The 219,582-nt window shown below is 43.5% G+C and overlaps 2 protein-coding genes and 1 pseudogene across 2 annotated transcripts; 2 read left to right on the forward strand and 1 right to left on the reverse strand.

Annotated features, from left to right (window-relative positions):
• Positions 1 to 17,761: 17,761 nt before the first annotated feature.
• On the reverse strand, positions 17,762 to 174,201 carry LOC118357535 (zinc transporter ZIP11-like; annotated as a pseudogene).
• Positions 174,202 to 188,635: 14,434 nt separating this feature from the next.
• Positions 188,636 to 190,981, forward strand: LOC118357536 (somatostatin receptor type 2). Its single transcript, XM_035734727.2, has 2 exons — positions 188,636 to 190,370; positions 190,558 to 190,981. Exon 1 carries the CDS (start codon positions 189,284 to 189,286, stop codon positions 190,334 to 190,336), a length of 1,053 nt encoding a protein of 350 aa, XP_035590620.1. The 5' UTR covers positions 188,636 to 189,283; the 3' UTR covers positions 190,337 to 190,370; positions 190,558 to 190,981.
• A 10,032-nt stretch (positions 190,982 to 201,013) lies between these two features.
• Positions 201,014 to 213,264, forward strand: LOC118402662 (somatostatin receptor type 2-like). Its single transcript, XM_035800833.2, has 3 exons — positions 201,014 to 201,505; positions 203,492 to 204,288; positions 204,612 to 213,264. Exons 2-3 carry the CDS (start codon positions 203,563 to 203,565, stop codon positions 205,026 to 205,028), a joined length of 1,143 nt encoding a protein of 380 aa, XP_035656726.1. The 5' UTR covers positions 201,014 to 201,505; positions 203,492 to 203,562; the 3' UTR covers positions 205,029 to 213,264.
• The last annotated feature ends 6,318 nt before the right edge of the window (positions 213,265 to 219,582 follow it).

Genomic DNA, 219,582 nt, shown 5'->3' on the forward strand with positions numbered 1-219,582 from the left:
ATGGCAGGCTGACCACCTGTTACGCACGTGCTGGAAGGAGCCACGGTAAGTTGCTAGCTAGCATTAAACTTATCTTATAAAAAACAATCAATCTTAACATAATCACTAGTTAAACTACACATGGTTGATGATGTTACTAGTTTATCTAGCTTGTCCTGCGTTGCAAATAATCAATGCGGTGCCTGTTAATTCCTCATTGAATCACAGCCTACTTCACCAAACGGGTGATGATTTAACAAGCGCATTTGCGAATAAGCAATGTCAGTGCACCAATGTACCTAACCATGAACATCAATGCCTTTCTTAAAATCAATACACAAGTATATTTTTTTAAACCTGCATTTTTAGTTTAAATAAATTCATGTTAGCAGGCAATATTAACTATGGAAATGATGTCATATAATTATCGTATTTCGTCGCCCTAACGTAGCCTTCACTGCTATTCGCCCAGCTAGCAAACGCTAGCTAACGCACACAGATTAGCATCACTGTAGTGCTATTCACTCAACTGAACGACTTGATTAGTCTAGTGTTAGCTAGCTACATAGCTGTCTTTGTTTCCAAGATAATTGTGTAGTTTAGTGTGTGTAGCCTTGGAGTGATTATCTTAATTCACTGAGGTTCGCTAGCCAGCTATTTGTCGTCCTTAACGTAGGAGACTCTGCTAGCTAGCCAACAGCTAACTGCTAACAGCTAGCCAACGTCTACTGTTTTGAATTCAACAACCCGGTCAGGTAGTTTCACATTTTCATTTCATTTCATTACAGTACAACGGTTTGATTTGTTTGATAGCGTAGCTAGCTACATAGCCGTCTTTGTTTCAAAGATAATTGTGTAGTCTAGAGCGATTTCCTAGGTTAGCTAGCCAGCTATTGTCGTTCTTTTAACGCAACGTAACGTAAACAACACTGCTAGCTAGCCAGCTAGCCCCGAATAGTACCACTGTAGAAACTATTACACTCAACGGAACGACTTGATTAGTGTAGTGTCAACAACGCAGCTACTGCCAGCTAGCCTACTTTAGCAGTACTGTATCATTTTAATCATTTTAGTCAATAAGATTCTTGCTACGTAAGCTTAACTTTCTGAACATTCGTGACGTGTAGTCCACTTGTCATTCCAATCTCCTTGCATTAGCGTAGCCTTTTCTGTAGCCTGTCAACTATGTGTCTGTCTATCCCTGTTCTCTCCTCTCTGCACAGACCATACAAACGCTCCACACCGCGTGGCCGCGACCACCTAATCTGGTGGTCCCAGCGCGTACGACCCACGTGGAGTTCCAGGTCTCCGGTAGCCTCTGGAACTGCCGATCTGCGGCCAACAAGGCAGAGTTCATCTCAGCCTATGCCTCCCTCCAGTCCCTTGACTTCTTGGCACTGACGGAAACATGGATCACCACAGATAACACTGCTACTCCTACTGCTCTCTCCTCGTCCGCCCACGTGTTCTCGCACACCCCGAGAGCTTCTGGTCAGCGGGGTGGTGGCACCGGGATCCTCATCTCTCCCAAGTGGTCTTTCTCTCTTTCTCCCCTTACCCATCTGTCTATCGCCTCCTTTGAATTCCATGCTGTCACAGTTACCAGCCCTTTCAAGCTTAACATCCTTATCATTTATCGCCCTCCAGGTTCCCTCGGAGAGTTCATCAATGAGCTTGATGCCTTGATAAGCTCCTTTCCTGAGGACGGCTCACCTCTCACAGTTCTGGGCGACTTTAACCTCCCCACGTCTACCTTTGACTCATTCCTCTCTGCCTCCTTCTTTCCACTCCTCTCCTCTTTTGACCTCACCCTCTCACCTTCCCCCTACTCACAAGGCAGGCAATACGCTTGACCTCATCTTTACTAGATGCTGTTCTTCCACTAACCTCATTGCAACTCACCTCCAAGTCTCCGACCACTACCTTGTATCCTTTTCCCTCTCGCTCTCATCCAACACTTCCCACACTGCCCCTACTCGGATGGTATCGCGCCGTCCCAACCTTCGCTCTCTCTCCCCCGCTACTCTCTCCTCTTCCATCCTATCATCTCTTCCCTCTGCTCAAACTTTCTCCAACCCATCTCCTGATTCTGCCTCCTCAACCCTCCTCTCCTCCCTTACTGCATCCTTTGACTCTCTATGTCCCCTATCCTCCAGGCCGGCTCGGTCCTCCCCTCCCGCTCCGTGGCTCGACGACTCATTGCGAGCTCACAGAACAGGGCTCCGGGCAGCCGAGCGGAAATGGAGGAAAACTCGCCTCCCTGCGGACCTGGCATCCTTTCACTCCCTCCTCTCTACATTTTCCTCCTCTGTCTCTGCTGCTAAAGCCACTTTCTACCATTCTAAATTCCTAGCATCTGCCTCTAACCCTAGGAAGCTCTTTGCCACCTTCTCCTCCCTCCTGAATCCCCCCCTCCTCCCTCTCTGCAGATGACTTCGTCAACCATTTTGAAAAGAAGGTCGACGACATCCGATCCTCGTTTGCTAAGTCAAACGACACCGCTGGTTCTGCTCACACTGCCCTACCCTATGCTCTGACCTCTTTCTCCCCTCTCTCTCCAGATGAAATCTCGCGTCTTGTGACGGCCGGCCGCCCAACAACCTGCCCGCTTGACCCTATCCCCTCCTCTCTTCTCCAGACCATTTCCGGAGACCTTCTCCCTTACCTCACCTCGCTCATCAACTCATCCCTGACCGCTGGCTACGTCCCTCCCGTCTTCAAGAGAGCGAGAGTTGCACCCCTTCTGAAAAAACCTACACTCGATCCCTCCGATGTCAACAACTACAGACCAGTATCCCTTCTCTCTTTTCTCTCCAAAACTCTTGAGCGTGCCGTCCTTGGCCAGCTCTACCGCTATCTCTCTCAGAACGACCTTCTTGATCCAAATCAGTCAGGTTTCAAGACTAGTCATTCAACTGAGACTGCTCTTCTCTGTATCACGGAGGCGCTCCGCACTGCTAAAGCTAACTCTCTCTCCTCTGCTCTCATCCTTCTAGACCTATCGGCTGCCTTCGATACTGTGAACCATCAGATCCTCCTCTCCACCCTCTCCGAGTTGGGCATCTCCGGCGCGGCCCACGCTTGGATTGCGTCCTACCTGACAGGTCGCTCCTACCAGGTGGCGTGGCGAGAATCTGTCTCCTCACCACGCGCTCTCACCACTGGTGTCCCCCAGGGCTCTGTTCTAGGCCCTCTCTTATTCTCGCTATACACCAAGTCACTTGGCTCTGTCATAACCTCACATGGTCTCTCCTATCATTGCTATGCAGACGACACACAATTAATCTTCTCCTTTCCCCCTTCTGATGACCAGGTGGCGAATCGCATCTCTGCATGTCTGGCTGACATATCAGTGTGGATGACGGATCACCACCTCAAGCTGAACCTCAGCAAGACGGAGCTCCTCTTCCTCCCGGGGAAGGACTGCCCGTTCCATGATCTCGCCATCACGGTTGACAACTCCATTGTGTCCTCCTCCCAGAGCGCTAAGAACCTTGGCGTGATCCTGGACAACACCCTGACGTTCTCAACTAACATCAAGGCGGTGTCCCGTTCCTGTAGGTTCATGCTCTACAACATCCGCAGAGTACGACCCTGCCTCACACAGGAAGCGGCGCAGGTCCTAATCCAGGCACTTGTCATCTCACGTCTTGATTACTGCAACTCGCTGTTGGCTGGGCTCCCTGCCTGTGCCATTAAACCCCTACAACTCATCCAGAACGCCGCAGCCCGTCTGGTGTTCAACCTTCCCAAGTTCTCTCACGTCACCCCGCTCCTCCGCTCTCTCCACTGGCTTCCAGTTGAAGCTCGCATCCGCTACAAGACCATGGTGCTTGCCTACGGAGCTGTGAGGGGAACGGCACCTCAGTACCTCCAGGCTCTGATCAGGCCCTACACCCAAACAAGGGCACTGCGTTCATCCACCTCTGGCCTGCTCGCCTCCCTACCACTGAGGAAGTACAGTTCCCGCTCAGCCCAGTCAAAACTGTTCGCTGCTCTGGCCCCCCAATGGTGGAACAAACTCCCTCACGACGCCAGGACAGCGGAGTCAATCACCACCTTCCGGAGACACCTGAAACCCCACCTCTTCATGGAATACCTAGGATAGGGTAAGTAAGGGTAAGTAATCCTTCTCACCCCTTCTCCCCCTTCTCCCCCCCCCCCAAAAAAAAGATTTAGATGCAAGTGGCTGTTCCACTGGATGTCATAAGGTGTATGCACCAATTTGTAAGTCGCTCTGGATAAGAGCGTCTGCTAAATGACTTAAATGTAAATGTAAATGTCATTTCTCTTGCGTTCTGTGCAAGCAGAGTCAGGGAATATGCAGCAGTTTGGGGCACCTGGCTAGTTTCTTCCTAACAAAGACCGTAATTAATTAGCCAGAATTTGACATAATTATGACATAACAGTAAAGGTTGTGCAATGTAACAGCAATATTTAGACTTATGGATGCCACTCGTTCGATAAAATGTGGAACGGTTCAGAATAAACGTTTTGTTTTCTAAATGATCGTTTCCGGATTTGACCATATTAATGACCTACGGCTCGTATTTCTGTGTGTTTATTATATTATAATTAAGTCTATGATTTGATATTTGATAGGGCAGTCTGACTGAGTGGTGGTACACAGCAGCAGGCTCGTAAGCATTCATTTATACAGCACTTTCCTGCGTTTGCCAGCAGCTCTTCGCAATGCTTGAAGCACAGCGCTGTCTATGACTTAAAGCCTATCAACTCCCGAGATTAGTCTGGCAATACTATAGTGCCTATAAGAACATCCAATAGTCAAAGGTATATGAAATACAAATGGTAGAGAGAGAAATAGTCCTATAATTCCTCTAATAACTACAACCTAAAACTTCTTAACTGGGAATATTGAAGACTCATGTTAAAAGGAACCACCAGCTTTCATATGTTCTCATGTTCTGAGCAAGGAATTTAAACGTTAGCTTTTTTTACATGGCACATATTGTTTTTTTTGCATTATTTAAACCAAATTGAACATGTTTAATTATTTATTTGAGACTAAATAGATTTTTATTGATGTATTATATTAAGCTAAAATAAGTGTTCATTCAGTATTGTTGTAATTGTCATTATTACAAACAGAAATATAAAAATTGTCCAATTAATCTATATCTGACTTTTTTGGTCCTCTTATACTCGGTATCGGCATCGGCGCTGAAAAATCATAATCGGTCAACCTCCAGCCTGGACCAAGTCTAGCCTAGTACCCCACACCAGACCACCGCATCTACCAGACCAGAGAGGCAGCCCCCCGGCCCAGAGCTGGCCCCCCTCCACGGGGCCCAACAGCAGGACCCGTTTTAAAACAGTCTACAACACCTTTCAAATTGATACAAACGCAGAACACCAAATTCATGAGAAGTTGAAGGGATTAGAAAAAGCTATAAAGGACAATCAAAATCCATTGGACTCCCCAATTACTGACAAGTCGCTCTATGCCTGATGGCATCCTAAATGAGATGCTCAAATTCACTAGTGCAAAATGTTCATTGGGAAAGGAGATACCTAGTCAGTTGTCCAACTGAATGTAGTCAACTGAAATGTGCCTTCCACATTTAACCCAAACCCTCTGAATCAGAGAGGTGCGGCGGGCTGCCTTAATCGACATCCACGACTTCGGCACCCAGGAAACAGTGGGTTAACTGCCTTGCTTAGGGTCAGAACAACAGATTTGTACCTTGCCAGCTAGGGGATTCAATCCAGCAACCTTCTGGTTACTGGCTCAACACGCTAACCGCTAGGCGACCTGCCATTTAATTAGATCCTAAGTGAAGGTTATTTTCTTGACATCTGGAATCAATGACTCATAACCCTAATCTTTAACAACGGAGACCATTTTGACCCTAACAATTAGAGAGGCATTTGTGTGAACAGTAACCGTGGGAAGCTTTAATGTAGTATTATAAATGTTCTAAAATTTCTTGAGTAAAAATACAAAATTGGATTTATACCAAAACATCGCACGACCGATCCGATTTACACACCCTGATAGATAAACATGTCAACCAAAATAATACCAACATGTATGCCTGCTTTATCGACTTCCAAAACGCATTTGATTATATTTGGCATACGGGACTGTTCTACAAAGTGGTGTAGGGGGGGTAAACATATGCCATAATTAAATCAATAAATGCAGCTTCAAAACTAGCAAGAAAATAATGGAATTCTTTATCCAGGGGCTGTGCCTTTGCCAGGGATGCAATCTGAGCATGCGCTCTTCAATATTCACATCAACGAATTGGCCAATATTTTAGGAAAATCTTCAGCCCCTCGCATTAGTCTCCACAATCCAGAGGTTAAATGCCTGCTCTTTGCAGGTGATCTGTGCCTACTGTCACCCACAGCACATGGCCTACAGCAGAGTCTGGAACCTGCTGGAGCAGTACTGCCAGACCTGGGTCCTGGCAGTAAACCCCAACAAGACCAAAATAATTAGATCCAGATCTCAGGGAATTAGACCAAAGTTCTGAATTGGTACAAAATATATAGAGTACTACACACACTACAATTACTTAAGTTTAAAAAACAATCTCAACTGGACAACTAAATGAGGCAGTGAATGAACTGAGAGAGAAAGCACGCAGGGCATTCTACGCCGTTAAAAAACTAATTTAAATGTGTCATTGAACCAATTGCACTTTAAGGCACTTAAAGTCCACTTGCAAAACAAGATTTCACCCAATGGGACACACACCCCATTGAAACCCTGCATGCAGATTTCTGTAAGATTCTCCTACATGTCCAGAGGAAAACGACAAACAATGCATGCAGGGCAGAATTAGGTCCATATCCACTAATAATAAAAACTAAAAAAAGAGCAATTCCATTTTAGAAACATCTCAAATACAGTGATTCCCTCTCATATCATTAGCAAGCCCTGCAATGCCAAGCGCAACGAAAAGAGTCCCCTCATCCAGCTGGTCCTGGGGTTGAGTACACAAACCTATTCTACTAACATACTTAAGCCTCAGGACCAGAACATCCAATCAATCAGAGTAAACCAAATTACAACACAGTCAAAACAAAACTACATTACCTATTGGGAAACACAAGCACAAGCACAAAGAAAAATGCAGTGCTGTCTGGCCCTAAATCGATAGTACACCATGGCAAACTATTTGACCATGGTGTACTGATCAAAACCTTATAAAGACCTTGACAAAGTACAGGCTCAGTGATCACAGCCTTACCATTGAGAAGGGTAGACACAGGAAAACCTGGCTCCATGTAGAGGAAAGGCTGTGCAACCACGGCACCACAGCAGAACCTGAGACAGAGCTGCATTTCCTGACAAAAAATTTAAAAATATGAAACAATTAGAGTGTCATTTCCCAAAATGTTAAACCCTTATTCAAGGTTTCAAAGACTGCTCTGATGAGAATAGTCTACATGTCCTGTTGGGGGAAGAAGCAGAGAGCTATGAGTTGGTGGTGCACAACATTGCTGCCTGCCATAAGATGAGGGACAGTGTCCTCTATGCCATTGTTATTGTCCATTGCATGGTTATTTCTACCCTTAATTATTGTTGTTATTGATTGTCCAGTTGACAATCTTGATGATTATTACAATGATGTTAATTTTGTAAATGAATCAGTAAGTGCCGACGCCGGCCAGCAGAGGCAGGTACGGGGAGTCACTTCTAGGGGAGGTAATGAACAGGTGGTAATAGGGCGTGACAGCCCAACGAGCTGGCTTAGGCATCCCCGGTTCCAGGTGGCGGGGAGTCATTTCTAGGGGAGGTAATGAACAGGTGGTAATAGGGCGTGACAGCCCTGTTCCATCGAGCTGGCTTAGGCATCCCCAGGTTCCATGCTTTCTGGTGGCGGCCTAAGGACCCGGACCCAGGACCGACGTCACCACCAACCAGAACTCCCCAACCAGCTGCTGCATTCTGTAAGGACCCCGACAACCCAGGACCGACGCAGTTCTGTGATGGCTGCTGCATTCTGTAAGGACCGACGCTGGACAACCCAGGACTCCCCTTTCTGTGACGTCACCACCAACCAGAACACCAGTACTCCCCAATGCTTTCTGTGATGGCTGCTGCATTCTGTAAGGACCGACGCTGGACAACCCAGGACCGACGTCACCACCAACCAGAACACCAGTACTCCCCAATGCTTTCTGTGATGGCTGCTGCATTCTGTAAGGACCGACGCTGGACAACCCAGGACCGACGTCACCACCAACCAGAACACCAGTACTCCCCAATGCTTTGTGTGATGGCTGCTGCATTCTGTAAGGACCGACGCTGGACAACCCAGGACCGACGTCACCACCAACCAGAACACCAGTACTCCCCAATGCTTTCTGTGATGGCTGCTGCATTCTGTAAGGACCGACGCTGGACAACCCAGGACCGTCACCACCAACCAGAACACATGGCTGCTGCAGTACTCCCCAATGCTGTGATGGCTGTGATGGCTCACCACCAACCAGAACACCAGTACTCCCCAATGCTTTGTGTGATGGCTGCTGCATTCTGTAAGGACCGACGCTTCACCACCAACCAGAACACCAGTACTCCCCAATGCTTTGTGTGATGGCTGCTGCATTCTGTAAGGACCGACGCTGGACAACCCAGGACCGACGTCACCACCAACCAGAACACCAGTACTCCCCAATGCTTTCTGTGATGGCTGCTGCATTCTGTAAGGACCGACGCTGGACAGGAGAAGCAGGTACGGGGAGTCAGACATTTATTCGGGAACAGACATAGAACAACACGGGAACAACGTCAGTGCACGGGTAACACGTACATATGACAAACAATGCAGCTGCGGGGAACAGAGCAGGGGAACTGACAAATATAGGGGAGTCCAGGTCAGTGCAATATCACTGAAGTGCGTGAAGAGGGAAGGCAGCTGTGCGTAAACGATGGTGGCAGGAGTGCGTAATGCAGGGCAGCCTGGCGCCCACGAGTGCCAGGGGGGAAGAACGGGAGCAGGCATGACAGAATCACACACTTTACAAAATACTGTTTGGCAATATGTACATTGCTACATCTTGCCAATACAGCAAATTGAATTGAATTGAGAGAGAGAGAGAGAGCAAGCATGCAACCGAGCAAGCATAAATTCTTCAAAGTTGGACACTTCAAACTTTTGATCATGCATTTCTTCACTACACAGTAACCACAATCCAAAATATCTCACCAGAGGTATAGGGACATTAGTACACCCGGGTGGTGGCAAGGATAGTTATTTTCCTGCTAATAAAAAGGCCCTTGTCTGCAATACTATCTCATCACCATTAGGTGGGGGTATTTGACTGCATTGGGAATTTTGTTGTTAACCCGTTCAAACCACAAGGTGGAGGCAGAGCTATTACTACAGACACACGATAGGTGCACCTGTAACATACACACATGTTCTGTTCTGTTCCACTGCTTAGTCCCACTGTTTAGTTCTAAGGGTCCATGTAAATGTCCGACTTTTGCGGCCATGTAAACCCTGACCTGTTCACCGCCCCCCCACCCCCCCACACATGTCTTGACTGCTAAATGCTTGGCTATGAAAAGCCAACTGACATTTACTGACCTGTTGAACCCTCTACAACCACTGTTATAATTATTTGAACCTTCTGGTCTTCTATGAAGGTTTGAACATCTTGAAGAACAATCTGGCCTTAATTGGCCATGTACTCTTATAATCTCCCCCCAGCACAGCCAGAAGAGGACCGGCCACCCCTCAGAGCCTGATTGCTCTCTAGGTTTCTTCGTAGGTTCTTGCCTTTCTAGGGAGTTTTCCCTAGGCTCCGTGCCTCTACATCTGCATTGCTTGCTCTCTGGGGTTTTAGGCTCAGTTATATAAGCAGTTTGTAACACCTGCTGTTGTAAAAAGGGCTCTATAAATACATGTGATTCATAAAGTATTACTTCATCACATACTGAAAAGATCACAGTTGACAAATATTATAAGGACACCATTCTATAAACTACCCAGTGGAGAGAGAAGACATTAAGTGATGACATTCCACACAGAGAACATCACCCACATTGAACAACTGGCCTAGACTACTCCAGTGGGAGAACAGCTCCTGCTCCACAACCTACACACAGGGGGCAGGCTGAGTCAGGATCTCTTTACCAGGTCTGAAGGAAGGACAGGAGACAATTTCCCATCATCACAATCGTGTTAATTTCAATGTTGTCGCGTTTGATGGGGCTAGTCGGGAGTGCCCGTCTGTTTGTGCTATCACGTCAACTCCTTGTCACTCATTCGTATGTTTGGCTTGACAATGAGCAATGGCGTTGGCAAGACCACAGACAGATCTGGGACCAGGCTATGAGGGGGCCAATTGTGACTTGAAGCAGCAACCCTGCCATTACATAACAGTGCACTATCACACGTGCCATAAAGGTCCAGCTAACGTTGCAGAAATAATTAAATGTTTCCGTACAGGGAGACCATAATGATATTGAATGGTACGACAAGTCTGTACACGTCACCACCGCGCGAGAGCAGCAGAGCAGTAACTCTAGATCTCTAAACGTCACCATAGAAACGACAAGTTGCTTGACATGCATGACTAGAGAGGTTTTGGAGAAAATGTATAGGCTAACTTTACGTTTATTGATAGGATAATACACTCTTTGGACCACTTTGATTAAACAACAAACATTCTATGTATATGTCTTCCAAGTTGCTTACATACACGCATTGCGGACTAAACTCCACTATATCATAGAGTCCGCCAAAACGCACATATACAGAGAATACGCCTATTTAGAGAAACATGTGAAAGTGGTTTACCTGTCAGGCCAATGCAAAACTATGTTCTTGCCACATTTTATCCAGAGGTGACGTTTTACAATCCAAAATCCAGTTTCTTCTTACATCACGCACAGGGCCGTTATGTGACATCCACCTGTGTAACTGATGGTGATGGGTTCTGAAAGCCCAACTCCTGGGCAACTGTAGACTATGGATATGACACGGGATATAAATATTCATAATCACGATGCGTAAAAATATATGGGCGTCGAAATCTAAATGAAGAACCCCACGCACAAGTAAAAAAATATATATAATCCTCAGCTGAACACAACTCCATACAAAGCTCTCCACAACGCACACACATCTGACCGCGGGACAAGGGATAGGCTATCCCATGAGATCCAATAGTCAATTAACCAAAGAGCACATGACTTCGAAAACTGATTCATTTATCAAATCCATTTAACACAGAATAAATCCAGATTTGGATGAAATGTTCTCGCGTAGTCCAGTCTGTTCTTTGCGTTGCCTTGTTCGATTGTATAGCGCGATCCAGCGGTTTGCAGTGCAGCCGCGCACTAGTTTCTCACGCATCTTTGCATTTCCAAAAAGTCGCGTATCACGCGGTAAAAGCCAGCACATAACTGAGCCATGTTGAGAGCTGCTAACCCAAAGAATTTGGGCAGTGACCGATGGGATATGTAGTCCCCACCCACAAACAAATGTGTGACTCCAGCTGTTCCCAACCTGCATAAAACACATACAAAAAAACATGTAAGTCGGTTACATGGACTTGTTCACCTATTTGTCTGTATTATCCTGGTCTCTCTTTAATCAAATGAACAGAACATGACAGTAACACTACAGGCTACATCAAAGAACAGGCCCTTCTCTGACTGAACGCTCTGCTGGCAGTCTTACATCACTTTAAAGTCTCCCTGCCAGCAGACATGCTGTTATTTTTCGAGCATTTTAAATTACTAGCACGCAAAAACTCGGCTTGGCTAAGAAGAGTAGTGGAACTTTACACAGAATGGACTGGGTGAGTGTGGGAAGCGTGCGTAAAAGAGGCAATAAACGAGAAGCCAACCCACACAAACGTTTTGCGCTGCGTCGAACAGCGTTATATACTATCATTGTCATTGTTCTGGTTAGTTCCCTGAGTTGATGCACTTCCAAGACGCAGCAAAAAAAAAGCTTGTGAGTCAGAACTGCCATATGTTTCGGATGCAGTCAATGGTAAACCCGCGCCGGGTTTTCCCTCCCACACTCACACCTGAATTCCCGAACACCTGAACTGCACGCGATCCTGTAAAGATGCTGGTACTTGATAGCGCTCTTGTGTGAACAGGGCTGAGCGGTTACGGAAAGTGTGTGCTCACACGGCGTTGCGTGACTAGAGGGGTTGGGCCGCGGAACACAAAGACATTGTTCAGTGTGTGATCAGTCAGTCAGTCTGCCTCTCCGGTAACACAGCAACATTCCTCCGGCGTTCCTCAGCCTCTCCCTCCACCGCTGCACAGGCTGCTGCAGTGGGTTAACCAGGGGAAAGCGAAAGTGATGTCTATATAATTGTGCTTTTATAGTGGTTCCTGCCCTTTGTGTGGTTTTCTATATTTAGCAACGTGTGTGAGAGAAATGAGAAATGAAACATTTTAAACAATCACCAAAAGAGTAACTTCTAATGATTACAATTCACAAAAAAATGTCACAATGGGAACATGACATAAATTGGTCAACAAATGTGTGTCAGAATAACCCACTGCTAAAGTCATTTCTGAGAGATCTTAAGTCTTCATCTGCTTTAGGGTTTTGGGACACTACTTAATATCTCTGGTCTCTGTAGTCTCTCCCTGGTCTTTTGGGTCTCACTCTCACTATCTCTGTCCTGTCTTGTGTGTTTTCTCTGCTGCCACTGTCACAAGGGCTCATTCAGAGGCTGAAGAAAACCTCTATACAGAGACTTGAGGGACACATTGAACTCTACCTGATTGGGAGCTGTAGTTATTCCCTGTCTCTGTCTTCCATTCTCACTCGTAAAGCCTCTTTCAGTGTCTTGTCTGTCTGTCACTTGTAAAACAGTAAAACACACACACAGTCTGGTGAATGACTAGACAGGATGGTGAGTGTTTGTGGAAATGAGTGATCACAGATCCCCAGGGGTGCAGAAGCCACTTAGGGAGAGGAAACCAGCCAATCAATTAGCCCTGCTAGAGGACACCACCATGTTATTCTCCACATCCTCCCATCCGCACTGTAAGGGCTGTGTTTAGTTTAAATCAATTTCCCTCGTCCCCACCACAGTCACACGCGCCTACAGTCACACGCACACAATTCAGTGTAAGTTACACTGATGCCACTAAGTGTGTATGTGACCATCAGCCGTGGTGTTCCCTTTGACGAAAGGCAATAGATACCTAGTCAGTTGTACAACTGAATGCATTCAACTGAAATGTGCATTTAACTCAACCTTTCTGAACCAGAGAGGTGTGGGGGGCTGCCTTAATCGACATCCACGTCATCGGCGCCCCGGGGAAATCAGTGGGTTAACTGCTTTGCTCAGGGGCAGAATGACAGATTTGAACCTTGTCAGCTTAGGGATTCGATCCAGCAACCTTTCGGTTACTGTCCCAACGCTCCTACGCACCAGTCTACCTTTGTATGGCCGTTTTTTTTCTCTCCACAGGGTCAGAGATCGCTGGTGACAATGAAGGCATCTGCCTAATTATTGACACCTCAACCACGCTGGCCCTGAGTAGGTTATTCCTCAGACGTGTGTGTGTGTGTGTGTGTGTACCGGCTTCGCGTGTCCGTGTGAGTGAGTGGATAAGCGTGACACGGAGAAATCCACCTGTCCCAGTGTTGTGGTTGAGAGGGCTGTCGCATGCAGAGGCTTGTCTCTTCAACAACGTGGCACATTGTACCTCTACCATGCTCTCCCACTGCCAACACAGCAAGAGAGGGAGCCCTGAAAAACACACATGACAAAAACTATAGATGATTTAATGATAGATTGTATATGATCACGAACCATACACAGCCATATCGCTCCCACATTCCCTCTCACATGATGATACGGTTATCATTAAATCGACCAGAATGCAGGGACATTCAATCTGTTGAACCTTGTTGAACTATGCTGCTGGGTCCAATTACTTAATGGGTCTGGGGTCTATGATCCAGCGGGCTGATACTTGAAGGTTTGTAGTTGTACTCTTATAAGCCAAGGAACAGGAGTGGTTTTGACTTTGTCATGTTAGCTATGCCAATGACTCAGGTATCAAGATGTATCACTTGAAATCTCCTTTTTGTCTGAGCATGAGAAAAAGAGAGTGAGAGAGAGAGAGAGAGAGAGAGAGAGAGAGAGAGAGAGAGAGAGAGAGAGAGAGAGAGAGAGAGAGAGAGAGAGAGAGAGAGAGAGAGAGAGCACAAGAGAGTCGGCCGTTACGATGCAGTCCTTCATAAAGGTAGTATTGTTAAGTTGCGTGCGAAGCTCCTGCTTTGAGCTTTTTGGGTCTCTGCCCACTTGTTAACCACAGACCTCCCCTTTCTTTCAGCTAGAAGTAAACATTTGATGTCCGCACGCAATCCCTGGAGTGTCTCCTCCCCCCCGTTTTGCTTTTTTACTCCTTCTCACACACACACACACACACACACACACACACACACACACACACACACACACACACACACACACACACACACACACACACACACACACACACACACACACATTCTCCCAAGGCATGAGTAAGCACCTGTCAGCAAGGTGTGCTGCCATTGGTTGACGCTGTAGCCTGTCAAAGCCTCACAACGAGACCATCTTCAGAGTTAAGCTACCATTCCTTTCTCGACCCCCCCCCCCTCTCTTATGACTGAGATCATACCTTACATCTGTACTTGTACTACCCACTCACGGGTTCAGCTATACCTCACATACTCAATCCCTTACCCCACCGCATCCCTACTCTACATCCTCATGTCCTGTGCTTGAGCATCAGACTCTCCTCAGCACTCCCATAGTGTAACAGTGCTCTAACAGTGCTGTACTGTTCTTTGCCGTTGGATTGGCTACTTCTGACATTCTTTGACCGCCTCTCCAGACCAGATTACTAGCAGACGGCCTGTGGTCAATGCTCTCCACTGTTCTCCTCATACAGGACTATGGCCACCAGACAAAGGAGCCATTTGATCCCAGGCACAAAGTAAAGAAAGGGTCCCTTCTCTCGGATCCTGTGTGCTCGAGAGACTATGTGAGTGTATGTGAGTGTGTATATATATATTGTGTGCACGCGCTCCATGCTTGTGGCTTCCCAGTCTCTCCGGTGCCCAATAAAGTCAGGGAAGAGCCGTAACAATAGCCATTGTCCTGCCTATACCAATCCCTGACCTCAGTGAGGTGGGCATGGTCGCTCCGGGAGACGCTGGCACAGGGTGGCTATGAAAGGGGTTCTTTGTCCTTCACCTTCACCGTGGCAACAAGGTGTTTCCTGAACTGGCATTCCGACTCAGTGAGAAGCAAAACCGCGTCTCGCCTCTCCCTATCGTACTTATCACAGCTCCAAAGAAAAACAAATAGGAAAAAGAGGGAGAAAACCCACACACGCATACACGTCTATGTGTGTGCCAGTCAACTAGCTGCCAGGGCTGAGGCTTACACAGAGCGTACAAAGGTATAGAAGTGCCGTGGAGTTGAGCATTTGTTACATAACGATGGGTGATGGTTCAGGTTACTGGTATCATTTTCTAGCGCTGTGAGCCTGGGTGGACAGGGGATACATTGCACAAGACAAGGCCTCAGTCAAAGTGAAATGGTCCATTCAACGCGCTCAGATTTTCCCGAAAGCTACACCTTGAAGGGCTGAGGACGAAAGAGTGAGCAAGTAATAGAGAAGCCAGTGTGAAAGGATAGTGGCGTCATGTAAGGTTTCCAGAGGGCTGCCAAAGGTCCCCCCATCTCTGTCCAGGAACGTAACATTTCATTCCAGAAAATGTCCGCTCTACTGTACTCTGCGTTTTCCCCAGGCCTAGTGCGTGGACTAGTAGAGTTCACCCAGTACTTTATCATTTCTCCACTGTCTCATGTCCGCTGTTCAAAGTAGTGGCCACACACACCTCATTCCTGTTGACAGGGAAGTGCAGTGTGCCAGAAGCACAAAACCGTCCATTGTCACATGTATGAAGCCTTTACATTGGCTAGTGCATGAGGAAGGCTGAATGGGACTACTTCTAAGTATAACTCATGTTTTTATGCATAAAGTGTTGATGTTTTTTATGCCAATATCCCAATGGCAAAAAAAAAAAAAAAAATGCATGATTTACACCATTTCCAGTTAGGCTCGGGCCGTGTACAGTAAGAGCACAGCTGCATGGCAGTAAAGGTCTACAGTACAGTGTGTGATTTGTTCCAGTGACTCCATGCGTCAGTGGGGCAGTGGCTGAACCAGGGTTGACCCCCACTGACTCACAACGTAGAGAAAAAAAACACACAAAGTGGAAGCAGTATTGGTTTATTACATCATCGTCGCCATCAATAACACATCTTTCTCACTTTTCCCTTTGGAATTGTTCTATCTAAACCCCCCTGCTAGAACAGAGTCAGGCAGGGCGACAAGGGGCAGTTTGTTCCAGTTTATCCTTTTAGATCACAATGCATGAGATTACATGGACAGGGAAGTCCTTATTCTAATTGGTCCCAAGGGTTTAAAAGCCCCCCTGCCTCACGCAGTACAGTACAGTTCACAAATGGAAAAAACATGGAAAGGCGAAAGGGAGGTTATATTTGAGTTATGTGGCTGGCATTCCATTTGGCGAGCTGTGCCAGCTGATTTCTCACACAACCTTCACATTAGTCATGACATATCATCTGTAAGAATAGTGGAATGTTACGGTATTATAATAACAATGCAATAAGAATGGAAAGGTGTGCTAAGATTGAGAAAAGAAAGAAGCAAGCTGTAAAATATTGCTATTCTCATTCCCTTCGCCCAAACACACAGTGGACCATGCATTATGTTCTCCCTCCCTCCCTCCCTCCCTCCCTCAATAAAGTTAAAGAGAAAAGGAAAAATAGACACAGAATCACTCTGTCATTTAACTGTTTGCTTCACGGAAGATGAAAACATCATACCATCCTGAATGAATCAGGGTGTGCGCCATTTCTGAATATTTTACAGTATATCCTCTGAGCAAAGATCCGGCAAACCAACACATTCAGCTGGTTATTCGTCACATGTCTGTATACACAGATCCCTGTGTTTCCTTCAGTGACCATAACTAGCATTCGAAACACAGTGTTGAGGTACAACTGTGCAGTGGTCGACACAGCTGGAGCCAAAATGGCATAAGCCCTTAGAGGTGTAATCCCATGGCACACACTCCATAAAGATCCATTCAATACAAAATATCAACTTTTCATACACGGCTGTCTCAGTTCCAATCTAAACCAGTCATACAAACATCAATCTTCAAGTATTGTCACATTTTATCATTCGGATCCAGTATCAAACATAATTCTTTGCATTTTCAGAAGAAAAACTAAATATTTGGTTGAGCATCGTAAAGGGGCAATCTGCAGTTGAAACAATAACAAAACCATAACCCCACCACTGCTTTGGTAAAACACTAAGGGTTAGGCTGGAGAAATGGAACCACTCTCAAATTCATAAGCATAGCTATGGATGCAAAGACTGACCATCCATGATATCCAAATAGTTTTAACCATGTTTTGAGGCTATGCAGTGCTTGTTTACAAGGAGTAAAACATTGGAGTAAAACAAGATTATATTCTGGGTTCTGATAGGGTACGACGCTTGCACTGAGCTCATGAGGCATTTATAAGTTATGTTCTTCGAGAATCAGGGCGGCTAGCAGCTGTGACGATGTGCTCTGAGAGTCGGGAAGCAAGTTCAGGGAGGGAGTGACTTAATCGATAAACGAAACACAAAACAAAACAAGAAACACGAACAACGCACAGGCATGAAACTGAAACGGAAACAATGGCGCCTGGGGAAGGAACCAAAGGGAGTGACATCATTCTGTGACATCATTCTGTGACATCAGCGGTGTTCCAAGCGAAGCCTCAGCCCAGCCCAACGTCCAGTGACATCATCACTACAAAGCCCAGGATGGAGGTCCAGGAAGCCAATGTACCGTTCCCACTTCTAGACAATATACATGGACCGGGTTAATCAATGTCGGTGTATTTATACAGTACTTAAGTCATATACAGTACACTGAGACATAAAGTCTGGAAAGATGAGATTGATAGACAGGCAGAAATAGAGGCAGACAGACAGAAATAGAGACGGAGACAAAGACAGAATGATAGACACACACACATACATACACACATACACACAAACACACACACACAATAAACAGGCCAGCAGGCACACACTTCACAGTGACAGTCTACCCACACAAACTGTTGGATGTTGAAAAGAGGACAAGCCAAAAGACAGCTCGCTTCCCGTCTTGAATTTTAAAGCAAACAATACGCCCAGGGTTGTGAAAACCAGAACATTCCAGGGGGACCGTGTCTTTGCTCCTCTCCCACTCTCCCTCCCTGCGGCTCACAATTACACAAAGACAGCGATTGATCAAGTCTGGCTCAGTCACAGAGATGGGGAGCGCTATGAACAACCAAGCAAAGAGTTGGAACCAGGGTGGGAAAAACGTAGAAAAATAAGAGACAGAAAAATGTATTTCGTTCTCGGCCATATTCTATGCTTTCTGTCTCTTTCCTTTCTGTCACACTCTCGTTGTATGTTTATGTATTACTAGGACACTTTGTTCAAGTGTTTTCGAAAGGGTTAGTTAGACATGGGCTAAGCCTTGACTAAGACATGGGCTAAGCCTTGACTAAGACATGGGCTAAGCCTTGACTAAGACATGGGCTAAGCCTTGACTAAGACATGGGCTAAGCCTTGACTAAGACATGGGCTAAGCATTGACTAAGACATGGGCTAAGCATTGACTAATACCCTGATGAATACCCTGATGAAGACAGCTTGGCTGTCGAAACGTTGGTAATTACATTTTTGCATCTGAGCTCCTAGAGTGTGCGGCTCTCTTTTTTTATAAGTTTTCTACTCCGCTAGCCAGCAACTCGTCTAAATAGGTGTGCGTTTCCTTTTCTTCTAAGCCTTGACTAAGACATGGGCTAAGCCTTGACTAAGACATGGGCTAAGCCTTGACTAAGACATGGGCTAAGCCTTGACTAAGACATGGACTAAGCCTTGACTAAGACATGGGCTAAGCCTTGACTAAGACACGGGTTTAGCGATGGGAGGGCACTGTTAATAGAACATCTATCCCTCAAATCTCGCTCAATGTTCTCCATCAGTCTGCGTGGCCACCCACCTGAGTTGAGCCTCTGGGATGATGTCATCAACCACCACATACACCATGGCCCCGGCAGCGAAGGCCAGGACGTATGGCAACAGTGGTTCCGCCAGCACCACGGCAACGCTGCCTAGCAACCCAGCGATTGGTTCTACCATACCACTGAGCTGTCCATACCTGAGGAAATAGACCATGAGTTAGTTAGAACCCTATGGGGTAGGGATGTGACAACAACAAAAAATATGATCTTAACTTTTAAACTGACATTTTTTAAAATTGGTTTTCCATTAAAACAAAAAGAAAAATTCCTACAATTCCAACGCAAATTCACAATGCGGCTGCTGTCAGCAACAGTTTGGGTCTCAAGGTGCGTCGGTTTAGCATTGCACTTGCACTACTGGTACCGTACCTCAATTCCACGTGGCAAAGTTTGTATTTCACCAAGATTCAGTATTTTTGGAACGGAGGAGACTGATTAGTTGCCGCACTTCCGAGAAGACAAAACACATATTTCCTAGCGAGCTAGCGAGGGATGGAGAGAGAGAGAGAGAGGGCACAGTATAGGCAGGTAGGCCACCAGGCAGAGCGTCAGAACCGTGCACTAGGCTCATCGATCGGTAATCAAAAGCTGTATCTCGAAATGGAACGCTATATCGCGCAATTCCTCGTCTTGCTATGTCTCGCAACTTCAATAAAGCAGGGCCTATCATCAATGACCATGCTAGGATATTCTACACACAACAGACCGAAAGACTGAACACACACAGTCATCATTAGCCAAGAGAAAGAGCAGGCGTGCCAGTGCGAGGGAAGGAGAGAAAGGAGGGGTAGGCAGAAAGAACAGTGCGCATATGGTAATCTGTATCTCACAACATCATGCCTAAAGTTTGTGTCTTCCTCTCTGGTTCTATTTATATTACACAACTTTCCCCAGGCCTTTATAGCCTATCATCTAGTTAGTCTATAACACGGCAAAGACATGTTTTTAATTCCCTCCCCCTAATGTTAACAATCCCAATTTTGTTTAAACGCTCACACCCCTACGAGGGGCCCTTTTTGGCTCCTTCAGTCATTGGCTGTCAAACCGAGATAAAACAATTCCCTTAGTATGAGTTGAGATGCAGATGAACAGAGTGGTCCATATGAAGGTACTACGTGGATCAACAGAGAAGTGTTACTCACCAGATGGCTTTCCAAGTGGACATCCCTGCACCTCGCAGAGGGAGGCTCACCGCAAGGCCCTCTGGGAAATTCTGGATACCTATGCCAAATGGCCAAGTTTCTGTAAAACACATGATGATAAAGATTTAGAGGATACCATTTCTTAAGATCTATGTATGACGGCCTTACAGATTACAATTCTTATTACCACTACCGTAATCAATGGTCTTTTTTTATTTATTTATTTATTTCACCTTTATTTAACCAGGTAGGCTAGTTGAGAACAAGTTCTCATTTGCAACTGCGACCTGGCCAAGATAAAGCATAGCAGTGTGAACAGACAACACAGAGTTACACATGGAGTAAACAATTAGCAAGTCAATAACACAGTAGAAAAAAATGGGCAGTCTATATACAATGTGTGCAAAAGGCATGAGGAGGTAGGCGAATAATACAATTTTGCAGATTAACACTGGAGTGATAAATGATCAGATGGGCATGTACAGGTAGAGATATTGGTGTGCAAAAGAGCAGAAAAGTAAATAAATAAAAACAGTATAAAAACAGTATGGGAATGAGGTAGGAGAAAAAGGGTGAGCTATTTACCTATAGACTATGTACAGCTGCAGCGATCGGTTAGCTGCTCGGATAGCTGATGTTTGAAGTTGGAGAGGGAGATAAAAGTCTCCAACTTCAGCGATTTTTGCAATTCGTTCCAGTCACAGGCAGCAGAGTATTGGAACGAAAGGCGGCCAAATGAGGTGTTGGCTTTAGGGATGATCAGTGAGATACACCTGCTGGAGCGCGTGCTACGGATGGGTGTTGCCATCGTGACCAGTGAACTGAGATAAGGCGGAGCTTTACCTAGCATGGACTTGTGGATGACCTGGAGCCAGTGGGTCTGGCGACGAATATGTAGTGAGGGCCAGCCGACTAGAGCATACAAGTCGCAGTGGTGGGTGGTATAAGGTGCTTTAGTGACAAAACGGATGGCACTGTGATAGACTGCATCCAGTTTGCTGAGTAGAGTGTTGGAAGCCATTTTGTAGATGACATCGCCGAAGTCGAGGATCGGTAGGATAGTCAGTTTTACTAGGGTAAGCTTGGCAGCGTGAGTGAAGGAGGCTTTGTTGCGGAATAGAAAGCCGACTCTGGATTTGATTTTTGATTGGAGATGTTTGATGTGAGTCTGGAAGGAGAGTTTGCAGTCTAGCCAGACACCTAGGTACTTATAGATGTCCACATATTCAAGGTTGGAACCATCCAGGGTGGTGATGCTAGTCGGGCATGCGGGTGCAGGCAGCGATCGGTTGAAAAGCATGCATTTGGTTTTACTCGCGTTTAAGAGCAGTTGGAGGCCACGGAAGGAGTGCTGTATGGCATTGAAGCTCGTTTGGAGGTTGGATAGCACAGTGTCCAATGACGGGCCGAAAGTATATAGAATGGTGTCGTCTGCGTAGAGGTGGATCAGGGAATCGCCCGCAGCAAGAGCAACATCATTGATATATACAGAGAAAAGAGTCGGCCCGAGAATTGAACCCTGTGGCACCCCATAGAGACTGCCAGAGGACCGGACAGCATGCCCTCTGATTTGACACACTGAACTCTGTCTGCAAAGTAATTGGTGAACCAGGCAAGGCAGTCATCCGAAAAACCGAGGCTGTTGAGTCTGCCGATAAGAATTTGGTGATTGACAGAGTCGAAAGCCTTGGCGAGGTCGATGAAGACGGCTGCACAGTACTGTCTTTTATCGATGGCGGTTATGATATCATTTAGTACCTTGAGTGTGGCTGAGGTGCACCCGTGACCGGCTCGGAAACCAGATTGCACAGCGGAGAAGGTACGGTGGGATTCGAGATGGTCAGTGACCTGTTTGTTGACTTGGCTTTCGAAGACCTTAGATAGGCAGGGCAGGATGGATATAGGTCTATAGCAGTTTGGGTCCAGGGTGTCTCCCCTTTGAAGAGGGGGATGACTGCGGCAGCTTTCAATCCTTGGGGATCTCAGACGATATGAAAGAGAGGTTGAACAGGCTGGTAATAGGGGTTGCGACAATGGCGGCAGATAGTTTCAGAAATAGCGGGTCCAGATTGTCAAGCCCAGCTGATTTGTACGGGTCCAGGTTTTGCAGCTCTTTCAGAACATCTGCTATCTGGATTTGGGTAAAGGAGAACCTGGAGAGGCTTGGGTGAGGAACTACGGGGGGCGGAGCTGTTGGCCGAGGTTGGAGTAGCCAGGCGGAAGGCATGGCCAGCCGTTGAGAAGTGCTTATTGAAGTTTTCGATAATCATGGATTTATCGGTGGAGACCGTGTTTCCTAGCCTCAGTGCAGTGGGCAGCTGGGAGGAGGTGCTCTTGTTCTCCATGGACTTCACAGTGTCCCAGAACTTTTTGGAGTTGGAGCTACAGGATGCAAACTTCTGCCTGAAGAAGCTGGCCTTAGCTTTCCTGACTGACTGCGTGTATTGGTTCCTGACTTCCCTGAACAGTTGCATATCACGGGGCTATTCGATGCTATTGCAGTCCGCCACAGGATGTTTTTGTGCTGGTCGAGGGCAGTCAGGTCTGGAGTGAACCAAGGGCTGTATCTGTTCTTGGTTCTGCATTTTTTGAACGGAGCATGCTTATCTAAAATGGTGAGGAAGTTACTTTTAAAGAATGACCAGGCATCCTCAACTGACGGGATGAGGTCAATGTCCTTCCAGGATACACGGGCCAGGTCGATTAGAAAGGCCTGCTCACAGAAGTGTTTTAGGGAGCGTTTGACAGTGATGAGGGTGGTCGTTTGACTGCGGCTCCGTGGCGGATACAGGCGATGAGGCAGTGATCGCTGAGATCCTGGTTGAAGACAGCGGAGGTATATTTGGAGGGCCAGTTGGTCAGGATGACGTCTATGAGGGTGCTCTTGTTTACAGAGTTAGGGTTGTACCTGGTGGGTTCCTTGATGATTTGAGTGAGATTGAGGGCATCTAGCTTAGATTGTAGGACTGCCGGGGTGTTAAGCATATCCCAGTTTAGGTCACCTAACAGAACAAACTCTGAAGCTAGATGGGGGCGATCAATTCACAAATGGTGTCCAGGGCGCAGCTGGGAGCTGACGGGGGTCGGTAGCAGGCGGCAACAGTGATAGACTTGTTTCTGGAGAGAGTAATTTTCAAAATTAGTAGTTCAAACTGTTTGGGTATGGACCTGGAAAGTATGACATTACTTTGCAGGCTATCTCTGCAGTAGACTGCGACTCCGCCCCCTTTGGCAGTTCTATCTTGACGGAAGATGTTATAGTTGGGTATGGAAATCTCTGAATTTTTGGTGGCCTTCCTGAGCCAGGATTCAGACACGGCAAGGACATCAGGGTTAGCAGAGTGTGCTAAAGCAGTGAGTAAAACAAACTTAGGGAGGAGGCTTCTGATGTTGACATGCATAAGACCAAGACTTTTCGATCACAGAAGTCAACAAATGAGGGTACCTGGGGGCATGCAGGGCCTGGGTTTACCTCCACATCACCCGCGGAACAGAGAAGGAGTAGTATGAGGGTGCGGCTAAAGGCTATCAAAACTGGTCGCCTAGAGCGTTGGGGGCAGAGGATAAGAGGAGCAGGTTTCTGGGCATGGTAGAATATATTCAGGGCATAATGCGCAGACAGGGGTATGGTGGGGTGCGGGTACAGCGGAGGTAAGCCCAGGCACTGGGTGATGATGAGAGAGGTTGTATCTCTGGACATGCTGGTTGTAATGGGTGAGGTCACCGCATGTGTGGGGGTGGGACAAAGGAGGTAACAGGGGTATGCAGAGTGGATCTAGGGGCTCCATTGTGAACTAAAACAATGATAACTAACCTGAACAACAGTATACAAGGCATATTGACATTTGGGAGAGACATACAGCGAGGCATACAGTAATCACAGGTGTTGAATTGGGAAAGCTAGCTAAAAACAGTAGGCGAGGCTAATCAGCTAGCACAACAAACAGCAGGTAAAATGGCGTTGACTAGGCAACTGGGCCGACAGATAAACAAACAAGCAGAATGGGGTACCGTGATTAATGGACAGTCCAGCGTGCGTCAGCTATGTAGCCAAGAGATCAGTGTCCAGGGGGCAGCGGTGGATGGGCAGGCGAGTGTTATCCAGGTTTTTTTTAAAAACTAACAATGACTAAATAGCTTGTAGCTAGTTAGCTGGTTAGCGTCTGGAGGTTCTTGAGTGTGTCATAAAAATAAATAAAAATTAAAAGTGATAGCGAATCCGTATCACAGTGGGTGAGGCAGGTTTCCGGAAGGTATAAACAAATAAAAATCAAAGAGAGATAGAAAGTAAATGGGTTCAGAAGTGTTTGGGATGAGGTGAGTCAGATGGTTAGCAGGCCTGTGCTAACAAGCTAACAGTTCGTAGGCCCGGGCTAGACAAGCTAGCCGTTAGCAGGCCGAATAGCAAGTAGGGAGATAGCGAGGGCTAGAGAGCTAACCTTTGGGGGACGTCGCGATGGGGTGAGTCTGTTTATTCCTCTTCTTGCGGTGACATCGACAGACCGGTCGTGGGCCCGGGTAATTGTAGCCCAGGATTATGCTACAGGAGCTCTAGTGCGCTGGGTGAGCTGGAGACACAGCGTTTCAGAAAGCTCGCGGGCCTTGGCCAGCAGATGGATCTTTGGCGATGTCGCAACGAAAAAGCCTGTTGAAACCACCTCGGACGATTATGTCGGCGGACCAGTCGTGATGGATCGGCGGCGCTCCGTGTCGGCAGTAAAGGGTCCAGGCCAATTGGCAAAAGAGGTATCGTTGGGCCTCTTCGGCTAGTCGGGAGGTGGGCTTAGCTCAAGGCTAACTGTAGCTTGTTTTGGGCCAGAGACGTTGGCCAGGAGTAGCCACTCGGAATTGCAGCTAGCTAGTTGCGATGATCCGGTGTCATTGACATTGGTTAAGAAGCCTAGGTGGAAGAGATTTCAGAGCTTTGAGTTTGCATTTGAAGCATTTCATTCACTTGAACCTCATTGCTTCAATGGAATTTGAGCTTTATCATAACTAAGTGAGGTAGAAAGTGTGGTTGGTGAAGTATGGTTGATGGGTGGGTGAAGTATGGTTGGTGGGTGGCTGGGTGGATGGGTTGGTTTGTTGGTTAGCTAGGAGGAAACTGTATCTGAACGATATATAGTACATAGCATGGAAAAAAACTAAACTATTTTACTGTTGGCAGTTTCTGTGTGAAACCTGTTCCGGGGTCAGTTATAAGGCAGTTGTGCTCAGTCACTTTACACAGAGAATGAGTCAGCACCGGAGGAAATCATCACAGCAAAACCCACAGAGACCACAGATAGGGACTTATTCTCAGGACATGGAAACAAGTGCTAAGAAGACAGCATGTCAAGACACATGAGGAGAGCGTTGGATGTGAAGAGTTGGGAGTTCAGCAGAGAATGGATCTTAAACAAAATAAGTTGAGCTTAGAATTGTCCATCCAAGGCTCTCCAAAGCATCAATAAACTGAGCATAACAGCACACTCCCAGTCCACACTATTAGCAGCCAGGGTGGCAATTCAACGACATGCTCATAAGTGGTGTTAACCAGTGTGTTTGTTTGTCAGCTCACACTCCACTGCATCCTAGTTGGACTGCTTCAGTTCCCAGGGGGCAAGGAACTCAGCAATGCCACACACTGGTGTGTTTGGGGGGGAACGACTTTGTTTGTGTGTTTTAGGGGAAAGCTCTCTTTTGGGTTTCCTCCTTCCCTCAATCCCTGTGAATCACTCTCTGGCACAGAGTCAAGAGCCTGCCCCCGGAGAGGGAAGATTAATGACAGTTAGTCACGGTAAGGTTTACAGCTGCCACAGCCTGAGAGAGAGAGGGAAACGGAGTGCATGAGAAAGAGAGAAAAGAAAGCGAGAGAGAAGGAAGGAAGCAGTTGTGATGTGTGTGTAGCATGAATGTATATGTGTATGTGTGTGTATGTCTGTGAGGGTGTGTGCATGTATGCTAAGATGTGGAGAATCAGAGCAGGTTGTCAGTCCAGTTGAAGTGTTCAACAGTCTAATGGCTTGTAGATAGAAACTGTATCTGAGCCTGTTGGTATCAGACCTCATGCTCAACAGTAAGTGAGTGAACATCTCGTGGCTGGGGTGTGTGGTGTCCTTGATGATGCTACAGGACTTTTTCAGGCACAATTTTGAGTTAATGTCCAGGATGATGTACTGGGCCTTCTTCGCCACCCGCTGGCGGGCCTTGCGATAGTGGACGGAGCACTACCCGTACCAGGCCGTGATGCACCTGGTCAGGACGCTATCGAAGGTGCAGGGGTAGTATTTGGAGAGGACTCGGGGCAGCATGTCGAATTTCTGAAAACTTGTGACTCTCTCTACTGTAGTCCCGTTGATGTGGATTGGCCATGTTCCCTCCTCTGCTTACTGAAGTCAAAAATCAACTCCTTTGTGGATGGAGTCGGTGTCGTACAAAGCCACGCATTCAAGGGTGAACAGTACAGCAAAGGACAGAGGACACACCCCTGGGGGGGCCCCTGTGTTAAGAGTCAGTGTGGAGGAGCTGTTCTTGCCAATCCTCACAGCCTGTGGTCTGCCTGTCAGATAGTCCAGGATTCAGTTGCAGAGGGTGGTGTCCAAACTCAGGGCTCTGAGCTTGGGGTCGAGCATGGAGGGAACAATAACATTGAATGCTGTAAATGAACAGCATTCTCAAATAGGTGTTCCGATGGAAATGGCATCTTCCGTGGATCTGTTTGAGCGGTAGGTACATTGGAGTGGGTCCAGTGTGCTTGGCATGCTGGCCTTGATGTGGGCCATCACAAGTACTTCATGATGACTGAGGTGAGCGCGACGGGGCGAAGTAATTTGGGCTCTGGGATGCCTGTCAGCTGAGAAGATGTCCACCAGCTGGTCAGCACACACTCTGAGGACGCGGTCAGGGATGCCATCTGGGCCGGCAAAAAAAATAAAAATAAAAAATACAAAAAAAAGAGAAAGAGAGAGAGAAAGAGAGAGAGAGAGAGAGAGAGAGAGAGAGAGAGAGAGAGAGAGAGAGAGAGAGAGAGAAGAAAATGAGAATCCGGAGAAACCAAAGAGAAGACTGGAGTATTGGAATGAAGGAAGGATGTCAGAGAGAAACATCTGGGCAGCGTGAGAGAGCAGACAAAGAGAGAGACAGATAAAAATGGGGGAAAAAAGACAGAAGGGATAGAATAGAAGGAGGAGAAGTCCAGAGTGAGGAGAACCCATGCCTCTGGTGTGGTTGAGGTGAACCCAGTCACCCAGTTCTAGGTTCACTGGTAATCACATGGGAGCCGTATTGGCAGGAAACACCACCTCATACAGTACTATTTCATAAATGTGAGCCACATTTCCCCATTACAGCAGCATTTCATGGCAGCTATGTCTGTTTTGCTGCAGTATCAGGACAGGACCAGACCGGATGGAACCACGCCTGTCCAGTCCTCAGTAATGACATGAAAAAATGGCCTACCGATCAGGACAGTGCTTATGTACCATCTCTCCTGTCTGTTCTCCTCCGGGAAGAGCGCACTGTCCTGATCGTAAGTCATCTCTTCATGTCATGTTTGTCAATCAACACTGCAGGTACAGTGTGTGTGTGTGCATGCGTCTGTCTGTCTTGATATCAGACACTACCCTGTAGACCATTTTCCCTTGCCTCTCTGGTATTGGCGAGGAGGGTTCACTCTCTTCTTTGCTATTCATTGTAAATGTTTTGTAGGCCTGTGTAGCCAAATTGTATCTATGATCGTATGTTATCCATTGATGCTTTTTATATGTTTTTATTTATATCTGTAAATCAACCAATGATATCAGGCCACACCCGGCCATGATTACAGACACCTGTGTGTCCTTCCAAACTATATAAACTAGTGACCCGCAGTGTTTGTCATTACATCCTGATGAAGACAGGTTGGCTGTCGAGACGCTGTTTATTCAATTATTGCATCAGACCTCCTAGAGTGTGAGGCCCTCCTTTTCCTTTTCGAGGGTTCTCTCTCTCTCACACACATCATTATGATTGCTATCACATGTCATGAAATGCACATTGTTCTCAGCATAGGGATTTCGTCACAGGCTCCCACGTTAGCAGCCCATCAAAATGATGCTAGCAGGGCCTTAGCTAGCTCAACAAGTGATTTACTGCTGAGACACTACCGACCTGTATTGAGCTGTACTGAAATAAACAGGAGCTGGTAAGCATGCTAATCGCTAGTTTATCTCTGTGTAGTAACGTTTAGCAATCATTAGACTCGGCGACTATTTCAAATAACTTACTAACAACACTGGGTTAGCAAAGAACAAGTCGTATCCTATTGATTCTCTTCATTCCTACCAGATACCTAACAGTCTTGAGCTCCTACCATATCAATTTGACAATTTTTGTCATTTAGCAGACGCTCTTATCCAGAGCAGTTAGGGTTAAGTCCCTTGCTCAAGGGCACATCGCCAGATTTGTCACCTAGTCGGCTCGGGTATTCAAACCAGCATCCTTTCGGTTACTGGCCCAGCGCTTTAACCTACCTGCCCTCACTCCCTGCCTGCCTTCCTCTGCTAGGTGTGTGGTTGTTACACCTGATCTCCTCTACTCTTCTGCCCCCCGTGGCACCTTTGACCCTCTACTCTTCTGCCCCCCGTGGCACCTTTGACCCTCTTTTAGACTCCATCCCTCATTCCTCTTTTCTCTCTGAGGGCCCAGGGAGCTCAAGGCTCTCTTTCTACTTTCAAGGCTCTCTTTCCCCCACTAAGCCAACCCCTAAACACACACACACAAACACACACACACACTCCAGTCTCTTGACAACAAGGTTGATGAAATCCGAGCAAGGGTAGCATTCCAGAGGGACATCAGAGACTGTAACGTTCTTTGCTTCACGGAAACATGGCTCACTGGAGAGACGCTATCGGAGACGGTGCAGCCAGCTGGTTTCTCCACGCATCGCGCCGACAGAAACAAACATCTTTCTGGTAAGAAGAGGGGCGGGGGCGTATGCTTTATGGTTAACGTGACGTGGTGTGGCCACAACAACATGAAGGAACTCAAGTCCTTCTGTTCACCTGATTTAGAATTCCTCACAATCAAATGTAGACCGCATTATCTACCAAGGGAATTCTCTTTGATTATAATCAAAGCCGTATATATTCCCCCCCAAGCAGACACATTGATGGCTCTGAACAAACTCTATTTGACTCTTTGCAAACTGGAATCCATATATCCGGAGGCTGCATTCATTGTAGCTGGGGATTTTAACAAGGCTAATCTGACAACAAGACTCCTTAAATTTTATCAGCATATCGATTGCGCAACCAGGGCTGGAAAAACCTTGGATCATTGCTATTCCAACTTCCGCGACGCATACAAGGCCCTGCCCCGCCCTCCTTTCGGAAAAGCTGACCACGACTCCATTTTGTTGCTCCCTGCCTACAGACAGAAACTAAAACAAGAAGCTCCCGCGCTGAGGTCTGTTCAACGCTGGTCCGACCAATCTGATTCCACACGCCAAGACTGCTTCCATCACGTGGACTGGGATATGTTCCGTATTGCGTCAGACGACAACATTTACAAATACGCTGATTCGGTGTGCGAGTTCATTATAACGTGCGTTGAAGATGTCGTTCCCATAGCAACGATTAAAACATTCCAAAACCAGAAACCGTGGATTGATGGCAGCATTCGCGTGAAACTGAAAGCGCGAACCACTGCTTTTAATCAGGGAAAGGTGACTGGAAACATGACCGAATACAAACAGTGTAACTATTCCCTCCGCAGGGCAATCAAACAAGCTAAGCGTCAGTATAGAGACAAAGTAGAATCTCAATTCAACGGCTCAGACACAAGAGGTATGTGGCAGGTACAGTCAATCACGGATTACAAAAAGAAAACCAGCACCGTCACGGACCAGGATGTCTTGCTCCCAGGCAGACTAAATAACTTTTTTGCCCGCTTTGAGGACAATACAGTGCCACTGACACTGCCCGCAACTAAAACAGCCGACGTGAGGAAAACATTTAAACGTGTCAACCCTCGCAAGGCTGCAGGCCCAGACGGCATCCCCAGCCACGCCCTCAGAGCATGCGCAGACCAGCTGGCTGGTGTGTTTATGGACATATTCAATCAATCCCTATCCCAGTCTGTTGTTCCCACATGCTTCAAGAGGGCCACCATTGTTCCTGTTCCCAAGAAAGCTAAGGTAACTGAGCTAAACGACTACCACCCCGTAGCACTCACTTCCGTCATCATGAAGTGCTTTGAGAGACTAGTCAAGGACCATATCACCTCCACCCTACCTGACACCCTAGACCCACTCCAATTTGCTTACGGCCCAAATAGGTCCACAGACGATGCAATCTCAACCACACTGCACACTGCCCTAACCCATCTGGACAAGAGGAATACCTATGTGAGAATGCTGTTCATCGACTAGAGCTCGGCATTTAACACCATAGTGCCCTCCAAGCTCCCTGGGTCTCGACCCCGCCCTGTGCAACTGGGTACTGGACTTCCTGACAGGCCGCCCCCAGGTGGTGAGGGTAGGCAACAACATCTCCACCCCGCTGATCCTCAACAATGGGGCCCCACAAGGGTGCGTTCTGAGCCCTCTCCTGTACTCCCTGTTCACCCATGACTGCGTGGCCACGCATGCCTCCAACTCAATCATCAAGTTTGAGGACGACACAACAGTGGTAGGCTTGATTACCAACAAAGACGAGACGGCCTACAGGGAGGAGGTGAGGGCCCTCGGAGTGTGGTGTCAGGAAAATAACCTCACACTCAACGTCAACAAAACTAAGGAGATGATTGTGGACTTCAGGAAACAGCAGAGGGAACACCCCCCTATCCACATCGATGGAACAGTAGTGGAGAGGGTAGTAAGTTTTAAGTTCCTCAGCGTACACATCACAGACAAACTGAATTGGTCCACCCACACAGACAGCATCGTGAAGAAGGCGCAGCAGCGCCTCTTCAACCTCAGGAGGCTGAAGAAATTTGGCTTGTCACCAAAAGCACTCACAAACTTCTACAGATGCACAATCGAGAGCATCCTGTCGGGCTGTATCACCGCCTGGTACGGCAACTGCTCCGCCCACAACCGTAAGGCTCTCCAGAGGGTAGTGAGGTCTGCACAACGCATCACCGGGGGCAAACTACCTGCCCTCCAGGACACCTACACCACCCGATGTCTCAGGAAGGCCATAAAGATCATCAAGGACAACAACCACCCGAGCCACTGCCTGTTCACCCGGCTATCATCCAGAAGGCGAGGTCAGTACAGGTGCATCAAAGCTGGGACCGAGAGACTGAAAAACAGCTTCTATCTCAAGGCCATCAGACAGTTAAACAGCCACCACTAACATTGAGTGGCTGCTGCCAACACACTGACTCAACTCCAGCCACTTTAATAATGGGAATTGATGGGAAATGATGTAAAATATATCACTAGCCACTTTAAACAATGCTACCTTATATAATGTTTACATACCCTACATTATTCATCTCATATGTATACGTATATACTGTACTCTATATCATCTACTGCATCCTTATGTAATACATGTATCACTAGCCACTTTAACTATGCCACTTTGTTTACATACTCATCTCATATGTATATACTGCACTCAATACCATCTACTGTATCTTGCCTATGCCGCTCTGTACCATCAATCATTCATATATCTTTATGTACATATTCTTTATCCCCTTACACTTGTGTCTATAAGGTAGTAGTTTTGGAATTGTTAGCTAGATTACTTGTTGGTTATTACTACATTGTCGGAACTAGAAGCACAAGCATTTCGCTACACTCACTCGCTCTAACATCTGCTAACCATGTGTATGTGACAAATCAAATTTGATTTGATTTGACACACACACACACACACACACACACACACACACACACACACACACACACACACACACACACGCTCCCTCAACAATGTGTGTCAAACAGCACAGAGGAATCACTAACTAACCATTGAAGTGTCTGTCAAACTAGATACAAATATGTTTCATACTGACTGGCCACTGGATGGTGGGGAATGGGGATTGTATTGGGTTCTACTGCTGTGCATTTTAGTGGTTAAGAGTGATGGGGTAGTTGTGGATGCTTCAGACTACACACACGTTTTCCTAATCCCATGGCTATAGGCTGAACATGCAATAATAATAATCTCTGGGGGGCAGGGCACGCAAATGGTTCTGTAGGCACTCCTTCCATCTCTCCATCTGTTTCTCCTTCTCTTTTCATCTTCCTCTCTCTCTTCCCTCTCTCCCTCTTTCTTCTTTCGCCCTATTTTCCTCGACGTCTCTCTCTCTCTCTCTCTGGATGGAGGGATGCAGTGAAAGGCTCTATTGAGAGCAGGTCTGCACGTGTGGAGGAACCCGTACCATTTAGACTAGTTTGTGTTATGTCAGGAATGCGCTGAATGTCAGTAGGAATCAGTGAAACACGACTCCAACTACCAGAGGACCGAAAAAGGAGAAAAGAGACATTTTTTGAAGCTAAGAAAATATGTCTGATGGCCTTTGGCCCCCTTTTCCACATAAAAGTGTAAGAGAAGTTGAAAAGAAAGAGCCTCGTGGTATTCTCCCCCCATGTGTCTCTTTCTACCTGTTCAACTCTCTCGTATCTCTGCTTCATCATCAGAAGAGATACAGTAAGCGCCAACACACCAGAATGAACAAGAAAACAAACCCGCCTTAACCCTGCTGCTACACTCATCCATATTCTGTGACTGAGTGATAATGTATGTATGCCCACATCCTGCTGGGATTCGGTCTCTTGTGTCACACCCTTGAAGGAGGCCTGCCTATCCTTGCCATGGAGAATCCTCGCCATGAAGACTGTAATTAATTAAATATTGCATGGCCATATCTGCGACTGCCGTGACGAACCAATGGCATCACTAACGGAAAGCAGACAAAGGCCTGACAGGATGAAGGCCTTGTCTAAAGAGAGAAATGGTGCACAGTAATGTATGGTTTCCCATACAGACTCCCCCCGTGTTTGAGAGAATAAAGACCTAGGAAAAAGGCACAATTAAAGTTTTAGCTGTGCAGGTGGGACACAGTGATTGCTGTGTTTGCTATTAGAGTATATAATAATGCAACAACAACAACAAAATATTAGAAACATAAAACCAAATATGGACCATATTGTTAACGGCTGTGATAGTTCTACCACAAAAGAAGAAGAAAAAAAAACATTTACAATCTGTGCCGAGACATCAGGAGATGATTTACTAAAACAGCAGGGGCAGACATCTCACGGTCTTAGACAACATCGGTTGAAATGACTTGCTGACGTGGTAAAACCTCTCTGATCAAATGTTCCCTCAAATCTTTTGTTTTAGTGTTGGGACTTTCCATCGCAGACACGTATGACCTGTCTCATGTAGCGCTTCCTGGGATGTGTGCATGCACTGAGTGTACAAAATATGTGTGTGCACATTCATGCAGTGTGTGTGGTGTGCGCGCATTCATACAGTACACACACATATACACTGAGTGTACATAACATTAAGAACACCTGCTCTTTCCATGACGTAGACCGACCAGGTGAATCCAGGTGAAAGTGATGATCCCTTATTGACGTCACTTGTTCAATCCACTTCAATCAGTGTAGATGAAGGGGAGGAGACTGGTTAAAGAATCATTTTGAAGCCTTGAGACAATTGAGACATGGATTGTGTATGTGTGCCATTCAGAGAGTGAATGGGCAAGACATAAGATTTAAGTGCCTTTGAATGGGGCATAGTAGTAGGTGCCAGGCGCACCAGCTTGAGTGCGTCAAGAACTGCAATGCTGCTGGGTTTTTCACACTCAACAGTTTCCTGTGTCTATCAAGAATGGTCCACCACCCAGCGGAAATCCAGCCAACTTGACACAACTGTGGGAAGCATTGGAGTCAACACAGGGCAGCATCCCTGTGGAACGCTTTACACCTTGTACAGTCCATGCCCGACGAATTGAGGGCAAAAGGGGGTGCAACTCAACATTAGGAAGGTATTATCAGCGTTATAAGAAGGAGAACTGAGCCTCATAAACCGCATCATGTCTGAACAGGCATCGTTTCAGAACGAAAGGGTGATGTTGCTCTGCTAGTGTTGCTGTTCTGTCTGTCTGGGGCAAGGCTCAGGGAGAGAAGGTTGAGATAGAAAACAGAGGAACCAAAGCTACTGGCACGACCAACAAACTCACACTCAAGGAACAAGACTGATTAACTGAGGTGCAGAAGCTGAAAGAATTTGTGTTGGAGCTGAGAGATGTCGTGGTGGTTCTGAGAGACATTGTTTCGGAGTAGAGAAAGAAGCTGTGGAACACGGAGACAAGAGTGGCAGCCAGCAAGGGCCAGGTGGAGGAACTGAAGAAAGAGAATGCAGGTAATTAATTTCTCTGGGTATATGAATTCATACATGAATAATATAATATATGCCATTTAGCAGACGCTTTTATCCAATGCATCTTACAGTCATATGTGCCTACATATCTATGTGTGGATGCTCCCTAGAATCAAACCCACAATCTTGGCCATGCTCCACCAACTGAGTCATACAGGACAATTACTATGAACGAGATTTTGTGTTCTCATCTCAAATCAAATCAAATTTGATTGGTCACATACAGGTCACAGGGTGTGACTAGGGTGGGTAGTCTAGTTTTTCCTTTTCTATGTTGGCCTGGTATGATTCCCAATCAGAGGCGCCTGTCTATCGTTGTCTCTGATTGGGGATCATATTTAGGCACCCTTTTTCCACTTGTTGTGTGTGGGATCTTTTTTATGTATTGTTTATGTGTTGCTTGTGAGCACTGCATTGCTTCACGTTTCGTTTTGCGCTTTATTGTTTTCTGTGAGTTTCATTTAAATAAACATGTTTAACTCTACGCACGCTACGCCTTGGTCCATTAATTCAACCAACAATCGTGACAGAAGATCCCACCACAACTGGACCAAGCAGCGTGTCCGGGAGGAGATGGCATCCTGGTCTTTGGAGGAGGTCGAGGAGAGAATATCCTGGACTTGGGAGGAAGTCTTGGCAAGATACGAAAGCCTGCCATAGAAGCAGGTCGAGGCAGCGAAGGAGCAACAACGACGACACCGGGGTTCGCGGCCATGACGGAAGCCTGAGAGGCAGCCTCTAAAACATTCTTTGGGGGGGTCACATGGGGTGGTTGGCGGAGCCAAGGTGGGAACCAGAACCAACTCCCTGTACTCACCGTGTGGAGTTGGTCACCGTTCCGTTGACATGTTTTCTGGTTCTACGCACCGTGTCTCCAGTGCGTCTCCACAGCCCGGTGTGTTCTGTGCCAGCTACCCGCACTTGTCGTGCTAAAGTGGGTATCTGTCCAGAGCGGGTTGTGCCGGCTCAGCGCTCCAGGGTCCAGTACATTCTGCGCCGGCTCTACGCACGGTGTCCCCAGTGCGCCATCACAGCCCAGTGCGTCCTGTGCCAGCTCCCCGCACTTGTCGGGCGAAGGTGGTCATTTGTCGCGTTGTGCCAGCTCTATGCTCCAGACCTCCAGTCCGCCTATGCGGCCCAGTATATCCTGTGCCAGCTCCACGAACCAGGCCTCCAGCGACGGTTCCCAGTCCAGAGTCTCCGGCGACAGTCTGCAGCCCGGAACCTTCAGCAATGGTTCACAGTCCGGAACCTCTAGCAACAGTTAACAGTCCGGAGCCTCCAGTGATGATCCATGGCCCGGAGCCTCCGGTGATGATCCATGGCCCGAAGCCTCCGGTGATGATCCATGGCCCGAAGCCTCCGGTGATGATCCAGGGCCCGGAGCCTCCGGTGATGATCCAGGGCCCGGAGCCTCCGGTGATGATCCATGGCCCGGAGCCTCCGGTGATGATCCAGGGCCGTTGCCTCTGGTGATGATCCAGGGCCCGGAGCCTCCGGTGATGATCCAGGGCCCGGAGTCTCCGGTGATGATCCAGGGCCCGGAGTCTCCGGTGATGATCAGGGCCCGGAGCCTCCGGAGACGATCTACGGTCCGGAGTCCCAAGTGACGATCCACGGTCCGGAGTTCCCGGCGACGAACCACGGTCCGGAGTCCCCGGCAACAATCCACGGTCCGGAGCCTCCGACGACGTCCCACGGTCCGGCGCTACCAGCGACGATCCCCGCACCAGAGGCACCACTGGATCCGCGAGCGGAGCGGGGATTATGCCCCGCATCGGAGACGCCAGCGTGGCTTTTGCGGCCGTGGTCCTCACCTTAGGGGGGTACTGTCATGCCCTGACCTTAGAGAACCTTTTATTTCTCTATTTTGGTTAGGTCAGGGTGTGACTAGGGTGGGTAGTCTAGTTTTTCATTTTCTATGTTGGCCTGGTATTGTTCCCAATCAGAGGCAGCTGTATATCGTTGATCATTGGATCATATTTAGGCAGCGTTTTTCCACTTGTTGTGTGTGGGATCTTGTTAATGTATTGTTGCTTGTGAGCACTGCATAGCTTCACATTTCATTTTGCGCTTTATTGTTTTCTGTGAGTTTCATTTAAATAAACATGTAGAACTCTACGCACGCTGCGCCTTGGTCCATTAATTCAACCAACGATCGTGACATCTAATAAGTAATATCTAACAATTTCACAACATATACCCAATACACACAAATCTAAGTAATGATAGCAGTGTGAACAGGCAGTTGCTCGGGTGGTTGTTGTCCTTGATGATATTTTTGGCCTTCCTGTGACATCGGGTGCTGTAGGTGTCCTGGAGGGCAGGTAGTTTGCCCTCGGTAATGCGTTGGGCAGACCGCATCACCCTCTGGAGTGCCCTGATGTTGTGGGTGGTGCAGTTGCCGTACCATCTGTAAAGTTTTGTGAGGGTTTTAGGTGCCAAGTCAAATTTCTTCAGTCTCCTGAAGTTGAAGAGACGCTGTTGCGCCTTCTTCACCACGCTGTCTGTGTGGGTGTACCATTTCAGTTTTTCAGTGACGTGTACGCAGAGGACCTTGAGGCTTTCCAACTTCACTGCAGTCCCATCGATGTGGATAGGGGCTCATCTGCTGTTTCCTGAAGTCCACGATCATCTCCTTTGTTTTGTTGACGTTGAGTGAGAGGTTATTTTCCTGCACCACACTCCCAGAGCCCTCACCTCCTCCCTGTAGGCTGTCTCGTCATTGTTGGTAATCAAGCCTACTACTGTTGTGTTGTCTGCAAACTTGATGATTGAGTTGGAGGTGTGCAGTCATGGGTGAACAGGGTGTACAGGAGGGGGCTGAGCATGCACCCTTATGGGACCCCTGTTTTGAGGATCAGTGAAGTGGTGTTGTTTCCTTAGTCCGGGACCCAGTTGCACAGGGCGGGGTTCAGACCCAGGTCCTCAAACTTAATGATGAGCTTGGAGGGTACTATTGGTGTTGAATGCTGAGCTATTCCTCTTGTCCAGATGGGATTGGGCAGTGTACAGTGGAAAGGCGATTGCATCGTCTGTGGATCTATTGGGACGGTAAGCATATTTAAGTGGGTCTAGGTTGACAGGTAAGGTAGAGGTGATATGATCCATGACTAGTCTCTCAAAGCACTTCATGATGACAGAAGTGAATGCTAGTCATTTAGTTCAGTTATTTTTGATTTCTTGGGTACAGGAACAATGGTGACCATCTTGTAGCATATGGGGACAACAGACTGGGATAGGGAGAGATTGTGCCCATAAACACACCAGCCAACTGGTCTGTGCATGCTCTGAGGACGTGGCTCGGGATGTCATCTGGGTCAGTAGCCTTGCGAGGGCTAGAGAAGGAGAACCCACAGTTCATAGTAGTGGGCCGCGTCGGTGGCACTGTGTTATCCTCAAAGCGGGTGAAGAAGCTGTTTAGCTTGTCCGTTAGCAAGACGTCGGTGTCCGCGATGTGGCTGGTAGTCCGTGATTGTCTGTAGACCCTGCGACTCCCTTTTGTCTCAATACTGATATTTTGCCTGTTTGATTGCCTTGCGGGGGGATTAACTACACTGTATTCTGCCATATTCCCAGTCACTTTGCCATGGTTAATATAGAGTGTTTTGCGCTTTCAGTTTTGCACGAATGCTGCCATCTATCCACAGGTTTCTGGTTAGGGTAGGTTTTAACCTTTTCATGTGTGAGTTCCAAATATCTCCAACGGTCGCCCCAGCGTGAGAGAGAACGTTCTAATGAGAACGTTATAATGTGATGTTAGCATGTTCTACAAGCGCCATGCTCTACCAACTGAGCTACAGAAGGACCACTAGTTTTGCTATGGTAGAGAAGCATATTTTGAAAATCTGAGATGACAGTGTTGTTAACAAAAGGCTAAGCATGAGAGCTAGCATATTGATTTAATTTCATTTGCGATTTTCATGAATAGTTAACGTTGCGTTATGGTAATGGGCTTGAGGCTGTAGTCATGATCCCGGATCCGGGTTGGCTCGACGCAAGAAGTTTTAACCTGCGTGTCGTGATCGCGTTTGGTGTGGGGGGGCAAAATACATTTCTGGTAGATAGCGCACGATGGTGCACGTGCGCAGCCGGTTTGGGTTCCGTGTAAGGCTAGTATTTCTGTGTGTTTATTATAGTTAAATCTATGATTTGGTATTTGATAGAGCAGTCCGACTGAGGGGTGGTAGGCAGCAGCAGGCTCGTAATAGTTAAAGGTATATGGTTTAGAGAGAAATAGTCGTTATAATTCCTGTATTAACTTGCGGCTGAACTTGAAAGTGGTTCCTTTGTTATTTTACCGTTCATGTCTTCCATAGAGAATGTCTTGATCTACTTCAAATAAGGTCTGTGTTTCGTGCAGGCTTACCCGTGCAAATCTCACTAGGATAAGGTAACGTTTGTCAACATATATTCATAAATCCACTCTACAAAAAAAATGATCTTCGCTTATATTTAGCCAATATTGATCAGAGTTACCTTGTCCTATGGATATCTACACCGTTATAAAATTGGCAAGGTGGTGTAAGCCTACACGAAACACAGACCTTATTTTAAGTGGATCTAAAAATATCCTATGGAATAAATGAATGAAGGAACCGCTTGTCAGATTTTGCTAGAAGGTGTCATGGGAATTATGACCATTATTAAAATAGGATTTCTGGCATATAGAAATTACAGTTTTTGTTTTCAACATTCATCACAGGTAACTTAAACTCTATTTTTATTCAAACAGTTGAGAGTATTTTCTCCTAAGCAGACTCTTCAGTATCATTGTCACTTCAGAGCTGTGTGTGTGTGTGTTCTAAAACGTCTTAACTGGGAATATTGAAGACCCATGAAAGCTTGTGGTTCGTTTTAACATATGTTCTCATGTTATTTGAGACTAAATGTATTTTATTTATGTATTATATTATAAAAGTGTTCATTCAGTATTGTTGCAATTGTCATTATTACAAAAATGTGTGTGTGTGTGTGTGTGTGTGTGTGTGTGTGTGTGTGTACATTGGGGAGAACAAGTATTTGATAACCTGCAAAATCGGCAGTGTTTCCTACTTAGAAAGCATGTAGAGGTCTGTACGTTTTATCATAGGTACACTTCAACTGTGAGAGATGGAATCTAAAACAAAAATCCAGAAAACAACATTGTATGATTTTTAAGTAATTAATTTGCATTTTATTGCATGCTAGCTCCATTCTTCTATTAGCTCTGGAAAACAATGCTAATTGCGTCAAAGAAGTATTAGCATGTGTTGTATTTTGAAGCTACCCTGGCCTTATGACTCCCAAGTGGCGCAGCTGTCTAAAGCACAGTGTCTCAGTGCTTGGGACGTCACTACAGACACCCAGGTTCAAATCCAGACTGTGTTTCTATCAAAGTAAGTGCCTTATTACGATATAATGTTGTGTTCTACCGTTTCTACTACAGCTCACTGTGTGTATGGAGCATAATATATTTGTGTAAATTCCTTATAACCACGGACACGTGAGGTAACGTTACTCATTTCATAACCTTTATGGTGTTATATTCAATTGTGCTTATGTAACTAGTTACATTCTTCTTTTAGCTCTGTAAAACAATGCTAATTGCGTCAGAGAAGATTTGGCTTGTTGTATTTTGAAGCTACCCTGGAAAAATATCTTCTTATACCACTTGGTCGTTTTCTGAGTGCATTCCACAAAGCTGTTCATCATGTCCGCCTTATCCACTGATCACATTTTGAGGTTATAGTCAAGCACGCAGTCTGGTTTGATGTTTCTCTGTCTGGTTTGTTTCTCTCTCCCGTCAGGTGGTCCACCTTCCCTGTGGCCCGACATGGTTGCTACATGGATGTCTCGTTTGTCATGCCACTTTACTGCCAACAGTTGACATTTCTTATTTTGTATAACGGGTCATTTAGGATGGCAGTAGCATTGTTGATGAATATTGTGCTCCAGTATTCTTTTAGGGAGTTCTTCTTTACTATCCCCATGAGAAGGACTATCACCAGGAAGGTATACATTTCACTAATTGTGGTTGCCCCCCTCCCCCCCCACACTCCTGGCTCTCTCTTCTCCTGTAGCTCCAAGGCATAGCTATTGGTCTCTGCTATGTCTCCCACCAGCTCCTCTGTCAGAAACAACTTGAAGCACTCTGCCTCAGATGGAAATGGCAAGGGGCGTTGCACTCCAGACTGGGAATCGTCAAAGCAAACAGCAGGGCCAGGAGGAGTGAAATGGCTGGCAGCCTTCCAGCTACCACAGAAATCCTGTACTTCATCCACTGTCGGTCTGCCTCCATCACCACCAGCATCTTCAAAGGGAACTGGGACTTTGTCAGTGGACAAGGGTTCCTCAGATTCAGGGTTCTCAATGGCTGGGGGGCAGCTCCTCACTGTCAGAATCTGATTCCTGACTTTCAGAGTCACTGTCAGAATTTTTTTAAATCTCCAGAATTTCCGCATTTGTCAGTTGTCTCCTTTTGAAAGACATTGCTAATGCTACAGCTTAGCTCACTAGCTACATTCATAAACAACAACACTGAATGGCTCAGAGTGGGAGTGAGAGGTTATGTGATTGACTGCCTGCACGCGCCATTTGTATCAATAAATGACTATCAGAAAATGTTTTGTGTGGTATTATTGATATATTTACTGTTTTATCCACGTTTTTCAATTACCGGTGATAAATCATGCATTCCAATCCTTGCATAGATTGTAATGGGCACATCTTTTGTGCCCATTAGGGTGTACTAATTGGTTGTACTGATTATGATGAGCTAAGCTAATTCCAGCTTTGTTTGGAGCCATGTTTGTTGACATACAATACATTCTGGGTGTCATGTAATTGTCCTTCGGACCAAAGATGTTATAAGAAAATGAGGTGAGTAAGGGTTCACAAATGTTTTGAGAACTTCCGGAAGTGAATGGTGGGATGTGAACGATGGTAGACGACACACCCCCTTCAACATGCATACTATAAACAGACCAAACTCATCTTGTCTTCTCTTATTATCTTTGGTTTCTGTGAGGGAAAAAAAGCATGGCAGCTTGCAGAAACTAACCATCTTCAGATTACTTTCGATTACTAGAAAGTGTTTTACTCAATTATTTCAAACAATGGTGAGCTCACCCATGATGTGATTAATTATAATAGTAATTGTTATTTGCTAATTCATAATGTAGTTTATGTCAGCCAAGAGTTATAAAAATATGACCGCCTGTGAGTTAGCGCTAGGACAAATGTAGCCCGCATTGTTTTTGGTTTGGATGATTGTGTTATGCTGTAGATACTTCTGTGAATCTCTGAACATTGCATCCAAAATAAACATTGCATTACAAAATAAACTTTGTAAGGACTGTGTTTGTGCAAAATGTTTCTGACAAAACAGTGGCCAGCTCAAATGCTGATTGTTGCATCATTCGAAATTGGCCGTTCTAAATAAGCGTTCTAATCACACCGGTTTGATCGTACCCTACAGGGACCACTGTAGAATGATCACACTCATGTGTTGGTACATGTGAAAAAGTTAATAGTCAAAGTGGGTACACTTCCTGATAAACTCAGTCACCGTATCAGTATATTCGTCAATGTTATTATCGGAGGCTACCCGGAACATATCCCAGTCAAATTAATCTTGAAGCGTGGATTGCGATTGGTCAGACCAGCTCTGAATAGTCCTTAACACGGGCATATCCTGTTTGAGTTTCTGCCTATAGGAAGGGAGGAACAAAATGGAGGCGTTGTCAGATTTGCCCGAAAGGAGGGCGAGGGAGCGCCTTGTAGTCATCCTGGAAGTTGAAGTAGCATCTGATTTATATGCATTGTCAACATTGACAGCTTTTGTTTCCATAGGCCAAGCAGCTGAACTGTCAGCCATGGGTGCCAGATTGAGAGCCAGTGAGAGAGAGGTGGAGGATCTGATGTGAGAGAGCGCAGACAGAACAAAAGATGGCCTTCTCAGCACGTTTGACCGATGACGGAGTTGTAGGACCCTTCGATACTGAACACACACGGGTCTACCCCAAAGTCTTCAACGACATTGGCCAAGCCCACAACCCAACGACAGGAATCTTCACGGCACCAGTGAGAGGGTTCCACAACTTCAGATTCAGAGCCTGTAACAACCAGAGCGATAAGAGCGTAGTTGTTATCATGTCCGTAAATGGCAAGTTCATTCTGCACAATTATGAGCGTGAACCTGATTCCCAACTTAGGTGTATGTCCAATGCAGTCGGTCAGCAGCTGGAGAAGGGAGATGTGTGCTGGGAGAGATGTGGCGGTCCTCAGGGAACCAGCTCTTTGTTAGCAATATGAATCGCATCATATTCAATGGCTCTCTGCGCTTCCCTATGTGAGAACACCATAACTGCTGTAAAGGTCTCAGGTGAGGAGTCTGTATTGTAAGGACCTCTTGGAGCCCCAAATGCTCCTCTTACAACAATTAGTAAAACAATTTTAAAAATGCGTCTGTGTTGTTTGTTAACTGTTTACAAACATTGAAATAAAACAACATATATTTTGGGGTTAGGATTGGGTAAGCCAATTGTAGGTCATGAGCTATTTCTAAATTATATTCTTCAAGAATTAATATAATACCATTAATTGACATGACCATTGAGCAGTTGTAAATATTGCAGATTATACCTTAAAGATTTGATTTGTTAAATGTGTTCCTGTGGTAAAGGGGATTGGGTTGAGGTCGGGTGATTGTGGAGGCCAGGTCATCTGATGCAGCACTCCATCACTCTCCTTCTTGGTCAAATAGCCCTTACACAGGCTGGAGGTGTGTTGGGTCATTGTCCTGTTGAAAAACAAATGATAGTCCCACTAAGTGCAAACCAGATGGGATCGTTGCAGAATGCTGTTTTAGCCATACTGGTTAAGTGTGCCTTGAATTCTAAATAAATCACAGACAGTGTCACCAGCAAAGCATCCCCATACTATCACACCTCCTCCTCCATGCTTCACGGTGGGAACCACAAATGCGGAGATCATCCGTTCACATACTCTGCGTCTCACAAAGACACTGTGGCAGGAACCAAAAATCTCAAATTCGGACTTGTCAGACATAAAGGACAGATTTCCACAGGTATAATGTCGATTGCTTGTGTGTCTTTGCCCAAGCAAGTCTCTTCTTCTTATTGGTGCCCTTTAGGAGTGGTTTCTTTGCAGCAATTCAACCATGAAGACCTGATTCACACAGTTTATGTTGAGATGTGTCTGTTACTTGAACTCTGTGAAGCATTTATTTGGGCTGCAATTTCTGAGGCTGGTAACTCTAATGAACTTATCCTCTGCAGCAGAGGTAACTCTGGGTCTTCCTTTTCTGTGGCGGTCCTCATGAGAGCCAGTTTCATCATAGCTATCCCAGTCTGCTGTGCCCACATGCTTCAAGATGGCCACTACTGCTGTTCCTGTTCCCAAGAAAGTTAAAGTAACTGAACTAAATGACTATTGCCATGTAGCACTCACTTCTGTCAACATGAAGTGATTTGAGAGACTAGTCAAGGATCATATCACCTCCACCCTACCTGATGCCCTAGACCCACTCCAATTTGCTTACTGCCCCAATAGGTCCACATACCACGCAATCGCCATCACACTGCACACTGTACACTGCCCCATCCCATTTGGACAAGAGGAATACCTGTGTAAGAATGCTTTTCATTAACTACAGCTCAGCATTTAACACCATAGCACCCTCCAAGCTCATCATTAAGTTTGAGGACCTGAGTCTGAACCTCCTGGACTTTTTGATGGGCCGCCCCCAGGTGGTGAGGGTAGGAAACAACATCTCCACCCCGCTGATACTCAACACTGGGGCCCCACGAAGGTGTGTTCTCAGCCCTCTCCTGTACTCCCTGTTCACCCATGACTGCGTGGCCATGCTCGCCTCTAACTCAATCATCAAGTTTGCAGACGACACAACCGTGGTAGGCTTGATTACCAACAACAATGAGACGGCCTACAGGGAGGAGGTGAGGGACCTTGGAGTGTGTTGTCAGGAAAATAACTTCTCACTCAACGTCAACAAAACAAAGGAGATGATCGTGGACTTCAGGAAACAGCAGAGGGAGCACCCCCCATCCACATCGACGGGACAGCAGTGGAGAAGGTGGAAGGTTTTAAGTTTCTCGGCGTACACATCACGGACAAACTGAAATGGTCCACCCACAAAGATAACGTGGTGAAGAAGGTGCAACAGCGTCTCTTCAACCTCAGGAGGCTGAAGAAATTTGGCTTGTCACCTACAACACTCACAAACTTTTACAGTTGCACAATCGTGAGCATCCTATCGGGCTGTAACACCGCCTGGTACGGCAACTGCTCCGCCCAAAACGGCAAGGCTCTCCGGAGGGTATTGCGGCCTGCACAACACATCACCAGGGGGCAAACTACCTGACTGTTAAACAGCCATCACTAACATAGAGTGGCTGCTGCCAACATGCAGACTCAAATCTCTTGCCACTTTAATAGATTTAACAAGTGGATCTAATAAAGTTTTCACTGGTCACTTAAATAACAGCACTTTAATAATGTCTACATATGCTACGTTACTCATCCCATATGCATATACTGTATTCTATACCATCTACCTCATCTTGCCTATGCCGCACGGCCATCGCTCATCCATATATTTATGTGTACATATTATTTTTCATCCCTTTACATTTGTGTGTGTAAGGTAGTCATTGTGAATTTGTTAGATTACTTGTTAGATATTACTGCATTGTCGGAATTAGAAGCACAAGCATTTTGCTACACTCGCATTAACATCTGCTAATCATGTGTATGTGACCAATACAATTTGATTTGATTTGATTCAATGTTATGTTACTGCACTTGAAGAAACTTTCAAAGTTCTTGGCATTTTATGGATTGACTGACCTTCATGTCTTAAAGTAATGATGGACTGTCATTTCTCTTTGCTTAATTGAGGTGTTCTTGCCATAATATGGACTTGGTCTTTTACCAAATAGGGCTATCTTCTGTATACCACCTCTACAACTGATTGGCTCAAAAACATTAAGAAGGAAAGCAATTCCACAAATTAACTTTTAACAAGGCACACCTGTTAATTGAAATGCATTCCAAGTGACTACCTCATGAAGCTGGTTGAGAGAATGCCAAGAGTGTGCAAAGCTGCCATCAAGGCAAAGGGTGGCTACTTTGAAGAATCTAAAATCTAAAATACATTTTGATTTGATTAACACTTTTTTGGTTACTACATGATTCCATATGTGTTATTTCATAGTGTTGATGTCTTCACTGTTAATATACAATGTAGAAAATAGTGAAAATAAAGAAAAACCCTTAATTGAGTATGTGTGTCCAAACTTTTGACAGGTACTCTATATTATTGCCATACCAACCAAAGATGTTAGGATTTTGAGAATTTAGTGAATCTCATTAAAAAAGGGAACAATAATAATAACAAAATGTACATGGATGATGGTTACAATATATATTACTTGTAAGTTACATACAATGTAAATACTTCAGGGAATTAATGTTCATGGGATGTTCCTCCAGGCTATGGCAATCATAAATATCTGGCAGTAATATTTGCGGTTTCACTTCACGCAGAATAATTCACAGTTTTATGTCAATAGCAAATTGACATAAAAAAGATTAGTGCATCTCTGTCTCTACCTCTCCTGTTGTGCAGTTACCACATACACACTCCTCTTTGGGTAGCCATGTCTTTTTGTGTCTTTTTGTGTCTTGCCAATTGGTGGTCGCTGAGTCTGTATTTGGTCAGGATCTGTTTTGTATCTCTGATAGAGTACAGATATTCTGCCAATTTGTGTCCTCTTTTGAGGGCCAAATTGCAATTTAGTTTATTCTGTGTTCTTTTTATTCAATTTGTCACATGGGAGGTTTTAATTTCTGTAACAATCTGATTTGATTTCTCTCTCTCTCTCATGCTTTTCAAATGTCTTCTGTATGAAATATGTCAATTTAGCCCAATCCATATAGGTCGATTCACCCGTGTGTAAAGGGTTAAAACTGTGAACTAACAGCTTTGGCTGAGGGCCCTGTTAGGGAGAGACAGTACAGTACACTGAAAAGGTCACGCAGAGAGGTCAGGCCGCTCACGAGGACTGTGTGCTCCTGATCTCCGTGGCCGATGTATGACGTTTACGCGCATTAACGCTCGCAAGGCTGCCGGCCCAGACAGCATCCCAAGCCACGTCCTCAGAGCATGTGCAGACCAGCTGGCTGGAGTGTCACATTCAATCTCTTAATATCCCAGCCTGTTTTCACTACTTGCTTCAAGATGTCCACCATTGTTCCTCTGACCAAGAAAGTGAAGGTAGCTGAACTAGCTGAGCTACCACACCGTAGCACTCAATTCTGTAATCACAAAGTGCTTTGACAGGCTAGTTAAGGACCATACCACAACCATACTACCTGACACCCTAGACCCACGACAATTTGCATACCGCCCCAACAGATCCATGGACGACGCAATCGCCATTGCATTGCACACACACATTATGCCACCTGGACAAGAGGAATACCTATGTAAGAAGGCTGTTCATCGACTACAGCTCAGTGTTCAACACCATAGTTTCCTCCAAGCTCGACACCAAGCACAGGGCCCTGAGTTTGAATCCCTCTCGGGGGAACTGGATCCTAAACTTCCTGACGGGCCGTCTTGTACTCCCTGTTCACCCATGACTGCCTGGCAACGCACGTCTCCAACTCCATCATCAAGGTTGCTGGCGACACATCAGTGGTAGGCCGGATTACCAACAATGACGAGACAGCCTACAGGTAGAAGGTGTGCCTTGGAGGAGTGGTGTCAGTACGCCCCCCCATTTTATGGCTCCACTGCATCACAGTGCTAGAGGCGTCACCAAAGACCCTGGTTCGATCCCGGGCTGTATAGGGAGGCGCACAATTGGCCCAGCATCCGAGTTAGCGGAGGGTTTGGCCGGGGTAGGCTGTCATTGTAAATAATATTTTTTTAACTGACTTGCCTAGTTAAATAAAGGTTAAATAAAAAATAAAAAATCCTTGGCGTGCATATCACTCAGGACCTGAAATGGTCCCTTCACACCGACAGTGTGGTGAAGAAGGTGCAACAGCGCCTCTTCATCCTCAAGAGGAGAAAGACATTTGGCTTGGCCCTTAAGACACAGATGCACGATTGAGAGCAGCCTGTCGGGCTCTATCACCGCCTGGCAATTGCACCGTCCGCAACCGACGCATCTGGGACACACTGCCTGTCCTCAGGACATCAACAGCACCCAGTGTCACAGGAAGGCCAAGAAGACCATCAAGGACCTCACCTCAGCCACCCAAGCCATGGCCTGTTCACCCCACTACCATCTAGAAGGCAGAGACAGCACAGGTGCATCAAATCTGGGACAGAGAGACTGATAAACAGCTACTATCCCCAGGCCATCAGACCGTTAAATAGCCGGCCCCCTAAACTAGACAGCCTCTGCACACTACTCTGCCCTCTGCTCAGTACTCTACCCTGTCCCTTAGTCACGGTCACTAGCCGGCTACCACCGGGTACCACCAGGTACTCCACCCTGCACCTTAGGAACTGCTGCCCTATGTACATAGTCATTGAACACGGGCCACTTTTATAATGTTTATAGACTAGTTATACATCTACTGCTGTGCTAAATTGTTTTACTACTTCTTAATGTTTTATTACTGTGTGTTTGTCTGACATTTACTGCACTGACGTGATAGGAACAAGAGCATAAGGCTTTCGCGACACCCACCATAACACCTGCTTACTGTGTCGGCGACCAACGCATTTAGACCAGATTGGAATTGATTTAACGACTAGGCTAAAAAGGACAAAAGTAATAATAGGATCAACTGAGTAGCCTACAATCCCCAATCTACTGGTAGACACACACGTCCCGTTGAATTCACGTGCAAATGTGTCATAAAATGTGTTAGTTACAGCGTATAAAACATCCGTGAGCTGCTTTCAGAGAGCCCAAGTGCCATAGTGGAAGCTGACTTCATGACGATAGTATTCTTGTGTTGTGTGAGAAAGAGAGCCCAGGGCTTAGTGAGTGAGTGAAACACCACACGTTAGGCCAGCAAGCCCCCCTTTTCCCGCCCTCCCTCCTTCCTATACACATCTGTAATAACAGCAGGACTTGGCTGCACTCCGGCCCTCATCGCCACCTGTGTGTGTGTGTGTGTGTGTGTGTGTGTGTGTGTGTGTGTGTGTGTGTGTGTGTGTGTGTGTGTGTGTGTGTGTGTGTGTGTGTGTGTGTGTGTGTGTGTGTGTGTGTGTGTGTGTGTGTGTGTGTGTGTGTGTGTGTGTGTGTGTGTGTGAGTGTGTGTGCGTGTGTGTGCATAAGCGTAAAGGCATAGGGGCCCACTCACACCAATCAGCTGAGACAAAACTGCAAACTCCGCCCACCACTGCCACCTCCAAAACGAACCAGTCACCATGGTTTCTACCTCTGCGCCAGCAAAACGTTCAGACTAACAGTCCGAGAAGGAGAGGAAGAGTTGAACGTTGTAAAGTTACAGTAATGTCAACGTTTTTACAGTAAGGTATGACTTCCCTATTGATTCCGTAGCTGATGCTAAATATTTTAAATAGATCCATGTGATATGAAGCACATTAACACATTATGACAGCCACAATATGACACAACTCTAGTCTGAAAACAACCCATTTAATCACATACCACATTCTAGCCTGCCCTGGCCAATCCAAAACTAAAGAGCAAAACACCAAAGATAATGATACTGTCTTCACTGAGTGGATCCCCGAGTTAAATACAGAGAGCTGAGGTGTCCTGGTGAATTTCTCTGGGATACTCCAGGTGCCATAGGTGTGGTGGGAGAGTGCCAGGTAGCTATGGCTACGTGACTGGAGTCACACCTGAGACCGAGACACTCTGTGCCAATACAGACCCAAAGGAATTAATAAATATTGACTTGAACGGAGGGCGACATTCACACTGGAGGAAAAGGGGAGAAGAGGGAGGGAAGGAAGGAGAGGGAGCGATGTAGAAAGAGAGAACACCTAGGGAGAGAAAGATAGGAGAGATACGGCGGGAGGGTCAAACTGACAAGGAAAGAAATGTAGACATTAAACAGCAATAGCTAGTGACTGATTGGTGTGTCGAGGGAGAGAGGGCAGAGAGAGTGAGAGAGCGAGAGTGTCAGAGACAGTGTGAGAGACGAGAGTGTCAGAGACAGAGAGAGTGAGAAGCGAGAGTGTCAGAGACAGAGAGAGAGAGCGAGAAAGACAGAGAGAGGGAGAGAGCGAGAGTGTCAGAGACAGAGGAGAGCGAGAGAGAGAGTGTCAGAGACAGAGAGAGGGAGAGAGCGAGAGTGAGAGAGCAGAGAGCAGAGAGCGAGAGAGCGAGGAGAGAGAGAGAGCGAGAAGAGAGAGAGAGAGAGAGAGAGAGAGAGAGAGAGAGAGAGAGAGAGAGAGAGAGAGAGAGAGAGAGTGGGAGACAGAGAGAGAGAAGTCTAGCAGTGGGGCCAAACCCACCCAGCCCAGAAGGGTTCTCTGCTGAGGAGGGCCAGAGCTCAGCAGATCCCAGAGGACTGAGCCAACACTACAGGAATGCTGTGGTCCCAACCACTCTGTGTGTGTGTGTGTGTGTGTGTGTGTGTGTGTGTGTGTGTGTGTGTGTGTGTGTGTGTGTGTGTGTGTGTGTGTGTGTGTGTGTGTGTGTGTGTGTGTGTGTGTGTGTGTGTGTGTGTGTGTGTGTGTGTGTGTGTGTGTGTGTGTGTGTGTGTGTGTGTGTGTGTGTGTGTGTGTGTGTGACTGACTGGGTCTGCCGCTGTGACAAAGGCTCTCTTCTTATTCACACTAATGACCACGAAGCACTCAGAGAGTCTACACACTTTAGACTCAATTTGCAGGCAATCACACGTACATGTACTCCTCCAGTTTGACTTTCATTACAGTCCCCCAAAACATTCCACGTGTTAATGCAGACAACAAAACATTGCAATACCACAATAAGTAAAGAGGGGGGTGGTTCTCAGCTTGGTTGAGGAGGCCTCCTTGTTCACTCACTCTACCTGGCTACCACCTGCTTCCTCATACACACACGCACCCACAAACACACACACACACAGGCCAACACAATCGACACACGCACCTGCGGTTATACAGCAGCAGGAAAAGGAAAAGGCAAAGCCACTGGCATGGAGAGGACCTTCTCACGGCAGCCACTCTGCCTGCTGGGAACAGGCCTGCTAGACCACATCAAAGAGAGAGAGAGGCCTGGGCAGAGCCAAGAATAGCCAGAAGAGACTGCACCTGTAGCACAGCTAACACAGCTACCAGAGAAAAGAGGACAAGAGAGGCTTTCACTGGGAGCTGGAGGAGGGAGAGAGTGAGAGAGAGAGAGCGAGAGAGGTAGAGGTAGAGAGAGAGAGAGCTAGTATATGTGCCCTCCACCTCAACTTCCTCCCTGGTTTGCTGCCAGCGGCTGGTCCACATCTGGAGGGCGGTCTCCACACATTCCTCAGGATTCCTGCTCGCCTCCCTCCCCTCCCGCCTCTCAATCGGAACATTCACACACACACGCATACACACTACCCACACACAGATAGATACAACCATGCACAGACACAAACAAACTGACGGACAGACGCGTGCACACGCACACACAAATACATGTGTTCACTCACATTTCCTGCTTATTCCTTCCTCATTCCGGGAATCTTCCAACCGGGATTTCTGTAAAACCTGGGATATTTGGGAAAGTTACCGGAATTTTGCAAGCCTAGGTCTGAGCATCCTCTTCGGCCCATGCATTACTTATGAGTTAGGCATGCAGTACCAGGGTGGCCACTGGGTGGTAGCAGCAGACAGCAGAGTGCACAGCCCAGACACAAGAGCAGCCAGGCACAAAGGAGTGCTGTTCTGTCCTCCTCATCCCCACAGAGTAAACAGTTCTTTCCCACGGGAAGGAACAAGTGATGCTCCTGTCTACTAGCCACATGGTATGTGGAGGAGGATCATGACACACACACACATACAGAGAGAGGAGAGAGAGAGAGAGAGAGAGAGAGAGACAGAGAGAGAGAGAGAAACATCTACTCATGCACACACTCCTCAAATTCCAGGTCTAATGCAGGGGCATCTGACCGCGGTTGAACCAGCGACCAGATGTGTCTAAATCCTATAGGGGCAATATCTGTGGTCATAGTCATCAATGTAATAGCCGGATCAGCGTAGGATTGGGCCTGGGTAATATGGTCACCTGTATAAGTGGTACATGTTGTCTTTACCTGGCACTCTCGAACGTGGTCAGTGAGGTCTGTCCTATGGCTCCGAACCCTACACCAACAGCAAGGCCCTCTACAAGAGAACGAAAACACATAGCCATGGAGGTTGAAGTTGAACATGTGTGTGTTGTAGTGTGTGTAAGTGAGAAAGAGAAAGGGAGAGCGAGAGAGAGAGAGCGAGAGAGAGAGAGAGAGAGGGAGAATGGACAAATGATAACAGAATTAAGGATAGGGGTTAAGGTTAGGTTTAAGGGTTAGGGAAAATAGGATGTTGAATGGGAATCAATTGTTTGGTCCCCCTGTGTGTGTGTGTGTAAGTGAGAGAGAGAAAGAAAGAAAGACAGACAGAAAGAGACTCCAATATTTATTGCGAGGCACCAGTCAAGTTCAAATAGGCTAAACGGTGGTCTGCCACATCACGACGTCGTCCCCATTTATGTGTGGAGGGTCAAACGCTACATGTTCTCTTCTGCCATCTAGTGTTAGTGAGAGGAACTTCATCCTTATCTCCGACTTCTCATTACTGCCTTCAAGGTGTGGATCGATGGACGAGTGGGTTATCTCTATTTAATCCTCCCTCTCTCACAGTCTGCAACTTTATCTCCTTTTCTCTTTCCATCTTCTCTCTTTTTCGTTTCGCTCCCCATCTCTCTGTACACCTCCTCGATTACTCATACCTCTCAATCTCCCTCAATATGAGTGAACGTGCAACAGACGAACGCTGACACACACAGCTCCCCGGTGTAGATTTACGGGTGGGTAAAACAGCCGAGGCAGAACTAAGCCATATCTTTCTCTCCCTCCCTCCCCCTTCCCACGGGCTTAGAGAAATAAACTCTTACAGGTCATGTAAGTGAATTAGAAAAAAGAGAAAGAAGGAGAACCATTCGGTCTCTAGCTTCACAACGATGTGGTATAGACAAGGAGGTGGTCTGTCCCATGTGGGAGCCAGGTTTAAGTAATCTGCTGGAGTAACGTACAGTGATTTCAGAATGTATTCATACCCCTTGACTTATTCCACGTTTTGTTGTGTTACCGCATGAATTCAAAATGGATGAAATAGATTTTTTTGGTCAGACATCGACACAGAATAACCCATATAACCCAACCCACAAAGTGAAAACATGTTTTTGAATTTTTTTTGCACATTTATTGAAATACCTTATTTACATACAGTTGAAGTCGGAAGTTTAAATACACTTAGGTTGGAGTCATTCAAACTCGTTTTTCGACCAAATTTCTTGTCAACAAACTATAGTTTTGGCAAGTCGGTTAGGACACCAAACTTTGTGCGTAACACAAGTCATTTTCCCAACAATTGTTTACAGACAGATTATTTCACTTATAATTCACTGTATCACAATTCCAGTTTACTGTGCCTTTAAACAGCGTGGAAAATTCCAGAAAATGATGTCATGCCTATAGAAGCTTCTGATAGGCTAATTGACATAATTTGAGGTGTACGTGTGGATGTATTTCAAGGCCTACCTTCAAACTCAGTGCCTCTTTGCTTGACATCATGGGAAAATCAAAAGAAATCAGCCAAGAACTCAGAAAAAAAATGTACACCTTCACATCCTTGGGAGCAATTTCCAAATTCCTGAAGGTACCACGTTCACCTGTACAAACAATAAATAGTACGCAAGTATAAACACCATGGGACCACGCAGCCGTCGTTCCACTCAGGAAGGAGACGCGTTCTGTCTCCTAGAGATGAATGTACTTTGGTGCAAAAAGTGCAAATCAATCCCAGAACAACAGAAAAGGACCTTGTGAAGATGCTGGAGGAAACAAGTACAGATGTATCTACATCCACAGTAAAACAAGTCCTATATCGACATAACCTGAAAGGGTGCTCAGCAAGGAAGAAGTCTCTGCTCCAAAACCGCCATAAAAAAGCCAGACTACGGTTTGCAACTGCACATGGGGACAAAGATTGAACTTTTTGGAGAAATGTCCTCTGGTCTGATTAAACAAAAATAGAACTGTTTGGCCATAATGACCATCTTTATGTTTGGAGGAAAAAGGGGGAGGTTTGCAAGCCGAAGAACACCATCCCAACCGTGAAGCACAGGGGTGGCTGCATCATGTTGGGGAGGTGCTTTGCTGCAGGAGTGACTGGTGCACTTCACAATATAGATGGCATCATGACGGAGGGAAATTATGTGGGAGGAAAATTACGTGGATATATTGAAGCAACATCTTAAGACATCAGTCAGGAAGTTAAAGCTTGGTCGCAAATGGTTCTTCCAAATGGACAATGACCCCAAGCATACTTACAAAGTTGTGGCAAAATGGCTTAAGGACAACAAAGTCAAGGTATTGGAGTGGCCATCACAAAGCCCTGACCTCAATCCTATTGAACATTTTTGGGCAGAACTGAAAAGGCATGTGCGAGCAATGAGGCCTACAAACCTGACTCAGTTACACCAGCTCTGTCGGGAGGAATCGTTCAAAATTCACCCAAATTATTGTGGGAAGCTTGTGGAAGGCTACCTGAAACATTTGACCCAAGTTAAACAATTTAAAGGCAATGCTACCAAATACTAATTGAGTGTATGTAAACTTCTGACCCACTGTGAATGTGGTTAAAGAAATACCAGCTGAAATAAATCTTTCTCTCTACTATTATTCTGACATTTCAGAACTTCCAGAGCTTCCATATAGCAATTCTAAATAGCAGAATTGGTCAGGAGCCCGTAAGACAGCTACTATACACAGCAGCTCCATCTTTTTTTGCTGACCAGTAGTCAAACCATGTAGTCAATGACCATCACACCATAACAATTCTGATTTGCAGGTTTTTGTGGTCTGAGTGTGTTATGACACATACAAAGCAGTGAGTGTCAAAATCTGTGTCAAAAGCTCCAGGGTCTTCTCTGTGTCTGGGAGATAGTTAACCTTTCATGAACTGATCCCTGGTGGTGCCTTTGGGAAGTCGTGTCGGGATGTCTCTTCTCCTCTGCCTGTCTTTCTCCTTTTCTCATGTGGGGCTAGACACACAGAGTGTGTGTGGACGGTTGTGTGTGTACGTGCGTGTGTGTCTCTGTCTGCTGGCGGCCATGTCGTGACATCTCCACTTGTTGTTTCATGGTGTTTCACACAAGGCAGTCGGCCCTGACATCGTCCATTGTTAACAGACACTCCCCCTTCACCTCTTCACCTCTCTTCTCTCCTCCACTCCCTCTTCCAACTCTTCTCCCCTTTCTCCAAATATATGAACTCATCAAGACCTTCGGGGGCCTAGGGTGCCTCGCTCCTTGGTAACAGCAACGGCAGATGCTCACCTACACACACCTTGCTGTGTGGGTGTTATCGTTAAATGTTGCTAGTGAGTCATTCAACAAACGTACATTTTATCAAATGAGCTCAGCCGAGGTCCTGGAGGAACGGAAGGAAGGGAGGAGGAGGAACAGGAGGAGGAAGAAGAGAAAGACGATGAAGATGTGTACTAGTCCTCCTCGTCTCTTTCCATCTCTCCAGGACCTAGTCCGAGCTCATTTGCTTCACCCGCGATAACATCTGCAAAATATGTGTACACGAACAATATAATTGGATTGATGGGGTTTGATGTGTCATACATGTCTACTCCTGGGAAAGGTACAAAGTTCAACTTCACTTAATAAAAGAAAGATTCAGCCATTATGAATGTTATATTGTTTTTGTGCATCTCAGCAATCCTTACAACATATCTACATGTTCTGAGCTCAGGCACAACGAAGACAAACAGAATAAAAGTAACTTTGCTAATACAGCTACAGTGGGTATAGAAAGTCATCACCCCCTTTGAAAATGTCCCCCTTTTGTTGCCTTACAGCCTGGAATGAAAACACAAAAATCGGACTTTTTCCGGCTTTATTTACACACAGTAACCCACAATATCCAAGTTTTAAAAAATAAAAAGAATGAACGTTTTAAATAAAAATTAAAACAGTTTAATACCCTATTTGGATAAGTGAACACCCCCCTGAGATAATACATGGTGGAACCCCCTTTTGCTTGAAATATGGCCATGAGGCTCTTTGAGTACGTCTCTATCTTTGCACACCTAGACTGTGCAACATTTGCCCATTCTTCCTTGCAGAATTGTTCAAGCTCATTCATATGAAATCTTCTCATTTTTCTAAGGGAGGGGTGTTTCACTGTTTCACTTTTAGTTAATTTTCGGAGTTTTTCATATATTTTTTTTCCTCAATGATATTGTGGGTTACTGTGAGTAAATACATTTTAATTTCATGTGCTTTCATTTCAGGCTGTAAGGCAACAAAAGGTGAACATTTTGAAAGGGGGTGGTGGCTTAGTTAATTTGTTCGCAGTATTATAAGATTACAGTGGGCATAATCTTATAATACTGCAAACTAATGAACTAATCAGAGATAAGTGTGTGCGAGTCACTGTGGAAGCTAAGTTTGCATGACTGACATAGAAAAGCGTCCAGTCGATTATTTTATCGTTATCTGTCCCCCCATTCTCTTTGAAAATAGCGCTATCACTAGGCTATCATAACAATGTCACGCTGTCACCATGAAGTGTCAGAAAATGCCATCGAGCTGTCCTACTGCTGTCATTATTCTATTATGGCGCTGTCTCCTGTCTCTACATAATCATTGCTGACGAGGTCAGAATGATGACAGAAATATCAATAGATCATTTAATTGCCAGGTAAGAGGTTGGTCCCTGTGCTACAAAAGACTGGAGTTGGCAAAGAAGTGTGAAGTGAAGAAAAGTCTTGACTCGCTGGTTTGCATACAACATCTCTAATTAGATAGACAGTCAGAGAGAAGGAAAGAAGCTGTCAAACAGACAAGTGCATTTTCAAAGAGGTAGAGAAACATTTCCCTTAATGGGCAATAGGCCATTCTAGGCATGTTCAAAGGGCTGATGTAGCCGAGCAAAGATGCATATGGACTAAATGCTCTAATGCATCAACTCTGAGGGACACACAGGTAACTAATCCTGAAAAAGAATGACATATGGTTCCCTCCCAGCTCTCAGCACGTTGAGCCCTAGAGATAATGAACAACTACTTTTCCAGGGAGGAGAAGTTTAATTACCATTCCTGTTCCCAGTATTGGGAGGGAAGCACATGTGGAGAGAGAGAGGGGGGGTGAGAGAGAGATGTAGAAAAACACACTCAGCCATGTATAGTAACTAACTCTGTTTTTGTCTTCCTGCGTTTTCTCTGTAGGGAAATAATAAACATGTTTCCATGTTCGCACTAGCCAAGCTGTAGCTAATTGATGTGGGAATTGATGTGTGCCAGCGAGGGGCCTGGATCCTTCATCCAGGATTTCGCACAAGACCTGCACTATCAGAATAGCTTATCAAATCAAATCTTATTGGTCACATACACAAATTCTAGCAGATGCCAGGTGTAACAGCATGGCAGGTGTAGCAAAATGCTTGTGTTCCTAGCTCCAACAGTGCAGTACTATCTAACAATTCACAACAATACACACAAATCTAAAAGTTAAAGAATGAATTTAGAAATATAGAAATATTAGGACGAGCAATGTAGGAGTGACATTGATAAAAATATAGTGGAAGTATAGTATTTAGAAATATAGAAATATTAGGACGAGCAATGTAGGAGTGACATTGATAAAAATATAGTGGAATAGAATACAGTATATACAAATTAAATGAGTAAAGCAGTATGTAAACATTATTAAAGTGACTGGTGTTCCATTATTAAAGTGACCAGTGATTCCATGTTTATGTTTACGGGGCAGCAGTCTCTAAGATGCAGGGTTGAGTAACCGGGTGGTAGGCGGCTAGGGACGACTATTGAACAGAGTGGTGCCTACCTTTGAAAAACTTTGGATGTTTTCAATGAGGAGACTCTCAGTTAGATAGCAAATGTTCAGTTTTCCTGAAAGATTATTTGTGCAGGAGAAATCGGTCTGTTTGGTGCGTCACGTTTGGCTACCAACCAATAATGAAAATTCAGTTATCCAAACGCCAAACTTTTTTCCAAATTAACTCCATAATATCGACTGAAACATGGCAAACGTTGTTTAGAACCAATCCTCAAGGTGTTTTTCACATATCTCTTCGATGATATATGGTTCGTGGAAGTGTCCTTTCCCCTCTGAATCGCATGGCAAAATGCAGCTGAAGATTACGCAACAATTTAGACAAAGGACACCGGGCGGACCCCTGGCAAATGTAGTCTCTTATGGCCAATCTTCCAATGATATGCCTACAAATACGTCACTATGCTGCAGACATCTTGGACGAATGGCAGAGAGCTTAGGTTCATTCATCACACATTCACAGCCATATAAGGAGACGATGGGAAACAGAGCCTAAAAAATTATGCTCATTTCCTGTTTGAGGTTTCATCTTGGTTTCACCTGTAGCATGAGTTCTGTGGCACTCACAGATAATATCTTTGTAGTTTTGAAAACGAGTGTTTTCTTTCCAAAGCTGCCAAATATATGCATAGTCGAGCATCTTTTCGTGACAAAATAGTGCACTTAAAACGGGCACGTTTTTTTTATCCAATAATGACATAGCGCCCCAATAGGTTGAAGAGGTTAGTCACAATGGGAACAACATTCCCTATACACTTACTGATGAAGTCAGTCACTGTTTTCGTGTATACTCTTTGGCTACACGGCACAAATCCCAGTCTGCATGATCAAAACAATCTTTGATGCATGGTTTCTGATTGGGTCAGACCAGCATTGAATAGATCTTTGCACAGGTACTTCCTGTTGGAGTTTCTGACTATAGGAAGGGAGGAGCAAAATGGAGTTGTGATCTGATTTGCAGAAGGGAGGCAAGGGACTTTCAGGCAAACGGGAAGGGAGAGTGGTCAAATTATTTCCAGCGCGAGTACTACAGTCAATTTGTTGATAGAACTTTGGTGGCGTTTTCCTAAAATTTGATTGGTTAAAATCCCCAGGATATGTGGTTTCCAGTTTGCACAAAGTCCAATGTATTTCCTTGAGGGCCATCGTGCTTGAGGGTGAATACACACGGCTGTGACTATAACTGCAGATAACTGTCTTGGGAGGTAATATGGTCGGCATTTGATTGTGAGGTATTGCGTATTGTTTTATTTCACTGTAGAGCCCTCAGTCCAGCTCAACATGCCTTAGATAGCTATTTTGTCCCACCCCCACACCTGCCTTAACTGGTGCCTCCGGAGACGAAACATTGTCACTCAACGCCAAGGTTTACCTCCACTGTACTCACATCCTACCATACCATTATCTGTACGTTATTCCCTGAATCTATTCTACCACGCGCGGAAATCTGCTCCTTTTACTCTCTGTTCCCAACGCACTAGACGACCAGTTCTTATAGCCTTTAACCGTACCCTTAACCTACTCCCCCTAGGTTCCTCTGGTGATGTAGAGGTTAACCCAGGCGCTGTAGCCCCCAGTTCCGCTCCTATTCCTCAGGAGCTGTCATATGTTGACTTCTGTAACCGTAAAAGCCTTGGTTTCTTGCATGTTAACATCAGAAGCCTCATCCCTAAGTTTGTTTTATTCACTGCTTTAGCACAATCCGCCAACCCTGATGTCCTAGCCGTCTGAGGGGGTGGAGTTGCTATCTACTGCAGAGATAGTCTGCAGAGTTCTGCATTGCTATCCAGGTCTGTGCCCAAACATTACGAGCTTCTACATTTAAAAATTCACCTTTCCATAAATAAGTCTCTCACTGTTGCTGCTTGTTATAGACCCCCTCAGTCCCCAGCTGTGCCCTGGACACCATATGTGAATTAATTGCCCCCCATTTATTCATACTGTTAAATGACCTAAACTGGGATATGCTTAACACCCAGGCCTTCCTAAAATCTAAGCTAGATGCCTTCAATGTCACACAAATCATCAAGGAACCTACCATGTAAACCCTAAATCCGTAAACATGGGCACCCTCATAGAAATCATCCTGACCAACCTATCCTCTTTAAATACACCTCAGCTGTCTTTAATCAGGATCTCAGCGATCACTGCCAAATTGCCTGCGTGCATACTTGGTCCGCGGCCAAACGACCACCCCTCATCACTGTCAAACGCTCCCTAAAACTCATCATAGAGCATGGCTTTTCTAATCGACCTGGCCCGGGTATCGTGGAAGGATATTGACCTCATTCCGTCAGTAGAGGATGCCTGGTTATTCTTTAAAAGTGTCTTCCTCACCATCTTAAATAAGCATGCCTCATTCAAAAATTGTAGAAGTAAGAACAGATATAGCCCTTGGTTCACTCCAGACTTGACTTCCCTTGACCAGAACAAACACATCCTGTGGTGTACTGCATTAGCATCGAATAGCCCCCACGATATGCAACTTTTCAGGGAAGTTAGGAACCAATATACACAGGCAGTTAGGAAAGCAAAGGCTAGCTTTTTCAAACAGAAATTTGCATCCTGTAGCACAAACTCCAAAAAGTTCTGGGACACTGTAAAGACCATGGAGAATAAGAGTACCTCCTTCCTCCCAGCTGCCCACTGCACTGAGGCTAGGAAACACTGTCACCATCGATAACTCTACAATAATCGAGAATTTCAATAAGCATTTTTCTATGGCTAGCCATGAATTTATACATGGCTACCCCTACCCCGGTCAACAGCTCTGCACCCCCCACAGCAACTTGCCCAAGCCTCCCCCATTTCACCCAAATCCAGATAGCTGATGTTCTGAAAGAGCTGCAAAATCTGGACCACCACAAATCAGCTGGGCTAGACAATCTGGACCCCCTCTTTCTAAAATGATCCACCACAATGGTTGCAAACCCTAATAATAGCCTGTTCAACCTCCCTTTCGTATCGTCTGAGATCCCTAAAGATTGGAAAGCTGCCTCGGTCATCCCCCTCTTCAAAGGGGGAGACACTCTAGACCCAAACTTTTACAGACCTATATCTATCCTACCCTGCCTTTCTGATAAGAGAATTTTGTTCTCCAGGTTCATAACCCAATTTAATTGTGATTACTCAGTCTGCTATATCAGGATTTGTAAGATATTGATAGAAATGAAACAGACAGAGGCCCAGCTAAATAGCCAAAAAGGTTTATTCACGGAACGTTCTGAAGTCAAGAATAAAAATAATTTAATTTTTAGACTGACTTCTCACGCCCACACTCATACGCATACAAATACACACACACACATAGGCACACACATACACACAAACATACGCACACACTGTCTGTCTCCCTACCCAGCCGACAGAGATATTGACCTTGTCCTTGAGAAGTACTACACGTTCTCTCCCAAATCTCTAGTCAGGTCGGCACCAAGCTCAGACAGTCTGTGTTTATAATACCATAAGACATATTGTCTATACCCTAATTCTGACTAGGACTACACATTTATGATTTTATACATTCTAATCAATTCCATACAATTATATGTTTCAGGGTGGAAAATTCTAATCATTCAATTAACAGACATTTCTCATTTCTTTCTAAAGTCTAACAGATCACCGACCATTTTGAATCCCACCGTATCTTCTCCGCTATGCAATCTGGTCTCCGAACGGGTCATGGGTGCACCCCTCAGCCACGCTCAAGGTCCTAAACAATATCATAACCTCCATCCATAAAGGTTATGCTTTATCTTGGCCAGTGTAATGATCTTTGTCTTCATCGGATGAGGAGTAGGAAGGATCGTACCAAAACGCAGCCTGTCCATGATATTTATTATAATAGAACACGAAAATACAAAATAACCAAGTGAATGTAAGAAATGAAAATGGAAACAGCCCTGAAAGGTGAAACCACAATACAGGAAACAACTACCCACAAACACCAGGTGGGAAAAGGCTACCTAAGTATGGTTCTCAATCAGAGACAACGATAGACAGCTGCCGCTGATTGGGATCCATACCAAGGCCAAACACATAGAAAAGAAAACATAGAAAAACAACATAGAATGCCCACCCCAACTCACGCCCCGACCAAACCAAAATAGAGACGGAAAAAAGGAACTAAGGTCAGGGCGTGACAGCCAGGTCGCAGTTGTAAATGAGAACTTGTTCTCAACTGGCCTACCTGGTTAAATAAAGGTGAAATAAAATGTTTATAATAATAATAATAATCTAGGTCGGGTGAACAAAGGGACTTGAGTGTCTGTACGTTATCACAATCACACTATCATGAAACACACACCACCTCCTTTCTTCTACCTGTAGAGATCTTTATTCCCGTCAGTGCGATGTACTGAGAACCCTGTGGTTTAGATCGTATCTGTCGGAAAGATATCAGTTTGTCTCTGTGAATGGTTTGTCCTCTGACAGATCGACTGTAAATATTGGTGTTCCTCAAGGTTCCGTTTTAGGACCACTATATCTTTTACCTCTTTGGGATGTCATTCGAAAACATAATGTTAACTTTCACTGCTATGTGGATGACACACAGCTGTACATTTCAATGAAACATGGTGAAGCACCAAAATTGCCCTCGCTAGAAGCCTGTGTTTCAGACATAAGGAGGTGGATGGCTGCAAACGTTCTACTTTTAAACTCGGACAAAACAGAAATCTTGTTCTAGGTCCCAAGAAACAAAGAGATCTTCTGTTGAATCTGACCATTAATCTTAATGGTTGTACAGTCGGCTCAAATAAAACTGTGAAGGACCTCTGCGTTACTCTGGACCCTGATCTCTCTTTTGACGAACATATCAAAACAGCTTTTTTCCATCTATGTAACATTGCATAAATCAGAAACTTTCTGTCCAAAAATGATGCAGAAAAATGAATCCATGCTTTTGTTACTTCTAGGTTAGACTACTGCTATGCTCTACTTTCCGGATACCCGGATAAAGCACTAAATAAACTTCGGTTAGTGTTAAATACGGCTGCTAGAATCCTGTCAAGAACCAAAAAATTTGATCATATTACTCCAGTGCTAGCCTCCCTACACTGGCTTCCTGTCAAGGGAAGGGCTGATTTCAAGGTTTTATTGTGAACCGACAAAGCATTACATGGGTTTGCTCCTACCTATCTTTCTGATTTGGTCCTGCCGTACATACCTACACGTACGCTACGGTCAGAAGATGCAGGCCTCCTAATTGTCCCAAGAATTTCTAAGCAAACATCTGGAGGCAGAGCTTTCTCCTATAGAGCTCCGTTTTATGGAATGGTCTGCCTACCCATGTGAGAGACGCAAACTCGGTCTCAAACTTTAAGTCTTTACTGAAGACTCATCTCTTCAGACTACACTCATATGATTGAGTGTAGTCTGGCCCAGGAGTGTGAAGGTGAACGGAAAGGCTCTGGAGCAACGAACCGCCCTTGCTGTCTCTGCCTGGCCGGTTCCCCTCTTTCCACTGGGATTCTCTGCCTCTAACCCTATTACAGGAGCTGAGTCACCGGCTTACTGGTGCTCTTTCATGCCGTCCCTAGGAGGGGTGCATCACTTGAGTGGTTTGAGTCACTGATGTGATCTGGAAATCCCTGTCTTAGGTCAGTTAGGATCACCACTTCATTTTAAGAATGTGAAATGTCAGAATAATAGTAGAGGGAATTGTTTATTTCAGCTTTTATTTATTTCATCACATTCACAGTGGGTCGGAAGTTTACATACACTCAATTAGTATTTGGTAGCCTTGGCTTTAAATTTAAAACATGGGTCAAACATTTTGGGTCTGCCTTCTGAGGATTAGGATTGAGGTCAGGGCTTTGTGATGACCACTCCAATACCTTAACTTTGTTGTCCTTAAGCCATTTTGCCAGAACTTTGGAAGTATGCTTGGAGTCATTGTCCATTTGGAAGACCCATTTGAGACCAAGCTTTAACTTCCTGACTAATGTCTTGAGATGTTGCTTCAATATATCCACATAATTTTCCATCCTGATGCTGCCATCCATTTTGTGAAGTGCACCAGTCCCTCCTTCAGCAATGCACCCCCACAACATGATGCTGCCACCCCCATGTTTCACGGTTGGGATGGTGTTCTTCGGCTTGCAAGCCTCCCCCTTCTTCCTACAAACATAACAATGGTCATTATGGCCAAACAGTTCTATTTTGTTTCATCAGACCAGAGGACATTTCTCCAGATAGTAGTCTGGCTATTTTATGGCGGTTTTGGAGCAGTGGCTTCTTCCTTGCTGAGCGCCCTTTCAGGTTATGTCGATATAGGACTTGTGTGGATGTAGATACTTTTGTACCTGTTTCCTCCAGCATCTTCACAAGGTCCTTTTCTGTTGTTCTGGGATTGATTTGCACTTTTGTCACCAAAGTACGTTCATCTCTAGGAGACAGAACGTGTCTCCTTCCTGACTATTGTTTGTACAGATGGACGTGGTACCTTCAGGCATTTGGAAATTGTCTACTATTTTTTTCTGAGGTCTTGGATGATTTCTTTAGATTTTCCCATGTCAAGCAAAGAGGCATTGAGTTTGAAGGTAGGCCTTGAAATACATCCACAGGTACACCTCCAATTGACTCAAATTATGTCAATTAGCCTATCAAAAGCTTCTAAAGACATGGCATAAGTTTCTGGAATTTCCAAGCTGTTTAAAGGCACAGTCAACTTAGTGTATGTAACCTTCTGACCCACTGGAATTGTGATACAGTGAATTACAAGTGAAATAATCTGTCTGTAAACAATTGTTGGAAAAATGACTTGTGTCATGCACAAAGTAGATGTCCTAACCGACTTGCCAAAACTATAGTTTGTTAACAAGACATTTGTTAAGTGGTTGAAAAATAGGCTTTAATGACTCCAACCTAAGTGTATGTAAACTTCTGACTTCAACTGTATGTGTATGGTCAGGCACAGATGCACTCACACCCATACACACATGCACATCTATGCTCAAGCAGACACACACACACACACACACACACACACACAGTTAGCATGAAAAACAAGAGGTGTAGAGAAACACGAGAGAATGCTCAGGGAAACAACTAAGGGAAGAAAAACAATTTAGATCCAATATAAATTACCTTCCAAACAATTTGTATCGAAGTGTGTCCCTTTCAGTGTCAAGCACAGAGAAAACATGGAATCATTGCTTGGCGATAAAAAAGAAGAAGAGACTATACACCTCAAAGGGCTAAATGCCAAAAGCTCTTATAAACATGAGTGCAGATTAACCTGAGCAATGAGGCTTTAAAGAAAAGGCCACAGGCCCAGAGGACAAGCCTACAGCCAACCACGGTTGAGCATCGCGAGAAGGGGGGCTTTGTTTGGTCCATTGAGCCTGGGGCAGAGCCTGGAGCTGGGCCATTGGACCAGAACGAGCTCATATGTACTCATCCTCTATCTGTGTTGTCCCCTCCATTTTGCTCTCTCACTTCCTTCATCTGGGGGGGCTAGGGGCTGTTTGTATATACTGTATGGGTGTATGCGTGTGTGTGCCTGCGTCCGTGCGTGTGTGTGTGGGATCCGTGTCCCCAACCGCTAGTGACCTCTCAGGGGGACTGTAATTCAGCTGTCATTCGCACAGTCAAATGTGTTGCACGCCTTGTTGGTTAAGCCAGAGAAAAGGCTTGGTCGTGCTCTGTGGCTTGCCAAGCTTCTATCATGTAAATGTGACACACACACAGTCAATTCTCAGGGGAGGATAGGGACAGTCAGAGACAGCAGCATGGCTTGGAGGGCTCAATGTGGGGAAGCTTAACAGTGGACTGGTGAATGGCTCAGTGGGCTGACTACTGGTAACTAATAAGCCTATGGAGGTTTCTGTGTTGTGGTTCAGATCAGTCCAGTCCACACCAGCCGAGATCAGGAAACATTATACAATGAACAGTCATACATATGGTAATATATACATGAACAACATACTTATGGTAATATATACATGAACAACATACTTATGGTAATATATACATGAACAACATACTTATGGTAATATATACATGAACAACATACTTATGGTAATATATACATAAACAACATACTTATGGTAATATATACATGTAAACATAAGTAATAGTGACCAGTAGCAGGATAGATACTGTACATACTAATGCTAATGGAAATGAATAATCAATGAACAGCGGCGTAATGGTAGTAATACATCTAGTCAATAATCATTGATGACCAGAGAAGCATGATGATGGCTCTGGGAGAGAAGACTGGGGTCCAGTAGTATATTTGTATGCATTCTAATGCTATCACGCTAATCCTCAGTAAGTTAAATTATGCCTTTGAGTGCTCCCATACCTGTCAGCTTTGAACTGTTGATTGATTACATTTTCCCTGTCCCTGATCCAACACGATTACCAGACACACACACACACAGTCTTGTATAACTGACCTTGTGGGGACACTCAATTCAGTCCCATTCAAAATCCTATTTTCCCAAAACCCAACCTTAACCCTAAAGCTAACCTTATCTCCTAACCCTAAAACTAACCCTAGCTCCTAACCCTAACACTAATTCTAACCTTAACCCTAAACCCCCTAGAAATTGCATTTGACCGTGTGTGGAAGAACAAAATGTCGCCAGTTGGTCAAATGTTTTGTTTGTTTACTATTCTTAGCCAAATACATTTAAACACAGTTTTTCACAATTCCTGACACTTAATCCTAGTAAAAATTCCCTGTCTTAGGTCAGTTAGGATCACCACTTCCAGACTCCGACAAAATTGAAACTAAATCGACGCCTTGTAGCATGCATGGCCTTGTCATGATAACATTGAGATATACCAGGCTAATGGTGTGTAATAATGTGTCTGTATGTGTATTGTAATTGTCAATACGTTCTGTTTCAAATGACTACATTTCACCAGCTCTGATATCCCGCCCCCAATAAAAACTGCACTGAATTGATGCCTTGTAACATGGCCTTGTCATGCTAACATTAAGATATACCAGGTAAATTATGTGTCTGTCTAGTCTATAACGCATTGTTGCTATGCGTGCTGATTCAGATTACTGTATTTCACCAGCCATGATATCACAGACGGTACATGTCACCAATTCATATGGATGTGCGTTCATCCGCACATCCTGGAAAACACTGGCGTTAAAAACACTGACGCGAAATTCCCCCTAGGTACAGATCTAGCTTCCCCTCCCCCAACCATAACCTTAACCATTAGCGTTGAAAATGTAAAACTGACCCAAGATCAGCGTGTAGGGGCAACTTCACTCGACACTGTCATTGAACTATGCACATCTGTTCACGTGGAGTTAAGCTAGACTGCCTGTGAACACAGGAATCAATTAAACTTCTCACTCTGACGTTTTCCTCCAATTAAAAGGACCACACCTTGGGGGCGAGGCCATCGATTAGGTAACTATGTTTGTACATTGAATTAATGGACCGTTTTTTTTGTTTGTTCTCATCCATATTTCACTAACACATGTGGAGTGACACAGGGATGCTCCTGCATCCTAAGCCTGTCCCACTCTTACGACCACGGATCACACTTTCCCTCCTGAAACCTCTGAAAAACACTGCTATTGCTTCTCCCAGTTGGTGCAGGTTTAAGCTCATTTCGGTAAAAACACATATAGGAGCAGACTTGCCTCGACAAGCAGGGGATGCCTAGCGGTAAGTGCATAGCCCCTTCAGGAAAGCACAACTCATCCTCATCAATACTCCATCATCAGTCAGACGAGTAGGGTTGGGCGGTATCCAGATGTTCACATCATCATTATACCGTCCCTCTCTCATCACGGGATCTCGGTTTCATTACCGTTTTAGTACACAAGGCGGTGTTATAAACACAAAAAGCCCATTGGCCTCCTTATTTATTCAGCCACTTATTTACCGAACTAGCAAGTTAAACCAAATGCACAGCTGGACTCACCAGCTCCCGCTTTCTCCCGTTGTGCTTTTTTACAAACAAACACGTGACCGGGTCAACAGTTCTGCGGAACTACTGTAAGCTTCATAATGTAAGATAACGTATTGCACAAGTTGACTGCCGGTATTAACTTAAAAAGTATCTACTAATATTCAAATTTTTTGAAAAACCTCAAAGACATTGTTTTGATTATATCGGAAAAACCATCCCGTGGCTTATTCCAAATACCCCGGTATACGGTATATACAGTATACCGCCCAAGCCTACCAACTAGAGGAGGAAGCTAGAGCAAATGGTGTGTTGGCTCTTCAAAATCACCGCTACAGATATATCTTTAGCTATACTAAAATGACCCCTACCCACTACTCCCTCTGAGAGGATTGCTGAGGTGTAGCTTCAGAAATATGGGGAAAATTCCACAAAGGGAATCAGACTGTTACCATATTACTGTGCCTTAAGAACCTAACCTATCCAATTCAGATGTCGGTGAAAAGACTTGGGAAATATAATAGGGGCTAGGATCTAGAAGTTAGGGTGCAGGGGTTGGTTTGGGACTGAGCAACACAGACTGGGCTATGGTGGGTTCGTCTTCTCACCTGGGATGTTGTGGATGGTGATGGCCAGGATCAGGAGGACGATGCGCCTCCAGCTGCTTCCTGTTTGCCCTGCCCCATCCTGTTGCCGACTGCCCACTTCCTGTCCCTCGGAGTCTGAAGAGCCAGCATCGGGGTAGGGGCCTTTCCTCCTTTGGTACACGTCTCCTCCGTTCTCAAGCTTATCTGTAAGGAAGAGAAGACCACATTCAGACAACATTCCTACAACACACTGTGCTTGCCAATCAAGCAATCTTTCAGATTAGAATACGATTAAGCAATGGTAACCATTATTTCAGCAAATGGGATCTAATGAAAAGTCCAAGTGAGACAGAGGTCTGATGAGAAGCTGGTCATCATCACTTGCATTACATTTTCAGTGTAAAGGCATGAGCACAATTCCATTATTTAGCTAACTGTAACAATTTTCAAACAGCATGAATTTAATGTCATGAAATCTCAGTTAATTAACTAAAACAATTGCATTACGGCAATTGTCTGCTTGAATCAGCATGAACAATACACAAAGAGAAAGGCACTGGAAATGATCAAATGACTGCAAACGATTGTTCAATTCTTCTACACAAGAAGAATGAGTGCGTCAATGCAATTAGCAAGAACAAATTGAACAATCTACTTTAAATTCAGAGAGTAAAGTGACTGCACGCTCTGGACACGACTAAATGATGACAATACAACTATTCATGCTGGTACATATGAAGAAGTGTATTACTGTAGTTATTTGTTGTTTCATTTTTTTTTTGCTTCAATAACAAATCTCACCAGATAGGGTCTGCTGTATGGTCGGGATATCTCCCTAAGGGTTATCCCTCTAACTCCCTGACCCTGTGACTCTGCAGTGAGGTCGCCAGTATGATAAGGGACTTTAAGCCAATTTGCAAAATGGTTTCAACAGTGTGTTGGTATACTCTTTGATGTTTGTCTTAGACATTTTGTATTAAGAAAAGTGGGAATGTAATCATTTGTCATACAGGGAAAAGTTTGGATTTCCTGAATCAGAAATGCCTTAAACTGTTGTTTTGGTCTGTCCTCTCTCGAAGTTATGGCGATAGTGACTACAGATGATATAATTTGACCGAGAACAGTGTGAGCCTCACCCCCTCTAACCTGCTGAGGTAATGGCAACAATGGCGTTCATTACGGCCCTGTCCTTCAACACTTCTACCTGAAGCTGAGTGCGGCATGTCCTGAGACTGTCCACGTGAAGTGAGCATGGAGAGAGACCACGCCCAAACTCCTCTCATGCTGCTGATGCACTGGTCGGAAAATGGACAAGACAGAACGGACTGTACGGAATGGTGGTGGAAGCTAAGGTGAGAGATGCATTTGCTTGGGAAAATCAGATTATTCCCCAGATATTGAAATCGGGACATTATCAAAGGCATCCGCTTTGACAGGCATGAGTTACATGTGTGCCATTGTGAAGATGAACGGTAAATGCTATCTGAAGAAGAAAATTAAGATACGCCAGAAGAATGAGTGCCCGGAAGGAAGCAAGGATAAAAAAAGCGAGGATAAAAGTTGATCAACTTTCAAAGCAGAATGACTTTCCTGTTGTTCCTCAACTGTAGTGTATGATACATCATTTTCTAGCTCTGAGTCTCTACTTTTATCCAATGTAAAAATAAACACCATTTCACATTTTGCTACATAAGACCGAATCGAGCCGGTCGGTCACATGTAGAGGCGACTATGGAAGTCAAGTAGAACGTCACACATACCCAGTTCATGGTGGGAGTAGCAGAGATAGTGTTGTAATTTCAGACACTATTGTCAACTTTTTTAAAATTTTTTAAGTTTTATTTTTAAAACCCCTTGTTCTCCCCAATTTCGTGGTATCCAATTGTTAGTAGCTACTATCTTGTCTCATCGCTACAACTCCCGTACAGGCTCGGGAGAGACGAAGGTTGAAAGTCATGCGTCCTCTGATACACAACCCAACCAAGCCGCACTGCTTCTTAACACAGCGCGCATCCAACCCGGAAGCCAGCCGCACCAATGTGTCGGAGGAAACACCGTGCACCTGGCAACCTTGGTTTGCGTGCACTGCGCCTGACCCGCCACAGGAGTCGCTGGTGCGCGATGAGACAAGGATATCCCTACCGGCCAAGCCCTCCCTAACCCGGACGACGCTAGGCCAATTGTGCGTCGCCCCACGGACCTCCCGGTTGCGGCCGGTTACGACAGAGCCTGGGCGCAAACCCAGAGTCTCTGGTGGCACAGCTGGCGCTGCAGTACAGCCACTATTGTCAACTTTCAGTGAGGGGTTCATCCAAGAAGGTAAAACACTTGTAAGACTAGCTATAGATCCCTGTATACAGGAGGTCACCTCACCGGAAGGGAAGTTCGCTGTAATAATAGCATAGATATGCAAGGAGTTGACTCCGCCTAATGGGAGGGTAAAAATACTTGTTCTGGTGGAAATAAGTCTTTGTTTTTTCAGTTGTTTGACACATTGGGTGAATGAACTTGGTTTGAGGTTGACTAGTTGTCCTGAGTTTTACTAACAGTTGGCATTGTCGGCAGGATTCACCACGATTTACAGTCGAACTAGAAAGTCTGAATCAGTGAAACAGGAGCCGGCACCAAAAACAAGCTAGGCACAGTTCCTATACCTGTTATCACTCATTCTGACTTATTGATGAGATGAGAGTCATAGGCTGAACAAATTATAGGATATGGACCTAGAAAACCAGAGCAGAGTAGTACCTGCAGAGGGTAAATCCTAGGGGGTCAATCCCGAGGGGGTTGGTTCCTGCGAGTACCATAAAGTATAGCGTAAGTGCTGGAATGTTATCCCGGGCAGGTTAGTCCCTGCGGAGGATAATTCCAAGGCGGTATATCCCAAGTGGATTGGTTCCTGCTCGCTTCATATAAGCATAGGGTAGGTAAGCCAAAGCAAAAAAAAGTTAAGTCCTAAGGGGTAAATACCAAGTGGGGTTGGTTCCCTACTAAACCCATAAGGGGGGGGGGGGTTGTACGGTAGGTTGTAGAGAAGTAGTCCATGGAGAAGGACAAAAGGAGGGAATGTGGATGGTTACAGAAGGTTGAAACACATTCATGGTTAGAAAAGAAAGAAGGTATTTGAACGTTGTTTGAACATGACTTGCGTGTATTAGCAGTAGCAATAAGGAGAGAGGTTGGTTTATGCACTATTGGGGCAGGCAACCGTGACATATTATAATGAAAATTGGAAGACAACTGTGAATAATTTTGGTAATGTGTGTTGTCAACAACATTGATGTTTGAAACGTGACACTGGTGTATCGACACTGGTGTATCGGCTCCGGTATTCTCCAGCAGTAAATTGGCAGACTCTTCAGTTTTGGTTCTAACACAAGGTATCAGGTGCCGTGGCCAATTAATAGGCACAAATACCGAAACTACTCGCCGGAGAAGTGGGTATCAGTAACTTGGAAAGTTGTTAATAGTGGGGCGTGTATTCGAGCCATGAATGAGGAAATTTGAACACCCTAGACACCGCTGCGAGAGGCACAGAAATCGATCAAATTGGGTACCTAAGAACATTATTTGTAGAGTTCTGAAAAGCAATTCTGTCAAGCGACAGCATTGGGGTTACCAAACTCCACAAAGAATTACTCACAATATTAACTCCACTTTAATTTCTCGTGACCCCTCCTCCCTTTCGTCGGTTCTTTGAAGCTATTTCAGAAGAAGACAGAAAAAGTGTCTCACGAGGTTAAAAAAAAAACGCCCAAGGTTTTCTGATTTGGCCGTGCCAATTTTAACTTTTTACTTTTTAGAATCCATACCCCTGGCATTTTGCATTGATTATCCAACCCCAAAATTGTTTCCACACCCGTCGCCATGTAAAATGATCCAGGTATTGTTACTGGTTCTATGGTCAGAGCCATGCGTAGTAGTTGTATCGCTTTCGATGAACCCCTTCACTGAAAATGGACAATTGTGTCTGGAATGACAACACTATCTCTGCTACTCCCTATACCATGATCTGGGTATGTGTGACGTTCAACTTGACTTCATAGTAGTCTCTGTACTGTGCACAGTTAGCTGTCCTTCCTCTACTATGAGCTATCCCCTGTATCCCTATACACAGATGAGTGGTATCGTTCCCCAGAGACTATTACCCACTTCCTTAATCTATGAGCCACACAAATCTCCGTCATATTCAATTCCACTTCCCCAATTCCACTGTACTGTTAACGCGTTGGTTTTTGGGACTCCATACTTACGTCGGTCCTGACAGACTCTGCAACCCCTCATGAAAATATTATGTCTCAAACACTGGCCCCTTATGTACTTTGCCTCCGGCCTCAAATACATTTTCACCTAGATCATTCCATCTAAACCATAACACATGAATCACTACTGCTAGGCTACTTTGGACACACCTACTCATTTCAAATGGTTCTTCTTTATTTTTACTATTTTCTACAATGAATGGGATCAATTTGGTTTGTTTTTGCTGTTCTCCAAATAGCATTTTAGGAGTTTTAAATTGTGTAGAAATGTAACAAATGAGCTTCAACTTTCTAATTTTGAGGGGATTGTTCCCAGACCTCAAAATTGGCCTCCTGATGTGGTTAAAGCATTGTTGTGGGCTTAGTACATTCAATTGTTTTAGTTGTTCTACAAAAAAAGTGTGAATTCATAAAATAATTAACTAGGAAACCCGGGAAAAATAAAACCATGAAAACAGAATTTACCAAAAAGAAAACAAGCACAAAGACAGGTGAAACAGATCAGGGTGTGACAATGGAAAGTAGGTCATGATAAGCTACTCTCCCCAGCCTGCGAATTAAAGATAACATTTAAATGATGCATGCAGCATCCACTTACCCAGGCCAGTATTTCTTCATTTGGGCCAGTAGCTTTCAGTTGGCACTGGCCTGGTGTGCCACTGGCAAATTTACCTGAATGTCAAGGGCATGCCAATTTAAAAGATAGCTAGTCATTATTAGCCTGGTTTTGTATGTAATGAATGTACATTATGGGACACAGGTCAGGTCATTATTGCCACGCAGTGGTGAAAAATTGGTGGGACTAAATCATGTGGTGCCGCCATCAACTTAAAAAGTGGGTAGAGCACTGAATCAGCTGAATAAATTCAAATAGAAATTTTATTTTTCACAATTAAATTAGTTATGTGAGTAGGGGAGCCAAATAAAGAGAAAGAGACAGCAATATCAGAAGGCTTCAAAGGCAGGATAACACTTGTCAGCATGACCCTGTGCCCGCTAATTAGCATGTGGCCTGTACCTTATTCCCATATGGTGACCTTAGCGTGGGCAAACCTAGCATACGAGCTGGAGAAATGCATTTGCATGGGGCTGCCAGGAGCTCAGGTGCCCACTTCACTGGCTCTCATCTTGCATTAGAGTAAAAGTGGTCGGGAGATGGGGTTGTGTGTGTGTGTGTGTCTGTTGTGTGTGTGTCTGTGGTGTGTGTATGTGTGTGTACGGGGGCTGATTGATTGCAGCTGGGCAATGGGTTCCAGCACCAACAGCCAACCCCCGTAGAGTAGAAACTGATCGACAGGAAGACAGCTCTGATTGTACTATAATTAACCTACTCATCTCTCTGATCATTGGGAATAAGTGCAAGAAAACACACACACACACACACACACAAGCATCCCATACACAAACACACCCACGGGCACGCACACGCACACACGCAAAAGCATACCACACACACTTGAGAGCAATCTTGAGCATATTAAAAAATATCATATGCACGTACGCTCCATTGAGTGGGGAGCGGAGGGACAAAGATCCCAATTACCCATCCACACAGGGTCGAAGGATAAGATACGGGGATGTACGTCAGCCTTGTTTTAGGCTACTAATACCAGACTATGTGAGCGGAGCGGAGCTGGAGCGGAGCATGTCCAAATTTTCCTGGAGAGCGGAGCGAGATTCCCAAAGACTGGAGCGTCGGCCTTCTCGCCCACTCCAATTTCGTTCCAGTAGCGCTTACTTCACGAGCTCAGGGCATCCCCGCCCCAGCATGCATTTGTGGTCTACTTGTGTGCTGCTATAGCCCCTTGCTTAAGCTACTGTCAAGGAGTTTGCTAAATATTTTCATAAAGACAGTGATAAAACACTGGTGCTAAATCAAGGTGACTAACAAAGATGAGGACCAACAGCAAGAGAGGGAGTGCAGTGATTTAGTGTCCACAACTAAATAATCATTGTGGAATCTAATCCCAAAAGCATACATTTTGACTTTTTTAAACATTTTTATTTCACCTTTATTCAACCAGGTAGGCCAGTTGAGAAGAAGTTCTCATTTACAACTGCGACCTGGCCAAGATAAAGCAATGCAGTGTGACACAAACAACAGAGTTACACATGGGATAAACAAATGTACAGTCAATAACACAATAGAAAAATCTATACACAGTGTGTGCAAATGTAGTAAGATTAGGGAGGTAAGGCAATACATAGGTCATAGTGGTGAAATAATTACAATTTAGCATTAACACTAGAGTGACAGATGTGCAGATGATGTGCAAGTAGAGATACTGGGGTGCAAAAGAGCAAAAAAAGAACAATATGGGGATGAGGTAGCTGGGTGGGCTATTTACAGATGGGCTGTGTACAGGTGCAGTGATCGGTCAGCTGCTCTGACAGCTGATGCTTATATTTAGTGAGGGAGATATAAGTCTCCAGCTTCAGTGACTTTTGCAAGGTGGCAAAAGAGGTGTTGCTTTGGGGGTGACCAGTGAAATATACCTGCTGGAGCCTGTGCTACAGATGGGTGTTGCTATGGTGACCAGTGAGCTGAGATAAGGCAAGGCTTTACCTAGCAAAGACTTATAGATGACCTGGAGCCAGTGGGACTGGCGACGGATTTCGTGTTTATATGCTGTTTAATATGACATGTAGCCTATTTGAAATTATATTCGCTTCATACATCCACCTTTTCGTGTTTATTCAAACACTTTCATTCAAATCCATATGGTGTGGTTTCAATACTTAAACCAATTGGTAGGTCCAGGTAGTCACAAAAATAGATAGGTGTTGGTTAAATTGTGATTTTAATGAATGGAGTGTATTTGGAGCTGGAGCGCAGAGTGGTTTTTAGCTGAGTGGTAGGAAAGGACATGGAGCGCTGAGCGGGATTTCCAACCATTCAATTCCGCTCACATGCTCTTATTCCTACACAGTTATGTGTAATTGCTCTATTAGGAGGAAAATACTGGGACAAAAGAGAGCATTTAGTTCACTTAGATCCTTACAGACCACATACACTGAACAAAAATACAAAACGCAACACGTAAAGTGTTGGTCCCATGTTTCATGAGCTGAAATAAAAGATCCCAGATATTTTCCATACTCACAAAATGTTTATTTCTCTCAAATTTTGTGTATATATTTGTTTACATCCCTGTCAGTGAACATTTCTTCTTTGCCAAGATAATCCATCCACGTGACAGGTGTGGCATATCAATAAGCTGATTAAACAGAATGATCGTTACACAGGTGCACCTTGTGCTGGGGACAATTAAAGGCCACTCTAAAATGTGCAGTTTTGTCACACAACACAATACCACAGGTGTCTCGAGTTTTGAGGGAGCGTGCAATTGGAATGCTGACTGCTGGAATGTCCACCAGAACTGTTACCAGATAATTTAATGTTAATTTCTCTACCATAAGCTGGCTTATTTACCTGCGGGACCATCTGAGACCAGCCACCGAGACAGCAGATGAAACTGTAGGTTTTCACAAACAAAGAATTTATGCACAAACTGTCAGAAACCGTCTCAGGGAAGCTCATCTGCATGCTCGTCATCCTCACCAGGGTCTTAACCTGACTACAGTTTGGTGTCGTAACCAACTTCAGTGGGCAAATGCTCACCTTCGATGGCCACTGGCATGCTGGAGAAGTGTGCTCTTCATGGATGAATCCTGGTTTCAACTGTACCAGGCAGATGGCAGACAGTGTGTATGGTGTTGTGTGGATGAGCAGTTTGCACAATGTCAACATTGTGAACAGAGTGACACATGGTGGTGGTGGGGTTATGGTATGGGCAGGCCAAAGCTATGTACGACAAACAAATTGCATTTTGAATGCACAGAGATACCGTGACAAGATCCTGAGACCCAGTGCCATGCCATTCACCCGTCGCCATCACCTGGAAGCTATTCCCTGCATACTCACCAGACATGTCGCCTATTGAAAATGTTTGGGATGCTCTGGACAGCTGTGTACGACAGCATGTTCCAGTTCCCGCATAATCAACAGCCTGATCAACTCTATGCGAAAGAGATGTGTTGTTGTGCATGAGCCAAGTGGTGTCCACACCAGATACTGACTGGTTTTCTGATACCCGCCACAATGTTTTTAAAGGTATCTGTAACGAACGCAATGCATATCTGTATTCCCAGTCATGTGAAATCTATAGATTAGAGCCTAATGCATTTATTTCTGTCACGCCCTGATCTGTTTCACCTGTCCTTGTGATTGTCTCCACCCCCTCCAGGTGTCGCTTATTTTCCCCAGTGTATTTTCCCCAGTGTATTTATCCCCGTGTTTCCTGTCTCTCTGTGTCAGTTCGTCTTGTATGTTTAGTCAAGTCAAACAGCGTGTTCTTCCCCGTAATCCTTTTCTATTCTCTTTTGCTATTCTTACCCGGTGGACTACTTTCCCACCAGCCTGATCATCCTGCCTGCCCTGACCATGAATCATCCTGCCTGCCCTGACCATGAATCATCCTGCCTGCCCTGACCATGAATCATCCTGCCTGCCCTGACCATGAATCATCCTGCCTGCCCTGACCATGAATCATCCTGCCTGCCCTGACCATGAATCATCCTGCCTGCCCTGACCATGAATCATCCTGCCTGCCCTGACCATGAATCATCCTGCCTGCCCTGACCATGAATCATCCTGCCTGCCCTGACCATGAATCTGCCTGATCATCCTGCCTGCCCTGACCATGAATCATCCTGCCTGCCCTGACCATGAATCTGCCTGATCATCCTGCCTGCCCTGACCATGAATCTGCCTGCCCTTCGGTACCTATTGGACTCTGAACTGTTTTTTTTAACCTTTTGCCTCTACACAACCATTCTCTTGCCTACCCCTTTTGGATTAATAAACATTGTAAGACTCCAATCATCTGCCTCCTGTGTTTCTGCATCTGCGTCTCGCCTTGTGCCTTGATCATTTCAATTGACTGATTTCCTTACATGAACTGTAACTCAGTAAAATATTTGAAATTGTTGCATGTTGCGTTTAGATTTTTGTTTAGTGTACATATTTGAGCCCAGAGTACATTTATTCATTCATAAATTGCATTATGAGCTGCTGAGAGAGAGAGCGATAAAATGAATGCTAAGGAGGAAGTAGCATCGGAGAGAGAGTAGAAAGCTCAAACTTTAATTATATAAGCTATAACTGAGGTAGATTCAGGAGTCAACTAGCCTCTTCCCTGGTCAATACAGATAATAACTACGTATTTTCAGCAAACTTAACGTGTAAATGTTTGTATGAACATAACTAGATTCACCAACTGAGACAAACTGAACAAGTTCCACAGACATGTGACTAACAAGAATGGAATAATGTGTCCCTGAACAAAGGGCTGGGGGGGGGGGGTCAAAATGAAGAGTTACAGTCAGTATCTGGTGTGGCCACCAGCTGAATGAAGTACTGCGGTGCATCTCCTTCTCATGGACTGATGGACTGCACCAGATTTGCCAGTTCCTGCTGTGAGATGTTACCCCACTATCAACCAAGGTACCTTCAATACATTTCTGGGGGGAATGGCCCTAGCCCTCACCCTCCGATCCAACAGGTCCCAGACGTGCTCAATGGCATTGAGATCCGGGCTCTTCACTGGCCATGGCAGAACAATGACATTCCTGTCTCAGTCCGATGATGCTGTGACACACCGCACCAGACCATGACGGACCCTCCACCTCCAAATCGATCCCGCTCCAGAGTACAGGCCTCGGTGTAACGCTCATTCCCTCGATGATAAACACGAATCCGACCATCACCCCTGGTGAGGCAAAACCACGACTCGTCAGTGAAAAACACTTTTTGCCAGTCCTGTCTGGTCCAGCGACGGTGGGTGTGCACATAGGCGACGTTGTTGCCGATGATGTCTGGTGAGGACCTGCCTTACAACAGGCCTACAAGCCCTCAGTCCAGCCTCTCACAGCCTATTGTGGACAGTCTGAGCACTAATGGAGGGATTGTGCATTCCTCCATCAGGCAGTTGTTGTTTCCATCCTTTTCCTGTCCCGCAGGTGTGATGTTCAGATGTACCGATCCCATGCAGGTGTTGTTACAAGTGGTTTGCCACTGCAATTTATTGCCCTGACCACATCTGCAGTTCTCATGCCTCCTTGCAGCATGCCTAAGGCACGTTCACACAGATGAGCAGGGATCCTGGGCATCTTGCTTTTGGTGTTTTTCAGAGTCAGTAGAAAGGCCTCTTTAGCGTCCTAAGTTTTCATAACTGTGACCTTAATTGCCTACCTACCGTCTGTAAGCTGTTAGTGTCTTAATGACCGTTCCACAGGTGCATGATCATTAATTGTTTATGGTTCAGTGTTTAAACTCTTTTCAATGAAGATCTGTGAAGTTATTTCGATTTTTACGAATTATCTTTGAAAGACAGGGTCCTGAAAAACCGACATTTCTTTTTTTCTGAGTTTTTTTAACTAATTACAAGCCATGTCCTTTCTTGACTATGTGATTGTGTTTTCTGACTGCAAGTCCTTGCAAACAAACCTTTGCAAACATAAACACTGGTTCACTTTGTCAGACGGTAAGCAATTCTAGAAAAGAACAGCACAGGACACATGGGAAATCAGCTTAACTTCAAATTGAGTAAATACCAATAGTAGCACAGGAACACACACCGAGAGACACACACACTGAGACCCCCCCACACACACACACCAACATAGTACACACACAGCAATGACAGGTAGTACTAATGCTCTCTTAGTGAAAACATCTTCTCTCCACACCCGGTGACTAAAATACAGCTACGTCAAACGCTGGAAATAATGTTTTTTTCTGGCGAATTCGATCATATAGTAATCCCATTGAAGGCCATTCATTACAGCAGCCACTAGGGGCCCTTAGGGAGAAAAGGTGTTGAAGGATCACAGTAATTAGTATGTGATAGATGGGAGCCTTCAGACCTTGTCCGGGACCACATCCCTCTAAGAGCTGAGGGCTCATCAGGAATGTGTGCGTGCTGTGGCTGAATGTCACTGTGGATTCTATTTGGCAAGGTTTGATTGACAATCTCTAATACAGCCATTCAACCTGTCAATCACTTGTCACATCACACATGCACGAGCACACATGCACACTCCCCTGACTCATAACACAATGAATTTTCTCCACAAGCTAATGGGCCACATGTTACAAAGTAAGGGGCTGGGAGGAGGAGATTAAATTACACACAGACACTTGACCACAGTTCAACCACATTATTGGAATCACTGCTGTAGATAGTGACTTTTAACGGTCCTCAAAATAAACCGTGTCTTTTTTTGACATACTTTTTTTCAAATGACAGGAGATGGAGAAGGTATATTATAAATTGTTTTCTTGGTTTTGAAACATTATTTTTGTGTCCAAATCTCAGTAGCTGGCTACCAGTGCGAGTGTGAAGTTTTCTCCGCCCGAATGGTAGAACGGCAAACCCCTAGGGTACACGGAAAAGGTGTGATTAAAAGTGAGGATCGACCTCTGCCTGAGATCAGTTTCATGAAGAAGGATGAAAAGGTGAGGGTGTTCAATACCAACTGCAACTGGTATCAGAAGTATGGCTGGTTAGCAGGAAGTCTTTCATCAAGCCGCCTATATTTCTGGCCTTGCCTGCTTTTTTGGAAAGTCTGAGCCTTGATCGAAAGGTGGGTACGGTCACCTGAAGAACATTGATCGTTCAGCTAAACGGGAAAAGAAAAGCAGGGAGCATATAAATGTCCATATCAGATTGAAGCTTCTAGGAAAAAGCTACATTGATTATGACGACCGTCTGCGTATTCAAACTGAGCAACACAACGAGAAAGTAAGAAGAAACAGGGATGTTCTCAAGCGGCTTTTCAACACCACTGCGTTTTTGGGCAATAATTTGCTTTCAGAGGACAAGATGAGAGGGAACGTTCCGCCAACTACAAGGAACTTGCAGAGGTAATCGCACGTTACTGATGCTTTACTTGCTGCACATAGCGAACCTTCGACTGTATATTCTGGGATGTCGAAAAATATTCTGAATGATTTGATCGCGTCATCCATTAAAAGCGTTTTTCCGCGTGCGCTCAAGTAGGCATTCCACTTTCCTCTGTTATTCATTTAGCAAAGATGATAACACATAATCACTCCAGACAGACACAAGCAAAAATTCATGACCTAAATGTTGCAGCAGCCTAGGCTACACCTAAACATTGTGTAATGGTATGTATTTATAGTCCATTTGTGTGTTTGGAGACAATGTGAATGTGATCCAAATTTGGTGTAAGTCGCTCTGGATAAGAGCGTCTGCTAAATGACTTAAATGTAATGTAATGTAATGTTTATATTCAAAATTGGGCTGGCTAGGCTGCCTACACGTTTTTAATCTAAAATGATTAACTGGAATGAATCAATCAACATAATAGTGATGACATATGTGAGTACATATTTGTATAAGGCCGACAGTTGCATAGGCCTGCATGACGCAAACATGTATAAAGCAAGCTCAGCCCCTGTCAGTTATATTGTCTATCTGTTGTTGCCTATCTGTCCGGGCAGAGGAAATCCCCCTCCTAATCTAGTCTAAATATGATTTATATGAACAAATATAAGGTAGCTGCAGTTTGACAGGGCCATCACCCCCAGGGCCAGGAGGTTTTTTTTCATGAGTTTTTTTTAAAACCATGTGGCTTGATTAACACAAACTGTATACATCATAAAACCTTTTTACATTAATTAATCACTGTCATATCTTATAGGGTCCAGAGTTTTCTTAGTTAGGTTAACATATAAGGAAAAACTACAGGCCCCGGGGGGGTCAAAATTGCCCCTCCGCTCTGGGACCTATGGTGCCAACAGTCTGCTTGCAGGTATGTGGATGATCAGGTCTTTATTCAGGAAAGTTTCTTGGGATACTTTGATGTGTCAAGTGGGCAAAATGTGTAGTGTGTTTAAGTTTATGAATTTTGAGAGAAACTGGTTGTCCAAACCTACAATGGCGCAGCTGTAATGGAATGTATCTGCTATTTGTATTTACAGCTAAGTACACTTCTGTCCCTGTTACTCCTACCCCCTACTTTTTCGAACATTCTGTTAAAAATCGCGCAACATTTCAGCGCCCTGCTTCTCATGCCACGAATATAGTATATGCATATGATTAGTATGTGTGGATAGAAAACACTCAGACATTTATAAAACTGGTTAAATCACGGCTGTGACTATAACAGAACGTGCGTCTCATCGAAAAGCGCAGGAAAATCTGATCACTGAAAATTGGAAAATATATCAATGCGCCACTTGCATGTATTGTCTATGGGAAAGCAAATTACCTGGAGCCGAGATTGCAATTCCTACAGCTTCCACACGATGTCAACAGTCTTGTCATTTGCCTAGGCTTTGTTTCTTGGTCAAACGAAGAAGAGACAGCCCATTTCTTCAGGTCTCCGACCGGATATTTTAGTTGAGATTTACCCGGACATTATTTCCAGACGTACAGCTATAGAATACACATCGCCTCGTGATCAATTTGATCGCTTATTAACGTTTAGTAATACCTAAAGTTGCATTACAAAAGTATTTCGAAGTGTTTTGTGAAAGTTTATCGTCGACTTTTTTAATTAAAAAAAATGACGTTACAAGACGCTATTTTTTTTCGTTGATCACACAGTCTTCATAGATCGATATCTAGGCTATATATGGACCGATTTAATAAAAAAAAAGACCCAATAGTGATTATGGGACATCTAGGAGTGCCAACAAAGAAGATGGTCAAAGGTAATGAATGTTTTATATTTTATTTGTGCGGTTTGTGTAGCGCCGACTATGCTAATTATTTTGTTTACGTCCCCTGCGGGTCTTTTGGGGTGTTACATGCTATCAGATAATAGCTTCTCATGCTTTCGCCGAAAAGCATTTTAAAAATCTGACTTGTTGCCTGGATTCACAACGAGTGTAGCTTTAATTCAATACCCTGCATGTGTATTTTAATGAACGTTTGAGTTTTAACGAGTGCTATTAGCATTTAGCGTAGCGCATTTGCATTTCCAGATGTCTAGATGGGACGCCTGCAAGAGGTTAAGAGGTGATGATTACTCCACTCCACTACCATTGTCAACTTTCTCCTGACATGAACTTAAGCCACGTCTCATGTGCCCGTTCATCCACTGGCACATTGAGTGTTTCCCCTCCTAGCACTGTGAGAACCCCTTTCAATTTACAATCACAATCACATTATTACACATCAATGATTTTACTCCTTGCTTGGACTAACTCATTCTTAGCTCTTTAATCAAACTGTGCAGAGTGTTGTGTTAGTTTTTTTGTCTTCCCAGCCAAATCCTGTCCTGCACTGGTCAGGCCTCTGAACACCTCATTCAGTCACCGCTGTGATCTCTTTCCAACACTGTGTAAGTTGCCCACTCATTCCCATTCCCCATAATATTGTACTATAAGTCTTTGACGTTTTTTTCTTTCTTTGTCGTCTCTGTGCATTCCGTGCCTATACCGTGGCTCTCCCATCCTCCTCAATTCTTCAAATCACCAGTCTCCACTGATGAAGAGGCACAGAATCCATTAAATTGGATAGCCATGGGGGGTATCTTGTCCGAAAATATTGCAGTTACGAGAGTCCCGTTGATAGCAAATCCACAATCGGAAGTCATTCATTTTATTATCAAGTGACTGTACACTGGCCAATTTTCACGTTGGTATGAAGAGATTCGGGAGACGGAGGAATGCGTAATAGTTTTTTTTTTAATTAAGCCCCAAACTACAGCGTGCCTTGTAAAGGCACAGGGACGAAGACCAGGCAAACACGTAACAAAAACACAGGGTCGAAACGCAAACAAAAGAGCGAGGAGTACCTCGAATAAATAACACACGTGCACAATGATTATCACACGGGACGAGACCAGTAAACGCTTAGTATGTAGTACGTTCATCTCTAGGAGACAGAACGCGTCTCCTTCCTGAGCGGTATGACGACTGCGTGGTCCCATGGTGTTTATACTTGCGTACTATTGTTTGTACAGATGAACGTGGTACCTTCAGGCGTTTGGAAATTGCTCCCAAGGATGAATCAGACGTATGGATTGCACAGATGATCTATTGAAGCAACATCTCAAGACATCAGTCAGGAAGTTAAAGCTTGGTCTCAAATGGGCCTTCCAAATGCACAATGACCCCAAGCATACTTCCAAAGTTGTGGCAACATGGCTTAAGGACAACAAAGTCAAGGTATTGGAGTAGCCATCACAAAGCCCTGATCTCAATCCTATAGAAAATGTGTGGGCAGAACTGAAAAAGCGTGTTCGAGCAAGGAGGCCTACAAACCTGACTCAGTTACACCAGCTCTGTCAGTAGGAATGGGCCAAAATTCACCCAACTTATCGTGGAAGGCTACACAAACCGTTTGACCCAAGTTAATTAATTTAAAGGCAATGCTACCAAATACTAATTGAGTGTATGTAAACTTCTGATCCACTGGGAATGTGATGAAAGAAATGAAAGCTGAAATAAATCATTCTCTCCACTATTATTCTGACATTTCACATTCTTAAAATAAAGTGGTGATCCTAGCTGACCTAAGACAGGGAATTGTTACTAGGATTAAATGTCAGGAATTGTCAAAAATTGAGTTGAAATGTATTTGGCTAAGGTGTATGTACATTTTCGACATCAACTGTATATACAAATACAATCAGTGGGAAAAGGAGCCAGGTGTGCGCATCGAACGTTCCAGAGGGATCCGTGACACTAATAGAATGGAGGGAAGAGGTGGCAGGTTTTCCATTCACTTTAATCTCGCTAAATTGCCCTGGGGGGTACGAACAAAGGATCCAATATGGGAGAGTCGTTTTCCTGGTCGTAATGCTGGTTAGTTACCGCCACTCTGATATCCAAAATGTTCTGGGCTAATAATGTAATAAATAACACACACAAAAAAACACTGCAAAGTTGCTGAGGAGTTAGAAGCAGAGCTGCCATGTCTGTTGACGCCATCTTGAGCTTCACAACTCAGAAAAAACAATACTGTGTTCTTAATGGCCTTAACGCTGTAAGAGAGACTTCTCAGCTACACTGGGCGATTTGAACCTTTGTCCTATTGTGATTATGTACTCATATACAATGTTTGTCGAACCCCCCCCTCTCGCCCAGAAAAAAAGTGCGTCAAAAAATATATTATCCCCCTAAAAATCACAAAATCGCATTCAACAACTGGACAAATTATGATGGAAGATAAAGTTGTGATACCCTGGACAGAGACTAAGTGCAGGGAAATATATTCAAATATTCCACTCTGGTGGAGTTTCAGCATGAAACAGGTTTGTGTGTGTCTGTCTGAGTCTGTGTGGCATGCACATGACGGAGCAGAGTGACAATCAACTAATGAGGAACGGAATGTCTTGCCATAATCAAATCAAATAAAATGCTATTGGTAACATACACGTGTTTAGCAGATGTTATTGCGGGTGTAGCGAAATGCTTGTGCTTCTGGCTCCGACAGTGCAGGAATATCTAACAAATCAAATTTAACAGTTTCACAACATATACCCAAAATACACATAAATCTAAATAAGGAATGGATGAGGGATATATATACATACACTACCATTCAAAAGTTTGGGGTCACTTAGTAATGTCCTTGTTTTTGAAAGAAAAGCATATTTTTCGTCCATTAAAATAACATAAAATTGATCAGAAATACAGTGTAGACATTGTTAATGTTGTAAATGACTATTGTAGCTGGAAACGGCAGATTTATAATAGAATATCTACATATGCGTACAGAGGCCGATTATCAGCAACCATCACTCCTGTGTTCCAATGGGACGTTGTGTTAGCTAATCCAAGTTTATAATTTCAAAAGGCTAATTGATCATTAGAAAACCCTCCTGCAATTATGTTAGCACAGCTGAAAACTGTTGTTCTGATTAAATAAGCAATTAAACTGGCCTTCTTTAGACACGTTGAGGATCTGGAGCATCAGCATTTATGGGTTTGATTACAGGCTCAAAATGGCCAGATAAAATAACTTTCTTCTGAAACTTGTCAGTCTATTCGTTCTGCAAAATGAGGGCTATTCCAAGCGAGAAAATGCCAAGAAACGGACGATCTCGTACAACTCTGTGTACTACTTCCTTCACAGAACAGCGCAAACTGTCCCTAACCAGTACAGAAGGAGGAGTGGGAGACCCTGGTGAAAAACTGAGTAAGAGGACTAAATTGTGAAACAGACGCCTCACAGGTCCTCAACTGGCAGCTTCACTAAAAACACCAGTCTCAATGGCAACAGTGAAGAGGCGACTCCATGATGCTGGCCTTCTAGGAAAAGAAAGCAAAGAAAAAGCCATATCTCAGACCGGCCAATAAAAATAAAAGATTCAGATGGGCAAAAGAACAGACGCTGGATAGAGGAACTCTGCCTCGAAGGCCAGCATCCTGGAGTCGCCTCTTCAGTGTTGACGTTGAGACTGTGACGTATCCATTATAACAACCTACAACACACTTTGATCTCTGGAGGACAAACCAGAGGCTTTCTGTCGAGCGACTATCCAGCAGACGGACCGGAGATCGCAGAGAGGGACAACAAAGGCATACACTTGTAAATATGTAAATGTATTTTCGAATGAGCGGTTGTTCATGTTAAAAGTATTAGCATTCCCATGAGAGTAGTTACAAACTCTGAGTTTCTCGTCTCTTGTGCTGTTCCCACCCCTTTCCTTTGTCTACCAAGCCGTCATATCGTCCACTAGGGACTTTTTCTTGTGTGTGTAATTCTGTGATTGATTAGTAAGTTAGTAAATAAATAATTGAGCCAATTTGTATATCGCTGATTCATGATTTACGTTAGGGTTTGTGCAGATATCCAAGGGTTTGCGACGTTCAGGAATGAGACTGATGAGGTAACAATACATTAATAGAAGACTGTAATCGATGAGATAATAAAATATCTGAAGCGTTGTATTCGGGAAATCGAAACTCTATAAACAACATTTCCCCGTAATTAAACGAATCACGGAATAATTACACATAGAGAATTGATTTGATATAATAACAGTCTTCACATTTAATGATAGTCAACGATACGTCATACATATATATATATATATATTTATATATTTATATATATGTATATAAATGAAAAGGTTAAGACTATAGCCTAAAGCCCATGCATCAGAAAGAGAGAACGTGAGAGTCTCTCTTGTGTGCTCTCCATTACGCAGCACAAGGTCAAGTTCAAATAGGCTAAACCATTGTCTGTCACGTCCCAATTTCGTCAACCATCATCAATAGGCAATACTATTGTAATATCCCCCAACCTTAGTGTCTTGGCTCCATGGCACTTGTGGATGTTACCTTTCATCATGCTACCTACAACGATTGTTGCCAGGCAACAATCAACCCATTACAACAGTAGGTCAGTAGTATGCCCTCTTCTCAGGATGGCCAGTGACGCACACATACAGATGCTCACACAAACTTGAGTACACGAACGCATGTCGTACGCACACACACTTGAGCGCACAAACAAACAAAACACACCACATGCTGGGCAGACAGAGGAGGGACGGATATGAGCAATACTCCCATTGTGTGCTCCTGTTAATGTGTAACTGGACTACAATGTGTTTTGTGATGATAAGGGTATACAGCACCCCATTGAGCCCTCATCCCCTCCTGTAAAACCTATTCTACAGAGAGACAGAAAGAATAGTGCGAAGAGGGAATAAGAGTGAAAAGAGAGCGAGACAAAGTGGAGAGAGAAAGAGCTAGAGAGCGAGAGAGAGTGAGAGAGCGAGAGAGAGTGAGAGAGTGAGAGAGAGAGAGAGAGAGAGAGAGAGAGAGAGAGAGCGAGAGAGAGAGAAAGAACTATAACTGTGTCACATGGATACAGCAGGTGCAACATTGGCTACACTCCTGTGTACACCTTTCCCCCTGCTTCTTTCTCTGTGTACTGGTGCCATGGCTCGGCAAAGCGTGGAGCAAATCATACTGTGATTGTGTTTGCTATTTCAATATGAAAATAAATCAATTGAAAAACATGTCTTTCTGGCTGCTTCAAATGTTCTGTGATTCATAGATTATCTGTGTTATTTCCTCAGTCAGTCCTAAGGTCTCCCTCTGCTCCTGCTTTAGGTCACCTCCAATCAGACTGTCAGTTAATGTCACTGAGCATTCTTGATAGACTGGGTATCCTGTCTCCTCAACGACATGCAGAGGGAGGAGTCGTCTCACTCCAACCTTTCTCCACTCCTCTACTCTCATTTCGGTTCATCTCACCTGACAGGTCACCTGCAAACACTCAGACATGAACCACGACTCCCATACAAAGCTAAAATAGCAACCGATGGCCTGAAAAAAAAATGTAAAATCAACTTGTTACACAATGAAGTGGCGTAGTCGGTAAGAATCGGAGAAAATACTGCTCTGTCTGACATAAGACGAAATGGTCGTATAATACTTGGCAGAAGTGGATTGTGTTTATCCCCCAGTCCCTACTCCTTACTTAGTCATTCAATACTATCTTCCCTCTGTCCCCGTAGTTGTATGGACGACAGCGTTCTAAAAGGGTGTGACCGAAACAAGCTTGGAGATCCTGTCCTGTTAACAGCTCTTTAAGAGAAGGGGCGGGGAGCTGTGCTTGACGTACTGAAGCGGCGCTAAAACTTTAAAGGTGTAGGTCCCTTTTATGAAGTCGCTAAATATTCAGCAAACATTTACAAAAAAATGCTTTGTAGGAAATGACAAACCCCTAAGGAAGTCTAAAATATCATAGAACCACAAAAACAGTGACCTATTCATATTCTCTCCAAATACAGACTGAATTATTCAGTAAGTCTCATGCATAAAGTATAAGGGATATATGTTTTTGATGGAGTGTGGGGAGAATACATGTTAGCTGTTCTAAGTGCTGCCGTCGGGTCCACAGGTAAGCAGCTCAGAAGGTCTCTGTGTACTTGTGCAAAGAAGAAGATTAAGAAGACACGATACTAATGTTGGCTGCCACCCTCACATGCACACACACATATGCAGTCACACACACATATGCAGTCACACACACAACACACACGCGCACATACAGTACTGTGCAAAAGTTTTAGGCAGGTGTGAAAAAATGCTGTAATGTAAGAATGCATCAAAAATAGACATGTTAATAGACTATATTTATCAATTAACTAAATGCAAAGTGAGTGAACAGAATACAAATCTAAATCAAATCCATATTTGGTGTGACCACCTTTTGGCTTCAAAACAGCATCAATTCTTGTGGGTACACATGCACAAAGTTAGGGATTTTGTAGGCATATAGTCAGGTGTATGACAAAACAATTATACCAAACAGGTGCTAATGATCATCAATTCAATATGTAGGTTGAAACACAATCATTAACTGAAACAGAAACAGTTGTGAAGGAGGAATATAACTGGGTGAGGAACAGCCAAACTCAGCTAACAAGGTGAGGTTGCTGAAGATAGTTTACTGTCAAAAGTCATTCACCATGGCAAGACTGAGCACAGTAACAAGACATGAGGATACTGCATCAGCAAGGCAGGCAGACATTTCAAGGCAGACAGGGGTTTCCAGATGTGCTGTCCAAGCTCTTTTGAAGAAGCACAAAGAAACGGGCAACGTTGAGGACCGTAGACTTGCGGCTAAAAAGCCATACCTCCGAAACAAGGGCAAGCGACTGAACTATGCACGAAAACACAGGAACTGGGGTGCAGAAAAATGGCAGCAGTTGCTCTGGACTGTTGAGTCAAAATGTGAAATATTTAGCTGTAGCAGAAAGCAGTTAGTTTGCCGAAGGGCTGGAGAGCGGTACACAAATCAGTGTCTGCAGGCAACAGTGAAGCATGGTGGAGGTTCAACAGTGAAGCATGGTGGAGGTTCCTTGCAAGTTTGGGAATGCATTTCTGCAAATGGAGTTGGGGATTTGGTCAGAATTAATGGTCTCCTCAATGCTGAGAAGTACAGGCAGATACTTATCCATCATGCAATACCATCAGGGTTGGCCCCAAATTTATTCTGCAGCATGACAATGACCCCAGACATACAGGGAATGTCATTAAGAATGATCTTCAGTGTAAAGAAGAACAAGGAGTCCTGGATGTGATGGTATGGCCCCCACAGAACCCTGATCTCAACATCACCAAGTCTGTCTGAGAGAGAGAAGCACCTGAGACTGCCTAAATCCACAGAATAACTGTGGTTAGTTCTCCAAGATGTTTGGGCCAACCTTCCTGCCGAGTTCCTTCAAAAACTCTGTGCAAGTGTAACTAGAAGAATTGATGGTGTTTTGAAGGCAAAGAGTGGTCACACCAAATATTGATTTGATGTAGATTTTTCTTCTGTTCACTCCCTTTGTATTTTGCATTTTTTGGGGAACAATACTGTATGACATACAGTGCATGTGCAGTCACTCGCAAACACGCACACTCCCTTCCCCGTTTGTTCTTTGCGAATCATAGGTGCCACCTTGCATCTAGTTTCTCAGTGCTGAGAAGTTGGCATAGCTGTGCCACCTCTGGCCTGTTTCTCCACCACCTGTTCCTGCAGCCTAGTTTAGTGCAGTCACTTGACACATGACCTTTCACAGGCAGCCTGGTCACCACTGTGTGTCCAGCTCTATTTAGGTAGGTGCCCTCAGACCATCAGGGAGCCCCTACCCCTCCCCGCAGGCTCTACTGGTATACAGTGTTTGAGTGTCTATGTGTGTGTTTTCATATTGCCGAGGCAGTATTTGATGAACAGCGGGGCACAGATCGGGGCACACCGCCTGATAGGAGCGACCTGCCATGTATGATGCAACACACGAGTGTGCAGAGCCTGAGAAGTCCAACCCTAAGAGGTGGAGACGAGGATCTGATGGTTCACGAAGTCAAAGGCAGCGGATAGATCTAGAAGTATGAGAACAGAGGAGAGAGAGAGACAGCTTTGGCAGAGCGGAGACCATCTGTGACACAGATGAATGCAGTCTCAGTTGAGTGACCCGTTTTGAAGCCTGACTGGTTAGGGGAAAGAAGATCTTCCTGAGAGAGATAACGAAAGAGTTGGTCAGAGAGAGATCAGAGGGGTTGAGTGTTTGTTACTTAATGAGGGGAGCGATATATCCTTTTTCTGTTATCCCGACTTAAATACCCCCCCCCCAGAGTGACTTCAACCCGACTGGCCAAATAACTGTAGGATATCATTAGTAGACACATGGCTGGAGCAGGACATCATCAGGGGATGCATGACTGGAGTGGGTCATTGTGACAGTACGGTGGGGTGGTGTCACAGTAAATTAGTCACGTACAGTGCCTTCAGAAAGCATTCATTCCCCTTGACTTATTGCACATTTTGTTTTGTTATGGCCTAAATTCAGAATGTATTCAATTGTTTTAGGTTATTGCCCTGCTGAAAAGTGAATTAACCTCCCAGTGTCTGGTGGAAAGCAGACTGAACCAGGTTTTCCTCTTAAGATTTTGCCTTTGCTTAGCTCCATTTCATTAATTTTTTTATCCTGAAAAACTTCCTGGTCCTTAACGATTACACGCATACACATAACATGATGCAGCCACCACTATGCTTGAAAATATGGAGAGTGGCAGTCAGTCAATGTGTTGAATTGGTCAAGCGTAACACTTTTTATTCAGGACAAAAAGTGAATTGCTTTGCTACATTTCTTCCAGTATTACTTTAGTGCTTTGTTGTAAACAGCATACATGTTTTGGAATATTTTTTATTCTGTACAGGCTTCCTTCTTTTCTCTCTGTCAATTAGGTTAGTATTGTGAAGTAACTACAATGTTATTGATCCATCCTCAGTTTTCTCCTATCACAGCCATTAAACTCTGTAACTGTCTTAAAGTCACCATTGGCCACATGGGGAAATCCCTGAGCAGTGTATCTTTGTAGTGACTGGGTGTATTGATACACCACTAATAACTAATAACTTCACCATGCTCAAAGGGATATTCAATGTCTGCTTTTAAAAATATATATATATTTGACCCATCTAGCAATAGGTGCCTTTCTTTGCGAGGCATTGAAAAACCTCTGGTCTTTGTGGTTGGATCAGTGTTTGAAATGTACTGCTCGACTGAGGGACCTTACAGATAATTGCATGTACACTAAAGAATCATGTTAAACACTATTATTGCACACAGAGTGAGTCCGTGCAGCTTGTTAAACACATTTGTACTTGTGAACTTATTTAGGCTTGCCATAACAAAGGGGTGGAATACTTATGAATCAAGACATTTCAGCTTTTTATTTATTATTATTAATATGTAGCTCTTTTATTCATTTGTACAAATTTCCCCAAAAACATAATTCCACTTTGACATTATGGGGCTCGTGACAAAAAAAAAACTAAATTTAATCCATTTTAAATTCAGGCTGTAACACAATAAAATGTGGGAAAAGTCAAGGGGTGTGAATACTTTCTGAAGGTTTATTGCCTGTAGTCTAAATTCAATCTTTCCACTCGTTTGGCTCAGTTAATTAACCAAGCTGGACTCCATGTGCATGGATCAAGTTCCTAATTACTGTGGGCTTCATTATTATTCCAACAATTAGCATCCAGAACATTGAATAAAACCAAAGCCGAAAGTGATGGGCACGCTAAAGGTATCCAATTTTCTATTCCGTTATCATATTGTCACGGTCTGAATAAACCTGTTTTCGATATCCGTTTAAACAAACTCACTATGAAATTGGAAATTGTCCATTAAAGCTAAGAGTGCAATAGAGCTCTGTGATGAGTAACCATTCCCATGTCTTCGACGAGCGTATGCTTTTATGTTTCAAAAGAAAAGAAAAAATATAAAACTAGAAGGAAAACATGAAACACAAAAGAACACAGGTGAAACGATTGCGAGGAGAATGCCCATTTTAAAGCAACCCAGGCCAGTATAGATATTGATTGGTAAGATGAGAGAGCGAGAAAGAAAGAGAGTGAGGAAGAAAGAAAGAAAGAAAGAAAGAAAGAAAGAAAGAAAGAAAGAGAGAAAGAGAGAAAGAAAGAGAGAGCTAATAATATGGCATTTGAAATGTCTCAATGTCTCAAAAAAATGTATATCCTGAAATACCTTATTTAAATACACTACAGGTCAGAAGTTTTAGAACATCTACTCATTCATGGGTTTTTCTTCATTTTTATTATGTTCTACATTGTAGAATAATAGTGAAGACATCAAATCTATGAAATAACACATATGGAATCATGTGGTAACCAAATAAATGTTAAACAAATCAAAATATGTTTTATTTTTGAAATTCTTCAAATAGCCACCCTTTGCCTTGATGACAGCATTGCACACTCTTGTCATTCTCTCAACCAGCTTCATGAGGTAATTACATGGAGTGCATTTCAATTAACAGGTGTGCCTTGTTAAAAGTTAATTTTTGGAATTTCTTCCCTTCTTAATGGGTTTGAAAGGTTTGCCCAGGTTGTAGCATCATATCCAAGAAGACTGAAGGCTGTAATCGCTGCCAAAGGTGCTTCAACAGAGTACTGAGTAAAGGACCTGAACACCAATGTAAATGTAATATTTCTGTTTTTAATTTTGAATACTATAGCAAAATAAAAAATAAAAAACTGTTTTTGATTTGTCATGATTGGGTTTTGCGTGTAGATTGATGAGGATTTGTTTTCCCCCATCCATTTTAGAATACCCATAACATAACAAAATGTGGAAAAAGTCAAGGGGTCTGAAAACCTTCCGAATATACTATATGTTTCTCATGCCAATCAAGCCATTTGAATTGGAGAGAGAGAGAGAGAGAGAGAGAGAATATCCAAAAGCAAGCCATAAGAGAAATGAGACTCATGGTGGGTGGTTTTGAATGTTTTTTGAGTTGAGTGGGGAAGTTGCTGATGATGATGTGGGTATCTGAAGGGAAGCTTGCCTGAGAGTGGTCCTGCTCGAACCTATCCTGATGGTCATCTCGTCTGAGGCTGGGAACAGGGGGTTCTCCTCCTTGGCCAGTTTGTAGTCTGGGGGCAGGGCCAGGGCTATGTGGGGGTCCACCCCTACACCCTAAAACACACAGGCAGGGAGACAAACGAACATACATGGATTAACAGGTTATAGAGAATGAGAATGCATTCTCTTTCGCCATAGACCTGGCTGGCCATGAGGGTACAGTGGTACAGCAACAGTAGACGCACACAGTCAGTTAGAAATACGTTGGCATGCACAAATAATCAACTTGGCTCTGCTTCTATTTGTTCATGTAAACTTAATTCTGGTCTTTTTATCAGAGGGTAATTACATCAAGTGCTGCTTGTCAACTTAAAATAACGTTACGTAACCTATGATCAATTAATTCTGGAACAAAAACGAACCTTCAAAGAAAACATTTGGAGAAAAAAAAATGATAATCTAATCTCACACTTATTCAAAGCCTGTTCACACCTCCTTGTTGAAGGCTCTGCTTTAAAAGCAGGTAGAGAAAGAGAGAAAGGCTTGATAAAAGCTTTTATTTGGTAGGTGTGTCATGTTCAAATAGGCTACGTCATAAGCATACGCGGCAAAGCTTCTCTTTCTAATGTTCCCCACCTAGTTTCTGGAAAAAAAGCATGCCAACAAAAGCAGATCAAAACCACTTATACATTTATTAATGCTCCCATTAACAAAGATTATTATCTATTCGGATGCGCTGTTAAACTCCACACAAAAGTACCAATCAATAATCGTCAGCACATCCATAAAACTGTGGGATTCTACACTGAAAATAATCACAATCAGTAGTTGTTTTTTGTCTTGGTTATTATTTCCGCCGGGGTAAATCAGGTGGCATAGAGACTAACACTGTCCATTCATAACAAACAAACAAAACAGACATAAAAGTGCAGCAGTGGGCTCGAGGAGCCAAAATGAACCAGACAGGTAGTGTGGGCTTGACCGTTTTTGAATAGGAAGTGTTGTAAGACCGCAAAACAATCAGGCCCATTTGAGGATTGAGGGAGAGAGATTATTGCAGAGAAGCAACATAAAAAAAAGGCTCTCACTTCTTCACAATTTAAAACAAGCTTCACGCAACAAGGATTCAAAATCATTTGTGTCTTCATGTCTGTCTGCGTGAGTGTGAGTGTGCCTGCCAGCACGCGTGCGTGCATGCCTTTGGGGAACTGGAGATGGCAGACCTGACACAATGGTATCAACGGGAAGTTATTACTGTAACTGTTAAACACTGCAAACAAGGGCCTGATGGGAAAGCTCAGGGGCATTCTAGTGTCTGCAGCTGTAGCATGGGACCACAGCCAGATTACACTAATACTACACCCTGGCTGTTCCCAAATGGCACCCCGTTCCCTATATAGTGCACTACATTTGACCAGACCCCTATGGGGCCTGGTAGTGGACTATATAGTGATTAGGGTGCCATTAGGGATACATCCCTTGTTCCTCTCCAATGACAACAATTACATTAAATCCAGGGGGGTAGCCAGGGTCTGAGTTTTAGTGAGGTCTAAAATGTTATTTGGAGAACAGCAAAAACAAGGAAAAATGACCTCAGCCATTATCACATTGGTTACCTTAGTTTCATTCACCTCAGCTTATCTACAAACAGATAGCGGCTAATTGATAGTTGATAGGCATTAACTCATAATCAAGACGAAAAACTATAATTTTATACGTACATAGGGATCTATTAGCAGAAAAAGTATTCTATTAACAAAAGGTAAAGAAATAAGTTTGCTTTACATAACATTTTTGTTGTTGCCGCCGTTTTACAGCTAATTCTACACATTTTGGCCTCCCGAGTGTTGCAGTGGTTTAATGCACTGCATCGCAGTACTAGAGATCCTGGTTAGAGTCCAGGCTCTGTCACAGCCGGCCGCAACTGGGAGACCCATGTAGCGGCGCACAATTGGCCCAGCGTCGTTCGGAGAGGGTTTGGCCGGCAGTGATGTTCTTGTCCTCTCGCACACTAGCGACTCCTGTGGCGGGCCGGGCGCAATGCACGCTGACACGGTCACCAGGTGTACTGTGTCTCCTCCAACACATTGGTGTGGCTGGGTTCCGGGTTAAGCGGGCATTGTGTCAAGAAGCAGTGCGGCTTGGCTGTGTTTGTGTTTTGGAAGACACACGTTTCTCGACCTTCGCCTCTCGACTGTAACTACCAATTGGATACGACAAATTCGGGGAGAGTACAAAAAAAATTAACAAAAAATATGAATTATTCTACACATTTTATCAAGGGGAGAATTGTTTGCAGTTATAAAAGCAAATGTTCTCCACAATTCTCCACATTTTTCCATTACTTATTATGAAATCTAAGTGAGAGTGGCAATGATTTCTTCAAGTTTAGATAGCTGGCTAGACTATCTAAATCATTATAAAACTGACATGGGTTACTTGAGTGACTGTCATTAAATGACATACAGTGGCTTGTGAAAGTATTCACCCCCTTGGCATTTTTCCTATTTTGTTGCCTTACAACCTGGAATTAAAATAGATTTTGGGGGGAGGGGGTTGTATCTTTTGATTTACACAACATGCCTACCACTTTGAAGATGCAAAATATGTTTTATTGTGAAACAAACAGAAAACTTGAGCGGGCATAACTATTCATCCCCCATAGTCACTACTTTTTAAAGCCACCACCATGCTTCACCGTCGGCACGGCGTCCTCAGGGCTAGGGGAGGTGTCGGGTTTGCACCAGACATAGCATTTTTCCTTGATGGCCAAAAAGCACAATTTTAGTCTCATCTGACCAGAGTACCTTCTTCCATTTGTTTATGAAGGCATATGGAGTCTCCCACATGTATTTTGTCAAACACCAAACGTGTTTGCTTATATTTTTCTTTAAACAAAGGCTTTTTTCAGGCCACTCTTCCGTAAAGCCCAGCTCTGTGGAGTGTACGGCTTAAAGTGATCCAATGGACAGATACTCCAATCTCCTCTCTGGAGCTTTGCAGCTCCTTCATGGTTATCTTTGGTCTCTTTGTAGCCTCTTTGATTAATGCCCTCCTTGCCTGTTCAGTGAGTTTTGGTGGGTGGCCCTCTCTTGGCAGGTTTGTTGTGGTGCCATATTCTTTCCATTTTTAATAATGGATTTAATGGTCCTCCGAGGGATGTTCAAAGTTTCTGATATTTTTTATAACCGAACCCTGATCTATACTTCTCCACAACTTTGTCCATGACCTGTTTGGAGAGCTCCTCGGTCTTCATAGTGCCACTTGCTTGGTAGTGCCACTTGCTTGGTGGTGCCTCTTGCTTAGTGTTGTTGCAGACTCTGGGGCCTTTCAGAACAGATGTAAATATACTGAGATCATGTGACAGACCATGTAAAACTTAGATTGCACACAGGTGGACATTATTTAACTAATTATGTGGCTTCTGAAGGTAATTGATTGCACCAGCTCTTATTTCAGGGCTTCATAGTAAGGGGGATGAATACAGGTCACAGGTCCAGGAATGGCTGAAGAATTGCAACATTTACCAAGAACTAAAGCTGCAAATAGCAATACTGGGTGATTTGAAAAGTTATAGTCAATCAATCAAGAATATAATCATTATTTTAGCAAAGAAAATGGCATCTTTAACTTACAATCTGTAGAAGCTATGAGAATAGAAAGGTACAGTACTTTTGTGAAGCATCACAGCATAGTTGAAAAATGCATGGCAAATAGAAAGATATAGATGGGAGGGGTTGAAGGGGAATGAAGGGTGGGACTAATAACAAGATAACCAATGTAAAACATACAGGGTCTGTAAAATGTATATGGGTTCTGAAATGTTGTGAAATAGCACAGTTACAAACAGAAATCAAACTGGATGGACATTAGAAATAGAGGAAGGACTAAAAACATACTAAATATAACTATTGTAAAATAGATGGTGTATAATATGTATAAACTGAAGGTAGAAGCCTAAGTGTTATTGTTTATTAGTTTACTCCAATTGGGGGAGGGGTGTTAAGGTTTGCAGGGAATAATAAAGGTATATTAAAAAAAAAAAGTGTGTATGTGTGCATGTATGTATATACAGTTGAAGTCGGAAGTTTAGATACACCTTAGCCAAATACATCTAAACTCAATTTTTCACAATTCCTGACATTTAATCATAGTAAAAATTCCCTGTCTTAGGTCAGTTAGGATCTCCACTTTACAAATGTTAAATGTCAGAATAATAGTAGAGAGTGATTTATTTCAGCTTTTATCTCTTTCATCACATTCCCAGTGGGTCAGAAGTTTAGTATGTTGTTTAACTTGGGTCAAACGTTTCGGGTAGCCTTCCACAAGCTTCCAACAATAAGTTGGGTGAATTTTGGCCCATTCCTCCTGACAGAGCTGGTGTAACTGAGTCAGGTTTGTAGGCTTCATTGCTCGCACATGCCTTTTCAGTTCTGCCCAAAAATGTTCCATAGGATTGAGGTCAGGGCTTTGTGATGGCCACTCCAATAACTTGACTTTGTTGTTCTTAAGCCATTTTGCCACAACTTTGGAAGTATGCTTAGGGTCATTGTCCATTTGGAAGAAACATTTGCGACCAAGTTTTAACTTCCTGACTGATGTCTTAAGATGGTGCATCAATATATCCACGTAATTTTCCACCCACATAATTTCCCTCCGTCATGATGCCATCTATATTGTGAAGTGCACCAGTCACTCCTGCAGCACGGCCCACCCACAACATGATGCTGCCACCCTAGTGCTTCACAGTCTTGGATGGTGTTCTTTGCCTTGCAAGCCTCCCCCTTTTTCCTCCAAACATAACAATGGTCATTATAGCTAAACAGTTCTATTTTTGTTTCATCAGACAAGAGGAAATTTCTCCAAAAAGTACAATCTTTGTCCTCATGTGCAGTTGCAAACCATAGTCTGGCTTTTTTATGGTGGTTTTGGAGCAGAGGCTTCTTCCTTGCTGAGAACCCTTTCAGGTTATGTCGATATAGGACTTGTTTTACTGTGAATATAGATAATTTTGTACCTGTTTACTCCAGCATCTTCACAAGGACCTTTGCTGTTGCTCTGGGATTGATTTTCACTTGTCGCACCAAAGTACGTCCATCTCTAGGAGACAGAAATCGTCTCCTTCCTGAGCGATATGATGGCTGCGTGGTTCCATGGTGTTTATACTCGCATACTTTTATTTGTACAGATGAACGTGGTACCTTCAGGCGTTTGGATATTGCTCCCAAGGATGAACCAGACTTGTGGAGGTCTGCAATTTTTCTATGAGGTCTTGACTGATTTCTTTTGATTTTCCCATGATGTTTAAAGGCACAGTCAACTTAGTGTATGTAAACTTCTGACCCACTGGAAATGTGATACAGTGAATTGTAAGTGAAATAATCTGTCTGTTAACAATTGTTGGAAAAACTACTTGTGTCATGCACAAAGTAGATGTCCAAACCAACTTGCCAAAACTATAGTTTGTTAACAAGAAATGTGTGGAGTGGCTGAAAAACAAGTTTTAATGACTCCAACCTAAGTGTATGTAAACTTCTGTGAAGAGATCTTGTTATGGCAGAGAGATGAAAAATGATGAAGAGAGAGACTAAGGGAGGAAGGGATGGAGGGAGGGAGAGAAAGATGGAGGGGAAGGGGAGAGAGAGAGCCGGTCAGAGAGAAAAAAAGAGGAGGGAACAGAGAGAGAAAGAGAGAGAGGTTGCTTCTTTTTTAGACCATTCTCAATAGCCAGCCACTGTTTGAATAATTCAGAACATTCCTCAGTGTGTCTCACAAAACACTGCACACTATGTTGGAGGGGTGTAATACTTTACAAAATGAAGTGCACCCAAGTACAAAACACGATGCTAGATTATATATGGTGCATTCGGAAATGATTCAGACCCCTTGACTTTTTACACATTTTGTTACGTTACAGCCTTATTCTAAAATTGATTAAACGGTTGTTTTTTCTCATATATGAACACACAATACCCCATAATGACAAAGCAAAAACAGATGTCTAGAAGTTTCAGCAAATGTATAAAAAAAAAATAATAATAATGAAATATCACATTTAGAGTACATAAGTAGTCAGACCCAACTGGCGGCCCCCGGGCCAAATATGGCCTGCCAGCAAAATTATTTGGCCCCCCAAAGCCACTCAAATTATAATAATAACAATATAATTCTGTGATGCTGAAACGTAAATCTGCAACCGCAGCGCAATCAATGGGAGGTGAACAGTGCCTGGTGCTGAAAATATAGCTAACTTGTTATGCAAGTGTTGCACAGCAACAGATGGAGAAAACATACACAAGTCAAGTAATTCATTTCAACAATAATAGACTATTTCTTCCGAGCATAGACCTATATAAAACAACGTAACTGGCTGAGGCTGGCAATATATACAGTATGTCTTGATATAAGTGAGATTTTTTTATTAGGTCTACTTAAAATTGCAACTGGCCAAAAATGTTGCATTCTATATAATACCATTACTTTTTTTTTTTTAAGGCGATGTCTGTATCGGAATAGCCTGCTCCTGTAATGACAGAACAAACAGAAAATACTGTCAGCTTGAGACCTAAATATCCCTGGATAAGCACTCACAACAATGTTAGCATTTACTAAATACCGTCATATAGGCCACTAAGTCCAAAAAAAATTCAATCATATTTATTTATAAAGCCCTTCTTATATCAGCTGTCACAAAGTGCCGTACAGAAACCCAGCCTAAAACCCCAAACAGCAAGCAATGCAAGTGACTTACTCAATGGGATAAGTTGCATTACCCCTCGGACGCGGTCTTGTTGATGTCGAGAGAGATGTGATTTTGATGCGCAGGCAGTCCTCGATAGACTTATGAGAGAGATGAAAATTAGGAAAATGAGGACTCGCAGGTGTAAGTCGATCCAAACATTTTTAGCACATAAGATCCACGTTTCTGTATTGTGCTGTATTCCTCTGACCATGCCACCAAAAATGCACACAAAGACACGGCACTTCTGAGCGCATCCCTGATTTGGCTCGATGTCTGGAATTCAATCAGCTCAGTTTGAATTGCGGCCTCATCCAGCGAGGGTATTGTTTTCTTAGCAAGGGAGGATAATTCTCCACCTGGGCGGACTGTGAGAGGTTCACATACAAACACAATGATATCCTTGGGAATGCTGTAGTCTTCAAATCTGGTGGAGAAGTTGGCCGGTCCCTCTGCCTGCAGATCTTCAGTGTGCTGAAGTGCAGTAACCTTCCAGATGACAAGTCCAAACCGAACAACTAAAGCTTCCTAGTAAAAGCCTCAAGTTTTTCCACCATGTGCATGACTATTTTCCCTCTTTCTTGTAACTGCAGATTTAACCCTTTTATTTGACAGGATATTTTAGCCAAAAAAGCAGTGTGTGTAGCTTGCAGTTAAAGCTGTCTGGGGCGGTAAGGCCACTTTGAAAGTTCCATGATTAGATTCATAATGATATCTGAGATCGAATTCTTTGCAAACCTAATTTTCATTGCAAATAACACACACTGGCTTGGCATTGGGAAAATATGGTAAGGTGAACGTATATCTCTCTGTACACTCTTCCCTGAAACTTTGATTTTCATTATCCACCTTTGTTTTGATACTTGCTATCAAGCTAATTGTTCTGAATGAATGCTGACGTTACAAAAAGTAGTGGAGCCTACACAAGGCTAAGTAGACCTGTTTTTCCCCACCAATCAAGGCACAGACAAATCGACAAAAATAATAATTGAATAGAGACATGGTGATTTTATGAGCGTAATCAGATCAAAATGAATGTATTGTGTACTAATCAAATATGTTAAAATGTTGTTCAATTTGCAGTGTGGCCAAATCTTTGTGCTAATATTGTATATTAATTATGTTCTGACCGGCCGACTATTAGCTCAGAACCTAGTTGACAAACCCTGCTTTTCTCAGTACTTTGTTGAAGCACCTTTAGCAGCGATTACAGCCTTGAGTCTTCTTGGGTATGACCCTACAAGCTTGGCACACCTGTATTTGGGGAGTTTTTCCCATTCTTCTCTGCAGATCCTCTCAAGCTCTGTCAGGTTGGATGGGGAGAGTCACTAAACAGATATTATATATATGGCATTTAGCAGACGCTTTTATCCAAAGCGACTTACAGTCATGTGTGCATACATTCTACGTATGGGTGGTCCCGGGAATCGAACCCACTACCCTGGCGTTACAAGCGCCATGCTCTACCAACTGAGCTACAGAACCACATTATTAGGTCAAGGATCTGTCTGTACTTTGCTCCATTCATCTTTCCTTCAAACCCGATGATGCTGTCACCACCTTGCTTCCCCGTAGGGATGGTACCAGGTTTCCTTCAGACTTGACGCTTGGCATTCAGGCCAAAGAGTTCCATCTTGGTTTTATCAGACCAGAGAATATTGTTTCTCATGGTCTGAGAGTCCTTTAGGTGCTATTTTGGCAAACTCCAAGTGGCTGTCATGGCCCTTTTACTGAGGAGTGGCTTCTGTCTGGCCACTCTACCATAAATACGTGATTGGTGGAGGGGTGCAGAGATGATTGTCCTTCTGGAAGGTTCTCCCATCTCCACAGAGGAACTCTGGAGTTCTGTCAGAGTGACCATCACGTTCTTAGTTACCTCCCTGACCAAGGCCCTTCTCCCCCGATTGCTCAGTTTGGCTGGGCGACCAGCTCTAGGAAGAGTCTTGGTCGTTCCAAACTTCTTGCATTTAAGAATGACGGAGGCCACTGTGTTCTTGGGGACATTCAATGCTGCAGCCCTTTTTTGGTACCCTTCCCCAGATCTGTGCCTCAACACGATCCTGCCTCAGAGCTCTACGGATAACTCCGTCGACCTCAATGCTCTGACATTTACTGTCAACTATGGGACCTTATATAGACAGGTATGTGCATCAAGGATTTCATTTTTTATAAATATGCAACATTTTCTAAAAAACAGTTTTTGCTTTGTCATTATGGGGTGTTGTGTATCATGACACAAGGCGAGACCCTGATGCAGACACAGGAGGTAGATGGTTGGATTCTTACCATATTTATTCAAACAACAGGGTAAGGCAAGAGAAATGTTGTGGACACTGGGGTGAATAAGCACCACCTTGAGGGGGTGGAGACAATCACAGGAACAGGTGAAACAGATCAGGGTGTGACAGTGTGTGGATTGATGAGGACAAATATGAATTTAATACATTTTAGAATAAGGCTGTAACGAAATAAAATGACAAAAAAGGGGTGTGAATACTTTCCGAATGCAATGTATGTAATATGATAAAAATGTACTCGATAGATGAGACGCTAGTGAATACACTCCTTATAATCATAAACATCATGCTAGTGAGAGCACAACGTAGACCAATTTACCAGCCATGTTGTCAACTGGGAATAAAACTAAAGATGTGTCCCTTGGGCCAGGTGTTTTTTTTAATTGTCCACTAAGGCCCCATCTATCTATTCAGTATGTCACCTTCCTTCATCCAGCAGTTGATTAATTGCTCTGGACCCAGATGAATTCCCCTCAGTCCCCAGACCCTGTTGTCGGGAAATTCTGTGTATGTGTTTGTATTTTTGCGTGCGTAAGTGCGTGCGTCCGTGAGTGTGAGCATTCATGAGTGCATAGGTGTGTAATTATACACTACCTTGTCAAAAGTTTTAGAACACATACGCAATCAAGGCTTTTTCTTCATTTTTACTATTTTCTTGTAGAATAATAGTGAAGACATTAAAACTATAAAATAACAGATATGGAATCATGTAGTATCCAAAAAAGTGTGAAACAAATCAAAATATATTTTACATTTGAGATTCTTCAAATAGCCACCCTTTGTCTTGATGACAGCTATGCACATTCTAGGTATTGTCTCAACCAGCTCCATGAGGTAGTCAGCTGGAATGCATTTCAATAAAACAGGTGTGTCTTCTTAAAAGTTCATTTCTGGAATTTCTTTCCTGCTTAATGCGTTTGAGACAATCAGTTGTGTTGTGACAAGGTAGGGTGGTATAAAGAAGATAGTTGCAAAGAAAAGCCATATCTCAGACTGGCCAATAAAAATAAAATAATAAGATGGACAAAATAACAGACACTGGACAGAGATATGGCTTTTTCTTTGCAACTTTGCCTAGAAGGCCAGTATCCCGGAGTCGCCTCTTCACTGTTGACGTTGAGAACGGTGTTTTGCGGGTATAATTTAATGAAGCTACAAGTTGAGGACTTGTGACGCGTCTGTTTCTCAAACTAGACACTCTAATGTACCTCCCACTCCCATTTCTATTCTGGTTAGAGCCTGTTTGCACTGCTGTATGAAGGGAGTAGTTGTACCAGATCTTCAGTTTCTTGGCAATTTCTCGCATGGAATAGCCTTCATTTCTCAGAACAAGAATAGACTGACGAGTTTCAAAAGAAAGTTATTTGTTTCTGGTCATTTTGAGCCTGTAATTGAACCCACAAACGCTGATGCTCCAGATACTCAATGTGTCTACAGAAGGCCAGTTTAATTGCTTCTTTAATCAGGACACAGTTTTCAGCTGTGCTAACATAATTGCAAAAGGGTTTTCTAATGATCAATTAGTCTTTTAAAATTATAAACTTGGATTAGCTAACACAACATGCCATTGGAAGACAGGAGTGATGGTTTTGATAATGGGCCTCTGTACGCCTATGTAGATATTCCATAAAAAATCTGCCGTTTCCAGCTACAATAGTCATTTACAACATTAATAATGTCTACACTGTATTTCTGATCAATTTGATGTTATTTTAATGGACACATTTTTTTTGCTTTTCTTTCAAAAACAAGGAAATTTGTAAGTGACCCCAAACTTTTGAACGGTAGTGTATCTACACACAGAGCTCATAGATTTCTGTGATTATGTATTCATATCCTGTAGGGGGGACATCTATCAGGGACAGACAAGCATGTTGAAAGGGCAGTCAGACTGGAGAAGGAAGAGAGAGACGCAGCAACAACAAAAAATTGCTACAGAGACTCTGCCACCAAACACCTCACTGGACTAGTAAAGCCTGAGCTCACAGTTGGCTTTGGTTCACAGTTGGCTTTGGTTACTGCTGTGAACCACCCAGGAGCAATGTGCACTCATTGTGTGTGCATGCTTGTGTGTGTGCATCATATCTGAATGGAAAAGAGTCTTGCAGCAGGCCAGCGTCGCCCAGGTTAGGGTAGGGTTTGGCCGGTAGGGATGTTCTTGTCCCATCGTGTACTAGCGACTCCTGTGGCGGGCCGGGCGCAATGCACGCTGACAAGGTCGCCAGGTGTACAGTGTTTCCTCTGACACACTGGTGTGGCTGGCTTCCAGGTTAAGCGGGCATTGTGTCAAGGAGCAGTGTGGCTTGGCTGGGTTGTGTTTTCGGAGGACGCATGGCTCTCAACCTTTGCCTTTCCAGAGTCCGTATGGAAGTTGCATCGATGGGACAAGACTGTAACTACGAATTGGATGAATTTGGGGAGAAAATGGGATTAAATAAAATGAAAATTAAATAAATAAAAGGAAGAGAGTCTTGAACACATTCAAGTTTGTATAAACATAATATTTGTCTGAATTGATATTCTGAATGGGTCTGTATCATTTCAAAAGTACACCTGCCGCCGCCTTAACAGCTACAGCTCAGAGCTACGTCTAACAGCCATTCCAGTGGATGACATCACACTCCCCAGGATCTTTGAACACACTAACAAATCCACCTGTTGAGACATCCAGTCCACAATAATTGCTTCCTACCCACTAAAGACATGTAATGTGCCCAGCTTTTCACCAGAGGTGGGACCAAGTCACTATTATTCGAGTCACAAGCAAGTATCAAGTCGAGTCCCATGTAGAAAGTGTCGAGTCAAGTCCAAGTCCTAGTCATGCATTCTGAGAGCAAGTCAAGTCACAAGTTTTTTAAAGTCTCAAGTCAAGTAAAATAAAAATCTATACAGGCAATCTTAGTCTATTTATCGAGGTTACCAGAACGATGTTTTCATTATTTTGTCAACAACACATTTTGATTATGCAATAATTAATTTTAACAACAAATTCCAAATAAAAGCTTCATGAGTAAACAAGCAATTTCAAGAAATGTCGACATACCAAAAGACCAGTAGGCCTATGCTATAAATTGTTGCTTGATGCCCCATTGCTGGTGAGTCTGCAAAGTAAATGGTTAATATTCTTGATCATCAATATTTTGGGGAGCTGCATATTCATTTATGGAAATCCTCTCTCCCTAGAATTTGATGTTTGCGCTGCACCCGATCCTATAGATGTAAAGCAAATTCAGCTCAGTGGATTTGAAACTTTTTGACTCACAACCCCCAAAAGGGAGTGGATCAAAGTTTGCGGACCCTGCGCTCGCACAGGGTGCACAATCGCTGTGCAAATGTAGCCTGTCTTTACAGCCATAAACAGGAATTGTTCGTAGAGCTCCGAGACAGGATTGTGTTGAGGCACAGATCTGGGGAAGGGTACCAAAAAAAGTCTGCAGCATTGAAAGTCCCCAAGAACACAGTGGCCTCCATCATTCTTAAATGGAAGAAGTTTGGAACCACCAAGACTCTTCCTAGAGCTGGCCGCACAGGGAAATTGAGAAATAGGGGAAGAAGGGTCTTGACCGGGGAGGTGATCAAGAACCCAATAGTCACTCTGACAGAGCTCTAGAGTTCCTCTGTGGAGATTGGAGAACCTTCCAGAAGGACAACCATCTCTGCAGCACTCTACCAATCAGGCCTTTATGGTAGATTCTCTGGTCTGATGAAACCAAAATGGAACTCTTTGGCCTGAATGCAAAGCGTCACGTCTGGAGGAAACCTGGTACCAGCCTTACGGTGAAGCATGGTGGTGGCAGCATCATGCTGTGGGGATGTTTTTTCTGAAACTGGGAGACTAGTCAGGATGGAGGCAAAGATGAACAGAGCAAAGTACAGGGAGATCCTTGATGAAAACATGCTCCAGTGCACTCAGGACCTCAGACTGGGGTGATGGTTCACCTTCCAACAGGACAACGACCCTAAGCACAATGCCAAGACAACGCCGGAGTGGCTGTCCTTAAGTGGCCCAGCCAGAGCCCGGACTTGAACCCGATCAAACATCTCTGGAGATACCTGAAAATAGCGGTGCAGCAACGCTCCCCATCCAACCTGACAAAGCTTGAGAGGATCTGCAGAGAATGGGAGAAACTCCCCAAATACAGTTGTGCCAAGCTTGTAGCGTCATACCCAAGAAGACTTGAGGCTGTAATCGCTGCCAAAGGTTCTTAAACAATGTACTGAATAAAGGGTCTCAATACTCATGTAAATTTCCATTTTTTTATTTCTAAAAACCTGTTTTTGATTTGTCATTATGGGGTATTGTGTGTAGATTGTTGAGGGGGGGAAATGATTTGATCAATTTTAAAGGGGTCTGAATACTTTCTGAAGGCACTGTAATTTCAATATTGCCATGCAAAACCGCTGAAATTTAAAGAAGTGCTTTCTGGTCATTAATCTCTGGACATGTGCAACCGCCTTGGTGCGCAAATGCTGATAACTGGTCAACAAGATGGTCAACTTTTTGATTCTGAAGCACAGATTAGATGTTTTTGAAACAAGAATTTGGTGCAATTCCATAGGCCTATGTTAGTGACCAGATCGAATAAGCAAAGGTATAAATATAGAATACAAATGGTAGGCTATATGTAGCCTATTAAAATATTTATGGGAAAAAATACACTGAACAAAAATATAAATGCAACATGCAACAATTTCACTGACTTTTAGTTCATATAAGGAAATCAGTCAATTGAAATGAATTCATTAGGCCCTAATCTCTGGATTTCACATGACTGGGAATACAGATATGCATCTGTTGGTAACAGATATCTTTAAAAAATGAAGTGGCGTGGATCAGAAAACCAGTCAGTATCTGGTGACCACCATTTGCCTCATGCAGTGCGACACATATCCTTCGCCTAGAGTTGATCAGGCTGTTTATTGTGGCCTGTTGAATGTTTTCTCACTCCTCTTCAATGGTTGTGCCAAATTGCTGGATATTGACGGGAACTAGAACACACTGTTGTACACATTGATCTAGAGCATCCAAACATGCTCAATGGGTGACATTTCTGGTGAGTATGCAGGCCATGGAAGAACTGGGACATTTTCAGCTTCCAAGAATTGTGTACAGATTGTTGCGACATGGGGCTGTGCATTATCATGCTGAAACAAGAGGTGATGGTGGTGGATAAATGGCAAGACAATTGGCCTCAGGATCTCGTCACGGTATCTCTGTGCATTCAAATTGCCATTGATAAAATGCAATTGTGTTCATTTTCCGTAGATTATGCCTGCCAATACCTTAACCCCATCGCCACCTTGGGGCACCGTCATGCTGTTTCAAATATTTTTTATTAAACACACACAAGAATGGTGTATAGGTATACAAGACAGGTATACAATTCTTATCTAAACATAAAAGAGCATACAGGAACAACAATACCTAGAATTCTGGATGCAAAACAAATAATACAAAACAAGGACATGTAGAAAGAAAGAGGGTACAGAGGGTACATACATACATACATACATACATACATACATACATACATACATACATACATACATACATACATACATACATACATACATACATACATACATACATACATACATACATACATACACAAAAAAAATATATATAAAAATATATATTTAAAAAATATGTATATACATCAATATGCACATATACACATACAAACATTCATACCCCAGAATAACAATCTACACTCATTTAAAATATACACATACATAATACTAAAATGCTAAGAGAAAATAGTAATAAAGTACAAATAGTAATTATATGTACGCACACCTACACAGACATAAGCACTACAGAGGGCTGGTGGGACACTAGTCGGGAGAGCGGCTCACGGCTAGACAAAGGCAGAACGGCACAAAACATCAACTTGCTAACCAGGTGTCAGCGTCTGCCCCTTCCCAACCATCACCCCAGTCCCCTGCAAGCAATAAATAAATGGTATGGTAGTAAGAATAATGTAAGGATTGTAAAATAAATAACGATACAAAACAAAAATGGGGGAATATAAGTATATCCATCCGAAGGTGTCAGTGATCAAACCTAGAAGTAAAAATATGCATCGCTCTGAGCACAGTCGGGATGAAAGTGAATTTAACGTTAAATGAGAGCTCTGACCGCCATCCATTGTTCGGCTCAGCGTCTTACATGTTTGGTCGCCCTTGTTGAGCCCGTTTAATACGGTTTCACCCAATATGGTATAGTATGGATTTGAGTCCATGAGCAGACCCTAACACACAATGACAAGGCACTCTAACCTGTACGGGGGATTGGCGTATATCCCCGGATAAACTTATCTGCGTCCAAAACCAAGGAGAGCCAAATCTTCTCACCGGAAGGCGGGGTAATTCTTAGTCTTGCAGGGAAGAGCAAGGCTGGGCAAAGATGGAGTTTGTAGAGTTTGGTCATGACATCTCTGTAGTCGGCGCGATGCTATGCCACATTGGGCGCATAATCCTCATAGACAAGGAATGGGTGCCCTTTATGTGACAGGTTGCCCCTCATTCGAGCTTCATGCAGGATAAGATCCTTGGTCTTGAAACTGTGACAACAGATGATTACTGGGCGAGGACGTTGGCCCGGTCCAGGCACTGGGACAAGGGAGCGATGTGCACGGTCCAGCTGGGAATCCGAATCCAAAACATCCGATCCCATTGCATCCTTCAATAGCTTGGCGAAGGAGTCGGTGGGGCGAGAGCCAGCCTCTACCTCCTCTGCCAGACCAACAACGCGAAGGTTATTACGTCTGGATCGGCCCTCCAAGGCCACCACTTTCACAGAAAGCCTCTGCACACTATCCTGCAATGAAGTGCATAGCTTCTCTAACTCGTCGATCCTACCAGCTTTGAATTCAGAAGCTTTCTCAAGGTCCACAATACTCTGGCCATGCGAAGCGACCGTTCGAATGATGCTCTCGATTTTGGTGTCCAGTTCAGCAATAGTGGCTTTAAGATCCTCAGCTATAGCAACACGTAGCTCCCCCAAAGCCCGGGTAAGTTTTGTAAGTGTCACGTTCTTGCATGTGCCTCCCGCCATGTCTGTCTCGTTGTTTAGTGGGGAGTAGGCCTCCGCTGTGGATTTATTGTCCTTTGGTCGCTTATTACTCGGCATTTTCATATAAAAAGTTACAATCTTGTATTAGAAAGAAACGTTTGTTGTAAAATAGTGCCATAAAGTAGGTTAAATTCGATTATTTCGCAAAAAAGTTGCAGGAGCCTCTCACGCACAGCCGTCCACTCCAACATGCTAGCTCCGCCCCTCTTGGGCACCATGCTTATCGGTCTATATGATAATGTTATAAATGTTATGGAATAAACTGGGGCATGTATTTTTGTTAGTGATCATTTTGTGCAAAATAATATACAAAAATATCTCATTTACATAAGTATTCACACCCCTGAGTCAATACATATTAGAATCACCTTCCAGCTGTGAGTCTTTCTGGATAAGTCTATAAGAGCTTTATACACCTGGATTGTGCAATATTTGCCATTTATTACTTTCAAAATTCTTCAAACTCTGTCAAATCGGTTGTCCATCATTGCTAGACAACCATTTTCATGTATTGCCATAGATTTCCAAGCAGATTTAAGTCAAAACTGAAACTCGGCCACTCAGGAACATTCAATGTCTTCTTGGTAAGCAACTTCAGTGTAGATTTGGCCTTGTGTTTAAAACCTCTTATGGCTGGGGGCAGTATTGAGTAGCTTGGATGAATAAGGTGCCCAGAGTAAACTGTCTGCTACTCAGGCCCAGTTGCTAATATATGCATATTATTAGAGAAAACACTCTGAAGTTTCTAAAACTGTTTGAATGATGTCTGTGAGTATAACAGAGGCAGGCAAAAACCTGAGAAAAAAATCCAACCAGGAAGTGGGAAATCTTAGGTTTGTAGTTTTTCAACTCAATGCCTATTGAACATAAGGTGTCGATGGGTCATATTGCACTTCCTAAGGCTTCCACTAGATATCAACAGTCTTTAGAACCTTGTTTGATGCTTCTACTGTGAAAGAGGGGGGAATGGGAGCTGAACAAGTCAGAGTACTGCCAGAGTGGCATGAGCTGGTCACACGCATTCACGTGAGAGGTAGCTTGACTTCCATTGCAGTTCTACAGAGAAATAAATTCTCCGGTTGGAACATAATTGAAGATTTATGTTAAAAACATCCTAAAGATTGATTCTATACATCGTTTGACATGTTTCTATGGACTGTAACGGAACTTTTTGACTTTTCGTCTGGCCTGCGCGTCATGAATTTGGATTACTGGGCTAAACGCGCGAACAAAAAGGAGGTATTTGGACATAAAGGAGGGACTTTATCAAACAAGTCAAACATTTATTGTGGAACTGGGATTCCTGGGAGTGAATTCTGATGAAGATCATCAAAGGTAAGTTAATATTTATAATGCTATTTCTGATATTGGATATCTGTATGGCTTGATTTTGTTGTCTGAGCGCTGTACTCAGATTATTGCATGGTGTGCTTTTTTGGTAAAGCTTTTTTGAAATCTGACACAGCGGTTGCATTAAGGAGAAGTGTATCTATAATTCCATGCATAATAGTTGTATCTTTTATCAATGTTTATTATGAGTATTTCTGTAAATTTATGTGACTCTCTGCAAAATCACTGGATGCTTTGGAACTACTAAACGTAACGCGCCAATGTAAACTCAAAGGTTAGTAATTCATTTTGTCTCTATTTCTGCTTTTTGTGACTCCTCTCTTTGGCTGGAAAAATGGCTGTGTTTTTCTGTGACTTGGTGCAGACCTAACATAATCGTTTGGTGGGCTTTCGTCGTAAAGCCTTTTTGAAATCGGACACTGTGGTGGGATTAACAACAAGTTTATCTTTAAAGTGGTGTAAAATACTTCTATGTTTGAGGAATCTTAATTAAGAGATTTCTGTTGTTTTGAATTTACTTGGTGTTGTCATATCGATCCCGTTAGCGGGATTCAAGCCATAAGAAGTTATTTATTTTTATTTTCTGCCCAATTTCGTGGTATCCAATTGTTAGTAATTACTATCTTGTCTCATCGATACAACTCCCGTACGGGCTCGGGAGAGACAAAGGTCGAAAGCCATGCCACTCGTCCCCCAATGTGTCGGAGGAAACACCGTGCACCTGGCGACCTTGGTTAGCGGGCACTGCGCCTGTCCCACCACAGGAGTCGCTGGTGCTCGATGAGACAAGGATATCCCTACCGGTCAAACCCTCCCTAACCCGGACGACGCAAGGCCGACTGTGCGTCGCCCCACGGACCTCACGGTCGCGACCGACTGCGACAGAGCCTGGGCGCGAACTCAGAGTCTCTGGTGGCACAGATAGCGCTGCAATGCAGTGCCCTAGACCACTTCGCCACCTGGGAGGCCCCGCCATAAGAAGTTTTAAGGTTATTGTCCTGCTGAAAGTTTTCTTTTTTTATATTATTTCACCTTTATTTAACCAGGTAGGCCCGTTGAGAACAAGTTCTCATTTACAACTGAAACCTGGCCAAGATAAAGTAAAGCAGTGCGACAAAAACAACAACACAGAGTTACACATAAACAAACGTACAGTCAATAACACAAAAGGAAATAAAAATAGAAAAATCTTTGTACAGTGTGTGCAAATGTAGAAGACTATAGAAAGAGGCAATAAATAGGCCCTAGAGGCGATAATAATTACAATTTGGCATTAATACTGGAGTGATAGATGTGCAGATGATGATGTGCAAGTAGAGATACTGGGGTGCAAAAGAGAAAGTGGGTAAGTAATAATATGGGGAACCTCAGCAAGACGGAGCTCCTCTTCCTCCCGGGAAGGACTGCCCGTTCCATGATCTCGCCATCACGGTTGACAACTCCATTGTGTCCTCCTCCCAGAGCGCTAAGAACCTTGGCGTGATCCTGGACAACACCCTGACGTTCTCAACTAACATCAAGGCGGTGTCCCGTTCCTGTAGGTTCATGCTCTACAACATCCGCAGAGTACGACCCTGCCTCACACAGGAAGCGGCGCAGGTCCTAATCCAGGCACTTGTCATCTCCCGTCTTGACTACTGCAACTCGCTGTTGGCTGGGCTCCCTGCCTGTGCCATTAAACCCCTACAACTCATCCAGAACGCCGCAGCCCGTCTGGTGTTCAACCTTCCCAAGTTCTCTCACGTCACCCCGCTCCTCCGCTCTCTCCACTGGCTTCCAGTTGAAGCTCGCATCCGCTACAAGACCATGGTGCTCGCCTACGGAGCTGTGAGGGGAACGGCACCTCAGTACCTCCAGGCCCTGATCAGGCCCTACACCCAAACAAGGGCACTGCGTTCATCCACCTCTGGCCTGCTCGCCTCCCTACCACTGAGGAAGTACAGTTCCCGCTCAGCCCAGTCAAAACTGTTCGCTGCTCTGGCCCCCAATGGTGGAACAAACTCCCTCACGACGCCAGGACAGCGGAGTCAATCACCACCTTCCGGAGACACCTGAAACCCCACCTCTTCAAGGAATACCTAGGATAGGGTAAGTAGGGTAAGTAATCCTTCTCACCCCCCTTCTCCCCCAACAAGATTTAGATGCAAGTGGCTGTTCCACTGGTTGTCATAGGTGTTTGCACCAATTTGTAAGTCGCTCTGGATAAGAGCGTCTGCTAAATGACTTAAATGTAAATGTAAATGTAGGTAGTCGGGTGTGTTATTTACAGACTGGCTGTGTACAGGTACAGTGATAAGGTAAGCTGCTCAGACAGCTGATGCTTAAAGTTAGAGAGGGAGCTATAAATCTCCAGCTTCAGAGATTTTTGCAATTCGTTCCAGTCATTGGCAGCAGAGAACTGGAAGGAAAGGCAGACAAAGGAAGTGTTGGCTTTGGGGATGACCAGTGCAATATACCTGCTGGAGCGTGTGCTACGGGTGGGTGTTGCTATGGTGACCACTGAACTGAGATAAGGCTAGGCTTTATCTAGCAAAGACTTACAGATGACCTGGAGCCAGTGGGTTTGGCGACGGATATGTAGTGAGGGCCAGCCAAAGAGAGCATACAGGTCGCAGTGGTGGGTAGTATATGGGGCTTGTGATAGACTACATCCAGTTTGCTGAGTAGAGTGTTGGGGGCTATTTTGTAAATGACATCGCCGAAGTCACAGATCGGTAGGATAGTCAGTTTTACGAGGGTAAGTTTGGCGGCATGAGTGAAGGAGGCTGATTCTAGATTTAATTTTGGATTGGAGATGCTTAATGTGAGTCTGAAACGTGCAGAGCAGTGATGCTAGTCCGGCGGGAGGGTGCGGGCAGCAATCAGTTGAAAAGCATGCACTTAGGTTAACTAGCATTTAAAAGCAGTTGGAGGCCATGGAAGGAGTGTTGTATGACGTTGAAGCTCGTTTGGAGGATTGTTAGCACAGTGTCCAAGGAAAGGTCAGAAGTATACAGAATGGTGTCGTCTGCATAGATGTGGATCAGAGAATCACCAGCAGCAAGAGCGACATCATTGATATATACAGAGAAAAGAGTCGGCCCGAGAATTGTACCCTTTGGCACCCCCATAGAGACTGCCAGAGGTATGGACAACAGGCCCTCCGATTTGACACACTGAACTCTATCTGAGAAGTAGTTGGTAAACCAGGCGAGGCACTCATTTGAGAAGCCACGGCTATTGAGTCTGCCGATAAGAATACAGTGCTTGACAGATTTGAAAGCCTTGGCCAAGTCGATGAAGAGAGCTGTACAGTACTGTCTTTTATCGATGGCGGTTATGATATCGTTTAGGACCTTGAGCGTGGCTGAGGTGCACCCATGACCGGCTCAGAAACCAGATTGCCTCGTGGAGAAGGTATGGTGGGATTTGAAATGGTCGGTGATCTGTTTATTACTTGGCTTTCGAAGATTTTAGAAAGGCAGGGCAGGATGGATATAGGTCTATAACAGTTTGGGTCTAGAGTGTCTCCCCCTTTGAAGAGGGGGATGACCTCGGCAGCTTTCCAATCTTTGGGAATCTCAGACAATACGAAAGAGAGGTTGAATAGGCTAGTTATAGGGGTTGAAACAATTTTGGCGGATAATTTTAGAAAGAGAGGGTCCAGATTGTCGAGCCCAGCTAATTTGTAGGGATCCAGATTTTGCAGTTCAGCATCAGCTGTCTGGGCTTGGGCAAGTTGCTGCAGGGGGTGCTGAGATGTTGGCCACGGTAGAGGTAGCCAGATGGAAAGCGTGGCCAGACGTGGAAAAAATGCTTATTGAAATTATCAATTGTCATAGATTAATTGGTGGTGACAGTGTTTCCTAGCCTCAGTGCAGTGGGCAGCTGGGAGGAGGTGCTCTTATCCTCCATGGACTTTACAGTGTCCCAAAACTTTTTGGAATTAGTGCTACAGGAAGCAAATTTCTGTTTGAGAAAGCGAGCCTTTGCTTTCCTAACTGACTGAGTATATTGGTTCCTAACTTCCCTGAAAAGTTGCATATCGCATGTGCTTTTCGATGCTAATGTTTTTCTGCTGGTCAAGGGCAGTCATGTCTGGGGTGAACCAAGGGCTATATCTGTTCTCTACATTTTTTGAACGGGTCATGCTTATTTTAGATGGAGAGGAAAGCACTTTTGAAGAGCAACCAGGCATCCTCTACTGACGGGATGAGGTCAATATCCTTCCAGGATACCCGGGCCAGGTCGATTAGAAAGGCCTGCTCGCTGAAGTGTTACCTCTTAGGCCGCCCCATCCCGCATGCGGGATCGTGACTACAGCCTCAAGCTCATTACCATAACGCAACATTAGCGATTTCTGAAAATTGCAAATGAAATGAAATAAATATGCCTGTCCTCAAGCTTAGCCTTTTCTTAACAATCCTGTCGTCTCAGATTTTCAAAATATGCTTTAGAACCAGAGAAAATCAATAATTTGTATAAGAGTGGTGATAGCTAGCTTAGCATTTAGCGTTAGCATTTAGCACGCAACATTCACAAAAACCAGCAAAGGGATCAAATAAAATAATTTACCTTTGAAGAACTTCAGATGTTTCAATGAGGAGACTCTCAGTTACATAGCAGATGTCCAGTTTTTCCTGAAAGATGCTTGTGTAGGACACAACGTTCCGTTTTGTTACTATGCATTTGGCTACCGAAACTAACCGAAAATTCAGTCACCTAAACGTCGAACTTTTTTCCGAATTAACTCCATAATATCGACTGAAACATGGAAAACGTTGTTTGAATCAATCCTCAAGGTGTTTTGTCATATATCTCTTCATTGAAATGCCAGTCCTAGAAGCGTGCATTCTTCTCTGATTCGGATGGAAAAATACTGGGACCTGACTTTTGCGCACCAATTTCCACGCAGACACCGTGCGGGACACTTGGTAATTGTAGGCTCTTATGGTCAATCTTCCAATGATATGCCTACAAATACGTCACAATGCTGCAGACACCTGGGGGAAACGATAGGAAGTGTCCGTTCATTCCTGTCGCATTCACAGCCATATAAGGAGATCATGGAAAACGTGCCTCCAGGAATCCTGTTGATTTCCTGGTCACTCAAACATCTTGGTTTTGCCTGTAGATTTTGTTCTATGGCACTCACAGTGAAAATCTTTGCAGTTCTGGAAACGTCAGAGTGTCTTCTTTCCAAAACTATCAATTCCAAGCATAGTCGAGCATCTTTTCGTGACAAAATATTGCGCTTAAAACGGGCACGTCTTTTTATCCAAAAATGAAATACTGCCCCTATAGGACTAACAGGTTAAGGAGCGTTTGACAGTGATGAGGGGTGGTTGTTTGGCCGCGGACCCAGTACGTAGGCAATGAGGCAGTGATCGTTGAGATTCTGGTTGAAGACAGCAGAGGTGTATAGGGAGGGCATCTTGGTCAGGATGAAATCTAAGAGGGTGCCCATGGTTACGGATTTAGGGTTTTATCTGGTAGGTTCCTTGATGATTTGTGTGAGATTTAGGGCATCTATCTTAGATTGTAGATTAGATTGTCGCCCGGGGTGTTAAGCATGTCCCAGTTTAGGTCACCTAACAGTACGAACTCTGAAGATAGATGGGGGGGCGTTCAATTGACATATGGTGTCCAGGGCACAACTGGGGGCCGAGGGGGGTCTATAACAAGAAGCAACGGTGAAAGACTTGTTTCTGGAATGGTGGATTTTTTAAAGTAGAAGCTCGAATTGTTTGGGCACAGACCTGTATAGTATGACAGAACTCTGCAGACTATCTCTGCAGTAGACTGCACCCCTTTTGGCAGTTCTATCTTTTCGGAAAATGTTATAGTTAGGGATGGAAATGTCAGGATTTTTGGTGGCCTTCCTAAGCCAGGATTCAGACACGTCTAGGACATCCGGGTAGCCGGAGTGTGCTAAAGCAGTTAATAAAAGAGAGGGGGCTTCTGATGTTAACATGCATGAAACCAATGCTTTTACGGTTACAGAAGCCAACAGATGAGAGCGCCTGGGGAATGGGAGTGATGCTGGGGGCTGCAGGGCCTGGGTTAACCTCTACATCACCAGAGGAACAAAGGAGGAGTATGGCTAAAGGCTAAGAGAACTGGTCGTCTAGTACGTTCGGGAATAGAGAGTAAAAGAAGCAGGTTTCTGGGCGTGGAAGAATAGATTCAGGGCATAATGTACAGACAAGGGTATGGTAGGATGTGAGTACAGAGGAGGTAAGCCTAGGCATTGAGTGATGATGAGAGAGGTTGACTCTAGAGGCACCATCTAAACCAGGTGTGGTCACCGCATGTGTGGGGGTGGAACACAAGGGCTAGCTAAGGCATATTGAGCAGGGCTGGAGGCTCTACAGTGAAATAAGACATAAATTACTAACTAAAACAGCAATAGACAAGGCATATTGACATTAGGGAGAGGCATGTGTAGCCGAGTAACCATAGGGTCCAGTGAGTAGCTAAACAAGCTGGAGGCACGGCGATTCAGACAGCTAGCAGGCCGGGGATAGCAGCAGGCTAGCAGATGGGCCTCAGGGGAACGTCGCAACGGGAGAGTCTGTTGAAACCCCCTCGTACAGTTACGTCAGCAGACCAGTCGTGATGGATCAGTGGTGCTCAGTGTCAGCAGCAAAGGGTCCAGGCAAATTAGCAGAAGAGGTATTGAAGCTTAGGAATTATCTGATGGAAGTCTTCGGCTAGCCGGGAGAAGGGCCTAGCTCGAGGCTAGCTCCAGGCTAACTGGTGCTTGCTTTGGGACGGTTACGTCGGTAGACCAGTCGTGATGGATCGGCGGAGCTCTGTGTCGGCAGAAAATGGTCCAGGTCAATTGGCAAAAGAGGTCATTGAAGCCCGGGGATTGCTTGATGGAATCTCTTCGGCTAGCCGGGAGATAGACCTAGTTTGAGGCTAACTCCAAGCTAACTGGTGCTTGCTTCGGACAGAGACATTAGATATTAGTAGCCACTCGGATAGCAGCTAGCTAGCTGTGATGATCCGGAGTAAAGGTTCAGAGCTTGCGGTAGGAATCCGGGGATGTGGTAGAGAAAAGCAGTCCGAAATGCTAAGGGTAGATATCGCGCTGTGCAGGCTGGCAGAAGTTGCCTGGGCTGAGGCTGGCAGTCCGGGTTAACAGTGATGACCGCTAGCAGTGGATAATTGGGAACTAGCTAGTAGCTCGTTAGCTGACTAGCTTCTTAACCTCTTGGAGCCACCCGACAAGCTAGCGTCCCACCTTGCCAACAAGAAATGCAAATGCGCCACGCCAAATGCTAATAGCACTCGTTAAAACTCAAACTTTCATTAAAACACACATGCAAGGTACTCAATTAAAGCTACACTCGTTGTGAATCTAGCCAAAAAGTCAGATTTTTAAAATGCTTTTCGGCGAAAGCATGAGAAGCTATTATCTGATAGTATGCAACACCCCGAAATACCTGAAGGGGACGTAAACAAAATCATTAGCGTAGCCGGCGCTACACAAAACACAGAAATAAAATATAAAACATTCATTACCTTTGACGAGCTTCTTTGTTGGCAATCCTATATGTCCCATAAACATCACTATTGGGTCTTTTTTTCGATTAAATCGGTCCATATATACCCAAAATGTCCATTTATGAAGACTGTGTGATCCAGGAAAAACACAGTTTGTTTCAAAACGCAACGTAATTTTTTTTTTATTAAAAAAGTTGCCTATAAACTAAGACAAAACACTTCAAACTACATTTGTAATCCAACTTTAGGTATTAGTAAACGTTAATAATCTATCAAATTGATCACGGGGCGATGTGTATTCAATAGCTCCACGTCTTCAAATAATGGTCGAAAATCTCTCTTCCAAAACATCCTGTCGCGCACCGGATGACATGGGGTGCCTCTTCTTCATTTGACCAAGGAACAACCTCAAGGCAATTGCCAAGACTGGCGACATCGTGTGGAAGCTGTAGGACTTGTAAACTGGGAGCTATTTGGCCTTGCTATAGACAATACAGGCAACTGGCACATTGATTTTCTTTTTCCTTTTTGGTGATCAGTTTTCCTTGGGCTTTTTCACGAAACACACGTTCTGTTATAGTCACAGCCGTGATTTAGAAACTAGAAAGTTTTAGAAACTTCAGAGTGTTTTCTATCCACACATACTAATCATATGCATATACTATATTCCTGGCATGAGTAGCAGGACGTTGAAATGTTGCGCGATTTTTAACAAAATGTTCAAAAAAGTAGGGGTTCCGGTTCAAAAGTGTAAAAATAGCAGATCCATACCACATTGGGCGAGGCGGGTTGAAGGAGAGTATGTTCAGTCTGTAGATGGAGAATGAGATTTTAAAAAATAAAACCAATATATATGAAATATATAAAGAAAAACGATATATACAAGGGACGGGACAATTCAATCAAAATAGACATCCCCACTGCTACGCCATCAAAGGTGAATTAATCTCAAAATGTCTTGGTGGAAAGCACACTGAACCAAGTATTCCTCCAGGATTGACCTGTTTATTTTTTATCCTGAAAAACTCCCCAGTCCTTAACGATTACAGGAATACCCATAACATGATGCAGCCACCACTATGATTGCCATAACAAAGGAGTTGAATACTTGTTGACTCAAGATTTTTCAGGTTTTTATTTTTAATTAATTTGTAAAATACGTATTTAACATAATTCCACTTTGACGTTATGGGGTATTATGTGTAAGCCACTGACAAAAAAAATCGAATTGGATCCATTTCAAATTCAGGCTGTAACAACAAAATTTGGAAAAAGTCAACGGTTGTGAATACTTCTGAAGGCACTGTTTTAGCAACTCATCCTAGTTGTTGCATCTTTAGATTACCCCTCTTTCTAAATTTCTAGCAGACATTTTAATCTGTCACACAATGAAACGCTTGCATCAGGTGTGCATTACAGGAGTTGCAAGATGAATTAGCATAATCTAAATGTGGTTTCTGTTGTTCTGAGCACCGCGGGTGGATACCCTAATGGGTTACGCACCCAATGCATTTTCCTAATGGAAATCCTGAAGCATGCATACGCATACACACACACGACCCACCAGACAAACCCCACAAAGGATACATGATAGGCAGAGCATCAGACGAGACACATAAGGAAGTAGTTAGCTTCCAGGAGAAAGTAGAAACAAAAATAGCTTGCTCACAGGCGGCTGTGTCTCGACACCTGTCGATGGCCGGCCTTTTAAGATGTCCATTGATTAATGACGGCATCAGGGAGGGAACCAGGGAGACATCCTGTTCAGGAAATCAATGTCTTCTACCTCCTAATTAATAACATGGTAAACAGAGAGTGGAGGAAGGGGGGTGGGGGATGTTATGCGCACAGGGAGACAGCCAGACAAACACACACACACACACAGAGGTGTGAACACACAGAGACACAAACATTGAGAGACACACACACACACAGAGAGAGCGAGAGAGAAACCCAAACTAACAAAAACACTGGTTGTGTAGACTGTACACTAGAGCGTATTACACTACACACGTAGCCTTTGCAGCCAGGCATATGGAAGGCTAAATGAGCCATGGTTCCTGTTGTTGTCATAGAGTAATGATGAGGTAAGACTTGACAGAACCTCAAATCAACTGATCTACTTTACGACAGTAAAGAGCAAGTGAAGTGTCTGAGCCAAGACCTCAGTTCACTCACCGTAAGATTTCTAAAAGGTTTTGCATGTCATATTCCTTTATTCATGCTGCCATTCAGTCACTTATTTACCCATGCAATCACCCCACACACACACACACACACACACACACACACACTCCAGCTCCCTTCCCACAGGGTTCCACGGGTTAATCAGTAAGGACTGCTCTCAGTTGCTCTGTCGCACTAGCCTACACACTGAAAAAAGTGTTTTTACACATCTCAGTGCTGTATTCTGGAAGTGGACCCCTCGCTGGCCCTGTTCCGGATCAGTGTGGGAGATTCCTTCCCTCCCTGCTGGGTAGAAAATGGAGACCGTAATCTCCATGCCGGGGTGTGCCATACTGCCAGTATTACCACAAATAGGTTGCTCTTTAAGCCCTCAGTGTTAAACCAACTGCCCACTGTTATTCCGAGATGGCATAGCAGTTCAGACGTCTTTTGTCCTCGTCTTGTCGTGTCCTGTATATATATATATTTACAACTTTTTTCACATACAATTTATTTTTATTTTCCATCAACTCATCTTCAAAACACTCTCCTGCAACCCGCCTCACCAATTTATATTTATAAATAAGTATTATTTACCTCAAATCTGCAATCCTCCATGAAGCTAGCCAGAAACTCCAAGAAGCTAGCCAGGAGCTAGCCAGAAGCTAGCCCAGAAGCTAATCCAGAAGCTAGTTCAGAAGCTAGTTAGCTTCTTTACTGGCAAATCGTTAGTATTCAGCTAACCACGGTTTGTGGTCATCAGCTATCCTTTAGCTCGAAAATCTATCTCTAGTTTTGTACGGCGCAGCGCGGCTCGGAACATACCGGACCAATTTTTCTCTCCATGTCCCTGGATTTCAACTGCTCTCTGGACATTCATACCCGGATCTCACAGCTAGCTAGCAGCTATCCGTGTGACTATCTGCTTTCGTCGATTCCGGAGCAAACAGCAATTACTCCGGAGCTAGCCAGCTCCGTCAATCACTCCTGAGCTCCGTCAATCACTCCTGGGCTGCAGTCACCTATCCGAACCCGTTTTACTGCCTACGCGGAGCCCCACCGGGCCTTCACAACTGGACTGCCGACGTTATCTACTCGAAGGAGATCCGGCTGGCTCCTCCGTCGCGACGTTACCTGAACGCCCACCTGCGGCCTGCTAACCGTTAGCTGTCTTACCGGCTGCTCTCAGAATAGACAATCGGACAATTTATTTATTTTTATTATTATTATTATGTTTCTTCTTGGGCCTCTATAACTATATCTATTGTTTTTATTTTTATTTTATTTATTTTTTATTTTGTTGTGTGATTTGGATTAATCCCCTCTACCACACGGAACCCCACTAATCTACTGACGGAACAAAAGAGCTGGCTAACAACAGACCTCCATCCTATGCTAGCTTGCTACCGATGGCCTGGCAAGCTGTCTAAATCGCCGTGACCCCCAACCAACCTCTCCACTCACTGGACCCTTTTGATCACTCGACTAAGGATGCCTCTCCTTAATGTCAATATGTCTTGTCCATTGCTGTTCTGGTTAGTGTTTATTGGCTTATTTCACTGTGGAGCCTCTAGTCCTTCTCACTATACCTTATCCAACTTATTAGTTCCACCACCCACACATGCAATGACATCTCCTGGTTTCAATAATGTTTCTAGAGACAATATCTCTCTCTTCATCACTCAATACCTAGGTTTACCTCCACTGTATTCACATCCTACCATACCTTTGTCTGTACATTATACCTTGATGCTATTTTATCGCCCCCAGAAACCTCCTTTTACTCTCTGTTCCAGACGACCAATTCTTATTGCTTTTAGCCGCACCCTTATTCTTCTCCTCCTATGTTCCTCTGGCGATGTAGAGGTGAATCCAGGCCCTGCAGTGCCTAGCTCCACTCCTATTCCCCAGGCGCTCTCTTTTGATGACTTCTGTAACCGTAATAGCCTTGGTTTCATGCACGTTAACATTAGAAGCCTCCTCCCTAAGTTTGTTCTATTCACTGCTTTAGCACACTCTGCCAACCAGGATGTTCTAGCTGTGTCTGAATCCTGGCTTAGGAAGACCACCAAAAATTCAGAAATTTTAATTCCAAACTACAACATTTTCAGACAAGATAGAACTGCCAAAGGGGGCGGTGTTGCAATCTACTGCAAAGATAGCCTGCAGAGTTCTGTCCTACTATCCAGGTCTGTACCCAAACAATTTGAACTTCTACTTTTAAAAATCCACCTCTCTAAAAACAAGTCTCTCACCGTTGTCGCCTGCTATAGACCACCCTCTGCCCCCAGCTGTGCTCTGGACACCATATGTGAACTGATTGCCCCCCATCTATCTTCAGAGCTTGTGCTGCTAGGTGACCTAAACTGGAACATGCTTAACACCCCAGCCATCCTACAATCTAAACTTGATGCCCTCAATCTCACACAAATGATCAATGAACCTACCAGGTACCCCCCCAAAGCCTTAAACACGGGAACCCTCATAGATATCATCCTAACCAACTTCCCCTCTAAATACACCTCTGCTGTCTTCAACCAAGACCTCAGCGATCACTGCCTCATTGCCTGCATCCGTAATGGGTCAGCGGTCAAACGACCTCCACTCATCACTGTAAAACGCTCCCTGAAACACTTCAGCGAGCAGGCCTTTCTAATAGACATGGCCGGGGTATCCTGGAAGGATATTGATCTCATCCCGTCAGTAGAGGATGCCTGGATATTTTTTTAAATGCCTTCCTAACCATCTTAAATAAACATGCCCCATTCAAGAAATTTAGAACCAGGAACAGATATAACCCTTGGTTCTCCCCAGACCTGACTGCCCTTAACCAACACAAAAACATCCTATGGCGTTCTGCATTAGCATCGAACAGCCCCCGTGATATGCAGCTGTTCAGGGAAGCTAGAAACCGTTATACACAGGCAGTTAGAAAAGCCAAGGCTAGCTTTTTCAAGCAGAAATTTGCTTCCTGCAACACTAACTCAAAAAAGTTCTGGGACACTGTAAAGTCCATGGAGAATAAGAACACCTCCTCCCAGCTGCCCACTGCACTGAAGATAGGAAACACTGTCACCACTGATAAATCCACCATAATTGAGAATTTCAAGAAGCATTTTTCTAAGGCTGGCAATGCTTTCCACCTGGCTACTCCTACCCCGGTCAACAGCACTGCACCCCCAACAGGAACTCGCCCAAGCCTTCCCCATTTCTCCTTCACCCAAATCCATTCAGCTGATGTTCTGAAAGAGCTGAAAAATCTGGACCCCTACAAATCAGCCGGGCTAGACAATCTGGACCCTTTCTTTCTAAAATGATCTGCCAAAATTGTTTCTACCCCTATTACTAGCCTGTTCAAACTCTCTTTCGTGTCGTCTGAGATTCCCAAAGATTGGAAAGCAGCTGCGGTCATCCCCCACTTCAAAGGGGGGGACACTCTTGACCCAAACTGCTACAGACCTATATCTATCCTACCATGCCTTTCTAAGGTCTTCGAAAGCCAAGTCAACAAACAGATTACCGACCATTTCGAATCTCACCATACCTTCTCTGCTATGCAATCTGGTTTCAGAGCTGGTCATGGGTGCACCTCAGCCACGCTCAAGGTCCTAAACGATATCTTAACCGCCATCGATAAGAAACATTACTGTGCAGCCGTATTCATTGATCTGGCCAAGGCTTTCGACTCTGTCAATCACCACATCCTCATCGGCAGACTCGACAGCCTTGGTTTCTCAAATGATTGTCTTGCCTGGTTCACCAACTACTTCTCTGATAGATTTCAGTGTGTCAAATCGGAGGGTCTGCTGTCCGGACCTCTGGCAGTCTCTATGGGGGTGCCACAGGGTTCAATTCTTGGACCGACCCTATTCTCTGTATACATCAATGAGGTCGCTCTTGCTGCTGGTGAGTCTCTGATCCACCTCTACGCAGACGACACCATTCTGTATACATCCGGCCCTTCTTTGGACACTGTGTTAACAACCCTCCAGGCAAGCTTCAATGCCATACAACTCTCCTTCCGTGGCCTCCAATTGCTCTTAAATACAAGTAAAACTAAATGCATGCTCTTCAAGCGATCGCTACCTGCACCTACCCGCCTGTCCAACATCACTACTCTGGACGGCTCTGACTTACGTGGACAACTACAAATACTTAGGTGTCTGGTTAGACTGAAAACTCTCCTTCCAGACCCATATCAAACATCTCCAATCCAAAGTTAAATCTAGAATTGGCTTCCTATTTCGCAACAAAGCATCCTTCACTCATGCTGCCAAACATACATTTACATTACATTTAAGTCGTTTAGCAGACGCTCTTATCCAGAGCGACTTACAAATTGGTGCATTCACCTTATGACAACATACCCTTGTAAAACTGACCATCCTACCAATCCTCGACTTTGGCGATGTCATTTACAAAATAGCCTCCAATACCCTACTCAACAAATTGGATGCTGTCTATCACAGTGCAATCCGTTTTGTCACCAAAGCCCCATATACTACCCACCATTGCGACCTGTACGCTCTCGTTGGCTGGCCCTCGCTTCATACTCGTCGCCAAACCCACTGGCTCCATGTCATCTACAAGACCCTGCTAGGTAAAGTCCCCCCTTATCTCAGCTCGCTGGTCACCATAGAATCTCCCACCTGTAGCACACACTCCAGCAGGTATATCTCTCTAGTCACCCCCAAAACCAATTCTTTCTTTGGCCGCCTCTCCTTCCAGTTCTCTGCTGCCAATGACTGGAACGAACTACAAAAATCTCTGAAACTGGAAACACTTATCTCCCTCACTAGGTTTAAGCACCAACTGTCAGAGCATCTTACAGATTACTGCACCTGTACATAGCCCACCTATAATTTAGCCCAAACAACTACCTCTTTCCCAACTGTATTTAATTTATTTATTTTGCTCCATTATTTTTATTTCTACTTTGCACATTCTTCCATTGCAAAACTACCATTCCAGTGTTTTACTTGCTATATTGTATTTACTTTGCCACCATGGCCTTTTTTTTGCCTTTACCTCCCTTCTCGCCTCATTTGCTCACATTGTATATAGACTTGTTTATACTGTATTATTGACTGTATGTTTGTTTTACTCCATGTGTAACTCTGTGTCGTTGTATCTGTCGAACTGCTTTGCTTTATCTTGGCCAGGTCGCAATTGTAAATGAGAACTTATTCTCAACTTGCCTACCTGGTTAAATAAAGGTGAAATAAATAAATAAAATAAAATGTAAAAGGAAAGAAGCATAGAATTACATATAGAATCGAAATATATAGCAATTTAATAGGATCTTTGTGGAAATGAGTTACACAGAAACTGATAATCCATAGGCTTATATAAAATGCACAAGCAATAGGTTACACCGCTACTACGCCATGGTCATACATGTCACAGTGTCGTTGACTTATAGAATAGGATTTAAATGCATGCATAACATATACTGTACAGTGCCTTCAGAAAGTACTTACACCCCTTGACGTAGTATTCCCCCCAAAAGTATGTTACAGCCTGAATTCAAAATGTATTAAATATATGTTTTCTTTCACACATCTACACACAATACCCCATAAAGACAAATTGAAAGAAAATAAACACATGTTTTGCAAATTTACTGAAAATTATAAACAGAACTCTCGTTTACATAAGTGTTCACATTCCTGAGTCAAAACATGTTAGAATCACCTTTGGCAACGATTACAGGTGTGAGTCATTCTGGGTAAATCTCTAAGAGCTTTGCACATCTGGATTGTACAATATTTGCACATTGTTCTGTTTAAAATTCTTCGAGCTCTGTCAAGTTGGTTGTTGATCATTGCTAGACAGCCAAGTCTTGCCATAGATTTTCAAGCCGATTTAAGTCAAAACTGTAACTAGGCCACTCAGGAGCATTGCATGTCGTCTTGGTAAGCAACTAAGTGTGTATTTGGCCTTGTGATTTAGGTTATTGTCCTAAAAAAAAGGTGCCTTTGTTAGAAAGCAGTGTTAGAAAGCAGACTGAACCAGGTTTTCCTCTATGATTCTGCATGTGCTTTGTTCTATCCCATTTATTTTTATCCTAAAACACTCCCTATCCCTTGCTGATGACAAGCATTCCCATAAGATGATGCAACCACCACCATGCTTGAAAATATGAAGAGTGGTACTCAGTGCTGTGTTGTGCTGGATTTGCCCCAAACATAACTTGTTGTATGCAGCACAAAGTTAATTTCTTTGGCAATTTTTTTTAGAAGTTTTACATTAGTGCCTTGTTGCAAACAAGATGCCTGTTTTGGAATAGCTTTATTTTGTACAGGCTTCCTTTTCACTTTGTCAATTCGGTTAATATTGTAAAGTAACTCAAATGTAGTTGATCCATCCTCAGTTTTTTCCTATCACAGCCATTAAACTCTAACTGTTTTAAAGTCCCTATTGGCCACATGGGGAAATCCCTGAGCTGTTTCCTTCCTCTCCGGCAACTGAGTTAAGAAGGTCACTTGTATAGTTGAATTGACTGAATGTATTGATATAACATACAAAGTGTAATTAATAACGTTACCATGCTCAAAGGGAAATTCAATGTCTGCTTCATTTTTTTTACCCATCTACCAACAGGTGCCCTTTTAGTGGGGCATTGAAAAAACCTCCCTGGTCTTTGTGGTTGAATCAGTGTTTCAAATTCATTGATCGACTGAGGGACCTTACAGATAAATTGTATGTGTGGGGTACAGAGATGAGGTAGTCATTCAAAAATCAATATTAAACACAATTATTGCATATAGAGTGAGTCGATGCAAGTTATTATGTGACATGTTAAGCACATTGTACTCCTGAACTTATTTAGGCTTGCAATAGCAAAAGGGTGGAATACTTATTGACTCAAGACATTTCAGCTTTTAATTTTTTATTAATTTGTAAATATTTCTAAAAACATAATTCCACTTTGACAGTATGGGGTGTTGTGTGTAGATCAGTGACACAAAATCTAAATGTAATCAATTTTACATTTAGGCTGTAAAACAACAACATGTAGAAAAAGTAGAGAAAAGTAGTAAATCATTTCTGAAGGTACTGTACAGTCGTGGCCAAAAGTTTTGAGAATGACACAACTTTTAATTTCCACAAAGTTTGCTGCCTCAGTGTCTTCAGATATTTTTTCAGATGTTACTATGGAATACTGAAGTATAATTACAAGCATTTCATAAGTGTCAAAGGCTTTTATTGACAATTACATGAAGTTTTTGCAAAGAGTCAATATTTGCAGTGTTGACCCTTCTTTTCAAGACCTCTGCAATCTGCCCTTCATGCTGTCAATTAACTTCTGGGCCACATCCTGACTGATGGCAGCCCATTCTTGCATAGTCAATGCTTGGAGTTTGTCAGAATGTATCACTTTTGCCTTATGGCAAGGAGCTCCATCATGCTGGAAAAGGCATTGTTCGTCACCAAACTGTTCCTGGATGGTTGGGAGAAGTTGCTCTCAGAGGATGTGTTGATGATGACGAACAATGATTCCAAGCACCACCCTCCTTTTGAAGCTTCCAGTCTGTTATTAAAACTCAATCAGCATGACAGAGTGATCTCCAGCCTTGTCCTCATCAACACTCACACCTGTGTTAACAGGAGAATCACTGACATGATGTCAGCTGGTCCTTTTGTGGCAGGGCTGAAATGCAGTGGAAATGTTTTTGGGGGATTCAGTTCATTTGCATGGTAAAGAGGGACTTTGCAATTAATTGCAATTCATCTGATCACTCTTCATAACATTCTGGAGTACATGCAAATTGCCATCATATAAACTGAGGCAGCAGACTTTGTGAAAATGTATATTTGTGTCATTCTCAAAACTTTTGGCCACAACTGTACATTATGCATACATTGTGCATAGGTTATTTCCCAGCATAAACAAGTGGCATTTTGGCATTCGGTCTGTGAATGTTGCCCATCATAATCCATTCGATCAGGTTTGTGTGAACACGTCTTTGTACACTGAATTCTAATCTAAATGTTTTGTAAAAAGCCATGTAATAAGGGTCCCCTAATAAGGGTCCCCTTGGAAACTCTGATCAACACTTTTTTCCCTACCCTGTCACAACAACTTCTACTGTACCTGTTTTTTTCCTTAGTTGTCATGTCAAACACCAAAAATAGTCTGATTACTAATTTTATTTCTATGTTTCCAACAGTTCACCGAGGTGTTATGAACATCGCAATATCTATTCTGGTTAGGGCCCGTTTGCTCTGTTGTGTGAAGGGATTAGTACACAGCGTTGTAACAGATCTTTAGTTTCTTGGCAATGTCTCACATGGAATAGCCTTAATTTCTCCGAACAGGAATATACTGTCGAGTTTCAGAAGAAAGTAGTTCGTTTCTAGCCATTTTGGGCCTGTAATCGAACCCACAAATGCTGATGCTCCAGATACTCAACTAGTTTCAAGGCGGCCAGTTTAATTGCTTCCTTAATCAGGACGACAGTTTTCAGCTGTGCTAACATAATTGCAAAATGGTTTTCTAATTATCAATTAGCCTTTTAAAATGATAAACATGGATTAGCTAACACAACGTGCCATTGGAACACAGGAGTGATGGTTGCTGATAATGGGCCTCTGTATGCCTATGTAGATATTCCATAAATCTGCCATTTCCAGCTACAATAGTCACTTACAACATTAACAATGTTTTAAATGATGTTCTGATCATTTTGAGGTTATTTTAATGGACAAAATTATGATTTTCTTTCAATAACAAGGAAATGTCTAAGTGACCCCAAACTTTTGAACGGTAGTGTACCTCAAAACCACAGGTCCCCAATTCACAGTATGAGCTGGGAGCTGAAAGGGCACGAGTACTATATGAAAGTATGAGTGACATTGGTCTATGTGGTCACATGATGCACAGTGTTGGATATCCTAGGACCTATGTCTCAACATGTAACAGTGCTTAAAATTAAATTAGGCTTGGGCCCATGTCTATTTGCAGACAAAGGTCTTTGAAAACCACCACATCAGAAAATAGCCTCCATTTGTAATAATCACCTCTTCAGCAAGAATTGGCTGACCAGTTACCACACGCCTGTGAAAGTGTTGGCACTAAACAAGAGAAAAGAGCTGAACATTTAGTTACTTAAGCATCACTAGCAAACAAAGTACCAAGGATACAGCGAAGAGAATGGGCCTACATTAAACTAATGGGAGCAGAGACGTTCAAATAATAACCAGACTAAAGATTTTGATCATTTCCATCAACAGGACAAGATTGTGATTCTTGACCCAGAGTACCTCCAAACACGGTGTTTAAAGCTTTCATCAACAAGCATCTGGAAATTAAATGCACATATTCTGCAGTGTCCTACCAAAAAGCACATGGTCAAAACAGAACGACTTCAACAACTTCGCTACTCTGAGCCGAACAGCTAACATCCACGTCCAAACCTAGCGGACAAACAAATCTGGCATTTCATTCCTGCATTTCAACAACACATCTATGGATGATGCAGGACTGTACAGGTGTGAGGACATGCCCTCGGTAAGCCATCCCATTGAGGTCATGGTCAACGATGTGAGAGATTGTGAAATGGAGGATTCTGTGTCTGAGGGTTGTTGGTGGAGTGCCCCAGTCTCCGGCTCCATCACTCTGTCCTGAAGGGTGAGATGGTATAGCAACAAGGTGGAGCCCAGTGGCATGGTGCAGGGATGAAGGCAACTCTACCTGTGTGCACTTGCAGGTTGTTTCTGAAACCCAGGCTAGACACACCCTCGCCTGAAACCACACCGGCCCAGCAACAGGGGTGTCCTACCTGACCCTCAAAGCCCATCTCCCTGTTGTACTCAGGGAACGACCGCTGTCTGGCCTCCCTGCCTGACTACTGTGAACCAGACTCCAGGACCAGCCAACCTCTGCAGCTCTACGTGACCAGAAAAGGAAGCCCATTGGCGAAGAAATGGGTTCTACTGGCCAGAGGAAGAAGGATGAGTCCACCAGCGGGAAGAGGGGTAGACCCTGACCAGAGCAAACCACCTGAAGGAGGAGGTAAAGCTTGAAGACCCTGAAGCTCCATATGAAAATGTGATGTTAGTGTGATGCTGTGTGTCTACGCTGCTTGGCTGTATTGTGTGCTATATTAAAAAAAGGTTAGTTCTAGCCATACAATCTGCTTGGCTGTATTGAGTGCTATATTAAAAAAAGGTTAGTTCTAGCCATACAATCTGCTTGGCTGTATTGAGTGCTATATTAAAAAAAGGTTAGTTCTAGCCATACAATCTACTTGGCTGTATTGAGTGCTATATTAAAAAAAGGTTAGTTCTAGCCATACAATCTGCTTGGCTGTATTGAGTGCTATATTAAAAAAAGGTTAGTTCTAGCCATACAATCTGCTTGGCTGTATTGAGTGCTATATTAAAAAAAGGTTAGTTCTAGCCATACAATCTGCTTGGCTGTATTGAGTGCTATATTAAAAAAAGGTTAGTTCTAGCCATACAATCTGCTTGGCTGTATTGAGTGCTATATTAAAAAAAGGTTAGTTCTAGCCATACAATCTGCTTGGCTGTATTGAGTGCTATATTAAAAAAAGGTTAGTTCTAGCCATACAATCTGCTTGGCTGTATTGAGTGCTATATTAAAAAAAGGTTAGTTCTAGCCATACAATCTGCTTGGCTGTATTGAGTGCTATATTAAAAAAAGGTTAGTTCTAGCCATAAAATCTACTTGGCTGTATTGAGTGCTATATTAAAAAAAGGTTAGTTCTAGCCATACAATCTGCTTGGCTGTATTGAGTGCTATATTAAAAAAAGGTTAGTTCTAGCCATACAATCTGCTTGGTCAACTTGTGTTCTTGTTTTATTTAACTAACTGTGCACCCTTGGCCACATTCCTTTGACTGCATCACAGCAATACCAATAAACAACATAATGGAACCCCTCATATCTTGTTGCTTCATTATTGAATGACTGGCTTGGAAAACCATTTCAAAAACAGTATAGTAAAGGAAATGTTTAGTAGCCATTATAGATAAAGCAGACAGAAAGTCTGGATGAGTGCTCATGTTCTTCAGTCAATATCAAATAACTGGTACCTTTGAATGTAATGTCTCAGAGAGAATAATAAGGAGATAGAAAAGGAATGAAGCATCTTACAAACATGTCATTATTTTTTTTACTTTGTGGTAATCTGAGGTGAACGACTAAGCCCCTGCGTTGCAGTCCTAATGACCACCTGATCCCTCCCACAGGCTACACAGGAAGTGGGAGAGAGAGGGTGGTTAATTAGCAGAATGCCGGTTAGGTCTGTGTAATTACCAGAAACAATCTCTTCAAAAGGACCTGGCACTGAACAACCGTGACCTTAACTGAAACATATTATATGAAGCTAACGTGAAACCTAATTTATATGAAATGCATACCATAATCACTAGCAGGATTTGGACTCAATTCATCCACTAGATATAGTATTAAATGTAAGAACCGTTAAAACTTTTTTAAACACACCTTTAATGTAAAAGTATTACTGAGAGGTGTGAAGTGGGATTTTAATCATCCTGATAGCAATTGATCAGAATCTCACAGGCTTGCTTTTCCTGGTTTATAAGATAACAGCTCAGCAGACGATGGAAAGTCACTGAGCCACAACCACTTATGGTTTGTATTGTAGTTGATATCACTACTGTCAGCAGAGCTATAAACCTGAGATTCCACCATACTTCACCCATAGAAACACAAAACAACTGGGTTGAGGAGATACTAAAAATTCAGTTTGCTATATGTGGTATACATCACATAGCCATGTGAGGGGACAACAAATGTGCATCTGCAAAGCATAATGTAACAACACCCTGATCTGTTTCACCTTTCTTTTTGCTCGTCTCCACCCCACCCTAGGTGTCGCCCATCTTCCTCATTATCCCCAGTGTATTTATAACTGTGCTCTATGTTTGTCTGTTGCCTGTTTGTTTTGTTTCGTCAAGCCTACTGTGCTCCTTTCTTTCTCTAGTTCCTATTTTCTAGCTTTCATGGTTTTGACCATTCTGTCTGCCCTGACCCTCAGCCTGCCTGTTGTTCTGTACCTTTCGGACTCTGCTCTGGACTACTGACCTCTGCCTGCCCTTGACCTGTCATTTGCCTGCCGCGATTTTGTAATAAACTTTTGTTACTTCAAAAGTGTCTGCATCTTCTCCTGAGCCTTGAAAGCACGAACTGGCCATGCCGGACCCAGCAGACTCGGACCAGCACCGCAACACCGTCTCCTCCCAAGGAGCCACCATTGGAAGGCACGAGGAGTTGTTTTGTGGTCCTATGGAAGGGTTCTAGACCTTGGCCAAACGCTATGACCACACGTTGTACCCCTTGCTGGAGCAATTCCACGTGTTGTCTGTCAGGCAGCCTACCACGACTGAACCACCCAGCCCCTCAGTAACCCGGCTGTTAGAAGCGCGGCCTCCTCAGCCACCCCGGTTTCCTGAGAGCCCCGCTTACCACCCCCGGAATGCTTCACTGGAGAGTCGGGAACCTGTCGGGTGTTTCTTGCGCAGTGTTCTCTCATCTTCAAGCTGCAGCCCTCCTCCTTCCCCTCGGTCCGTTCAAAGATAGCGTACCTTATCACGTTGATGTTATCTGGGCTACAGCCGTGCGGAACAGCCGGTCATATGCTTCAGTCTGGAGGAGTTCGGGGCTGAGGTGAAGAAGGTTTTGATTCGACATTGTCCGGGAGAGAGGCTGCCCGGAAGTTACACCAGCTTCGGCAAGACTCCCGCAGTGTGGCAGACTATGCGGTGGATTTCCGCACGTTGGCAGCTGAGTGTGCCTGGAACCCGGAATCGCTATTCGACACGTTCGTGCACAGAGTATCGGAGGAGGTTAAGGATGAACTAGCAGCCCAGAAACAACCGACGGATCTCGACTCGCTCATTGCCTTGTCCATCCGGATTGATGGGGGCTACGGGAACACAACTTCTTTGCTCGCTTTGAGGACAATACAGTGCCAATGATACAGCCCACTACCAAAACCCTCCTTTACCGCAGCCAACGTGAGTGAGTAATACATTTAAACGTGTTAAGTCTGCTGAATCACCTCTTTCTCAGCCGATGCAACTAGGAATTTAGGCTGTCCCCAGCTGAATGTCGACACTGGCTTCACACTACTGGTCATTTCGTGTCCTCCTGTGGGCATCCCCACTCAGCCCCTCTCTATTCCCATGTAAGTTAGAGCGCTGGATGGGTGTTCTATAGGCCAGGTCACCCACAATACCACTCCCATCGACCTACGAGTGTCAGGGAACCACAGTGAGGCTATCCAATTCATGCTAATTAAGCCTCCTCAGGTTCCCGTGGTATTGGGATTCTCTTGGCCCGTTCTGCCACGCCCATTGCCTGAAGTCAGCGCTGCCTGCCCCGTGACATCTTCCGGTGGGCTTGGAAGTTGCCCGGGGCCTCTCCGCCATTCCTGCGGAGTACCAGGTCCTCCGGTAGGTTTTCAGTAAGGCCTGGGCCACTTCACTTCCTCTGCACCGACCCTATGACTGCAGGATCAACCTTCTCCCAGGTACCACACCGCCTCAGGGACGAATGAAGTCTGTCGGATCCGGAGACCAAGGCTATACAGCAAGCTGCAGGAAGTATCTACCATTCTTTGTGGAGAAGAAGTACAAAACACTGTGTCTGTGCATTGACTACCAGGACCACAATGACATCACGGTGAAGAACTGCTACCCGCTACCACTCATCGCCTCAGCTTTCAAGCCGCTTCAGGGGGCCACCGTTTTCTCCAAGTTGGACCTGCGAAACGCCTACCACCTGGTGCGGACACGGGAGGGGATGAGTGAAAGACTGCACTCAACATGGCCAGTGGTCAATACGAATATCTGGTCATGCCATTTGGCCTTCCAATACGCCAGCAGTGTTCCAGGCCCTAGTCAATGACGTTCTCCGTGACATGTTGAACCGGTTCGTCTTCATCTACATCCTCGTTTTCTCCAACTCAGCCCAAGAACACATGCTCCACGTCCGACAGGTCCTCCAGCGTCTCCTGGAAAACCAGCTTTTCATGAAAGTGGAGAAATGCGAAATCCATCGTTCCACCATCCCTTTCCTTGGTAACATCATCACTACAGATGGATCCCGGGAAGGTGAGAGTGGGGCTCCAGCCTACATCAAGAGTGCAGCTGCTACGTTTCCTGGTATTTGCAAACTTTAATTGGCGCTTTATCCAGGCCTACAGCACCCTGGGTTACCCCCGTCTGCACTCACTTCTCCCAAGGTTCCGTTCACGTGGTCCCCAGCTGCTGACCGGGACCTCAATAACCGGATGTTTGTTCCTGGCGCTGTCCGCTCCTTGATCCTGGAGCGGGCCCACTCCTCCAGGCTTGCCTGCCACCCGGGATGCCGTCGGACACTTGCCTTTGTGCGGCAATGCTTTGGTGGCCGACCATGGTCCCAGACGTCTCCACGTTCGTCCCTGCCTGCACGGTCTGAGCACAGAATAAGACTCCTCGGAAAGCTCCAGCTGGTCTCCTTCAACCACTGCCTGTCCCTCACTGTCCCTGGTCTCACATATCCCTGGACTTCGTCACGGGTCTTCCTCTGTCTGATGGCAACACCGCCATCTTGACAGTAGTGGACCGGTTTTATAAAACCGACCACTTCATTCCCCTCCCCAAGTTACCCTCTGCCAAAGAGACGGCCCAACTCATGGTGCAGCACGTCTTCCAGATTCATGGACTCCCAGTGTACCTGGTCTCCGACCGGGGTCCTCAGTTCTCCTCCCAGTTCTGGAAGTCATTCGGCACGCTCATTGGGTCGTGGGTCAGCCTGTCCTCAGTGTTCCACCCTCAGTCCAATGGCCAGTTGGAGCGAGCCAATAAAGACCTGGAGACCACTCTTCGCTGCCTCTGCCAACCCCACCACCTGGAGCCAGAAACTCATGTGGGTTGAATATGCCCGCAACACCCTCCCCTGCTCTGCCACTGGGCTCTTGCCTTTTGAGTGTTCCCTGGGTTATCAGCCCCCGCTCTTCCCGGAGCAAGAGGTCGGCATACCCTCTGTCCAGATGTTTGTCCTCTGCTATCGCCATACCTGGAAGTGAGCCCGGTCGGCTCTTCTCAAGACCACCTGCAGGTATCGATGACAAGCGGACTGCCACCGGACCCCAGCATCGTCTCAGGCAGAGGGTATGGCTGTCCACTCGAGACCTACCCCTACGGGTGGAGTCCTGCAAACTGAGCCTTGACACAGAAGCAACCTTTTTTGAGTACTGTTCTATGACGTACACACTCACCGCCCCTGCTCTTGCTTACACATCTTCATTCCCACAAATAGTGAGTTAGTCATGTTAGAGTGTGTCAAGGGAACATGCACATAACACATTTAGCACTTTATATGTTTATATTCACCTCATCTTGACATAGTATGCTCTGGGTCTCTGACCTGTTTCTTCACGAGAAGATATGCACTTATTACAGAAAAACAAACCACACTGTCTTCTGTCCTTTATTGGTGACTTGGTTACTGAGTACAGTGCCTTCAGAAAGTACTCACACCCATTTACTTTTTCGACATTTGTTGTGTTAAACTGAATTTAAATTTACATTGAGATGAGATTACACTGATCTGCACACAATAACCCATAATGTCAAAGTGTAATTATGTTTTTAGAAATGTTTACAAATTAATAAAAAATGAAAAGCTGAAATGTCTTTAGTCAAAAGGTATTTGTTATGGCAATCCTAAATAAGTTCAAGAGTACAAATGTGTTCAATAATAAGTTGAATGGACTCACTCTGTGTGCAATAATAGTGTTAAACATTATTTTTAAATGACTACCCTATCTCTGTACACCACACATACAATTAGCCGAGCAGTGAATGTCAAGCACAGATACAAAGACCAGGAAAGTTTTCCAATGATTCGCAAAGAAGGGCACCTATTGGTAGGCAGCTAAAAAACACAAAGTGTATTTCTATTTTTTATTTAAATACATTTGCTAAAAATTATAAAAACTTGTTTTTGCTTTGTCATTATGGGTTATTGTGTGTAGATTGATGAGGACAAATAGCAATTTAATCAATTTTAGAATGAGGCTGTAACGTAACAAAATGTTGAAAAGTCAAGGGTTCTGAATACTTTCCGAGTGCACTGTAGTTGGGGAACCCTGAGTTACAGTATCTAATCAAGATAGTGTTTATTTTCCAATTAAAAAAATAATAATTTAAAAAATGACTGACATTCAAGTATTTTGTGTAGATCGTTGACAAAAAAAAGACTTAATCCATTTGAATCCCACGTTATAACACAACAAAATGTGGAAAAAGTTAAAGGGTTTGAATACTTTCTGAAGGTACTGTACACAAGTTACTAAAACAACTTTAATCTCACTAAAGATCACAAAAAAACTATAATACAGAAACTGTTGGAGAAATCATTGGGCAGCCCATCAGATCCAGGATAGTCATTTAAAGGGCGAAAAAGCAGCTGGACACTGGGTGGTGTACATGGACCACCAGGGAGTGTGTTTGAGGTCTGTGGGGGTACTGTGGGGCCCCTTTCAACAGCAGCCTCCCAGACTTTAGCCCTACTGATCAAAAGCTGCCAACAAACAGTGTTAACATCCAGAAAACACACACACAAGCAACTACAGTGTATTTACAGGTCTTTGGGGTACAACAAAGGTAGAGGAGGTGTGAGGGACAACAAAGAGGAGTTTGGGAACCCATGAGTAGTGAGAGCGAACCATTATAAACCAAACTTACCATTATAAACTGTTTACCACAATAATCATTAAAGCACTTACTTATACTTAGCCCTGTGATGGATGTGTCACGGTCTTAAAAACAACATGGAATCCCGAGAGAAGAGGGGGTCACAGAAGACAACATTTTCAACATTTGACCTTGTTAAGATAAACTTTATTGTCCTTGAGTAGAAAATAATTCAAATCAAATACATTCTGTAATGAATGTGGACCCTCATAAGGCACTTCATACACATAGGGCTAATACATACAGCAGTTGCTGTTGATCCGGTTCCGGTTGGAGCGAGCGGTCGCATTCGCACTTCGCTCTGCAGGTTGTATAACTTTTTCATTACATTTCATTATAGTACAACGGTTGATTTGTCTAATCTTAGCAATTCTTCTTAGCTAGCTACATAGCCGTCCTTGTATCAGAGATAATTGCATAATTATCGTATTTCGTCGCCCTAACGTAGCCTTCACTGCTATTCGCCCAGGAGCTAGCTAACGCTAGCTAACGCACACAGATTAGCATCACTGTAGTGCTATTCACTCAACTGTACGACTTGATTAGTTTACTGTTAGCTAGCTACATAATCTTAGCAATTCTTCTTAGCTAGCTACATAGCCGTCCTTGTATCAGAGATAATTGCATAATTATCGTATTTCGTATTTCGTCGCCCTAACGTAGCCTTCACTGCTATTCGCCCAGGAGCTAGCAACGCTAGCTAACGCACACAGATTAGCATCACTGTAGTGCTATTCACTCAACTGTACGACTTGATTAGTTCAGTGTTAGCTAGCTACATAGCTGTCTTTGTTTCCAAGATAATTGTGTAGTTTAGTGTGTGTAGCCTTGGAGTGATTATCTTAATTCACTGAGGTTCGCTAGCCAGCTATTTGTCGTCCTTAACGTAGGAGACTCTGCTAGCTAGCCAACAGCTAACAGCTAACAGCTAGCCAACGTCACCACATGTCTACTGATTCGAATTCAATCACCGGTCAGGGAGTATCACATTTTCATTTCATTACAGTACAACGGTTTGATTTGTTTGATCGTAGCTAGCTACATAGCCGTCTTTGTTTCAAAGATAATTGTGTAGTCTAGACCGATTTCCGAGGTTAGCTAGCCAGCTATTGTCGTTCTTTTAACTCAACGTAACGTAAACAACACTGCTAGCTAGCCAGCTAGCCCCCGAATAGCAGCACTGTAGAAATTATTACACTCAACGGAACGACTTGATTAGTGTAGTGCCAACAACGCAGCTACTGCCAGCTAGCCTACTTTAGCAGTACTGTATCATTTTAATCATTTTAGTCAATAAGATTCTTGCTACGTAAGCTTAACTTTCTGAACATTCGAGACGTGTAGTCCACTTGTCATTCCAATTTCCTTGCATTAGCGTAGCCTTTTCTGTAGCCTGTCAACTATGTGTCTGTCTATCCCTGTTCTCTCCTCTCTGCACAGACCATACAAACGCTCCACACCGCGTGGCCGCGACCACCCTAATCTGGTGGTCCCAGCGCGTACGACCCACGTGGAGTTCCAGGTCTCCGGTAGCCTCTGGAACTGCCGATCTGCGGCCAACAAGGCAGAGTTCATCTCAGCCTATGCCTCCCTCCAGTCCCTTGACTTCTTGGCACTGACGGAAACATGGATCACCACAGATAACACTGCTACTCCTACTGCTCTCTCCTCGTCCGCCCACGTGTTCTCGCACACCCCGAGAGCTTCTGGTCAGCGGGGTGGTGGCACCGGGATCCTCATCTCTCCCAAGTGGTCTTTCTCTCTTTCTCCCCTTACCCATCTGTCTATTGCCTCCTTTGAATTCCATGCTGTCACAGTTACCAGCCCTTTCAAGCTTAACATCCTTATCATTTATCGCCCTCCAGGTTCCCTCGGAGAGTTCATCAATGAGCTTGATGCCTTGATAAGCTCCTTTCCTGAGGACGGCTCACCTCTCACAGTTCTGGGCGACTTTAACCTCCCCCACGTCTACCTTTGACTCATTCCTCTCTGCCTCCTTCTTTCCACTCCTCTCCTCTTTTGACCTCACCCTCTCACCTTCCCCCTACTCACAAGGCAGGCAATACGCTTGACCTCATCTTTACTAGATGCTGTTCTTCCACTAACCTCATTGCAACTCCCCTCCAAGTCTCCGACCACTACCTTGTATCCTTTTCCCTCTCGCTCTCATCCAACACTTCCCACACTGCCCCTACTCGGATGGTCTCGCGCCGTCCCAACCTTCGCTCTCTCTCCCCCGCTACTCTCTCCTCTTCCATCCTATCATCTCTTCCCTCTGCTCAAACTTTCTCCAACCTATCTCCTGATTCTGCCTCCTCAACCCTCCTCTCCTCCCTTACTGCATCCTTTGACTCTCTATGTCCCCTATCCTCCAGGCCGGCTCAGTCCTCCCCTCCCGCTCCGTGGCTCGACGACTCCTTGCGAGCTCACAGAACAGGGCTCCGGGCAGCCGAGCGGAAATGGAGGAAAACTCGCCTCCCTGCGGACCTGGCATCCTTTCACTCCCTCCTCTCTACATTTTCCTCCTCTGTCTCTGCTGCTAAAGCCACTTTCTACCATTCTAAATTCCAAGCATCTGCCTCTAACCCTAGGAAGCTCTTTGCCACCTTCTCCTCCCTCTCTGCAGATGACTTCGTCAACCATTTTGAAAAGAAGGTCGATGACATCCGATCCTCGTTTGCTAAGTCAAACGACACCGCTGGTTCTGCTCACACTGCCCTACCCTATGCTCTGACCTCTTTCTCCCCTCTCTCTCCAGATGAAATCTCGCGTCTTGTGACGGCCGGCCGCCCAACAACCTGCCCGCTTGACCCTATCCCCTCCTCTCTTCTCCAGACCATTTCCGGAGACCTTCTCCCTTACCTCACCTCGCTCATCAACTCATCCCTGACCGCTGGCTACGTCCCTCCCGTCTTCAAGAGAGCGAGAGTTGCACCCCTTCTGAAAAAACCTACACTCGATCCCTCCGATGTCAACAACTACAGACCAGTATCCCTTCTCTCTTTTCTCTCCAAAACTCTTGAGCGTGCCGTCCTTGGCCAGCTCTACCGCTATCTCTCTCAGAATGACCTTCTTGATCCAAATCAGTCAGGTTTCAAGACTAGTCATTCAACTGAGACTGCTCTTCTCTGTATCACGGAGGCGCTCCGCACTGCTAAAGCTAACTCTCTCTCCTCTGCTCTCATCCTTCTAGACCTATCGGCTGCCTTCGATACTGTGAACCATCAGATCCTCCTCTCCACCCTCTCCGAGTTGGGCATCTCCGGCGCGGCCCACGCTTGGATTGCGTCCTACCTGACAGGTCGCTCCTACCAGGTGGCGTGGCGAGAATCTGTCTCCTCACCACGCGCTCTCACCACTGGTGTCCCCCAGGGCTCTGTTCTAGGCCCTCTCTTATTCTCGCTATACACCAAGTCACTTGGCTCTGTCATAACCTCACATGGTCTCTCCTATCATTGCTATGCAGACGACACACAATTAATCTTCTCCTTTCCCCCTTCTGATGACCAGGTGGCGAATCGCATCTCTGCATGTCTGGCAGACATATCAGTGTGGATGACGGATCACCACCTCAAGCTGAACCTCAGCAAGACGGAGCTCCTCTTCCTCCCGGGAAGGACTGCCCGTTCCATGATCTCGCCATCACGGTTGACAACTCCATTGTGTCCTCCTCCCAGAGCGCTAAGAACCTTGGCGTGATCCTGGACAACACCCTGTCGTTCTCAACTAACATCAAGGCGGTGTCCCGTTCCTGTAGGTTCATGCTCTACAACATCCGCAGAGTACGACCCTGCCTCACACAGGAAGCGGCGCAGGTCCTAATCCAGGCACTTGTCATCTCCCGTCTTGATTACTGCAACTCGTTGTTGGCTGGGCTCCCTGCCTGTGCCATTAAACCCCTACAACTCATCCAGAACGCCGCAGCCCGTCTGGTGTTCAACCTTCCCAAGTTCTCTCACGTCACCCCGCTCCTCCGCTCTCTCCACTGGCTTCCAGTTGAAGCTCGCATCCGCTACAAGACCATGGTGCTCGCCTACGGAGCTGTGAGGGGAACGGCACCTCAGTACCTCCAGGCTCTGATCAGGCCCTACACCCAAACAAGGGCACTGCGTTCATCCACCTCTGGCCTGCTCGCCTCCCTACCACTGAGGAAGTACAGTTCCCGCTCAGCCCAGTCAAAACTGTTCGCTGCTCTGGCCCCCAATGGTGGAACAAACTCCCTCACGACGCCAGGACAGCGGAGTCAATCACCACCTTCCGGAGACACCTGAAACCCCACCTCTTCAAGGAATACCTAGGATAGGGTAAGTAAGGGTAAGTAATCCTTCTCACCCCCCTTCTCCCCCAACAAGATTTAGATGCAAGTGGCTGTTCCACTGGTTGTCATAAGGTGTTTGCACCAATTTGTAAGTCGCTCTGGATAAGAGCGTCTGCTAAATGACTTAAATGTTAAATGTTAATCGGTCACCAGGAAGTAGGCCTAATGTGCAGCAAACTGGGAAATAGCGACATCGCTAAAAGAAAAGCTAAAAAAGTCAGCCTATTAGGAATGATGATGGTCACCATCAAAATATTACTTATGCATACTGCGATCTCATAAACAACAGCATTGAAATGATGTAGCTGGTGTTCATTCTTCTAAAAATGCAATTATCTACTCCAATTTTTTAAACCAAATAGGCCCCCCTTAGTGCAAACAATGAGAGGGATCGTCTTGTTTAACTGTCAAACAGAGTTGATGGTGGATGAGCCGACTAACCCGACAAAGAAATAGAGTCAAAGAGAGCTGCCAGGCTGAAAGACCCGTACAATGCTCTCACTGCGAAAAGCATTCAACGAGCTACATTAGAAAATGTCCCTCCTAACTGCACATAAACAATATACAGTGAATCTTCAGAGCGGATACAATAATTTAATGTAGTCTACAGTGCCTTTGGAAAGCATTCAGACCCCCTGACTTTTTCAACATTTTATTAAGTTAGTCTTATTCTAAAATTGATGATTGTTTTTTCCCCCCTCATCAATCTACACACAAAACCCCATAATGACAATGCAAGAGGTTTTTAGAAAATGTTGCACATTTATTACAAATAAAAAACTGAAATATCAAATTGACATTAGAATTCAGACCCTTTGTTGAAGCACCTTTGGCAGCGATTACAGCATCAAATTGTCTTGGGTATGACACTACAAGCTTGGCACACCCGTGTTTGGGGAGTTTGTCCCCTTCTTCTCTGCAAATCCTTTCAAGTCTCTCCAGAGATGTTCGATCGGGTTCAAGTCCGGGCCCTGGCTGGGCCACTCAAGGACATTTAGAGACCTGTCCAGTAGCCACTTCTGCATTGCCTTGGCTGTGCTGTCTTGGCTGTGTGCTTAGGGTTGTTGTCCTGTTTAAGATCCTGAGCACTCTGGAGCAGGTTTTCATCAGCAGGTTTTCATCAAGGATTTGTCTGTACTTTACTCCATTCATCTTTGCATCGATCCTGACCAGTCTCCCAGTCCCTGCCACTGAAAATATCCCCACAGCATGATGTTGCCACCACCATGCTTCACCATAGGGATGGTACCAGGTTTCCAGACTTGAAGCTCGGCATTTTTTACCTTTATTTAACCAGGCAAGTCAGTTAAGAACATATTCTTATTTTCAATGACGGCCTGGGAACAGTGGGTTAACTGCCTGTTCAGGGGCAGAACGACAGATTTGTACCTTGTCAGCTCGGGGGTTTGAACTCGCAACCTTCCGGTTACTAGTCCAACGCTCTAACCACTAGGCTACGCTGCCGCCCCGATTTCCCTGGTCTAATGATTTCATTAGACCAGGGAATCTTGTTAGTCATGGTCTGAGAGTATTTAGGTGCCTTTTTGCAAACTCCAAGCGGGTTGTCAAGTGCCTTTTACTGAGGAGTATCTTGGGTCTGGGACACTATACCATAAAGGCCTGATTGGTGGAGTGCTGCAGAGATGGTTGTCCTTCTGGAAAGTTCTCCCATCTCCAAAGAGGAACTCTAAAGCTCTGTGAGAGTGACCATCAGGTTCTTGGTCACCTCCTTGACCAAGAGCCTTCTCCACCGATTGCTCAGTTTGGGCAGGCAGGCAGCTCTAGAAGGACCCTTGGTGGTTCCAAACTTCTTCCATTTAAGATTGATGGATGCCACTGTGATCTTGGGGACCTTCAATGCTACAGACATGTTTTGGTACCCTTCCCCAGATCTGTGCCTCAACACAATCCTGTCCCGGAGCACTACGGACAATTCCTTCAACCTCATGGCTTGGTTTTTGGTCTGACATGCACCTTGGGACCTTATATAGACAGGTGTGTGCCTTTACAAATCTTGTCCAATCAATTGAATAGTGTCCACCTGTGGTAAATTCAAGTTAATGATGATCAATGATGATTATCATTGGAAACAGGATGCACCTGAACTCAATTCGAACCAGCGACCTTTCGGTTACTGGCCCAACGCTCTTAACCGCTTTGCTACCTGTCGCCGAGCAGTGGTCGTTTACATGCTCAGATTGCTTTTTCAAAAAAAATCTCAAGCATAACCATATATTGGCTGGGCCTGGGTCGATTCGTTACGATATAGACCCCAAGGCTGGCCAGGGGACCTATGGATTGCCGAAGCATGAGTAGACACACAGAGATGCACTTTAAAGGTCATTCCCCCTATGGCCAGTTACTCCTCCAGGACATTATGCAGTTGCCATCATAGTACGACGAGCTAATAACAGTGTGCCTCAGACCATTACAATGGCCATGGGCTGTTGGTCATAGTGAAGTGGCTTGTAAAAACAGAATTACTATTGGAGCTTCAATAGAAAAAGGGATTTCTATGCAACAGACCACTCAGATAAAAAGTGATTATAAGTAGGAACAAGGTGTGTGGGTGTCTGTGCATACGTATACATGTGTGAGCGCCACAGAGAATTCCATAGTTGAGATGACAAATAGCCAGCTTGGTCAATTCTGATTAACCGGTCCGTGCCTTTGAGAACCTTGTCCTGAGCTTCTGTTGTTCCTACAGACTGAGCCTCTCTGCCATTTGTAAACCCTGGTAACTATAGACTATAGGTAAAAGCCACAGTGCTTTGATCTTCAAAGATGATGCCACTTTGTTGATCAATGATGGACAAGGAAAGGACTGTGAGAGGGTTATGAGAGGCTCCCCCTCAGGGATGGAAGCCTGAGGGGCTGTACTGAGGCTCTGTTCCAAACAAACACCAAACAGGTCTCCAGCGTTAGTCTGTATGTGGCTGTCATTATTTGAAGGCTGTCATTACATAAAGCAGAAGATGATCACAGGAAGCAAGAGCAGGACTACTCAAAAGTCCTCAGTACCTGTGGTTTACTTTTGTACCTGGTAGTTCCATTGATTGGGTTTGGGTTTCATTGATTAGCCAGGGTGAGAGTCCTCTCACCTGGTGTCCCAGGTCGGGAATCAGTCCCTGATTAGAGGGGAAGAATGAAAAACTGCAATGCTTTGGACCTCAAGGTCAAGATTTCAGAAAGGGGGAGCAATAGGGTAGTGTGTTTTAAAGGTGGCAAAAAACATGGACAATTCTATGTCAGACACCAAAATATGCAGGAGTTAGTTAATCATCTGGTCTCCATGGTGCCAGGTTTCCTCGTATACATGCAGATGGATCATGTATAGCCAGGGGCGGACGAGCCATCTGGCATTTCAGGCAAATGCCAGAAGGGCTGGTCTATTTTTGTCCCAGTGGGCCTGTCTAACTTGAGTTTTTTTGCACAAAAGGATCTGGCTAATAATGAGGGTCTCACGGAAAACAATGGGCCAGTGTGGGGGGCCTTGGGGAAAGAAATAGGACGTTGAGGTGGCCACAAGGGAAAACATGGTCAGGAGTGTTAGAAATGCCAGGGCTAAGTTTTGGTCCCAGTCCGCCCCTGTGTATAGCTACTGTATGGAATAAGGTGGTTGTAAAGCAGGGCTCTCTAACCCTGTCCCTTGAGAACTACCATCCTGTAAGTTCTCACTCCAACCCTAATCTAGCACACCTAATTATAACACACCTAATTCTAACAGTTAGCTGGTTGATAAGCTAAATCAGGTTAGTTACAACTGGGGTTGGAGCAAAAACCTAGAGGAGGGTAGCTCTCCAGAAACAGGGTTGGAGAGCCCTGGTGTAAAAGGTATGGGTATGAGTTGCTGTAGCAGTATAGCTTGGCAGATTTCTCAAATGAGGTCACAGATAACTCTGCAATCAATCCACAGATGTCTTCAAATAACTCTGTACTGAGAAGATTACAAACTGCCCACTCAAGCCTCCCACAGCCTTCTATAGAGTTTATTTAATAAGAAGCCTACAACCAAAGTTCACCCTGTATCAAACACTTCTACAGTCACTTTCATAGCTGGTATCATTTTTCTCCCAACCAATTAGTTTCACTGCAAGAGAAATGTATCCAGGAACCTAAAGGGCAGAAAACGACATCCCCCTGACAGAAAAGTCTTAGCCCAGGACAGACTGAAACATCCAAGAATCCTGTTTCTTGTAACTGACTGAGCAGACAAAGTCACTACAAGCAGCTAGGGTGCTTATCTACTGTGTCAGAGTTGGACGAGAGAGAAACAGAGGCCCGACCTTGATTATAGATGCAATGTGTTCTTAAAACAAGGCAGTACTCATCACCAGGTTGACAGAGAATCAGCGAGAGAGAGAAAGAGAGAGCAAGTTAGCAAGCAAGAGACAGCTTGATAGACAGTGAACAAGTGAGAACAGGAATGATTAAAAGCTGTCCATCTCAGGTCAGATGCTTGGAGTTTGTTCTGTTCCCCAGGCGATGCCCTGGAGCGAGGCCTCAGCCCAAGGATTAACAAGGTTACCCGGGGCTGTAATCGTAGTTGAACATGAGCGCCTGTCAAGTGCCTGCTGCCACGCATTCTATTAGCCCCTTGGTAAGGACAGCCCCCCCCCCCTCCCCCGACATCGTATGACAAAATCTTAATCAGTGGTAATTGAGAATGCATTGAGTAGAACGATCAGTTGGGAGTCAGTCTTCAAAAGGACATTCAATACAAACATGCAACCCATGAATACCCTGTCTCAATGGTTTTAAAAAAATGTTTTAAGTGATCTTCATCCCTCACCTTCATATTAGACATTAGGCAGAGAACTAGGGAGCTACTGGGTTTGTGAGCTGACATTTAAAAAAGGTGGATGACTATTCAGAGCAGTGGCGGTAGGAAAAACACAGGCTGGCGTGTTGCAGATCCCTGCTTTAAGGTTATGTGATATTCAGTGTGCACACTGAGCTCTGTATACACGGCATTAATAAACAAAGCCATCAGCAATGCTACCGACCGCCGCCACCACTGCAGCATGATGCATCATGGAAGCTTTCCCCTCGTTAAAACACTCCTAAAGCGATAGACCAGTTTATTCCTCTTCCTAAACGAGAGCCTAAGCTACCCCATCAAAACAGCAGATGGAATCGAACCGGTTATCTCCTCTTTCGAAGATCACTATTCTTACGCCACAAACAGCTTTTTTACCAAGAGTTTGTACCCAGTTTTTTTTCACTCTAACTTTAAGAATACCATTATTCTTATAAGTCACATTCAAATTCTTCACATTTGAGTCATTTCGCAGACTAACATTAGTGAGTGCATTAGGGATGGGCACGGTTATTCAAATATCCGAACGGATGTCAGTGTTTGATTATTTTGGAATTATAGGCCTATTTTAACAATGAAAAGGCTTAGTTGTTATGAATGCCTCCCATAAAATAAAAAAACGCACCGGTAACAAACACACGTTTCACAGTGTAGCTTGTTATCACTATCCATAAACCAAAAAGGCGCTAGTCAGAGGCTCCATGTGTAGCAAGTGAAGTGTGATATTTATAAATCAGTACAAAATGTAAATGGACTTAAAATAACATAATTAAGTTGGATAAATGAGAAGGAGCAGGGTGCAATGGTCAACCAACAGGTAGGCTGTTGTTTCATATGAGTTGTTTTAGACAAGTACAGGAAGCGTAGCAAAATAGCCTCAATTCGTTTTGCAACTCTCGCTAGCTACCTGGCTAACTTAGCTGGCTACGGTAGCTAGCTAGCTAGCTTGACTCTTCACAATGAGTTGATGCATTGAAGACAGGCACTACCAGATGGTATGATAGATTGCCTACGTCTAACTAGCGTGAGTCGGTTTGGCTACTCTCTCTCGCTACTTCTGTGCCACACACACCAGCCCTTGTGCCTCTCTCACCCCTCCCCCACCCATTGGCTGGAACGAGCCAAACGCAGCGCACATGCTCTCTCACAAGTCACGCGAGCAAGTCTCCATTGAAGTTTAAATATATTTGAATATAATGGGCATTTCCATTCAAGTCAATGAAGGCATAATGCCCGGCCGTCCAGTCTTCAGTCAGCTGTTCGTAAAATAAATACATCTCTAAATCATTTTTTGACTGTTATTTTATTTTCAATATGGTCTTCATCCATAACAATCAGTTACATGGTTAGGCATATACAGTGCCTTCAGAAAGTATTCAGACCCCTTGACTTTATTTTGTTAGGTTACAGCCTTATTCTAAAATGGATTAAATTGTGTTTTTCCCTCATCAATCTACACATAATACCCCATAATGACAAAGCAAAAACAGGATTTTAGAAAAGTTTGCTAATTTATTCAATTTAAAAAAAATGAAATGTCTTTCTCTCGATCCTGACTAGTCTCCCAGTCCCCTGCCACTGAAAAACATCCCCACAGCATGATGCTGACACCACCATGCTTCACTCTAGGGATGGTGCCAGGTTTCCTCCAGAAGTGATCCTTGGCATTAAATCTTAGTTTCATCAGACCAGAGAATCTTGTTTCTCATGGTCTGAGAGTCTTCAAGTGCCTTTGACAAACTCCAAGTGGGCTGTCATGTGCCTTTTATTGGGGAATGGCTTCTGTCTGGCCACTCTATCATAAAGGCCTGATTGGTGGAGCGCTGCAGAAATGGTTGTCTTTCTGGAAGGTTCTCCCATCTCCACAGAGGAACTCTGGAGCGCTGTCGGGTTCTTGGTCACCTCCCTGACCAAGGCCCTTCTCCCCAAATTTCTCAGTTTGGCCGGGCGGTCAGCTCTACGAAGAGTCTTGGTGGTTCCAAACTTCTTCCATTTAAGAATGATGGAGGCCACTGTGTTCTTGGGGACCTTCAATGCTGCAGAATTGTTTTGGAACCCTTAGCCAGATCTGTGCAGATTGACACAATCCTGTCTCGGAGCTCTAAGGACAGTTCCTTCGACCGCATGGCATGGTTGTTGCTCTGACATGCACTGTTAATTGTGTGCCTTTCTAAAGCATGTCCATTCAATTGAATTTAACACAAGTGGACTCAAGTCAAGTTGTAGAAACATCAGGATGATCAATGGAAACAGGATACACATGAGATCAATTTCAAGTCTCATAGCAAAGAGTCTGAATACTAATGTAAATAAGGCATCTGTTTTTTATTTTCAATACATTTTAATTATTGCTAATTGTGTGGAGATTGTAGAGGATAATTTTTAAATCAATTTTAGAATAAGGCTGTAAAAGTCATGGGATCTGAATACTTTTCGAAGGCACCGTACGGTAATTGTGCCAGCCCTAAGCTCCATGCTCTACCAACTGAGTCACATGGGACCTTTCTCTGTTTCTCTCTCTGTCTCGTCATCTTTTCCTCTCTTCACTTCCACTCTTTTGAGATGAAAGCCCTTGGTGGCTTGCTTCCCTTTCCTTGCGAGGGGGCAGCTGAACTTTATAAGGAGGTTCTCCTGTTAGTATCGAGACAAACAGAAGCCGATGCAGGGCAGTGGACTCCTGGTGTTTTTAACGACAGCGGCGCAGGAGGCTGGTTCTAATGACGGCCGACGGGGCCATCATTAATGCTGTATCTCACATCCTAAATCCTGACACACAGCGGGGGCCGGGTTGGCTGAGGCAATCTAACCGCCCCAGGCCAATTAGTTAAGCATCTCACCTGGGCTCTTCCTGGAGCCGCTCCTCACAGACACACACTGGATTAGCCCACTGTGGCCCCTTAATGCTTAAAGACAGGGCCCCGTGGAGACGGCAACCCACAAACAGCTTGGTGCTGCCTGGTAAGTGAGAGAGAAGATCTGACAGCTGGACAACTGAAAACAATTCACTTCGAGAACTACAAATCATTTTGGACCAAAACCTAAAGCCATGCCATTAACTGTGGTATCTCCATAGTGCCTTCAGAAAGTATACATACCCCTTCACTTATTCCACATTTTGCTATTACAGCCCGAATTCAAAATGGATTAGGTTTATGTTTTTCTCACCCATCTACACACAATAACCCATAACCACAAAGTGAAAACATGTTTTTAGACATATTTGCACATTTATTGAAAATGAAATAGAGAAATCTAATTCACATAAGTATTCACACCCCTGAGTCGATACTTTCTTGAAGCACCTTTGGCTGTCATTCCAGCATTGAGTCATGATGGGCATGTCTGTATCAGCTTTGCACATCTGGATTTGAGGATTTGCTCCCATTCTTCCTTGCAGATTTTCTCAAGCTCTGTTAATGTAGATGGGGAGTGGCAGTGAACAGCAATCTTCAAGTCTTTACACAGATTTTCAATGGGATTCAAGTCTGAGCCACTCAAGGACTGTCTCAATCTTGTTCTGAAGCCATTCCAGCATTGCATTGGCTATATGCTTGGGGTCATTGTCCTGTTGGAACATAAATCTTCGCCCCAGTCTAAGGTCGTTTGTACGTAGCTTCTCATCAAGGATTTGCCTGTATTTGGCTCCATTCATTGTTCCCTCTTTCTTCAAGTCTCCCAGTCCCTGCCACTAAAAAGCATCCCCATAGCATGATGCTGCCACCACTAGGGATGCACGATATATCGGTGAAGAAATCAGAATTGGCAGATATTAGCTAAAAATGACAACATCGACCCGATGTCTAGTTTAACGCCGATGTATAAAACCGATGTCAAAGCTGACATACATACCTATATAACATAATGACACCACGTAAGATGTTGCACTACACGTGCAGAACAGTATTCCTAACGTAGCTCACAATGTCTGCTGTGTGAATCAAGCAGCCAACAAGTCGAACAGTCGTTTGAAAGAGTAAGAACATTTCAGCGAGACGACTCTAGGGCGAAATCCATTAACACCAAGACAATGGAATTCATTGCCCTTGACAATCAACCGTTCTCTGTCGTGGGTGATGTTGGCTTTCGCCGACTGGTCGAACACTGGTGCACACTACCAAGTGCGTTATTTTTCAGATGTTGCCCTACCGCAGTCACACAGTAATAGCGTCACTGCGATTAGCTCCATGACTGATAGTTGAACCATCAATATCAACCCCATGAGCATGCTGAGTCTGACAGCACAGTGGGTCGTCGAGGATTTCGATACAGAGGCAAGTTGTATTTCAGGCTCATGAATGTGCTGGTTGTCATACCGCTGCTGCCATTTCAGAACATGTTTGAAACATGGAAACATGAACACAATAGCAAGCTCTATTCAAACAACTGACTTGAGAAATAAGCTGAGCAACTGCACCTGCAGCAGACGTGATATCCTCTGTCATGGCATTGAAACGCCTGCTCAACAAAACTGCAGACACAGGCTGTGAACAAGCGATATGGTGGCATTCTCTCTTTACTGTGTCGCCACCGTGCTCGACGCCATGTACAAGGACTGCTACTTCGATGCAGACAAGAAACGGATGCAGCTGGACAAGATGGAAACGGACACAGCGAAAGTGCGCACCGAGGAAGAGAGGCCATGGACAGACAGAGCTGAAACTTGACACAATGAAATCCTGGTTGAGAATGCAACGACTGAACAAATGAACAACAAAACATCACAGCAAGTAAGTGGAAGAAATAGGTTTTGATTATGTTTTACTGGTAATGGGGACATACTTAAATGCCAACAAAATAACTTTTGGTTCGGTGGAGAGTGTGAGTGTGTGAGTGTGAGTGTGAGTGTGAGTGTGAGTGTGAGTGTGAGTGTGAGTGTGAGTGTGTGAGTCAGTTAAGAACAAATAATTATTTACAATGACGGCCTACCCCAGCCAAACCTGGACAGCGCTGGGTCAATTGTGTGCTGCCCTATGGGACTTCCAATTACGGCCAGAAGTGATACAGCCTGGATTCAAACCAGGGACTACGGTGACACCTCTTGCACTGAAATGCAGTGCCTTAGACCGCTGCGTCCGTGTGTGTGTTAACTATTTAACTGTAGTAGAATGCTTAAAAGGCCTCAAAAATGTTAAATATCAGTTATCATTATCGTTTTTTTGTCAAGGAAAATATTGGATATCGGTAGCGGCCAAAAATATAATATTGTTGCATCACGTGCCATCACCATGCTTCACGGTAGGGATGGTGTTCGATGGGAAATGAGCTCTGCCTGATTTTCTCCAGACATGAAGCTTTGCATTCAGGCCAAATAGATACATTTTCATCTCATCAGACCACATAATATTTTGCCTTATGCTCAGTCTTTCACGTGCCTTTTTGCAAACCTCAGGCATGGCGTCATGTGCCTTTTTCTCAGGACTGCCTTCCTTCTGGCCACTCTGCCATAAAGCCCAGATTGGTGCTGTAGAGACTCATCCAAGAAATGCAGTACTTCTGTCTGAGTGGTCAATGGCTTCTTGGTACTTCTTGCCCAGTTGCTCAGTTTGGTTGGACGGTCACCCCCATGCAGAGTCTGGGTAGTTCCATATTTTTTGCATTTCCCAATGATGGAGACCACTGTTCTCAGGGGAAACGTTCAACACTCTAGACATTGTTTTATACGCTTCCCCCTCAACACAATTCTACATTGGAGAGCTGCAGAAGGTTCCTTGGACTTCATGGCATAGTTTCTGCTCTGACATGCACTGTCAACTGTGGAACCTTATATAGACAGGTGTGTTTCTTTCTAAATTATGTCCAAACTATTCAATTGGCCATTGTGGACTCCAATCAAGCTGTAGTGAAATCTCAAGGATGATCAAAGGAAATTGGATGCACCTGAGCTGAAAAGGGGTGTCAATACTTACCTAAATGAGATATTTCTACAGTGAATCTGGAAAGTATTCAGACCCCTTGACTTTTTCTACATTTTGCTATGTTACAGCTTAATTCAAAAATTGATTTTTTTTTATGTTTGCATCAAACTACAAACAATACCACATAATGACAAAGCAAAAATATGATTTTTGAACATTTTTGCAAAAACTTTTTTTATTTTTATATGATATAAATATTAAATATTCAGACCCTTGACTCAGTACTTTTTTGAAGCACCTTTGGCAGTAATTACAGCTTTGAGTCTTCTTGGGAATAACGCTACAAACTTGGCACACCTGTATTTGGGGAGTTTCTCACATCCTTCTCTGCAGATCCTCTGAAGCTCTGTCAGGTTTAATGAGAAGCCAAGGCTACATCTCATAACTGTAGTATAAACTTAGACCTGGCTGATCTGTTATGTTCAAAATTCTGTGGAATTCATAACATTGTTGGACAGGTTTAAATGTTTTTGTTATTTGTACCCATAGAGCCAGTTCTTTTTGTCTACAGCTGAAGTCAGACGTTTACATACACTAATAATAATAATAATAATATATGCCATTTAGCAGACGCTTTTATCCAAAGCGACTTACAGTCATGTGTGCATACATTCTACGTATGGGTGGTCCCGGGGATCGAACCCACTACCCTGGCGTTACAAGCGCCATGCTCTACCAACTGAGCTACAGGACCACATACACCTTAGCCAAATACATTTAAACTCAGTTTAAATAATTTGCAAATAAATTCATTAAAAATCCTACAATGTGATTTTCTGGATTTTGTTTTTCATTTTGTCTGTCATAGTTGAAGTGTACCTATGATGAAAATTACAGGCCTCATCTTTTTAAGTGGGAGAACTTGCAAAATTGGTGGCTGACTAAATAATTTTGCCCCACTGTATTTCTCTCTATACCATTTGTATTTCATTAACCTTTGACTATTGGATGTTCTTATAGGCACTTTAGTATTGCCAGTGTAACAGTATAGCTTCCGTCCCTCTCCTTGCTCTTCTCCTTTGGGCTCGAACCAGGAACACAACGACAACAGCCACCCTCAAAGCAGCGTTACCCATGCAGAGCAAGGGGAACAACCACTCCACGTCTCAGAGCGTGTGACGTTTTAAACGCTATTAGCGCGCACCCCGCTAACCAGCTAGCCATTTCACATTGGTTACACCAGCCTCATCTCGGGAGTTGATAGGCTTGAAGTCATAAACAGTGCAATGCTTGACGCACAATGAAGAGCTGCTGGCAAAACGCACAAAAGTGCTGTTTGAATAAATGCTTACGAGCCTGCTGCTGCCTACCACCGCTCAGTCAGACTGATCAATCAAATATCAAATCATAGACTTAATTCTAACATGATAACACACAGAAATACGAGCCTGAGGTCATTAATATGGTCAAATCCGGAAACTATCATTGAAAACAAGACGTTTATTCTTTCAGTGAAATACGGAACCGTTCCGTATTTTATCTAAGGGGTGGCATCCATTAGTCTAAATATTTCTGTTACATTGCCCAACCTTCAATGATATGTCATAATTACGCAAAATTCTGGCAAATTAGGCGGCCCAAACTTTTGCATATACACTGACTCTGCATGCAATGAACGCAAGAGAAGTGACACAATTTCACCTGGTTAATATTGCCTGCTAACCTGGATTTCTTTTAGCTAAATATGCAGGTTTAAAAATATATACTTCTGTGTATTCTGTGATTTTAAGAAAGGCATTGATGTTCATGGTTCGGTATACATTGGAGTAACTATACGCACCACATCAATTACATGCAACGCAGAACACGCTAGATAAACTAGTAATATCATCACCATGTGTAGTTAACTAGTGATTATGATTGATTGATTGTTTTTTATAAGACAAGTTTAATGCTAGCTAGCAACTTACCTTGGTTTACTGCATTTGCATAACAGGCAGTCTCCTCGTGGAGTGCAATGAGAGGCAGGTGTTTAGAGCGTTGGACTAGTTAACTTTAAGGTTGCAAGATTGAATCCCCCGAGCTAACAAGGTGAAAATCTGTCGTTCTGCCCCTGAACATGGCAGTTAACCCACCGTTCCTAGGCCGTCATTGAAAATAAGAATGTGTTCTTAACTGACTTGCCTAGTTAAATAAAGATTAAATAAATGGGTAAAAAATTAAATAAATAAAAAGTTCAAATCGGTGTCCAAAAATAACGATTTACGATTGTTATGAAAACTTGAAATCGGTCCTAATTAAAATCGGCCATTCCGATTAATCGGTCGACCTAACCGACTTGCCAAAACCTAAATGGAGTCAACATTCCAATCAGAAATTGGGAGAACATTCATTTAGAATGTGCCTGTGTGTGTGTGTACACGCAGAACTTTGACAAGAGGAAGTAGGCCTACCTACTTAAACATTGAGAGCATTAATAGCTGTATTTTACAGCCAAAACGTTTTTAGTGTAAACTTAAACGATTAAAACCAGATAAAAAAGTATGTAGGAAAGATAATGGAGCTATATATTTTTGGACAAAAAAAAAATCACCAAAATTAAAACTAGACAGTCAGGGAGAATCTAAAATTCAATAAATGTAAGATTTCTTTATATAATGTCAGATTGCTTATGCTGTGTTTTTATGGTATGGCAAAAAGTGTACAATTGCAGAAAAATGGTTTTAACTACATTTTGCATACTGCCTCTGGCAAAATGTGTAGAATTGAATTAAATTAGCTTTTAAAGAGCAACATTTTGTCTCTGCGAGCCTTTCAAATCTCCGGTCAGAGGCCGCGCCATTGCCCATGCCCAATACTTTTAGACTTTCAGTGAGGTAAGAAATAATACTGGAAAGTCTTACACGAGAACTTGACCAATTATCAACAGATACCAAGTAGAAAGTACAAGACACTTTCGAAAAGGTGACAAATTAAAATGTCGCCAAAAATAAGTTACACCCCACTAGTTGAGGAGTCTTGAAGGCAAATTAGCATAATTGCTAGCCACAAGAGAGAAGAGGGGGATCAGATTCCAGTTTCAGGGGAAATCTGATGGTGTGACAAGGAGAGAGGGGAGGTTAATGAGGTGTTCCTCTCCTCCTTACAAACATACATTTTCTGACACATTTTTTAAGACACCACTGCCTCTCAGTTAGAGATGGGGTTGTGTTATTAGCCATCGGGAAGTACAGGGAAAGTCAAAAGTGGAAAGCAGAAGACTTGGCCGAGAAGAAGTGCAGAGAAAAAGTAATGAGGTCCTTTTGGACAAGCGTTAAATATTATTGTAATTTTAAGGGGTGGATAAGCTTTAATATTGTGGATAGATTGCTGCTTCCATCAATGTAATTCATTTCCAATCCCCCATATTTTTGGGGTAAATATATATCCATATAAAGTTGAAGTCGGAAGTTTACATACACCTTAGCCAAATACATTTAAACTCAGTTTTTCACATTTCCTGACATTTAATCCCAGTAAAAATCCCCTGTTTTAGGTCAATTAGGATTTCCACTTTATTTTAAGAATGTGACATTTCAGAAAAATAGTACAGAATGATTTATTTCACCACATTCACAGTGGGTCAGAAGTTTACATACATTCAATTAGTATTTGGTAGCATTGCCTTTAAATTGTTTAACTTGAGTCAAACGTTGCGGGTACCCTTCCACAAGCTTCCCACAATAAATTGGGTGAATTTAGGCCCATTCCTCCTGACAGAGCTGGTGTAACTGAGTCAGGTTTGTAGTCATCCTTGCTCACACATGCTTTCCCAGTTCTGCCCACAAATATTATATGAGATTGATGTCTGGGCTTTGTGATGGCCACTCCAATACCTTGACTTTGTTGTCCTTAAGCTATTTTGCCACAATTTTGGAATAATTATTGGGGTAATTGTCCATTTGGAAGAGCCATTTGCGACCAAGCTTTAACTTCCTGACTGATGTCTTGAGATGTTGCTTCAATATATCCACATAATTGTCCCTCCTGCAGCAAAGCACCCCCGCAACATGATGCTGCCACCCCCGTGCTTCACGGTTGGTATGGTGTTCTTCGGCTTGCAAGCCTCCCCCTTTTTCCTCCAAACAATGGTCATTATGGTCAAACAGTTATATTTTGTTTCATCAGACCAGAGGATATTTCTCTAAATAGTACGATCTTTGTCCCCTTTCAGGTTGTATCGATATAGGACTTGTTTTACGGTGGATATATACTTTTGTACCCGTTTCCTCCAGCATCTTCACAAGGTCCTTCGCTGTTGTTCTGGGATTGATTTGCACTTTTCCCACCAAAGTACGTTCAGCTCTAGGAGACAGAACACGTCACCTTCCTGAGCGGTATGACAGCTGAGTGGTCCCATGGTGTTTATACTTGCGTACTATTGTTTGTACAGATGAAGGTGGTACCTTCAGGCGTTTGGAAATTGCTCCCAAGGATGAACCAGACTTTTTCTGAGGTCTTGGCCGATTTCTTTTGATTTTCCCATGATGTCAAGCAAAGAGGCACTGAGTTTGAAGGTAGGCCTTGAAATACATCCACAGGTACACCTCCAATTGATTCAAATGATGTCAATTAGCCTATCAGAAGCTTCTAAAGCCATGAAATCATTTTCTGGAACTGTTCAAGCTGTTTAAAGGCACAGTCAATTTAGTGTATGTAAACTTCTGACCCACTGGAATTTTGATAGATTATTTCCCTTATAATTCACTCGGTCTGTAAACAATTTTTGGAAAAATGACTTGTGTCATGCACAAAGTAGATGTCCTAACCGACTTTCCACAAATGTCTTTTTATCAAACTATAGTTCTGGCGTGGTTGAAAAACAAGTTTTAATGACTACAACTTAAGTGTATGTAAACTTCTGGCTTCAACTGTATATAATTAAATAAATAATTTAAAGGTATATTCAAAAAAAAAAAATAATAATAATAATAATAATAATAAATATAATATATATATACACACACTTCTTTTAGAATATACCTTTATTATTCCCTGAAAACCCTATCACCCCTCTCCCAATTGGAATAAACAATAGCACCTTAGGCTTCTACCTTCAGATTATACACATTTTACAGACACAATCTATTTTGCAATAGATATATTTAGTATGTTTTTAGTCCTTCCTCTATTTCTAATGTCCATCCAGTTTGATTTCTATTTGTAACTGTGCAATTTCACAACATTTCAGAACCCATATACATTTTACAGAGTGGATGATCTTGTTACTGTAGTGGATACATATATTTAAAAAACAAATAGGGGGTAAATCACCTTTAATACTGCAGATAGATTTTTGCTTCCATCAATGTCATTGACTGCATCATTTCCAATCCCCCATATATTTTTGGGGACCAGTCAAAAGTTCAAACACACCTACTCCTTCAAGGGTTTTTCTTTATTTTTACTATTTTCTACATTGTAGAATAAAGGTGAAGACATCACAACTATGAAATAACACATATAGAATCATGTATTAACCAAAAAAGTGATAAACAAATCAAAATAGGGCCGAACATGTTGGCATTGTGCACACTTGGCCCTTGGCTGTGTGCCACAGGAAGCTATGGATGGGAGCTAATGTTATCTCCCATGATGCAACACTCCCATTGCGTGGGGCAACATCCTGTTACCCGACTTGTACCTTGTGCAAAGCTGTGGCTTTGTTTGAAAGTGTTTGACCAGGTCCAGTTAAGTCAGTATCATCTCCCTGACAAAGCCCTTGCTCCCACATACGGAGATACAGTTCATGGTCCTATGACACTTAATCCTGCAACAGCTTGCTCCGCAGTCACCCAACCACCTGACGTTTGTTTTCCCTTATCCTAGAAACGCTGCTGGCGCACAAAAGACCGTGACTGGGGAAAACAGTAGTGTTGATAGGGAAGAGAAAGAGAGAGAGAGATCGATGCAGATACAGAGACTTCCAGGTACAGGGCAGCCTTATCACCAGGTTGAGGGGGGTCAGAACGGGGGTCGACGGACTCGGTGCTGCTGCCGCTAGGCTGGCACTGCCTCCACCACCCATCTGCACTCCCCCTCTCTCCTGCTATCATTCAGGGCCCAGTGTTTGCCCAGGAGCCAGTAAAATTGACACCAGCAGCTGTCCAAACAGCCCGGTCCGACCCCCCAGAGGGGCACCCCAGCCCACAGTCAAGACCCCTGCGTCTCCCCCCCGATTCCACTCTGCTCCGTCCTCCCACTGTCATCACAGGGGAAACCACGGGAGAGGAGCAGGAGATATAGTGGGAGAGAGATGGAGGAGAGGAGGAAGAGGATGGTGGGGACAATCGTAATGATTTGTGTTAAAGCCTCTAACCGCTGTGAAAAGATGTATGTAGGGTGTTAGGATGATGTTTAAGGAATAGCCTACTTTTCCTACTTTTTTAGCTGACAGTACATCAATTGATTACCAATTGCAAATGGTTTAGGTTACAAGATTGGCCTCATTGCACCATCCTACTTACCTTTTTGATACATTTACCAGTGATAGTCCACTGCGCTAGTACAGAATAAAACCACTATGTAACAATATCATATAATCTAATTTGCCATCTAAATGGGAGTATCTGCTGCCATGTAACAATAGGATGTTGATGTGACTTAGTGAAGCAGAAAACCTTTAATAGGAGTGATTACACTTAATGGCATTCAAACCCCTCTCTCACATCACTACTGTCAATAATAACAAGGCCAGCATATAAGTGTGGCTTATAACTCACCCTCTATCCAACCCTCATCCTGTCCTGATTTATTTCCCGCCTTTACCGAATTTCCAACAGGTAGACCTACATTTTATTTGTCAAGCACTTTAAATTGTAAATTGCATTTGTTCTAAGAAATGTGCTATATAAATCAAGCTTGATTGATTGATATTACCTGTGGTGTATGAGCAAACAATGTATAGAGGCCAACCTCTTTGGCTATTGTGTTTGACATGTCAGAGTGGTATGTACTGTATGTGTGAATTAAGTTCATTTCCGGGAGGCTGCAGCACCAACAAGACTCACCAGAGCAGGCATCATGAGGTCAGCCAGGTAGACGAAGGTCGCGCCGAGGGCAAAGCCCACCGCCACAGGGACGAACGCAAAAAAACCATACTTTCCCGAATCCTCTGCCATGTCTATCGCCGGTGCCAGCAACGACCAATAGGACACCGCCAACATCACCTGAGGGCGAAGCAAAGAGGACGTAACAGTTAGCAGGCACTATTATTTGCTGTGTGCAGTCGGCTTCTGCTCGGAGTGGGGAAGTTCAGTTGGCCTCAAAATAAAAAAAAGCTAACAGAGAAAGTCCTCGGGGGATCTCACTCTTTTGGAATAGGACTGTTGTGCAATGATAAAGGTGACCCCCATTCCCTAAGCAACATTTGGCTTGAATGTTATGCAATAACACAAATAACGAAAAGGGACAGAGGACCGAAAATAAACACTGCATCAAATTCACACGTTCTCTGGAATACGTCACAAACACATCCCTATAGGCCCTGGCACTTTCCTCCTGATCCAGCAGGGAGTGTGAGTGAGAGTAATGGCTCTACAGTGCTAACATTTTGGTCGCACACGCTCCTGAATATTTTACTGTGCTATCTGGAATTTTAATTTGGGAGCATTGTGCTCCAAAATGTATTGTAAGAAATGTCAGCACAGAGCTGTGTGTGTGCTGTTCAGTTCAGTTCACAAAGCCCCACAACATCCAACAACGCACTACTCCCCAATAGCTTGATCAAAGACATTCATTCCACCTTTTACTAGGGAAGAGCTAGCCTTGCTGACGCGACCCACATGACCACACAGCAAGGAAGAGCTGTGACTAGCTGGTCTGGAAAGGAGGCCATTGGTTAATGCAATAGTCGCTCAGAAATGAAGCGGATGCATTGATTGGTTCTCTCAAATGTTTTTTCTTCCTGGGGTGTTGAGACCTCTCCTTGTTTGGATTTGAAAATTCAACAGATGTAATGGAAGGGGCCGGTGCTCGGGGGATGCGTGTGGATATGACTGTGGGTGTTTGAGTGAGAAAGACCCGGAGGAGAACCAACCAGCAAAAGCCCAGTCCACTTCATTATCAACGCATCATGCCGATATGAAAATAGCTTTTCAAGACTCTGAAGTCAGGACCGGAGGACTTCGAGTTTGGAATCAGCCATACTTGGGGAGAGCAGAGAAAAAATAAGAAGCAAAGGCTGCTGACAGGAGTGTGTTGCTTGTGAGTGTCTGTCTCAACGGTGGCATTATGCCGATTACTCTGGGAACATAAGCAATAGCTGAGGATCAAACTCATGGCAAGAACAGGATTGGTCACCAGCCGACTCTCTTCAGACAATGGGTTTAGACATGGTTCTGAGTCATCAACTTCACTTATTCCTTCATGGTACCTCCGGTACCGGAAGGGGGCACATGTCATCTGATGCAACACTCTATCACTCTCCTTTTTGGTAAAATAGCCTGGAGGTGTGTTTGGTCATTGTCCTGTAGAAAAAAAACAAATTATATATATACACACACATACTGAACAGAAATATAAACGCAACATGCAACAATTCAACCATTTTACTGAGTTATAGTTCATATAAGGAAATCAGTCAATTGAAATTAATTCATTAGGCCCTAAACTATGGATTTCACATGACTGGGCAGGAGCACAGCCACTCAGAATCAGTTTTTTCCCACGAAAGGGCATTATTGCAGACAGAATATCTCCTCAGTTTCATCAGCTGTCCGGGTGTTGGTCCTCTGTGTACTGAGCAAGAGAGAGAGAAGAGCGAGAGAGAGAGGAGGAAGAGCGCTTTGACACTGGGAGAGATGGATGTGGTAATTAGCTACAGGTAACGAGCGTGCCAAGTTGCTTATTGATTCAGGTGTCATGAATGGTATGCCCGTCTTTCAGGAGAAACGGTGCTTCTGAAGCTTCTGCATCAGACCCAGATATGGAGCTGTCAATAAAATGCTAAACATTCCTTAGTAGAAGAAAATTGAACAAGAACAAAATGAGATAGAAAAGATAAGATAGGAAAGTGTGAACCATAGTGAAGGAAGAACTGAGGTTTTTGTTAATCTCTTTCTTCACACAAGGTTGAAATTGAATCAATGATGATCTTACTAGATACAATAGCCGATATTGCAATCCTTCATGGGGTGCAAATTGGAATTAGAAATTAAGGAATTTCTTTAAAGTTATTTGTAGTGGCTTCACATGAATGGATTCTTGGATGAAAAAGTTTCTTACAATGAGTTCACATTTCACTTGAGTGTATATGACAGTGTGTGTGTACGCGCGCACAAGCACACAGTTGAAGTCGGAAGTTTACATACACTTAGGTTGGAGTCAATAAAACTCGTTTTCAACTACTACACAAATTTCTTGTTAACAAACCATAGTTTTGGCAAGTCAGTTAGGACAACTTCTTTGTGCATGACACAAGTAATTTTTCCAACAATTGTTTACAGACAGATTATTTCACTTATAATTCACTGTATCACAATTCCAGTGGGTCAGAAGTTTACATACACTAAGTTGACTGTGCCTTTTAACAGCTTGGAAAATTCCAGAAAAGTATGTAATGGCTTAAGAAGCTAGTGATAGGCTAATTGAGATAATTTGAGTCAAATGGAGTGTACCTGTGGATATATTTCAAGGACAACCTTCAAACTCAGTGCCTCTTTGCTTGACATCATGGGAAATTCAATGAAATCAGCCAAGACCTTAGAAACAATTGTTGACCTCCACAAGACTGGTTCATCCTTGGTTGCAATTTCCAAATGCCTGAAGTCACCACATTCATCTGTACAAACAATAGTGCGCAAGTATAAACATTATGGGACCATGCAGCAGTCATATCGCTCAGGATGGAGACGTGTTCTATCTCCTAGAGATGAACGTACTTTGGTGCTAAAAGTACAAATCAAACCCAGAACAACAGCAAAGGACATTGTGGAAAATGGTGGAGGAAACCGGTACAAAAGTATCTATATCCACAGTAAAACGAGGCTTGCAAGCCAAAGAACACCATCCCAACCGTGAAGCACAGGGGTGGCAGCATCATGTTGTAGGGGTGCATTGCTTGAGGAGGGGCTGGTGCACTTTACAAAATAGATGGCATCATGAAAATGATGTGGATATATTGAAGCAACATCTCAAGACGTGAGTCCGGAAGTTAAAGCTTGGTCGCAAATGGGTCTTCCAAATGGACAATGACCCCAAGCATACTTCCAAAGTTGTGGCAAAATGGCTTAAGGACAACAAAGTCAAGGTATTGGAGTGGCCACAAAACCCTGACCTCAATCCTATAGAAAATGTGTCGGCAGCACTGAAAAAGCGTGTGCGAGCAAGGAGGCCTACAAACCTGACTCAGTTACACCAGCTCTGCCAGGAGGAATGGGCCAAAATTCACCCACCCATTGAGAGGCTTTGAAGCCACCGGTTGGCCATATTGGCACTTCCCAGTAGGCACGGTAATCCATAGGAATGAACAGAATTCTAAAATGATAGGTATTCAAGTATTTTTTGTGGTTGTAGTGGGGACAGTAACATTAGTACCAAAATAATAATACTTTAATAATGAAAATATATATTTATTTTAATCATTTTTTGTTATGTTTAGCTCACATAATATATTTTACAAATATGTATTAAGGTGTCCTGTAATAGAATACACATGTCAAAACAAATGTAGATTATTCAATAAATGAATTTCTATAGAGTCCAAAATATTTTTTGACACCGGAGGAGGAGTACCAAGATCGCTGCGCATTGGCTTCAGTACAGTGTCCCTGTCAATCATACAGGGTTTATAGACATCATTGGTTTGAACATTGGTCTTCTGGCCTTGTTACCCTCTAGTAGCTCAAATCAATTTTGAAGTAACTTTTGAAGTATGTGTAGAATTTTCCATATATAGTCAAAAGTAATTGTCTGCAGTTTTCAGAAGGTGAATTAGCTAATTTTGGCAGTCTTAAATGGTCAAATATGATTCAATTCTCATTTAAAGCAAAGTAAAAGAAAACGGTTTTAAGTCAGTGACTTTTGAAGGTCGTATCACTCAACCATAGAGACTTAACAAAGCTATCCCCATGTTCACTCGAGCCATATCTTTGTGCCTTTTACAGCTTGTTTCTAGCCTAAAGAGTTGCAGAGTTATGGATCCTTTACAATTATATGATAGAAACTGCGGGAAAGCAGTGCCCGACAGGCGGGGACAAAAGGACACTGCGCTCTGGTGTCCTAGCTAGCTGCCGGTGTCACCTCCGCCTCCTGTGTACCGGAGTCCTAGCTAGCTAGCAAGCAACCTAGCAAAAATAGATAATTAGCTAGATAAGTCTAGCAAGTTATCTAGCTAGCTAGATAAGGTTAGCATGCTAGCTAAGCTTGAAGGGTCATCACTAATTACTACAGATACACCCATTTCTACAATTGATCTTGTTAAAATCAGATTTGAAACCTAACCCTAACCATCACCTTAACCACACTGCTATCATTATGCCTCGACCGAACCTTAAATTAAGAACAAAAAGGTCATTTTTGTTTGCATACATTTTTACGATAGACTATTTTTACTTTGTGGCTGTGGTAACTTGTGCAAACCTCTTCAGAGGTGGAACCTAAAGTTGCATTTCCTCTTTAGTACAGGAAATTACATTAAAATAGTGGCTGCAACATCTTATGGGGAGGTCGTTTAAAAATGGACCAAGTTTCAAGAAGAGATCCTCCTTCAGGGTCGTTACTAGTAACCACAGCCACAAAGTCATACACCCCGCCCATAAACCCTACAAGACCAAAAAGCACATTTTTGTTTTCATTCATTTTTTTACGATATATCTAATCAAATTTTATTGATCACATACACATGGTTAGCAGATGTTAATGCGAGTGTAGCGAAATGCTTGTGCTTCTAGTTCCAACAGTGCAGTAATATCTAACAAGTAATCTAACAATTCCCCAAAAACTACCTAATACACACAAATCTAAAGGAGTGAATGAGAATATGTACATATAAGTGTATGAATGAGCGACGGCCGAGCAGGATAGGCAAGGTGCAGTAGATAGTATAAAATACAGTATGTACATGTGATATGAATAATGTAAGATATGAAAACATATTAAAGTGGCATTGTTTAAAGTGACGAGTGATCCATTTATTAAAGTGTCCAGTGATTGGGTCTCGGTGTAGGCAGCAGCCTCACTGATTTAGTGAACAGTCTGAAGGCCTAGATATAGATTGATTGAAAAACAGCTTCTCTCAGTCCCAGCTTTGATGCACCTGTACTGACCTCGCCTTCTGGATGATAGTGGTGTGAACAGGCACTTGCTCGAGTGGTTGTTGTCCTTGATCTTTTTGGCCTTCCTGTGACACCGGGTACTGTAGGTGTCATAGAGGGCAGGTAGTTTGACCCTGGTGATGCGTTGTGCAGACCGCACCACCCTTGTGGTTGAGGGCGGTGCAGTTGCCGTACTGTGATACAGTCCGACAGGATGCCAGATATTGTTCATCCTGATCAGACAGGTGTTTTACATGGACGATACATATGGAGATAATATACGACAATTACTTGAAACAACTGAACATTATGAAACATCAAAGATACCAGGCAGGTTTTGAATAGGCATTTAATAAAGTACAACTAGTATGTATATATATAAATGCCTGGATTACTTAAATGTTGGTTAATCTCTTATACAATGGGTTAAAGTTATGTACAGCAACCCCAGGTGTAAAATAGTAAATAATGGTTACATCTCAGAAGGTATTGAGCTTTTAAAATGAGTAAAACAAGGCTGTCCATTGTCACCATATCTATTTATTATAGCCATTGAAATGCGAGCCATTTCAATCAGATCCAACAAGAATATCAAGGGGTTAGAAATCCAGGGGATAAAAACAAAATGTGTCAATGAATGCAGATGACTCAAGTTTTTTTCAAAGTCCGACCAATCTGGATCACTGCACAGCCTCATTGAAGATCTTCATCACTTTTCTAGCCTTACTGGACTAAAACCAAATTATGAAAAGTGTACCATATTATGTATTGGATCATTAAAATACAATGTTTACACTACCTTGTAGTTTACCAATAAAATGGGTGGATGGTGAAGTAGACATACTTGGCATTCACATGAAAACATATGAATTAACACAATCAATTTCAATAGAAAGTTAGCGTGAAGAGGTAAAAACTTGTCTATTTATGGAAACATCACATTGATTAACACTTTGGTCCAATCACAGTTTACTTACTTACTAATGATGCTGCCTACTCCAGAACACTTGTTTTTTTATTATATGAGAAAAATATTATTTTATTTGGAATGCTAAAACAGACAAAATTAAACGTGCCTATTTTTAGATAATGAATATGAGTTTGTGGAGCTAAAATTATTAAATATTAAAGCTTTAAACCTCTCACTACTGATTCCTAAACACCAAGACTCACGCAACCACATGTCGGATGAACAATTTCAGAAATGTGCTACCCTGTAATAAAGGTATTACAGTTTTTTATGTTATTATACCAGCCTCTGGTATTATTTCTACTGTATTTAGTGTTGTTTACAGTGTTCAAATTGTCAAAAATTATATTTATAATAACCCTCCTTTTCCTTGATCTCCTTCTTATTGTTGTTATTACGATCATCATTATAATAATAAGTAATGTCATTATCATTAGTAGGCTTAGTATAGCAACCTTGTATAATCACCATCAAGCTATAGGCCTAAGAGCGCATCCTGTTTAGTTTTAACACTAACTTACTTAGGCCTATATTTCTATACTTACAGTGGGGAGAACAAGTATTTGAAACACTGACGATTTTGAAGGTTTTCCTACTTACAAAGCATGTAGAGGTCTGTAATTTTTATCATAGGTACACTTCAACTGTGAGAGACGGAATCTAAAACAAAAATCCAGATCACATTGTATGATTTTTAAATGATTAATTTGCATTTTATTGCATGACATAAGTATGTGATACATCAGAAAAGCAGAACTTAATATTTGGTACAGAAACCTTTGTTTGCAATTACAGAGATAATACGTTTCCTGTAGTTCTTGACCAGGTTTGCACACACTTCAGCAGGGATTTTGGCCCACCCCTCCATACAGACCTTATCCAGATTCTTCAGGTTTCCGGGCTGTCGCTGGGCAATACGGACTTTCAGCTCCCTCCAAAGATTTTCTATTGGGTTCAGGTCTGGAGACTGGCAAGGCCACTTCAGGACCTTGAGATGCTTCTTACGGAGCCACTCCTTGGTTGCCCTGGCTGTGTGTTTCGGGTCGTTGTCATGCTGGAAGACCCAGCCACGACCCATCTTCAATGTTCTTACTGAGGGAAGGAGGTTGTTGGCCAAGATCTCGCGATACATGGCCCCATCCATCCTCCCCTCAATAAGGTGCAGTCGTCCTGTCCCCTTTGCAGAAAAGCAACCCCAAAGAATGATGTTTCCACCTCCATGCTTCACAGTTGGGATGGTGTTCTTGGGGTTGTACTCATCCTTCTTCGAGTTCAAACAGGTCCAGTTAATACAGGTAATGAGTGGAGAACAGGAGGGTTTCTTAAAGAAAAACTAACAGGTCTGTGAGAGCCGGAATTCTTACTGGTTGGTAGGTGATCAAATACTTATGTCATGCAATAAAATGCTAATTAATTACTTAAAAATCATACGATCATGTGATTTTCTGGATTTTTGTTTTAGATTCCATCTCTCACAGTTAAAGTCCACCTATGATAAAAATTACAGACATGCTTTGTAAGTAGGAAAACCTGCAAAATCGGCAGTGTATCAATCAATCATTTATTTGTTCATGTCATCACAAAGCATATGAGTCATTCATGATTTGTAATGCAAACATGCAATTTGGTTCAAATAAAATATAGAGACCATTGAATAATTAGCGTAAACAATAAATAGCCCTAAAACGCTCCATTTCAAAAATTGCATTCACAAAGGAATGGAATTGTTTTTATTCTTTGCTGTAATAAAGGCTTACAACAAACTCACTGGTACGCTTATAATTTATTTAGTGTTGTTTACATTGTCCCAAACGGTCAATTATAAATATAACAGTATAACCTGTTTGGCACACATAATATGCACACAGGGCTTGCTCCTTATTTTATTTTTCTTGATCTCCTGTATTTTCCACAACTAGTCAAATTTATTCCACATATCTGACTTCCCCTTTACCTTTACATTTAAGTCATTTAGCAGACGCTCTTATCCAGAGCGACTTACAAATTGGTGCATACACCTTATGACATCCAGTGGAACAGCCACTTTACAATAGTGCATCTAAATCTTTTTAGGGGGGGTGAGACGGATTACTTACCCTATCCTAGGTATTCCTTGAAGAGGTGGGGTTTCAGGTGTCTCCGGAAGGTGGTGATTGACACCTGAGAAATCAGTAAACATTCCCACGTTTTGAGTCTATTTGTCACGTCCTCTGTATCCATTCCGCTGTCACGTATTACGGTGTTCAGAGCTTGTTTTAACCAATTCATTGATGTGATTATGATATGCTATAGGTCAAACCCTATTGGTCACATGTCACGTAAAGAGAGCAAGGGTTGAGGGAATAGGAAATGTTTTTCCGAAACATAACTTTGACTGAAATTTTGTTGCACCCTCAGCAATACGGACAGCTCGATACACACTGTTAATGTTCTGTGGTCATTGCTGAAGCAGGGAGGAGAGAGATAACCGGTGCTAGTCAAAGTCACTTGCTGTCTTTTCTTTTGTATTTCTTTTTTTTTACATAGTGCAGCAAGTCAGTCCTGGCACAAGCAAATAAATTGCGGTCGGACTCGCTCTAGACATTTGAGCGTCTTAATTAGTTTATCAAACAGTTTGCTTAAAGCATCAGACAAGCTCGGCACATATAGTAGATTAGACTAAAACACATAGGATGTGTCTATATATGGAGAAATACATGATTGGTCAACAAAACAGAAATATTGGTTGACCAACATTTTCCTAAGTCGGGGACAGCCCTATACTAAGTTGAGTCTTCTATTATCGTTTGTTGAGGTGAGCAATAATACCTTATTAATCTATTCCTCTTCTTTCATTCTAGGAGACAGTGGGATGTACAGCCTTACGCATATATATTATTAAGATCGAGAATTATATAATAACTGTCAGGAAGGCAGCAATGCTTCTGAAAAACTTCCCAGAAAGTTACACTTCTTCTTATGAGACAGTAGGGAATACTTTGGAAAAGTCTTACCCACCCTTTGACTTTGAGTCCACCACATCAACTGAAAAGACTGTCACATCTAACATCTGCTTGTATTCACATATTAGATAGCAGGGTAATCCTGGGTTGGGTAAAGGTGGGTGGACAGGTGTGTGTGTGTGTGTGTGTGTGAGTGAGTGAGTGAGTGAGTGAGAGAGAGAAACAGCTCTCGTCCTGCCGAAGAGGAGGATTATATTGCCATTTTTGTGTGTGTGACTGGTTCAAAAGCATATTTTCTTACCCCAGCAGCAAAGCCCAGACTTCCATCCAAGATCTGCTTCTAAGGGGGGGGGGGAAACCAAACCAAGGTCATCAACAAGCCACTGTGGTGTTAAGTTGACGAGTAAGGCAAATTCTCCAAGATATTGTCGAACTATCAATCAATTTCTATCAGGGGTTGGAACGGGTCCAGGAAACAGAACCCAAAACTGTAAAACGAAATTATTCGAGAAACAGAATCAGAAACAAAAGTAATCTAATACTGTTCATAAACAGTATAGTTATTTTAATCTTTTCACGTATGAATTCCAAATAACAGTCACCCCAGCGTGAGATTATTTATGCGTGTGATGTCAGAATGCACTCACTGTTCCAAAATGTGATTGTTACTCAACAGGACAGTTAACCCACGCTGCTCTCAAACCAAGGCACGCTGCATGCTAATTATCTATAGGCTATGTTCAACTTGTCAATTTAAAATTATTTTCTAACCATTTTTATTTTCATACAACAATTTGAATTGAGGTGTGTTCTGCCTCGCCATTAATTCACATAGAAGTAGCCCATTTCACCTTTGCAGAACATTGTGACTAGTTTCAGGAAAGTAGCTGTATGTTGCGCGCCAATACTTCACAGGAGAGGCATTTGAACATACATTTTTTTCTGTCTATAACGTGCTGCGTAGTATGTGTAGGTAAATCCTTTCTAAAGCTGCTTTTTTTATACATATCACAAAGAACTTCAAAAGTTGGCTCTCACTGGAGGGCCGAGTTTTGAAATCAGTGGCATGCCTGGTGGAAGCAGAGTATGAAAGCTTAGGAGATGAAGAGAATTCAGACGTTTTATTGCAAATGCAGAGAATCGAAAAGAGAACACAGAAGGCTGTTGTATAAAACACCTGTCTACGGAGTATATCTTCAAACTAAGGGCAACCATTGCATCCGTGACAGAGGAAGAAGCATTCATCCATGTATACAGATGGGTAAGAGAGTCTAGCTAGCTACATTCAGATATTACGCATTTCTAATTGTGTCAGAAAGTTGTTTTCATTACAAGTTAAAGCATACTGTTAGCTAGCTAGCTCACGTTAGCTGGCTGGTTCGCTAACTAACGTTACATGCATGACCTGTGTACTAATACTATTCTTATCTCAGAGCCATTTGTATTGCTATTTATAGCCTAATGTTAGTTAATTAGCTAACATTGAACCTAGCTAGTTGGTTAGCTTTAGCTTCCCGTAGATTCATGCAGGGTAGTAATGTTATGAGTTGGGATTATGGTTCATTGTTTAGCTAGCTAGCTACATGTCTAAACAAAAGACTCCACCATGCAATTAACCATTTCACTGTACCGTTTACACCTTCTGTATCCTGTGCATGTGACAAATAAACTTTGATTATATTTGATATAGTGTGTTTACCAGAAACGGTCATGTGAAGAACAGCATTACCTGCAGAAAAGTCAAATTAGGATATAATGTTAGGTCAATGAGACAGTGCCCATGTTAAAAAAATATCCGGTAGAATGCCCTGCTTATATTTCATCACACTAATAAACGTAAGCTATTTTCTATAATTAGCTCACCATTAAATTGTAAATAACGATCTGGTTTTAGGTTTATTTTCCTGTAATAATGAATACAAATTAACTAAAGTTTAGACGTTGTCAGCGATATGATATGGTGATATATAGAGCCTGTAATCAAACCCACAAATGCTGATTCTCTAGATACTCAACTAGTCTAAAGAAGGCCCGTTTAATTGCTTCTTTAATCAGGACAGTTTTCAGCTGTGCTAACATAATTGCAAAATGGTTTTCTAATTATCAATTAGCCTTTTAAAATGATAAACTTGGATTAGCTAACAACATGCCATTGGAACACAGGCGTGATGGTTGCTGATAATGGGCCTCTTTACGCCTATCCAAAATCAGCCGTTTCCAGATACAATAGTCATTTACAACATTAACGATGTCTACACCGTATTTCTGATCAATGTAATGTTATTTTAAGGGGGGGGGGGGGAAATGTGCTTTTCTTTCAAAAACAAGGTCATTTCTAATTGACCCAAAACATTTGAAAGGTGGTATATGTATGGAGGATAATGTATTTACTGTTTAATTCACGATTTCAAGTACTGGCGACAAATTCATTCCGATTCTTACATAGATTGTAATGGACACATATGATGTGTGCAAAATACTTTTTGGAATGTTGTACTGATTATAAGGAGCTAATGCTAAGCTAAATACCATGTTTGTTGACATCATTCAATGCATTCTGGTTGTCATATAAATGTCTGTCAGAGCAAAGATGTTATTAACAATTGTTTTGAAAGAGGTGATGGAATGGTTCACTCGACTATCGTTACTCAGGATTGCCAGCACAGACCCCCCTTTCCAGGGGTTTAATTTCTATTTAGCGCATAAACGTATGCTGTGTTTGCCCCCCATCATAGTAATATTTCCTGCATCATATCACCTCACAATACCTTCCTCCATTTCTACCACCCATGGACTTGAAATCAACCACAAATGAATTTAACCCCCCACAAACCCTCCTAAAGTTTTTTTTGCCATGTCTGGCAACCCTGTTTAGCTTTTGCACTACCGTTAGGCTAGGCAGTAGGCTTGTATTTGGGGTGATCTTGCTTTGTGATTTGTCAAAAACTGTAAACGACTTGTCAAGTCATGTGCTCCAGTTCTTGTATAAACTGTTACAAGTACATATAATTGTAATATGCTGAAAAGTGGCCAAACTAAGTTCATATTTTCCAGGCAATGGGCACAGCCATCTTTGACTTTGTTTTTAGTGGATGGCATTCTGGGATTAGGGAATTTTCACTTGTCAAACAAACAAACAAACATGGCTACAGCATAAAGAATTTAGCTGCTGTTTAGCCTACCTGACACGTCTTTTCTGTCACGACATTCGGAGTTCTGGCAAACATGTTTTGCTGAAGTATTTACGGCTCGGGAACTCGTATCTTGGGTCTAGGGTTCAAATAAACTTCCTGAAACCGTCTTTCTCCACAGTTTGAATTGGTTCCACATATTTCGGTATGTGATACGTAATTGCACATGTTATCTCATCCTCCCTTTTTTCAAACCAACTATTCTTTATCCTGGAAATCAACCTCAATCGCGTTATTTTCCTTGTCTTCAGTCATCCTCAATGCTTCCTTACACTGTTGCGCTTGATTTTCGGGTGACTTTTGCTAAGGAAAGGAGTTTACTTCACTAAATGTTTGCTTACTCTGCAGATGCGCATGCTTGTTTGTTTACTTCGATTGGCAGGCAGATTGCGTGTAACGTCCATGCTTCTAGTTTTTTATTTTCTAAATATGGATGTTTTTAGTAAAAGATCAAAACTAGCCCACTAACTGTATCACTCAACTGAAATTTTTAAAACAAAAATGCCTTATTTCATACATTTATTAAGCATGATATGCATGATATGGCTAAATCCATATCATGGCACAATGTCATACCAGTATTCACGTTCATACCGGTATACCCCTAGGTAGTGTGTACCTTGAAATAATTGTATCAATTTTAGAATAAGGCTGTAACGTAACAAACTGTGGAAAAAGGGAAGGGGTCTGAATACTTTCCGAATGCACTCTGTGATCGTACGCATCAAAGGTTTAAACGCATGGGAACCTGTTATTAACATACCGGTCATTTTTTTTTAATCCCACAAAAATCGCAACAAAGCGTCAAAACAAAGCCCTCATTCTGTCACTCAGACCACTTATTCCAGTGTCTGCCTGCTGGCTGGAAATCTTTGCCAGTGTAGGCTACCTGCCCCTCCCTCTCCAAAGCATAGGTTACTGTAGCATACTGATGACGTTACAAGCGTAATTCAGAAATTAGGGAGAAAGATTTTTAATTATAGAAGAATGGATCATCTTTTTCAATGCTAGTTAAGGATCATATAGTTCTCACGTTTCACATTGGATTTATTAACTACAAAAAGGTAAGACAGGTTTTTAATTCTAGAGCAGCTCTGCACACACACAAGCTTGTTAGCTAGGTAGTAACGTTGGCTCTGGTCCAATGTTAAACCAACTCTCAGAAATTCAAGACAATCAAAGTTCCTCCATAGAAGCCACTCTTCCGTAGGTATAATTCTGTGGGCCTAATTCAGAAAATGCATGTCATAACAAGATGCCCAGTGCGTGAAGCCAAGCATCCTCCTCCACCTGCAAAATTTCAGTCGTATCTCACGCTTTACACTTATCTGTCCATAGTGACTGACAGCACAGTGTGTTTGTCTTTCATTATGATTAAACCATGCTGTTATGGCAAAAATAGCTTACCTTCTCCATAGCAAGCTGCTCTATCCGCACTGATTGGTGAAGGAATTTAATGTCTTGCTAAATGTAAAGCAAAATGAAATACAATTTTTAAATAGGAAATGAAAGGAACGATATAAACCGGTACTTTTAGGGGGTTTGAACCGGTTGAGAAATGTGTTTTGCTGTTCAGAAGGGAACAGAAAACATAATGGTTCTGTTTAGAACGAAACAATTGGAAAATGTCTATGGAACTACTGAAACCATTCAAATATACTGCAATTGGTTTAGTGAAACAAAGGGATACATTGCAGTACACACGAGGAATAACAAACTATATATGTGTGCATTCGCCAGTGTCACAATATAATAAAACATCATACTGCAGCACCACACCGAAATGCTGTGTCTGTTCCTCACCTGTCGGCTGGAAAAGATGAAGACCAGGGCAGCCCCAGCAGCAGTCAGGCCCCAGGTGAGCAGAGTCCCCAGCAGGGCCTGGGTCACAGGACTGTAGCCTGGAAGCATGGTGCCAATCCTGGGGACAGAGAGATACACACAGAGGGGTGAGGAGAGAAGTGCAGCACAGGTTACTTTTAGGTTGTGTTTATGACTCAGAGTGTATGGTACATTGTAAAACAATCCCAGTAATATGAATGCTTCAAATAACCCAAATCTATGTAGGACAAAGGGGTGTGTGCCAAATCCTCTTGGATCAGTACTGCATGTTTGACAGTATAGCATGTTTGTGAATTACTGCCCGACATAGAACTTTCTCGCTAAATAAACTTGCTTGGCATGCAAGAAGGAACAATTAGCTATTGCCTTTCATTGAATTGTTCCATCTTTCTTTATGTCCAAAATATCTCTCTACTGACATGATGTCTCTGAAATCAATGTGCTTTGCTAGTTAGCTAGCTAGCCAAGTTTCAGAAATGTCAATGAGGAACGTGATTAAATATTTAGTATGTGCATTCCCATGTAGCTATTTTCCATATAGCAAGCTAGCTAGTATTGTCCAATGAGTTAGAATGTGTGCTGTATACTGTAAGTTCACAGTCAAACAACACCAAGCCAATGTCTGTTTCGATGATGCTGAGACAACTTCGCTTTTGTTCGCTGGTCTTGTTGGAACGTAACACGTGCTTTACGGCATTACTAAGATACATGCACTATCCGGGTCCAGAATAATATATTATAATTTGGTTGAAAAAGGTAAATTACTTACTGTCACTCCTGCACCTAAAATCTAATCTATTTACTTCCTACTTCCCTGTACGCGTATCTGTAACAGGTTGAGCACCGCCCCTTGCAAGATGCCATTGGCTAGTCCAGGTTGGAGGCGTTAATTGAAATGTGATAGGACAATGAGCCTTCATTCACAAAGCCACGAACCGCATTCACGAACTTTGACAGTCCTTCTTGAATTTAGATATGTAGCTGTCAAGTAAAAAAAATTATCTGGACAATTCAAACTTCAAACTGAACATATACTACAAGGGTGTAACTGCGCACGCAATTCGGGGTGTTCCTACATGTGGGTATCCATCAGTGGAGGCTAGTGGGAGGAGCTATAGGAAAACGGGCTCATTGTAATGGCTTGAATGACAAAATAGTGATATGATAATAATGATAAAATGTAGTTTCTATATGTTTGATACCGTTCAATGAATGCCATTCCAGACATTACGATGAGCGCGTCCTCCTATAGCTCCTCCCACAGCCTCCTCTGGTTATTTTGTATTTTTTTTATTTAACCTTTATTTAACCAGGCAGGCTAGTTGAGAACAAGTTCTCATTTACAACTGCGACCTGGATAAAGCATAGCAGTGTGAGCAAACAACACAAAGTTACACATGGAGTGTCACATAGAGTAGGCCAGAAGGCTAAACTGGATAACCTAACCTCTATCAAAATAAAAAGATGGCGGAACCGCAAAAGTTATTCTGTGCAAAGGTGTTTATTTACAAGTGAATTCCGGAACAAAAAACAACAGTACTGCCATCAACATCTACCTTATGGGACAGCTTAAAAACAATGCTGCCCCATCCACAGCTCAATCCAAAATGCCCTCCCCCATGACTGAAAGAGAGGCTCCTTTTGTAGGGCTAGCCCCTCCCCTCAGAACAATTAACCCTGGTTAATTAATCAATTAATAATACAAACATACATTTTCCATGAACTAAACATACTAAAGGATATACATTGCAACACGGTTTTAAACAATATCACAACATAACATTTACAACATTACATCACTACTGACAATATCTTTCAATATGCCCATGTGCATTAATGAGCCATTTGGGACAGGCACTATAAAGCAAACCCAATTCCCTGAGCTCGGGTCCTTTTCCAGCATACCCGGAAGCTACAGAGATGGAGAGAGAGAAACAGAACAAACAAACAATGCGCTCATCCACAACATTGATAAGTATAAAATGCATGCACCAAGACAGAAGTTAATTTGTGTGTCGACCCACATTGTTAACTTATCTTATAATGGCGCAGGGAGGAGTGATGAATATGTGTGTGTGTTAAAGAACCAAATGCTGCCCGCGGCCAGTGACGGACTTCTACGTCACATGGAGTAAACAATAAACAAGAACCTCTGAGGTAGGGTTTCCCCCAGTTAACACAGCCACAAAGTCAAAATGGGCTATATCAGACCCGAGACGTATGTGGCAGGGTCTACAGGAAATCATGGGCTACAAAAACAAAAACAGCCACGTCATGGAAACCGACGTCACGCTTCGAGACAAACTTAACACCTTCTTTGCCCGCTTTGAGGATAATACAGTGTCACCGTCACAGATCGCTAAAAAAAGACTGTGCACCCACCCTCTCCTTCTCAGTGGCTGACATGGATAAAACATTCAAATTTGTTATCCCTCGTAAGGTCGCTGGCCCAGATGGCATCCCTATCCGCATCCTCAGAGCATGCGCATACCAGTTGGCTTGTGTGTTTACAGACATATTTAATCCCTCCCTATCCCAGTCTGTTGTCCCCACATGATTCAAGATGGCTACCATTGTTCCTGTACCGAAGAAGGCAAAGAAAACTGAACTACATGAATACCGCCCCATAGCACACACTTCTGTCATCATAAAGTGCTTTGAAAGGCTAGTCAAGGATCATATCACTTCCACCTTACCGGCCACCCTAGACCCACTTCAGTTTGCATACCGCCCCAACAGGTCCACAGATGAAGCAATCGCCATCACACTGCACACTGCCCTATCCCATCTGGACAAAAATAATACCTATGTAAGAATGCTGTTCATTGACTACAACTCAACATTCAACACCATAGTACGCTCCAAGCTCATCATCAAGCTGGAGGCCCTGGGTCTCAACCCCTCCTGGTGCAACTGGGTCCTGGACTTTCTGACGGGCCGCCCGCAGGTGGAGAAGGTAGGAAACAACATCTCCACTTCGCTGACACTGGGGCCCCACAAGGCTGTGTGCTCAGCCCTTTCCTGTCCTCCCTGTTCACCCACGACTGCGTAGCCATGCACTCCTCCAACTCAATCATCAAGTTAGCAGACGACACAACAGTAGTGGGCTTGATCACCAACAACGCCGAGACAGCCTACAGGGAGGAGGTGTGGGCACTTGGAGTGTGGTGTCAGGAAAACAACCTCTCACTCAATGTCAATAAAACAAAGGAGATGATCGTGGACTTCAGGAAACAACAGAGGGAGCACCCCTCTATCCACATTGAAGGGACAACAGTGGAGAAGGTGGAAAGTTTTAAGTTCCTCGGCGTAAACATCACAGACAAACTGAAATGGTCCACCCACACAGACAGCGTGGTGAAGAAGGCGCAACAGCGCCACTTCAATCTCAGGAGACTGAAGATATTTGGTCTGTCACCCAAAACCCTGACAAACTTTTACAGATGCACAATCAAGAGCATCCTGTCGGGCTGTATCACAGCCTGGTACGGCAACTGCACCGCCCTCAACCACAAGGGTGGTGCGGTCTGCACAACGCATCACCAGGGGCAAACTACCTGCCCTCTATGACACCTACAGTACCCGGTGTCACAGGAAGGCAAAAAAGATCATTAAGGACAACAACCACCCGAGCCACTGCCTGTTCACACCACTATTATCCAGAAGGCGAGGTCAGTAAAGGTGCATCAAAGCTGGGACTGAGAGATAGAAGCTTTTTTTCAATCTCAATGCCATCAGACTGTTAAATAGAAATCACTAACTCATTGAGGCTGCTGCCTACACGGAGACCCAATCACTGGACACTTTAATAAATGAATCACTCGTCACTTTAAACAATGCCACTTTAAATAATGCCAATGACCAATAAAATTTGATTTCTCATACAAAATTAATGAAAACAAAAATGTGCTTTTTGGTCTTGTAGAAGTAGGCGGGTTTGTGACTATGTGGCTGTGGTAACTAGTAACGACCCTGAAGGAGGAACTCCTCTTTATACTTGGTCCATTTTTAAACGACCTCCCCATAAGAAAATGCCGCCACTATTTTAACGTAATTTCCTGTACTAAAGAGGACATGCAACTTTAGGTTCCACCTCTGAAGAGGGTTGCACTAGTTACCACAGCCACAAAGTTGAAATAGTCTATATCTTAAAAATGTATGCAAACAAAATGACCTTTTAGTGTGGTTAAGGTGAGGGCAGGTGTTCATAATGCGGGAGCAAAGGAGACTGTGTGCTAGCTAGCTAAGACTCCGGTATTCAGAACCCTTTTCCCCTGCACGACAGGCACTGCTTTCCCGCAGTTCTTATTATATAATTGTGTTCGTGGGAAGTTAACTTTGTTTGATTGCATATAGCCTGAAGCTTCAGTTTGTTTTGTATTGTTTATTGTTTTGTCGGCACCATTTTGAGTTAATAAAGAGAAAATGTACGCTTTCCTACAACAGCAAAAAATACTTAAATACCTGTAATTTTGTCATTGAAACATTTAATTGAAATACTGTAGAATTCCTTTCATTCCTATGGATTACTGCTCCTACTAGGGAGCGCCAATATGGCCAACCGGTGGCTTCAAAGCCTCTCAACGGGTGGGTGAATTTTGGCCCATTCCTCCTGACAGAGCTGGTGTAACTGAGTCACGTTTGTAGGCCTCCTTGCTCACACACACTTATTCAGTTCTGCCCACAAATTTTCTATAGGACTGAGGTCAGAGTTTTGTGATGGCCACTCCAATACCTTGACTTTGTTGTCCTTAAGCCATTTTGCCACAATTTTGGAAGTATGCTTGGGGTCATTGTCCATTTGGAAGACCCATTTGCGACCAAGCTTTAACTTACTGACTTATATCTTGAGATGTTGCTTCAATATATCCACATAATTTTCCTGCTTTATAATGCCATCTATTTTATGAAGTGAACCAGTCCCTCCTGCAGCAAAGCACCCCCACAACATGACGCTGCCACCCCCGTGCTTCACGGTTGGGATGGTGTTCTTCAGCTTGCAAGCCTCCCCCTTTTTCCTCCAAACATAACAATGGTCAATATGGTGAAACAGTTCTATATTTATTTCAGACCAGAGGACATTTCTCCAAAAAGTATGATCTTTATCCCCATGTGCAGTTGCAAACCGTAGTCTGGTTTTTTTATGGTAGTTTTAGAGTAGTTGCTTATTCCTTGCTGAGCGACTTTTCAGGTTATGTCGATATAGGACATGTTTAACTGTGGATATGGATACTTTTGTACCTGTTGCCTCCAGCATCTTCACAAGTTCCTTTGCTGTTGTTCTGGGATTGATTTTCACTTTTCGCACCAAAGTACGTTCATCTCTAGGAGACAGAACGCGTCTCCATCCTGCAGGGTCCCATGATGTTTATACTTGCGTACTATTGTTTGTACAGATTAACGTGGTAACTTCAGGCATTTAGAATTTGGTCTTGGCTGATTTCTTTTGATTTTCCCATGATGTCAAGCAAAGAGGCACTGAGCTTGAAGGGTGGCCTTAAAATACATCCACAGGTACACCTCCAATTGACTCAAATTATGTCAATTAGCCTATCAGAAGCTTCTAAAGCCGTGACATAATTTTCTGGAATTTTCCAAGCTGTTTAAAGGTTAACTTAGTTTATGTAAACCTCTGACCAACTAGAATTGTGATTCAGTGAATTAGATGTGAAATAATCTGTCTTTAAACAATTGTTGGAAAAAATGTCTTGTGTCATACACAAAGTAGATGTCCTAACCGACTTGCCAAAACTATAGACATTTGTGGAGTGGTTGAAAAACAAGTTTTAATGACTCCAACCTAAGTGTATGTAAACTTCCGACTGTATATGGGAGTGACTTCTTCTCAAGGTGTGAATAATGGATGGTTCAGGGTTTTTAAGCTAGTGAGTTTTCCTTACTTTTTAGAGAAATATCATAATCAAGGTGCCATTATCCAGTTAACCAACTTGAATTAGTTTGTATTCAGTTGGTTCCATTCAAGAAGTAGCCCTGAATGGTCAGGCTGTGTGGGTCACACAACCCTATATTCAGTTTTGTGGAATGTTCCGACAAAACACAAGAAAGAGGATGGAGGGAAGCTTAGCTTTTTAGTCTACCAGCTAAAAGCATTAAAGGGATTGTTCACCTAAATGACAAAATTACATATTGGTTTCCTTACCCTGTTAGTAGGCTATGGACAAGGTTTGACACCAATCCATGCTTTGGTTTTATTTCCCTGGTACTGTCTAATATTGGTACCATGGCTTGAATGGAATTTGTGACACAAATGCCACAAAGTCATGGTACCTATATTAGCATTTTTCATGCATCATGTTAAATCATCTATAAGTGACTTTGTTGAGCTTCACAATCAATTCGAGATACTTTTAGATGATTTGGACATAATGCATGAAAAATGCTAATATCGGTACCTGTACTTGGATTTGATTAGTGCCACAAATTCTAAAACGTTAACATTTGGAAACATTGCCAAGGAAATAAAACCAAAGCATGGATTGCTGTTATACCTTGTCCATAGACTGCTTACAAGGTCAAGAAACCAATGTGTAATTTAGTAATTTAGGTGAACTATCCCTTTAAATAGTGTGTGTGTATGCTGTCGAAATAGCTTCACAGCTCTGCTTAAGTGGTCCATGCTGTGTTTTGATAAAGATAGGAGGCGATGTAAACGTAGTGGCACTCAGGAATGTTCTTTCCACACAGACCCGGTGGGAATGTTTTGAATTTCTTTCCAGTTTGGATCTCATTAACGTGTTGGCCAGTAAATCCTAATGGATCTTTAGAATTCCCCTGACCTCGAACCCCTGAAGCAGTCGTCCATCATAGATATGACTTCACAGCTCAGCACCTGCCGTAAAAGAGAGCAGAGGACACCCTTGGATACCCACTAAGACATACTTGTTGGTTATTTATTTACAAATGGTACATCAATTTCCTTCGATATAATACAGGAAGACAATTACTACTCTGGGGATTAAAAAACCTAAAATTACTACTCTTGGGATTAAAGACATTCCACAAATGTGCTTTTAACAAGGCACACTTGTTAATAAAAATGCATTCCAGGTGACTACTGTCACGTTGTGCCGGTTCTGCATGCAGGGCCTGCTGTATGTCAGCATCCACATCCCACACCATTGGCACGATGATACAGAACGGAGGGATGATGGGGGTCTCCTCTCCCTGCCTCTCCTCTGCGTCATAGAGATGAGACAGGGTGTCCACCCTCATGTTCTTCGAGCCTGGCCTATAGGAAAGTGTGAATTGGAACCTGGTGCAGAATAGAGCCCACCTGGCCTGTCTCGGGTTTAGGCTCGAGACTGTACTCTAGGTTGTACTAGGTTGTGGTGGTCCATCTACACCAGGAAAGGGTGTTTGGACCCCTCCAACCAATGCCTCCATGCCTTCATAACCTTCTTGACCGCCAAGAGTTCCCGGTCCCCTACATCGTAGTTCCTCTGGGCGGGGCTCAGCTGCTTGGAGTAGAAGGCGCAGGGCCGCAGCTTTGGAAGGGTTCCGGTGCACTGACACTGCACTACCCCGATTCCTACTTCGGAGGCATCCACCTTGACGATGAAGGAGAGTGAGGGGTCAGGATGTGCCAGCATGGGAGCAGTAGTGAAGCGTGCCTTCAGTGTCTCGAATGCCCTCTCCGCCTCCACTGTCCAACGAAGCCGCTGGGGACCTCCTCTCAACAGGAAGGTAAGAGGCTCGACCACCGTGCTGAAGCCCCAGATGAATCTCCGGAAATAGTTGGCAAACCCCAGGAATCGCTTGACTGCTTTCCTGGAGTTGGGGGATGGGCCTTGACCTGACTGCGCTGACACGTTGCTCCTCCTTCTCCACTCCCTCCGTGGATATGAGGTAGCCCAAAAAGGACAGGGACCGCTGGAAAAACATTTTATTTTCTTGTTTAACATATAGATGATGCTCCAACAGTCTTCCCAGCACAGACCTGACCAACGAGACATCTTGTGTGAGGTCAGCATAATAGACCAAAATGTTGTCTATATAAACCACAACGCCCTGTCCTAGCATTTCCCAAAACACTTTGTTAATAAAGGCCTGGAAGACTGAAGGCGCATTAGACAGGCCAAAGGGCATTACGAGATACTCATAATGCCCCGTGGTCATGGAAAGGCCGTTGCCTGCACGCATGCACACCAGATTGTAGGCGCTCCTCAAGTCCAGTTTGTGAAGGACTGCGCCCCATGCATTTGTTTGAAGATGGTTGGGATGAGGGGTAAAGGTTAGCTGAAGTTAAAAGTGGCTTTATTCAGTGTTCGATAATCAATGCAGGGGTGCAGTCTCCCATCTTTATTCTTAACAAAAATAACCTAGAGGAGGCTGGTGACGTAGAGGGGCAGATAAAACCCTGCTGGAGGCTCTCTTGTACGTAGGTCTCCATGACCTCATTCTCCGCTTAGGAGAGGGGTTGGACGTATACTTATCGGTGTGCAAAGTTTTAGACTGATCCAATGAACCATTGCATATCTGTTCAAAATGTTGTATCAAGACGGCCCAAATGTGCCTAATTGGTTTATAAATTTAATAAATTTTCAAGTTCATAATTGTGAACTCTTCTCAAACAATAGCATGGTATTCTTTCACTGTAATAGCTACTGGAAATTGGACAATGCAGTTAGCTTAACAAGAATTTAAGCTTTCTGACCATATCAGATATGTCTATGCTTGGAAACATGGAGATTGATACTCACTATTTTTTACACTATTTAGTTGATATTAAAACATTTTAAGGACTGGGGAGATTTTCAGGATAAAAAAGAAATGGAATGGAGCTAAGCACAGGCAAAATCCTAGAGGTAAACCTGGTTCAGTGTGCTTTCCACCAGACACTTGGAGATTCATTTACAGCAGGACAATAACCTAAAACACAAGGCCAAATCTACACTGGAGTTGCTTACCAAGAAGACAGTGAATGTTCCTGAGTGGCGAAGTTACAGTTTTTACTTAAATCTGCTGGAAAATCTTTGGCATGACCTGAAAATGGTTGGCAAGCCATGATCAACAACCAAATTCGACAGAGCCTGAAGAATTTTGAAAAGAACAATGGGCAAATGTTGCGCAATCTAGGTGTGGAAAGCTCTGAGAGACTTACCCAGAAAGACTCACAGCTGTAATCGCTGCCATATGTGCTTATATAAAGTATGGACTCCGAGGTGTGAATACTTATGTTAATTAGATATTTCTGTATTTAATTTTCAATCCCTTTGCTAATATTTCTAAAAACATGTTTTCACTTTGTCAGTATGGGATATTGTTTGTAGATGGGTGATACAAATAATCAATTTAATTTTTGAATTCAGAATGTAACACAACAAAATGTGGAATAAGTCAAGAGATACTTTCCGAAGGTACTGTATGTTAGCAATTTGATGATTTCATTTGGTAATTTCATGCATCGCCTTAAGATTACAGTAAGGGGAAAATAATTGCCCAAATCACATGATTAGGTGATTTATTTACAATTTAAGGAGTGTGGTTTGAGCTACTGTGGCCGCCATCTTAGATATTCTAAATTTTCTGCAGATTTGGCACTGGTGTTACCATCACTGGTGTAACAGTTACTGCGGTTTTAATGAAGTAGTCGGAAGATTAGTCACTGGTGTTACTTGTCACTGGTGTTACTGTCACTGGTGTTATTATAGAAAAATGTGTTATGGTGAAAGTAAATTATTACTAAACAAAAACTAACTAATTTTATCATAATGCTTTTCTGTCTTTTTTTCATATATGTGAATTAAATAGTCAAGTTACATTATGGAAAGCCTGAATTTGTCACGCCCTGATCTGTTTCACCTGTCCCTGTGATTTTCTCCACCCCCTCCAGGTGTCTCTTATTTTCCCCAGTGTATTTATCCCAGTGTTTCCCGTCTCTCTGTGCCAGTTCGTCTTGTATGTTCCAAGTCAACCAGCGGGTTTCCCGTTCTCCTGCTTTTTGCTATTCTGCTTTTTCGTTTTGACCCTTGCCTGTTTCATGAGACTGTCTGCCAATCTGTACCTCTTGGACTCTGATCTGGTTTTGATGTTTTGCCTGTTCACGGCCATCCTCTTGCCTACTCCTTTTGGATTAATAAATATTGCAAGACTCCAACCATCTGCTCCCTGTGTCTCGCCTTGTGCCGTGATAGAATTGTCAAATTAAATATACTGTACAGTTGAAGTCGGAAGTTTACATACACTTAGGTTGGAGTCATTAAAACTCGTTTTTCAACCACTCCACAAATGTCTTGTTAACAAACTATAGTTTTGGCAAGTCGGTTAGGACATCTACTTTGTGCATGATACAAGTAATTTTTCCAACAATTGTTTACAGACAGATTATTTCACTTCTAATTCACTGTATCACAATTCCAGTGGGTCAGAAGTTTACATACACTAAGTTGACTGTGCCTATAAACAGCTTGGAAAATGAAAAATTATGTAAGGGCTTTAGAAGCTTCTAATAGGCTAATTGACGTCAATTGGAGGTGTACCTGTGGATGTATTTCAAGGCCTACCTTCAACCTCAGTGCCTCTTTTGCTTGGCATCATGGGAAAATCAAAAGAAATCAGCCTGAACCTCCACAAGGCTGGTTCATCCTTGGGTGCAATTTCCAAACGCCTGAAGGTACCACGAACAATAGTACGAGTATAAACATCATGGGACCACGCATCCATCATACCGCTCAGGAATGAGACGTGTTCTGTCTCCTAGAGATGAATTTACTTTGGTGCGAAAAGTACAAATCAATCCAAGAACAACAGCAAATGACCTTGTGAAGATGCTGGAGGCAACAGGTACAAAAGTATCGATATCCACACTAAAACATGTCCTATATCGACATAACCTAAAGGCCGCTCTGCAAGGAAGAAGTGACTGCTCCAAAACCACCATAAAAAAAGCCAGACTATGGTTTGCAACTGCACATGGGGACAAAGATCGTACTTTTTGGAGAAATGTCCTCTGGTCTGATGAAACATAAATAGAACTGTTTGGCCATAATCACCATCATTATTTCAAATCAAATCCAATCCAAAATCAAATCTAGAATCGGCTTTCTATTTCGCAACAAAGCATCCTTCACTCACGCCGCCAAACTTACCCTAGTAAAACTGACTATCCTACCGAACCTCGACTTTGGCGATCTCATCTACAAAATAGCTTCCAATACTCTACTCAGCAAACTGGATGCAGTCTATCACAGTGCCATCCGTTTTGTTACCAAATCGCCTCATACCGCCCACGACTGCGACCTGTATGCTCTCGTCGGCTGGCCCTCGCTAGATATTCGTCGCCAGACCCACTTTCTCCAGGTCATCTATAAGTCTATGCTACGTAAAGCTCTGCCTTATCTCAGTTCACTGGTCACGATAACAACACCCACCCATAGCACACGTTCCAGCAGGTATATCTCACTGATCACCCCCAAAGCCAACACCTCATTTGGCCGCCTTTCCTTCCAGTTCTCTGCTACCAGTGACTGGAACGAATTGCAAAAATCGCTGAAGTTGGACTTTTATTTCCCTCACCAACTTTAAACATCAGCTATCTGAGCAGCTAACCGATCGCTGCAGCTGTACATTGTCCATATGTAAATAGCCCACCCAATCTACCTACCTCCTCCCCATACTGTTTTTATTTACTTTTCTGCTCTTTTGCACACCAGTATCTCTACTTGCACATCATCATCTGCACATTTATCACTCCAGTGTTAATCTGCTAAATTGTAACTATTCGCTCCTATGGCCTATTTATTGCCTACCTCCTCATGCCTTTTGCACACACTGTATATATACTTTCTTTTTTTATACTGTATCATTGACTTATTTATTGTGTTGTTTGCTTGTTTATTGTTTACTCCATGTGTAACTCTGTGTTGTCTGTGTCACACTGCTTTGCTTTATCTTGGCCAGGTCGCAGTTGCAAATGAGAACTTGTTCTCAACTAGTCTACCTGCTTAAATAAAGGTGAAATAATTATATTTTTTTATGTTTGGAGGAAAAAGGGGGAGGCTTGCAAGCCGAAGAACACCATCCTAACCGTGAAGCACGTGGGTGGCAGCATCATGTTGTGGGGGTGCTTTGTTGCAGGATTGACTGGTGCACGTCACAAAATAGATGGCATCATGAGAATGGAAAATGATGTGGCTATATTGAAGCAACATCTCAAGACATCAGTGTTAAAGCTTGATCGCAAATGGGTCTTCCAAATGGACAAAGACCCCAAGCATACTTCCAAAATTGTGGCAAAATGGCATAAGGACAACAAAGTCAAGGTATTGGAGTGGCCATCACAAAGCCCTGACGTCAGTCCTATAGAACATTTGTGGGCTGACTGAAAAAGTGTGTGTGAGCAAGGAGGCCTACAAACCTGACTCAGTTACACCAGCTCTGTCAGGAGGAATGGGCCAAAATTCACCCAACTTATTGTGTGAAGCTTGTGGAAGGCTATCTGAAATGTTTGACCCAAGTTAAACAAGTTCAAGTCAATGCTACCGAATACTAATTGAGTGTATGTTAACTTCTGAACCACTGGGAATGTGATGAAAGAAATAAAAGCTGAAATGAGTCATTCTCTCTAGTATTATTCTGACATTTCACATTCTTGTGATTAATTCTTAAAATAAAGTGTCAACCCTAATTGACCTAAAACAGGGAATATTTACTGGGATTACATTTCAGGAATTGTGAAAAACTGAGTTTAAATGTATTTGGCTAAGGTGTATGTAAACTTTCGACTTCAACTGTAGGTAACGTCAGAGACAAAAGGCAACACAAGTATTTTTTGGTTATTTAATATAGTAAAAATATCCAAATACATTAAGCTGTCATTTATGTTGATTTATAGTGTTAAGAGGTTATTGATTATCTGACTAATATATATTAACTGACAATATAAAGGCAACATGCAACAATTTCGAAGATTTTACTGAATTACAGTTCATATAAAGAAATCCGTCAATTGAAATAAATTAATTTGGCCCTAATATATGGATTTTACATGACTAGTGATACAGATATGCATCTGTTGGTCACAGACTCCCTTTTTGTAAGTTAGGGGTGTGGATCAGAAAACCAGTCACTATTAGGTGTGACCACCATTTACCTCATGCAGTGTGACACATATCCTTCGCATAGAGTTGATCAGGCTGTTGATTGTGGCCTGTGGAATGTCCCACTCCTTTTCAATGGCTCTGCGAAGTTGCTGGATATTGGCGGGAACTGGAACACACTGTTGTACACGTCAATCCAGAGCATCCCAAACATGTTCAATTGGTGACATGTCTGGTGACTATGCAGGCCATGGAAGAACTGGGACATTTTCAGCTTCCAGGAATTGTGTATAGATCCTTGCTACATGGGGCTTTGCATTATCATGCTTAAACATGAGGTGATGGAGGGAGAATCACACGACAATGGGCCTCAGGATTTCATTACGGTATCTCTGTGCATTCAAATTGCCATCGATAAAATGCAATTGTGTTTGTTGTCCATAGCTTATGCCTGCCCCTATCATAACCCCACCGCCACCATGGGGCACTCTGTTCACAACATAGACTTCATCAAACCACTTGCCACAGGATGCCAATTGAAACCGGGATTAATCTGTGAAGAGCTCATTTCTCCAGAGTGCCAAGGTAAGCATGTGTCCACTGAAGTCGGGTTTACGACAACGAACTACAGTCAGCTCAAGACCCTTTCGAGGATGACGAGCATGCAGATGAGCTTCCTTGAGAATGGTTTCTTACAGTTTGTGCAGAAATGATTCGGTTCTGCAAACCCAGTTTCATCAGCTGTCCAGGTGGCTGGTCTCAGACGATACCGCAGGTGAAGAAGCCGGATGTGGAGGTCCTGGGCTGGCGTGGTTACACATGGTCTACGGTGGTGAGGCTGGTTCGACATACTGCAAAATTCTCAAAAACAACGTTGGAGGCAGCTTTTAGAGAAATGAACATTCCTACAGTCAGCATGACAATTGCACGCTCCTTCAAAACTGTGACAGTGTGTTGTGTGACAAAACTGCATATGTTAGAGTGGCCTTTTATTGTCCCCATCACAAGGTGCACCTGTGTGATGATCATGCTGTTTCATCAGTTTCTTGATATGTGTTTGTGAACTTGACTGTATTTGATCACAAACAAACACCTCTGCACTTTAGTAAGGACATCTCACATACACTATGTGTCTTGTCCATCATAACAGACAAAGTTATCCGTGAAATCCAATGCCTGAGAAATTCAGAACATTTAGCTTCATGAAACCGAGTGTCTCTAAAGAGGTTACTTCTTTGAAGTAGGCTACTACTCCTCTGGGGAGGTACCTGATCTGGTATCTTGTACCAAGACTACAAAGGCATTTCTCACTTTACAGAGGCCTGTAAAATGCCATGCACTAAGAGTTAATGGGTGTGGGGAATGGAAAGTGAGCATTTAGGAAAAGTCGAGAATTAAAATTATTCTCATATAACAGGGGATAGTGGATCAGATCGGTAACTATGATGGTACTGAATGTTCCACTCGCCTGAACCACTTTGGCACCTGGATGTGTTGATGATGTGCGGGACGTGTTGATGTGTTTGTTCTGTGCTAAGCGGCTCCTGGGTCGGTGGGCTGCCGGGGTATTCCAGCTATGCGTGTCTGAGGGGAAACAGGACAGAGGCAATCATTCATCCTGCCTTCTATCTACCCGCCTGCCATCCCCCCACCCACAATGGGCCACATCCTCTCTCTCTTTCTCTCTGTCAGTCTCTCACACACACACTCTCTCTCTCTCTCTCTCTCTCTCTCTCTCTCTCTCTCTCTCTCTCTCTCTCTCTCTCTCTCTCTCTCTCTCTCTCTCTCTCTCTCTCTCTCTCTCTCTCTCTCTCCCTCTCTCTCTCTCTCTCCCTCTCTCTCTCTCTCTTGCTCTCTCGCTGTCTCCGTGATGAATGAACTGCCATGGAACAAAGCCAATCAGAGAGAAAAGTACAAGACAAAGACCAAAAAACAACAACCCTGAAAAACCGACAGGGGCTTCATTCCTGTCAACAGTTCATCCATTAGAGCCAATCTTGAAGGTGGGTGGCCCTCGCTGGGAAGTGGTGGGGTATGTGTGTGGAAGTGTGGGGGTAGTTCAGCTCAGAGTGACCCCACACTGAACTGTAAGGGAAGTATAGGAGAGCAGAGTGGTGGTGTTGGTGAGAGAGAAGGATTGGATGTGTGTGGTGGGGGTGGGGGGTGGGGGGGTGAAGGAAGGAGAGGGGGAAAAAAGCTGGAGAGCACTTTCTGGAGAAGGTTCAGTTATGAAAACAAAAGTATTGTAACAGATGGGGCCAGCTGCACCTTGGAAACAGCATAAAAGCGGGTCCGGGAGAGCCAAGGGAGCTTATCAGCCTCACAGGAGAACCAGAGGGACGCTGACTGACTGGGCTCGCGGCGGCAGACACACACTTTAGCACTGCGGGGGGAGATATAAAAGCACTCTCACACACAGCGTCCAGCCGTCTGGCACACTCCACACTTCACTGAAGGGCTCCGTTTGACTTGGGTGTGAGTTTCTCATCACGGAGAATGCTTCCTCCAAAACACCACACGACTCAACTTGAAAGGTTTTAGAGGAAAAAGAGATAGTTAATTTGGACAGCATATGACCACAAACATTCCCTCTCTTTCAAGATTGGATGTTTTTTGGGCTAAGTAGCAGCCAGGTTTCGGGGGTACTTTTGTGATGTGGATATTAATGGTGGACGGGCACTGTCAAGCTGTTCGCAGAGGAAAAGATAGAAAGACAGGAACGTTTTTGAATTGTAACCCACTGTTATTGTGACTATTTTACCACCTTTAAAAAAAAATTGTCTTTCATTTTTTTCACATTGTCCACAACTTATCCAAACCAAGTATTGAAAAACAGAGATATTGAAGCGAAGATGGACTCCTCATTCACCTCAGAGATGTTTTACAATGCGGGGTCGATCGCAGCCCCCACTGCCAGTTACCTGGACGAGGACATCTATCTGCAGGAGGATCTGGATGTGTTCAGTGTGACCATGGCTGTTCTCTACCTGGTTGTGTGCATCGTAGGGCTGGCCGGGAACACCCTAGTCATCGTGGCCGTCTTAAAGCTGGACAAGATGGCTTCTGCCACCACGGTCTACATCTTTAACCTGGCCTTGGCTGACGGCCTCTTCATGGTGGGCCTCCCCTTTATCGCCATCCAGAACTTCCAGAACCACTGGGCCTTTGGGGACCTGGCCTGCAAGCTGGTCATGGTCCTGGATGGCATCAACCAGTTCACCAGCGTCTTCTGCCTGACCGTGATGAGTATTGACCGCTACATGGCGCTGGTCGACCCACTGCGGTTCGCCCGCTGGCGCACGCCTAGGCGGGCCAAGATTGTCAGCGGCTTCCTGTGGCTGTTCTCTCTGCTGCCTGTCCTCCCCATGGCCATTCACTTCTCGGCCAGGGACGGCCTGTGCACGGTGGACCCCCACGTGACCTCTGACTCCTGGTGGCTGGCCTTCCTCAGCTACACTTTTGTCCTGGGCTTCGCTCTGCCCTCCCTGGTCATGACTGTCTCCTACACTGCCCTGGTGGTCACCCTGAGGACTCACCGTTGCCAGGCCAGCTCCCCAAGCCAGGAGAGTCATTGCCTAGAGACCCAGGTCACCAAGATGGTGGTGGCGGTGGTGCTGGTGTTCGGCGTGTGCTGGCTGCCTTTCTACACCTTCAACTTCTGCTCTCTCTACCGTATGGACCTGGTGTTGACCTTCGCCAGGGGCTTTGAGTTCGTGGTGCTGCTGTCATACTCCTGGAGCTGTGCCAACCCCATACTGTACGCCTGCCTCTCCGAATCCTTTGGACGCCACTTCCTCACCCTCCTCTGCCCCACCAAAAGGTCTCCCAGCGTACACTGCAACCCTGACACGGAGCGCTATGACCTCAATGACACGAACGGGAGGGACATCAGTGTGGTGGCGTAGAGAAGCCAGAAAAAAAATTCACATCAGCCTCAAGGTACAATGTGGAAATGTGGAAACTTTTTTGTGTACGTATGTACCGTATGCAAACTTGCCCTATCAATTATTACCTTCATTATTGTGTATATAAGGAGGTCGGTAAAGATGAGTGTTTCTGTACAGCTGTTGTTTTTCTACTGGATAATATACTTTATATTTCCGCTCTGCTCTGGGTTTTTCCTCAGATTTGACTTCTAACACAGCTGTTGTGCATTGGCCCCGCTGCTCAAGCACACCTTGGTTATTTGATTTTCCATAACTCGTGAAATGAAGCATAAATGATGCGACAACAGAGAGGCGGTGAAAGGTGGCATGTAAACAAGATAGCAGCTATGTGTTGCTGGCCAAGACAATGAGCTCCCAGAAGACCCACAGAAGTTGACTCAATGACTTTTGGGGTGAGGTCATGGTTGTCATGGAAGTCAGCTCAGAGTTAATTTCTTTAGGGGAAATTCTTACTACAGAACTGTTTGGGGTGAGATACGAAGGACAAGACGAAAAGGTGTTTGGTTCATCCCAAGATTAGTCCTATTGGATGTTCATAGAGTAAGAATGTTCACACTGTAACTATGGATGGCTTATACTTATTAAAATGCTTGTTGTATGTGGCTTAATATTTTTTAGTTATTCCGTCTTAACAGGGTACATTTTGTATTAGTTATAATTTAGTCGCTTTTGCCTAAATGAAATAGAGTACGTTTTCTTGACGGAGGAAGATGAATGAAAAATATATGACTTTATGTAAACTTTATGATCAAGCAACTGATTCTTTATCAAGACAATGGACCAAGAAAATACAAGCTTGAGATGGTATATGATGGTATAATCATCGTCATAATTCAAATCATAACCATCACCGCCATCGTCATCAACACATTTTTTTGTAGTTGCTTTCATGTTGCAATTAAGCTCAACTTATTGTTATGTCAAATTAGTTTCACAGTTTACAAATATTGTTTATGGATACGTATTACACATTGCTGCTTGAATCTCACTCACTCCCTTACTCACTACTGTGTCATCACCTTCCTGTTTTAAATATAAAATCTCACATGAGAGAAAGCTAACTGAAGGAATTTTCCATTAAAAACATACAAATCACAATGTTGGGTTTTTCTACTTAGGTTCGTTACAAAAATAAATAATCTGTGAGGCTCAAATTAGTGAACTACTTACATAGTTGAACAGTATGTGTGTATGACTATAGCCTCCTGGTTCACACTGAGCGTACCAAACATTAGGAACACCTGCTCTTTCCATGACATAGACTAACCAGGTGAATCCAGGAAAAAGCGATGATCCCTTACTGAAGTCACTTGTTAAATCCACTTCAATCAGTGTAGATGTAGGGGAGGCGACAGGTTAAAGAATGGTTTTCAAGCCATGAGACAATTGAGATATGGATTGTGTATGTGTGCCATTCAGAGGGTGAGTGGGCAAGACAAAATATTGAAGTGCCTTTGAACGGGGTATGGTAGTAGGTGCCAGGTGTACCGGTTTCAGTGTCTCAAGAACTGCAACGCTGCTGGGTTTTTCACACTCAAACGTTTCCGGCGTGTATCAAGAATGGTCCACCACCTAAAGGACATCCAGCCAATTTGACACAACTGTGGGAAGTATTGGAGTCAACATGGGCCAGCATCCCTGTGGAACACTTTCGACACCTTGTTGAGTCCATGTCCCGACAACTTGAGGCTGTTTTGAGGGCAAAAGGGGGTGCATCTCAATATTAGGAAGTGCAACAATATGTTTCTAATATTTTGTACATTCCATGTATAAACAGTTTGCTTGTGGTGAATTGTGTGGTGAGTTTGCACTATGAGATGTTCTGACCAACTTTCTGTTACAATTTGTGGTTCTCTGTGAAGCCTAGTGTAGAGCTGCTCTGAGACTAAATATTTACGACCTGAGCCCTATACTACGAATCAGGTTTGAAGAGTTAGTTTAGTAACTTTAGTCAGCTCTGACTTCAACTCGAGATGACCAAGACCATGAAGGTGGCTTACCTTTTAGCCAGGTGAATTTCTATGACAACGAATCCTTCCATGGCCGTGGGAAGATTGGAGGTGCTGAGCCACGAGTTGAGGACCAGTAAAATGAAATACCCTCCCTCTCACAAAGATTGTCATCATCACCTTCATTTGACGAAGACGACTGATTAAATATTTTATTAATCAAATTTGTCGTGTGTAATGTTAGAATACATGTCACATTACACACTTAGTGATGACAGCATTTGCTTCCAAATGTAACGTTTTTTTTTGCACGTTTGTATTTAGAAATGTGCGAAAGGCAAACTGACAGCCGCAACCAACCATAGAAATATAATCCATAGATGGCAGTTCCCATTCAAGGGACTACCTAAAAACACAGCACTTCGATACATCTGTGCAAGATAACTTTTCATTAATTTTGATTTCAGCACAACTGAAAATGTGGCGCTGACTTGCCCATGGATTGATGTTTCAGCATTGTCTCAACGAAGAGTTCGCCGTTCAACTAGCCATGTGCGACATGCACGCGACGATACAAGCCTGCTAGAGTTAGCGGCAAGTGGACAAGCTATATCCACCTTCGTAGGATGAAGCCTGACCTGGAATGTGAAGCTAACTGAAGCTGGCTAGATTTATAAAAGCCTAAGTAGATCTTGCTTGCTTCGTAGTATGCCACTCTGCTAACTAGGGCCTTGGACTGACTTGTGTCTGGCATGTGGACTATGTTAAAGAAGCAATCAAATATCAAATGTGCAGCGTTTACAGTAAGTTTTAAGTGGAGTTCCACTGGTTCAAATGTGCCCCTCTTTAAGGGTTCACTGGCAGATTTCAAACTTGTGTGCTTCTGGTACATTGTCACTTGTTTTTGTTTTTGTTTTTACGAGTTCATATTGCAAAGGGAAGACATTCCATAAGATTCTGAAGTTTTTGTTTTTCTGAAGCGCGCTTGATCAATGTCAAGGGTCAATAGGGGCATGTTTGCTCATTCTGGGTTTGAACAACATAAAAGGAAGAGAGACTGTGACTCTAAGGTTGTATATGTGCAGCTCTATGATGTGCAAATCTGTAGGGATTATGGAAATGGGTCCATGAGGGTCAGTGCAAATAAAACATTTGCACGGTCATCTTCCAATACGGTTTTAATTAAAGACTTTGCTTAATGTTGCAGACAATTAGTTTTCCTTGTTATTTTTGCTAGATGCGATCCAACCTTCCCTCTTCTTCAGTAATTAGAAGCAGCTGCTAACTGCCAGTGACAGACAGCAGTAAAGAATAATAATGGCCACCATGGGAGTGTGGGTGGGAAATTAATCAATAAAGTTAAATTACACAATCCATGTCTAATAGCTATCAGCTGTCATCAATGACTATCTCTCTCTCTCTCTCTCTCACACACACACACACACACACACACACACACACACACACACACACACACACACACACACACACACACACACACACACACACACACACACACACACACACACACACACACACACACACACACACACACACACAGCACCTCATTTTTCATCCTCAGGCAGATATCCATTGCATTCTGAAATTATTCAGACCCCTTGACTTTTTCCACATTTTGTTATGTTACAGCCTTATTCTAAAATGGATTAAATTGTTTTTATCCTTCATCAATCTACAAACAATACACCATAATGATTAATATTTTTTTTGTTTGATGATATTTTGGCAAATGTACTACAAATAAAAAAAACTGAAATATTACATTTACATAAGTATTCAGACCCTTTACTCAGTACTTTTTTGAAGCCCCTTTGGCAGTGACTACAGTCTCGAGTCTTCTTGGGTATGACGCTACAAGTCCAGTCTGAGGTCCTGAGAGCTCTGGAGCAGGGCTTCATAAAGGATCTCTCTATACTTTGCTCCATTCATCTTTCCCTCGATCCTGACTAGTCTTCCAGTCCCTGCCACTGATGCTGCCAGCACAATTCTTAACCGTAGAGATTGTGCCATGTTTCCTCCAGACGTGATGCTTGGTTTCCATCTTGGTTTCATCTTGGTTTCACCAGACAATATAGTCTTGTTTCTCATGGTCTGAGGTGTCCTTTAGGTGCCTTTCAGCAAAGTCCAAGCAGCTGTCATGTGCTTCCGTCTGGCCACTCTACATAAAGGCCTGATTGGTGGAATGCTGTAGAGATGGTTGTCCTTCTGGAAAGTTATCCAAACTCCACAGAGGAACTCTGGAGCTCGGGTTCTTGGGTTCTTGGTCACCTCCCTGGCCCTTTTCCCCCGATTTGCTCAGTTTGGCCTGGGCGGCCAGCTCTAGGAAGGGTCTTGGAGGTTCCAAACTTCTTCCAAACTTCTTCCATTTACAATTGATGGTGGCCACTGTGTTCTTGGGGACCTTCAATGTTGCAAAATATTGTTGATTCCCTTCCCCAAATCTGTGCCTTGACACAATCCTGTCTCGGAGCTCTGCGGACAATTCCTTCAATCTCATGGCTTGGTTTTTGCTCTGAAATGCACTGTCAACTTTGGGACCTTATATAGACAGATGTGTGAATTTCTAAATCATGTCTGACCAATTTACCACGCCAATCAAGTTGTAGAAACATCTCAAGCATGACCAATGGAAACAGGATGCTGTTACACCCTGATCTGTTTCACCTGTCCTTGTGATTGTCTCCACCCCCCTCCAGGTGTCACCCATCTTCCCTATTACCCTCAGTGTATTTATACCTGTGCTCTCTGTTTGTCTGTTGCCAGTCTGTCTTGTCTTGCCAAGTCAACCAGTGTTTTTCCAAGCTCATGTTCTTCCTAGCCTCTTTTCTCTAGTCCTCCCGGTCCTGACCTTTTGCGTGCCCTGACACTGAGCTCGCCTGCCTGAACATTCTTTCTGCCCCTGACCTCGAGCCTGCCTGCCGCCTTGTACTGTTTTCACCCTGACCTAGTTATGAACTCTTGCCTGTCTCTGGCCTTCCCCTCATTGTTCAATAAATATCAGAGACTCAAACCATCTGCCTCCTGTGTCTGCATCTGGGTCTCGCCTTGTGTCGTTATAGATGCACCTGAGCTCAATTTCGAGACTTATAGCAAAGGGTCTGAATACTTATGTAAATAAGGTTTTGTTTTTTATAAATTTGCAAACATTTCTAAAAACCTGTTCTCGCTTTGTGTTTATGGGGTATTGTGTGTAGATTGATGAGGAAATGTTTTTATTTAATTCATTTTACAATAAGGCTGTAACGTAACATAGTTTGTAAAAGGGGAAGGTTTCTGAATACTTTCCGAATGCACTGTAACTGAAATTTAGTGAACAGTGTAGAATTTTAGCAAACAGGCTAATTTCCACTAGATATCACAGCCACAAAGTCAGAACATTTTGACAGCAGATGCAACACCGGCGGGATAAATGAATAGCCAAATATCACAGCCGATCACAACACTGTGAAACACTATCATTCTATTATCAGTGGCAGATATATTATGGACATGTTCTGTAATTACAGTGCAAAAAAAACATTTTTTGTAATTGTTTTCTGCCATACATAGAGTCCCTCTTCTATGCCAGGGTTTACCAAACTCTGCCCTGGGGGTACCCCCTTGGTGCACATTTTGGTTTTTGCCCTAGCACTACACAGCTGATTCGATAATCAAAGCTTGACGATGAATGGTTATTTGAATCAGCTGTGTAGTGATAGGGCAAATAACAAAATGTTCGCCAAGGGGGAACCCCAGGGTAGAGTTTGGTAAAACCTGCTCTATGCTACCATTTGGGTTTAACCCAAGAAATCAACTCTAAATGAATATGAAGATATGGCATTGCAATTGCTACTTTCTGAACCAAGAGATTTGTTTGGCACATTCCTGGAAAAGATTTATCATAGAATTGCCCCGACTCTGCAAAAGGGCTGTACTATTTGGAGAGTCAATGCATACAATGGTCATGACGATACCGGAATCCTTGTGTGTCCCGGTCCTGTGGTGTCAAAGAATCACAACGCGTCCTCTTAACGCGCCACACACTCACCACTCTCTGCAATGTTTTGAGAGGGAAGACATAGAGAGCAAAAGAGAGAATCAATGTTTTTTTAAAAAAGCAGATGACCCGAGATGTGAAGATGACATGCCTCCAACTCAGCCCAGAGCGGGGTGTCCTTCAGATGCAAAGTAGTTCCCCACAGCCTCTGGCCCTCAATCCTGGTGCAAGCCCCCACACATCCACACAAGCATCCTTACAAACAACTGTCAGTGATTATGAGATAGATCATTTCAGTTTCAAAATACTTTCATTTGTAATGTTGCTAAGGCCACCAATGAAGGATGGGAAGCTTCAGGGCGCAAAATGATTAATCACAAAACCTTGATATTGTAAAAGAGCATGGGTTTTTAAATACCCACATTTTGTGGAATAGCCATGATTTATGCATCAGAGATTTGAAACGGTGGTCACTGTTGGTCCAGCAGCATCGCCATTGTTAGGGGTTGGCTTCCGGGGCTGTAGCCCTGAATGTTTTTGGTCTAGCCGCCAACCTTTTGATGGTCAAAGAATTGTGAAATTGAAGGCTGTAAAAAAAAGAGGTAACATGTGCTATAGGACCTGGTGGACACCTTGGAATGGGTGGGCAGGCTGTTTGGGGGGTATGGAGGTTTTTGGCATTACAGTGTAGATGTATGTGTTCCAGGACACTCAATATAGTATGATATGGTTACATAAGACAGATGATTACTTAAGGCATACATTAAAGGAGGGAGAGATGGAAGGAAGGAAGGAAGGAAGGAAGGAAGGAAGGAAGGAAGGAAGGAAGGAAGGAAGGAAGGAAGGAAGGAAGGAAGGAAGGAAGGTGTATAACGCAAACTTCTAGCAACCAAACTTCTAGCAAACCAAAGGTTCGACTCTCATCATGGACAACTTTTGTATTTAAGCTAAATCTATGCAATTACTTACTACTTTGCAACAGTTTATCATGTTAGCTAACTCTTCCCCTAAGCCTACCTTAACCATTTAACCAAACTCCTAACCTTAACCCTAACCTTCACCCCTAACCCTTAGCCTAGCTAACATTAGCCACCTAGCTAATGTTAGCATTAGCCAACTAGCCACTTAGCTAATCTTAGCCACAACAACTTGGAATTCGTAACATATGTATTGCAAATTCGTAACATATTGTATGAATTGTCATTCGTAACATATCATACAAAATAGATGATGAACAACCACATATTAATACATACCATACCAAACATAACATATCATACTAATTTGAGTGTCCCAGATTTTAGTTTAGTATGTCTACCCCTGAGTCCAGGTTGGTTCCAGAGTAGAGAGACCCACAGTCACTACTGGAATTGAAAAATGGCAGTGTCTGCTGTGGCAGGAGGGAAGGTACCAGTTACCTGAATTATATTATATTTATATTGTATAGGCTTTTGAATAGAATTGACACGAGTAGATTCTTATAGTATTTTTTTCAACATTCTTATAAGATTCCATCCCTCAATGTTCATCTCAAAGTGCATTTAACTATTGAAATTCCTTTTTTCTCTCTCCGAAGGGCCCCCGGCCACTAGGGCTCTCAATTTACTGTTGAGAGTTAGAATAGTAGAACACACAAGTTGCAATTTCAACATTTGACTGTGCTTCAGCAGTTTTTATCTTGTTATGTCAGTCATTGACTGAGATTCCCAAAGATTGGAAAGCAGCTGCGGTCATCCCCCTCTTCAAAGGGGGGGACACTCTTGACCCAAACTGCTACAGACCTATATCTATCCTACCATGCCTTTCTAAGGTCTTCGAAAGCCAAGTCAACAAACAGATTACCGACCATTTCGAATCTCACCATACCTTCTCTGCTATGCAATCTGGTTTCAGAGCTGGTCATGGGTGCACCTCAGCCACGCTCAAGGTCCTAAACGATATCTTAACCGCCATCGATAAGAAACATTACTGTGCAGCCGTATTCATTGATCTGGCCAAGGCTTTCGACTCTGTCAATCACCACATCCTCATCGGCAGACTCGACAGCCTTGGTTTCTCAAATGATTGTCTTGCCTGGTTCACCAACTACTTCTCTGATAGATTTCAGTGTGTCAAATCGGAGGGTCTGCTGTCCGGACCTCTGGCAGTCTCTATGGGGGTGCCACAGGGTTCAATTCTTGGACCGACCCTCTTCTCTGTATACATCAATGAGGTCGCTCTTGCTGCTGGTGAGTCCCTGATCCACCTCTACGCAGACGACACCATTCTGTATACTTCCGGCCCTTCTTTGGACACTGTGTTAACAACCCTCCAGGCAAGCTTCAATGCCATACAACTCTCCTTCCGTGGCCTCCAATTGCTCTTAAATACAAGTAAAACTAAATGCATGCTCTTCAACCGATCGCTACCTGCACCTACCCGCCTGTCCAACATCACTACTCTGGACGGCTCTGACTTAGAATACGTGGACAACTACAAATACTTAGGTGTCTGGTTAGACTGTCAACTCTCCTTCCAGACCCATATCAAACATCTCCAATCCAAAGTTAAATCTAGAATTGGCTTCCTATTTCGCAACAAAGCATCCTTCACTCATGCTGCCAAACATACCCTTGTAAAACTGACCATCCTACCAATCCTCGACTTTGGCGATGTCATTTACAAAATAGCCTCCAATACCCTACTCAACAAATTGGATGCAGTCTATCACAGTGCAATCCGTTTTGTCACCAAAGCCCCATATACTACCCACCATTGCGACTTGTACGCTCTCGTTGGCTGGCCCTCGCTTCATACTCGTCGCCAAACCCACTGGCTCCATGTCATCTACAAGACCCTGCTAGGTAAAGTCCCCCCTTATCTCAGCTCGCTGGTCACCATAGCATCTCCCACCTGTAGCACACGCTCCAGCAGGTATATCTCTCTAGTCACCCCCAAAACCAATTCTTTCTTTGGCCGCCTCTCCTTCCAGTTCTCTTCTGCCAATGACTGGAACGAACTACAAAAATCTCTGAAACTGGAAACACTTATCTCCCTCACTAGCTTTAAGCACCAACTGTCAGAGCATCTTACAGATTACTGCACCTGTACATAGCCCACCTATAATTTAGCCCAAACAACTACCTCTTTCCCAACTGTATTTAATTAATTAATTAATTTTGCTCCTTTGCACCCCATTATTTTTATTTCTACTTTGCACATTCTTCCATTGCAAAACTACCATTCCAGTGTTTTACTTGCTATATTGTATTTACTTTGCCACCATGGCCTTTTTTTGCCTTTACCTCCCTTCTCACCTAATTTGCTCACATTGTATATAGACTTGTTTATACTGTATTATTGACTGTATGTTTGTTTTTACTCCATGTGTAACTCTGTGTCGTTGTATCTGTCGAACTGCTTTGCTTTATCTTGGCCAGGTCGCAATTGTAAATGAGAACTTGTTCTCAACTTGCCTACCTGGTTAAATAAAGGTGAAATAAATCAAATAAAAAAATTGACAGTCACTCAATTAGTCATGTCAGCTAACAATTTTTAGATTGGTAGTTAGTCTAGCCAGCTATCTAAACTTGTAGTAATCATGGCCGAATACCAACACGGCACGCAGGGCAAGAACCCAGGGGCCCTGACCTCCAGGGGGCCCCCATTGATTTGGTTAGTCACTCTCACTCAGATATCATTAACATGGTATATGTGGTCCTTCTGTAGCTCAGTTGGTAGAGCATGGCACTTGTAACGCCAGGGTAGTGGGTTCGATTCCCGGGACCACCCATACGTAGAATGTATGCACACATGACTGTAAGTCGCTTTGGATAAAAGTGTCTGCTAAATGGCATATATTATTATTATTATTATTATTATTATTATATTATAAGTATTGTCAAAATGTGTAAAAGTGCAGGAAATTAGCTTTAAAACTGGAAAAATGTCTCTCCATCCCATTGCAAAATTGGCAGAACTGCAGGAAATTAGCTTTAAAACTGCAAAAATGTCTCTCCATCCCATTGCAAAATTGGCAGAACTGCAGGAAATTAGCTGTAAACGTGCACATTTTCTTTCTCTGCCCCATGGCAAAATTAGTTGACCTTAAAAAAAAATTGCATGACCTTAAAAAATATGTACATGTATATACCATGTGGCTTTCTCCATTGCTAACAGTTAACACTTACTTTGATATCAGCTCTATGTTAACTCCAAAACTGTTGTCTTGGTGGGTGAAGGCTTACTGGAGAGTTTGTTTACTTTTTTCAAGGCTTTTAACAGTGTTTAGGTCTAGAGAACGCTTGTGGCTACCAATTATTTTCAATATAACCACCTTCCACCTGGTTCAATATAACCACCTTGCATTTATGAGACCAATACTTCTGCATAAAATAAATACCAGTCCTCCTGCTAGAACAGATGTTTGCACTCAATCTGTCGTATTGTAGCTCTCATATAAACACAGAAAATGCTCCGGTCTGGGTGACTGAGGCAACCGTTACAATTAAGGTCATTAGTTAGTATGAGCACATATCCCCCTACAAAATATGAGAGCGAGGAACTCTATGGCAGTTTCCTCCACGCAGGTCGATGTCCAGACACTGACGCACAACCCTAACCCTGTTGGGGGAGTTTGGTGAGGAGGGGAGGGAGGAGGGGGCGAGAGTATAGCGGATCCGCAGTTCCATCTGCATGCAGAGACGAAACCTGAAGAAAACGCGCACTCATCCATCATCCAATTCCACTGATCGCAGAAGTGAATGCACCGCTCATCTGAGCGCTGAACAGGCTGCGCTCTTCTTTGTGCATCAGTCCTCCTGCTAGAACAAATTTCGCATTAGCTCTGGCCACGGATTCAGCGCCAGGAAGCTACTTTTGGATACATCAGTTATTCAAAACAATCTACAAATGATTTACACAATTTTGTATTGCTGAGGTATTTCAAAGAAAATTTTAATATATACTATATTGCCTATTTGACATATTAGACATACCTGTTACGTGGCAATGACCGTCACCACTTTGGCGCACAAGATACCACTGTGCGCAATGGGAGAACAGGTGCATTATATGTTAAGTGTAAGCCACAGGGCAGAATGTTGCCTTCCGTTGGATTTCCAGTAATGGTCAGAAAACTCTTGGCTGAAATTAAACCATTCCAAAATGGATCTAATGTGACGTTAAAGTGTACAAATAAAGGTAAGTTTAACCTGTACATACATCTTGAAATTGTACATGTGCTATTAACAAATAATAAGCCAATTAACTGTGATCTTGGTTTTTGCAAAAGGCATGCTCAATAATACTAATAGTCTACCTTATGAATAACTAATGTATATATATATATTGTCGGAAACTTTAGTTCAATTGACACCTTCTGTTAAATGTGCTACCTGAAGTAAATTGTAACAGCGCATCTGTAATATAATTAGTCTAATCAAGGTTATTTCTCGTGCGCGTTTGTGTGCCATTGTGCGTGTTGTAGAATTTTAATGCCTGCAATGTACCACAATTTTACTTGACTTAAACAATTAATTGAATGTTATTGTCCACCTTCGGTAGCCAAACAGATCAAACAATACATTCATATAAAATAACCTCTCCTGCAATATTGAACAAAAAATATTACAACGTGAAGTCTGTTTTGGCGTGAGAAATATTTTAGAATGATAGAAGACAGACTAATCATAACCACCTTGCATTAATGAGACCAATACTTCTGCATAAAATAAATATAACCAATACTGAACAAGTGTAATCTAATTTCTGCAACAACAAAAAACAATCTAGTCATTTTTCTCACAATTGCCTACTGAGTACGTTTTAAAAAGATCTATAATATAAAAACAAAACCTCTCTTAAGAAAATGACTGCCACTGTCTGTAATTAGAGCGCAAAGGTTGCCCATGTAGTGCACCCAGCTCCTCATCTCCAGAACAATCCAATAGAATGCCTGCATTTGCGCAATAAACCCGGATCCACAGATGCCAAACAATAACAACATCAAATCTTGACCTGTGCCATGCAAATATATTTTATCCCAAAATTAAACATTCCCAATGGTTTTGTTTTTCTAAGTAAATCATCTCTCAGCAACCACAAACACATAGGAAATGAATGGGTTCAACATTTGTTTGCCATTGCCTGGTCCTTGTCTGCAAAACAATTGAATCATTTGCATCAGAAAGTAGTTTCATTACAACACCCAGAGGAATCCCATCCTCTGGGGGTAGCATTGGCAAATGCACCATAGCCTAAAACTGTAGCATAGCGCTGATCCTATCCATCATTTATTTCTGCTGAGGAATCAATGGCTGTTTTTCCAAAGGGTCTAACATCAACTTGAGGTTGTTTGTCCAATCCAGATCAATTAAATCAACATTTGTCATCAGTATGTACAGTACACATAGCTGCTGCTAGACACAGTGGAAGAGACACAAGGCTATAAAGTCCCAACCGTTCAACACATTAAAGTTACAATTTTAATTGAAAAAACACACAGAAAGCCCTACAGGAGGAGTGTGGGGGCCTGCAAGTGTATTGTGTGGGGGCCTATAAGTGATGGGCAGGCTTTATTAAGTAACTTCATGTTGCTTGAAAGACAGTAATAAACCCTTATATAGTATAGGCTAACAGTTGCCATGGTGCTTAGAAGGAATGTATTCTCCTTCACCATGGTGTTGCTCTGTTGTCATCTCTCTCTCCATTCTCTCTCCATTCTCTCTCTCTCTCTCTCCATTCTCTCCATTCTCTCTCTCTCTCTCTCTCCATTCTCTCTCTCTCTCTCTCCATTCTCTCTCTCCATTCTCTCCATTCTCTCTCTCTCTCTCTCTCCATTCTCTCTCTCTCTCCATTCTCTCTCTCTCTCTCTCTCTCCATTCTCTCTCTCTCTCTCTCCATTCTCTCCATTCTCTCCATTCTCTCTCTCTCTCTCTCCATTCTCTCTCTCTCTCTCTCTCCATTCTCTCCATTCTCTCCATTCTCTCTCTCTCTCTCAGTTAAATTCAATTCAAGGGCTTTATTGGCATGGGAAACATTTGTTAACATTGCCAAAGCAAGTGAGGTAGACAACATACAAAGTGAATATATAAGGTGAAAAACAACAAAAATGAACAGTAAACATTACACATACAGAAGTTTCAAAACTTCTCTCTCTCTCTCTCTCTCTATGTACTGTGCACTCAGGTGGGATGTGACACTAGTGTCCCCTATCTCAACCCTGAAACAGACTCAACCCAGCCCTCCTCCCTGTCAGTATGGATCTCTGGCCTCTCCTCCCATCATCCCCCAACCTCTCCCTTCCCGAGCTCCTGTACTATGACAGCTACTTCCCAGGGAACGAGTCCGACCTGGGGTCCCGGAATGACACTCCTGACGAGACCCAACAGGTCTTCGACAAGACCAGCTCCGTGGTTATTACCTTCATCTACTTCATGGTCTGCGCCGTGGGCCTGACGGGCAACACCTTGGTGATCTATGTCATCCTGCGCTATGCTAAGATGAAAACAGTCACTAACATTTACATCCTGAACCTGGCCGTGGCTGACGTCCTCTGTATGCTGAGTCTACCCTTTATCGCCATGCAGCTGGCCCTGGTCCACTGGCCATTCGGCTCCGTGCTCTGCCGTCTGGTCATGACCGTGGACTGTCTCAACCAGTTCACCAGCATCTTCTGCCTCACGGTCATGAGCATCGACCGCTACCTGGCCGTGGTCCACCCCATAAAGTCCACCAAGTGGCGGAAGCCACGCGTGGCTAAGATCATCAACCTGACCGTGTGGGGAGTGTCCCTGCTGGTCAACCTGCCAATCATGATCTTCAGCGGTCTGATGCCCAATAAGAACGAGGCGTGGGTGTGTACCATTGTGTGGCCAGAGCCTCAGGAGGCCTATCAGACGGCCTTCATGTTCTACACCTTCTTCCTGGGTTTCTTCCTGCCGCTCACAATCATCTGCCTCTGTTACCTGCTCATCATCGTCAAGGTGAGCTCCTCCTCCCTATTAATGGTGTTTTATTCTCAAGTTCATTCATCTTTTACTTCTTTGGTGAAGTTCTCCCATCTATTCTGATATAGTATTTATTGACCTATAATCTAGAATTATAGAGATACGTTGTCTTCAGAAAGTATTCACACCTCGCTTGACTTATGACTTATTCACATTTTCAATTCCGGCTCTAACACAACAAAATGTGCAAAAAGTCAAGGGGTGTGAATACTTTCTGAAGGCACTGTAGGTACAGTTGCAGCATCGATGAAGGTAGTACCAATAACAAAGGATGTGTCCCCTCTCTCCCCGGCCACTAGGTGAAGTCGTCAGGCATGCGCGTGGGCTCAACTAAGCGTAAGCGCTCGGAGAGGAAGGTGACCAGAATGGTGTCAATCGTAGTGGCCATGTTCGTGCTCTGCTGGCTGCCCTTCTACGTGTTCAACGTCACCTCGGTGACGGGGACCATCAACACCACGCCTGTCCTCAAGAGCACCTTTGAGTTTGTGGTGGTGCTGGGCTACGCCAACAGCTGTGCCAACCCCATCCTGTACGCCTTCCTGTCGGACAACTTCAAGAAGAGCTTTCAGAACGTTCTGTGCTTGAAGAAGGTGGCAGGCCTGGATGAGGCGGAGCGCAGCGACAGCCGCATGGAGCGGACGCGCATGGTCAAAGACGTCACCGCCGAAACGCGCAACGCAGCGCTGCTCAACGGCGAGCTGCAGACCAGTATATGACCCGTTTGCCAGAGTGTGTGAGACAGTGTTTGTGTGCGTGCTTGCTTGCATGTGTACGCTTGTGTGTCTGTGTGCAGGTATGAAATCTGCATAGTACTCGGTTCATCTGAGGTGGCCGTGGGGCTGCTTGTGAGTATCGTCACCCTGAACAGATGGATGGTCCTCTGCCCACTACCAGAGTGTATGTAGACGAATTAGATAGACTAGTCATTTTAACATCACTCTCCTATAAACTGCTGGGCAGTGGCCCAGGCACCAAGGGGGTCCATACTGTCTTTTACAACATACCTGTCAAGATCCATCTTGGAAAACAGAGAAAAAAGATTGATTTGAAGAAGACGAAAAATATGTCCTATCACGTTTCATTGACATGGATTGATTCATACTGTCTTGAGAGCAGGATATAAGAGAAATAACACCTTTGATAAAGCATCTTATTTATTGATAAGGAAGATGTTACTCGCCAAGTCAGATCCCCTTTGACTGAAGCTGGAGACTTTCGAATTCTGCATCCAGGAAGGTTGGAAATCCTATCTGACTGCATTCGTGAAGCTTCTCTGACTTCAAACAAGACAATCTCCTCTGGATGTATATACAGTGCCTTCGGAAAGTATTCACACCTCTTTACTTATCCACATTTTGTTGTGTTCCCGCACAAATGTAAAATGGGTTCAATTGAGTGTGTGTCACTGGCCTACACACAATACCCCGTAATGTCAAATTTAAACTAGTATTCAACCCCTTTGTTATGGCAAGCATAAAAATGTGCTTAACAAGTCACATACAGTAATACGTTGCGTGGACTCACTCTGTGTGCAATAATAGTGTTTAACATCATTTTTGAATGACTACCTCATCTCTGTGCCCCACACATACTGATAATTGTAAGGTCCCTCAGTCAAGCAGTGAATTTCAAACACAGATTCAACCACATTGACCAGTGAGGTTTTCCAATGCCTCACAAAGTAGGGCACCTATTGAATGGTTAAAATAAAAACAAAGCAGATATTTCATATCCCTTTGAGCATGTTGAAGTTATTAATTACACTTTGGACCGTGTATCAATAAACCCAGGCACTACAAAGATACAGGCGCCCTGCCTAACTCAGTTGCCAGAGAGGAAGGAAACCGCCCAGAGATTTCACCATGAGGCCAATGGTGACATTAAAACAGTTATGGAGTTTAATGCCTGTGATAGGAGAAAACTGAGGATCAACAACTTTGTACTGTAGTTACTCCACAATACTAAACTAATTGACAGACTGAAAAGAAGGAAGCTTGTACAGAATAAACATATTCCAAAACATGCATCCTGTTTGCAAAAAGGCACTAATGTAAAACTGCAAACAAATGTGGCAAAGAAATGAACTTTATGTCTTGAATACAAAGCATTATGTTTGGGGCAAATCCAATACAACACATCACTGAGTACCACTCTTCATATTTTCACACATGGTGGTGGCTGCATCATGTTATGGGTATGCTTGTCATCAGCAAGGACAAGGGAGTTTTTTAGGATAAAAAGAAACAGGATAGAGCTAAGCACATGGAAAATCCTAGAGGAAAACTTGGTTCAGTCTGCTTTCCAACAGACACTGGGAGACAAATTCACCTTTGAGAAGGACAATAACCTAAAATACAAGACCAAATACACACTGGAGTTGCTTACCAAGATTACATTGAATGTTCCTGAGTGGCCGAGTTACAGTTTTGACTTAAATCGGCTTGAAAATCTATGGCAAGACTTGAAAATGGCTGTCTAGCAATGATCAAGAACCAACTTGACAGAGCTTGAATAATTTTTAAAAGAATAATGTGTAAATATTGTAGAATCCATGTGTGCAAAGCTCATAGAGACTTACCCAGAAAGACTCAAAGCTGTAATCCCTGCCAAAGGTGATTCTAACATGTATTGACTCAGGGGTGTGAAAACTTATGTGATAGAGATATTTCTGTATTTAACTTTCAATCCATATGCAAACATTTCTGAAAATGTTTTCACTTTGTCATTACTCAGTTTTGTGTGAAGATGGGTGAGAAAAAACATATATTTAATACATTCTGAATTGTAACACAGGTTGTAACACAACAAAATGTGGAATAAGTCAAAGGGTATGAATACTTTCTGAAATGCACTGTAGACATGGTTTTCTGTGACGTGTGTTTGCTCTCCTTGTAAAACCCAGTTCAGTTTCGATCACACACTATGTTTACTGCGCCTTGTTACTACCATTCATCTGTAGGAAGTCATTACTCTCTGATTTATATTTGGCTCAGACCTTAGATGCTAGCACAGCCAATGACGGGCAGAATAAGAGAGCATGCATGCGAATGAGAGCGAGGAGTGGTAACAGCAATGAGAAGAATAGCTTATTATCGGTGTATTGCTCTTTTTGTCCCTTTGCTTCTCTTCCTTTATTTATAGCATTTCAGAATGCGAGAACAGTAAAACAGTACAACATCCCCAACCCCTATCCACCCACTCACCCATCCCTATCTCCCACCCATCCCACCCACCCACCAAGGTATCATACAAGGGTATCACAGAAAAGTCCATTAAATAGGACCGAAACGTTAACAGTAATAGAAACAAAAACAATGGAAAAAGTGACATCAAATTCATAATTATAGTTGAATCTTATCAGCACAACATGTGGCCACTAGAACAGACATGACGGCTTACTAAAATATACAAGTGACACTGTGTAAAAGACAGGCTCTCCACGTATTGTATGAATGGAGACCAGGTTTAGTCTAACTTTTGTCGGGACCCAAGCACAGTGTACCTAATCTTTATCCAGAGGCAGAGATGACATTAACTCCTTAACCCACTGCATAAGGAGGGCGGCTTTGCAGACTTCCAGTGAAAAAGGACAAGGCGGCGCGCCAGCAGCGAGGCCAATGCTTTCGCATTCGCCTGATGCTTGGTAACATTCTGATCTAGGGGAAGCACTCCAAAAATAGCATTGAATGGGTTGGGGCTAAGAGTCGTATTACACATATGTGGAAATGCCTCAAAAATGGGGTCCCCAGAAGCCTACACAAAGATTGGCATGACCAAACCATGTGTCCCACAGTCGTTGGACTCTGGTGGCATCTCAAACACTTAGGGGTCAACATTTGGATATATGTTTGCCAATCTGTCATTTGAGTAATGGAGACGGTGCAAAACTTTGAACTGAATGAACCTGTGCCTCATGCAAAATGATGAGGTGTGGATACGCTCAATGATGTGTTGCCCAGGAAGGCGGATTAACATTCTGTAGTATGTCGTATTATATGGAGATTGTGCCCTTCAGATAGGGGTTAAGATCGAAGCACTTCTCGACTGGACACTTAGCGGTGTCGACTGGAAATGAAGGGAAATGGTTTTTTAGCAAAGCTGTGAGTTTGCAGGTACCTAAAAAAGTGGGTGTTGGGAATATTATGGTCAACCCTCAGAGTTTTGAATGAGCCGATGTGTCAATCTGCGATGCCCGGTAGACATGATTAGATGTTAATGGGGAGAAAGAAGCACTTTGGTTGTTTAAGGCAATTTCGGGAATTGGGGCCAGATTTTTTAAGTTCTTCACAATGGGATTCAAAACATGGGTGCCAAGGTTCATGAGCAGTGGGGAGCACAGGAACGAGACAGGAGTAGTTGGAAGGCTTGACTGTATCTCCATGAAAGCCCAAATTGGACCATCCTTGTTTTCAAATGTCGAAACCAAATAAACACATTTAAATATATTTGCTGACCAGTGGTAGTGTAAATAATTGGAAAGGCCCAGCCCGCCTGCAGGTTTAGGTCTCCCTAGATATATCTTTCTCATTTGTGGATTTGACTTATTCCCAAACCGTGTCAGATTGCATCACAACCTATCCTTGTCAATATGATAGTGTTGAAATAAGGCAGGCAGGACTGATCCCTTCTGTTCGTGAACCTTTCACCTCACACATGCAAAAACACACACACACACACACACACACACACACACACACACACACACACACACACACACAGTCTCTGACATGGGCGGTTCATATAGCTATTGTATACTGTTCATAATCTGGTATAACATTTTCCCACTGTCTTGGGGCCAATCTTATTGATACTCAGCAGAATGAGTTGTGTGTCAGCGTCAATTCTATGCTTTCAGAGTGACGCTGATGTTTTCTGAATGAACAGCATTGCATCACGGAGTGATGATACCTAGCCAAAGGAGCGGGGGAGCTATAGCTGCAGTGTTTTGGTTGGTAGAGAGATGGGTGGGCTTCAATACCACAGTCCAAGGGCAACGTTGTTATCTCTCCAATGTGTACGGATGGGGAATCCATGGTGTGTGTGTGTGTGTGTGTGTGTGTGTGTGTGTGTGTGTGTGTGTGTGTGTGTGTGTGTGTGTGTGTGTGTGTGTGTGTGTGTGTGTGTGTGTGTGTGTGTGTGTGTGTGTGTGTGTGTGTGTGTATCTCATGTATTTTCTCTGGAAGGCCTTAACGTGTTAGCGTGTGTGTGAGCCACAAATTTCACAGCCCATTAAAGTGGTGAAATCAGGCGTTGTAATTAGCATCATTATGCCAGAGGCGCGAGAACACTCTCGCTCATGTACAGTAGGTTATGTAGGCCTGTAGATAGATTTAACCCAAGAGGATGAGGGTTTAGTATAGTACACGGGAGTATGGAACCTAAGCCTTCTCTCTATGTGTTGTTCATTTGTGAAGGGCTAGAACGTGCTAACCTTTGGGTGCACTGTTCAAAATGAACTGTCTATAAATCGTTGAATCCCTACCTTGTTCCTAGACACACACACACACACACACACACACACACACACACACACACACACACACACACACACACACACACACACAGTTCCAGACACATTGAGGAGAACAAGTGATGAGTTCACAACCATTAGGATTCTCCGTTACCAATGCTTGCTCCTGTTACAGAGGAGCAGGGGGTCTTAAATGAGAACAAGGAGGACAGATATAAGATATGAGGTCATATATTCGTCTACAGTAAGCACTATTGTCCTCTAAGTGGGAGCAATCTTTCTCTCTTGGTCGCTTGCTTTCCTTCAGCTTGCAAACAGTAAGCGCCGTGTAAAATGTTGTTAATGATGTGTCAAAATGTGTTTATTGTCACGTGTGAGTTCTCAGATGGATTACAGTTTATTGGACAGTAATTATACTGCACTTTCGTAATACAGAGCAATTTGTGTGTGTGTGTGTGTTTATGCGTGTGTGTGTGGGACTGTCGCTTGATATCAATCACCCTTTCTGTTAACCATAACTCACGATTAGGGTATGTACAAAACACTGTGTCAATGTGCACATATTTATCTATCTCGTCTATTCATTACTACGTATCAGTTGTGCTAGTGTTCCGTTAAAATCGACTTAATTAGTGAAGGAAGCGCCCAGTGAACGCTCCTGAACCTTAAACAAGCATTATATTATAGATGGTCGTCTGGAGAGATGACATATATACAATACATTTGTATATGTAATGATCACTAACTGAACAAAGTAGTTACAGAGAGTTAGAGGAAGGGGTCGAACACGGTCATACACTGTTACTCAAACACAGTCTTTTCCATTAAGTAAACAGGATGTTAATGTTTAAAAGAAACAGCTAAATGCAGAGGTCAAACCACACCATCCCCTCCATCATGTCAAGTGTCTGTCTCTCAGGTTCAAGTGTCACAAGTGGTTGAACTCTAAACGATGCAGGGGTAATATACTATTGAATGTCAGTGAAATGAAGGAGCAGTACTCATCATCAGCACCAACAGTATTCTTCTCACAGTGTTTTTCTCAATATCAGCTGCTCTTCTTGCGCTCCGAGGTGCAGTGCAGTAGCCTGGTCCAAGATCTGTTTGTGCTCTTGCCAACTCCACCGCTGTCATTGTAAAAAAAAAAACATGTCTGGCCTGGCAACGAGTGACAAGGAGTTGGCATGATAGCATAAACAGACTGGCACTCAGGCTTACAAATGTAGTTGAATACAGAGCATATCCCTGCTCAGCAAGTGAAATTATTACATGTAGACATTGTGATTGTTGTGATAAAGAGCATTTTTTAATGTAGTTATAATAAATTATAATAATACATTTAATTGATAATGCGCTTCTTGAAAAACATCCTCAAAGTGCTAAAATGTTATATGAGGTAGTCTACTGGGGCAAGAAATAGTTGGGGTATGTGGTCGTAATTTACTGGGGTCATAATGTACTGACCAAAGACAGTTATCAGGTACAATGTACAGAACACTACACTATACAGGTAACTGCCAAAATAAAGGAAACATTTGAGTAAATGAGGGGTACAAAGTATATTGAAAGCAAGTGCTTCCACACAGTGTGGTTCCTGAGTTAATTAAGCAATTCAAATCCATGCTTAGAGTCATGTATAAACATGTTTCATTTTAGAGATCTCAGTGGTCTAGAAATCTCAGTGACTTTGAGAGAGGGGTCTCAAAGGAGCAGATCAAATCAAATCAAATGTTATTTGTCACATGTGCCGAATACAACAGGTGTAGATCTTACCGTGAAACGCTTGCTTACAAGCCCTTAATCGAGTTAAGAAAACATTTACTAAATAAACTAATGTAAAAAATGTAATAAAAATTAACACAATAAAGTAACAATAACAAGGCTATATAAAGGGGGTACCGGTACCAAGTCAATGTGCGAGGGTACAGGTTAGTCAAGGTATTTTTTTACCTGTAGGTAGGTGTAAAGTGACTATGCATAGATAATAAACAGTGAGTAGCAGCAGTGTAATTAGTCCGGGTGGCCATTTGATTAATTGTTCAGCAGTGGCCTGGGGGTTGAACTTGTTAAGGAGCCTTTTGGACGTAGACTTGGTGCTCCGGTACCGCTTGCCGTGCGGTAGCAGAGAGAACAGTTCATGACTTGGGTGACTGGAGTCTTTGACAATTTTTTGGGCCTAAATAGGTCCTGGATGGCAGGGAGCTTGGCCCCAGTGATGTACTGGGCCGTACGCACTACCCTCTGTAGCGCCTTACGGTCGGTGGCCGAGCAGTTGTCATACCAGGCGGTGATGCAACCCATCAGGATGCTCTCGATGTAGCAGATGTAGAACTTTTTGAGGATCTGGTGACCCATGCCAAATCTTTTCAGTCTTCTGAGAGGAAAAATGTGTTGTTATGCCCCCTTCACAACTTCACAACTTGGCATGTTTGGACCATGATTGTTTGTTGGTGATGTGGACACCAAGGAACTTGAAACTCTCAACCCTCTCCACTACAGCCCCATCGATGTGAATGGGGGGCGTGTTCGGCCCATCTTTTTCTGTAGTCCAGGATCAGCTCCTTTGTCTTGTTCATGTTGAGGAAGAGGTTGTTGTCCTGGCACCACACTGCCAGGTCTCTGACCTCCTCCCTATAGGCTGTCTCATTGTTGTCGGTGATCTGTTGTGTCTACAGCAAACTTAATGATGGTGTTGGAGTCGTGCTTGGCCACGCAGTCGTGGGTGAACAGTGAGTACAGGAGGGGACTAAGTACCCACCCCTGAGGGGCCTCCGTGTTGAGGATCTGCGTGGCTTATGTTTTGTTGCCTACCCTTACCACCTGGGGGCGGCCCGTCAGGAAGTTCAGAATCCAGTTGCAGAGGGAGGTGTTTAGTGCCAGGGTCCTTAGCTTAGTGATGAGCTTTGTGGGCACTATGGTGTTGATCGCTGAGCTATAGTCAATGAACAGCATTCCAGCTACACCAATGTGTCGGAGGAAACACCGTACACCTGGTGACAGTGTCAGCGTGCATGCGCCGCCACAGGAGTAGGTAGAGTGCGATGGGACAAGGAGATCCCTGCCGGCCAAACCCTCCCCTAACCCGGATGACGCTGGGCCAATTGTGTGCCGCCCCATTGGCTCGTGGTGGCCCAATGCCCTATTTATACACGTTATGTCAGTGTTTCCTTTATTTTGGCATCTTCTCTGACACATTTACAGATTGTTGTCTTTGAAACCCTGTACATGTAAAAATGGTTGGTTAGTTTTATTTGAGAGTTTGCGTTAGCAGCAGTGGCACACAGTTAGCCTATTATTAGAAAGATGTTAAGAGGTTCTGTTTTACTCCCAATGGCCATAGAAATGGAGGAATATGTATTTGAATGTGTTGAGGTCATATTGAATGGCTAATACTAACTAGCTTTCCATCCAATTAGCGAATGTGAATATTCAAAAATCTGCATAAAAAAATTCCAAAGGAAATGTGTTTCCATCAAATTGACTTATGCGTAAAAGGCTGCATGATGACGTATTGCACAAAAAATAAAACTTTTTGCGGTTAAATTCCATGTATCCATGTACCGAATAAAAAATACAAGTTAAATGGGTTTCCATGGTATTTACTGATGTTTTTTCACAAAAAAATGTTGTATAACTGTCACGTTCGTCATAAGGAGTAGACCAAGATGTTTTGTAATAGAAAACTTCAAAGAACAAAACAACAAAGCGAACAAACAAACCGTGAAGCTATAATAATCCTCACAGGCAACTATACATAGACAAGATCCCACAAAGCACAATGGGGAAATGGCTACCTAAATATGATCCCCAATCAGAGACAACGATAAACAGCTGCCTTTGATTGGAACCATACCAGACCAACATAGACATATAATTCCCCTAGTTAACCCACCCTTAATCACACCCCGACCTAACCAACATAAAGAATAAACAGCTCTCTATGGTCAGTGCGTGACAATAACAAATGTGTCCACTCTAGCCTTGGCACATGAGCTCTAGCCAACACCTTGCACTCGTATATACAGTGCGGGTAGGCTACCTACTATACACAATGAGATTATTATGATCAAAATAACTAGATTATTTTTATTTGTTAAACAGAAACCAAGGATTGTTCATCATCTCACCAGAATAAAACCCTCAATATTTATTGGAAATTAGCATTAAGCTCATCACCGTGCACTTTCACCACCCTGTGAAGTTCATAATAATTGATTTAATTTGTAGCCTAATAAACTGCATACCTTCCCGAGTAGTAGTGGGAGAACCACACAATATCATTGCGTGACTCCAATTTACTTTGAAATAATTGTTATTATATCAATATTTGCTCATAAAAGCATTTCCACCACCATTTCCCACACAATACATTTTACCGACATCAAAGCTCCACCTTGTCTAGCGTATTTTGTTTAGTCAACATCTGGAAGGTTTACCGACAAATTAGCAGTTTCCATCAGGCCCCTCATGAAAAGTTTTCTCCGACATGCACTTTACTTGCATAAAAAGGTTGGAAGGAAACCTGCTCACTGGGCACAGACATCAGTTCAACACCTAGATTTGGATTTACATTTGGTTTAGTTGTCATCTAACGTGAATTCAACATGAAATGAACAAAACATATCTCCATGTCATTGGATTTAGATAAAACATTTGGTGAAAAAACAAACACAAAATGCCTCTACGTTGATGACTTTTTGCAAATCCAATCAGTTGTCCACGTTGATTCAATGTCATCACATAGATTTTTTGGGGTTGAAATGACGTGGAAAGAATGTTGATTCAACCTGTATTTGCCCAGTGGGTGGTTACTGTAACACGTCAAATCTGGTTGAGATATCACCAAAAATGTTACTAAATGTCTCCCTCACATGGTTAGTTTTTGAAATGATGTAATGTGATCGCTCCATGGATATTAGCTAGATATAGATATACAAACCACTGTGGATACACTGGATATACAGCCAGGTCCATGAATATTGGAACCCTTGATAATACAATTCCTCAGAGAAAGTGGATTTTGTTTAAACAAGTAATAAAAAATCCTGTAAAAAAGATATGGTTCTACATTTCTAGCACCCATGTTTTTTTATAACACTCGTGCACCCTTGCGAGGATAACAAGGCTGAGCCTTTACATACATTTAAAAAAAAATAGGTTGGTGAACATGTTAGGAAGGATGTTACAGAATCTTTCCAGATCCATGATATCCCTCGCCTGCTCTTATAGACTGCCCTCTTCAATTCAAACCACAGGTTTTCAATGGGGTTCAAGTCTGGAGACTGAGATAGCCATTGCAAAATGTTGATTTTGTGGTAAATTAAACATTCCTTTGTGGATTTTGATCAGTGCTTGGAGTTAATGTGTTGCTGGAAGATCCACTTGAGGCCAAACGTCAGACTCCTGGCCGAGGTAACCAGGTTTTTGGCAAAAAATGTCTTGGTACTTCGTAAAGTTAATGATGCTGTTGACCACAGGACTAGCGTCATAACACCAAATTTTACCGTAAGTATGAGTTACTTTTCTGCATATGCTTCTGTTATTCAATGCCAAACCCACCACTGGTGAGTGTGGCCAAAGAGCTACAGTGCCTTCGGAAAGTTTTCAGACCCCTTGACTTTTTCCATATTTTGATGTTACAGCCTTACTCTAAAATGGATTTTAAAAATAAAAATCCTTAGCAATCTACACACAATACCCCATAATGACAGTGAAAACAGGTTTTAATTTTGTTTGCTAATTTATTAAAATGTATTCAGACCCTTTGGTATGGCACTCGAAACTTAGCTCAGCCTCATCCTGTTTCCGTTGATAATCCTTGAGATGTTTCTACAACTTGATTGGAGTCCACCTGTGGTAAATTCAATTGATTGGACATGATTTGGAAATGCACCATGACCCTCAGGTCAAAGGAATTGTCCATAGAGTGCCGAGACCACCAAGAGTCTTCCTAGAGCTGGCCGCCTGTCCAAACTGAGCAATCGGGAGAGAAGGGCCTTGGTCAAGGAGGTGACCAAGACCCCAATGGTCACTCTGACAGAGCTCTAGAGTTCCTCTGTGGAGATGGGAGAACCTTCCAGAAGGACAACTTTCTGAGCCACTCCTCAATAAAAGGTACATCACAACCTGCTTGGAGTTTGCCAAAGGGCACCTAAAGACTCTCAGAACCATGAGAGCCAAGTTTCTTTGGTCTGATGAAACCAAGATTGAACTCTTTGGCCTGATTGCCAAGCGTCATGTCTGGAGGAAAACCTGGCACCATCCCTACGGTGAAGAATGGTGGTGGCAAAATCATGCTGTGGGGGTGTTTATCAGCGGCAGGGACTGGGAGACTAGTCAGGATCGAGGCAAAGATGAATGGAGCAAAATACAGAGAGATCCTTGATGAAAACCTGATCCAGAGCTCTCAGGACCTCAGACTGGGGCGGAGGTTCACCTTCCAGCAGGACAACAACCCTAAGCACACAGCCAAGACAATGCAGGAGTGGCTTCAGGACAAGTTTCTGAAGAGAGCCCTTGAGAGTCCGGACTTATTCTTTATTTATATTTAACCTTTATTTAACTAGGCAAACCTGATCGAACATCTCTGGAGAGACCTGAAAATAGCTGTGCAGCAACGCTCCCCATCCAACCTGACAGAGCTTGAGAGGATCTGCAGAGAAGAATGGGAGAAACTCCCCAAATACATTTGTGGCAAGCCTTTAGCGTCATACCCAAGAAGACTCGAGGCTGTGATCGCTGCCAATGGCGCTTAACAAAGTACTGCTGATTAAAGGGTCTGACTACTTTTGTAAATGTCATTTTTATTTGTAATAAATGAGCAAACATAAAACAAAACGTTTTTGCTTTGTCATTATGGGATATTGTGCGTAGATTGGTGTGGAGAAAAACGATTATAATAAATCTGTAATGTAACAAAATGTGGAAAAGTCGAGGGGTCTGAATACATTCAAAGGCACTGCATATTTCATGTTATCTGCCCATAGCACTGGCTAACGTTTGATAAATGGCATTGGCACTTGGATTGGAACCAGTGCTATGTTCAGATGATGTAAAAATAGAGCTCCTTAGTGGCTCAGTGAAGTTATCCTCGCAAGGGTAGAGTGCTAGACTATTGAATACAGGGGTACCAATCATTTTGACCCCTATGTTTTTTTGTTGTTGATTTTTGTTTTTGTATTACTTGTTCAACAAAATCTCTTTATCTGAGCAAATGTAATAGCATAGCATAATGTTGTTTCCCATTTTTTTGGAGCATACAATATAGCTCAGTATTTGTAAAATTGATTTTCTACAGTATCTTTTGCTCATCTTTATCAAGCGTGCCCATAATTATGGACCTGACTGTACTTACTCTGTTAGGCTTGAAGAAGGCTCTTTGTCCATACAGCCAAACAAACAGACATTGTGAGATCCTAAATGGTTTATCTGAGAATACCTGGGTTGAGATCATTTGTTCGATTTCTTATTGTGTTCAAAATCCACTGTAGCATTTATGTTGGTTTCATGTCAAATGTCTGTTTTTTGTAAATATGTCATATTGTTGCTACTGTTGTTGTTACTACTACTAATACTACTACTACTACTACTATTACTACTAATATTACTATTGCTACTACTATTTGCAATTAAAACAGTTCCATTTAAAAATGGCTGCCTTCACTCGTTTGGGTTGACAAATTTGTTAGCATTTCCAGTGCTGTTGAGGATTAAGTGTGTTGACTTGTTTGGGTTTTTCTTCTTCCTCCTATTTGACTGAACATCTGTTTGTAGGCCTATTCTGAGAGTTAGTAGGTTTCTGTAGGTGAACTGTTCAAAAACAGGCTGCCTGTTTCTACATGATGTCTACTAGCACACAGAGAACTGGTACACCAGGTGCAGAGGAGGGTACAATTATGTGTCGCCGGTTTTAGTTTCACAGTGACTCAACACACAGATCTGTATAGCTGTGAAGTCATTGCAAATTCCCTTCCTTTGCAGTTGTGTTGTTTTTAAAGTAAGTAGGGGATACCAGGGTTGGTTCTCAGCAAAAGCATACTGTACATACACTGAGTACACAAAATATTAAGAACACCTGGTCTTTCCATGGCATAGACTGACCAGTGGAATCCAGATGACAGCTAGGATCCCTTATTGATGTCACTTGTTAAACCCACTTCAGTGTAAATTAAGGATGAGGAGAAAGGTTAAAGAAAGATTATTGGACAATTGAGACACGGAATGTGTATGTGTGCCATTGTCAAGTTGGTATAAAGGCATCGGGAGTGTCACGCCCTGACCATAGAGAGCTTTTATTATCTATGTCGGTTAGGTCGGGGTGGGATTTAGGGTGGGTCATCTAGGCTTTTATATGTCGATGTTGGCCTGTTATGGTTCCCAATCAAAGGCAGCTGATTATCATTGTCTCTGATTGGGGATCATATTTAGGCAGCCATTTCCCCTTTGTGCTTTGTGGGATCTTGTGTTTGTGTTGCTGCCTGTCAGTAGTCATGTTTAGTTTGTGCTTGTTTGTTTTGTTTGGTGAGTTTCTATTTATTAAAATGTGTAACTCTACGCATGCTGCGGCTTGGTCCATTCCTTATGTCGAACGTGACAGGGAGACAGGTGCAGGAATGCGTAATTGTGTTTTTTTATTTACACAAATTAGTGTGCCATGTAAATGCACGGGGATGAAGACCAAACAAACACGTCTACAAAACACAGGCTTAAGACCCAAACAAAAGAGCGAGGAGTACCTCGAATAAATACACAAGCGCACAATGATACCACACGGGACGAGACCCGTAATCATCTGCACAATACAAGCGGCACGAAAGCCAAAACAACACAGCACAGGTACTCACACGACCAACAGACATTGGAACAATAATCGAAACCCAATGGAAACCAAAGTGCACGTTTAAACAATTACAATCAGTGGGAATGGGGTCCAGGTGTGCCTAATGACACAGTTCCAAAGGGATCCATGACAGCCATTCAAAGGGTGAATGGGCAAGACAAAATATTTAAGTGCCTTTGAACAGGGTATGGTAGTAGGTTTTATTTACCCTTTATTTAACTAGGCAAGTCAGTTAAGAAGACATTCTTATTTACAATGACGGCTTACCCTGGACAACGCTGGGCCAATTGTGGGCCGCCCTATGGGACTCCCAATCACAGCCGGATGTGATGCATCCTGGATTTGAACCAAGGACTGCAGTGACACCTCATGCACTGAGATGCAGTGCCTTAGACCGCTTCGCCACTCGGGAGCCACTGCCAGGTGCAACAGTTTTGGTGTGTCATGAACTGCAACACTGCTGGGTTTTTCACACTCAACAGTTTCCTGTGTGTATCAAGAATGGTCCACCACCCAAAGGTCATCCAGCCAACTTGACACAACTGTGGGTAGCATTGGAGTCAACAATGCCCAGCATCCTTGTCGAAGGCTTTCGACATCTTGTAGAGTCTATGGGCAAAAAAAGGAGATGGGGGAAGGGTGGGGGTGCGACTCAATATTAGGATGGTGTTCCTACTGTTGGTATGCTCAGTGTAAGTCATCTATATATCATGGGCTAGGCTCTGACAATGGGAATTCCAAACCACCAGTTTGTATGACTCATTTAAAAATGTATAGAAAGACCAAAGTCTTGGGGTAAAATGGAGACCCTTTTTATCCTCATATCTAATTCCAATATGTAGTTATTAGCCAGTCAACTTGTCACAATGTTTGCGAGTAGCTTATTCCTTTTGTAACAGGAAATAAAGCAATATGGCATACAGTCTTAAAAATAGCTTTTCATTGATCAAACAATATTCCT

This window comes from Oncorhynchus keta, chromosome 24 (genome assembly GCF_023373465.1).
Source record: "Oncorhynchus keta strain PuntledgeMale-10-30-2019 chromosome 24, Oket_V2, whole genome shotgun sequence".
NCBI lineage: Eukaryota > Metazoa > Chordata > Actinopteri > Salmoniformes > Salmonidae > Oncorhynchus > Oncorhynchus keta.

What these genes read in the sequence shown, in the direction of transcription:
- LOC118402662 (XM_035800833.2), top strand. Translation starts at nt 203,563, where the DNA reads ATGGATCTCTGGCCTCTCCTCCCATCATCCCCCAACCTCTCCCTTCCC. An exon ending in ACCTGCTCATCATCGTCAAG is followed by an intron (nt 204,289 to 204,611) that starts GTGAGCTCCTCC and finishes CCCGGCCACTAG; the next exon opens with GTGAAGTCGTCAGGCATGCG.
- LOC118357536 (XM_035734727.2), top strand. Translation starts at nt 189,284, where the DNA reads ATGGACTCCTCATTCACCTCAGAGATGTTTTACAATGCGGGGTCGATC.